Source organism: Hakea prostrata, chromosome 2 (assembly GCF_041222555.1).
Source record: "Hakea prostrata isolate BN-2017 chromosome 2, UWA_Hpros_2, whole genome shotgun sequence".
Classification (NCBI taxonomy): domain Eukaryota; kingdom Viridiplantae; phylum Streptophyta; class Magnoliopsida; order Proteales; family Proteaceae; genus Hakea; species Hakea prostrata.
Window position 1 is genome coordinate 67,415,934 of NC_142601.1, and position 230,596 is coordinate 67,646,529.

At 37.4% G+C, this 230,596-nt stretch overlaps 12 protein-coding genes and 6 pseudogenes across 21 annotated transcripts; 3 read left to right on the forward strand and 15 right to left on the reverse strand.

Annotated features, from left to right (window-relative positions):
* The first annotated feature begins 3,586 nt into the window (after positions 1-3,586).
* Positions 3,587-16,950, forward strand: CPSF30 (cleavage and polyadenylation specificity factor 30). The gene is given in 8 exon segments (XM_089146104.1): positions 3,587-4,104; positions 7,814-8,206; positions 9,576-9,738; positions 9,978-10,088; positions 12,912-12,980; positions 13,981-14,034; positions 14,036-14,068; positions 15,780-16,950. Coding segments are annotated over 8 exon segments (2,085 nt in total). The 5' UTR covers positions 3,587-3,745; the 3' UTR covers positions 16,683-16,950.
* A 1,966-nt stretch (positions 16,951-18,916) lies between these two features.
* LOC149025891 (large ribosomal subunit protein uL11m pseudogene) lies at positions 18,917-21,532 on the forward strand (annotated as a pseudogene). Its single transcript, XR_016171797.1, has 2 exons — positions 18,917-19,185; positions 20,486-21,532. The product of XR_016171797.1 is annotated as a large ribosomal subunit protein uL11m pseudogene (transcript).
* Positions 21,533-23,116: 1,584 nt separating this feature from the next.
* ACD11 (Glycolipid transfer protein (GLTP) family protein) lies at positions 23,117-26,660 on the reverse strand. The gene is made up of 4 exons (XM_089146105.1): positions 26,394-26,660; positions 26,128-26,300; positions 23,964-24,109; positions 23,117-23,645 (listed from the first exon to the last, which is right to left on the reverse strand). The coding sequence occupies exons 1-4, from the start codon at positions 26,577-26,579 to the stop codon at positions 23,539-23,541; spliced, it is 612 nt and encodes a 203-aa protein (XP_089002231.1). The 5' UTR covers positions 26,580-26,660; the 3' UTR covers positions 23,117-23,538.
* Positions 26,661-31,884: 5,224 nt separating this feature from the next.
* Positions 31,885-88,672, forward strand: AIR9 (Outer arm dynein light chain 1 protein). 3 transcript variants are annotated; one of them, XM_089146107.1, is made up of 38 exons: positions 31,885-32,009; positions 32,671-33,571; positions 34,027-34,098; positions 37,844-37,909; positions 38,061-38,132; positions 38,234-38,299; positions 38,405-38,467; positions 38,545-38,610; positions 40,501-40,600; positions 40,831-40,932; positions 43,069-43,301; positions 43,404-43,518; positions 44,962-45,082; positions 45,267-45,442; positions 49,000-49,135; positions 49,947-50,047; positions 50,161-50,208; positions 51,034-51,218; positions 51,352-51,469; positions 53,127-53,254; positions 53,853-54,021; positions 57,447-57,565; positions 58,210-58,378; positions 58,611-58,695; positions 58,782-58,855; positions 58,950-59,069; positions 62,550-62,745; positions 62,854-62,975; positions 63,151-63,358; positions 66,011-66,084; positions 66,818-66,956; positions 79,319-79,500; positions 81,633-81,788; positions 85,293-85,424; positions 86,040-86,098; positions 87,249-87,284; positions 87,404-87,535; positions 88,183-88,672. In XM_089146107.1, the coding sequence occupies exons 2-38, from the start codon at positions 32,708-32,710 to the stop codon at positions 88,357-88,359; spliced, it is 5,181 nt and encodes a 1,726-aa protein (XP_089002233.1). In that variant the 5' UTR covers positions 31,885-32,009; positions 32,671-32,707; the 3' UTR covers positions 88,360-88,672. The 3 variants fall into 3 exon arrangements, with proteins under 3 accessions (XP_089002233.1, XP_089002232.1, XP_089002234.1); XM_089146106.1 differs by lacking the exon at positions 31,885-32,009 and adding an exon at positions 32,092-32,340; XM_089146108.1 differs by lacking the exon at positions 31,885-32,009 and adding an exon at positions 32,092-32,340 and having other exon boundaries at positions 87,252-87,284.
* LOC149025894 (uncharacterized) lies at positions 69,394-70,252 on the reverse strand (annotated as a pseudogene).
* Positions 88,673-89,922: 1,250 nt separating the features above from the next.
* LOC149025895 (cationic amino acid transporter 1 pseudogene) lies at positions 89,923-91,760 on the reverse strand (annotated as a pseudogene).
* Positions 91,761-97,687: 5,927 nt separating this feature from the next.
* On the reverse strand, positions 97,688-99,498 carry LOC149025896 (cationic amino acid transporter 1 pseudogene; annotated as a pseudogene).
* A 5,758-nt stretch (positions 99,499-105,256) lies between these two features.
* Positions 105,257-107,072, reverse strand: LOC149025897 (cationic amino acid transporter 1 pseudogene; annotated as a pseudogene).
* A 4,418-nt stretch (positions 107,073-111,490) lies between these two features.
* LOC149025898 (zinc finger protein ZAT9-like) lies at positions 111,491-112,594 on the reverse strand. The gene has a single exon (XM_089143606.1). The coding sequence runs from the start codon at positions 112,592-112,594 to the stop codon at positions 111,491-111,493; it is 1,104 nt and encodes a 367-aa protein (XP_088999732.1).
* Positions 112,595-120,949: 8,355 nt separating this feature from the next.
* LOC149025899 (cationic amino acid transporter 1-like) lies at positions 120,950-123,111 on the reverse strand. Of its 2 annotated transcripts, none has more exons than XM_089143210.1 (3): positions 123,018-123,111; positions 122,510-122,912; positions 120,950-122,408 (listed from the first exon to the last, which is right to left on the reverse strand). In XM_089143210.1, the coding sequence occupies exons 2-3, from the start codon at positions 122,910-122,912 to the stop codon at positions 121,003-121,005; spliced, it is 1,809 nt and encodes a 602-aa protein (XP_088999336.1). In that variant the 5' UTR covers positions 123,018-123,111; the 3' UTR covers positions 120,950-121,002. The 2 variants fall into 2 exon arrangements, with proteins under 2 accessions (XP_088999336.1, XP_088999337.1); XM_089143211.1 differs by having other exon boundaries at positions 122,510-122,917.
* Positions 123,112-130,797: 7,686 nt separating this feature from the next.
* Positions 130,798-132,820, reverse strand: LOC149025900 (cationic amino acid transporter 1-like). Its single transcript, XM_089143213.1, has 2 exons — positions 132,417-132,820; positions 130,798-132,315 (listed from the first exon to the last, which is right to left on the reverse strand). Exons 1-2 carry the CDS (start codon positions 132,817-132,819, stop codon positions 130,946-130,948), a joined length of 1,773 nt encoding a protein of 590 aa, XP_088999339.1. The 5' UTR covers position 132,820; the 3' UTR covers positions 130,798-130,945.
* Positions 132,821-135,933: 3,113 nt separating this feature from the next.
* Positions 135,934-137,918, reverse strand: LOC149025901 (cationic amino acid transporter 1 pseudogene; annotated as a pseudogene).
* A 4,689-nt stretch (positions 137,919-142,607) lies between these two features.
* On the reverse strand, positions 142,608-145,076 carry LOC149025902 (cationic amino acid transporter 1-like). Its single transcript, XM_089146109.1, has 2 exons — positions 144,537-145,076; positions 142,608-144,426 (listed from the first exon to the last, which is right to left on the reverse strand). Exons 1-2 carry the CDS (start codon positions 144,919-144,921, stop codon positions 143,057-143,059), a joined length of 1,755 nt encoding a protein of 584 aa, XP_089002235.1. The 5' UTR covers positions 144,922-145,076; the 3' UTR covers positions 142,608-143,056.
* A 7,481-nt stretch (positions 145,077-152,557) lies between these two features.
* LOC149025903 (cationic amino acid transporter 1-like) lies at positions 152,558-156,260 on the reverse strand. 3 transcript variants are annotated; one of them, XM_089146110.1, is made up of 3 exons: positions 155,994-156,260; positions 154,924-155,369; positions 152,558-154,464 (listed from the first exon to the last, which is right to left on the reverse strand). In XM_089146110.1, the coding sequence occupies exons 2-3, from the start codon at positions 155,336-155,338 to the stop codon at positions 153,083-153,085; spliced, it is 1,797 nt and encodes a 598-aa protein (XP_089002236.1). In that variant the 5' UTR covers positions 155,339-155,369; positions 155,994-156,260; the 3' UTR covers positions 152,558-153,082. The 3 variants fall into 3 exon arrangements, with proteins under 3 accessions (XP_089002236.1, XP_089002237.1, XP_089002238.1); XM_089146111.1 differs by lacking the exon at positions 155,994-156,260 and adding an exon at positions 155,542-155,982; XM_089146112.1 differs by lacking the exon at positions 155,994-156,260 and adding an exon at positions 155,467-155,536.
* Positions 156,261-162,516: 6,256 nt separating this feature from the next.
* On the reverse strand, positions 162,517-170,539 carry LOC149025904 (BTB/POZ domain-containing protein At1g30440-like). Its single transcript, XM_089146114.1, has 4 exons — positions 169,353-170,539; positions 168,127-168,196; positions 164,530-165,756; positions 162,517-164,012 (listed from the first exon to the last, which is right to left on the reverse strand). Exons 1-4 carry the CDS (start codon positions 169,436-169,438, stop codon positions 163,461-163,463), a joined length of 1,935 nt encoding a protein of 644 aa, XP_089002240.1. The 5' UTR covers positions 169,439-170,539; the 3' UTR covers positions 162,517-163,460.
* Positions 170,540-172,910: 2,371 nt separating this feature from the next.
* On the reverse strand, positions 172,911-183,595 carry LOC149025905 (COMPLEX 1 LYR-like protein). Of its 4 annotated transcripts, none has more exons than XM_089146118.1 (3): positions 183,432-183,595; positions 177,613-178,009; positions 172,911-172,975 (listed from the first exon to the last, which is right to left on the reverse strand). In XM_089146118.1, the coding sequence occupies exon 2, from the start codon at positions 177,887-177,889 to the stop codon at positions 177,617-177,619; it is 273 nt and encodes a 90-aa protein (XP_089002244.1). In that variant the 5' UTR covers positions 177,890-178,009; positions 183,432-183,595; the 3' UTR covers positions 172,911-172,975; positions 177,613-177,616. The 4 variants fall into 4 exon arrangements, with proteins under 4 accessions (XP_089002244.1, XP_089002242.1, XP_089002243.1 ...); XM_089146116.1 differs by lacking the exon at positions 172,911-172,975 and adding an exon at positions 175,573-176,309; XM_089146117.1 differs by lacking the exon at positions 172,911-172,975 and adding an exon at positions 178,473-178,604 and having other exon boundaries at positions 176,324-178,009.
* A 1,610-nt stretch (positions 183,596-185,205) lies between these two features.
* Positions 185,206-195,392, reverse strand: SWI3B (switch subunit 3). The gene is made up of 6 exons (XM_089146119.1): positions 195,066-195,392; positions 194,547-194,983; positions 190,000-190,407; positions 187,717-187,867; positions 185,778-185,905; positions 185,206-185,695 (listed from the first exon to the last, which is right to left on the reverse strand). The coding sequence occupies exons 1-6, from the start codon at positions 195,271-195,273 to the stop codon at positions 185,501-185,503; spliced, it is 1,527 nt and encodes a 508-aa protein (XP_089002245.1). The 5' UTR covers positions 195,274-195,392; the 3' UTR covers positions 185,206-185,500.
* Positions 195,393-199,453: 4,061 nt separating this feature from the next.
* Positions 199,454-227,041, reverse strand: LOC149025907 (DNA damage-binding protein 1). Its single transcript, XM_089146120.1, has 19 exons — positions 226,813-227,041; positions 223,759-223,807; positions 220,982-221,041; positions 220,778-220,869; positions 217,687-217,738; positions 217,374-217,436; positions 217,144-217,193; positions 215,895-215,970; positions 214,713-214,922; positions 214,476-214,582; positions 214,159-214,267; positions 213,058-213,258; positions 212,740-212,955; positions 209,939-210,049; positions 208,317-208,592; positions 207,520-207,794; positions 203,678-204,029; positions 202,818-203,102; positions 199,454-200,737 (listed from the first exon to the last, which is right to left on the reverse strand). The coding sequence occupies exons 1-19, from the start codon at positions 226,914-226,916 to the stop codon at positions 200,156-200,158; spliced, it is 3,270 nt and encodes a 1,089-aa protein (XP_089002246.1). The 5' UTR covers positions 226,917-227,041; the 3' UTR covers positions 199,454-200,155.
* Between the last annotated feature and the right edge of the window lie 3,555 nt (positions 227,042-230,596).

The following is a 230,596-nucleotide window of genomic DNA, read 5'->3' on the forward strand; positions in this document are numbered from 1 at the left end:
TTGCCCTTCAACCGTGGAATGGATGGTACATGGACTGGTTTAATAGTGGTCTTCAAAGAATCATGCATTCTAAAAATGAATTATCAAAAGATCTTTTTTCGCCTCTAAGACAATAAAACCCCCCCCCCGTCCCCCCCCCATGGGGGGGGGGGAGGGGGGGCCACCCCGGGGAGGGGGGGGGGGGAGAAAAAAAGGAAAAAAAAAAAAATCTAGAGAAAGAGAGTTTTGTCCTTACTTCAATAAAATTTAAACTCTTAAACGTCATACTATGAAATTTCCTTTGTTCGCCTGGGGTGGGAAAATGAATAAGGATCGGATAGAGGATTTTGCTTCCCTAACACTTCTCCACAACCCTTTTACGAGAGGGCTGCGTCTAGGCCATTCTTGTGGTAAAAGATCCTCTTTCGGATCATTGGATTCAAAACCCGTGTGAGGTGGATTCCATTGGCTGTAACACGCTTGTCTTCCTCTTGATAATCTTATTTTATTGTAAGAAAAGAAGAAAAAAAATTCTGACAACCCAAACCAGGCCACACCCCTCGCGTTTCACCCACAACGAGCCCATCCGCTCCCGTTGAAGAGGTGTTACCAAACGGAGTCTTAAATGGTATCAGAAAAAACGTTCTCATTTCCATTAATGACTTGCTTCTAAAAATTTGCTTCCATTTACTTTCAATTAGATCTACGCTCTTGTATGTGAAGTGGTTATATATAACCAAGGTTCCAACCACAGCGACTACATTGACAACAACAGATGATGATGATTTCGCATTGACTGTGGCTAGTGTTCTTCCTTCCTCCGCTTTCGAGTTTCGATCAACCATCCAACTTCGACAAACGCTAGTGGTTGGTTTTCCCATTTAAAAAATCCGTAAGTTTCAAGTTTGGATTTTATATTTCATGATTGAATTTCACTTCTAGGGTTCCACATTCTACCAAGTTTTAGTTTCACGGTTCAGGATTTCATTAGTTTGTGTTTCAAATTCAAGTCTTATGGCTATATTTTTAAGGTTTTTTGGTGTTTCCTTGACGAGTATTTTGACCCAAAAAAATTGTTGATTGGGAAAGAGATGATTGGTTAATGAGAAATAGACGCCCGATGCATTTTTTCTTTCTTTCTTTTCTACGCTGTTCAAAACTTCAATTAGGTAAAACCTTCAATTTTCCTTGTGTCTGTATGTCCTTTAAAGTTCATGAATGAAGTTTTTCCATTTCATACAAAAAAGAAAAAAAAATCTACTTGTCTGATTCTCAAAAAGAGAATAATTATCAATCTTTCTCTGTTGGAAATTTTGATCTTTAAAAGAGAAACAATGTATTGTTGTTTTATTAAAAGAGAAAGAAGGTATTGCTGTCTCTTGTCGAAATGACCATCTTCTCTTAAGGGGAAAAATATCTTTTCTCTCTACGCCCACATATGCGATCTCGTTGGTGCTATGTGTGATCCCTAATCTGTGATTGCGCTTTACGCCAACAACATTTATTCGACATCTGTCACAAACCAGTGAAAAGTTAAAACTACTGAATTCTAAAATATTTATTCAAGGAAATAACCAGCTTTTTGTTTTTTTAAGGTTGTTTGGTATGGTAAAATTTTTGGCATTACTTGCATGACCCCCTCAAAAAACTAATGCATCAAGAGTGAGGACTTTTTATAAGGTAATGGATTTTTGTTATCTTTTTCATCTCTATTTTGTGGAACTCTAAATCATGTTTTAACTTCTCTCATGAAGGGAATTCTTTGCTGACGCAAAAATCAAATGGAATACAAAGAAAGAGATTTGACCTTTGATTTTGAAGATGATACTTCAATAGTAATTACAAGTGGAGAAATTGTTGAAAATGATACACTGAATGATGGAAGAAACTCTAAAAGTATCGTATGTTCGCATTGGCTAAGAGGTCTTTGTATGAGGGGAGATACTTGTTTGTTTCTTCATCAGTTTGACAAGTCACGGATGCCCATTTGTCGTTTCTTCCGTCATAATGGGAAATGTCTTGCACAAGATTGCGTATTTAAGCACGCTACTGCAAACATCAAGGAATGTAAGATGTATGTATCTACTATCTCTTTCTATCTCTCTCTTATTATGACTAATGTTGTGTTCCATTGCTTGTTAGTTGTTTGAAAAAAAAGTATTTTTAGTCCTATAGAAGTGGAATTCATGACAGGGGTTGGTCCAAGTGGTAAGCAGTTTGGTCCACTTAAGCAAGGTTCCGGTATCGAAACCTTGTAGATGTAAAAAATCTCCGCTGGGAGACTCACCCACCACAGCCAGGTGTGCGACCCGGATTGAACACCGGATTAGTCAGGGCAAAGCCTTAGAAACCGGGGTTAATAATGAGACTCCTAAGATTAGTCACTTGATTTTATCACATGACAAACGGATGGCAGCTCTACCAAATCAATTAATGCAAACAACCTTGATAGACGAGTCAATGCAAATTATTAGCATTGAATCCTAATTAATATCTTTCGTCAAAAAACTAAAAGAATCTCAAGTAATACCTCATAAATAAGACATCAATAATTCAAATCTCTTTTTGTGCAGGTTTCTTCCCCGTATAAATTACACCCTTTCCTTTCTATAGAAAAGCTTCACTTCTGGAGGAAGAAAAAAGGAAAAAGGAAAAAAACTATAAGTATTGACAAAAAATCAGTACATTTGCCTAATTTCATAATTCCATCTCTCTAGGTATTAAAAGATCGGGTATTGTCTATGGTAGTATCATTATAGAACAATTCTCATAATTTAGAATCTTAAAGCATTAAAAATTGTATGGAAAGGCAGATAATAGAAATGTTAACCCACATCGAAAAGAAGTGGGAGTTTGTTGAGAGTTTTAGTCTCAATTCGAGTAGATGTGGGAGAAGGTAGAATGGGGAGATGCTATAAAATTATGCCTCCCTTTCCACATGTAATTTATCCAAAAATCTTCATTCTTGTATATTTATTTATCTATAGTGGAATTTTCTCTCTTGCTCTGTGGTTTTTTCCTTTTAAGAGTTTTCCACATAAATTATTGTGTTCTTCTTTTCTCTTATGTGCTAATTGTTCTATTCGGTGAGTTTTTCATAACTCAATAAGAAAAATAATATTAGTGGATGATGGTCAAGTTAGGATTGAGTGTTTGATCTAATTCGAACTTTCATTCTCGACTATGTAAGATGTTTTTGGAGAGATGTAGAACAACAATGTGGAACTCAGAGTTGTCCCTTTTCTTTCTTTTTTTGTTGGAGGGGGGGGGGGTTGTTTCATGATTAGTTTTTTTTTGGAATGTTACAAAACCAAGCCCTAGATCTAGATGGTATACAAGGTCAGACCAGATTAACTTGACCCATGCCCAATCAAGACCGCTCCAACCCGTGACCCGGCCCTATCCAACCAGGCCAAATGAAGGTGGGTAAGCGCTGGACTGGACTTGGCCCATTTAGGGCTCGGGACCTCGGGTCCAGGCCCAGGTTTTTATGACTTCCAAATCCGGGTCAGGGTCTTGAAAAGCCCAACCCGGCGTGTTGCAGCTCAACCCTAACGAGTATAGTTAGTTCTCTCTGTGAAATAAAAAAAGGCCATGTGTTATTATTTGCAGATTCAAGAAATTCTTTTAAAGAAAACGAAAACGGAAACGAGAATCCTTCGTCCCTCGTCCTCCTCGACGCCTTCCATGGCTATACAAAGCCAATAAGCATGAGCTCTGGGATTTGAAAACCCTAATTGAGAATTTTTTTAGGTAGTTCGAAGTAATGGAAGATACCGAAGGAGGTCTCAGTTTCGATTTCGAAGGCGGCCTAGATAACAGTGCTGCTAATCCCGCTGCATCTACACCTGTGATCCCTACTGACCCCTCTAATGTCGTCGTCCCTGTTGTTCCAACCGCTACAGAGCCAGCCCCTGGAGGTCTTCCAGGCCGTCGAAGTTTCCGACAGACGGTATGTCGACACTGGCTTCGAAGCCTTTGTATGAAGGGAGATGCTTGCGGCTTTCTTCACCAGTACGACAAGGCACGGATGCCTATATGTCGGTTCTTCAGAATGTATGGAGAGTGTCGCGAGCAAGATTGTGTCTTTAAACACACCAACGATGACATCAAGGAGTGTAACATGTATAGTCTACAGATGGATTTGTTTCACTTCGTTATTTATTTTATTCTTGTTGTTCGTATAGGTTCTGGGTTTGAGTTTGCTAAAATCGAAGTAAAAAAACTGTTTCCTGGTAATGTTGTATCGAATTTTACAGTGAAGCCGTATGATTTGAATGATATATGACATTTTTGGTATCTCTTGGGTGTGTATACTGTGTTTATTTTTGTTTCTGTTAGAAAATTGCCCTTAATTTGGGATTTCGTCTGGGTAGAAGAGATAACTTACCAAAATAATGTTTTCACAGGCCTTTGTCTTGAACCCATCCAAGTCTTCATGATTTTGCTCTTGGTTTCCAATCCCACTCATAATAATGTCCCGAACGTGATAAAGTGTTTCTACCACCAAATGAATAGTTCAAGGAACCTGATTTCTCAAATGATGAATGATATTAGCTATCTAAATCTTCCTGCGATGGAATGCAATTGAATGGTACAGAAAGCTATACTATGACGTTGAATTCTATATTCTCTAGCTTCATTTTGAAGCAACAGATGATGCAGCGCCTCTTTTATGATTTATGAAGCCCATATTAAAACTTCAGCTCTAATTGCTTTAGTTAGGCAAACTTTACCCTGTATGATAATGGCTTAATCCAAGTGGCTGATACCACTTGTTGGGCCTACAGTCAGCAAGCCAACAGGAAACAATGAAATTGTGTCTAATGGATGGGGATCAGAAATTTGTGTTGAACCCTTTAGCTAAGGCACATGGTTGCATAAACGGCTACTTGGTTGCATTCGTTAAGTTGTATACTGTCTGCTTCATGGAAAAATCCAATTTTATATTAACTAGTTAAATGTGCTAAGAAACTGTCACCCCAAAAGATAGTGCTAACGAACATAAGTTGTTAATTCTTCCCCTCCCTCTTGGCTTTTATTGGTCCAGTTCTTGTAAACATGCCACTTCAATTTTCCCCCTTCTTAACATCAGAACTCTCTTTTGCTTTGGCTTTTAAGTGTTAAGCTGGTGAGAAAGTTATGCCAGTTGCCCCACTTGCTCGCACCCTTACAGTGGCAGTGTCCACGATGATGTGTTGATATTTTGAAGATTCAAGGTGGGATGTTTTCCTGACATGCCATCTCCAATTGCCAGCATTTGTCTGTCTACAAATATTGGATCTGGATTGATGCTATGAATGTGAGTTTGATCTGGTCGGGTACATACTTGGTTACTGGTTCTGAACCCTCTTTAACTTGTCAAGGGAGAAAAATGTAACCTAGTTCTTTGTCCAAATTATTTTCTTCTGCCCTTATGTTGCAGTCTCTGCCAGAAGGACTTGAGTCAATACAGAAGGTGCTTTTTCTTTAGGGAGGGGAAAAAAAGAGCTTTTTTTTTTCTTTTTTCTTTTGTGGGGGGTGGGGGGGTGTTGGAGAAGGGATAGAAAGTAAATTCAGCTGCTTGGAGATATGAAGCAGCATAGATGTTTGTAGGACGTATTTGATGAATTTTCAAGAGGGATTCTTCTGTGTGTGTGTATATATAGAGAGGAATCAATATGTGGTTGGCTTGGTGATATCATGTGTTCTAGAGATGTAGTCCTAGAAGGGTAGTAGACTGACTAGGAGACCGTATCCAGTTTCTAAGATGAACCAGTAAGGTTGGGTAGGTTGATTTCTGGATTCTAGGTTAAAACCAGGAATTAAGGTTGTCAAAGTGAGTGTAGGGAAGGATATCAATGAAGGTTTAGGTTCCATGGTATGGTGGAAAATTGTTGGAATTGGAGTTTGAGCAATTTAGGGTTAGGGTAGGTTACTGAAAATAGAGTGTTGGGAAAATCTAATGTTTTTATTAGGAATTTGGGGCTGCTACTAGGATTGAATTTCTAATTGAAGGGGGATGGTCTGATCCAAATATGAGAGCAAACTGATGGTCGGTTAGGTTGGGTGAATCGTAGGGGGGTTTCTTGGGGAAAACTGAAGATGGAGGAATATAGGGTTTGAATTTGGAGATGGGCTTGTGGGCTTGATTGAGCGATCTGCAGGCGTAGGAGTCACTTGAGTGATATTTCGTTGGATTCTGATGGTGGTAAGCTCCAGGAATTAGGATTTGGGGGGAAAATGCAAACCAAAAGGGGAAGTTAGGTTTAGGGCTGTAGAGGATTAAAAGAAGATCAATGATTGGGGGATGATTTCCACTTACTAATTGTACACGAACAGCAGATTGAAGATTGGAAGATGTCCCTGAGCCTGCAGATTTTCAAGCAACTTGGAGGATTTTTCAATGGAGATCGAACTTGACAACTTGGGGAGAAAATAAGTTTTGATGTGAGGGAAAGGGAAACTGAATAGTCTATAAAGCTAAGCAATACTTAAGAGAACAATTCAATTCATAAGTACATGGGTGGCTTCCAAGAGCCCCTTCGTATTTATAGCCTAATATCTGGACTTAAAAGAAATAGAATTTCAAAGTCTAATTAGTATTCTTAACAATACCGGGATTCAAATTAGAAGCTAACTCTAGACTAGGCCATAAACTTATACTTGTAGTCACTATCAAATCCCCCTTAGGATTACAATTTAAGTAACTTAATAATGCCCCATGAATTCTAGTGATGGTGTGGGGAGAGTCTTTACATCTACACTACTCCTAATGGTGCTGGCTTTCTACCCTACACCTGAGACTGTGTTTTATGCAGCCGACTGCATTGTTTGCCATGATATTTGTTATACTGTGTGAACAGGAGCTTTAGCAGACCTTATAATCCTGAAGATAATACATCTAGGATATCAAATTTGGAATTTTGGGTTGATGACTTATTGGAAGTGGCAAAATATTAGGGAGGGTAATAGGAATTTTTAGTTGACTGGCTCGTAATTGTTCATTTAGTTCCTTTGATCGGATGACTGGTCTGTTTTCTCTTTTTTCTTCTCATGATGTCTTAGGTAGATGAAGTTTGTATGGCTGATAGAATTTTTCCTCCATCAGGGGAAGGGGCAGTGTGATTTTATTCTCTCGATGTTTCTTGCTTCTGCTTTTCTCCTTATGCCAAGTTCTGCTACTGATGTTCCTTTTCTTTTCATAGAATTATACTTTGACATGACACCCATTCACACAGATTTCTCTGTTTAAGGTGTTGAACCGTGGTGGGGCCTCTAAGTATTATACTGTGACATGACTTTGCTGGTGATTTCTGTACTTAATGAAAATATATGTTTCATCATGAACAATTCCGCATGGTTGGGTTCTCTCCCCAGATCTCTGTAAAATCCTATCAAGTTTCCCCTTCATTACCGAGTAGTAGTGCAAGTTGGAGGCATTAATTGGACAAGATGAAGGCGAAGTGTCTTAGGTCGAAATTGTGGGAAAATGATATAGATGCTTATTATCATGACCCTGGATATGTGCATTGGTTTATTAGCTGCTTTTCTGGTCCACCAATAAGTTTGATAATGCTTATGTGGGGTTATGTTTTAGCCAATCAAATTATTCCTAAAGTAGACAAGATTGTTCTCTCTTTGAACTATACTTTCTTTTGAAGAAACAAATTAGTTTTGTACATCTTTGCGACTTGAGTATTTGACAATAATTGATTAATATTTGATAATAATCCATGTCAAGTTGATGCATTAATGCATGGTTTCATCTATGATCTAGTGTTGCCATATGTAGTGGCAAATTCTATTGCAAAATATCTTAAATTTATGTTTCTCACAGGTTTTTAAATTGCAGGTATAAATTAGGTTTTTGTCCAAATGGTCCTGACTGCCGTTATAGACATGTGAAAAAAGATGGACCTCCACCTCCAGTGGAAGAAGTTTTTCGGCAACTTCAGAGTATGAATTCATTCAACTATGGTTCAAACAGATTTTATCAGCACCGTGGTCCTGGTTATAACCAACAAGTGGAAAGACCTCAGTTTCAACAAGGTGCGACCCCTGTCAATCATGGTGTTGCAGTTAAACCAACTATGACTGCTGACTCTGCCGTTGTGCAGCAACAGCAGCCACAACAAGTTCAGTCTCAGCAGCAGCAAGTTAGCCAGATTCAGATGCAGAATCCTCCTAATGGTGCACCTAATCAGGCTAATAGAACTGCTATACCGCTTCCTCAAGGTCCATCTAGGTGCGTTCAGAGTTCATAGATATTTTTATTGGGTTATGTGGACCAGTTCTTGTACAATTTATGTGGGCATTGTTCCCAGGAGTTTGTTCTTAACTGTAATTAGCTTCTTCAAGTATATGTCAATGGTTGTAGCAGAATCCAAAAAACTCAAAAAATAAATTCAAGAGAATTTTTTTTAAAAGGGTGATATGAGAAGGGGTTGAACCAGGAATGGGGGTCCGAACAGAAAACTTGAGAGAATGGAGAAGGGATTCTTAGGCTTCCAGTTGTACCTGATTGGAGCCTTACAGATGCTGCAATTTACCTAAAGAAGGAAGTCCAGCACTTTTCTGTTCCTCCACAACCAAGAGTCTAAGCTTGATTACACTTAGAACCTTCTTAAGTCTTGGATCTTCAATGCTAATTGACAGAACCAGAACTTCGCACATGAGAGATGCTCGAAGGGAAGCTTTTTATTCAATATTCAAAATCTAATCTCACCCCATCAAGTGGAGTTGGTTTATTTGCACAAATTATGGGCTGGAATTCCTAATATGAATTGAATTCCAAGCCTTAGTCTGACTGACTTCTAATAATACATGTACAGGTTTAAAATAATTAAATAAGAAATAACCACATGTTTGGAAAACAAAAAACTCACATGCCTAATATGCCCTTCAAGTGGACAAAATTACAATTCTGCCACTTGTTGTATTGAGTACACTGAAAAACAAGCTGTATGTAATAGCCCTAGGTGCTGGGCAGAAAACCTAGGGAGTTCTCTTGGTCCTCACTTGGTTCTGGACTTGGAGGGTTTGGATGTGACATCAAGCCTTAAGTCTTGTTATTGGCTGTTGGACAGCCCTCTTTGTGGGTTTGCCAAGCAAGTTGTAATTTTAGGAAATATATAAGCTTAGACAGGAAACAGAACCCCCCCCCCCCCATCCTCTCTTCTTTTTCCCCTTTAATTTCTTTACATTTGAACTCCACATCAAGTACATTAAATTCCATTACACATGCAACACTTCTGGAGAATTCCTAGGACATACACAACATGTTCTTCTCAGGAAATCTGTCCAGCCAGTGGTAGTAGGGTTTATGATTGTGAAAAGATAACTGAGTCACAATAGTGGGTTAATTAGACTTCAGTTAACACGGCATAATAACCAGCACCATGTCTTGTTAACCACTACAATAGTTAATAAACAGCATCACCACTATAGTTCAACAAATGGGACACTTATATGAAGCCTTAGCAAATGAAACAAGGCTGTAGGATATAAAGCCATGGGGGTAATCCATGGCTTTTTGCCAAGTATTTAATTGGTAGCTCATATAGTGTGATTCACCTGCTAGAAGCATATGTGCAACTAATCACCTCCTTTTTTAGGTATTTCATTGTTAAAAGTTGCAATCGCGAAAATTTAGAATTATCTGTGCAACAAGGAGTGTGGGCAACTCAAAGGAGCAATGAAGCTAAATTAAATGAAGCTTTTGACTCAGTGGAGAATGTGATTTTGATATTTTCTGTCAACCGAACACGCCATTTTCAGGTATAAGAGTATATAATTTGATATACTGCTGTATTGCTGATTTTCTACTGCAGCATGGTGATGAGTCCCACCTTCAGATCTTCTTTTTTTCTTCTTTTTTTTTTTAATTTTTTATTTATTTATATATGATTTCAAATATCGCCCATCAGTTTAATCTACTTCCACTTCATTTGATGAACTTGGTACTAGTCAGCAGTGTTTGATACTTAAAATTTCATTAAATTCTTTAAAATTTTTAGGGATGTGCGAAGATGACATCTAAGATTGGTGGATTTGTTGGAGGAGGAAATTGGAAGCATGCGCATGGTACTGCACATTATGGGAGGAACTTCTCAGTCAAATGGTTGAAGGTATACTTTTCTCAATGCACAATCTTCTGTTGGTCTATACCATTGGATGCTGCTTCAGAATTTTTTTTTTCACTGCCACCAACTATAGCTACCCACTGGCAGGCTATGCTTTGGGTTCTATTTTGAAGTAATGGGCAGTTATGAGCATAGTATTATAATAATTGCTTGGTAAGATACAAAATCTATGGTGCATGATTATTAGGCTCAGTTCTGTTTGTATGGTTCAAAGGAGATGATGCTAGGAGCTAGTTGGGTTTAGGAGAAATCCACCTTTTAATAGGACCTATGGATCCACATGTTTCAGACTTCTTGGAGCAAGACGATTGCTGTTCATCTTTTTGGCTATGAGACCCATACGTATAGCTGCTTGGAATGATTCAAAATAGAAAGCAACTTAATTAAGTCTTTTCTAGACATAAGGCATTTCAAGAAGCTCTAGAAGCTGCAAAATAATCCCATTTTGTAGTGACCTATTCAACACCTTGATCCCTTCTCAGTAAAACAACCCACCCGTAAAACCTAAACCCAACCAACCTGAGGGTTACATTCCTTTTAATCATCACATTGCCACTCAACTCGATTTAACTAAGCTTTATGCCTTTATCGCAAACAAATGGAACTGGCTTCTTCAGTCCTGCTTCACCATTCAACAGTGCCACTGCTAATTTTTGTTCCTTTTGTACTTGAAGTTGATTTCCGAGTTCTGATTTCCCTTGGCTCCTCAACTATTTCAATTGGAAGGAAGTTGTTTTAGTCCTTAATTGAGACTCATCAGACAAATCAAGTTCAACACCACTGAACTATTTTGCTTTAGATGTTAACAGTAGCGACTATTATACCCAGAGAATAGTCATAGTGGTGCATTGGTGTCCAATCCCTGTGCATTGATCATCATCTGTTGCAGACCTAAATTTGCTGTATGATTTTTCTGGGAGCGTTATAAGTTTAGTGAAAACTTATGAAGGAATGTACCAATGGAAAATAGAACTTTGGAATTTGGATACAGCCTTTCAACAAAGCGTAGTTGAGGCTGTGTACACCCAGACCCTGCAGAGGTGGGAGCCTCATGCACTGGGATATTCTGAAAAACAATGAAAACGGAGTTGGTATCTTGGACTCTTTCATGACTGATAATGTCTTCTTTTTTGTTCTTCTTTTTTTCTTTTTTCTTTTTTGAAAAAAGCAAGAGATAAATATTAAATGGGGAAAAGAGAGAGCATAAGGGAGGATATCACCTGTCTTCATGCAAAATTAAACAAATACAGAAAATAACAAATTGTATATTTTTATATACATCTACTTGGTGGTTGGTCTGTGAGACCTGTTATAGATGTCTAATAAGTTATAACCATCCACATCTGTTGGCCTAATCCTGAAACTCCTTCAATCTTAAGCTAACTAATGATGTATGAACCCATGATAGCAGAAAAGCTTGAGCAACTTCCGCTTTTTCGTGTGAATTTAATATAGCCTTTCCTGTACAAACCACAAACAACCTTGTATTGCATTACCTCAATAAATTACATCTCATGATGTAGATCTAACATGTTTAAATGGTAAAAGGTGTTTGATTTTAAGCTTGATAAAAAAATGTTTATTTGAATATTTCCCTTCAGCTCCTCAACAGTGTATGTCGATTTGTGTTATGGTTAATCCCCCATTGGTGCCTTACAAGCTGAAATGTGGGCTGATATACCTTGGCAAACCCCCACTTGGTAAGCCGGTTTTCCAGGTGGTGTGGAACCGAGGTCGTATCATTGGTCCGACCTGCCGGATGGCTTACTCAGGAGGGGCGACCTAGGAGAAGGGCTGCCCGGAGTGGGGAAAAACCCCACCGCTGGAGCGGAGCTGCCTAGAGTGGGCCGACTAATGTTACGGTTAGTCCCACATTGGTGCCTTACAAGCTGAAATGTGGGCTGATATACCTTGGCAAACCCCCACTTGGTAAGCCGGTTTTCCAGGTGGTGTGGAACCGAGGTCGTATCACCCCACTCTTACAAGACGACGTCCTCGTCGGCCCACTCTAGGCAGCTCCGCTCCGGCGGTGGGGTTTTTCCCCACTCAGGGCAGCCCTTCTCCTAGGTCAGCCCCTCCCGAGTAAGCCATCCGGCAAGTCGGACCAATGATACAACCTCGGTTCCACACCACCTGGAAAACCGGCTTACCAAGTGGGGGTTTGCCAAGGTATATCAGCCCACATTTCAGCTTGTAAGGCACCAATGGGGGACTAACCGTAACAATTTGTGTCAAAATTTTGAATTTTTTCTGTGGCTTGAATCAACCTAAGTTGTAAAGGAGGATCCTGTACAAAGGCTAAAAAACTCACAAAACATCTCCAAGTGAACCAAAAAACTTCCCCACGGCAGAACGAGTGATTAATCATCTCCATGTTGTACTGTTTACTGCGAATTTGAATCCGTTAGTCTGAAGGACTTCCATAATGAGAACTCATTCAAAATACCTACCCTTTAGGGAGCTTCAAAGTTGATACTAGGATCAGGTCCCCAGATGTCCAGATCACATGAGGATTCATGTACCCCTTCACTGAGAATTTTTCCTAACTATACAAGCTTGTACTGATGTATCTACAGGTACACAATTAGTGCCTCTCTTTAACATTAAATTCTAATGTGTGCTGGTGTATCCACAGATACTGTAGTTGTGTGGCATTAAATTTTTCCTTTTTTCTTTTTTGTTTTCTGGGGGAGGGGGATGGTTCCATAACATGCAGAATCTGTTTCTCTATTTTTTGTATTTTAATGTAATTTTTATGCTTCCACCTTATACTGATTATGCAAAATTGATTGGATATTCTACAAGCAGCTATGTGAATTGTCCTTCGATAAAACTCGTCATTTGAGGAATCCGTACAATGAAAACCTTCCAGTTAAGGTAAGAAGTTAACTTTACCGCCACTTTGAATTTTTCAATATTCTATTCTTGAATGCCATTATTTTTACTTGTAGCCATAGATCATGCTATAATCAAGAGCATCCAATTGGAGCTTTAAAGATGATTACTTGGATTATGATTGACAAGAAGTATGACTTAAAAGAGTTAAATAATGAAACTGTCCAGTTAATCAACAACGTCTAGGAGGAGTTTCCAATTGAAACAGCCCCTAAATCATGCTAGTCGCACATGTTTTTATCCTTCAAAAATCTGGACTGGATACATGTGATGAAAATAGACAAGGATAATTGTCCAGCATCCGTGAAGCTTGATATTATCGTGTATCAGCCACAGCACCATCAAGCATATTTATGATGGTATCTAGAAAACCCTAGGCATTGGAGGGGGCTTGGACACAAGGGAACCAAGGCAACTTGATGTCAAGCATGCCTTGACAACTCTTCTGCTGTTCATTGACCTTGAAATTTCTAGCAAGGTCCCCAAAGCTAAAGATCTGATCGCTTGTCATCCAAATATTATAAATTTTAAGAAAAAGGTTCTCTGAACTCCTAGGGTGGGGTATACTCTAGCACTCTGTCTTTGTCTAGCTCTCACCTCCCATATGAAATGACCTCACTGCTCCCCTATGTAGGAACTTATTTCATAAAACCTTGTTGGCGTGCCCTCCTATGATGCTTGTTCTGAGGACCTTTTCCCAAAATTTATTTGTTTCTTATTTTTACCGGTTTTTTTTTTTTTGGGGGGGGGGGGGGGGGAAGAATTTATATCCTTGCATGTGTCTATAAAACTGACTTGACTTGCCTCATGTTTGATTCTTTGAAATCAAAAACCCTACGTTGTAGTTGTATTTGCTTTTGTAAAGTCAATGTCTCTTGCTTACCTATCTTCATCCTTAATTTAACTTTTTATGTAGTCAAATCTGGTCAAAGACTTCAATTTTAAATTTTCTTTTTTCATTGATTGTATTCCATAATTGCAGATAAGCCGAGATTGCCAGGAATTAGAGCACTCTGTTGGTGAGCAGTTGGCTTCCCTTACTCTATCTTGAGCCAGATAGTGAGCTTATGGTATATATTTGCTTTCTGTTACATTTTGTTTACTTCTGCATTTAAATATGTCCTTTTGGTTGGTGGGAGGGTCTGGTTTGAGATCTCTGGTTCTAATTCACAGTAATTAGAACAAAATGTTTTGCATAATTAACATTCAATGCCTCAGGCTTGATTATAAATAGTGCAGTGTGCAGTTGCATTGGTCAAATTGCAAAATAGAACCATGAAAATACAGATCTCTGGGCATCTTATGACTATTAGAGGCTGTGTAGTGGACCTTATCTGTAATAGTTCCACAGAATTCTGATTGAGATTGTTAGGGCAAACGACACATATATATTTCTATGTTGGCTTTTCGGAAAGGCAGATGAAGTCATGCTCTAAGCTGAAGATTAATTTTGATGGTTTTCCAAAGATGACTCTTAGGCTCTGGAGTTGCACTTTTTGACAGTTAATGATCAGTTCTTTTCAATGTGTGGACACTGGTATGCACGTGGAAATGAAGGGAGGAAAAAATAGATGTGGGATAGATGAGAGAAGATAGGGATAAAATATATAACAAAATAAGATATGATGCTTTACAGACTAAGAAGTGGTGTCTATGGGTTTATTGAGGAAGCCAGGCCTCTCTTAGAGAGAAAACATAAGAAAATTTTACATTTGAAGTTTCTAAACACCTCTCATTTAATTTTGGCGAAAGGGTGAACCCAGTGCCAAAGGCTTCGACACAAGCACCGGAGAGGCAGCTTTTTCCTACAACCTTACCAGAAATTTTTTCTGAGAGACTGTTTTGATATCTTGACCTCTCACCCTGTTTTGATCTACTTAAATGTAGCAATTACAAGTAGTTAAAACTACTCCGGCTACATGATAAGCACAGAATGCACTCCCTGCATTTAAGTAATGATCTCATAAAGGTCGAATAATTTCTACTTATAAAGATCTTAGTAACTAATAACTAATTGCTACAAGTACGAAATTTCTGCACATATCATCTCCATTCTTCTTTAGTTCGGTCTTGTCCTCAAGACCACTTATGGAATCCGCCTGCATCATTAGTAGGCACGAGTGGATTGTCTAGAGCATGATTTGGACCACCCGTTGATTCCTTGCGAAGTCTTACTGCAAGTTTTAAGACCAAGTTGTTGCTCACATGGAGGTGAGAGGAGAGAAAATGGACTGCAAAGAGACGAGACAAAATAAGGAAATGATGTGTAGGATGCTTTATGGATGAAGCAACAGCATCTATATCGATGTTGGATCACCTTTCTCAGGGAGAAAACATAGGAACCAAATGGTTCAAATTGCATTCAAAGTATTTTCATTGCACTCATGGCATGACATATCTTCTTATGTATAGTAATTACAAGTAGCTAAATACTCCCACTATATGATGACCATACAATTTGCTCCCTATATAGAAGTACCTTCATGTATGGGTTGAGTAGCTGCATTAATAAAGTAACTTTATATCTATTAACAATTGCTACAAATATATCAAACACCATATTTATGATATTCTTGTACTGAGTTGGATACTAAGGCAGTACATTGGTAATCCTAACCCACCCCTAATGAGCTGATAGAACTTGATGTATTGAAGAGGCTTCACAGGACAGTACCTAAATGTGTGATCTCCCCCCCCCCCCCCCTCCTCTTGTTCTTTTTATTGGTATTTTATCTTCATGGATGTATGTAAATATGAATGTGGTTTTATTACTTGTTCCAGGCAATCTCAATTGCAGCAGAACTGAAACGGGAGGAGGAAAAAGCAAAGGGAGTCAATCCAGAAAATGGGGTAGAAAATCCAGACATTGTGCCTTTTGAGGATAATGAAGAGGAAGAAGAAGAAGAAAGTGAGGAAGAGGAGGAAAGCTATGGTCAAGCTCTTGGTGCACCCCAGGGCAGAGGAAGAGGTAGAGGGATAATGTGGCCTCCGCATATGCCTCTAGGACGTGGAGCAAGACCAATTCCTGGAGTCCGGGGCTTTCCTCCTGTCATGATGGGTGCCGATGGGTTTACTTATGGTGCTGTCACTCCTGATGGATTTGCCATGCCAGATCTTATGGGTCCACGTGCCTTTGCACCTTATGGCCCTAGGTTTTCTGGGGATTTCACGGGTATGGGCCAGAATTCAGCAATGAACTTCACACCTATGGATGGAACAGGCCCCACTTCAGGCATGGGTTTTCGTGGGCGGCCTTCCCGTCCTGGAGCTGTCTATCCTCCAAATGGGCTTGGAATGATGATGGGCTCTGTACGGCCCCCATTCATGGGTTCAATGGGAATGTCTGGATCCGTACCAGTTCGAGGTAGTCGGCCAATGGGTGTACCTCCATTCCGCCCTCCAGTACTACCTCCTTCACAGAACAATAGAGTTGTACAGAGAGACCAGAGGAGACTACCAAATGACAGAAACGACAGATACAGTGGAGGTTCAGACCAGGGCAAGGGTCAGGAGGTGGTGGGACCTAGTGGTGGACCGGACGAGGAGATGAAGCATCAGCCTGGCCTGAGGCCGCAACATGAGGATTCTTTTGGCGCAGGGAACAGCTTTAGAAATGATGAAAGTGAGAGTGAGGATGAAGCACCAAGGCGGTCAAGGCATGGTGAGGGAAGAAAGAGGCGGTGAGACCAGAATGGATCACTGGGAGACACCAGTCGTGACAGAACCAACTGGACTATTTATTGAAATTTTGTCATTGTATTGGTAGATTCCTGTATTTTACAGCAGGTTTAAGATAAAGAGGGAGGGAGGTGTTTGAAATTTGCAAAGGTTTATGTTCAGAAATTTTCACTGGTTGTAGTTTTTCCTTTCCTCCTTTCTGGATACATGTATTGTGTTACAAATTAATTAAATAAGAGAAATGAATGAAGGAGTTATTCATAATTAGGTGCATTTTGCAGAGGAAATGTACTGGATACTGTAGCTAGTATATCTCTACAACTTGAGTGGAATTGGGTTCTGGTAGGTTTCATCATGCTCTAAAGTTCTGGTATTTGCCCTTGGCTAGGATAGGCGTAACTCGGTTACCTTGTTCATAGCGTGCGTACACCATTTGGCGAACCTGTGAGATCGGCCAATCTTCTTTTTTTTTTTTTTAACAGAAAATCAGCCAATCGGACAGATATACTTGTTGCCTTAGTAGTAATAGTAGTAGAAGAATGGAAGCTTTACTTTATTCGACGTAGCGAGATTTGAACCTTGACAAGGTGTCAGTTATAATATTTTTTTGATTTTCATCCTTGCGTGAATTGATGATTTTTTTCTCGGTTGAGATCTAGTTTGCGCACCCTTTGATTACATCCTTAGGGGGAATAGAACTCATAACCTCTCTACTGAGAAGTATAAATCTTACAATTTTTCCAATCCTACAATAAGATTGCATGTCCTAAGAAGAGTTGTTTTTTTTTTTTTTGGAATTCCCATTGATCAACAAATATGCATAAGATCTGGAGACTGACTTTCGGTTTGAAGTTTTAAGAACCCTGAGAACAATTTGATTAAATGGAGTACTACCTCATGGGTTTGTTGCCAAATGGAGCAACGATTGGCCTGAGCGATTTGTGTGTACCCTACAATTTCTTTGGGGATGGCGAAATCGAGATATCCATGAGATAGATTTTTCCAGACTAGGGAATGGGGTGCTCATTATCGATAAATTTTATCGAGCCAATAAGGAAGCTTGGACAACATGTTGAAGCCCTGTTGTTGAACCAAGTAAAGAGTTGGAAGTTTTAGGGTGAACATGCCCTAGAAAATGATGGTTTAAGTGCAATACGGATGCTGCAGTGAAGGTGAAGGAATGCTATGTTCAATTAGGTGGGGTGATCCGGGATCAAGAAGGCATGTTCAGAGGAGGATTTGTTATCAAGATTCCTCTATGCCATGTAGTAGAGGCGGAAATGTGCGCAATTGAAGAAAGGGTAAAGGTAGCATTTAGGGTGTAAATTGATAATCGAAATCCGCATCTGTTTAGGGGTATCAGAATCCGTCCGATTATTAATAGGATGCGGATATGGTATATCCCTTTCTTACTGATTATTATATATCCCATAAAATTATCCAATTAAGTTACTTATTATTCTTATTTTTATAAATTTTACTTATGATATGTGACCTTTTTTTTAGATTTTCTACTAAAATAGCTACCAAAGTTGCTAAATTCTTAAATTTCAAACCTAGATCTCACAAATAAAAAGGTAATGATGTAATCAGGTAGTCGAAAACTTGTATTCAATCTATATTCATGCCCATTTAGAAGAATCTACTTAAGAAAATAATTATCCGAGTCCGACAGAATCCGTCCGAGAACCAATAGGATATTATCCGAATCCGTCCGAATATAATAGGATGCGAATATGGATATACCACTATCCGATCCGAATCCGGTCTTTTTTTTTTTTTAATCCGTTTACACCCCTAGTAGCATTGGATATGAGAGCATGGCCTCTCCAAATAGAATCATACTCGCTGAATGCCATAAAGTTATTGGACCCAAAAGTTAACGAGCAAGGATCGATGGGAAGATTAGTTGCTGAAATTCGAAGCCTCTATGCTTCTCGAGGCCATGTTAGATTTGGTCATGTGAGGGGTCAAAATAACATGGCTGCTGATTGGTTGTTTAAGAGGCGGCTAATTGAAAGAGAGAGTCTGATCTTTTTCAATGATCCTCCACAAGAAATGACAGATATCCTCGGAGAGGATTTTCTCAAGAGTTTGTGCTTTAGTTTAATTTGTGATTTTGTTTTCTGGGTCTTTTAACCCCGGTAACAAAACAAGAAAATGCTTTACCAAAATAATACATAATAAGGACTTAAGTAACAATACAGATAAATAAATGGGGTTTTACGAAAATCCAAGAATTTATCAGATTCCATCATTGGCCGGAAACTGCGAAAAGACATTGTAGAAAACTTGTTTTCTGCGCGGGTTTAGGGTTTACTTATTGCTTCCCGTCCATTTCACCTCTCGATCGTGATGACTCGTTTCGAGTGATTCTGACGGCTAAAGAAATTCCTCTTGACTGTGCATTGGATTTGCTGAGCCGGATTCAAAGTATTATTATTCGATCGACTTCACAAAGTTTTTACTTCTCTGCTCTACTACTTACTTCTTCTCGATCATAGATCTGGTAAGATTATCAAAGCTCCTCTTATTCGATTATAACCTGGTGCTTATGATCAAGTTGGTCTTTGAATTGGATTATAACCTGGTTTGAGAGAGATTGCGTTCGTGTATATTGATAAATCGGAGACCCCTCTCTTTCACTTGATCTTCTTCTCTTAGTGACCTGAAAGTGGAAAGCCTAACTCTCTTTCAAGTCTTTGTATTTTGCCTTCTCGATCATACAGTGACTAACTTGGTTTTCTTCCTCTTGTTCTGGTCAATCATTTTAATCCTCTGATTATTTTCTCCCATGTTTCTTCAATTTTGGCTCCGCATCTTGCAGGCTAATTATCTGAGAGGCTGAGAGGTTTTTCTTAATCCTAATTTTTCTTTATTGTCATTTTATCTCTACTGAATTTCTATTGAATGGCTTACTATTTTATTGAAGGTTGCATAATTTGTAAATTTATGGCATCAATTGATGAATTATGTCGTCATATAATTTTCTTTAATTCCTATGGAATGGCCGAGTCTTTTATCCTACATTGGACTTTGGAGCATTATCTTTTAGTCATGCTTATTGATGTTGGATGATTTAGGTTTTTCCTTTTTCTTTTTCCTTTTTTATTAAATTTTTTATCAACAGATGATGTGGAATGATTTATACTGGAAGTTTTAGACATTCGAACTTGTAATAGGTGGGCCTAACAGGTAATCATTAATGTTGGATATTTAGTTGCTTTGAGCATTAGATCCAGGTATTCAAGTATATTTCCTCAGATTATAAGAATATATGCTATCTGTTTCGAATCCACTTTTTCAGAAATCCACCTTCAAAATGCTTCCATCTGTTTTTTGTTTTTGACTCATTTTTCACTTTTTTACTATTTTATTTAACCTTTCATGTATTGTTCTTGGCCATTCAGAATGCATATTGTTGAACTTCCTTTTCTTGCCGTTCAAATTTTGCTTATTAGGATATATGCTTGCATTCTTGAACATATTTTCCGATTGCTGCAAAAACAGAGAAAATAAAACAACTAAAAGCAGTCTTCTTGTTTTCCAATTGAAACAGGAAAATATCATACAGCCACCTTTTTTGTGCTGCTGCATTCTGTGTTATGAGTCATCCCTGTATTTTTGTCTTTCAAATTTATATCATACCATTTTATTAGATATATTCTACAGTGTTTTTTTATGTAGTAGCTGGTGAATACTCTCTTTTAGTAGTTTTGGATGTTTGGAGAATATATTGTGTTGTATTGATGATGTTCAGTACTTAAATCATTCTATTATTATTATTATTATTCGCTTGTATTTTGTAGGTGCAAAATTGTGTTGTAAACCCACTGAACGTCTCATACATATATATTCTTGATTAACAAGGAAAAAAACTCCTTTGCCCATGGCATCTTTAAAAGAGATCCTAACTCGCAAGCCGGTTTCAGCTACAATCCGGCTAACTGTTCCTGCTGCTGGTGCTCGACCAGCCCCACCTGTTGGACCCGCCCTGGGTCAGTATCGTCTTAACTTAATGGCCTTCTGCAAGGACTTCAATGCTCGAACTCAGAAGTACAAACCAGACACCCCAATGGCAGTTACCATCACTGCTTTCAAAGATAACACTTTCGAGTTCACTGTCAAGTCTCCTTCCGTCACTTGGTACCTTAAGAAGGCAGCTGGAATTGAGAATGGAAGCAGTCGCCCTGGCCATGTTGTTGCATCAGTTTTAACTCCGCAGCACATATATGAGATAGCTAAGATTAAACAGTCTGATCCTTATTGTCAGTACATGTCATTGGAAGCAATCTGCAAGTCAATAATTGGAACTGCCAATACCATGGGCATTAAGGTCCAGAAGGAATTAGATTGATTGAAGGATTTGGGTGTTTTTGCAGCGTTTCACCAATTTCTTCTTCTACTTTCAATTCATCATCTTGGAAGAACATATGAGAGTTTGAATTTGTGGTATCCTCCCGTTCATTCTGTTGTACACTTTCATCAATCAATTTGATGATTGATTTTTAACTTGTAAAAAGTGGTGTTTTTTATTTGTGTCTATTATGGCCTGGTCTCTCAAGTTAGGATTCGTTTCAGAAACTTGTTTGGAAGTGCACACAATATGTTTAGATATCTACTGTGTATCAACTGCCTCCTTGAACCAAATTCAATTCTGGTCAAACGAGGATTAGTCCTTGGTTCCCACAGTAAGCTGGAGAAAAACTTAAAAAGTCCAAACACATTGTGGAGGGTTCGCTTAATCTGCCAGAAATGATGAAAGTCCATCCTCAAGCAAAAATTCTCCTTAACCGGTGGATGGATCTATGGATTGTAGGGTAGATTCTTCCTTGTCTCCCTTGCTTGTTTTCCAAAACCCCATTGCCAAAGTGGCTCACTTGATCAGCTAGCCTACTAGGAGTTGGGAGAGTCGAGATGATTCGTGGTTGTTGCTAGAAGAGACTGCTCTTGCTTTCTTATGCTACTTTCTGAGAGAGATGATCATTTATCTGATTTCCCCACATCTTACAAAGACTTTCCTCTAGCATGGGCTTCAAGTTTACCTCTAGATCCTGAGGAGTCTTATGGCTGTTCCTAATCTTGGCCAAGGACTTGCTACATTCAGAGCTATTATATCATGAAAACTGCTTCTTAGTAGAGTTCCTCAAAATGGTGTTGTTCTTAAAATTTTGAGAAAATTACATGGCACTCATTATTTTGAGGTAGTGACCAATATTATCTTCAAAATTACATGGCACTCACATGCATAATCACAAGTTACTCATAGTTAAATTTCTCTATTAAATGGTTAGTAAAATTCTTAAATACCCTTAATCCCATTTAACTCATTTAAAATATAAATTACCCAAATGCCCTTATGATGTAAAATGGCATTATTACCCCCCTCTTCCACCTACCCGTTGTTGAAAACTGCCCACCACCTCCAACAACCCCCGCGGCCCCCACCTTCCTCCCATCCCTTTGCCAGAGACAAATCTGAAGCAAACATAAATAAAGAGGAGAGAAAACAGATCTACGAGGGAAGGTGAGGAGCTTCATAGTCTCGCTGCACAAAGGTCATTCAAGCGGGTTCCTTTGATTCATATGGTGCGAGGTCATGGTTTTGTTCATCACTTTTGTAATTCTTCTCTAAAAAAAAAGAAAGGAGCAATCGGATCTGTCAGGCGAGGAATTGATTTGATCATTGATCTTGTTTTGAATATTTTGTCCTCTCTAATCTTCCTCAATCAAATTGCTAGATTATGAGTGGTGTTCTGCCTAGATGGGATGGAGAAGAATGACCAAATGATTTTGATTTTTTTTGGGACCATAACCCTAGGTTCCTTTATTTATCGTCACACTAGGTCCCATTAAACATAATTGGGCTAATATTGGATATCCACTTATTTAGCCCATACTCAATTAGAAAGCTCTTAAACTTTACTTAATTGATCACTTATTAAGTCCAATTTAAATAGTATAATATAATCCCCATATAAATATATATAGTCTATGATTATGTTATAATTTTCTAGTAAGGTTATGTTTTGTTGCTCACTTCAGTAAATTCTTCTCTCATGAAGGAAAAAGGAAAAAGAAAAAAAAAAAATCCTGGAATAGAAACCTGAAATATGAATAAAGAAGAATGGGGAGATGCAGCTCATGAAGCATCCAAGCTCGTGCGTTCCTCTGTTCTTTGTTTTTGTTTTCTCGCTCCTCTTCCGTCTCTTTAGCTGGGTTTCTTGCCTGAAATACCTAAAGATCTTCACCTCATAAAGGAAGAAAATCTTCTTGTTTACCAAACAAAAAAAAAAGGGAGAAAATCTTCTACTGTGCACATCTCTCTTTTGTGCAAAGCAGTGCAGTTTTATCCCAAAAAAAAGGTTGCTATTAAAGGTTCAATTTTGAATTAAAAAATCTTCAATACTCTTTTAATTTTTAAGTTTTCTCAGCCACTTGTTTGACATATAAGTGCACTGCTGTGAGAAAGTGTGCACAACAAAAGATGTTTTTCCCCTCATAAGCTACCTCTCTTTCATTTTAGCCATTTTCATTTTAAATCTTTCACTTTAAATATCTCTTTCTTTCAATTTTCAACTACTTCACTCACTCAATCCCTCCAATGCTGATGAGTGTTGTGTCGTGGTCCATAAAATACTTGAAAATAAACAAAATTGTGTACCTCCTTACAGCATTATGTTAAAACACGTCAGGAACCAGTCCAAGAAGTACAATAGAGAAGAGTAATCTGTAGATATTTACAGCGGTACCAAGTCAAGTTCCCAGAGACAATGACAAGTTAGTCCATAAGTGTCCATCTGATGGAATTACATGAAAACTTCGTATTTCACCAGTCTATGTCCAGCTGCTACTTAGTCTTTCACCAGTCTATTCCCAGCTGCTTTGAAAGAAACAGATTGTCGATGTACTGAATAACAGCTGCTGAAGCAACGACGTAGTTTTGCATTTGAACCATTGCTGAGGCCTCTGAAAGCATTAAAGAACATAAACGCAGAGAAACATGTTATGACTTATCAGTTAGGGCAACCAGCAGACATATCTACAGTACTAGTTCCCACTTAATTGAACTAAAATCTCAGTGCAAAAGACTAAATTAAGCACCCAATTGAGTTTCATCAATTTTTCACCACTCTTGACCCAACCAACCCAAAGTGCTCCTTTGTTGGTTGGTTGGGAAATTCAAACCCACTATCATGGTTGAGGTGACCTCAGGTCCTCAACCAATCATCAAACCATCCAAATGATGTCATGAAGTCTAACTGAAATGGTTTCAAGGTTACTTACCATCTTCATTCAACTTTTTCAAGAGCTGTGACTTTGTGGGCAGAGCATACATCCCAGCAGCAACGGCTTTTCTGATGACCCAACCGTGATGGGAAGCAAAAACCTGGGCATAAGCAATGGAGGCTGGATCCTTCAAGGAGTTCCCCCTAGCAATGAATTATCCATTTTTAGTAAGTTCTAGGCAATTTTAATCAAAATATCTCAACACGTCAACATAGATCTTATCTACTACAATATGTCTTAGAGACATAAAATGAGGACATGCACTCAACTTGTATTAGTTAAACTCTAAAAGCAGCTACCTACTTATAGCAATTAAACCCAACTTTCAGGAATGTATGAAAGAAAACTCAACCAATCTGACCAAGTTCAGCCAAGTTATGATGACAATATCCACATCACTATAACTGATTATGGAATTGAAGACAGGAGCAAATTTAGAAACAGAGGAGAGACAAATTTTGTCTTAATACAGTGAAGGGAAAATATTGTAAATGGCATAAACAACCCTTAAATTATCAATACAGACGATGCATAGTTGGTTAAAATCTTTCAAGGACTCGAGTGTGAAATAGGTGTATCTGTCTACAAAAGAATCACTGTAAGATGATCGTCTCACAGCTATCAAGAATGAATCAAATGGATTGGTAAGTTTCTCAAACTTTTTGACTCATTCCTGTAGTGCTTGAATTAGAACCACCTAACAGTGGCCCTCTATTCTGTTGAGACTTGTTTCTTGTTTTCCTTCATCTGTCTAAAACTGCAAGTAAGACAGCTCTTGAGAAAGAGGTCAACAGGTCCTTTTCTGCTTGACCACCAGCAAAGTCACCTAAGGAAGCTCCTGGTGCAGTAAGAGGATCTTCATTAAAAGCCAGTCCCATAAGCACCTAGGTGGACAATATGACAACTCATTCTGCCATGAGATTAAATGAGTTTATGATATCTCCTCACAGATTTGCCTTCACTAGATTTCACATTCTCCCTTCATCTTATTAGGATCAAGTTACTATTTGTTAGGTTACTTTCTGGCCTACAGACAGCTATCTTGCTGATACTTCTATTTTGGGGGGGTTGGGGGGGGGGGGGTGGCAGTTAGTGGGTGAGAGGGTTCAAGGTTATGAGTAATTCATGACAAGTTTACCAGCAGCAAAACTGCATAGCTAGTTCTTTAATTATCAATTCTAAGAACAATGACAGGAGGCCAAAACTCTAGCCAGCTCTTTGATGTTACAGTTTTGCTTTGATTTCAATCAAATAGAATTTACTGTTTTCCACAGACACAATACGTGTCCATCACAGATCAAACTGAAGAAAATCATATAGGATTGAGATGCACTTCCTGAAACCAACTGAAATACAAAACAGCATCAACAACAACAAGCCCTTATCCCAACTAAATAGATCGGCTACATGGATTTTTGCCTTCCAATCAGCTCTGTTTGAGGTCATACTAGATACAAGGCCTACACTATGCATATCCTTTCTCACCACTTCTCTTAAGTAACCTTAGGTCTGCCCCTGGTTCTAATTCCTCCAATTTGAAGTAGAAACACTTCTCCGCTCAAGGGCAATGAAGGGCCTCCATTGAATGTAGTCATGCCACCTCAATTGACTTTCTCGTAGGTCGTCATTTATCGGAGGAGCTACTACCAGATCAACTCTAATATGACCATTCATTACTTTATCTATCCTAGTTTTGCCACTCATCCATTTTGGCATCCTCATTTCTACTATATTGATTTTATCCATCTGATGTCTATTAACAGCCCAAAAATTTGTACCATACACCATCGCTGGTCATATAGAGTTGTCCTTATCAAACCAAAAACAAAAAATTTACAACAAAAACCACTGAAGTGCGTGCCGCTAAGTGTCCTGTTTAGATACCAACAACAATCATGTGATTTAAGTATAACCAGTAAGTTCTCTGTAGGCCCTCTGATAGAATAGGTCTCAAAAGTGAATGCCATCAATATCAATATCAATATCAGAAATATTTCAAGCAAATCCGGATTTCCTTTAAGTTGGCATTTGACTATTGTTGTCTTATAGTCAATCCCATATTCCTTCACAAACCATGAAAACGAAGTACTTTAATTTAACTAAGTCCAGCAAACAAGAAGACAACTCAAAACATGCTCTAAACACGAGTTGTGAAACATACTCTGAAGTCTGAATTTTCTCGAAGAGAACCCTGACCATATCGATTCCACGCTTCACTCTGAGGAGGTTTCTAGAATGACTCCCAGCTTTCCTTACACTGTTGTCCGCAACGTCCCGATCCAGTAAAGATTGTAATGTTTCAATTGACTTTGACGCTTCAGCTAGATCATCAACCTGTCACCCACCAACGACGGAAATAAATGTATGAAACAAACACCAAGTCCTGTCTTAAGATTGAAACCTTTTAATAACAGATGAAGGTTGAACCTTTGCTACGTAATCCATCTCTGCGAACTTGAATGCGATACCCAAGCAGCCAAAAAGTGGGGAAACGAGAGAGCAAGCATGAGAGAAAGGCGCAACCTTGACATCTAGGGTTCCTGAATTTACGGTAGCTGCAAGTTCTTTGAATGCCTCTGCAATCTTTGCTAGAGGCTTGTCTTCAGCAGCCATCTCAGGAATTCTTTCCCTCTCTCTCGCCCTCTCGTTTAGCACGAATCAGGGAATAACGGAAACGTTCTCTTCTCTGGTTTGCTTAAGAATTACGGAGAATAACAGAAACGTGAGAATACTTATTCGGGTGAGCTGGACTACAAAAAAGGCATATTCCATCAGAAATTGCACCTCTGATGAAACCAATCCGATGGTAGAAATCACTTGATCAGAATCGTGAAATAAAAAAAAAAAAGGTTAAGTACAGGTTGGGTGCGGAGTCCTCATTAGTGCACCCAAGCCGTCTGATGTGCATCAAATATTCTCCTATTAAAAAGTGTCGCAAAGCATAGTGGGTTGCGATAATGTGAGGGTTAATCTAAATTCACTTGAGGCCTGTGATTAAATCTATTGAGCTTTGGTTCACTTGGTTTGCATTGATTCTGAATTGGCACCTTCATTTTGTGATGAACCGGTGTATAAGAGCTCTCTTTAGTTCATTCTTGCAATGGAAATTAGTGTCAGGTCTCTAGTATTAGGTTTGTCTTCCTCTTCTTCTCTCTGTGGCGTGGTTTTTCCATGGTTTTTGTGCTATAATCTTGTAGTCGAGTGTGGTTTTAGGTGCACTAATGCGAGTATTAGTTGTTGCACACTTGTATTCATTTTTCTTGTAAAAATTAATGGTTACTATAGCGCATTTGGGTTCACAATTGAATCCGGAGAAGTACGGAGATGTAGGTCTTGTTGAGACGTTCAAACTCCATCAACAAACCTCTCTTGCTTTCTTTCTATTTGTATGTGAGTTGTTTGGGTTCACAATCGGGTTTGGGAATCATAGGATACTAGTCCAACAAGAAATGAGGCAATCCTTATTTATTTGTATTTGATCTACCGAGTATTGATCAAGTCTTGAATTTTGATTTATTTGGATAATAACGGGTTTAACAAGAAAAAAGATGGGAGAAGGGAGAAGGGAGAATTTTGTTCACCCACCACTGTGAATCTACTTCAACTTTTAAAGGATACAGCCCTCATAGCAAGAGCAGGGCATTTTGATCACTCTTGGAACAAACAAATGAACACGGGGATAAATATGATCATATTGAAAATCCCTAATTTCCCCACGGGAGCTCTTAGGGGAGACGGAACTAATTTATATAATGCCGCCTTTTTGCCTAATAAGATGATTCCAATCTTACATTTGTCTAATCGGGTACTTGAATTGAAGGTTTAATAAAGTTTCCAACAATAAAAAATATGGGAGAAGGGAGAAGGGATAAAAAAAATTCACCCACCACTATGAATCTACTTCAACTTTTAAAATACAGCTTAAATAGAGGGGCATTATGATAAAATGATCATAGTGAAAATTAATTTGGATTTAGACGAATAATTTATATATGGTTTTTGCCTAATAAATCTCCTCTTACATTTTTCTAATGGGTACCTATATGTATGGCTGGGTCTTTCAATCGAGACAACATCAGAAAACAGTAGGTGTCACCACACTTTTCATAACTTTTTGGCTTTTTTTTTCTGGGTTTTAGGCCTACTCATAGCCATAGACCCATGTTGGGTTTCACCAAGCAAGATTAGATGTCCATTAATACAGGCTTTACAGCCAAGTGAAAAAGTCCAAGCTCTCACTTATTTGCACAAATGGACAAAATCTAACCAACCCTCAACATATTGGGAAAGATTGTGGAACAAGAGATGCTAAGAAGAAAAGTGAGTTCAACTTGCTTTATCTATGTTACATCATGTGGGCCAACCAAATAGGATCCAAGCTGAATTCAAGATGAGGACCCTCACCACTCAATGGAACCTTTTTCTTAAGGTAAATCAGTGCAACAACCAAAAATATAATATTCATTAGAAAAAGGCATTCTCTTTTTGAATATAATTAAGAAATGCTTGTTCAAGAAGCGTTTTCAACCCTTTTTTTAGTATCAATAGATAAAGCAAAATACTTAAACAAAATGTTAACTATTGAAAAGTTTTTTGGAATGTTGTTAGAATGAAATAAATTAGGTATTAAGATTGGTTCGGATGTCAAATGTATGAAAGATACTAGATTGTTAAGTTGATAGATGTTGTATACGTTTTATTTGACAACTTAAGGTGATTATATTTTAAACATTTTCTTTTACTTGAGATTCATCTGGATCAGTTTATACTAAACTATCTCGTCTACATCTTAATAATCATTTTTTATATGACCAGTGATTGAAACCAAAATTGATAAGCCGATGATTTTTATCTAAGAGATTTTTATTTGTTATCAAATTCTTTTAATTGTATTTTTAAGAGAAAAAAAAAAATCATGCCTCAAACTTAAAAGATTTATAATTAATATTATTAAAATAATAATAATAATCAAAAAATTAAAATTCTTTTAGAGTGACCTATGAAAAAAGTATTAAACAAAAAAAAAAAGACCTATAAAAAATAAGGTTGGAGAGAAACATATGAAACAATGATGACTTGTTGAACATGGGCACACATGATAACATGGGGAGCATACCTTACTCGTGCCTTTGTTTAATGCTCGATAATCTCTCTATAGATCTTGTGTTCTGTAATATTCTCTCTAAGATTTTTCTTTTTTTCAAAAAGATATTTTGTGGGTTAAAGATATAAATATATAATTATAATGTAGTTTTGATTTATTTTTTTTGGGTGGCCCCCAACAAGCCCCGCTAATCGGTTGTTCGACCCGGTCGCTGGTGTGGTGGGTGAGTCTCCCAGTGGTAATTTTTTGCATCCACAAGGTTTCGATACCGGAACCTTGCTAAGGTGGACCAAGCTGCTTACCACTTCGACCAACCCCATTGGTATGTAGCTTTGATTTAATTAACATTTGTAATGGATTTTTTATGATTTATAATTTTTTTCCCATGTATATGTATATAAATTAGATGTGACAATATCACCAATGATTGTGCACTTAAGTCTCTATATTTGTATTATTTAATATGAACTCTAAAATCTAATAACTTTTGGTACCAAGCATCAATGGAGTGTTTGATAAGCATTTCTTATCAACATTCCATTCTATGTTAATAATGCATCTTCTCATCTATTCTTTCAACATGTCTTAACAGTTTAATTATCATACAAAAGTTTAATTAAAATATCGCCAAAAAAATAAAAATTTAACTACAGATGTAAGTGAAGACAAATAGTTCACTAGCTGGCATAGTTGTAATTGTTTTGCCGTCGACGTTCACTACTTATTATATCTAGTTGAATGGTGTAATATTGAAAATTACAAAAGATGTACGATATATACATCATACCCTTCTTGGGATACTTTTTTTTTTTTATAATCTCCTTTGATAGTCCTCGTCATGTTCAACCGACTTTGAACATCGAAAATCAAAACCTTACCGTATCAAATTTACACGGTACAGCGGTATGGTTTCGATATTTACAAAAACGGTATGATACTGTTTCAGTACAAAATCAATGCAAAAAACCGTTTAAAACATAGTCTGATTTTGATACGAAATAACCCATTCTAGTTTTGTCATAGGTAAATTAATTTTGAGTCAATAAGTTTTCCTATCCATGTGAATTTTGTAGCTTCCATGTATTGGCTTTATTGCGGTAGATATAACACATAGTGAAGTGTCTATCTAGTTTAAGGCATAAGCTCACTGAATACTATATTTTATTAACTACCCTCAAAGGTCATGGGTGAAATTTTTTGCATGGGAGAACCTTTGTCATTAAACTTTTGCTGAAGATGACAAGTGAACCCAAGGATAAAGCAAGTAAAACTCCAATGATTTAGGATTAGAAGAATTCAAAGACATAATTATTTAGGGCAAAGCCACCAATTCATTGGGTTTTCCTTCTCCTCCCACCTCATTTGCTACAGCTTTTGAGCTTCAACCTTAGGTTGCCATCTCATGAAGAAGAAGCGAAGAAGTTTCAGAGTCGAACTGAAGAGAGTGAAGAGTCTAGCCTTAGAGATGAAATAGGGTAAAAATTATGGTCATTCTAATTCTTAAATTATACACATAACCATTATTTGGTACAATAAATTGTTTTGTGTAGTATAGACTATTGGTATGGTAGTTTATACGGTGTTGGGACATACTGCAGTATGGTTCAATGAAACCAATACCGTACTGTACCAAATTTTGAATGGCATGGTTTGGTACGATTTACATGATTTTAATATACAACTGACAACCTTACCAACCACATGCTGAGACTCACAAAGGGGGGAAAGGGCCAAAGGGGGGTTAAGGCAAATTTCAATCCAGTAAAATTGCATATTAACAAATCATATTATATCATAATTCACATCATGCAAAAATCTGAATGATTAATTCAATGTGTTAGATGACTTACAAATGATGGGGTGCCAAGAAGATCCACAGAAGAAAATACATTTTCTGAAGTGGCGTTGTGCATTACAATAAAAAAGATGTTATATCAATTAACCACAATAGACAAAGCAAAGACGAAAAAATGTCATTTTGAAAGACCAGTCCAACTTAGGATTTCTTTACGATATTATTATTGATATTATTTTTTTTAAGTACAAAAGGGCTTTATTAAGCTAGGGATGATAATATTAATATGCCTCAGCGAGAGTCGAACCCACGACCTCTTCACTAAAAGAAGTGTTGGTTTCAACCACTAGTTTGCATTGGCTTCTTCATAATATTTAATTTCCTCAACAACAGGTAAACTTATTTTTATAAATCCATTAAGAAAAAGGTTATTGTTTCTTATTATAAATACAAGATGACTAAGAGGAATTTGTTGGGTCAGTTAGTAATTTTCTTATTATCCATATTATAAATACAAATTGCCTTTTCACCTAAAAAAATCCGACTGGCGGTGTAAGGCTATAGAGTGAATCGCCTAAGGGATGACTGGTTTTATCGTAAATTCCCCAATAATCAAAATGAAAACTAAAGTTATTGTTCGTGGGATGATATATATATGAGAAAATTAGGGGAGAAAATTAAGGAAGAAAATCAAGCGATCACATCAACGCATTTTGACTTTACGGGTATCATTAAGGAGTGATCATCTTTTTCTTTCGCAAGGATTCGTTCTTCGCCGTGTAGGTGGGCCATGCAAGAGATATGAGATCAAGAGGGATATATTGGTCTTACAAAGTACAGACGTTTTAAAGCTTTTGCTGTTCGCAATTAACGAAAAGCGTTAATGGTGTGGGATAAAAAACTAATTAGTTTGAAAAGAATGGAGGTGCACATAAATAATGATACTTAATGGCTGAGAGTACAATTACATATTTCTAATACAAAAAGTATCGCAGCTACTTTATCGGAAGAATCTTCTGTGCGTTTGGTGTTACAGATTGCATGCGTAACTTGCTGCACGGTTCTGCCCCGCAGAAATGGTGAAGCATTTTTTGATGAACACCGGCACTTCTGGAACGAAGAAAACAGAAGCAAGGACAATTAGGTAAATTCGTCCAAAAGCTTATTTGCGGCGCTTGGTTTCCCTCCTTCTCTTTTTTCTTTATTGCCGCGCGTTTGGTAGATTTATTTTTATTTTTTGGAAAGAATTTTGTAATTCGCTACAGAGCTGCAGAGTCCATAAGCGGGTTTTGCTGCTCGGCCAGCCGGTCCTATCTGTCCCAACAAATTCCTCTTGTCATCTTTTGTGCTCTCTATCTTGCATTGCCGGAAAATAACTTGTATTTTCATTTTCTCCGTCAGTCGTAAAACCCTAAAACAATGGAGCTGTGTAAGCTCTGTTGTTTGATGATCTAGAACTGTAGGAGGTCTCTAAGGTAAGAACGACGGTCTTTTTTCGATTTGAGTTGCTGTTTCTGTGTCTTTTTGGATTTGCATTGTCTGTTGTTTTCATATATTGATATTCACTTAGATCGGCGTAAATTTGCTTAGTTTCCGGTTCAGGTCATGAACTTCATATATGTTTTCGACCTGATCCGTGAAATTGGCAGAGAATCAATTGCTTTTAATGAATTTAAGTGAATTTCGTGAGTTCTGGGATTCTGGTGTGCCTCTTTAAGGTAAAATGTGCTTGATTCTGTAGAGTGTTCTGGTAGAAATGGTTTTCTTGAAGGAAGGCTTGTTTATATTGTGTTTGGGTGTCACAGTTCTTTGGTGTAGCGGAGACCGGCACTACTGGGCCAGATGGAAAGTCAGTCAGTCGGCAGTGGTGAGGATCAAGTGGAGAAGGCTCAACCTTCACAATTGCCGAACCAGTCTCCTGTTAGTTCAGCTGAAAGTTTTAAAAGATCTTCAAAAATTGCAAACCCTGGTATTAAGCCGGGGAATAGAACTTCAGGACCGGCGGCATTGAGCAGAAATAGAGTGGAGGGAGGCAGACTATCTGATTCCAGTGCGAATGGGGTTAAATCCACCGTATCTAGGTCTTCTCTTACTTCAAATGCAGCTTCTTCCGCTTCATCGAAGAGAAGGAATAGCACCGGCGTCGTGCCGGATAAGCCATCAGTATCTGTTCCTAAGAGAACGGACAATGCGAATTTAGTGACAGGAAATAGGAGTAGTTCTTCTTCAGCTACGGAACCTTTAAGGCGATCTCTGACAGAAACTAGGCGGGCTTCCCTGCCTTCAGCCGCCTCTAAAGCTTCTAGTACGGGAAGCATTTCCGAGACAAAGAAGAATTCTCCAGTTTCATCCGTCTCAAGAATTTCTCGGGTGTCCCCAAAATCTGATGCTAGCAAGCTAGATTCTGTTAAAAAGCCCTCTCTGAGGCCGTCGTTGTCACTTTCTTCTTCTTCTTCTTCAAAAAAACTTCTTTCTTCATCGTTGGACAGTAGCGGCAGCAGCACCATTAGGAGAAGTGTTTCTAAGGTTTCTTCACCATCCACTCGTTCACCTTCATTTTCTAGTGGATCCAAGATTGGGTCTTTGTCGGCATCGGTAGATAAGGGTTCCTCATTATCTGGTCGAAGGAAGGCATCCACTCCAGATAGTCGCGATTCCCGCTTCATTCTGCTCCCACAGGTCGAGATCAAAGGGAGTGATGATGTGGTAAGCATTCTGGTCAGAAAACTTGTTGAAGGTCTTATTGTCTGATGAACAGACTTTCGAGTGTACTGTAATAAAGAAAAGGAAAACAGAAGGTTATTTTTATTCAAGAGGAACTTGGGGTTCTCTTTTGGCATTCTTCTTTGGACCCTTATTCTCCATTTTCTTTTGAAAATCCAGTTTCTTATCTAGCTCTTGAATGTTAATGATGTTGCTTGCGAAGGTGTAATTTTGACTCTCATATACTAGTTTACACCTTAACCTTGAAAGCCTATTGCTAAGGTACCCTTTTATGGATTTCAAGTCGGGGTTTTCTTTATTATTTATCCTTGACTAATTATCATTTTGTAGTCGGGTTTTTTAAATTAATACTTTCTGTAGAAGTTGGGAGAAAATTCTAATTGGAGATACTTCCTGTTTCATATTAATTGAGTATGTATTTTCTTGTTGTTTTTCAGAGGTTGGATCTTAGGGGGCGTAGAGTTCGGAGTCTCAATGCCAGTGGATTGAACCTCTCTGATAATCTAGAAGTAAGTATCCTATTTCACTTTAATGGATATTTAACTCTCAGGTGATATCAATCAAATGTGGTTTGGATAAACATCTGGTTGAAATATATATATAGATGTGGTTGAAGACTTGCCTCAACAAAGTCTTACCTCAAGTACCCTGGGTTCTGACGAGTTCAGGTTCTAGGAAGAATCTGGAAACAGAGTAACTTCAACTATACCAAGATCAATAGAACCTCGGTAGGAAACATATTGGACAGATTGGAGGTATGATAGGAGAAAGCAGAAAAGACAGAGTTTAATGATCATATGTAGCCCAAAATTAGGTAAGCGTATAGCTTTATCAGTCCCATAACTACTAAACGAATCTTGGGAATTAGACATAAATATGGGTGATTCCCAAGTTGTTGAAGTTTTCAGCTAACCTCAAACCTCAAGAACTGAGATTCTATTTCTAGAATTTCTGAAATAATTTTATAACGGAATTTTAGAAGCATAGATCTGAATTTGAGAAGATGGAGAACAACCTTTAATATGAGATTAACGTGAAGAATGCAGAGGAACAGAGAGAGCAAAAGAAATTAGGGAAACAAGATGGAGATAAGGAGAACACATTGAAAAGCTATCAACATTTCACAATATCTTAAATAAACTCAATCCTGTTATTTAGATTGTCTTAACCGATATGGAGTATGCATTTATATAACCTTTTAAAATTTCCTGAACCAACTTGATGTATGAAGGCTTGTGACAATGAAACCTACAAAAATAAAAGTCCAGCCTGTAATATTTCTATCCAAAGCTTGTTATCAGCCTTTTGGAGTGTTGGACTACCACTTGCCCCCTTTTAGACCTTTTTAGACTTATGTCTAGCACCCATATGGGAATAGAATCTTATGCAACTGCATCAGAGTGGTTATATCCTGTTCTCCAATCAAACACAACCACATTGTTATGTCTCATAGCCTGTTCAACACCTTGTCTGAGTGCTATGAGACATAATTATGCAACAAATATATTTCAAAAATAGTTAAACGACTTAAAAATTTCTACTGTGAACCGCAAGATACAGTGAATTGTTCACACTGCATATTACGTAGCACCCGACTCAAGTACAATGAATAACATACCATTACCATTCGTAGACACCTTACCACTTTATCCTTCCCTGACTCACTCAACCTAATTTTGGCAGTACAATACCTTGAGTATGTATCTTTCTGCAAAGGATGTTGAGATTTTCGATGTATTTGAGATTCAAAAGCATCCTAGGTTTTGGTCAACTTGCTCAAAACTGTGCATTTTTGTGTCTCATATGCATTTGTCTTGATAAGGTCAATTTTAAAATGTCACCAAGTTTTTGCACTGTGATCCCATATTTCTAAGGTGGTCATGATGCAGGTCCAGCACAGAATTAGCCTTTTTCCTTTGAAATCAACCTATGGTTGATAGATTTGGTTGTTGGCATTCATTTCATATGTTAATGTAGTCATGGTCCTATTCTTATGGGCCCATAACTCTAGTGTATCGACCAATTATGAAAATAGGTTATTTTATGTGTCTTTAATTAAGTCAGGTCTATTTAGAGTGATACACATTGATTAAAGACCTTATCAGGGACCTGATACACGTTAATTAATTAGACCTTATTAGGGTGGCACATATTATTAGAGTTATATTTCAATTCATTTTTCTATTCGAGTGCCTGGTTACCACTTGTTGATGATGATGCCTTGCCCTTCCAAAGTTTGTTCATGAGACCAATGTTTTTGGTCTCCACGTCTAATTTTCCCCCTTTGATGATTAAAAAAAGCTTATCAATATGGAATGATCTACACTGTGGAAGATCACAGATTTGAACCCACTCTTAAGATAAAAATACAACAATTTTAGTCCTCCTTTAGTGTTAGGCAAGACATCTTTTTTGCAATAATGTATTTGTTTTAAAGAACTCTTAGATTTTGCAGATATGCCAAAATCTGAAACAAATTTTGGATCCTTTGATGTTATATTGGAATTCGAAACCTTGCTATATTTCTGAGAACCCCTAAGACCAGGGATGTAACTGGGAAATCCTTGGGTTATTATGTCCTTTAAACCTTAGGCTAGAACTGGACTGGGGTATTCTCTTTTGATTCTATGTACCCTTGTTAGGTTGCTAAAAGGGAAGTTCGGAATCTTGGTCTCAACCAGTCCTGAAACTGAAACATGCCAGCTTTTGACCATATCTCAGTTGAAACCTGGTAATTTCTTTAGGCCAGCCAAGTCAAAAAGTTGGTTTTGAAGCCCAGGAGGTGTTCTTTTGCTCGGGTTTTTGCTGTGCTGCCTATTGTTAACATTTTCAATCCACTCCATGCATCAGTTTCGAAGGGCGGGCTTGGCGCAATGGTGGAGTCTCTCCATTGTGCGCTGGAGGTCGCGGGTTCGAATCGGCCTCTCTGCAAAGCAGGGGTAAGGCTGCCTAGAAAGTCCCTTCCCCAGACCCCACAGTGTGGGAGCTTCGGCACTGGGCATGGTAGAAGATCTCGCTCTCGAGAGAGATCTCGCCACCTTGAAAAAGAGAGATCTTGACCATCTCGGTGAGATCTCGGTCGAGATATACAATTTTTTGGCGTCAACTCGGTGGCCCATCTCGGTGGGTTTTAGGGTCCTAATTGGGTTGAAACTTGGTATTTAGCTTATTTAAGGCCTTTTGAACATGTTGGTGGGCTTGGATTTGTCAGAAACAACCCTATGTATGATTTCTAAGTCTACCCATAGTGTGAAACCGAAATGTAGTAGGATTAGGGAATGCAATATTATACAACATGTAATATAGAACCTTTAAAGCATATAAATGAAAAGCAAGTATATCAAATGCATCAACTAACTTAAATGTTATCAAAATTCCATCCATAAGAGTATCACAATCTCAATTTTCAAGAATAAAATAAATATGCAACCATTAGAAATTCTATATAAGTCATTAAATCATAAATTCATAAGACAAGTAGAGAATGATTGATCTTCCTTCTTGTAGATGTGCTAAGAGTAGTTGCAAGTGAAAATTCAGCCAAAATCCACAAAAAAAGGCAAAAATTAAGAGTTACAGCGAGATCCAGGGCGAGATATGGCGAGATCTCGAGCGAGATATCCCAACTCGCAGATCTCGACCTCCATCTCGTCTCGCCAATGTGAAAAAACGAGATATCTCGCGAGATCTCCCACCATCCCATTGGGTACGCCCTTTTCCATGCATCAGTTTCGCATAAAAGCATTTAGTAAAGTGATATTTGGGCCAATTAATTTTAAGAGCTCTTATTTTTCGTTCTTTTTTGTTTCCATTTTCTTCTTCTTCTTCTTCTTTTTTTTTTTTTTTTTTTGGGCGGGGGGGGGGGGGGAGTGGAGGGTGGGTGAAGTTTTATCTGAGTGTTGTTTGAAAGGCTATTTCACCTTCAGTTGGCGTCCAAGTTAATTATGAAATTTATAGCCAAAGATTGAAGATTATGTTTGTGATGATTTATAAAAAATAGGAAATGCCTGTCTGATGATCTGTTTTGAGAGTTATCTCCTAGTTAAGGGTCTGGAGTTTATAGGTTTTCTTCATACTAAGGTTTATGATACCAGGAATGTTTTACTATATTACCTTGGAAAACCATACTTTTTTGAAAGTGAAATTACTTGGAAATCCTTAGTGTGGTTCCTCTTTCTTGTTTATGCATATTTCTATTGCTTTGTTCATTGCCCCTTAGCTGTTCTGCGGTATATTGACACCATCCTATTGTAGTTTGTTTATCTCAGGGACAACCTGTTATCATCGTTGGCAGGAATTGAAATTCTGAAGCGGGTGAAGGTTTGTTTACACAGTTTTGTGGCCGAAAATTTTTAGTCCTCGTAGTTCCGTGTCCAGTGCGTCCACACTTTTCTCTGGACATATTTTTTTGTTGACAGTTCTTGCCTTGCGTGCTCATAATTCTCTTACTGATTAGACTTTTTGTATCCAGGTTCTTGATTTGAGCTTTAATGATTTCAAGGGTCCTGGATTTGAGCCACTTGGAAATTGCAAATTCCTGCAGGTTTGTGATTTGCATCTCCAGTGTCTGCAACTGCCGGTTAAGATTTATTTTGCATGTCAAGTTCATTCTGAAAAATGGTCTGGAATGTGTTATTCATGCAGCAACTTTACCTTGCTGGGAATCAAATCACATCTCTTGTGAGCCTTCCTGAACTTCCTAATTTGGAGGTACATTTAATACTTTTTGCATGTTTTTATTCATAATTACTGCTTGGATTGGTTGAAATATCAAAACTTGACTATTGGTTTTCAATTATTATTTTTTGGTTCCAGTTTCTGTCAGTTGCTCAAAATAGGTTAAGATCTCTTGCAATGGCAACTCAACCTCGACTTCAGGTACATTCATTTATCCATGTGGTATGAGGCCTATATTTTCTGTTTTTAATTCATGAACAATTTTTGGTCTTCCAAAGGTATTAGCTGCCAGCAAGAACAAAATATCAACTCTGAAGGGCTTCCCACATCTACCTGTTCTTGAGGTAAGCTTCTCTCATCCTTTTAGACACAGTGATCTAGTATCTTATATTGGTAGTTTTTATCGGTTGGAACTTCTAATTCTATTTTTGGTGTGGTGGGCCAAATGTCAAAGTACCTACCTCATGTTTGAGTATATCTCCCCCCTCCCCCCCTTTCCTTCAAACTACTACCTTTGAAATTCAAGGTTTCAAGATAGAAGTACATGGATGCCATTATTGATCGTGTCGCTAACCAATTAAAAATAAAATCCTATACTAATCTAGCAAGCAGAAAGTACGGAGTCGAACTATGGGGAACTAAAAGGCTAAGTTACTAAGATTGAATTCAACAAAACTAATTTAAACTAAATCTATTAATTAATGCAAAAACGTTAACTATGAGTATGTGAAGATCTTTGGGATTTCGAATCCCCAATGCTTTTCCCTAACCGATAAAACTCTACACTTCAAAGTAAATTAGGGATGGTCTTCCTAGATATGCCATATCTTCGCAAGACTATCGTCCTTCGCGGAAGCTTGGCACGCTTAGTTCGCTGAGCTATAGAACATCTTTGGCTAAACTCAAACACAATCAACTAGAAGAGATAAAACAATCAAATTAATGAAATAAGCATGGTTCATCTACATCCCAAAGAAAAGGAACTAGCTACTCATTATTACAAAGTTCATAAGAAAAATAAAGATGAAACATAGGGAGAGAGAGAGAGAGAGATGTGGTCTTCTTCTTCAGCAATGAGAGAGATCAGAGCCGCATTCGCCGTCTTCTCTTCTTTGTGGTTGGCTTCTCTTTTATGTCTCCCGCACACAATGAATCCCCTCTCTTTACCCATAGATTCGACCTTTATTCTTTCGGAATTTGGAAAAACTCAAAACTGGAAAGTTGTAGATATTTTCAATATCGTTCCATAGCATCTTGAATCATCGAAATCCAAGCTCATACGAGAGAGATATGCCCAAAATACTGAATGTAGGTCTGTTTACCCGATTTTCAGATTTATTACCAATTTTGTTCCTTAGACCTCCACCTATTTCCAATTTGGCTAAGATCTCACTTTTCATGATTTCTTGAGCAGCAAGATTGAATGCCATGATTTAAAATCCACCAATATCTAATATATTTGCCAACGTTACTCCATATTATCTCTAGTATCCAAAATCTCCTTATTCCTGAAAAATACACAAAAATACTCAATTAGCTCTCTTTAATTAAATAAGTATGGGGAATTAAATCAAATAAATAATGGTAAATGCATGCTTATCAATTATGCAATGTGGCAGAGTGATTGTACTAAAGTTGCAACATGATTGGTGGAAATGATACTTTAGTATATGATTATGTAGAAGACTTTTCTCCTGTGGTCCTAATTGATGAATATATGGATACATTTGGAACTGTTGATACTTGATTTGGCTTTTTGCCTTTTGGCATGCTCTTTGTCTCACTTCATCAATGAGTTGGCTACTTGGGAAACCTGAAGGGTGAATAGCCGTTACATTTTCACTTGTGAGCCTAAACTTGAAGTTATTTATTAATGGTTCTACGGGAAGGGTTTTTTTTTTTTGGGGTGTGTGTGTGTGTGGGGGGGGGGGGGGGATGAGTTTGAAAAGTTGAGTTGGAAGAAATACTCGACTTATGGAGAGATCTGAAAGTTGAATTGCACTCTTCTTGTGAAATTCTCATAGTAGAATGAATGTCTTTCCAACTTGGGTCACATGACATGTCTAATTTGTATTACTATGCTGAAGTTCCACCTTTTCATGTGTTGAAGACATCAGACCAGATAGATATCATAGAGGATCAAATAATTTAACTTATTTGATCAATACTGAATTCCTTTAATATTTGTTCAAAGATCGAACAAAATCCTTAACCAGTGTTAACATACTCTGCAGCATTTAAGGGTGGAGGAAAATCCTATTCTTGGTATGTCTCACTTAGAAGCAGCTTCGATATTGCTCGTTGGCCCTACTTTGAAAAAATTCAATGATAGAGGTAATCTTGCTATGCTTGGCGGAGTCTATATATTTAGCTTCATTGTTTACAAGTGAACTTCTTTTTCTCGAGAAAACTGTTGTTTTCTATCTCAGCCTCAGGTACTGCTTTTTTTGTCAAGTTCATTTCATAATTCGGGAGCATATATTCACCCTATGCCTCTTTTGTGAGTTATAAGAAAGTCTTCTCATAGTGGATTTCATTTTGAAAAAAAATAAAATGGCATGCAGATCTTTCTCGTGAAGAGGTCGAAATCGCCAAGAGGTATCCTGCTCACACTGCTTTATGCATCAGAGAGGGGTGGGAGTTTTGTCGCCCAGAGCTTGTTGCTGGTAAGTTCCCTTCCCCACCCTTTTCTTTCCCTTTTTGCGCTGTTTAACTTCTTTTGGATTTTTAGTACAATACAAGTGATTCACAACTTTGTTATCTGAGTTGGATAATTATTGTTGTTTTCACATTGATGCAATTTCCATTTCTGTTTTCCCGTTGAATGGAATAGTAACCAGTACCTTCTCCCTCTCCTAGATAGGCACTGTTTGAACCATTTCAAATGTGTCTGTTATGTAACTTGTTGGTAAAAACCCTTGGATAACCAAATTTATCCATTGGATGACAAACTTACCTCGAAGGTATTCTATGTGAACATTTGTTCACCAAAAGCTCAAACTAGATGGTGGCAATGGATTGGGTAGGTGATGAAAGCAAAAGATTTTTATTCAGTAATATAGCCTGAAACCAACCTATTACTCAGGTTGAGAAGTTCTATTCTAACCCAGGAAAATTGGATTAAGAAGGATTTTTATTTTGTTTTTTTTGGGGAAAAGGGGGGGGGGGGGAGGGTGTGTTGTTTGGGTTGGCAGGTTGAGTCTGAGGTATGAGGTTAGTTCTCAGCATGACCGAGCAGTTTCTGTGATCAAGTAGAAGTTTCCAAGAAAAACCTGCATGACGGGGTTGCCAGGTTCGGTCTGAGGGTTAGGTCCTCTATTTTGATTGTCACCTGTAGCTTTGAATGTGCTCTTCTAATTTCCGTTTACTCCATGGAATTCTAAGAAAACTGCTTAGAGCTTGAAAATGCTGATGGTGAAACCCTGCGACTGCTGATACCTTTGAATCAATTACTGAGTTAAATGCCTTCAATTGAACACCAACTCTTGGCAGCAACCTTAATGCATTCACTCAACACATACACAGAGAGAGAGGAGGAGAGAGAGAGAGAGAGAGAGAGAGAGAGAGAGAGAGAGAGAGAGAGAGAGAGAGAGAGAGAGAGAGAGAGAGAGAACGAATAGCATTTATAGAATCTGAAGATGAATGTAAATGGCTAATGCAATTAACTCACACAACAGAGGTTGATTAACAGAACTCCATCACATAACTCCCCCAGACCTGAATATACTTTCAGCATGCCCCAACCATGGGTCTTTTCCTTCCTCAAGCAAGCTTGCTCCAACCAAGGGTCTTCACCTTCCTCAAGCAAGCTTACCCAACAAAACACAATTCAATCCCTCCCTTTCCCTTACTTCCTGTTCCCTAATATAACTTTCAAAATCCTAACTTTCCTTTCCATGTAGGCCAACATGAGAGTGGGTGCTCCCAGATAGGACCATGCCACCTGTCGCTGCAGCTGTGTTTCTTGTGAGATGCCAGTGTTCTAGCACTTACAAGAATCTTAGTAGCAAATCTCAGTGTCCTAATTCAATATCAATTTTTTATTCTCTCAAGTGAGACCATGGAGGACAAGCATTTGGAAGGAATTGTGTTTAATATTACAGTTTGTGGACTATATCTCTTGAACTTATGGTATCATTGTTTTCTGCTAGATTAATACAAAACTTGAAATGGAAGATTCACTTCTTTGCACATTTATGTGCATGTATACACTAATGTATGGACTTCTGCATGAAATTCATGGGAGGATTCAGACATCTAATCTATGATCGAAATGATTTTTGAAAGTTCCTTGGGTGGATTCACAGATGTTAGAACCAATATCTGGTCTTAGAGGAAACATCTAGGATTCATATGCTTTTCTCATTAATTAGTTTGCTTGTTTTTTCCTTTTTCTTCCCTCTGCACTCTCATTTTGCCAGAAAGGCCTTCCCTTAGAATGTGGCAAAGGTCATTATGAAATATGTTCGACCATGAGGGAGACATGCCCCTTCTTATCTCATGAGGCGTGTGATGGCAACAATCACCACATTAAATATTTGGTATGAATGGCATGTCCCTGATCTCATGAAATGTGCGTGTTGACCCAAACAAATCGAATAGAACCATTCATGTTGAGCCTTGAGATAGTAAGCAAATAATGACCTTGGTGTCATGTTGTGGTTTTAGTTCTGACTTGATTCACTTCCGTTGGATTGGTCTGTTCCTTGTACCCACTTTCTTGATTTTCTTCCTCTAGTAACATGGACATTTATGGTTTTGAGGGAATGGTTTGGTTTTTAATTTATTGGGCTCCTTTACAGATTCGACATTTCAGTTTCTTGTTGAACAATGGAAGGATAATTTGCCTCCGGGTTTCTTACTCAAGGAAGCTTCTGTTGATCAGCCATTTGAAGAAGATGTTTGTCGTTGCCACTTTATTTTTGTGAAAGATCACACCTTAAGCACTGGTTCTGAGTTAGCTCTGAAGTACCAATGGTTTACAGGAGGAAAAACTCCCACTAATTTTGTGGCTATCGCTGGTGCAGTTGAGGAGGTAATGAATTTCTGCAACAAATTTCTTTATTCTAAACTTCCAACAATTTGTTATGCTTCCTGAGATGTTAAAAAGTAATCCTTGAAAATGGTTGATAACCAGGTGTACTGGCCAAAGCATGAGGATGTTGACAAGTTTTTGAAGGTTGAATGTACTCCTGTCCTAGCAGAGATTGAGTACCCTCCTATTTTTGCTGTATCTTCTCCAGTTTCCCCTGGTATACTTACTATTTGCATCTCTGTGCTACTCAAAATGATTTATACGTCTAAAGATTGAGTGATAGGTTTAGCATTGCAATGTTCTTGCTTTCATTGGGTTCTATATTGTAGTTGTACATTCTTGTTTGTGCAAGAGCTGTATTGAACTGCATATAGGCATTATGTTTGTTAGTAATTGGAGCAGTGTCAGTGCTAAACTAGTGCAGTAAGGTGTTGCTCAGGACTATAAATCCTCAGGTTTTTCTACTTAGCTCTTAACTAATATATTTACTTGTATTGATTTTTCTGAACTGTGATCATGGAGATATAATATGATTCTGAAATACAAATAGAATATATTTTTGTTCTTCAATTTTTGGTTAACTCTCTTCTCTGGAATTTAGATGATGAGGATCATAAAACTTTAAAGTAGTGGATACATATTTTGGTATAATTATGATCTTCTTAAATTTCTTCTCTTATATAGAAGAGGAAATGGATGTTAAAGTATCAGCGGATTCTTCTGCACAATACCTTACCAGATTAGACATATTATTGCTGCGTATAATAGTTGATTCTATCAAAAGCGATTGAAAAAAGACAATCAAGCAGCAAGAGAACACAAGGAAAATAAGGACTCCTGTCTGTCCCATTTAGTGATGGACTTCTACAAGTCTAAATTGTTACTTTCCGGAAAGTTGAAGTTTAGAACCAGAGTAATCTTTTTACCAGAATTAGGAGATTTTCAGATAAACAGTAATCATATAATCTGGAACAACCAATTTTTTTGTTGAATGCAATATTAGCATTGAAGAAAATAATATCAAATTTGGAGTGGATCCAGCAGTAAATGTGTGGATCTTAGACTTTCCACTTGGACAAGGAGAACTCTTATTGAACGGTATGGGTTCTTGTCAAAACAATCCTAGAAGTAGTTTCAACAGGTCTCTAAAGCCATATAGAATTCAATGACCAGCAACAGAATAAGATCAATTACCAGAAGTCCTATCTTTCTCTGGAAAAAATCAAATCACTAGTGAAGATCTGATTTGAACTCCTTAGCTGGACACTATCTTCCAACTGATTGTTCGGTATGAAGTTTTAGCAGGTTCTGATGGATGGGTATCATGTTTCTAAGAAATCCTTGAGTGAGTAGAAATTTTCAAGAAAACTTAGACAAGACTGATTCTTTATGCAGAAATTAGCCAAATTTAGGTTGTCAGGTGCCTTCTACTCAATTTGTGTTTACATGTAAAATGAAATTGAAAATCTGATTTTGGTTAAAACTGATTGTTGATTGCATGTGGCCAGCTATTTATTTTTATTTTGGTTTTGGTTTTCCTGATTATAGATTAAACTTGCAACTTTCTAATATGCAATCAAATGCTGGAGAATTTTTAATATTTACTTGATATCTCCTCCAATCTCGTGTACTATTTACCTGAATCTGTTGTCTTGTGCAGGAACTGGATATCCAAAGGTTTTGAACTTGAGTGTACGTGGTGAATTGGTGGAAGGAAATGTTATAAAGGGTTATGCTGAGGTTGCATGGTGTGGTGGCACTCCTGGAAAGGGTGTTGCTAGGTAAGTTTTGTTAAGCATGTTTTCCTGTGATTGCTTACTTGCAAGATTTTTGAATGCTGTCTAGACTCTATCAAGATGGTTTGATTAGGCGTATTTTTCAGAAATAGAAGATGTTTCTTGAGGAAACAATATAACTCTACTTCTGTTGTCAATAATGATTGAAGTTGTCCTTATGATGTTGTAGTTGGTTAAGGAGAAGATGGAACAGCAGTCCTGTTGTAATCATTGGTGCTGAAGATGAAGAGTACCGGTTAACCGTAGATGACATTGATTCAAGTTTGGTGTTCATGTACACACCAGTGACAGAGGAAGGTGCCAAAGGGGAGCCTCAATATGCAATAACTGATTTCATAAAAGCAGGTTCTTCTCCTCTCTCTGTGTCTGTTTTTGTTAATTTTATAAATCGGCAAATATCCCCATCAAACCAAACAATCTCTTATAAACTTCCTATAAAGAAATGCTATCTAAAGAGGGATTAGCCACACCAAAAGAAATAGTTAATAAAATACCCTGTTCTTGTTATTCTCCTCTGTTATGACAAAAGGTTCTCTAGGTAAGCACTCTTCGGAGATGCCTCTAGGAGTGCTGAATTGGCCAATCTTACTTCTAGATGGGTAGAGCATCATGGCAACTTTATTCTCTATGTCAGCACCCTTAGAGAGGTATCTATGGATTTGCTGATATTGCTATTTTGTTGTTGCATGGACAGAAACTTCATGAATCATCTATCTTTCAAGTTCTGTTGGCCCTCTTAACTGGATAGCCTGTCTGCTAGTTGGTCCCCTTCATACCTTATACTATCACCCGCCAATTTTGTGGGGGAATGATGTAAAAGTTCTAACCATTGGATGGGTTGGGGACCATGTGTATTGGCTGTGATAAGTCTTGAGGCCAACCTCAATCATTGGTAATGTGCTATTGTCATCTGCACAGATCCTAAACAAAATCAACCTATTGACCTTGCCATGTATTGTGATGTTTTCTTAGCTAGGACTTAACACATGAATCCAAGGCATATTTGTCACAGTATCTAACAACCAGCTATCTGGTCATCATGGTATTCCAAACTGGTTCAGGCATTGAATTGAAATGGATCCAGGGTATGGTTTTGATTGCGCAAGAGTAATTTAAGAATGATTTATAGGTTACAACTTTGAAAAGATTAAAAAAATGAGATTTAAAAAGAAATGGAAATCACTAAGCAAGAGGAGCACTGATTGGCACAATGGTTGATGCCTTTGTTGCTATAGTGGGAGGTTACTGCTTTCAATCTCTATAGGCATAGCCTACTGTGACTTTACCTGGTCAATCATAGTGAACAAATGGTTTGATTTTAGTTTTACTCTTGAATGGCTTCATTGTTGCCTGTTGGTTTAACATGAGTGGCACAACAGAAGCAGATTGAAGAACATTGCTTTTGCATTTGAATTCATAGTGAAGATTAACCAAATTTACTTAGGAATCATTTTATTATACCCTAGTGCCACAAATGTAGCACTTCCTATAGATAGTAGTTTTTTCACACTTAATAGGTGGTGCAGTCTCTTCAACTCCTTGAAGCTTTGAACAACTGCAAACTTGTAGAAGTAGTCCTCCAAATGCTGAGGTTTTGAAAGCCTCAAAGCAAAAGGTCTCTCACACTAATGAGAGAGGGATTCTGTAGCCTTAGCTCATTTCCTTTTCCCTTGTATTTATAATCCTAACGGAATATGTCAAAATTGCATAGCTTTAGCTCATTTCTTTCCCTTGTTATGTGTGGCCCAAATTGTTGTACCCAACTTTGAAGATAGGCCCTTATAACATATTTTGGTTGGCTACCTGATTGACCTGATTTGAGAGATTTATTATAGAAGTAGAGGGTTTGGGCCAACCTGTTTACCTGATTAGACTCTATAAAGATGTACCCTATGTTCTCTTATGGTGTCATTATGAGATTTGGGGTTTTCTCCTTAGGGTTTTTGGGAGAGTTTCCGTAACGCCATTTTGGCGATTGGTTGAGAGATCTCCATTGTAATCTTTTTCCTACATAATGAAAGAACCATTAATATTCACAATATTTGTCATGTGAAATGAACTCTTTAATTTACATGTAAGACATTTCATAATTCTAATATCACATGATAAGTTTTGTGCATGTATATAAATGCTTCCTAATCCCAACTCATTGTATTAGTGTGCTTTGGAGATTCTGGGATTGATATTGGATATTTGAAAAACATATCAAATAATTTGATTAAGTGAATACTTAATTTTCAGAAATGTGTAGATAATTTTACAAAAAAGCTGGTAATAGACATGGTTTGGAGATTTTAGATGTTTTGAGGCCGCCAAAACGAAACATACCTGCGAAATGAAATTGACTGGTATATTGGAGTTTCGACAATTCAAAAACTCGAATTTTGGAATTGAAACATCTTGGGAATTTTGGAATACGAAACAAGTATTTAGTTAAGCATTTTTGCAATGATCATTTATATGTGTTAATATAGCCTAAAATTGGGTCTCCATGTGTGACTTTATACTTCAACCAAACTAACCACGGATATGTGTTTATAGGCTTTAAATTATGTTGTCCAAAAATAACCAAACCCATAAAATGCATAAAACTCACTGCAACATATCACCGGAACCTGACGGTTTTTGTACCAGGTTTTGGCATAATCTCGAGATTTCAGTTGTCTTGAGGTGGTTGAAACCTTGAGACGAGATGAAATCTTGAACCTTGGTACCAGATTTATGTCCAACCAATTACATGCTTTCTCTCTCGATATTCCCAAATTAACGGCAATGGATTCCTTGTCTAGCGTCTCTTTCACTAACAATGTGGGTCTTTATATGGTCCATGGGACGTTAATCATTAGTTTACCAAAATAGGTGGCATAACACCATGGTGAATATGACCTTTTAGGTCACTGGTAAAACGATATGTTTGAATCTCGCACCTTAACCGTTGGTTGTAATGCAGTTGAGATTCTTATCAAATTCTATTTTCTGCACAAATGATGTGTACTCAGATTTATGTTTTGTAAATTTATATTTGGTTACATATGATGTGATTATCGTATGAACAGGCTTTTTGGCCAATCCCTTGTTGAGAATCAGTTCGGGTGAGAACCTCTAGAACAATTTTAAGTCCATCTGGATTATCCATTATATATATAATTAAAATAATAAACATATTATTAATTGAACCGGATTTGTGGGACACATCCAACATTTTTTTTTTGGCTGAAACCACCTAGCTAACACTTGTGTGTTGATTAACTGAAAAAGTGGGTGGTTTAAGTCTGACTTCCTCAATTGTTTTTCTGATATGGCTTTGAAAACATAGATATTCAAAGCTTTAAGTGGGAACCAGTAGAGAGTTGATTCATCGTCCAAAATGCCTAGAGATTCCTCTTTTCTGTTGCCTGTCATAGTCATAATAGTCATTACTATTGTTGTGATCATTATCCTACTTAAAAACAAATAACAACTCAGCCATTTTAATAGGGTTGGCCACATGGATCCTTCCCCTCCAGTCATCTTATTTGAGCTCATACTTGAAACAAGGGATAAGTTGTGCACATCTTCTTCACAATTCCTCCTCGGGTCATTAGGTCTGTACCTTGCCCTTTGAGTTCCGTCAACATGAATCATATCACTTTTACATACTGGAGTATCCTAAGGTCTCCTCTGAACATGGCTGTATTACTTAAAACCTGAATGTAGCTATTTTATTCAGGTTTGGTTTATATTATTATTGAGGATCATGTATATTTTGCTTGTTTCTATTTATTTTCCCTTTTTGTAATTTTTTTTGGATGGGTTCATTTTGTCTTTTTTTTTTTTTGGTAGTAAAAACATGTTTTGTAACATGAGCAGCCTCATTATTGGCTACTGATAAATTTTTATTATTTTTTTAAAATGATTTGCAGCTGCTCCATCAGTCAATAATGTACGAATTATTGGAGAAGCTGTTGAAGGAAATACTATAAGAGGGGTTGGGGAATACTTTGGAGGAAGGGAGGGCCCCAGCAAGTTTGAATGGTTAAGAGAGAGCTATGATAGTAGGTTTGTAGTTCTTTCTTTTTTTGGGTCTTCCCTTGTGTATGCTTAAGCATTTCCATATGCTATTTCACTTCTCTGTGGCAATCTGTGACAGTGGTGCTTTTTACTTGTGTTTCAGTCTAACATGCAACTGGACTTTATCATCCTTCTCCTGAGTTTGTTTGCATTTTTTTTTTTTTGAGCAGTTGATCCAAATATTCTATGTGCAGATGTATTACCTAGGAAACAGATTCCTTAATGTATGATGGAATATGTTTGGAATTGTCTATGTTGACCTTTCCGAAGTTGTGGATCTCCTGTGGTAGTACCGTAGTAGTATCAGAAGCAAAGATGTATACAGTCAAGATGCATATGCTGTTTCTCTGGGTTAGCATGCGATAGTGTGGCCTTCAGCCCTCTTGCTGTTCGTGACTGATAGCATGGAATTGTGATTAGTTTAATTCTGTCAACGCTATGAATGTTACAATATCTAGTATCTGTAGAATATTGCTGACAAGCTTTCCTTGAGAGGTGGAGAATACTGTGTGGCCAGAACATTTCATGTTTTGCTCCTGGTTTTTATACTTTATGCTTCCAGTATTGTGTTTAGACTTTTTCACGATCTGTTTGTTGTCCAAATTTTAAGAATTACTCACAAGAACAACCATTCCTGCTAGTTTATTTTCAGTTGTTGCACACTATTATTTTTCAATTCTTAGCATGAGTTAGCTTGACAATTCTTCAAACTGTTCCCCCCAAAATGTAGCTTCTCTCTCTCTCTCGCTTGCTCTGCTTTACCTTTGTCATTAAAAAATTTCTCTATGATCCACTGCAGTGATTTTGCACTGGTATCAACTGGGACTGCCGAGTTTACCTTGACAAGAGAGCATGTCGGCCGGCGCTTGGCTTTTGTATACATACCCATCAACTTTGAGGGTAACTTAATTCTCTTTTAATGATTGGGAACCTAATTTTCAATAATATTTTTGGGTACCAACCATGCTTAATTTTATGGTGGTGTTGCTGTTTCTTCAAATTCTTTTTCACAGGGCAGGAAGGAAACTCTGTATCAGTTGTCACTCAGATTGTAAAGAAAGGTATTTGGCTTAGTGTACTATTTGCTCTAGTGATGGCCAAAACTCTGGCATTTTGTTTTCCTTCCAAAAATTGTTATTGAATGATGGATGTTGCATTCTGATGTCTTAAAATCTTCTGATTGTGATGTGTTTGATGTTTTAAATTTGCTTCTGATTGTCCAAAATTATTTTGTTTTTGAGCAGAATTTCAAAAAAATGTTCTTATCATTTACTCAGTACTTTCTACATGCTTCTATCCTGTCCAAGTAAGCCCCTGAAAAATAGTGGTGCTTCTGCCTCAGATCTACCTATCTTCTAAATTCTATAGTTATTTACTTTTCTTTGTTGCCATAACGAGTCCTTCAGTATGGAGTCTCCATATGATCTTTTCTCAGTGTTTCATCCTATCTATCTTCAAGTGTGATGCATGGCTGTCTTACAGAACACAATGTAAAATATTTTAATTTTACGTGCTTTTTATGCAAATATTGGTGTGATTGCATGCTTCCTTCTATTTGTGGAAGGAAATAGTCTTCCACGTGAGGTGACTGAGGTCTTCCTTTTTTTTTCTTCTTCTTTTCCTTCTCTGTTCTAGACAATTGTTTATCCTCTTTAGTGTTATTTTAATTGATTTCTTGATACGGTAATAAGCTTGGTTCATGATTGCTCAATATTTTTTGTATTTCTCCATATTTATGCTGCTTATAAACTGGTCTTGGTTATGGAGTTTATATGATCATTCTGAATTTTTAGTTAGTAACATGTGAATTTCATTCAAATAGTATTATTGTTAGCATGCTGTTAATTATTGTTCTTTTTCTCTGTTTATCTTCATCTAAATTTCAGCACCACCAAAAGTTACTAGTCTGAAGATAATTGGAGATACTAGGGAGGGGAATAAGGTTACTGTAACTGCTACTGTCACTGGAGGTACTGAAGGATCAAGTAGAGTCCAGTGGTTTAAAACAAATTCTCCAGAGTTGGATGGTGAGAATGGTCTTGAAGCTCTAAGCACATCCAAAATTGCTAAGGTCAGTAAATATTCAACATTCCTTATTCTGTAGTTATCTTACATATTATTACTATTAGTCACAGACTCACATCACTTGTCTAGTTCTTGTCTTCTCAATGCATTATCTCAGCTAGGCTTCCGCTTCTGTGTAGGCTTTTCGCATACCCTTGGGAGCGGTTGGCTATTATATTGTTGCAAAGTTTACCCCCATGGCTCCAGATGGTGAATCTGGTGATCCAGTGTATGTTATTTCAGACACAGCAGTTGAGAGTAAGTAGTTGCAACTCCTTGTTTGTAAACCATATTCTTCTCATCATCATCTTTGTTGCTTTTATCTTAAGCCATGAATATTGTTAGTGGCTCCTTCTTGTATCCTGCAGCTAAGTAGGTTACAGGTCCTGGCAGTTTTATTGCCTCTTCTGACTTCAATCTTTAGTTCAGTATTCATTTAGGTATATTTCCCTGTTGTTGGCCGTCTTCTTGTTTCCTTTTGTTTGAGCCTGTGGAGCTCTTACACCCCCCTTTCCCACAACCCAACCAAAGGCTTACCCTACGGTGGGTAGACTTAGCACCTTTCTTACTTTTGGGGCTGCCAGCCAGCCATCGGGACCTAACCTTGTGATTCTGGTCTCCAACCTCTCCTTGGCTTAGCAGCTATTCATGTCTTGCATTCGGAAGCTTAGATTATGTTGCTTTCCTGAGGATTCTGGCAATGGCTTTTGCCTCTTGATCAGTGTTCACTAGGATTTTTTGGGACTCCTGGCCCACACCATAAAGTATAACTTGGATAACTTTGATATTTATTTAGAGAACCATGACTTTAATTTTTGGCCTTTAGTTCTGGGATGGAGGGTGAAATACTGAAGTGTAACCACCTCTCTGACATGGTAGGATAACTCTTGAGATCTCATAAAATATCTGTCTTTTTTGCATTTAGCGAGACGAGATGCTGTGCACTTAGCACATGGGGTCTCAAGTCTCAACCATTGAGTTGTAACTTTGATGATTGGATTATCATTTGCACTGATTGTCATTTGAACTTTGTTATTTGAATTATTAACATGTCCAGTGCATTAGACTTGTTGAAATTTGAACTTTAAGCATTAATTGAGTATATGATGTGTACAATAGGTCATTTTAAGGTTTCATTGAGAAAATGAAGAAGATCATATTTTCAAGATTCTGTGGTTTCTTTGCATTTCCTGTGTCGGGATTTTGCCCATTTTTTTTAATTCAAAATAAATGAAGTTTAGGGTAAAATTGACATTTAATCTGGTTTTTATAAATAGGGTAGCATGGTCTTTTGATTTCTTAATTTTAATGAAGGACAAAATAGACATTACATATTCAAACTTGATGGCTACTTAACACCGTTATAAGGAAGGGGGACAACAGTAATTTTGTAAAGAACATGATTTTATTAGTAATAAAATCAAAGTACAGGGGGGCAACAGTAATTAACCCTAACATCATATATGCCGTCTTTGATTTGTTAATTTTATAACCTCTTGTTCCAAGGTCGATATCCACATCATTGTCACTGTAGCTTTAATCCTTGCGCTTGTCTCATCCACCTAAACATTGTAGTTGAGCATGCACCAGTACCTCGTTTTGATGTTCTTGATTAATTCATGCATGATAATCACAACGAGAAAAGGGTCAAGGGCTGATCTTTGATTGAATCCAATCGTAATGGGATATTCGCTGCTTGGCCTCATGGATCTCTCACTGTCAAAACAGACCAAATTAATAAATTTCTAGCTATTTGAGTTACTACTTGTTCGAGTTGGCATACAGTTATTATTTTTGCTATAGTGATGACTGATGAGTCTTAAGTCTATCTTCAGCTCTTCAACTGTGTAAACTTTATTCAGAATACACTTGTTTATTCTTTTATGGTACTTCAAAATTTTATCCTTGCTTGCAGCTCTTCCCCCGAGCCTGAATTTTCTCTCTGTCACGGGTGATTATTGTGAGGGTGAAATGCTGACTGCATCTTATGGATATATAGGGGGTCATGAAGGCAAAAGTGTTTACAATTGGTATCTTCACAAGGTATCAACTTCTGCTGAAGGTTTTGGAATCAGTTTCCTGGGACTTGAGATTTGATGTCTTATATTGAGGTTGTCTGTTTTTATTATGATTTACCTGTTACACATTTCCATTTATATAAAAGAACTACTCACTGCACAAGAACCCAAAGGCTGATACGGACTGAGACTCATCTGCTTTCATGTAGGATTCTTGGCTTCTTCTGAAGTCCATGATGTCCCTATCTCTGAATGGCTTACTTAATCCTATATATATGTTGTCTTTAGCTATTTCTGCTTCTCTGGATGCTATTTCATGATAATTTGAAGCCAACCTGCCTGATTGACCAGTTTCTGCTATCCACAATTGCAACATTCTTCTTTTATGCTCTTTGGTAATTTTTGGGGATGATGCTTGTATTCAGGAAATAAAACCATCATGGGGTGGTTATATGGGAAGTCTTGCAAGATATCATGAAAATTAAAATGCAGGATATCAGAAAAATTCTTGGAAGGAATCTTTTGACGACATCCCGGACTTACGTCTGAATTGTGACCAATATCTGATGTAGTTTTCCACTTGATGTTGCATTGTTATGTAGGTTCCAACTTCTTTTGTGCAGGCTGAAACTGATTCAGGTACCTTAATACCTGAGGCATCTGGGCTTCTTCAGTATCGTATAACAAAAGATGCTATTGGTAAATTTGTTTCCTTCAGATGCACTCCTGTACGTGATGATGGGATTGTTGGTGAACCTAGGACCTCCTTGGGGCAGGAGCGTGTTCGAGCTGGTGATTACAATTTCGCTTTTATTTGACTTATGTATGATTGCAATTTGTGATGCTATGCTTTATTAGAACTGCCAAGTGTTCATGTTCCACCGAAGATGGGGTGGGGGACTGCAGAAACAATGTGAATTCTTCAGCAGGTTTCAACTTTCAAGTTGGTTGGACTATGCAATTTCATCACCAGTCAAAATTTCAATCGTTTCGCTTAAGCTATCACGACAGGTTGTCTTGTCACTTGAACACTTAGGAAGGCAACCAAATACCTTGGCATATATATCTCTATCTATCTATATCTATAGCTATAGCTATATCTATATATAGTCCAAACAGCATATAATGAATTTATATAAATCTACTGACAGGATAATAAATAAATGTTCAAGAACTGAATTATGCAATTGAGCAATTGTAAAATAGCAGAATCACCTAATTACAAAATCAGTGAATCACATAATGACATAATTATAGCCTCACATAATGGTCACATAAACAGAATGAATAATTCACGAGTTACAAATAACATATGCACTGCATCATCAACACTAAGAAATGCACAATTTACATTGAATCTCAAAATCACAGCAGCAACGACTATGGTAGCAGCCAAAGCCACTGGCCACAACAAGCAAAAGCATCTGCAGTGTATAGTTACTATGATATGTGGTATAAATGATCACAACCGAATCTAAGTGTTAAAAGGGTATCATTCCGTTTATAAAAAAAGCTTGAAAATAATTAAGTGCATATTCAATGTGGCGAAATTGCATATAACATCTAATTAAAAAGTTAATAAATATGTGAAACTAATGTAATGGTTTTTTTAGAAGAAACATGAAGAAATGGGGGGCTTGAGGCCCTGGGGTTCCAAGGCAACCCAAGGCTTGACAACTATGATTATATGATTGGAGATAGAACTAGAGTATCTCAGGGAGAGAGGAAGCAAGCAAGAGAGAAGAAAGAGAAGAGATACAGGCTGTTCTGGGAGTGAACAGAACCGTGAACAGTGACAATTGAGGGAGGCCTGGTAGACTTCTGATGTTAAAAAGAAATTTAAATGGAGTTTAAAAGTTTTTAACAAATGGATTGATAGACTTGTATAAACACTCTAGCTAAACTGACATTAATTATACCAGATTTTGATAAACATGAAGACATTTAAAATCAAATTCCAACTGAATTAGCTAACCATTGAGAATCAGCTAGACAGACCTATATACGAACACTGCGTCATGTTTGTCAAGGCAAGGCCTACTGCATAGGTATGTCTAGGCAGTGTCTTCTCACTCAGGCACTTTGTTGGTGTCTAGGCACCTATTGTTGCCTTGGTTGCCTATGCAATGCCTTTTGTTGTCCCATCAGGTTTCCCCCCTCAATTTACCATGACAGCTGTGCTGACTAGATTGTCTTTAATTTGATTAACTCCAGATAAGCCTGAAGACTTGTCATTGGGTCCCCCAATAAAATAATAAATACAACGATGCTTCCAATTAAATAAGAGATTCTACAGACAGTGTGTGGACCCAAACTTGAGATCAATGGCTTACAGAATGGGCTGGATGGTCTTTGGGTTTGTTTTCAGCGTCTTTAATGTTTTTCCACATCTGTAATGCCATCACATTAGTACTGAGTACTCAAAGCTTGTGTTGGATTTCAAATGCTGATCACTTAGACAGTTTAAGGTGTGTTAGACATAGTTATCAAGGCAGCAAGGCATCTGGGGCCCTTCCTATGTGACATTGCGGTTGCTGTCGGCTTGGCAAACAAAGCGTTTTAGTGTACATTTCCTTGATGAAACTATTTTATGTGGCACAGATGGCATATGAAAACTTATGTAGTTCTACTATAAGCTAAACAGATAGAGAAAGAAAATAGAAAGGGGGAAAGGAGAAGAAATAAGAACAAATTGAAGAATTGTGAAATTAATCTGCTAGCAGTTGTGGGGTATCATTAGCCTTAGAAGAAATAAGAACAAATTGAAGGAAGGAAGAGAGTTGAAGCAGAAAATTAAGGGCCGAGAGTACCTGTGGGCTGCTATTGTGCATGGAGAGTTGGAGAAAGAGAGTTGCTGGCTGCTGTTATCGTGAAGTTTGGGGAAGAAGATTTACTGCTATCTTTAGGTCTGTAGAGGAATAATTTTGCAGATGATTCTTCTAATACCCTTGCAGAGGAGAAGACGACTTGCAGACGAGAAGACAAATTGCAAAGGAGAAGAAGGCTCAGAGCAGAAGGCAGGTTGTAGTTGCAGGGGAGAAGATGACTTGCTGGCTGTTGTTATTGTAAGTTTTGGAGAAGACCTGCTGCAATTTAGGGATGAAAACTTTGCAAGAGCTCTGGAGAAGAAGACCACAGCTGAATGTTGTGGAGTTGAGGTCAGACCACACTGGGTTGGGTTACCATGGAGAGGAAGCCCTCTTTAGTGGAATAAGAATCAATTAGGTGTTTTTCACCTTTCACAGTTAGTTTATTTTATTTTAATTTTAATTATTAGTATTTTTTTTAATCCCTATATGATCCCATGCTTCTCATTGCATGGTGTTGTTGCATATACAGCCAATCATATAGTTTTATGGATTTGATGGTTTAAAATCCATGAAAAACAGAAGGAAATCTAAGTACACAATGTCAAATAAAGTGACCATTTTGCCATAAGGTGTCAATATGGCACACAAGTCGTTGCCTAGGCATTGAAGCATGGGTTTCTTTTGTTTGTACAAAAGGTACCCATCACCTAGTAGCCCAGAAAACGCCTTGTTGCCAAGCAACGCTTCGATAGCAGAGTTTGTAGGACATGAGAGTGTGAGACTTTTAACATGACAGCTCGAAATTCTTTTTCAGGAGGATGAGAATTAATTGTTCTGACCATCTCTTTTGGAACTTTGACAATAGTTCAATTTTCATCTATTTTTCTGGCAAGGCATGCGCATGTGAGGACCATTCCCTAGTATACGTTTTTGGGATAAACTGTTGTGGGGTATTTTGAAATGTCTGCTGGATCAAGTAAAGTAGTACCTCATGAAACGGGAGACTGCAATGTGCTTTTGTATCAGAGAGAATGTAATAAAGTGCATGGTGAAGCTGACTATCATTTTTACAATTGATTTTGCTCCAAAGTGAATCCTTTTGGTCCATAAAAACATTATTCCTTGAATTAAGGACCATGATGTGGGATTTGGTGTTCATTATTTCTTGAGTAAGCACTATTTCATCATTTAACAATGTCTTCTGCAGAAGTGAGTTCTTTTCCTTGCATTCTGTTATTTACAGAAGTAGTGTTTCCACTTGGAATTGGTGTTGCATGTTCAAAATCACTTTGTTCCTGCATGTTGCTTTGCTTGCTAAAGGATTTACTTCATGCAAAAACAATGACTTGACACTCATTCTGTATTTGTTGCTGACTATTTCTTTTTTGTGTACAACTCAATGAGTAGGTACTCCACGACTGCTTTATCTACAAATAGTAGGAAAGGCCATTGAAGGGACCGAGTTGCATGTTGACAAAAAATATTGGGGAGGAGAAGAGGGGGATTCTGTTTTCCGCTGGTTTCTGGTAATTTTAGTTTTTAGTCTATAAGAATTGTTCTTCTAATGGTTTCTAAAAAAAATCATCAAGAGTGCATTCATTTGTTTTGTATTTGATATGTAATTATGTATCAATAACATTTAGGGAAATTCCCGTTGACATTTGAGTTAACCTCTCTATATTGCACTTGGAGTTATGCTGCACTAGGGCTGATTTGTTTGTTCTCACCATTGGGTAGTGGTGGGTTACTCTTTGAATTAGGTATGTGTATGTTTTTTGGTCCTTGTTGACCATACATCCCATCTAGTGAATACTGCTCCCCTTATATGATCAAATGCTTTCTCGAAAACTAATTTCCTAACATTTTTTCCAACTTCTTTTCTGACACATGGATTAGAGCTAATGGCCTGAATTTGATAATGGGTAGTGGAGTAGCCAAATTTCAGCACCAATCGAGCTTCCATATGGTGCAAAATAGAAGACTGCAGAGGCAGTCTGTCCCATTTATCTTGGTGGGAGTATCTCTAATATTATTTCTTTAATAATATACCTACATACATATTAGGAGACAACTCTTCTTTCTTATGTCCTTTACAAATGTACATGGGTTTCTAGTAAAATCTCGTTATTTTATGCAATTTAAAAGTTTAAACTGGTGTAATATATTGCAGACTAGTTCGGATGGAACACAGACAGAAATTAAAGGTGCTACAACATCATCCTATGCGCTATCAAGTGATGATATTGGCTTCTACATTTCTGTTTCATGTGAACCTGTCAGAAGTGATTGGGCTCGTGGCCGCACTGTTGTTTCAGAACAGATTGGACCCGTTGTACCTGGTAAGTGTATATTTAAAGTTGTGCTTCATTTCGTATACTATTATAGTAGGTCGGATGATTCCTTCATTCATTATCCAAATAAGTTTCTAATGAGGGTCTGTAAAGGTGCTTCAAAGTATATAATATTTTTTTGGTTTGATATGCTGATAGTTGTACATTTGTCTTGTGGCTTGAGAAATGAAAAGTAGAATATATAAATTTGTTTTCAAATGTGTGTGAATCCATGATGCAGGTCCACCAACTTGTCAATCAATTGAATTCCAAGGGTCCATAGTGGAAGGACAAAGGCTAAGCTTCATTGCCACATATAGTGGAGGGTGAGGAATTGTGCATAATTCTTGGCTTTAACTGTAAACATATTTTACCCAAACCTCAAGTTCTTTCATTCATGTTTTTTATTCAGTGAGAGAGGAAGTTGTTCCTACGAATGGTTTCGGGCACGAAGTAGGAGTGTGAAGGAGAAACTAAGTGAAGATGGTAAGTTATTCCATTTGTTGGTTACCAGATTATCGAATGAAAAGTGGTCTACTATCATATGTTAATATTGTTATCTAGGTTGTTTTGTTGGCAGAGTTTCTGGATTTGACACTTGAGGATGTTGGTAGACGCATTGAGCTAGTTTACACTCCTGTAAGGAGAGATGGAATGAAAGGGACTCCCAGGAGTATTGTGACAGATGCAGTTGTTCCGGGTAAATGTGGTCTTTTTTAGAAACGTCTTTGTAATCTTCAACATTTGACTGGTGATGCTGGTTTTATTTGAGTTAAAAGTGCACCAAGTGCTTAAAGATGTGGTAAAAAAAAATAAATCAAAAGCTAAAGTAAGTAGTCTGTTATTGTGCTATGTAGCAGAATGACATTCATTGATATGTGGTAGCCATGTATTAGCCTTTTAACCATATTGTAGAGAGGACCTCCATGATCACCCTAATTAAGCTTTCTGCACCAACAAAATTTCTTTAGTTTCCCTGTCTTCTTTTCTGGATAGGAAAGAAAACAAGTTTCATAAAGATGTTTCAAACCATAGAAGCACATAATTAAGTTTGATCTGTATTTTTCATGAAAATTCTGCCTGTATGGCTGTTATTTTCCTTCTTAATTTCCGTGTAAAGAAAAAGAAGCTTCCACAACACCTCTTTAGGTTCTTAGTATATGGTCATGATGGATGATTGTTTTCAGATGAATTTGCTGGCAACCTTTGTAATCTCAAGAATTCCAAACTGAAATATGACATCCAATGGCCTTGGGTCTTAAAGATAAGATCAGAGAATTTCTCTTGCAGTAAGGAAATACAATACCAATCTAAAGGATCCCTACTGCAAATCCAATTTAGTTGAAATCAGGCTGAGTTGTTATTGATGTATGAGTACTTCAGCAAGTCCAACCCCATTACACAAGGAAAGCAATCGTTTCTAAATCTCTTCTCAAATTCTTACCAGTGGCATTTCATGATGTGGTTGCCTTGGCTTGGTGGATTTGGATGACCCTCTGACATCTAAACCATTAATTGGTCTTAAACTGAATTCTTGCTCTAGTAAATATAATGGATGATAGGTTTTTGATAGTTGACATAAAATCATTATTTTATTTGGATGGGTGGATTGTAGTCCCATAATGTATTTTTCTATTTGGATGTTAGGGATATTTAAAAAATTTGACCGTGTACTGTGGTAGTGATTACATTTTAATGAATATACTAAATTGAAAGTTGGAGATGCATTGCAGTGTTAAGTGGCTGGTTAGTTAATTGTGTGGCCTTCCTTTTCTCCATTCCTTCTTCCTTCTTGTTCCCAGATACATCTATAAAAGAATCCCACCTTAAATTTCTGAAGTTAGTTACATTTTACCCTGTCTAAGTGGTCTACCAGCACTGTCAATGCAACAGAAGCTGGTTGGATTTTTTCTCCTATCTTGGTTGTAGATTCTGTGCCGATGACGAAAACAAATCTAGGGTTTCATCTCACAATTATTCCTTCTTGGAGGATTAATTCCAGAATCTTTTGTGGTTCTTATCTGAAGCTCTTTTAGGTTTTTTATATTCAATTGATACTTGATTAGGTGTTGGTCTATATGGGGAATACAGACATACTCTTAACTGCTCATTGTGATTTAGAGTTGTTAATGCTAGCTGTGTCGACAAGGAGTTTTGTCAGTGCTGCATTGTTGGCCATCAATAACCAAAGTTTGAAGAAGAACCATGAGTTGTTATTTCTTCCTTTCTTTAAATTCCATCTCTACCCTTTCCCTTGTTATTAATTTTCATTATTTTTTCCTAAGGTCTGCATATTCCACCCCCTTATTTTTTTCTCCAATTTGTAATTTCGATCTGCTCCTTCCTGCTCTGTCTTCCAGAATTCTCCCCAGCTTTGTAATCATTTTGTTTTTTACTGTTTTGTCTCTTAACTTTGGATTTGAGTGTCTTCATTGGTTCATGGGCTCGTAAGTGATTCGAAAACCTGGATTGTACTATTTCAGCCATGTGCTGCATTGTAGTTCTTCAAAAAGTTAGAGCATGAGATCTAAACTTTTATTGCACAAAATAAACTCTTAGAAGCTTTTTTTTTTTTTTGGTTCTTCATTAGGTTTTATTTTCTTACATTTTCTTACTAATTTAAGTTCATTGCGGTCTGGCATGCTTTTATGAATTAGGTCTATTTTTATGCCAAGTTGGAGCTATGGGGATCAACTTTGGAATCAAAAGGTTTTTAGATTAAGCAGAACAAGAACAGAGTATGTGATGTGTAACTTCACTCAAACTGTGAGATGCAATAAATTAGTTAGACTTGAGTATCAAGAGATACTGCAAAGTAATTGTCTTTGGTACTTGGGGCTTTACCGTTAACGGTGATTATATGGATGATGGTGTTTCTCACAGGATTATAGTGGTTGGTTGCTTTGGGTGTCTTATGTCTTTATGAGACAAATGTATGCCTATTGAACTCAAAAGAAAAATTCTGTAAGACAGTTATCAGATCGGCTATGATCTTTGGGGTTTGGGCAGCTGAGAGAAGCCATATAGATAAATTAAGTGTTGCAGAGATGAGGATGCTGAGGAGGATGTGTGGCTAGGAGAGAGAGTAAGGGATGATTTTGTTAGATCTGACTTGGGTATTGCTTCAATTCAAGACAAGCTAAGAGAGTAACCCTTGATGTGGTATGGGCATGTCCAAAGAAGGCTGTTAGAGGCCTGTAAGGAAGATTGATCAGATTCAACTGAATGGAGCTAAGAGAGGTGGGGTAGTCCTAAACTGACCATTGAAGAAGCAGTAAGAAAGGATATGCATGTGTTAGGACTATACGCACATAAGTGTGCTGATAGAGCTGTCTGGAAGTCTAGGACCTTTTTTGCTGATCCCATATAAAGTGATGTTCTTGGAATACTACTATGAATATATCTCCTAACTATCTTCATATATGCTTAAATTTACTGCTGTTATTTCTCGTCTCTTTTATTTAACCTTGTAAGGATCCAGTTGGGGTAAGGTTATGTTTGTTGTTGTTTTTGTTGTTGCTGCTGCTATTGTCTACTTTTCCATGTTTGGCAGAGTTTCGATATGGCAGTTGTCTTATTTATGTCTGTCCAAACCTTTCAATCTGTACATGCTGAGTAGTTACTGCATTGTTGTCGTTTCTTACCCATAATTCATCAGGATGAAATTTTGTATGCAAGTATACTATCATGGATGGTGACGTTCAGAATCGTATTTGTAGTTATTTCTTATAATTTATCCAGAAGATTATATAGTTTGCAGCAGAAATTTGGGACAGAAGTGATTTGGAAGTTCTAGCATATAGCCAGTTACCTAATTAACCCGTAGTAAACCAGATATGGTTTTATCAATACAAACTTATTTTAAAACAAAATTAAAAACCTCACAAATGGCTTTTACAGGTCTCATCATACTATGTTTTAGCCGTTACAATTGACATTTGTCATGCTGATGACTAGCCGGTTTTCTGTTCTTTTCATCAAGGGACGTTTGAATTTTGAGAATGTATATCAGCTATTGGCGTGTTTTTTGGGACCTGCTTTCACATCTTTTGTCATATTCTTTGATGCTTTTTTCTTTGCATTCTTTTGGACTTTAGGAGATGGAATTCTTATTAATTATTGCATCTTCTTTCCCCTTCTCATTTGATTTGTGCTCTTTTTCATAATATCTTTGAGGCAGCGGATCCTGTGGGATTAGAACTTAGCATTCCTGATTGCTACGAGGATGAAGAGGTGGTCCCTGTGAAGTCATATTATGGAGGACAGGAAGGCAGTGCGGAGTATATTTGGTACAGAACAAAGACAAAACTCCAGGGATCTGAGTTGATGAACATATCTAAGGCTTCTGTAGATGTTCTTGTAATTGGAAATACTTTGTAAGTTTTGAGCTGTACTGTGTGTATGTTTTGATTTCCAACTTCCAGAGCTTTTGCATTTCCTGTGAAAAGTTCTATTATTGAACTGACAATGTATATCTGTTACAGAACATACACTCCATCACTGGAAGATTTGGGAGCTTATTTGGCCTTATATTGGGTGCCTACACGTGCAGATGGTATCTGTGGGAAGCCATTGGTTGCCATAAGCAATAATCCTGTGTACCCAGGTATAAAGGTTTGACAAATGGTGGTTCCCGATCTCTGTATTGCTCTGACTACTATAAGTCCTTGGATACATATATTAACTATTCTCCTGGAAGATTATCTTATTTGACACTTGTCATTGGATGCTATTCTTATTTTTATTTATTTATTTTATCATTTATTGGTTGCATAATGCAGCTCCACCAGTAGTATCTAATGTTCGTGTTAAGGAGGTTTCTCCTGGTGTATATTCTGGAGAAGGTGAATATTATGGTGGATACGAGGGAACCAGCCTGTTTAGCTGGTATAGAGAAACTAGTGATGGGACAATGATTCTTATTAATGGAGCGAGCAGTACCAGTTATGAAGTTACAGAGGCAGATTTCAACTGTCACTTGTTGTTTGGGTAACACTCCTTGCCTGCTTCCTTGTTTGTCATTGGTGGTAAATTTGTCGATGGACTAAAATCTGCCATTGGGACTTGGGAGCTGATCTATTTACTCAGTTTTGTTAGTATAATATCTTTTTGATGACCATTCAATTCTTAGTTGATCGGCCATTTGAAAGTTTGGCTTATGTTGTGGTTTAGATTATCTTTCCCAAACTTCTGCATAATGAATTTTAACTGGTTCTTCAGTTCATCAGAATATGAGGAAAAACTGTGAAAAGTTTGATACTTGTATGTAGCAGAATAGAAATCTATCTCTTGCAAGATTTAATGACAGTTTAGGAATCTATCTCTTGCAAGATTTAATGACAGTTTAGGCTTTGTTTATGAATAATCAATGAAGTGATTGATGTTTAATATCATATGAGGTTGTGCTTGGCACATCAGTCAGGTGCTCATTTGCTGAATGCTTGGTCAGGGGTTTGGAAACAGGGTTAAGGCTGCATATGTTTGACCCTGCCTAGACCTGGTAAATGTGGGTCCTTGTGCACTGGAATGGCCTTTTCCTTTTTTCCATTCTTAGCATATGCAGTTCTTGAGAAAAGGAAGATACATGTGTTATTACTTTTACCAAACTCAGCTTTGCCACTTTTACCTTTTATTTCCCAGTCTTGGCTTTTTTTTTTCCTTTTTCCCCTTCTCTAATTTATTAAATCCGGGTACCAAGCTAGGAATTTAAGATGAAAAGAGGTCATATTGGAGTTCTCTTTACAACAATGTTTCTTTTAGTGGAAGTTACTTTGTATCAAGTAATGACACGCTCCCCAAATAACAAGCAAAATGCGGCTGCATGTGCTGAAAACAAGTTCATATTAGCAACACATTGTTGCTGTAGTTACAATTGATTGTTAAAACTGGCTGCATATAATCATCTTCTTGTTGAATAGACTTTTCACGTTTAATGATGCTAGTTGTGCCATGCTAAATACTTTTGTGGCTAGTCTTTACTTCTGTCGTGCATGAAAACAAAGATATCACTTTGTTGCTAATCCTGAACCAGTGAAATCTAGTGGAGTTCAACTTACCCTGAATCACAGGTGAAAAGGGTAAACTGGATTAGGAAACTTTTAAACAAATCAAGGAGAGTTTGTTTGATTATTACTCATATTCTGGTTGAAGGTCTATTATGGGCCAAGGACAGAGGACTCGTTTGTTTATTACTCAAATTCTGGTTGAAGTTATATCATGGACTAAGGATCAGTCTTGCGGAGTGGTTCTGACCGTAGACCTATATCCCAACCTTTGGATCATCAGCATGTACTAAATCACAACATCAGGGGGCATTCTAAATTACTGAAGACACCAGTTTAATTCATCAAATTCGTATACAAGGCTCTAGCCCCTAACAAACTTGTGTGGAAGACTTGAAAGCTCAAAAAAGGAAAGGTCTTAGCTGATTCTGAACTGATATGGTATCTAAAACTAACTAGGAAAGTAAAATCATTAAGGAAAGAAACTGAAACAAGGATGAACTCTTGGAGACATCCTCCAACCTAACTAAAACAACCTTAGTAGATAAACCTTCAACTCTAGGCCTTTTGGTCTTGATTTGGAAAGAGATGATCTCTTTGTTGTATCCTCTAGGTTGATATTGCACGCTGCCCTTGCTTTATACTTTGTCAAATATAACCTCTTCTACTCACAATTTAGTATTAGAAAACAAACAATTTGATGAAAACAACTATAATACGCTTCAGAAATGAAGAAATACCATTAATATTCACAGTTTTTGTGTTAGCAAACGTGAATACCAGTGAATAGGTACTACAAGTACTAAATAGTCAAAATAAGTGTTCTGAAAAGGCTCATCGCTGTTCTTCCAAGTCTGAATACCAGATTAAGAATCCCGGGAATGCTTGAAGTTTGTAGGAGCAATGTTGTAACACATAAGCATGACTTTTGCACAAATTGTTGTGATAGATGCTTTGCAGTTGCCTTAACACGTTGTTCCAATAAGGTTGTATGTGATTTGGCCAAACAAATAAAAAAAAAAACTATATTTTTCTTTTCGGTTGTTTGTTTGTGTGGTCTTTATTGTCTTTTATTTTTTTGTTATTTGTACTTAAATTTTTATCACCCCCCCCCCCAAAAAAAATAAAAATAAAAATTGTGTGCTTGAAACTCGTTAAATGGGTCAAAATCTGACCTATTTCAATCACAGCAGCGTTTGTATTTAACCCATGTCTTACTGGAGCCTAGTTGAAGCGGAAAGTGCTGTCAAAACCCTGAATACCTGCGAAGTTACTCCCTATTTGACCTGTAATGAAAATCCATTGGATCAAAGGTCCACGTGCATAAATCCAACCAAGGCCTATTTCCACTGAAATGGGGCTGCTTTTTTATCTGCATTCCGTCTGCATCAGATATGGACTTGAGTAGAATAAAGGGTTACTTGGGCCTTGAATTTGGGCTGTGTTAGTATTACTTTCAGTTTGTCATGTAAATTTGTTTGGTGGGTAACTGGTTTTTATTCCAGAAAAATTGCTCTGCTTCATTTTCCTTTACACTCTTAGAAGATAATACCCTTGCATTTCATCTTTTATCTTTACTTGAATATTAAATTTACTTGTAATGATTAGCATTAAACAGTTTCCAAAATGCAACTTACAGCTATTCACCAGTTCGTTCGGATACCGTTGTCGGGGAACTCAGATTGTCTGAACCGACAGATATTATTCTTCCAGGTAATCTTTCTTCCAAAACTACTGAGCATGAATTTATCAATTTGTGTAGTGTATCACATGTTGGGGTTGAACAATTGCTTTGTTTATATGATATGTATGTGGCTAACATCTTCTGTAAGATGGAATGTCTAATGACTCAATGATTGAATTGACTGTATGGTTGTATCACCCCTAAAGTGCCTTGGTAAAGATGGCTTATCAGTTGGGGGGAGGTTTGTTATTGTCAAGTATCAGGAGTTTTAAACTCTGTTTGGTACAAAGAACAAAATAAATGTGGTAAACCTTGTAGAGCATGACCCTGCCCTTTTTGAGTCTGAGAACCTTGAATCTGAAAGGTTGCTAAAAAAGTGGCTGACATTTTGCTAGTGAGTTTTGTTTGAATAAAGCATCGAATCAGAAATTCATATTGTTTTAGTGCCTATAGCAAAGGGAATATGTAAATGGAGCCTTTAAAAACCTATACTCTCTTGAAATTAACTGATAGGCCTGTCAAATGTAAGTTCTTATAAAACATAACAGAGAAAATCCAATGTGGAACTATACCTTTCCATTGTAATAACTTTGTATGTGGTGCTTAGTTCTTTCTACATCTCACACTAGGGGAGATGGGAGTGTCTTTTTCATCTGTCATGTTCTTCTTCCATATAATAGAGTAAAATTTGTAATTCTGGAAACTACTAACATGGGAACTTACGCAGTACTTCCTTTTCATGATCAATTTACTTCTTGTCAGAACTTCCAAGAATTGAGACCCTTGCTCTTACTGGAAAGGCTGTTGAAGGGGAGATACTCAGGGCTGTTGAAGTTATCCCGAAGAGTGATAAACAACAACTTGTTTGGGGGAAGTATAAAAAAGATGTCAAATACCAATGGTAAGATATCAGATCAGAGCTTCAATTAGTATGGTTATTATTGGATTTATATATATATATATATATATATATATTCAGTAGTACATAGAAAGCTTGAAATTTGGTATTTTGCTTCATTAAATGTTAAATAAAAAAAGCTGTTGAAATTGTGAGGTTGTTCCTGAGCATTGGTAGTTCTAATTGATACAGGATAATGGGGGCCTGAATAAACGTCCATGCTTTTTCAAATTCTTATGTTGTTCTTGTTGTTTGATAACAGAATTTGTTTCACTGTTTTCCAATGACCTTACATCGTGCATGGGTAAGGAGGATTTGAAGGGCTGTGCAACTTCAATGAATTATGGCGTTGCTTACGAATGAAGCTATAATATTCACATTTATTCATTGTCTATGATTACCGAGCCAAGGATTAGAACTGTGAACTTTGATACCCAGACTTCTGTAGGATCGTAGTTTAATTCAATTTTAGGTGAGGCCTGACCCTTCAGTAAGTACCCTATAGATCTCAAAGGCCTTGGAGACTTCTCTTGTTCCTTTTTAGTGTTCTCTAGTATTTTTGCTTCAATAAACCTACAAATTGCTAGAGGAGTAATTGTTCTAAAAGGTGCACCAGATATAAAATGCTTTGAAGCCTTCTGTTTTTGCGCTTACACTTGGTTTCTCTGCTTCCTTGGCTATTGTAAGAGTCAATTATGGTAGAATGGCTTGAATTGATCAGTACAATCCCAAGCCCTTTTATTTATAATAAAGTGGAAAGAACATTATTACATAAATACCTTATTTGGACTACAAGAAATAGAAAATTACATGAACCAAAACTCCTAATAGAATTGAACTCCTAATAGAATTCAACTAATACTCACCCTCAAGTTTAGACATAGATATTAGTCATGCCTTACTTGCTTACAATAGGAATGAAATCTCCTTCTTTCAAACCCTTAGTGAAAATATCAGCCACTTGGTCTCTAGACCACACTAAAGGCATGCAGATCAACCCTTGTTTAAGCTTTTCTTGGACAAAAAATTTGTCAATTTCAATGTGCTTAATTCGATCATGTTGCACATGATTATTAGCAATACTAATGTTAGCCTTGTTGTTACAATACAACATCATGGGATTTGGAACTTGAACTCCAATATCTTCTAGCAGACCTTTCAACCATAGTAGCTCACAAACTCCACGAACCATAGCTCTATGTTCAGCTGCTATACTGGATAAAGCTACCACATTCTATTTCTTACTCCTCCAAATGACTAAATTACCTCTAACAAAGGTACAATAAATTGAAATTGACTTTCTGTCAAGAGACCTAGCCCAATCTGCATCAGTATATGCTTCTACCCTTAGATTATTAGTGGGTGCCAAAAGTATTCATTTTCCTGGAGTTCCCTTCAAATACTATAGTATTTTGGTGACAACCTTTATATAAGCTTATTATAAATCATGCATGAACTGACTCACTATCCCCACGACATAAGCAATGTCTGGGTTGGTGTGGGATAAGTAACTAAGTTTTCTTGCTAGTCTTTGATATCTTTGTTTGTCCATTGGTTTTCCCTCCTCTCTAAGTTTAGCTCCAGCCTCAATAGGAGTACAACTGCTTTACACCCTAACTTTCCCACTTCTGATAACAAATCTAGAACATACTTCCTATAGGATAGATATATACCCTTCTTTGATCGAACCACCTCAATTCCTAAGGACTATAACTTCCTTAGATCTTTAATCTCAAACTCTTTGCCAAAAAAGTCCTTCAACCTTTGTATTTCCTTGCCATCATTCACTGTGATGATAATATCGTCCACATAAACAATGAAAAGTGTGATATTGGTACCTGACTTCTTGACAAACAATGTATGATTAACATTGCTTTGCTTGTACCTAATAGAGGTCATTGCCTTCTGGAGGCGTCCAAACCAGCGTCTAAGATATTGTTTCAACCCATAAATTGACCTCTTCAACTGACAAACTTTCCCTACAGTCATCAGAGGATCCATGTAGACTTCCTCCTCCAACTCCCTATGCAAGAAGGCATTCTTTACATCTAGTTGATGCAAGCTCCAGTCTTTGTTCAAAGCTACAGACTATGGAACTCTGACAGTATTTAGTTTCGCAACAGGGGCAAAAGTCTCCGATAAACAATTCCATAGGTCTTGGAAAGCCCCTTTGCAACTAGTTTAGCCTTCACCTGTTGACTGATCCGTCTATTTTATGTTTAACCACGAACACCCATTTATAGGGATTTTTATTTGCAGCAGCTGCTGCTGGTTGCTGCCAAAGGTATTGATCGTGCCACGCCATCACAAAATGATCCAAAGGTTGAGAATCAAACAGTGGGAGTGTATTTGTAAATAAAACTTTTTTTTTTTACATTCAAGATTTAATTTTTTATAAATTTACAAAATAAGTTCTTGGATTTACCCGATCACAATATGCTCATCTCTTCTCCTGAGCCCTCTTCTCCATCGTCTCCCTCCACTGCATCTCCATTCTTTGTTGCTGATTAAAGAAGTCTTGAAATATCTCCTGATTGCTCCCACAATTATTCCTCATTGATCTATCCGTCGTCTGTTGCTGCTGCTGCTGCTGCTGCTGCTGCAGATGCAGGTGCAGATGCTTCTCAGCTTTCCTCTTCCAGCTGTTTCCTCTCCTCGTAACTCGCTCTTCTTCACTTTCATCTTCATCTTCTTCTTCCTCCAAAAGATCATTCTAAGATCGATCTCCCCCACTCAGCTTCTTCACCTTCTTCTTGGCTTGCACATTCCCAGCCTTTGATTCCAACAACATTCTCTGCATACTCTTCTTCCTTTCGACGAAAACCGCGTGTAGCTCCTCAAAGAACAGACATTGCCGTCCATTCTCTGGATTAGATGTCTATTTCCCCTGCACCAATTGCAAAATTTAAAGGACTAAAAGGGGGGGGGGGAATTTCGATCTTGTGTTATATTTTGAAGAAATGATGATATTAGGGGATCACCTTATATCGATTCATGAGATTCTTCCACTTGCACTTGCATTGATCAGGGCTTCTTCTATATCCTTTCTTCTTCATCCTAGTTGCAACAATCTCCCACAGATTCTTGTTTCACTTCTTAACGGTAAAATCCCTCTCAAATTCAGCTCGAATCGCGATGAAATCCTTCGTTTCTTGTTGACTCCACTAAGGAACCCTATTGTCTTTTTGAAGTGAAACGCTCGTCAATGTCGTCTTGGTCATGATTGATTGTACTTGTAGTGGCAAGGATGAAATCATGTTCATCCGCCCTATGCCCTCGTTGTCCCCGCTTCCCACCATCCTTTCTCTCCCACTGTATCACACTTTAGGGTTAGGGTTTTGAGAAAAGCTTGAACGGTTCGAGCTTGCTTCAGCTGTCACTATTCCAAGTGACTAAAATTTCTTGCTTTTCTGGTGCTTTGGTAGATATTTTTGTTTTCGAGAAGAGAGAAAGATGGGTATAAAATTCTTCTACCTCTTTTGCAGTCTTGGTTCTGAAATGATTTTGGTTTTTCTGTGCTTCAAGCTGGGAAAGAAGATATTTATGAGTGTCAACCAGGTTACTTTGGTGATTGCAGCGAAGGGTGGAAGAACCAAATATGAATGGACAACGGTTCGCTGTTGGCCAGCACTAGGGAAGAAATGACCTTAGAATCGAGACTTTCAGTTGAAAACGGCGACGAAAATCGAAATGGAGAAGAGGGCTTAGGAGAGGATATGAACATATTGTGATCGGGTAGATCCAAGAACTTATTTTGTAAATTTATAAAAAATTTAATCTTGAATGTAAAAATAAAAAGTTTTATTTACAAATCAACTCCTGCTGTTTGATTCTCAACCGTTGGATCATTTTGTGATGACGTGGCAAGATCAATAACTTTGGAAGTAGCCAGCCGCGGCTGCTGCAAATAAAAATCCCATTTATAGCCCATATATTTTTTTCTTTTTCTGGAGGAAGTGTAACTAGCTCCCAATTATCATTTTTCTTCATTTCCTGCATTTCCTCTACTATAACTACCTTCCATCTCTTATCAGTATATGCTTCTTGCTAACTTTTAGGAATATAAATAGATTATAAAGAGAATATAAAAGCACGGCAAGAGTCAAACAAAGAGTCATAACAAATATCTTTAGCAATGAGATGCTGAGTACAAGATCTAACTCCTTTTCTAACACCAATAGGAAGATCAGAAGAAGATACCCCAGAGGAAATAGTAGAATCTAATTCTGGAGCAAGGGAATGAAGGGGTAACATGTCACCTTTTTCCACTTGCTTTGGCCGATTGTAATTCTTCCTCTGATAAGTCTATACCTCCTTATTTTTATCTATCTTGTTTTGAAAGACCTCAATAGTGTCTCACAGAAGTGGTCTCCCCTTGGTGAGGTTCTTCACATGGTTTAGAAACGGAGGGGGATTAGAGTCCTCAAGTATATTGGTTGAAGGCTCCCCCGGTCTGGAAACTCTTCCTAAATCCCTAAATTGTACTATGATGGTGTGGTGGGAAGGTCCAAAGTTGGAAATAACACCTTCCTCTAGAACTCTCCCTTTGGGGACGTGTATAGTAAGGGCAAAACTCATTAAAAACATTTATGGAAACAATGATTTTCTTGGAAGGAGGATGATAACATTTGTACCCCTCTGAGTAGCAGAATACCATACAAATTTGCAGTGTAGGCTGCGGGGAGTCGGCTTACTCTGGTGGGCTGTGATTTTGGCATAACACACACATCCAAAAAATTTTGGGGGAATAATAAAAGAAGAGTCTCCTTAAAGAAATTCATTAGGACATTTAAAACCAAATATCCTATTGGGCATTCCGTTTTCAAGGTAAGAGGTAGTGAGTATATCATCACTCTAGTCCTGGTTAAGGATTTTCATAGCAATCATAATAGAATGGGCTATCTTTAATAGATGCCGGTTCTTCCTTTTGGCAACCCCATTCTAGGTAGCCATATTAACACAATTGGTCTGCTGTATTATATTTATGGTCAGAGTCAGAGAGATATCTCTGAAACTTACCATCAATATATTCCGTGCCATTGTCACTATGAAGGATCTTCATAGTGGCATTGAACTAAGTTTTAATTATATTATGAAAATTACGAAAATGTCGAAAAACCTTATTTGTTTTTTGTTTTAAAAGATAAATCCACGTAGAACGAGAGTGACAATCAATAAAAGTACCGAAGTATTTATAGCGAGTAATAAACAAGTCAGCAGGCCCCCCCACATCCAGTATGAATTAACACAAACCGGAATAGATTTTCTATTATGAAGAGAAAGTAAATAAGTAGAAGAGTTTGCTTCGCGAAATTGCAGGCTTCACAACAAAAATTGTCCTTATTTCAAGAAGAAATTAAATCAGAAAATATTTTCTTAAAAGCTCCTAGAGAAGGGTGACCTAGCCTACGACGCCACTAATGAAGGTCTGACCACAGGATGGACCTGATGAGAATATGCAATCAGAGCAGAAGTAGATCCGCCAATTGGCTCGAGTAGATAAAGTTCATTGTTTAGCTTACAACGTTCAATCTCCTTCCGTGTTACCGGATCCTGGAAGACATAGTAAGATGAAAAAAGGTCAGTTTACCATACAAGTCATGTGTAAGACTACTGATATAGAGCAAGTTTGTATAGAAAGAAGGAACATGTAAAACATTAGATAAAAAAAAAAGTGATGGAGAATGATGGATGGTCCCTTTTCTAGCAATGGAAGAATAAGAGCCATCCGCCATTCAAACTCTATCTTCCTTAAAATTGGAGAATAATGTAAGAGAAAAGAGGATGAACTTGTCATATGATCTGTGGTTTTTGTATCAATGATCCAAGAAGCAGAAACCGAAGAAACATTGAAGCCTATAAAAGTTTTACTTGAAGTGGCAAGGTAGGAGTTGGTACGGGACCTACGGGTAGTGGATGAAGCGGTAGTAGAGGTTGCACTAGCAGTTGAAGATTGCAGAATATGTCACAGTGTAGCTAATTCCTCATGTGAAAAACCAATGTTTGCAGAGGATGTTGTGGGAACAATCTTATAAAGATTAGCCTTCACTTTCCCCCTTCTTTGTGTCATTTTCTGTTTAAATTTAGTAGGTTTTCCATGGAGCTTCCAACAATTGGCTTTGGTATGATATGATTTGTGACAATGCTCACACTTGACAATTTCCTTGGTCGAATAAGATTTGGTGCTAATAGACTGTAGGGCTGATTTCTCCACGATAGGAGCATGAAGCATGACTAATCGATGGCTTTCCTCATACTGAACAAGGGCATAAGACTGATCTAGTGTACGAAAGGAGGAACAACTCAATACTTGTTTCTTGATCTGATTATACTACACATTCAAACCAGCCAGGAAATCATGTACCTGAATCTTATTAATGTAATTCCTATAAGTAGCCACATCATCCGGATTAGTGGGGTGATAATCCACTGGTCCACATAATGATCCAACTCCTTCCAAAGAGATCGCAACTCAACGTAATACTAGGCACAATCAATTCCTTTTGGGTAGTCTCATGGAGTTCTTCTGTAGCTCATAAATTTGTGCATCATTCCATGACAGTCCATATGTTTTTGTGGTAGCCTTCTTGATCTGGGTTGTAGCATCAAGTATTAGGTATCCACGGGCTATATTTGCTTTCATGAAAAAAAAATAAAAAATGATAAGAGTCATTCGAGATCCATTTATCCTGAGAAACACCTGTAGTGGTAGGTGCCCATAATGTGCTCAACAAGCCTTCTTCCGGCAATAGTTAGGTATGCATATCGAGACTAGATCAATAATTTGTTTCATCAAATCTAAAGGGGAGGAAGAGTGGAATAATGCTCGGAGCTAGGGGGAGCAGTAGTACAATCGGTGGTTGCCATGTTTCAAAAAATTTATGTTGTTCTTCTGTCTTTACCCTTTTGAAACAACTGAAACATCACAAATTGGAATAGCTTGACCACCCAAAGAAATTTAGGGATTCATAGCGTATCGCACAACACTTCTTATTATTTATGTGTATATATATAGTTATTTATTTATTTTGGTGTACTGGTTCAAGGAAGAAAAAAACAGCGATTGACTATTGCAAATCAAAAATCAACCTTGGTTTAGTGGTTGGGTTCATGGGCTCAATTGGTTTAATGGGTTTAATGCCAAGTTGGGTTTGATGGGGTTTTTGAAACAGGGAAGAAGATGATTGTAGGGGTCTGGTGATAGCAATTGGTTAGGGAAATCAGGTGGAGGTGCTTCGATGGCTTCTAGGAAAGTGATGGTGATGGAATATAGTTGCTGAGAGAGAGAGAGAGAGAGAGAGCCTCTGGTTCAATGATGGTGGTGCAGTGACGATGAGAAGCGATGGGTGTAAAGCGGAGTTATGGGTTCCAGAATGGCTAGGCGATGGCTAAAAGGGGATTTGCAGGTACTGGTTTAGAGGTTGCAGGGTAATTTCTAGCTAGGCGATGGCTATGGTGGTTCTGCGATAGATGTTGCAGGTCAGCGATGGAGATGGAGTGGTGTTTGCGGGATGGTTGTTTAGGCACCCTAGCTAGGCGATGGCTATGGTGGTTCTGCGATAGATGTTGCAGGTCAGCGATGGAGATGGAGTGGTGTTTGCGGGATGGTTGTTTAGGCACTGCGATGGTGGCGGTAACAATAGAGAGCCGAGGGAGGGAGAATTGAGAGAGACGAAGAAGGAGAGATGATCTTCTTTTTTTTCTTTCTTTCTTTCTTCCTTAATCGTCCTTTGGCTCTGATGCCATATTGTAAGAATCGATTATGGTAGAATGGCTTGAACTGATCAGTGCGATCCTTAGCTCCTTTATTTATAATAAAGGGAAAATAACACTATTACATAAATACCCTTACGTGGGCAACAAGGAATATACAATTACATCAACCAAAACTCCTAATAGAACTCAACCAATACTGGCTGTACCAGAGAAAGACGATTTTTAGAAGAATATGACCTTGTTAGTGAAGGCCCCTCTCAGAAGTTGGCGTCTTGGGAATTTCACTTCCCTAAAGTGCATTCTCATTTAGCTAGTTTTAGTTGCTTGTTTGCCACATGGAACATTAAGAGGTCTTGTTTCTAGGTAAATTGAGAATTGTGGTTTCCCTTGATCTTCTTTAATCTGATTGGGAGAGTCAAATGTTTTTTTTTTTGGATGAATAAATAATTATATTAAAACACCAGAACCAAAGAGAAATACAAAAAGGGAGAAAGGGGGGGGGGAGCAACCAGTCAAAAGGGAGAGTCCAATGATGGTCAATGAAATAGTCTACATTGATTTGTAAGTATAATGTCCTTAATTTGTTCTATATTTTTTTACTATCTGTGCCTTCCCTCTCTATTGGTGTTTCACTTTGAAACTGCTACTGTCACACGTCACTCAGCTGGATCCAGTCATACTAGAATACCCATGGGGGTGATACACTAAGGACCAAGGTTCAGTGACAAATTCATACAATCATATGACATAGTATAATCAAATGACAAGAATAAATCAAAATCAATATTAAAGTTATAAATCAAGATGAATATTAAAGTTATAATTATCCATTAACTAAAGTTAAAACGTAATCTAAAGTTAATCAAAACTGAACATCAGAGTTTAGAAGAAGGAATTGTTTGCAGCGGAAATATTCTAGTTACTTTGATGGAAGGTGACATTGCCCCTTTCTAAAGGTTTAAGAGTGAAAATATAACACAACGCTACGAGGGACACTATTGACTTTAAAGATATCGCCGACTCTCCACTAGTACCCAGCTCAGTAGGAGTAGTCCGCACATGGGCACAAAGCTCCATGTGAGTTCACCTCCTTGCAAGTTGCTCCCTCAAAATATTATGCCGACGACGGATCCTCCATTTGAATGGAGTCCTCATAACCTGTGGAAAGATCTAAAAGAACATATATATAAAAGGAATGAGTTAGCAGAACTCAGTGAGATCAACTTAACTACATATCAAGCATTCATGCACAATTTCCAACATCACACATATATGATTTATAATAATTAGATGAATAATAAAATGAATATGAATTCATCCTTATAACTCTATCATGAGGTCTCTATAGTAGACACGCATTAAGCTATACACCAGTCTCCTCTGGGTGGTCTCAATCCTTCAACAAGAGATGTCTATTGGGTTTTTCGTGGTTGTTGGGTCAAGTCACATCAATCCATGGTTGGGGATATAATCACCACTCTCTCACATCACCATTTGGCATGAGAGCTGTCGCGTATCAAGGATAACTCTAGGCTTAATGCATACTCATACGGTCTAGTACTACATATGGTCCGGATATCATTCCTTAACTGGAGGCATTCATTGGTCCAATATCCTTATCAACCTAGAAATGGGATCCTCGACGAGAGGCATCTATTGGATTCCATTTCTCAATCCTATGGTCATCCATATATATATATATAGGCTTATGCTCTTGTGGCTTCTTGCGGAAATCGCACATCGTACTAAAAGTGACAGTAGCCCAAACTTTATACATATGCGACCCTACCATCTCATGATGGCAGTGGGTCTGCTTGATGTTCACAAGACCCAACCACTGGCATCAATGGTTAATTGGCTTCAATACCCCTACCGGAAGGGTAGTAGTACTCATGTGGTTACCTAGCCAAGCACTTCTAGACATCTAGCATTCATGTACTTAGATCTAAGTGCATATATTCGGGTGCGTGGGCGGGTGGGCGGGCGGGCGGGCGCGGGCTCACTAGAGTAATGGGCAACCCACAACCCTACTTGGCATATAAGTATAAAAGGACACATTCGTACCTTTCTTATATAACGATTCATGAATTTGAAAATAGAAACAAATATAAAATCATTACCTTCTGTTCACGCAAAGTCACACAATTTATAATAGAATACAAGATATCAAAATAATACAAGAATAGAATGATGAAGATTTTAAATAACACCATTGATCATACATGATATGGTCAAGTATATTCCTCACTTTTCATGCTTATATAAATCTCCAAGTCCCAAAGAAATCCACAAAAAAGAGATTGCAGTTGACCTAAAATAACCTTAAAGACATGAGAAATTGAATGAGCAACAATCAGAGATTGTTCGTGGTCAAAGGAGGTAAAACACACCACCTGAACGGGGGGTAGGGGGCTGAGCCACACTGGGCTGGTCGACTGCTTAGTCTAAGGTTCGGGCCATCATGCTCGATTTCGGCCCCAATTCAAAATCAACTTGGAATGGGACTTTGGGGGTCTTCAATTTGACAGCATTAGGGTTCCTAAACTACCTTTCAAACATCCTAATTGGTTCCCAAACGAAACCCCCAATTTGGGCTCTCGTGGTCTGCCCACGAGCGTCTCAAAGAGGTTTGAATCGGTTTCAAATGCAAGGGATTGCACGAACCAACTCTCACAAAGGTTGAGAAACATTAATGGGGGAGCATTTAATGTTGCCCAACAATAAAAACCACCACAACAATGCAAAGATTTCATCATAAATGCATTCAAAAGAGTGGTTGTGAAGGGGTTCTCGAGTCTCCTTACCTTATTGCGTTATTTCTTTCGTATCTCGCAATTCGGCACCACCAAAGGAGTGAGGAAGCTTCAAAATCACGAGCTCTCCTTCTCTCCCAAGTTCTTAGCCTCTTTGCATAAACAATGCGTTTGTGGGGTTAGAGAAACATAAAATAGGGTTTTAAACCCGAAATTCAGAATCTGCCCTAAAACTGGTTAGGGGCGGTCGACCCAGCCGGTCTACCGCCTCTGACCAATCGGCCTTATATCTCCTTCATGAGAAAGCCGATTATGACAGGCTTCAGAGGGTAAAAAGGTCCTTTAAAGGCCTGATCAATGGTATAGTTTACCTCGAATTTGAAATCCGATAGCATCGGTTTACAACATGCCAAAACCTGATTTTTATGCCTTATAGATTGACCTTTTCTATTCTTTTGAAATCCATTAGGGTGATGGGGTCTTCATCGTGGTCATCCACCTCTATAGGTTCAGTTTCCGAACACCTGGGCTCAACTAGTATGGTCCAGAGTTGTTGCTTGCTTGCACTCCAAGTTCGCGGTCCTGAAACCAATGGATTAAAGGGTCAGAAATCGGGGGGATTTCGTAGCTACTGCCTTATGTGTTGTCTTTCATTTCTTCAAGACCTTTTTGAGTATTGGTTCGAATATCTTGACTTTCAATTTCTTATTAAGTAGTGGGTAATTGAGTGATCTTTTGTTGCTTGACTTTGTCTCTCCATCAGAATTTGGAGTCAAATCCAGCTGAATTGATCCGCTTATTCAAACTATGAATCAGTTTATACATGGATATTATGAACTTGTACAGACCACCCACAACAAACCCACCCCCACCCCCCCCTTCCCCCCCGCGCTAGCCACGCTTACTTCAGATGTGACAGCATGACCATTCTCAGATTCTAACCCATGCTGCAAGTGCCATATTTCTCTGTATTACTGTAATGCCATTCATTAGATTCTTTCTTTTTTAATTAACTCTTTCTTGTGTGCCTCATTGATTGTGTTTATCCGTCGGAAACTCTAATTTTTAAACTTCTAGATTTGCATAATTAATGTTCAATCCTCTAATATTCAAACTTCTTTGTTTACATATTGTGTCACTAGTTGGAATTTGAATCTATCATCATTCTTGAATGTGTGAGTAAAAAATGTTTTATTTCATAAGAGGATCATATACAATTTATTGTAATAAGATGATCATAATTTAAGAATGCTTCCAGGCTGTGCCCACTTTGCTAGTGCCTCCCCCTCTTGCTGTTGCTCCCTTTCCAAAGTAGGGGGTAGACATCTCATTTTATATAGGGAGGTAGGAGAAACATAGGGAACTGCTCTCTAGCATACACAGCATCCTTTGAGAGAGACACGGGGAGGTGCTATGTAGCCACACAGCATGCTTTCTCCCTATGATAGCTCAGGAGAATTCTGTCTTTTTGACTGGTTCTGCCCCGGATATGATAATCCATATACCTCAAATGCTTTTTGCACCATTTAAAATTAGTTAATCGACAACTTGTTGATTTAAATTAATGTTTAGCATCAACATGGTTGGAATTGTAAATTGTGAAATTAGTCCATGATTCATCAAAACTTGTGTGTTTTCCCATCTGCATTTAATGTCTGCAAACGAACATGAGCTTGAGGAAAATTTCATGCATTGTTGGTTTTTCTGTCTCAGTTTTGTTGTATATGGTATGTTCCTCCTGCTGTTTGGATGAGTCCTAAAATTGCATCTTCGGTCGAATTTGTAGAACATTCAGGCTCTGAGAGTGCTCGAGATGATGTGTTTGTCCTAAAGGATCTTTGTAACCATATATTCTCCAATTCTTGCTGCACTTAAACGTTAGTAACCATTTTGCAGGTTCTGTACGTCGGTTAAGGGAGATAAGTCATCTTTTGAGCCATTGCCTTCACAGTGTGTGTCTTCATATAAAGTTCGATTGGAGGATATAGGTCGCTGCCTGCGGTGTGACTGCATTGTAACTGATGCATTTGGAAGGTCGAGTGAACCTGCCTCTTCAGAAACTGCAGCTGTTTTGCCTGGTATTTTACTTTTCAAACTAATTAAATCCTCCCTTCAAAATGCAAATCAAAATGTTGCATATGTCAATGTTGTAATGGATTTTATAAGCCGATATGGGCGCAAAACATATGATTCATCGAGCCCCAAAGGTAAGAGCTGACCAAAAAAGAAAAGAAAGAGCTGGGAATCGATGTTAGGAGTTTGTGGTATTCGAAAAAGTTGAGATGCTTCAAAGTTATTTTGTGTTCACAAAAATAATTTATTTGGTATCTACTCTTTTTTCCACTTATGTGTAATTTTCGTCAAAAAATATTCTGTACCTTCTTTACGCATTTTCTTCAAGTGCACTTATTGTCAATTGTGAGTCTGTGACAGTTATGAATCCACTTCAATCTTAAATCTTTGAGCAGTTCTTAGGGAATTTGGTAGATGGAGGTGCAAGCTGACTGAAATTTTGACCTGTTATCACTAATTCAATACCTGAAGGGCAAGTGGGCAACTATTTGAAATCCTCCCCCATCTGCTCCATCCTGGCCAAAGATTCTCCCAATGATTCCCTTACTGCAACATGATGCACATTTGGCTAACACCTTTTGTTTGGGTGTAAACTGGAATATGATAAGACTTCCGAGTGCCAAATTCAATAATAGGATTAGACTAATCCCAAAGTACAGTTGTGAAGGTGTCTCTGGTCATACAAGGAGGTCTAGTACAAGGAAACAGTGAGTTAGTACTAGGATATAATAGAAGCATTGTGACCTCAATTTTACTAATAAATCCTCATTTCTTTGATGTGAAATAGTGAACAGATAATGCAAGTAATAGGCAGATGTTGGACCAACTTATGGGTGAAAGAACTCCAAATAGAAAACAAAGGTTATAAAAGTCAAGTTCAACAACTAAACAGAAGCAATAACAAAATAATATTTAAATGTCGTCTATCGGATTAAGGCCAAGCCAGAACAGGGAATCAACTGAACTCAAGAGAACCAGAGTTGTAAAATGTGAGGTGGAGAGTGAGAGCGATTCTATTTTTCAGTTTCTTCTTTCCAACTTCGAGGATTCCTTATAAAAGGCTGGGCCTTGCTAGGAATTGCTGTAGTGGTTTCCCGACTTCTGATTCTGTGGCTGAACACTCAATGATGGGCTGTGCTAGCAGGTTCAGGTTCTAGTAATTGGCTGCAATGTCCTAGTGCCGCTAATTAAACGGGGATGGGTGTAGGGGAACCAAGGTTTGAAACCCTGGAAGCAGGAACTGAAGTACCTGGTCTGGGAATGGTAGGTAAATCGTAGGGAGGGACGGATATCGGTAATAATCGATGTTGGGGTGGGGTATGAGTAATTTGTGGGAAGGTCGGGGCTCAGGGTTTGTTGCCAAGGAGTTATGTGTGTGTGAAGAAAATAAATGATGGTTACAAAGTGGGAAGGCATCTGCTGCTGGATCCTCAATAAAAAAAATGAAAACCTGTAGAGTGGGGTGTGAAGGTCGAAAATCAGAGAGTAGTGGGGGCACTGCAGAGGGTGAAGGTCAGAGAATGCAGATAAAAACGGGTTAGAAGGATGTAGAGCAGGGGTTCTCTGAAGTTAAACAAACCTTTAGATTAAGGGTTCTGTCAAGTTAACCACACCTGTTATGCATCTACAAGGTCAGCAGCATGGCTAGGGATGGATCTTTCTGATTGTACCAGCACTGTCTGTGGCCCAGGAGTGAACCTTACCTGGGCTGAAGCAGACCTGGGCAGTTGTTGAAGTTCTTTTCAGCAGCTGAGAAAGGCTCTAGCCACTACACTAAAGATTGAATGATTATACAAAAGGTTTGTTTTGACTGATGGGAGGCTTCAGGGAAAATCTGTGTCCAATGGTGAAGGCTCACTGTTTAAACTTCGTCGATTATTATGGGGCCCAGCTATGACAGGATGTATGTCATAGCCCCTATTTTAGGGCCTCTTTTTTGTCTCTTGGCTGGCTGTTTGTTTAATTCATTGTCTTCATATACAAATGGGTTTCTATATTTTATCACTTGAGTTTGTAATACAAGCTTTGTTGTGGGATGCTTACTGTTGCTGTTATTGTATGTCAGGGATGCATTAACTTTTCATTTGTGTCAATTTCTTTTCAGTATTTTATTCATCTGTACCTTGTCACTTTTTAGGGATTCCCAAGATTGATAAATTGGAAATTGAAGGGAGGGGTTTCCACACCAATCTATATGCTATTCGTGGAATTTATAGCGGTGGAAAGGAAGGCAAAAGCAGAGTTCAGTGGCTTAGATCGATGGTTGGGAGTCCTGATCTCATCTCCATACCTGGTATGCTGAATTTGAAAATAGTGGTGTTAATTGCTGCTTCTTTACATAGTCATTTGCAGTGATATAACCATTTCTTTGATGATCCCGTATGTTGTCCCTTATACTGTGTGATCGTGTTGCTAACCAATCAAAAATAAAATCCTATACTAATCTAGCTAGCAGAAAGTACGGGGTCGAACTATGGGGAACTAAAAGGCTAAGTTACTAAGATTGAATTCAACAAAACTAAATTTAAACTAAATCTATTAATTAATGCAAAAACTTTAACTATGAATACGTGTATCTTTGGGATTTCGAATCCCCAATGCTTTTCCCTAACCGATATGACTCTACACTTCAAAGCAAATTAATGATGGTCTTCCTAGATATGCCCTATCTTCGCAAGACTATCGTCCTTCGTCGAAGCTTGGCACGCTTAGTTTGCTGAGCTATAGAACATCTTTGGCCAAACTCAAACACAATCAACTAGAAGATATAGAATAATCAAATTAATGAAATAAGCATGGTTCATCTGCATCCCAAAGAAAATGAACTAGCTACTCATTATCACAAAGTTCATAAGACAAATAAAGATGAAACATAGAAAGAGAGAGATGTGGTCCTCTTCTTCAGCAATGAGAGAGATGAGAGCCAAGATCCGTGTTCGCCATCTTCTTCTTTTTCTCTGTGGCTGGCTTCTCTTTTATGTCTCCCACACACAATGAATCCCCTCTCTTTACCCGTCGACTCTACTTTTATTCGTTGGGATTTTGAAAAAAACTCAAAACTAGAAAGTTGTAGATATATTCGGTATCGTTCCATAGCATCTTGAATCACCGCAATCCGAGCTCATACTAGAGAGATATGCCCAAAATACTAAAGGTAGGTCTGTTTACCCGATTTTCAGATTTATTACCAATTTTGTTCCTTAGACCTCCATCTGTTTCCAATTTGGCTAAGATCTCACTTTTCATGATTTCTTGGGCAGCAAGATTGAATGCCATGATTTAAAATCCACCAATATCTAATATATTTGCCAACTTTACTCCATATTATCTCTAATAACCAAAATCACCTTTTTCCTGAAAAAAATACACAAAAATAATCAATTAGCTCTCTTTTAGTTAAATAAGTATGGGAAATTAAATCAAATAAATAATGATAAATGCATGCTTATCAAATACCCCCACACTTGAGTGTTTGCTAGTCCTCGAGCAAAACAAAACAATAAATGCAATACGGGAAATAAATAAAGAAAAACCTAACTCACTTTCGTAGGAATCACGGTTGCACTTAGCATGTGCAACAAGCCTTTAAACCCCTAGGTTACCCTAGTGGACGAGTTGTGTCTCGTAAGTGTTTGCAGAGAATATACACACAAAATTCTTAAATGCTTTTCTAATTATTCTGGCAATAGTAAGAGTAAAAAGATAGATTCCAAGACAAAGACACTCCATTAAAGATTGAAGGGAATATAGGCACCCCCACACTCAAGCTCTTTATACCCTCTCTTGAGTCTAGCTCTAGGCAAACAATTCAATCGAGAAGTCTCCTCTTATCTTCAGTCTACCAGTTCACCCTCAGAGAAGACTAATCTAGATACCAAATAATACCAAGAACTCAAGATCTAAGCAATATTGACCTTCTTAGACATTTCACCTTTATAAGCACATTAATTCACTTATTTCTGTAATGCTCACAGTTCTAGTCCATGCAATGTCTTGCCTCTTAAGCTTTCTAGATGGCCTATGTAACGAGTGTTGGGTCAGCCGCTCTCAAGCCAGATGGCCTTAAGGGACTAGGTGTAGAATACCCCTCGACAGAAGTTCCGCATAAAGGCTATATTGACATCCTATAATGGAGTGGCGTTTGAATAACTGGATAGACACAATAGACTCTGGAAACCCAGGCTAGAGAGATCGACTTCATTCTTTAAGCTGTTGGGCTCAAGTTTGGGTCCAAATAGGGCCTGTAGGTGGTAACTAGATGTGTTCTTTGTTTAGTTGGGGGGAGGGGATTCTTATAAATACTGTAAATTCTGTGTGCATTATTATAGTTCCATTTTTATTTATAGGAATGAATGGTAAGTCATGGAATTTCTTGATGGTAGTTTAATCAGTTGTTGTGTTTAAGTCCATTAGGTTGCTTAGTGGTTATTCAATCCTATAAGATTTTTTTTTTTTTTTGAATTGCATGAGGTGTACTCTAACAGTATTTTGTTTTTTTAAAGTCAGGTTTAGCTCTATGAATTAATTGATACAATTGAAGGTTATGTATAAAATCGTCTAGACTGTGAACTCCTCCTGTTGCCTTTCCTGTCTTATTTTTTCCTGAGGCACATTTTATGATTACTGTTAGCAGTCGCAAAATAGTCAGAATCTATTTAGTTACCAAAAGGAAAAGGAAAGAACTTGTCTTTGTCCTTTTCTTTCCCCACCATGCAATACGTTGTTCTGTCTAAGATCAGTTCATGCTACAGACGTTGCTTATGGTTATCTGTAGCCTGGGTCCGGTAATACTATTTGCATTCTGTTGTTTGTAAAATCTGATCTCTTTCTGTTCTTGTATCCTAGAAATATTCTCGGATTTCAGATTTGGAAACTAATCTGCTATCCCGTTGTCTGCATACTTTAGATCCTTTTCGGAATCTGTTCATCTTTTTTTCTTTTCTTTTTGTTTCTGCTTTAAATATCTCTGTTTCTTGGTTCTGAAGCTCTTATTCTCTTAATTTACCTCAATGCGTTTTGTCATTGTCAAGTTCCATTATTAGCTATCATCCAAAAGTACACCTTGGTCGTGTTTGCAGTTGTTATTTATCTACTTTGGTATCAGGTTGCAGGATACCTGCTTTATATGAATATTTCTCATAAAAGGATCGCATATTTTATTCTCTGCTGATAGCTTCTATGCATATACATTGCATGAGCAGCTGCTGGTGGAATCTTCCATAATCTGCCCTTTATAACCAAAGTTTGGGACAGGTAGCATGCATTGGCTCCCCATCTGTCTCCAGCATCACTCAATTTTGATTAGGGAAGCTGATCTTTGGGTTGATTGACTTCTTACCTGTCCGCAGCAAGTGGTAAAAAAGATTTTTTTTTTTTTTGAATCTATACCTATCAGATGGTGAGCTTTTGCTTGGTTAGGTTCTCAAGTTTACCTCTACTAGAAATTCAATCTGAGACTATGTGGATGAATTTCGGGCTCTGACTAATACTAATGCTGCCCCATATTCACTGTCTTAATTTCTGATAATGCTTACTGATCTTGTCAGGATGGATTATTCTCTCTTATTGATTAGAGTGCCCTGTTCAGAATAGCCACCTTTTTTATTTATATTTTTTAAATCATGCATTTTAATTAGATATCATTATACTTATGTTCTTTCTTCATGTTAGTAAACATCTATTGATTCGATCTCAGATCTCCAGAGTACTCCAATTACTAATGCTGCAAAAATCTACTTGGCATATGCTGCTTAGTCTTCATTTATTTGATTGACAAGAAAATCATGTGTTATTGCAGGTGAGATTGGGAGGATGTATGAAGCTAATGTCGATGATGTCGGTTACAGGCTGGTGGCAATTTATACTCCTGTGCGGGAGGATGGAGTTGAAGGACAGCCTGTTTCTGCATCAACAGACCCAATTGCTGTTGGTAAATTCTGGGTTTCATCTCTTTGACAACACAAACACACACACACACACACACACACGCACGTACAGAGATTTCATCTCCTTTCCTGGTTAGGCAAATTGCAGTTGCTGTTCATTGAACTGTGTTGAAACTTATTGTATGCGACTTTATTTGAAAATGAAAGGGTGAACCCCGTGTCGAGGGCTTCTGCAAAAGTAGAGTCCGAGGGGCAATTTTCCTACCCAGCCTTACCCCAACAATTTTTGGTAAGAGGCTGTTCTGATGCCTTGACTCAGGCTACAAATCTTGTCCACCAACCATTGGGCCAAGGCCCACCTGTCTGATTTGGTGTTAAGAGGTTAGTTGAATGCGAAACCTTTGTGAGTAGATGAATAATAAAACCATTCAGGCTTGGTTTTGTTATCATTTCGAATGGATTATGCATTTCCCTTATTTATGGAGTGCGAAACCTTTTCTAATGGATTATGTATTTCCATTATTTATGGAGGTTTTCCAGAACTGAATAATATGGATAGGTGGTGCAAGCCTCACATTATCTTTGGGTGTCTTAAGACTTCTGTTCCTTCTTTTATCCCATCTGTATTAATTGGATTTGACCCTTTTATCTTCTTGCAGAGCCTGATGTACTTAAAGAAGTAAAACAGAAGCTAGATCTTGGTGCTGTGAAGTTTGAGGTGAGATAACTATATAATTGGTGCTGTTTTTGTTGGTTAATCTATCTTGCCTGCAAGGGGGAAAGAAATGAATCCATTGAGAAAAGGAGCTCCTTACTTTGATGAGGTATTGTTATTAGAACAAAATATGGGGCAATTGGGAATTGGTAGCATTTTTATAGAGGCATGGAATCTGTTATTGGTGAGTTATCGATGTTTTTAAATTAGTTTTATGATGGATTAATGTTGGTGGTTTCCCCCTCCCGATTCTCATAAATGACTTGGAACACTGGGAACCTCCACGAAAATTTTCATCCTTTGATGATGCTTCTCTGAAAGAAAATTATGAAGATCCCCAAGAACTTGGGATTATTGTATGAAGTTTGATTTCTTTTCCCCTTTAGAGTACAGCTAAGTTGTTTTGAAACCCCCTTTTACATTGACTTTCTATTGAAGGTGTGTAGCCCTCTGGTCCTCTTTTCTGATCAGTTGGGTGGTGTTTTCACTAGAGTGTTCAACTCATATGAAGGTTGGAAATTGTCTACTTAGGTGGGAATCTCTGGCCTTCTAGTAAACCTGTGTTGTTTAACTTGAACTACTATGCTGGGTTTCTGGAATAATTTGAATCTATTGTCACATTGTGATGGGGCCCTTTTTTGGGGAGCATTTCGTGATGTCTAGAGGAATTATTTTGGATTGATCTGTTCTGTTTTTGGATATGCAAATTTTGTGTATTTATACTGCCGTACTGGGTGGTTATTGAATATTTCCTCTTTCCTGGTCCCCTGCCTGGCCTGCTCCCTTCATCTGGCTGCTGGGATCTCATTCACGATTGTGGGAATAACTATGAGACTTAATTGGATCTATGTATGAAAAGAGTAACCAAATTATCATTGCTTTCTTGTTACTTAGTGTTTCAACAAGTTTTAGTTAGAAATAACTGTCACAAAAGCAGGAGGGTCAAATTTGTACCAGATAACTAAGTAATCTTAGACCATGGGAGAGTTTTGTGGACAGTGCTGTTACTTGATAGCTGGTGTTTGTTGTATTTATCAATTATCATTTGTGGAGTTGATAAATATTCTTCTGTTTATGGCATTATATAAAGGACTAAAATTAACTTCCTTCGAAGTTTTTCGACTCACTTTTTGTTGCTTTTAATTAATGGAAGCAGGTGTTGTGCGACAAGGACCGTTCTCCAAAAAAGGTGCTGATCTTATTTTCTATTCTGTTGTCGTTTTTGTAAACCCATTTAGTTGGGTAAGGCTGAGCTGATGGGTTTAGTTGTTTTGTTTTGTTTGATCTGTACCTGGTCAACTATTGCAGGTTGTTGGAGTTGGGAGTCTTGAAAGGAGAATTTTAGAAGTCAACAGAAAGCGAGTCAAGGTTGTCAAACCTGGGTCCAAGACTTCTTTCCCTGCAACAGAAATCCGAGGAAGTTATGCTCCTCCTTTCCATGTAAGTCTTCAGAATTCAAGATAATATACGACTTCTGGTTAACCGCATTTGAGTGCTCTAGTGGATCAGTGCAAGTCAAAACTGGATGAAACTGAAATAATTTGGAATAATACAGTAGTGCTATTGGGAATGCTAGGAATCATTATACTGCATCTTCTCCAAAGCTCAGTTGATCAACCAACCTGATGAAGAAATGGTCATAGCCATTTGATGTAGGAGCCTCTTGTAGGCCTTTTATGAACCTAGTAGGGATACCAAGAGACCTGGGGACAGGTGGAATGCACTGTTTACGGTTATAAGGTTCCAGTATACCCAGGAGCTGGTTTTGGCAAAGCTCTGTGTTGGGTGTATTGAGTGGCCTATCCAAATAGATCTCTGCCACATTCTGGAAACTTCTCGTGGTTGATTTTCATTTTCTGACCACTCAATGGAGGTCACTGTCCGTGGTCTGATTGACTTGGATTCTCAGGTGAAAATTTGATGGCGTAATTTGTCTGCCGAATGCTCAGTGCTGATGGCACAGCATTAACTAAATGACTTGTATATATATATTTTGAACTGCATCAGGCCCTAACGAGGATCGGAAGTGGTGACCATGAATTCATCTATATACTTGGTGGATTTATGGGAACATTGGTATTGTGCAGGTGGAGCTTTTCCGCATCGACCAACATCGACTGCGGATTGTAGTGGATGGAGAAAATGAAGTGGACCTGATGGTACAAACAAGGCACATGCGGGATGTCATTGTCCTTGTCATCCGTGGCTTTGCTCAGAGATTCAACAGTACCTCCCTTAATTCCCTTTTAAAAGTTGAGGCATAGATGACGCATGGAATCTCTTCACTGGAGCAATATTATTTGCACTGGTTTGATAGTATCCGTGAAAATAACTCCTTTTATTGTCAATTATTTTCAATTTAGTCTAAATCGTTGTGATTATATTGTTTTTGTGGGTTGTGTTGTCAAATTAGGTACACTCTTCCGATTGTAAATTTTTGTGTAATCTTATAACTATTGGCATTCTGTGTAATTCCTTTTGTATACACAGCTTCAACACAGAGGTGGGCCCTTGGTTGTGTAATCTTAACCATTGATATTTATTTGTGTATTTCCTTTGTATACACCGATTAAGACAGGGCAGGTCTTGGGTTGTAATCAAATTAACTTAGTATTCGTGTGTATATCATTTCTTTATCATCGTTGACACTTAACTCGTCAAAAGGAGACTTGCTTATCATCGTTGACACTTATCTCGTCAATTTCACAATTCTGTTACATTAGCAAATTATTTTTCAAGAAAAGGTTTCCAAACAAGACTGGGATGTGAATTCTACTCCAGTGAAAATAGCCTCTGGCAACTTTGATACCAAATCATCCATCCCAATTGAGGCTAGAAGGGGAAAACGAAAACTGTGGCCTCTGAGAGTGACGATCAAAGTTCAGCAGAGTACCTCAGTGAGGTCATTGTAATCTGCAGTAGCTGTTGCACACCAGAAGCTAATGACAGAATCTTGTAGCCAACAAGATGTCGAGACTTTGGCAAAATGAAAAACGTGTCATGAGATTGATCAGATTTGTAAAATAAGCAAAAGGCTATTTCGGTTGCTTTGAAAGAAAAAACAAAATCCTATTGGATCAGAGACTTCGGTTGCCTTGAAAAAACCATTAAAGCAGACAAATTTCTTCTACGAAAGGGACTTTCTCAGTCCCCACCTGTCCCTGCCCTACAACCCCTCCCCTTTCCCTCCCAACCCCTCTCTCTCTTGCTGCAGAAATAAGAAAGGAAAAAAACAGAAAAAGTAAATAAGAATAGAAAAAAAGAAAGAGATTGCAAAAAAGTTCTTTTCCTTCGAGATCCAAGTCCTAACCACTCCCAAGGATTGCAAAAAGTTCTTTTCCTATGCAGGTTGATCGTTAGGGAGCCCTGTGGCTGTAGTTGTTTTCTAAGAATTAAGGTTAAACTTCTTCAAGACAACAAGAACTGGAATCACAGGATTTTTAGTGATGGACTCCTACCTTGATGAACCCAGATGAAAATTGATGCGAATAGAGATGAAACAGAGAGGAAGATATCATCTCCGGTTTAGATACTGACCATTGTTGGTCAGATCTGTAGCCATTTCGATATTTGGTGTTGGTGGCAGTGAGAGAACAACAGAGAACCGTTAACCGCTGTGAGGCGTAGATATTTTATTGTAATAGAAGGTTAAACTTAGCTAATTCATAAATAATAGGAGTAAAAATAGGTATTTTATTGAATGATTTGAATTTAGTTTAACAAATGTCACAGTGAATATGTAAAGTTGTTCACAACCTATTCATTCAGCCACGCTTATGCCAATCATAAATTACTTCAAAAGTTACAACCGTTGCGTGTATCCTCTTCTACGCTACCTATCATGCTCAGACCGTTACTACAGTTCCTCAGTTTCTGCTTCAACGTTCTTCGTTGTAGTTGCATCAGCTTCACTTACAGCCTCCTTCGCAGCATCGTATGATGCGTGAAGCCCAATAAAGAAGTAATATATTAGAATGATAACGGACCAGATAGCAAATCTTACGAAAGATGCTCCATCGATTGAACCCAACAGGAACACATTAACAGCAATGGAGAGTGATGGCAACCATGGAAACCATGGCACGCTCCACCGTTGTGGAACCTTTGCCTCCTTAACCTTCAACTTCAAACCCAATGTCGCCAAGAACCAAACCGTCACTGTCACCAGATACCCAATCCAGCTTTCGCCATTAATCGCCCAGTAAATCGCCGTCGCAATTGAAGACCCCATGATCAATACCAAGAACCCAGTAAGCGTATTCCGCTCAGCCACCGGCGTAACTCCGTACGCGTAGTATCGCCTAACTAGCAGAGCCACCGCGACAAGTGAGAAGATGAATAGTGTAGAGATGGAAAGGAGGTTCGCAAGCACTTCAAGATCAGTAAAGAAGGCAACAATGCAGTTAGCAAAAGTCATGGCGATGGTAGCGTTCATAGGGGTCCCTGTTTTGCCATTAATGGCGGCGAGCCATGGTGGTGCCATGTGAGTCCTCCCAATGTGGGTAAAATAGCGAGCTTGACCAATGATGGTAGTCAATAGAACAGTAGTCATCCCTTCTAATGCTCCCAGAGCTACGATGTATTTCACCCAATCTAACCCAACAGCCTGAAACGCAACCGTGAAAGGGGCGTCGACGTCGATCATGGCGAACGGTTGCATAAGGCAGAGGACCACTGCGAGAAGGCAATACATAAATATGGTGACCAGCATTGATCCTATAAGCCCAAAGGGCATATCTCGACCTGGGTTCTTGGTCTCCTCAGCCATGGTTGCGACTCCATCAAATCCAACGTAAGCGAAGAACAGAGTAGAGGAAGCCTTGAAGATGCCACGAACACCGAAAGGAGCAAAATTAGCGGTGAAATTGGAAGGGGTAGCTCTGAAAAGCCCAGCAATCGCTATAAAGACGAGAACTACGATATGGGAAATGGTAGCAATTGAATTGAAGCGAGATGAACCTTTGGTGCTAAAAATGGCGACGATTGTTATCGTCACGGAGATAGTAACGGCTATTGGATCAAGTTGGTTGTAATCCTCTGCAAGGCCTGAGACCTTAATCCGGAAATCGCTTGGGTGGTGGTTACATAAGGTAGCGAAGTATGAAGTCCATGCACGAGCGACACCGGCGGCGGTGATGACGTACTCGAATAAGATATTTCCAGCAGCGATAAATGCGACGAAATCGCCAAGTTCTACACGGAGATAAGCGAAGGAACCACCTGCTATGGGGAGTTCGACGGCGAATTCAGTGTAGCAGAGGACAGAGAGGAGAGCAGAGACGCCGGAGGCTAAGAAGGAGAGAACAACGGCCGGGCCGGCTTGGTTTCGAGTTGTGAGGCCTGTGAGCACGAAGATTCCGGCGCCCATAATACCACCGATGCCGAACCAGAGGATATCCCACTTGTTCAGAGTCTTCTTCATGGAATGGTGACTTCGAGATCGAATCTCATTGAGTTCTGTTTCGTCGAGGGATCGGGTGAAGAGACGGTCTTTGAGTCTGGTTTTCGATTCTTGTAGAGCTTTGAGGTAATTGCTCCAGCTTCTGAAAGATTCCTCCGGTAGGAAATCGTCCTTTCTACCAAGCCACCACCAGCATCCGCCACCGTGAGTGTCCTTGGTGGTATTGCCGCCTGTTTCGGTGGTGGACACCGTACCCGTTACCATTGTGTTTTAGTAGTCTAAGTCTACACGTCCGATACCACCAAGGACATTCACGGTGGTGGATGCTGGTGGCGGCCGGTGTAGAAAGGACGATTTCCTCCCGGAGTCTGGGTGGTGAGTGTTTTGGTCTGTGCCCCTATTTATGGGTATCAACGGCTGTTACAACTTACAACTCAGATTTTTACATTGGCTCAAATCTCAATTGTGTGGTAACAAAAATATTAGTTGGTAACAGTCGTTGATACCCATATATAGGTGCACCATTACTCCATTAGTCTGTACACCTATATATGGGTATCAACGGCTGTTACCTTTCTACCAAAAAAAAAAAAGAAAAAAAAAACGGCTGTTACCAATTCTGATTTTTATATTAGGTGAGGATCACTTTTTATCGATTACGATCTATTCAAGCATTAGCCCTGTACAGTATTCTTTATCTTCATGGTTATAAGTTGTGATGGTTACTTATATCTTCATGGTTATAAAGTTGTGATAGTTACTTAACTTATAAATTATTTAGATTTCATTTTTAATATTAAACCATATATAAAGAAGAAAACAAATCGACAAAGAGAGAGAAAAAATGTTAGAACCAGAAGACCAGAGGTACAGTATAGACAGACCAATAACAGTTTCAATAATAAATGAATATATTAAATATATTTTATGTCATAATCACTTACCCGAATGTAGTAGAATGAATGAAAGGAAAACCAGTAAGAACTTTGAAGTGATTATTAGTAATGTGAGTAATGCTAGGCATCCTATATTTGGTAAGGGGAAAAAAGGGTAACTCAAGTTATTCAAGTTACATACGACCAGAAATGAGTCAGTTCTATTTGATGTAAACAAGACAAAGCCCTCTCTTGACGCAACAACGTACAACGTAGAACCAGAATTTTAAGAACTTATCATAAACTGAAAATTATTATTTAAATTGGAATGTGCCTTTACAAGATAACAAGTTCTAAGAACTCCTAGTTCACGTGAGTTTGCTCGATCGTTGAGTGCTTTAAGAGCTTGTGAACAATCCGAATTGACATTGATGTGCTTTAAGCTGGAGTGTGTTTGCAAAAAATGTAACATCATGAACATGTTCTAATTCCATGGCTTTAGCTACAAAGCTATAACCAGTGGTATAGTTGGTAGAAGGGAAACCTCCCACATTATTCTGAAAGTGATGAATTAGTAGTATGACTTATTCCATCATGATTTCAAAGTCTATTCTCAATGTTATAACATGTTCAATCATTATTTGATAAAAAAAAATGTTCAATTATTATTTGATAACAGAATGTGATGAATTAGTAGTATGACTTATTCCATTAAATCTGACCTACTGCTTGGAACAACAATCTCTATCACTCCCTTGACAACCTTGAGATATGTAACTAATGATATTAGAAGTTAATAAAAGATCTAAAAAAGACATGAACATAACCACCATCATCTTACTTGGCACATCATAGAATGCTCCCAAGGTTCATCAACCATTTTTCATCATGATTTCAAAGTCTAAGTTTCCTAGCCTAATAGCTCTGCAAGTAACAGTGAAGCTATTATCTACTTTATTCTGATTTATTAGTGTCATGAGCATGCTTGAAAACAAATTTGGTTGAGTTTACTATTCATGCTTTGACTAGAAACTGATTGAAAGAATGTAGTTATCTTGTCTGTTAAGAAAAGAACTAAACCAGAAGTAAATGACTTTTATCTTGATAGAAGTAACTGATATTCAAGGTTTTCAAGAAGTAATAAATAAGTTAAAGATGTCCTTTCCCAAAAAAGAAGAATAGCATAATGTGTACCATAGGTTCATATTCCACAGAAGAGACAATTCATTCTTCTTGCATTATCATGCAAATATTTATGAAAAGAAGAAAAATAAAAGTGAGTTCTGCAACCAAGAAAACTAGCTAGGAAAAAGCTTCAAAGTTCGACTAAAAGGAAAAAAAACCTTCTACTTTAATCTGCCAATGGTTTTTTAAACTATGCAGAGAATGTCTTAAACTGTACAGAATATTAAAAGTATCATCCACTAAGTGGTCTGTGCATTGTTGCATCTACTTGAGAACCATGGCTGTTGTCAAGCTTGTCAGTTGGAGATCAGACCCAAATGGTTCAAACCAAAGTCCATTTGGGTTTCTTCTTCAGTAGAAAGAGGAAGATTAAGATCAAATAGACAACGAATCTCTGGATACTGTGTCTGATTAGAAACCCATTAGCAGTTTCTGCAACACCATCCATGTCTCCAGTCTGTGATTCCTCAGCATGAAATTCGTTGCTCGAAGACTTGTAAAACTTACTATCATCAACCTGCTCAATGGAATTTTCTGCTTCCTCAATGGAATTTGTTAAATCATGCATTTTAGGTAGCTATCATTATACTTACGTTCTTTCTTCATGTTAGTAACATCTAGTGATTCGATCTCAGATCTCCAGAGTACTCCAATTTCTAATGCTGCAAAAATCTACTTGGCATATGCTGCTTAGTCTTCATTTATTCGATTGACAAGAAAATCTTGTGTTATTGCAGGTGAGATTGGGAGGATGCATGAAGCTAATGTCGATTATGGAGTGCGAAACCTTTTCTAATGGATTATGTATTTCCATTATTTATGGAGGTTTTCCAGAACTGAATAGTATGGATAGGTGGTGCAAGCCTCCCATTATCTTTGTGTGTCTTAAGACTTCTGTTCCTTCTTTTATCCCATCTGTATTAATTGAATTTGACCCTTTTATCTTTTTGCAGAGCCTGATGTAGTTAAAGAAGTAAAACAGAAGCTAGATCTTGGTGCTGTGAAGTTTGAGGTGAGATAGCTTTTAAATTGGGTACTGTTTTCGTTGGTTAATCTATCTTGCCCGCAAGGGGGAAAGAAATGAATCCATTGAGAAAGGGAGCTCCTTACTTTGGTGAGGTATTGATATAAGAACAAAATATGGGGCAATTGGGAATTGGTAGCATTGTTATTAGAGGCATGGAATCTGTTATTGGTGAGTTATCGATTTTTTAAAATTAGTTTTACGATGGATTAGTGTTGGTGGTTTCCCCCTCCCGATTCTCATAAATGACTTGGAACACTGGGAACCTCCACCAAAACTTTCATCCTTTGATGATGCTTCTCTGAAAGAAAATTATGAAGATCCCCAAGAATTATTGTATGAAGTTTGATTTCTTTTCCCCTTTAGAGTACAGCTAAGTAGTTTTGAAACTCCCTTTTACATTGACTTTCTATTGAAGGTGTGTAGCCCTCTGGTCCTCTTTTCTGAACAGTTGGGTGGTGTTTCTCACTAGATTGTTCAACTCATATGAAGGTTGGAAATTGCTGCTTAGGTGGGAATCTCTGGCCTGCTAGTAAGCCTGTGTTGTTTAACTTGAACTACTATGCTTGGTTTCTGGAATAATTGGAATCTATTGTCACATTGTGACGGGCCCCTCTTTTTTTGGAGCATTTCGTGATGTCTAGAGGAATTATTTTGGATTGATCTGTTCTGTTTTTGGATATGCAATTTTGTGAATTTATACTGCCATACTGGGTGGTTATTGAATATTTCCTTTTTCCTGGTCCCCTGCTTGTTAGAACCAGAAGACTAGAAGCACAGTATAGACGAACTAAAATCAAACAAAGAGAAATAGAATATAAAGTATACCTTATGTCAGAACCACTTACCTGAATGTAGGAGAAAAAGTGAAACAAAACCACAGTACGAACTTGAACAGGGTGAGTTGAGGTGTACGTACAATACTTTTCCTTAAGGTATTTGAACGCCCCCTTTAGTGCAGACTGGGTTTAACGTTCTCACCTCCAAGATACAACAACTCCTTAGATCTGAAGGCTAGCAGTCCAACAGATATTACTTGCTAAGGAAATGTATGAATACAACACAGGAATGAAGAAAACAAAAAACTAAATTTTTCTAACTTTGAAATAGTTCGCATGGACATACATCTGCAAGGAAGAGTTATGACTATATGATCAGTCACCTCCCTACAGCAAGACCCAAAATGGGTTTTCTAGATCATTATCCAAGTCCCAAGACCCAAGTCTCAATAGCCTGGTTAGACTAGGGTCCACGGACCACAACCGCAACCATGCCTGATTCGGTCCAGTTCGGTGCATGCGCATGATCCAAACTTAACTTGATAGCTGGTGTTGATTGTTTTTATCATTTGTGGAGTTGATAAATATTTTTCTCTTTATGGCACGATATAAACCTGGGTCCAAGACTTCTTTCCCTGCAACAGAAATCCGAGGAAGTTATGCTCCTCCCTTCCATGTAAGTCTTCAGAATTCAAGATAACATACAACTTCTGGTTAACCGCATTCGAGTGCTCTAGTGGATCAGTGCAAATCAAAACTGGATGAAACTGGAATACTTTGGAATAAAGTAGGAATGCTAGGAGTCATTATACTGCATCTTCTCCAAAGCTCAGTTGATCATCCAACCTGGGCTTTGCTCAGAGATTCAACAGTACCTCCCTTAATTCCCTACTGAAAGTTGAGGCATAGATGACGCATGGAATCTCAACACTGGAGCAATACTATTTGCCTTTCTGGTTTGAATGTATCCATGAAAATAGCTCCTTTTATTGTCAATTATTTTCAACTTAGTCTAAATCGTTTTGATTATATTGTTTTTGTGGGTTGTGTTGTCAAATTAGGTACACTCTTCCGATTGTAAATTTTTGTGTAATCTTATAACTATTGACATTCTGTGTATTTCCTTTTGTATACACAGCTTCAACACAGGGGTGGGCCCTTGGGTTGTGTAATCTAAACCATTGATATTTATTTGTGTATTTCCTTTGTATACGCCGATTAAGACAGGGCAGGTCTTGGGTTGTGATCAAATTAACTTAACCATCGGAGGTGGTGGTCTAGTGGTCCCAAGCTCACTCCCAAGTGGTTTGGTAAACTTCATGTCTTAGGTTCGAATGCCCTCTGCTTCTCTGTTTCTTGCATTAGACAGTTGTGTGCTCTTTGGTTTGGACATGAGTTATACCAGCTTCTGTGGACTATACCAGGCCTGTGGTGGGGCTTCGCTGACGGGGCCAGTGTTTGCGCTTGTAGTGCACAGGGCTAATGCTTGCATAGGTCGCACTCGCTAAAAAGTTTGAACATTGCGTAGCGCGGGGGGCCCTCTTTTGTTTACCAAAAAAAAAAAATCAAATTAACTTAGTATTCGTGTGTATATCATTTCTTTATCATCGTCAAATATTTTGAATATCTGCTGCTTTTCTTTTGGGGTGAGGGTCCCTACACCAGTCCTGATCATCTCCCTTGCTGTGCTCTTCTGATGGCTAAACTGTTTATTTTTTTAATATATTACTATTTTTATTTGTGGGTTTCACATCATTTGTAGTTGTAAGGTCATTGGCATCTGTACTCTCCATCGAGGGAGATGATCCATACTCTCCCTACTTTAGTATGACAACATCTTGGTTAAAGTTTATTGCTCTGTATGCAAGAGGGAATTAAAGAGAAAGGGAAATTCTCTTAAAACTTTCCCTTCCCCACCCTGGCCCCCAGGAGAGGAAAGAAAAAAAAGGAAAGAAAGAAAGAAACCTTTCATTAAGAGTAGCCAATTGGCTGAACCTAATCCTGTCTTTTAGAGCTTGATTGGATAGACGGTTACGTCGATGTAAAAGACTAATACCCTTCTACCAAAAAAAAAAAAAAAAAAAACTAATACCCTGAAATCTGGATCAAGAAGAATCCATAAATTTTCCTAAATTTGTTTTTGATGAAATAGATATTTTATTAGAAAGCATTAATTTGATTCATCCTATTTGGAGACACTAAATTAAACGAACACAGGACCTCCCATATGGTTGGGTTGTTATGGGCGTCACTATCCTACCATTCATAAATTATTTCAAAAACTACAACCGTTGCTTGTATCCTTCTACCCTGCCTATTATACTCAGATTATCAAGCCGTCTTTACTACGGTTCCTCAGTTTCTGCTTCAACGTTCTTCGCTTCGCTTACAGCCTCCTTTGCAGCATCGTATGATGCGTGAAGCCCAATAAAGAAGTAATATATTAGAATGATAACGGACCAGATAGCAAATCTTACGAAAGATGCCACATCGATTGAACCCAACAGGAACACATTAACAGCAATGGAGAGTGATGGCAACCATGGAAACCATGGCACGCTCCACAGTTTTGGAACCTTTGCCTCCTTAACCTTCAATTTCAAACCCAATGTCGCCAAGAACCAAACCGTCACTGTCACCAGATACCCAATCCAGCTTTCGCCATTAATCGCCCAGTAAATCGCCGTCGCAATTGAAGACCCTATGATCAATATCAAGAACCCAGTAAGCGTATTCCGCTCAGCCACCGGCGTAACTCCGGACGCGTAGTATCGCCTAACTAGCAGAGCCACCGCGACAAGTGCGAAGATGAATAGTGTAGAGATGGAAAGGAGGTTAGCTAGCACTTCAAGATCAGTAAAGAAGGCAACAATGCAGTTAGCAAAAGTCATGGCGATGGTAGCGTTCATAGGGGTCCCTGTTTTGCCATTAATGGCGGCGAGCCATGGTGGTGCCATGTGAGTCCTCCCAATGTGGGTAAAGTAGCGAGCTTGACCAATGATGGTAGTCAATAGAACAGTAGTCATCCCTTCTAATGCTCCCAGAGCTACGATGTATTTCACCCAATCTAACCCAACAGCCTGAAACGCAACCGTGAAAGGGGCGTCGACGTCGATCATGGCGAACGGTTGCATAAGGCAGAGGACCACTGCAAGAAGGCAATACAGAAATATGGTGACCACCATTGATCCTATAAGCCCAAAGGGCATATCTCGACCTGGGTTCTTGGTCTCCTCAGCCATGGTTGCGACTCCATCAAATCCAACGTAAGCGAAGAACAGAGTAGAGGAGGCCTTGAAGATGCCACGAACACCGAAAGGAGCAAAATTAGCGGTGAAATTGGAAAGGTTAGCTCTGAAAAGCCCAGCAATCGCTATAAAGACGAGAACTACGATATGGGAAATGGTAGCAATTGAATTGAAGCGAGATGAACCTTTGGTGCTAAAAATGGCGACGATTGTTATCGTCACGGAGATAGTAACGGCTATTGGATCAAGTTGGTTGTAATCCTCTGCAAGGCCTGAGACCTTAATCCGGAAATCGCTTGGGTGGTGGTTACATAAGGTAGCGAAGTATGAAGTCCATGCACGAGCGACACCGGCGGCGGTGATGACGTACTCGAATAAGATATTTCCAGCAGCGATAAATGCGACGAAATCGCCAAGTTCTACACGGAGATAAGCGAAGGAACCACCTGCTATGGGGAGTTCGACGGCGAATTCAGTGTAGCAGAGGACAGAGAGGAGAGCAGAGACGCCGGAGGCTAAGAAGGAGAGAACAACGGCCGGGCCGGCTTGGTTTCGAGTTGTGAGGCCTGTGAGCACGAAGATTCCGGCGCCCATAATACCACCGATGCCGAACCAGAGAATATCCCACTTGTTCAGAGTCTTCTTCATGGAATGGTGACTTCGAGATCGAATCTCATTGAGTTCTGTTTCGTCGAGGGATCGGGTGAAGAGACGGTCTTTGAGTCTGGTTTTCGATTCTTGTAGAGCTTTGAGGTAATTGCTCCAGCTTCTGAAAGATTCCTCCGGTAGGAAATCGTCCTTTCTACCAAGCCACCACCAGCATCCGCCACCGTGAGTGTCCTTGGTGGTATTGCCGCCTGTTTCGGTGGTGGACACCGTACCCGTTACCATTGTGTTTTAGTAGTCTAGTCTACACGTCCGATACCACCAAGGACATTCACGGTGGTGGATGCTGGTGGCGGCCGGTGTAGAAAGGACGATTTCCTCCCGGAGTCTGGGTGGTGAGTGTTTTGGTCTGTGCCCCTATTTATGGGTATCAACGGCTGTTACAACTTACAACTCAGATTTTTACATTGGCTCAAATCTCAATTGTGTGGTAACAAAAATATTAGTTGGTAACAGTCGTTGATACCCATATATAGGTGCACCATTACTCCATTAAGTCTGTATACCTATATATGGGTATCAACGGCTGTTACCTTTCTACCCAAAAAAAAAGAAAAAAAAAGATAAGAAAAAAAAAAACGGCTGTTACCAATTCTGATTTTTATATTAGGTGAGGATCACTTTTTATCGATTACGATCTATTCAAGCATTAGCCCTGTACAGTATTCTTTATCTTCATGGTTATAAGTTGTGATGGTTACTTATATCTTCATGGTTATAAAGTTGTGATAGTTACTTAGCTTATAAATTATTTACATTTCATTTTTAATATTAGACCATATATAAAGAAGAAAACAAATCGACAAAGAGAGAGAAAAAATGTTAGAACCAGAAGACCAGAGGCACAGTATAGACAGACCAATAACAGAATCAAGAATAAATGAATATATTAAATATATTTTATGTCATAATCACTTATCCGAATGTAGTAGAATGAATGAAAGGAAAACCAGTAAGAACTTTGAAGTGATTATTAGTAATGTGAGTAATGCTAGGCATCCTATATTTGGTAAGGGGAAAAAAGGGTAACTCAAGTTATTCAAGTTACATACGAGCAGAAATGAGTCAGTTCTGTTTGATGTAAACAAGACAAAGCAATCTCTTGACGCAACAACGTACAACGTAGAACAAGAATTTTAAGAACTATCATAAACTAAAAATTATTATTTAAATTGGAATGTGCCTTTACAAGATAACAAGTTCTAAGAACTCCTAGTTCACGTGAGTTTGCTCGATCGTTGAGTGCTTTAAGAGCTTGTGAACAATCCGAGTTGACATTGATGTGCTTTAAGCTGGAGTGTGTTTGCAAAAAATGTAACATCATGAACATGTTCTAATTCCATGGCTTTAGCTACAAAGCTATAACCAGTGGTGTAGTTGGTAGAAGGGAAACCTCCCACATTATTCTGAAAGTGATGAATTAGTAGTATGACTTATTCCATTAAATCTGACCTACTGCTTCGAACAACAATCTCTATCACTCTCTTGACAACCTTGAGATATGTAACTAATGATATTAGAAGTTAATAAAAGATCTAAAAAAGACATGAACATAACCACCATCATCTTACTTGGCACATCATAGAATGCTCCCAAGGTTCATCAACCATTTTTCATCATGATTTCAAAGTCTATCTAAGTTTCCTAGCCTAATAGCTCTGCAAGTAACAGTGAAGCTATTATCTACTTTATTCTGATTTATTAGTGTCATGAGCATGCTTGAAAACAAATTTGGTTGAGTTTACTATTCATGCTTTGACTAGAAACTGATTGAAAGAATGTAGTTATCTTGTCTGTTAAGAAAAGAACTAAACCAGAAGTAAATGACTTTTATCTTGATAGAAGTAACTGATATTCAAAGTTTTCAAGAAGTAATAAATAAGTTAAAGATGCCCTTTCCTAAAAAAGAAGAAGAGCATGATGTGTACCATAGGTTCAAATTCCACAGAAGAGACAATTCATTCTTATAGCATTCATCATACAAATATTTATGAAAAGAAGAAAAATCAAAGTGAGTTCTGCAACCAAGAAAACTAGCTCTCATGCTAGAGAAAAAGAAAAAAACTTCAAAGTTCGACTGAAAAAAAAACCTTCTACTTTAATCTGCCAATGGTTTTTTAAGCTATGCAGAGAAAGTCTTGGACTGTACAGAATATTAGAAGTATCATCCACTAACTGGTCTGTGCATTCTTGCATCTACTTGAGAACCATGGCTGTTGTCAAGCTTGTCAGTTGGAGATCAGACCCAAATGGTTCAAACCAAAGTCCATTTGGGTTTATTCTTCAGTAGAAAGAGGAAGATTAAGATCAAATAGACAACGAATCTCTGGATACTGTGTCTGATTAGACAACCCATTAGCAGTTTCTGCAACACCATCCATGTCTCCAGTCTGTGATTCCTCAGCATGAAATTCGTTGCTAGAAGACTTGTAAAACTTACTATCATCAACCTGCTCAATGGAATTTTCTGCCTCTCTCAATGGAATTTGTTAAATCATGCATTTTAGGTAGCTATCATTATACTTACGTTCTTTCTTCATGTTAGTAAACATATAGTGATTCGATCTCAGATCTCCAGAGTACTCCAATTACTAATGCTGCAAAAATCTACTTGGCATATGCTGGTTAGTCTTCATTTATTCGATTGACAAGAAAATCTTGTGTTATTGCAGGTGAGATTGGGAGGATGCATGAAGCTAATGTCGATGATGTCGGTTACAGAAGTAAAACAGAAGCTAGATCTTGGTGCTGTGAAGTTTGAGGTGAGATAGCTTTTAAATTGGGTACTGTTTTTGTTGGTTATTCTATCTTGCCTGCAAGGGGGAAAGAAATGAATCCATTGAGAAAGGGAGCTCCTTACTTTGGTAAGGTATTGATATAAGAACAAAATATGGGGCAATTGGGAATTGGTAGCATTGTTATTAGAGGCATGGAATCTGTTATTGGTGAGTTATCGATCTTTTAAATTAGTTTTATGATGAATTAATGTTGGTGGTTTCCCCCTCCCGATTCTCATAAATGACTTGGAACACTGGGAACCTCCACGAAAATTTTCATCCTTTGATGATGCTTCTCTGAAAGAAAATTATGAAGATCCCAAAGAACTTGGGATTATTGTATGAAGTTTGATTTCTTTTCCCCTTTAGAGTACAGCTAAGTAGTTTTGAAACTCCCTTTTACATTGACTTTCTATTGAAGGTGTGTAGCCCTCTGGTCCTCTTTTCTGAACAGTTGGGTGGTGTTTTTCACTAGATTGTTCAACTCATGAAGGTTGGAAATTGCTGCTTAGGTGGGAATCTCTGGCCTGCTAGTAAGCCTGTGTTGTTTAACTTGAACTACTATGCTTGGTTTCTGGAATAATTGGAATCTATTGTCACATTGTGATGGGCCCCTTTTTTTTTGGAGCATTTCGTGATGTCTAGAGGAATTATTTTGGATTGATCTGTTCTGTTTTTGGATATGCAATTTTGTGTATTTATACTGCCATACTGGGTGGTTATTGAATATTTCCTCTTTCCTGGTCCCCTGCTTGTTAGAACCAGAAGACTAGAAGCACAGTATAGACGGACTAATATCAAACAAAGAAAAACAGAATATAAAGTATACCTTATGTTAGAACCATTTACCCGAATGTAGTAGAAGAAGCGAAACAAAACCAGTATGAACTTTTCCTTAAGGTATTTTAGCGCCCCCTTTAGTGCAGATTGGGTTTGACTTTGACGTTCTCACCTCCAAGATACAACAACTCCTTAGATCTGAAGGCTAGCACTCCAACATATACTACTTGCTAAGGAGATACAAATACAGCACAGGAATGAAGAAAACAAAAAACAAAATTTTTCTAACTTTGAAATAGCTCGTATGGACATACATCTGCAAGGAAGATTTATGACTGTATGATCAGTCACTTCCCTACAGCAAGACCCAAAATGGGTTTTCTAGATCATCATCCAAGTCTCAATAGCCTGGTTAGACTATGGTTCACAGACCACAACCGCAACCATGCCTGACTCTGTCCAGCTCGGTGCATGCGTGTGATCCAAACTTAACTTTCTATCAGCATACACCCCATTTAGGAGCTATAAATGTATATATAAACGATATAATCATTAGCTCCATCCGATGTGGGACTAAACACATATAGTAAATTAAATTACCTTATGTATATGTCGAATTGTCAAAATGCTTTGATTGGAATCTATACATCCAGAAGAGTCTAAAACAAAATTAAGAAGATAGAGTTTAAATGTTTTGAAACTTATATAAATAATATATTATATTATATTATTATTTTATTTATTTATTTATTTAAAAAACAAAAATCCAACACTGCCTGGCCTGCTCCCTTCATCTGGCTGCTGGGATCTCATTCACGATTGAGGAAATAACTATGAGACTGAATTGGATCTTTGTATGAAAAGAGTAAACAAATTATCATTGCTTTCTTGTTACTTAGTGTTTCAACAATTTTTATTCAGAAATAACTGTCACAAAAGCAGGAGGGTCAAAAGTGTACCTGATAACTAATAATCTTAGACCATGGGAGAGTTTTGTGGACAGGGCTGTTACTTGATAGCTGGTGTTGATACCCAGAGACCTGGGGACGGATGGAATGCATCAATCACTGGGGTGGGCTCAAAGTGTTTACGGTTACAAGGTTCCAGTATACCCAGCAGCTGGTTTTGGCAAAGCTCTGTGTTGGGTGTAGTGGTGTACTGAGTGGCCTATCGAAATAGATCTCTACCACATAACTGGAAGCTTCTCCTGGTTGATTTGCATTTTCTGACCACTCAATGGAGGTCACTGTCCGTGGTCTGATTGACTTGGATTCTCAGGTGTAATTTGTCTGCCGAATGCTCAGAGCTGATGGCACAGCATTAGATAAATGACTATATATATATATATTTTTGAACTGCATCAGTCCCTAAACTGATGGTTGGAATCGTTTTGATTATATTGTTTTTGTGGGTTGTGTTGTCAAATTAGGTACACTCTTCCGATTGTAAATTTTTGTGTAATCTTATAACTATTGACATTCTGTGTATTTCCTTTTGTATACACAGCTTCAACACAGGGGTGGGCCCTTGGGTTGTGTAATCTTAACCATTGATATTTATTTGTGTATTTCCTTTGTATACACAGATTAAGACAGGGCAGGTCTTGGGTTGTGATCAAATTAACTTAGTATTCGTGTGTATATCATTTCTTTATCATCGTCGTCGACACTTATCTCGGCAAAAGGTCTGTTGATGGCGAAGCTGGTCTCCAAATATTTTGGATATCTGCTGCTTTTCTTTTGGGGTTAGGGTCCCTACACCAGTCCGGATCATCTCCCTGCTGTGCTCTTCTGATGGCTAAACTGTTTATTTTTTAAATATTTTACTATTTTTATTTGTGAGTTTCACATCATTTGTGGTTGTAAGGTCATTAGCATCTGTACTCTCCATCAAGGGAGATGATCCATACTCTCCCTACTTTAGTATGACAACATCTTGGTTAAAGTTTATTGCTCTGGATGCAAGAGGGAATTAAAGAGAAAGGGAAATTCTCTCAAAACCTTCCCTTCCCCACCCTGCCCCCCAGGAGAGGAAAGAAAAAAAAGGAAAGAAAGAAAGAAACCTTTCATTAAGAATAGCCAATTGGCTGAGCCTAATCCTGTCTTTTCGAGCTTGATTGGATAGACGGTTACGTCGATGTAAAAGACTAATACCCTGAAATCTGGATCAAGAAGAATCCAGAAATTTTCTCAGCGTTAAATTTGTTTTTGATGAAATAGATATTTTATTAGAAAGCATTAATTTGATTCATCCTATTTGGAGACACTAAATTAAACGAACACACAGGACCTCCCATATGGGAGGTTGGGTTGTTATGGGCGTCACTATCCTACCATTGGCAAATCATAAATTATTTCAAAAACTACAACCGTTGCTTGTATCCTTCTACCCTACCTATTTTACTCAGATTATCAAAGCCGTCGTTACTACGGTTCCTCAGTTTCTGCTTCAACGTTCTTCGTTGTAGTTGCATCAGCTTCACTTACAGCCTCCTTTGCAGCATCGTATGATGCGTGAAGCCCAACAAAGAAGTAATATATTAGAATGATAACGGACCAGATAGCAAATCTTACGAAAGATGCCACATCGATTGAACCCAACAGGAACACATTAACAGCAATGGAGAGTGATGGCAACCATGGAAACCATGGCACGCTCCACAGTTTTGGAACCTTTGCCTCCTTAACCTTCAATTTCAAACCCAATGTCGCCAAGAACCAAACCGTCACTGTCACCAGATACCCAATCCAGCTTTCGCCATTAATCGCCCAGTAAATCGCCGTCGCAATTGAAGACCCTATGATCAATATCAAGAACCCAGTAAGCGTATTCCGCTCAGCCACCGGCGTAACTCCGGACGCGTAGTATCGCCTAACTAGCAGAGCCACCGCGACAAGTGCGAAGATGAATAGTGTAGAGATGGAAAGGAGGTTAGCTAGCACTTCAAGATCAGTAAAGAAGGCAACAATGCAGTTAGCAAAAGTCATGGCGATGGTAGCGTTCATAGGGGTCCCTGTTTTGCCATTAATGGCGGCGAGCCATGGTGGTGCCATGTGAGTCCTCCCAATGTGGGTAAAGTAGCGAGCTTGACCAATGATGGTAGTCAATAGAACAGTAGTCATCCCTTCTAATGCTCCCAGAGCTACGATGTATTTCACCCAATCTAACCCAACAGCCTGAAACGCAACCGTGAAAGGGGCGTCGACGTCGATCATGGCGAACGGTTGCATAAGGCAGAGGACCACTGCAAGAAGGCAATACAGAAATATGGTGACCACCATTGATCCTATAAGCCCAAAGGGCATATCTCGACCTGGGTTCTTGGTCTCCTCAGCCATGGTTGCGACTCCATCAAATCCAACGTAAGCGAAGAACAGAGTAGAGGAGGCCTTGAAGATGCCACGAACACCGAAAGGAGCAAAATTAGCGGTGAAATTGGAAAGGTTAGCTCTGAAAAGCCCAGCAATCGCTATAAAGACGAGAACTACGATATGGGAAATGGTAGCAATTGAATTGAAGCGAGATGAACCTTTGGTGCTAAGAATGGCGACGATTGCCATCGTCACGGAGATAGTAACGGCTATTGGATCAAGTTGGTTGTAATCCTCTGCAAGGCCTGAGACCTTAATCCGGAAATCGCTGGGGTGGTGGTTACATAAGGTAGCGAAGTATGAAGTCCATGCACGAGCGACACCGGCGGCGGAGATGACGTATTCGAATAAGATATTTCCAGCAGCGATAAATGCGACGAAATCGCCAAGTTCGACACGGAGATAAGCGAAGGAACCACCTGCTACGGGGATTTCGACGGCGAATTCAGCGTAGCAGAGGACAGAGAGGAGAGCAGAGACGCCGGAGGCTAAGAAGGAAAGAAGAACCGCCGGGCCTGCTTGGTTTCGAGTTGTGAGGCCCGTGAGGACGAAGATTCCGGCGCCCATAATACAACCGATGCCGAACCAGAGGATATCCCACTTGGTCAGAGTCTTCTTCATGGAATGGTGACTTCGAGATCGAATCTCATTGAGTTCTGTTTCGTCGAGGGATCGGGTGAAGAGACGGTCTTTGAGTCTGGTTTTCGATTCTCGTAGAGCCTCGAGGTAACTGCTCCAGCTTCTGAAAGATTCCTCCGGGAGAAAATCATCCTTTCTGCACCACCACCGCAAGCATCCGCCACTGTGACTGTCCTTGGTGGTATCGCCGCCTGTTTCGGTGGTGGACACCGTACCCGTAACCATTTTACTGTAGTAGTCTAGTCTACACGGTGGAGTCTGGGTGGTGAGCGTTTTGCTCTGAGCACCTATTTATGTATCAACGGCTGTTCCCAATTGAGATTTTTATGTTAGGTGGGGACCATTTTACGCCTCAATTTTTATATATGTATATATATATTTTTTAAAAGAAAAAAAGGAAATGCAGTAGCAACGACCTAGCGCCCCTGCTATAACCCAGTATTCCCTATTTCATGGTTTAAGTTGTAATAGTAGTAACAACGACCTAGCGCCCCCACTCCCCCCGCTATAGCCCAATATTCTCCATTTCATGGTTTAAGTTGTGATAGTTCGTTAACTTATAAATTATTTAGATTAAAACAAATCGACAAAGAGAGAAAAAAAAAAAAAAAAAAAAGAGAGAATAAATTGAGATAAATTTCAGGAGACTTGCCTGGGATGAAGGTTTTATCCCTTAGGATGGAACTTTTGACCAACAAGGTCCTATTTGACAGTTGGCTCGACAAAAGCCTTTGGATTTAAATTCTTTCAATGTGAAATTTAAATTTGAATTTCGGACCACTTCTATAATGCTCCACTAATTTTTTTCACCACACATGGTGTGAGACCGTATGGGTCTCGTGATTTCCATAAAAAATTTGTGCTGGAAAAACATGCCTATGAAAGGTGATTCGAACTACCACTTGTCATGTAGTAGTTGTGTTAGATTTGTCTTTTATCATAAAATGCATATCTTAAGAAGGAATGTGTGTTTTATTCATATAGGATGACTCAGCTCGACTAGAATTTTACAAGCAGTTTGATCACTATGCTATCTCCTAATTTCAAAAAAGTTGTTCGTCTCTTTACTTGCTTGCCTATGGCTCGACCATTAGGTTTAGTCCATTTGGCCTATGCCCGGTTGATCTGGTCGACCCCGGTCCATCGGGTTCGTTGATTGATCCGCCTAATTGCAAACTAGGCCAATTTGGATTGGAGGCCCACATCAATTGAGTTCCCTTTTACACTCTCCAAACCTATTTCTAATAAGGGCTCGTGTTCTTTTGTATCGAATATGTTATTATATGTCATTTTCCAGATCTTTCAACTAAATTTAGAAAATTTCATTATGAGAAAGCATTCAAAGAAGACAAACTTGAAACATATAAAGTTTTGTTAACTGTAGGACTTGCATCACTCCTGTAGTTAACCAAAGCATTTTGAACTCGTTTTTTTCCTTGATTTTTGACTCAGCTTTTGGCTAGGCTCACCATGACTCCCTTTCCTACCTCCCTTTTTCTTGTTCCGTTGAAATCTTTCCTACCTTTTTGGTCAAATGTAATATATTCTTTTTCTTTGTATGCTTTCGGAAGTATCCCTTGCTTTATCCAAAAAAAAGGAAAAAATTCCTTTGCGATATTGGTATTTTTGAAATTCAAATGTTACAATTAAAAGAATAGAGAATACGATGCGCAGGAGACACAATAAAAAAAATAAAAATGGGCACAAAGTGGTCCCCATCTCATACAAACATCTGATTTGTTACATCTATTAATTCCCATAAATAGGTGTTCAACCCCATTCCGCCGCCGAGTCCGGATCACTTCCATATGATGTTTCCCTAAGAGTCTGGATCAACGACCCCACGCTTCTGACCACAAAGATCAGTGGGGTCCACGGTGAAAAACATTTTTGAAAAAAATAATTTTTTTTTCCACTAGTGGGACCCATTGGTTTTTGTGGTCAAAAAGCCCTCGACGAGGAGATGATCCGGATTTCTTCCCTAATGGGTTTTGTTTTTTTTTTGGTAGAAGCTTCCCTAATGATTTTTAATTGCACATATTATGTGGAGTCATGTAGGTCAATTAGGCTCTTTTTTGTATCAATTCTTATTATTTATTATGAGATTTTATTTCATTATTTTAAGTTATTTGATATTTATTATCAGTTTTATTTTTATTTAAAAGAGAAAATTGCACTGGTATTTCAAAATGAAGGCTTTAAAGCACTTACACCCCACTTTATGTTTAAAAAGTATAGAGACCCCAAAATTGGATTTTCATTAGATAGATTTTTCAAATTTATCACTTGTCATGTAGTAGTTGTGTTAGATTCGACTTCTATCATAAACGCATATCCCTAAAGGAGTATGTGTTTTATTCATATAGGATGATTGAGCTCGACTAGAACTCTAGGAGCAGTTTGATCACTACGCTATCTCCTAATTTCTAGGTGATCGAAAAGTTGTTTGTCTCTTTTCTAACTTGCCTATGGCTCGACCATTAGGTTTAGTCCATTCGGCCTATGCCCGGTTGGTTTGGTTGACCCCGGTCTGTCTGATTTGTTCACATCACTTAATATGGTGAAGTAGTGTGTGAAAGAAGTACAATCCTTTGCCGGTCGGATAGAGGATCCAAACTCCCAAAGTTATCGTCTATGCTACAATGATTATTGATATGGCATCCACTACCGAAACAGGCGGCGACACCACCAACAATGATTAATGATATGGTAAGGTTTAAAGTATTGGTCAGGTGATTTTAAGAGACGTATCATCTTGTAACTAGTAATGTATCGCCATGACTAATATATTTTAATGTAATTTAATGAAGAAATGTATCAAGATATATGATATCGGTTGGGTCAAATATGGATACTGTAAACCTTAGACTTGAAACATTGGGAACTAGTGACCGTTTATCACCGAAAGTGTGAACCCCCATTCGGTGAAGAGGAAAAAAAGGTCTCTCCATTTTGGGGTTAACCTAATCATAAACTGGGCCAATTTGGGTTGGAGGCCCACAATAATTGACTTCTTCTTTTTTTTTTTTTTTTTTTTTTCCCCCTGATTTCCTGATCCCTGAATCAAGTTAAAAGTGAGTGTAATTGCCTTCTCACTTGGTTAGAAGGGGAATAGATCTGTGGGAAACAGTAGGTGTAGGAAGAAGTTTTAGAGTATTGTATAGGAGTCGTTAATTTGAATCAATAACCTACACTACAAAGCCTTTGTATAAATGAAGATAAAAATTGTGTTGTGTGAGGAAGAAGTTATGGATATGAATGACTTAGCAACAAGCTCTACTATAACTTGGTACTAAAATTTTTGAAGTGATTACTAGTAATGTGAGTAATGCAAGGCATCCTATGTTCGGTAAGGGGAAAAAAGGGTAACTCAAGGCATTTCAGTTATATATGAGCAGAAATGAGTCAGTTTTGTTTGATATGAACAAAGACAAAACCCTCTCCTAACACAACAGTGTCGAGCGTAGAACAAGAATTCCAAGAACTCCTGGTTCACGAGAGTTTCTTTGATCGTTAAGTGCTTTAGGAGCGTGTGAACAATCCGAGTTGGTACTGATGTGCTTTAGCTGGAGTGTGTTTGGTGTTTGCAAAAAATGTAATATCATGAACATGTTCTAATTCCATGGCTTTAGCTACAAAGCTATAACCAGTAGTGTAGTTGGTAGAGGGGAAACCTACCTCTCACAAAAGATACACCCCCTTGCACCTTTGGAAGTCCTTTGTACCCATGCAACATCTATAAAAATGTTGTAGCAAGGTCAAGAGAGGGTGGTGGGTAAATGAATGGAGTTCTCAGCTTGGAACCCTTGGAACAGTTGAGCTTCTATCATGTTGTAGTTGAAGCCATCATAAATTGGTGAAATTGAATGTCACTACTTTTGAATCTTATAGAAAGTATCTCAACCAATGGACTATTCCTGAAGCGTTTTCGAAGAACAATCTCTATCACTCTCTTGACAACCACCATCATCTTACTTGGCACATCATAGAATGCTCCCATGTTCATCAACCATTTCTCATCATGAATTCAAAGGCTATCTAAGTTTCCTAGCGTAATAGCTCTGCAAGTAACAGTGAAGCTATTGTCTACTTTATTCTGATTTATTAGTGTCATGACCCAGCTTAAATATTTTTTTTTTGGTTGAGTTTACTATTCATGCTTGACAAGAAACTGATTGAAAGAATGTAGTTATCTTGTCTGTTAAGAAAAGAACTAAACCATAAGTTGATGGCTTTTATCTTGATAGAAGTAACTGATATTCAAAGTTTTCAAGAAGTAATAAATAAGTTAAAGATGCCCTTTCCCAAAAAAGAAGAATAGCATAATGTGTACCATAGGTTCAAATTCCACAGAAGAGACAATTCATTCTTGTAGCATTCATCATACAAATATTAATGAAAAGAAGAAAAATAAAAGTGAGTTCTGCAACCAAGAAAACTAGCTAGGAAAAAGCTTCAAAGTTCGACTAAAAAAAAAAAAAAAACCTTCTACTTTAATCTGCCAAAGGTTTTTTAAGCTATGCAGAGAATGTCTTAAACTGTACAGAATATTAAAAGTATCATCCACTAACTGGTCTGTGCATTTTTTGCATCTACTTGAGAACCATGGCTGTTGTCAAGCTTGTCAGTTGGAGATCAGACCCACATGGTTCAATCAAAGTCCATTTGGGTTTCTTCTTCAGTAGAAAAAGGAAGATTAAGATCAAATAGACGAATCTCTGGAAACTCTATCTGATTAGACAATCCATTAGCAGTCTCTGCAACAATATCCAAGTCTTCAGTCTGTGATTCCTCAGCATGAAATTCATTGCTCGAAGACTTGTGAAGCTTACTATCACCAATCTCATCAATGAAATTTTCAGTTGAAATGCAGACATTTATGTTCTTGTGACTTGACATGTGTCCTCCTAGAGCCTGGTGAGAAAGGAAGGTCTTGTTGCAGATTCTACATTCAAATCTGTTTCTGTTTTCAAAATCTAAAGCGTAACCAAAATCTGAATCAGCTCGATCAGTTTTAGCTTTCACAATGGATTGCTTCCCCAAATCAGCTTCAGAGTAATCTAATTTACTTCTCTTATGATTACCCTTATTCGGTTTAGCATACCCAGATCGATCTACCAGCTTCTTTTTCAGCTTCTTTTTCTTCGGTTCTTCGTCCCTCAAAAACTCAGATTCAGAAACAACAGATTTTAGTTTCTTTAGTTTCTTGATCTTGAAAGAACTCTTTAGAGTCGCATCCCATTCAAGGTCAAAACCCACATCACTCTTTCTAGGATTTCGCTTAACCACACATGGCAATCTAGCATGAGTTTCAAAATCCACAAAATTACTATGAGAAGAGCGCGGATCAACATAATTCCACACATCCCTAGAAAGATACATCAAGTTTATAGCTGCCTGTTTTCGTTCTTCATCAATCTCCATAACAGAAGAAGAATATGAAGCAGTAGGAGTTGTTTCGGAATACCTCATTTTTTTCGATTTCTTCGGATACAGAGGCAGAGGAGTTCGAACGTCCTCAGTTTGGGTTTTCGTTAACAGCTTTTGCCTTTCTCCATTAACCCATGAATCATCATTATCAATGCTATTAAAAACCCTTTCAGGTTTCGGATGACATCTCATATGACCATACAAAGCTTTCCACGATTGAAAGCTTTTACCACATTCTCTGCAATTCATGGAAGAATCTCCTCCAACCATCAAACCCCCATGGTCATGTGAATCAGAAACCCTTCCTGTTTCCAAAGAATTCATCTTAAAAAAAGTATAGACCCAAATCCTTCAAAACCCACAAAGCTGTTCTCCTGCTGCTGGTGATTTGCTTTGTTTCAGACTTTCAGTAACCGACGAGCTCTCCGCTAGCTGAGCTTCCCCGTCTGTAACAGCTCAATTTAAGCTCACGTGAGACCTGCTCTTATAGCGATATCGTATTTCCCTTGTCACGCTTCCGTAGATCCTTCACTCACTTTCCTTAAATCGATTTGATCCGAAATTTTCTACTTTTTATAATTCAAAAAATTGCAATACAATTTCCTTTAGGATTTTAATCCGTATTGGTCTCTACCTCTAGAGAAAAAAAAGGATTTTTAATTTTTACAAGCATTAAGTGAATAACGGACACAAATTAAAAAATAAATCATTTTTTTTTTTTTTTGTGTATTTGTAGCTTTTTATAATAAGGAACAGGGAATCGGGGATTATTACATATACTACCGGGAGATTCGAATCTGTAATCTGTTCAATAAGAGGTGTCGGTATTACCAATTGAACTACATTTTTTGATGGCAAATAGACTATTTTTTTTTTTTTTTGGTTTGCCAATCCCGGTTTTCAAGGCTTTGCCTTGACTAATCCGGTGTTCGACCCGGGTCTCAACACTTGGCTGTGGTGGGTGAGTCTCCCAGCGGGAGGGATTTTTTCCATCCACAATGTTTCGATACCGGAACATTGCTTAAGCGGACTAAGCTGCTTACCACTTGGACCAACCCCTGTTGGTTAATAGACTACTTTTTAACTGATACAATCAACCAGAAATCTCCGGTTTGACGAGCAGTTACTTCAAAATTAAAACAGCATCCTTTATTCTTTTCTTAGTTTGAGAGATTAATCTTCTCCTTTAATATCTCTTTATATCCCAATCTTGAAAGCCACTTGACCCTAAAATGTCTACTTTCCTAGTGTGGGCATAATTATCTCTTCTCTATATTAATTAATGACTATGTAAATTTCCCTTTTCATTTGACAAAAACAAAAAATAATAATAATAAATTTCCCCTTTTCATTACTTTCAATTACCCAAGTCCCCTTTTAACTCTCCCACGGAGCCACTAGAAATAATTTGATTTAAAAGGAATCAGTTTTTCATAACTGTCACATGTCTTTTTTCTAAACTTTCCATTAATGACTATTGACTTTTCTTGAATAACTTCCATAATTCTGAGAAAGTCTCTTGGGTTATATTAACTTAATCGGCCTTTTTATTTTTATTCTTTTATTTTCATGGTATTAGGTTAAGAATTTGAATTTCTTCCAAAATTGAAAAAGAATCAATAAAATTTCAAGATAATTGATAAAAATTACAAACACTCCAAAAATGCATCAAGTTAGTAAGTTATCCTAAAATGTCTTTTAAATTTGAATAATGATACATTCTGCTTAACCTCTTATAACTATACATGTTGCCTTCAAAAAAATAGAACCCTAGGAATTTGTTGGATAATCCATCAAGTGTTTTTGTTTTGAAAAACACCCAAAATAGTTTTGAGTGTTTCTTGAAATAGAAACACTTTTTTAAATGTTTGATAAAACTTGTTTCTTCTCAAAGTAAAGAAATATAATAAAATATATGAAATTTGCCATTGTTATTTTATGGAGTGCGAAATTCCATAAAAATCCCGTTTAAATCTGTCTCACTTAAACTCTCCTGTACCTAGTTTTGCTTCGAAAAATAGAAGCATGGTTGTCTAAGAAAGAGATGGGCATCCTCCCCCAAACGATTGGGAGAAAAAAAATTGAAGCTAAGTACTCGTTGTAGCTTTGGTTGTACACTTTGGTTCATAAATCTGACCAAACTGTGAGTCGATCAATTCGATTTGGTTTAACAATGGATTGAGTGGTTAAACTATTCAATGGTTATGATCTAGTGACCTTTGATGACCAACAGTGTGATATGCTTATTCCATGAAATGGACAAAATCTCCCAATTTTAGGGTTAACCTAATTGCGAATTGAGCCGAATTGGGTTGGAGATCCACATTAATTGAGTTCCTTTTTATATTCTCCAAACCAGTTACACCCCAAAAAAATATGAAAAATAATAACAATATGTTGTTATGTGTCACTTTCCAGATTCAAGCTGCAAGGGATAAATTTGAAACTGAAAATTTTATTTAAATCAAAATATGAGATTCAATTTGCTTTGCTTGGAGTTTAAGTGATTTGTTTTCCAATGTTTGCATCTATGTGCATTGACAAAAATGACCTTTTGAATGGGTAAAAGACTAAAATGGTATGAATTTTGGAATATAGAATGGAAAGTAGATTTGTATTATGTGGGGGAAGAAGTTATGGATATCAAAGACTTAGTGACAAGCTACCAACTTGGTAATAATCTGTTTGGAGTGATTATTAGTAATGTGAGTAGTGCAAGGCATCCACCATTTAGAGGAAGGGGAAAAAAAAATCTAAATTACATATGACCAAAAAAGAACAATTCTGTTTGATGTAAACACGACAAGGATTATGTTTGGGAGTAGCGTCGCTCCCAGCAGTGCACGATCCAGATGCATTTTGGGGTCCAGAGCAAATTTAGACCGTTGAGTGAAAGTGTTCATTCAACGGTCTAGATTTGCTCTGGACTCCAAAATGTTGAGTGAAAGTGTTCATTCAACGGTCTAGATTTGCTCTGGACTCCAAAATGTATCTGGGTCTTTGACTACTGGGAGCAACATTGCTTCCCAAGTAAAATCAACACGACAAAGCCCTCTTAACTAGAAGATGACCATGATCTTATCTTGCAAGGAAAATTGAGTTAGTTATGCATGAAAAAATAGCCTGTTGGAATCCAAATCTATTATAACATTAGTGCAAGTTTTCTCAAGAACTATAAGATTTTTCTTCCACATGGCCAAATGTGCCACCAATGTCTTTTAAAGTGAAAAAGCTTTCAATTCCATTAAAAAAAAATTTGGATTAAAATCTTTGAAATGAATTGGTGAAAATCTTCTTTTATGAACTAAAATTTCATTACGAGAAATCATTAGTGAAAAAAAACCGAAAGATGCAAAGTTTGGACATACAAAAACACGGGTGGAGATTCCATCCAAACTCCACGCCCTTTAGAGTAAGTATAGCACGGTAGTGAAGTAGTTTGATTGCTGGGTAAGGAGTGCTATCGCACGTGGTTGGAAAGGACTCAAAAGGAATCAAGAACCCGAGTGCAAAGTGGAAAGGGATTGACTTGGTTCACTGATAGTCTCGCTCGCGTAGCACCTGCTGGTGAATCGGCCGCTCTTCCCTTTCCTTCGGATTAGGGTCCTGTTTAGTTACATGAAATCTCTGGATTCATGAATCTGAGAATTATACTTGTTTGGTTGTAAAAATCTCTAGATTCATGAAATTTAGAGATTCACCTTTTTATGGGTAAGGAGTGAAATCTAGAGATTTCAAAAAAGCTATACATTTACACATTCACAAAAATCACGTCCATCAAATATTTTTTTAGAATGAATCCACCGATTTCATTCCACAACCAAACATTAATTTTATAAATTATGACTTCATAGATTTGAAATCTTTAGATATTTGAAATCTCCAGACTCATGTAACCAAACAGGCCCAAAGAAGTTAAGTCTCAAAGAACCTGCTGCTATATAATCCGCAAACAGAGTTTAAAGATTTTATCACATTAGAGGAAGCAATAAATTCAAAACCTAAACAAACTATCAGTATTTTGTTTGATTGTTGAATGCGGTTCAAATTCCACAGAAGAAATAACTCATTCTTGTAGCATTCATCACAAAAAGATTTATAAAAAAGAAGAAATATAAAAGTGAGTTCTGCAACCATGAAAACTAGCTCACATGCCAGAGAGAAAGAAGAAAGCTTCCAAGTTCGACAACTCAATAACAACAACGTTCAAATTCCACAGAAGAAACAACTCATTCTTGTAGCATTCATCACAAAAACGATTTATAAAAAAGAAGAAATATAAAAGTGAGTTTTGGAAGCATGAGAACTAGCTTCCATGCCAGAGAGAAAGAAGAAAGCTTGGAAGTTCGGCAACTCAATAACAAGAACAAAAAAAAAAAAAAAAAAAAAAAAAAAAAAACAAACAAACAACAGAGTACAGAATTAATAGAAGTATCTGTACACTCTTGCATCTTCTTGAGAACCATGGCGGTTGTCTAACCTTCTCAGTTGGAGATCAGACCACATGGTTAAAATCAAGGATGGGCTTTTTATTTGATCCAATAAATTTGTTACTGAAAAACTTGCAATGCTTTCTATCATCAATGAAATTTTCTGTCTTCGTGCTTTTTCTCTTTTGGGAATCTGAAGGGTCAGCACCCCAGTATGTCTTGTTTGTATTGTAATTAGATTTCCCAAAATCTGAAGCAGCTCGATCAGTTTTAGCTTCCACGACGGATTCCTTCCCCAATTTAACCTCTGAATACTCCAATTTACTTCTCTTTCGATAACTCTTAATCGATTTAAGATACCCAGATCGATCTACTAGCTTCTTTTTCTCCAGTTCGTCATGCCTGAGAAACCCATCAACATAATCATTGGATTGAACCTTCTTGAGATCAGCCCTGAAAAACCCAGTTTCAGAAACCACAGATTTTAGTTTCTTCATCTTCGAACTCTTTAGAGTCACATTGTGATCGCATCCAAGGTCCAAACCCTTATCCCTTTTTCCAGGATTTCGCTTACCAACACAAGGCGATCTAGTCTGAGCTTCTAAACCCACAAAATTAGTATGGGAAGAACGCAGATCAACAGAATTCCATACATCCCTAGAAAGATACATCAAATTTATAGCTGCCTGTTCTTGTTCTTCATCAATCTCCAGAACAGAAGAACAATGTGAAGTAGTAGCAGTAGTTTTGGAATACCTCATTCTTTTCGACTTCTACGGATGCAGAGGCAGAGAAGCTCGAACGTCTTCAGTTTGGGGTTTCATTGACAGCTTTTGCTTTTCTCCATCAACTCGTGAATTCTTATAGATGTTGTTGAAAACCCTCTCAGGTTTGGAATGACATCTCATATGACCATACAAAGATTGGAAGCCTTCACCACATTCTCTGCAAGTCATTGTGTTGAGGTATGTGATTCATACTCACGTACTCAACTTATGTTGATGTAACTTATGGTTGAGATATTTGAGTAATACGTAACTTATGTTTTAATATAGGCCATGATTAGTTACGGTGTAATAGGCCTTAGTAGAAAAGTCCAATTACCAATAGATATAATTATTATTATTCTACAAATACTAGTTGAAAGTAGCGATTTGGGTATTCCAATCTAGATACTCAGGTATAATGTTTTAAGCAACCTCGTACTTAAACTCTAATCATAACAATTGAGTCTCGTCTAACCATCAAACCCACATGGTCAATCCGAAACCCTTCCTATTTTCGAAGAATTCTTTGGAAAAGTAAAAATTCTTCAAAAATTAAAAACCCAAATTCTTCAAAACTAAAAAAACCCATAAAGCTTCACTAATTGGGATTTTGCTTTGAATGAGGCACTGTTCCAAGCAGTCAACGGTTAGATTTTAATTTTGATGTTTAGATTAAATCTCCACTGTCCATTATGTACATGTGCATTAAACACCAACTTAAGTGAGACTAAATCCGATTTTTTCACCTAACTCAAACAGTTCAGGCGACTCAAATCTATGCTAATGGACCTAACGAACCATTGGAGAGGTGCCTAATAAAAAATAGAAAATTTATTTAAATTGAAATTGAAAGAAATAAAAATATAAAATAAATATGCATCTTTAACCTTTAGAGAGCTTCCTTTAGAGAGCTTCTACGAACAGAGAACCAAGTTGAAATTGAATCTAGAGGAAGAACAGAAGTGGTACACGTGCATGTTGGCCGATATTCTTATATGTAACGCCTCTTTCTGATTTGATGTGTAGTTTTTTTTCAAAAGTTATAACAGCATCTTTATTAAGTTTGAAAGATAATCTTCTCCTTTAATATCTCTCTTATCTCTCAATCTCAGTCACTTTGGTTGACCTAAAATTCCTTTAGGGCTGTTTGGTTATATGAAATCTTTGGATTCATAAATCTGAGAATTATACCCGTTTGGTTGTAAAAATCTCTAGATTCATGAAATCTATAGATTTACCTTTTTACACTAAAAACGTGAATCTGTAAATTTATGGGTAAGGGGTGAAATCCAGATATTTCAAAAAAGCTATACATTTGCATATTCACAAAAATCACGTCGATCAAATAGTCTTTTTAGGATGAATCCACAGATTTTATTCCACAACCAAACATTTAATTTTATAAATTATGATTCCATAGATTTGAAATCTCTAGATATTTGAAATCTCCAGACTCATAACCAAACAGGCCCTTCTATCCAAAATAAATAAATAAAAATCCCTCACACATGGTTTAAAAGCTTCTAACCCTGAATTTTTTTTCCTTTTTTTTTGAGGGAGAAGTTCCCTTTTTTATTAAACGTCGCTTTCTTATAATAAATTAATTACCATATAAATTTCCCCTTCAATTACCCAAATCTACTTTTAGCTATCCTACAACGCTAGTTTGTTACTCGCATTAGGGAGGACTCTTATTTAAGACTCTGGATCCTCAACCCGGGGGAGCTCCCCGACTTTACCACCATAAATTACAGTGGGGCCCAGGGGTTGGGTGATGGTTTTTTTTTTAATTTTTAATATCTTTTACCTATGGGGTCCACCGATATTGGGTGGTAAAACGGTCTCTGTGTTCCCTTGAGGGTGATCCGGATTCCTTATTTAAAACGAATTAGCTTTTCAGAACTATCACATGTCTTCTTTCCCTTTTTTTTTTTTTTTTTTAATTATTTTAACTTCTCATTAATGACAATAAATTTTTTCAATAATTTTCAAAATTTTAAGAAAACCTCTACTGTTATCTTTAACTTAACTGATTTTTCTTTTTGTCATTATTGTATGAGGTTAAGGGTTGAAATTTCCTTGGAAATAGAGGATAGAAACAAATACTATTAATTAACATTCTAAAAATATATCAAATTGACACAGAAAACTTAAAATATTTGATAGATTAGGTTTAGGTTTTACATGGGGATTCTCCCTCTAAATAAATAAACTTCTTTTTTGTACCATCAAGTTACCAACCGAACCTTTCTGGCTAGAACATCCGCCAAGGAATTGTGGGTTTTAGTAACAAAGGAAAAATGACAATCCTCAAAATACGAGAAAAACTTACAAATGTCCCTTAAAATAAGATCAATGCACATTGGAGGATTAACAACCTCCCCATGACAACATTGTACTAAATCCAAGATATTTGACTCAAAAACCACTGTTTTGTAGTCCTCCCGCAAAACATACGGCATACTTGCACGAAATGCAAGAGCTTCACCTACTAAAGTGCTCCAAAATTCAGCGGATGAGAGACTATTAAATTTCATCAAGTTATGATTATATAATTTCATAATTTATATTGCATTTGATTTTTTTCTTATGACTTTACAATGTTGTCTTTAGGAAAAAGAATCTCAAATTTTGACTTTTTTCTTACATGAGTTCTATTTTCTTTTTTCCTCGTCATTTTATATTATGAGATATTGATAATACAATAAAGTATATTGTTATTTCCTTTAGCTGATTAACAATTCTAATGAAAAAATTAGGTGATTGTCGATTTTGCATAGTATCGGGCTGTTTATGTTTTTTGTCAATTATCTTAGAGTGTTTGCAAAATGTTCCTAATCATATATAAAGTTATTCAAATAAAGATGTAGTCAAGCTAGTTTAGACATTTTACCTTCTTCTTTTCTATGTCAATATAAGAAGAATCTCCCATGCTCCATAAATGATATATAATAAGGAAAGTGATTTTCATTTTTGGAAAGGAAAAAAAAAAGCCATATTCACTGAGCCCATATGTTTAACATAGGATATAGAAGCCAATAGCAAGAAACCCATGTGCAAGGGCAATTGTACTATTAAGTGGTAAAGTGAAATAGAGATGGAGGGAAAAGAAAAAGAAGAAGAAAAAAAAGTTGAATGAAGTGTTTGTTTGGGAGTGGGAAAATGGTTACAGGTGAGATTTAATATAATTTTTCATTGTTATAGGAAAAGGTGAAATGAGGTGTAGAGAAAAATAAAATTATGAATATCTTTGGGGGGTGGGGGAGTAAATGTTAGTTAGACTTCATTTTCACTCATTGCATTTGCAAAAAAACCAACCAACCAGACACTAAATATGCATAAAAGCATCTATCATACCATATATGCTACTTGAAAGAATAATTCCCCTTCTGAAACATATCAGAACAATTCAGTCCTATATGAACAAAAGCTACAAAATATATATATATATATATATATATTTTTTTTTTTTTTTTGGTAAATGAACAAAAGCTACAATACAGACCACACTTTTCACAAACTTAATCAGACCTACTCATTTTTTGCTAGAAATCTTCCAATATTCACATCTACAAAGTGGGAAGATTTGCACCTCTCCTTCCATCTGCACTTGCTTTGCCATTTCCTCCCTTTTCTTAGTAGCCTCTTTTGCAGTGTCATATGAAGCATGAAGACCAAAGAGGAAATAATACCCTAAAAGCCCCAGTGTCCAAATACCAAACCTCACAAATGATTGCCCATCAATTGAACCCAGAAGGAAAATATTGATGAAGATCGACAATGATGGGAACCATGGCACCAATGGAACACCCCAAACCTTTGGATTCCTAGCCTGTGGCACAAACACCCTAAGCCCAAGTGTTGAAAGGAACCATACAAAAATTGTAGCCACAAATGGAAGCCATCCTTTCACTTCCATTGCCCATAATGTTGCAGTTACAATAGATGAAGCAACTATCACTAGAAGGAATACAATGAGCAAGGTTTGGTGTCTTTCCGAGGTAACACCAGTCAAATAGTATCTGCGGATAAGGAGGGCCACGCCCACAAGCATGAAGATGAAGAGTGTGGAGATGGAGAGTAAGTTGGAAAGGATATTAAGGTTAGTGAAGAAAGCAATGACTGAAGTAGCAACTAACATGGTGACTGTGGCACTGATTGGGGTACCAAACTTGGGATGAACATTAGCCAAACAGGGAGGAACCATATGTGTTCTAGCAATGTGAGTAAGGTACCTTGCCTGACCCATGGCACTGACTAGTAACACACTTGTCATTCCCTTTAAGGCACCGAGGGCGACGATATACTTTGCCCATCCCATTCCAGCAGCCTTGAAAGCTATGGAGAATGGTGCATCAGGGTCAATCTGATCATAAGGCTGCATTAGGCAAAGTGTTGCTGCCATTAAGCAGTAAGTTGTTGTGATGATGGTCATGGATCCTAGAAGACCGATAGGTATATCTCGACCGGGATTCTTTGTTTCCTCTGCAAGGGTTGACACTGCATCGAACCCAACATAGGCAAAGAAGAGCACAGCAGAACCCTTGAAGATACCACGAGCACCATAGGGAACAAATGGGGAGTAGTTCTTGACATCGGCCTTAGTGAGCCCTGTAATAATGATGAAGAGTATGATGATAATGTGAATTATAGAAGCAACATAGTTGAACCTAGAAGAGTGTTTGGTACTGAAAATGGCTGCAATGCAAACAGCAATAATGATGCCAACAGCAATTGGGTCTAGTTGGTTGTAGTCACTAGGGAGACTCTGGGCTGGGATGCGAAAGTCATTAGGGCTGTAGTTGAAAAGTGTTGCGAGGTAAGAGCTCCATGAGCGAGCAACAGCAGCACCACCAGCCAAGTACTCAAAGATGATGTTTCCGGCCGCAATGAAGGCCACAAAGTCACCCATCTCCACCCTAATATATGCAAAAGACCCACCTGAAACCAAATTCAATAAAGATTAAAGCCAAAATCGAAATCAATGTAACAGTAGTAGTAAAACACATCCAATTCATTCAAATTATATAGGCTGCATGTACCTGCTGCTGGGATTTCGACCGCAAATTCAGTATAGCAAAACACAGAGAGCATGGCTGAGAGACCAGAGACCACATAAGAGAGGACAACAGCAGGGCCAGCATCATCTTTGGCTTCTTGACCGGTTAAAACAAAGATACCAGTACCAATAATGGCACCTATACCCAACCACATGAGATCCCACCAAGTGAGGCTCTTCTTCATCTCATACTGGCTTCTAGCTTTCACCTCATTAAGCTCAATCTCATCAAGAGACCGAGTAAGAACTCGGTCCTTCAATCTCATTCCAGTCTCACCCAGTGCCTTGGCATAATTACCCCAACTCTTGAAGGATTCCTCAGGGAGGAAATCATCTTTAGTATAAAACCATCCTTTTCTTCTCAATGCTTCATTATCTCCCTCCATCTACGCTAAGATGATGATAAGAAAAAGGGTAAAGAAAAAAAAACCACCATTAGATGAAGCCCACATACCCAATACACTCACAGAGAGGGGAGAAAGTAGACATACCTTGACGCTTGAACCCAAGAACCGGAAAATGGATGAGACAGATCGAGAGGAAGAAGTAGAGTAAATAACGGATTAACGAGGAAGCAAAATTTAGTTTGAGGTGAAACAGGCTGTGTGGTGGTAGTAAGGCTGTGTGGTGGTAGTAAACAGTTGTTAAAGATTCAGAATATTCAGTTGAGATAATATTGGAAAGTGAATGATTTGTTTCCTCTTGCAATCAAATAATCAAACACGCAGCTTATTCCTAGTCATACTCAATGGTTGAGATTTTTATTTTTTTTGGTGTCTAGATTCATCCGGGTCGGGCACCTCCATCATATTTTTAGAGGGAGCTTTGTCGTCTCACAAGGGTCAAACCCATGACTTCTCCACTAAAAAGTATGGATTTTACCACTCTACCAACCCTGCATTGACGATGTTTGAGATATTTGAATTATACCCAACATATATTCTAATATAAGTCATTGGATTTGTTAGATCCAACAGTGTAATAGGTCTTTGTGAGAGTCCAATTAATAGTAAAACTTAGTATTATTCTATAAATATTAGGTAAAACAAAATCTGTGTATTCCAAACTAGAATCTCATGGTGTACTTTAAACAATCTTATGCATAAATTCTAAACCCTAAACCTAAACATTTATGCATGATAAGAGAACATAAAAAGGAGAGCTCCTATTGTCGGTCACTTTTCATTTTACTGCCTTAATTGCCGAATCAAAAGGAGAACTTCTTGGAAAGATATTTTCTTTTCTAGACCCAAAAAAGAAAAATATAAATATTTTTATCTTCATGAATGTTTTATTATTTTTTCTAGGTAAGATCTTCTTAATTGCTTTATACATGCTATCATCTTGTAACTTTGCAGGATATCTACTTTTCGGATTTTGCTTGGGAGCAGTGCCTATGTGGCATTGCTCTGAGCAGTTCACTGTCAAGATGAAAAGTTGGGTTCTAGATTAAATCCTAGCCATGGATTTCACTCATGTGCAATTTAAAACTAATAAAAAGTAAAGAATTTTTAGGTTTTCCACCTAACTCAAACGGTTCGGTTGAGTCAAACCTACCTAATGGACCGAACTGAACAAGCCCCTCCAAATTTCAAAATCTTAAATTCTTTCTCAAACCCACTCACCTGAATTGGTTGTAGGCCTCATTTCCTTTTTGCTTGAAATCCCTTCAAATCTCTCACTGTCCATTCCGATTTCCCCCACCTTTAAGCCACCAACCTTAGTTGTCACCGTTGCTCAGGTGCAAGATGGTACAATTCCTTCAGATCTCTCAAAAATATAGGGTTCAAAATCTAATCTTAAGATACAGAATATCATTTAAAATGGGACTAATTGTAATATGAGAGGACTATTAATCTATACAAATAGGGTTGACAAGTACCAAACAATCTGATTATATTATATATCTATAAGACTTAAAAGACTGAGGCACGCTTCTCCAATCGAAGCACGCTAAGGTTTGGGCGTTTGGCACTATCCCTATCTAATGGGCCTTATTTTCTCTTAGTATAAATCACATGGGCCTGCCTTATTGGGCTTAAGCAAAAAACGGCATGAGCTCTTCATTATTTACCTATTATAGGGGCCACTGTTGCATTCATGCTTTGTAGCCTGGGCATGTTCGACGACTGTCAACTGAGTGTGGGATCGATTGTGGCCATTTGTGGGAGTGGGGATACAGATTTGTCATATGTATCCACACGTTTGGATGCTAAAATGTGCAAGATGTACAATCCCTTCAAATCTCTCAGAAACACAGGACTCAAATCTAGTCTTATATACTGGATATTATTTAAAATAGGCCTAATTATGACACGGGAGAATAACTATTGATCTTTAGAAATATGGCTGATAATTACAAAATAATATTGTAATCTTATCTAGCCTATTTTCAGCTTCTTCAATCTTCTAGTTGCAAGTGCCTCCGGCCCCTTCCATGCTGTTTCTAGAGCTCTAAAATTCAGATATGGCAAATACCGATTTTCTCTGGAAATCCGTGCAAATAATACATAGACTTCCTTTAGGGCTCACTTTTCTTCCAAGATGTATCACAGTTAATCTTGAGCCAATCTTGACGAGGGAAGTCAATACAATTACTTGAGGCTGAGAAGACATTGCTCTATTCGTTTTTTTAAATATTTATTCTTTACTTTATAAAACTCTTCAATCACACTCAAAGCTTTGTTGTTGGTGTGTGTGGAAGTTACCAAGTGTAACTCTCAGGTTTTGGGGGCCAGAAATAGTGTGGTTTTGGGGTAGTAGGTAAGATGGTGGTCTACGAGTGGAGAACTCTTCGGTTTTGGGAGACAGGGAATGTGTGGTGCGTTTTTTGGTTACTAGTTGTGATCGGTGGTCTGGAATTGAGTTGCCATTAAGGGTGTTGACAAGGAAAATGGTTGAGCCATTAAGACTATGTTAACCGCATCTGGTGAGAGGGATGGCCACGCATTTTCATCTCAGAACTACAAAGAGCTCACTGAAACTCCCCCTTTACCAGAAGTTGGTTCTTACCTCCCGCTCCATGACCCCAGGTAAAGTCCCTCAGCCTGCCAACGAACCTGCAACACAAATGGAACAGCAGAAACAGGCACAAGCAAAAATAAATGGAAAAGGAAAGGAAGGGTTGTGATGAGAAGAAGTTAAACATTTTTGAATTATTTTGAAACACTTTATTTTGAACACTTTTGATGTAATCTGTTCTTCTGTTTTTATTTTACTACTTAGACTGAATTACTCTCACTGCCTCTATATGAGAGCTAGTTGCTTTGGGAATTTCTGTACTCGGCAATTGAATCTGGTTTTCCATCCACACTGTGACATATGTCTGTTTGTTCTCACTATCACTTCATTTCCATTTTCAGGTGTGGCTTTAAGGGTTTGTTAAGACCACAAAGGGCTGCACTTAAGAAATAGAATTAATGAAGATATGATAAAAGGAAAAAACTATTTTAGTGTCATTGCCTCTTCGTAGACCTCCTTGTAAGCATCTATGGCTAGGAGGTAATGTTGAGGATGCTGTTCCTATAAAGTGAGGCTGAAATAATTCGCTACCCGATAGTTACAGTGTGGGCATGCATAAACTGAAAAGCATCTTCTCAAATAATCCTCTAAAACTGAGACTTCATTTTTCTGCTGCAAATCTTCCAGTAACAGTTGATGCTCCCTCATTGAATTCAAACTTTATAGAATCTTTCAAACGCACTCAAATCTTTTAGTAGCACCCAATTATCTTAGTATGAAGGTAGTTTACTCCCATGTCTCATTTTTCAACATACCAATCAATAAGAGAGATAGACTGAATCACTAAGAATGAACCAGCCATTAAAGTAAGCAATGGAATAAAGGCCCATGGGATTTTGAAAACTTATATTCTATCTCTCCCCTCCCCTGATCGTCTTGCACTAAAACGGCAGGGAAGCTGAGCCTTGAGGTATACAAAAAAGGATGTTAATGTTCTTATTTCTCGAGAGAATTTCAGAAAGAAAATCCACTCTATTCTGTATAGTTTTTTAAACTTCAGTAAATGCTGGATTTCTTGGAATAAATTCCTCACAGTATATGAAATTCAAACTTGCATGAATTCATTATTTTCTTACTGAAAATGTGAAACCTATGTTTAACTGCAAGGGTAATTTCATGAGTAAACAATAGTAATGATTCTTTCCTGAAACTAAATATCACAACGCTAATGCCCAAGTGCAAGTTTCGGAATAAAGTCAATAAACCATGAACCAGAAATAATTCAAATTGGTTTAAAGCTGCATTGAATTACAAAGAACGCTTCTTTATTTGAATATTATCTTCGTCGTCAATAAATTCCCTTTTGTTTTTTTTTTTTTTTTTTTTTTTTTTAATCTTCTCTCTCTAATGAAAACTTGATCTGAGAAATGGGTGTTTTGTCTACTCCAAAGAAAATTTACCACCCCCCCTTATTTTTTTTCCCCCCACCCCCCCCACCCCCCTTTATTTCCCCCCCTCCAACCACAGAGAATAAATAATTTGGGTGGGTTTAATTCTCAAATTAGCAGTGTCAATTTGCAATCCATCGAATCGTTAGGAAAGGAAACCAGAGGATGTGAATCCGCAATTTGCCTCGTTAATCGAACCCGCGTAATTTTAATGCGCTATGTTTGGGTTGAGGGTGGCAGAGCCCGTACCAACCCGAACCCAAACCACAAGAATCCATTATAAACCGTTTTACAATCTGTTTTGTAGTTTTATATTAAATATTGTTTGAATCACAATATTATGGCTAAGTAGTTGATATAGACTATCAAAAAAATTGACAATTAGAAAGATTAAGTATGAATGTCCAATTGATGTACAAAGTTTGTTTAAATTAAGTAATATTTATCCAATCTAGAGGTATTTCTTTGCATACCAAGTTAAATACCAACTAAAAAATGAGATGGATTTCATAGAAGGGGAAAAAATCAACATTCTCACAAAGCAAGAGCCCAATTTCAAGACAATCAATCATAGCACAAGTTAGAATTCAAAAGGGTTTTTAGTTTGAAGATTTGTTTCAGGAGGACTATTCGGTGGAGCCTGAGGAATGAGCTTGCAGTTTCTATGTTACTATTTACTATATGAGTTCTTGATTTTTCTAAGATGGGTGTAATTTCTATAATGTGGAATGACTTTTTATTTTTGATTGGGAATTGATTAATGGCAATTTTGTTTTATATATAATTTTGGCTCTTGTTGCAAGGTATTCAACTTTTTTTTTTTTTTTTTTTTTTTTTTTGTTATTTTTCTTGTATACTAAAAATTGTAAGCTCCAAACCGTTAGTCAGCTCAAGTATAGAACGTTAGCCCAAACCGTTCCAAACCCAAATCGCACCAAACCGAAACCGGTCCGAAACAGTTATTTTGCTAATGGGTCGTTTTTGAGGTAATGTTTTTGAACTTGAAACCGTTAAGCCCAACTCAAAACGGTAGTGTTGAGATCCTAACCTCTCAATTCATATGACAAAGTTAAAAATTGGAATTGCACCGTTAACGTCAAACTGATCTTCATAAAATTATTTAGTAACTAATCATTTTGGTGTTTATTTTTCATTTAAAACCCAAGATGATGCTCTCCTTTTTAACATGAAAGAAATGGGGTCATACCCACTCACCCCTCTGATTGTCCTTGTTCAATCTTTGTGGTTGTGGCTTCCAGCACTCTCTTATCCGCCATTTCCTTCTCGCTCAATTCAGATCTCTCATTGCCTATTCCGATTTCCCCCACCTTTTAAGCCACCAACCTTGGTTGTCACCGATGTTCAGGTGCAAGATGGTACAATCCCTTCAAATTTCTCAAAAACATAGGACTTAAATCTAGTCTTAAGGTACATAATATCATTTAAAATTGGCCTAATTGTAATATGAAAGGACGATTAATCTTTAGAAATAGGGCTGACAACTACAAAACAATCTGATTGTATTATAATCTTATCAAACCCATTTTCAGTTGTTTTAACTAGAGCTCTTCTAACTGCCAGCGCCTCCTCTGAGTTCCGGCCGGAAGCTTCTTGAGTGAAGAGTTTTAAGACTTGAATCAAAACGTGGAAACGGATGGGTTTAAGTGTGTATATCACACTATGTACGATATATTCGATCATACTATCATGTTGTCATGCATGTTGTGTGAGACAAACCAAGGGAGCTCATGCATGCATTAACATGTACATCAGGTACCACTGGGCTAGTCTGGATTTGTCTGGACCGGCCCACGCTGAGACATATGTTTGCCCATGCAATCATTCGGCATACACAATAAACAGTTCAAGCGACTCAAACCTATGCTAATGGACCAAACGAACCATTGGAAAGGTGCATTGCGTCTTCAACCTTTGGAGAGCTTCTACAAATAGAGAACCAAATTGAAACTGAATCTAGAGGAAGAACAGAACTGGTACACATGCATGTTGGCCGATATTCTGATATGTAACGCCTCTTTCTGGATGACTGGAAATTCCTTCCAAATCGGGAAGGATAGTAAAAGCCAACCGGACATTTCCGGTTTGATGTGTAGTTTTTTTCAAAAATTAAAACAGCATCTTTTTTAAGTTTGAGAGATAATCTTCTCCTTTAATATCTCTCTTATCTCTCAATCTCAATCACTTGGTTGACCTAAATTTCCTCTAAGACTTCTATCCAAAATAAATAAATAAAAATCCCTTACACACGCTAGTTTAAAAGCTACTGAGCCTGGAAAATTTTTTTCCGTTTTTTCTTGAGGGAAAAGTTATCGTAATTTTGTAAAAAATTGAGTCGACTACGGCTTTTTTTTTTTTTTTATCAATTATCATTCTCAATTATAAGAATTTTTCATCATTTTAAATTGTTTGGCATCTACTATCTATTTTATTTTTATTTAAAATTATAAGACTTTTTGTCTATTATGGATTATGGTGAGAATTTTATTCTCTTCATTTATGTAAATGTTTACTTCAAGTTTTATAGTTAGGATGAAAGTAAAATAGTCAACATGCATTCTTTTATAAAAAATAATATTTTTTCTTTCTTTTTTTCTCTTTTCTCACTGGCCCAATATCATTTTTTAACATTTTTTGTTTTGACATATCAAATTTATTTTTTATTCCATAATTTATTTTTGACAAAATTCACTAAATCATTTTTCATTCTTGACCAATAATGAATTAGTATTTTTTTGGTAGATACCAATAACGAATTAGTACTTATTTCTTTTAAATACGTATAATAGAGAATGAGAAATGATGTCAACGTAGAGCTGTTCTGATTGTTGAAACCAACACATCTTAGTAAAAAGGTAGTGGGTTCGAACCTCGCTGAGGCACATTAATATCCCCATCACCGCTGAGGCACATTAATATCCCCATCACTCATGATACCCTCAACCAACGGAACCTTCCTGGCTAGAACATCCGCCAAGGAATTGCGGTTTTAGTAACAAAGGGAAAACTACGACAATCCTCAAAATACGAGGAAAACTTACAAATGTCCTTTAAAATAAGATCAATGCACATTGGAGGATTAACAACCTCCCCACGACAACATTGTACTAACTCCAAGTTATTTGACTCAAAAACCATTGTTTTGTAGTCCTCCCGCAAAGCATATGGCATACCTGCACAAAATGCAAGAGCTTCACCTACTAAAACTGCTCCAAAATTCAGCGATTATCTTAGACAAAAATTAACACTTCTAATGAAAAAAATGAGGTGATTGTCGATTCTATATAGTTTCGGGCTGTTTATGTTTTTTGTCAATTATCTTAGAGTGTTTGTAAAATGTTTCCAATTATATATAAAGTTATTTACATAAAGATGTAGTCAAGGTGCGTGTAAGCTAGTTTAGACTTTTCTATGTCAATATGAGAAGAATCTCTCATGCTCCATAAATGATATATAATAAGGAAAGTGATTTTCATTTTTGGTAAGAAAAAAAAAACCCATATTCACTGAACCCATATGTTTAACATAGGATATAGAAGCCAATGGCAAGAAACCCATGTAGGGTAAAGTGAAATAGAGATGGAGGAAAAGAAGAAAAAAAAATAGTTGAATGAAGTATTTGTTTGGGAGTGGGAAAATGGTTACAGGTGAGATTTAATATAATTTTTCATTGTTATAGGAAAAGGTGAAATGAGGTGTTGAGAAAAATAAAATTATGAATATCTTTGAGGGGTGGGGGAGTAAACGTTAGTTAGACTTCATTTTCACTCATTGCATTTGCAAAAAAACCAACCAAACAAACCAAACAGACACTAAATATGCATAACAGCATCTATCATACCATCTATGCTACTTGAAAGAATAATTCCCCTTCTGAAACATATCAGAACAATTCAGTCCTATATGAACAAAAGCTACAATACAGACCACACTTTTCACAAACTAAATCAAACCTACTAATTTTTTTGCTAGAAATCTTCCAATATTCACATCTACAAAGTGGGAAGATTTGCACCTTCTTCCATCTGCACTTGCTTTGCCATTTCCTCTCTTTTCTTAGTAGCCTCTTTTGCAGTGTCATATGAAGCATGAAGGCCAAAGAGGAAATAATACCCTAAAAGCCCCAGTGTCCAAATACCAAACCTCACAAATGATTGCCCATCAATTGAACCCAGAAGGAAAATATTGATGAAGATCGACAATGATGGGAACCATGGCACCAATGGAACACCCCAAACCTTTGGGTTCCTAGCCTGTGGCACAAACACCCTAAGCCCAAGTGTTGAAAGAAACCATACAAGAATTGTAGCCACAAATGGAAGCCATCCTTTCACTTCCATTGCCCATAATGTTGCAGTTCCAATAGATGAAGCAACTATCACTAGAAGGAATACAATGAGCAAGGTTTGGTGTCTTTCCGAGGTAACACCAGTCAAATAGTATCTGCGGATAAGGAGGGCGACAGCCACAAGCATGAAGATGAAGAGTGTGGAGATGGAGAGTAAGTTGGAAAGGATATTAAGGTTAGTGAAGAAAGCAATGACTGAAGTAGCAACTAACATGGTGACTGTGGCACTGATTGGGGTACCAAACTTGGGATGAACATTAGCCAAACAGGGAGGAACCATATGTGTTCTAGCAATATGAGTAAGGTACCTTGCCTGACCCATGGCACTGACTAGTAGCACACTTGTCATTCCCTTTAAGGCACCAAGGGCGACGATATACTTTGCCCATCCCATTCCAGCAGCCTTGAAAGCTATGGAGAATGGTGCATCAGGGTCAATCTGATCATAAGGCTGCATTAGGCAAAGTGTTGCTGCCATTAAGCAGTAAGTGATTGTGATGATGGTCATGGATCCTAGAAGACCGATAGGTATATCTCGACCGGGATTCTTTGTTTCCTCTGCAAGGGTTGACACTGCATCGAACCCAACATAGGCAAAGAAGAGCACAGCAGAACCCTTGAAGATACCACGAGCACCATAGGGAACAAATGGGGAGTAGTTCTTGACATCGGCCTTAGTGAGCCCTGTAATAATGATGAAGAGTATGATGATAATGTGAATTATAGAAGCAACATAGTTGAACCTAGAAGAGTTTTTGGTACTGAAAATGGCTGCAATGCAAACAGCGATAATGATGCCAACAGCAATTGGGTCTAATTGGTTGTAGTCGCTAGGAAGACTGGGGGCTGTGATGCGAAAGTCATTAGGGCTGTGGTTGAAAAGTGTTGCGAGGTAAGAGCTCCATGAGCGAGCAACAGCAGCACCACCAGCCAAGTACTCAAAGATGATGTTTCCGGCCGCAATGAAGGCCACAAAGTCACCCATCTCCACCCTAAGATATGCAAAAGACCCACCTGAAACCAAATTCAATAAAGATTAAAGCCAAAATCGAAATCAATGTAACAGTAGTAGTAAAACACATCCAATTCATTCAAATTATATAGGCTGCATGTACCTGCTGCTGGGATTTCGACCGCAAATTCAGTATAGCAAAACACAGAAAGCATGGCTGAGATACCAGAGACCACATAAGAGAGGACAACAGCAGGGCCAGCATCATCTTTGGCTTCTTGACCAGTTAAAACAAAGATACCAGTACCAATAATGGCACCTATACCCAACCACATGAGATCCCACCAAGTGAGGCTCTTCTTCATCTCATACTGGCTTCTAGCTTTCACCTCATTAAGCTCAATCTCATCAAGAGACCGAGTAAGAACTCGGTCCTTCAATCTCATTCCAGTCTCACCCAGTGCCTTGGCATAATTACCCCAACTCTTGAAGGATTCCTCAGGGAGGAAATCATCTTTAGTATAAAACCATCCTTTTCTTCTCAATGCTTCATTATCTCCCTCCATCTACGCTAAAATGATGATAAGAACATGGGTAAAAGAAAAAAAAATCACCATTAGATGAAGCCCACATACCCAATACACTCACAGAGAGGGGAGAAAGTAGACATACCTTGAGGCTTGAACCCAAGAACCGGAAAATGGATGAGACGGAGAGGAAGCAGAGTAAATAACGGATTAACAAGGAAGCAAAGTTTAGTTTGAGGTGAAACAGGCTGTGTGGTGGTAGTAAACAGTTGTTAAAAGATTCAGAATATTCAGAAGAGATAATATTGGAAAGTGGATGATTTGTTTCCTCTTGCAATCAAATAATCAAACACGCAGCATACAAGAATTTATTGTTGAGGTATTTTAGTCATACTCAATGATTGAGATTTTTATTTGTTTTGGTGTTTAGGTTTGTTGCTGCACAATCCTGTTCGTCCCTTCAGCCGGATGAACCTGCAAGAATGAGCTCGACCGTAGAAGACAAGAAAGTAATGAACAATAATAATTCGAATAGTGATGAATCTATTCCGTGCTCCCTTACCTTTTTATAGATTTTCTATGTATGAGTTTGAGTGAGACTCAAACCTTAGTTAGGTAAAGGGCTCCACCGGCCCCGCGGTGGTGGTGTATACCCAGTGAGTCCTAGCCGGTTAATGGGGCTAGCCGAAGCAACAACCTATGTATTCAAAACTAGAATCTCATGGTGTAATACTTTAAACAACCTTATGCTTAAATTCTAAACCCTAAACCTAGACATTTATGCATGTTAAGAAAACATAAAAAGGAGAGCTCCTATTGTCGGTCACTTTTCATTTTACTGCCTTAATTTTCGAATCAAAAGGAGAACTTCTTGGAAAGATATTCTCTTTTCTAGACAAAAAAAGAAAAATAGAAATTTTTTTTTATCTTCATTAATGCTTTATTATTTTTTCTAGGTAAGATCTTCTTTAATGCTTTATACATGTTACCGTCTTGTAACTTTGCAAGATATCTACTTTTCGGATTTTGCTTGGGAGCAGTGCCTATATGGGATTGCTCTGAGCAGTTCACGGTGATCAAGATGAAAAGTTGGGTGCTAGATTAAATCCTGGCCATAGATTTCGTTCATGTGCTATTTAAAACTTCTAAAAGTGAATTTTTCCGGTTTTCCCACCTAACCCAAACGGTTCAGTTGAGTCAAACCTACCTAATGGACCAAACCGAATAAGCTCCTCCAAATTTCAAAATCTTAAATTCATTCCCAAACCCATCCGTCTTACTTCGAAAGATGAGTTCTCACCTTCCCAGACGACTGAGAGCTTCAATTGGTTGGTTGTAGGCCTCACTTCCTTTTTGCTTCAAATCCTTCAGATCTCTCATTGCCTGTACCGATCTTACTGTCATGTTGTCATGCATGTTGTGTGAGACAACCCAAGGGAGCTCATGCATGCATTAACATGTACATCAGGTACAACTGGGCTAGTCTGGATTTGTCTGGATCGGCCCATGCTGAGACATATATGTTTGCCCATGCAATCACTAGACATACACAATAAACTCCAGCACCAACATACAATGCCCGTTCTATATGTATGTATATACATGTGAGATTTAATTATGCTGTTTGAGCCTCTTCATTCTATATAAGGATCAAATGATTCATTAATAAGGCAATGGAGTAGTACCAACTTGTGTCATCATCTCTGAACGTTCTTTAATTTGTTGCTTATATTACTTAAAAGAGTGATACATGCTTCTCTAATCGAAGTACGTTAAGGTTTGGCACTATCCCTATCAAATGGGCCTTATTTCTCTTAGTATAAATCACATGGGTCTGCCTTGTTGGGCTTAAACAAAAAATAGCATGGGCTCCTCATTATTTACATATTATGACGGCCATTGTTGTTTTCATGCTTTGCCGCCTGAGCATGGTTGACAACTGACAGTGAGTGTGGGCTATAAGGGTTTGTTAAGACCACAAAGGGCTGCACTTAAAGAAACAGAATTGAAGATATAGTAAAGGGAAAAACTCTCTTAGTGCCACTCATCTTCGTAGACCTTGTTGTAAGCCTATATGGCTCGTAGAGTCGTAGGTAATGTTGAGGATTCTGTTCCTTCAAGTGAGACTGAAATAATTTGACCTCTGCCACCTAGAAGTTAAACTGTTGGCACTGATAAACTCGAAAGCCTATTCTCAAATAATCCTTCAAAACTGAAGGTTCACTTTTCTGCTGCAAATCTTCCAGTAACAGTTGATGCTCCCTTATTGAGTTCAAACTTTATAGAAGCTTTTAGTAGCACCCATTTGTCTGATATGATAATGGAAGAGTGTGCAGAAGAAAAAAGTTCTGATAGTTTACTCCCATGTCTCATTTTTCAACATAACAAATCAATAAGAGAGAGAGACTGAATCACTAAGAATGAACCAGCCATTAAAGTAAGCAATGGAGCAAAGGCCCATGGGATTTGGAAAACTTAAATTCTATCCCTCCCCCGATCGTCTTGCACTCGATTTCTCCATAAAACGGCAGGGAAGTTGAGCCTTGAGGTATACAACAAAGGATGTTAATGTTTTTATTTCTCGAGAGAATTTCAAGAAGAAAATCCACTCTATTCTGTATACTTTTTGAAACTTCAGTAAATGCTGGGTTTCTTTGAATAAGTTCCTCAGAGTAAATGAAATTCAAATTTACATGAGTTCATTATAATCTTACTGAAAATGTGAAACCTGTGTTCAACGGCAAGGGAAATTTCATGAGTAAACAATAGTAATGATTCTTTCCTGAAACTAAATATCACAACCCTAATACCCAAATGCAAGTTTCGGAATAAAGTTAATAAACCATGAACCAGAAATGATTCAAATTGGTTTAAAGCTGCATTGAATTACAAGAATGCCTCTTTATTGGAATATTATCTTTCGTTAATAAATTTTTTTTTATTTTTCTCCACATGAAAACTTGACCTGAGAAATGGGTGTTTTGTCTACCTCTCTATTCATATGACAAAGTTAGAATTGGAATTGCACCGTTAAAGTCAAACTGATCTTCATAAAATTATTCAGTAACTAATCATTTTGGTGTTTATGTTTTCATTTAAAATCCAAGATGATGCTCTCCTGTCTAACAAGAAAGAAATGGGGTCATACCCCACTCACCCCTCTGATTGTCCTTGTTCAATCTTTGTGGTTGTGGCTTCCAGCACTCTCTTATCCGCCAGTTCCTTCTCGGTATCATACGACGCATGAAGCCCAAAAAAGAAATAGTAAACCAAAAGCAGAACAGACCAGATTCCAAACCTGACGAACGAATCCTTTTCAATTGAACCCAGGAGGAAGACGTTAAGGGCAATTGAAGCTGCTGGAAGCCATGGCACCAGTGGCACCCCCCACCGCTTTGGCTCTCTTGCTTTCGGAACAAACACACACAACGCAAGAGTTGCCAAGAACCATACTGCCCCTGTGATCGCGTATCCAATCCATCCTTCACCTTTTGTCACACCCCAGTAAGCTGCAGTGGCAATTGAGGATCCAATAATGAAAATCAGGCAAAGAATGAGTAAGTTCCTGTGCACTGCCCTTGTCACACCACTCGCGTAGTAGCGCCGGACAAGAAGTGCAGTGGCAACAGTCATGAAGATAAAGAGTATGGAGATGGAAACGAGGTTGGCGAGGACAGTAAGGCTGGTGAAGAAGGCAATTAAGGCCGTAGCAACTAGCATGAGCACAGTGGCATTGATAGGAGTCCCAGTCTTTTCATGGACCTGAGCAAACCATGGAGTCACCATATGTGTTCGAGCAATGTGGGTCAGATACCGTGCCATGCCCATCACCATGATTATCAAGGCAGTTGTCATGCCCTTCAGTGCTCCAGCAGCGACCAGATACTTAGCCCAATTCATACCAACATTCTGAAATGCCACAGAAAATGGAGCATCTGTATCTAGCTGATCATATGGTTGCATTAGGCACAATGTGAGGGCAAGCAAGCAATAAACAACAGTAGTGATGAACATGGACCCAACCAGCCCAATTGGGATATCACGGCCAGGGTTCTTAGTTTCTTCAGCCATTGTAGCCACAGCATCAAACCCAACATAGGCGAAGAATAGAACCGTCGAGGCCTTAAAGATACCTCGGACACCATAAGGTGCGAATGGGATAATGTTCTTGGTATCAGCCTTGGTGAGCCCTGCGATGACGATGAAGAGAAGGACCATGATATGAATGCCTGTGGCAACGTAGTTGAAGCGTGATGAGCCCTTCATACTCAGGACGGCGAGGATACAGACAACGATGATAACAACCACGGCAATCGGGTCGAGGTGGCCATAGTTTTCACCGAGTGTTTCTTCAACATTTATGCGAAAATCATTGGGTCTATGGTTGCAGATGGTAGCAAAGTAGGAAGTCCATGACCTTGCCACGACAGCTGCGCTGACCAGATAATCAAGGAGGATGTTGCCGGCGGCGATGTAAGCTACGAAATCACCTAGCTCCACTCTCAGGTACGCAAAGGATCCACCTATGTGACATGCACGTCGGATTGGGGGAAGTAATTAATTAACGCATTCATAGTGTTTGATCATATGACTCAAGCAGAGATTAGATATACCTGCAACTGGAATTTCGACTGCAAACTCTGTGTAGCAGAACGCAGCAAGCATGGCAGAGATTCCGGCGACCAAGTAAGAGAGAACGACGGCAGGCCCAGCAGCATCTCTTGCTTCGAGACCAGTTAGAACGAAGATTCCGGAAGCAATAACGGAGCCAATGCCAAACCAGATCAGATCCCACCATGTGAGGCTCTTCTTCATCTCATGCTGACTCCGACTCTTCACCTCTGTCAACTCGGTTTCTTCCAGGGATCGACTCAGAAATCGATTCTTCAATCTCATTCCTGTCTCGCTGAGTGCTCTACCATAGTTGCTCCAGCTCTTGAAGGACTCCTCAGGGAGGAAATCATCTTTTGTGCATGAACACCCTCTCCGCTTATTCATTCTTCCCCTTTCCCTAGTATCTCGTCTGCTTCCACCAGTTCAATTGCGAATTCCGAAACAACGAATTACAACAAAGTTTTGAAATTTGCAGAGTTGTGAGGGAAAAGAACATGGAATTCCTCGACAGCTTTAATCTGTAAGTTTTAAGGCATTTTTTCAGTTAATATTGAAGGAAAGAACTTTCAAACACGTTGAAATTCTTGCAGAGTGATTATTGATGGGGTTTGAAAACCAAAAAACCCATAGATTCAATGCTTTCTAGTTGTCAAAAAATGATTCAATTTATTGCCAAAATGAAAAGGAGTCAATTATTAGTTACCAAAAAATAGATTCAATGTATTTTTACCAGAGAAATGATAAAAACAAAAATTCAATGCATTCACACTTAAAGGACCATTTTGACCAACATGAATTTTCATTTATTGCTACACCGGTGCAGGATACAATACCCAATAGAGGGAGAAAAATGACTAACTACCCTTCTTTTTCTTTTTCTTTTTTTGAATTACCACTAAATAATGGATCTCTAGGGAGAATAAAATCTGAAATCATAATATCCGACTAAATTCAAATCCGATTCGATTCCCTTTCTGCCCCTCGTTTTCTAATCAATTCCCCCCCTCTCCAGACTCCTCTTTCTTTCAGACTCGGTATGAACTTGCACTAAATGATCTATTTAATTCACATCGTTTAGCATTGACTACTGTCATTTTCGGGCAATTTTTAGAGAGTAATTGACATTGAAAATTGAAATTTTGAGATTTGAAAATCTTGACTTGTTAGAATGTGTTGACCATAACAACAAAATTAGTGCCGATTAGAATCTGCTGGGGTGTTTTTTAATTAATGGACAACGCCAGCGGAATGAGATTTTAATCTCGATCGTCCATGTTTGAAAAATATATTTTTACATTTTTTGAAAACAGATGGTTGCGATAGAAATTTTCGTTGAAGTCGAGCCCGTGCGGACCACCACACTAACACTACTTTTTTTTCACCATATATATATTATGTGGGACTATGTTTGAGTATAATAAAATAAGTATTCAGGCTCAAAAAAATTTGATGAGAGCAGACATCCGAAGTAATGGCGTGCGTATTTCACAAGTTCTTCAAAATTAGCGAGTTCTAGAATCTTACCCAAAAAATAAAAATAAAAACCATCTAGGCCTTGCAGATGCCTTGGACTAGACCTGTAAATGAATAGTCGTAATCCGCCTCGCATTCGTATTCGTTTAAGGGTATCCATATCTAGAATTTTTCTTATTGGAAAATATCTGTATGTGTCTGCTAAGCAACCGGATTCGATTCGGATTCGGATAATTGCTTACCGCATTGGATAATATCAGAATAAAAATTTATCCAAAGAGAGTAAAGTATTCAACATTTTTTTCTTTGAAAAGAGATGATAATAGGATTTGGATACCGGGAATCGGTAACCGGATAATCAAAAATTGAAAATTATCCGATTAAAGTAAACTATTAAACACTTTTCTCTAAAAAATGGGCTAATAATCGGATTCCAAAACCGGTAATTGGTAATAGAAAATAGAAAATTACCATAAATAAATAAATGACAATCACCAATCAATAATCGGATTGAATTATTATCGGATATCCGATAAAGTTTTGGATTCAAATTTAGATGCTTTCTTTAAATTTCTACCGGATTCGGATACTCGTGTATCCGAGCCAAATCTGATCCGTTAATTGTGTATCGAAAACATTTAACGGCATCGAACCGCACTGTCTAAAACCACACCGCACCGTTAAAATTCGGTATGGTATGTCGAACCGAATTTTTAGGTTCCGGTTTTAGGTACTCATACTGTTGGTATGTACCAAAACCGTACTAACTTGTTACCATACCAAATTAAGGAAAATAAATGTAATTTTACAATTAAAACACTTTACCATTAACCCTATCCCTAATTCCCTATTTCAATTTTTCATTTCATCATTCACCCTTCTTTTTAGATTTACTTGCTTTGTCTTTATTAATATCAGATTAGATCGATTGTTTGATTGCAATTTCATTAGGATCTTAATAAACTAATAACAAAAGTGGCATGGATTCGTTCGTACTAAAATTGTACTGCACTAGGTACCATGTTTAAACGGTTTTCCCACACCGATTTAATACCGAAACCGTACCGATTGACACTATAAGGTGTATATGAGATAATATTTTCGGTGGTGTAAGCCTTGGTGAGCCCTGCGATTATAACGAAGAGAATGACAATTATATGAATGCTTGTAGCGACGTAGTTGAACCGCCATGAGCCTTCAATTCATACTGAGGATGTCTAAGAATGAATACAGGCGATGATGATAACCAGCATGGCAAACGGGTCAAGGTGGCCGTTGTTTTCACCGAGTGTCCACAGAACCCCACACACGCACCCGACCAACCTTGACTCCATCAAGACGAATCCCACAAAAGGCAATTGTGAAGTTTTGAGTTTAATTTACTTAATAATAAAAAGGAACCAGTGAGGCGGAGGAAAGTCAAAAACCGTGGCAATTGTAGGAACAATGGGACACCGACTCCCCGTTAGAGAGCGCGGTCCCAAAACAAAAACACCGGGGAAAAAAAAATTTAAAATTTTTTAAAAAGGCCCCGGGGCCCATTGTTTTGTGGTCGGTAAGCCGTTAGGGGAGCTGATCCGGACTCCAAGTTCAGCTCAAGCTGCCGGTCCCTCACACGATTCAATGCTTTATAATACTGAAAGACCATATGACCAACATGAATCTTTATTGACCTTGCATGCGGTGCATGAATCATTCCGTCTTAATTTTTTGCTTGAACTAGAGTAAATGATCCAGCACTAAATGATTCATTTAATTCTTTTATTTCTTTTTTTGGAAATTTATTTATTGAGGAAAAGTCAATGCTATAGAGATACAATGCTCGAGCCTTTTGTGCATCCAGTTCATTCAATCGCTAAATGGATGATGGATCGTAACATGCTTTAAAATATCTGAGAGTCGCCAATGGAGGGGTAGTAGGATGGTTAGGACCCTAACTTCTCAATGGAGAAGTCGTAGGTTCAATCCCTGCAGGCAGCATAGTAATATCCCTATCCCTATATATAAAAGTACCTTTATACCCAAAAAAAATCTGCAAGTCTCGATCAGTAAAATATTTATAGTTTCAAAGAAAAATCTTTAAACATGTACTTGCAAAGCAAAAAAAAACTAAGGAAAATCAAAAAATTCCAATAAGCAAAGTTCCTTATTGTAGACTCGCAGTTTCTGAGTTGTTTTTGGTGAGATGGTAGAGCTTTTCTTCATCAGTAGTGGAAGCAAAGTTCCTTATTGTAGACTCTCAATTTCCGAGTTGTTTTTGGGTGAGATGGTAGAGTTTTTCTTCACCAGTTGAGATGGTAGAACTTTTCTTCACCAATAGTGGCAATGGAGTTTTTGGTAATTAGCAAGGGGGAAGGAAGATCTCCACTCATTCATTCAATTTCTGCGGAGTGGCGTGACCCGCAACAAACGAAGGGGGAAAAAACTTGCAGTAGCCCTATTTTAGTATTATGGTAAGCATAAGCTATTGTTGTAGGCTCGCTTTTAATCGTTGTAGGTTCGTTGTTTCGCTCAACAGAAGAGTACACACGTTAGCTAGCTCAAAGGAAAGTTCATTTTCCAAATTTGAAATTTGCATTTAATACCATCTGATTGATGTTGTAAAACTTCTCAATATGGTGTTGCAATGCCAAAAAGAAAAAATCTGAATGTTCTTTGTTTCATTCTATGGTTTTTTGTTTTATTCTACCATAATTATGATACCTATGCCGTAGAGAACATAGTTATGATACCTATGCCGTAGAGAACATAGTATCTGCATCAGTCAAAACCTGAGAGCAACCATCTAATATTAAAAGAAAATGATAAAATGAAGGGGAAAAAATGATAATTAGTTTACTCTCATATCTCATTTCTCAACATATTGAATATCAAGTGGAGAAACTGAATTATTCATGGATAAAAATAAGAAATGTCAATAGAAAGATATTTTCAAGAGATAGACAAAGAAATAATGGAGCTATATGCTGGTGGGTTTCGAAAAATAAATTTCTCAAAATAATTAAAATTCAAGTTTACATGATCATGAATTCATTAGATTGGCATTGAAAATGTGAAACCTGTGTTAAACGGCAGGGCTGGGTAATTTCTACGTGCAAATAATAGTAATGAACCTTCTACTCAAAAAATAAATAGATAAATAATCTTTCCAGAAACTATTTATTTCAATATATCCAAAAACATCTATCTCTTTTGAATTTCGAATAAACCCATGAATCAGAAATGATTCAAAATTTGTTAAAGCTCCGTGGAATTACAAGAATGCTCCTTTAAGGGCATATTATTTTGTCATCCTAGATTATTTTAAAAGGCACATATTTAAATTGTTTAATTTTACTCATTTTTTCAAATGAAAACTTAACTTGGGAAATGGGTATGAGTGTTAGTGTCTACCTCTCTATTTATAGACAAAAATAAAAAGTCCAATTATATTTTAAGCTAAAACTAATTGTTAAAAGTCTTTTTTTTTTTTTTTTTTTTTTTTGGTATTAAAAGGTATTTATTTAAAGGAAAAGTCACGAGGGAAGTTACAACCAGAAGTATCATAATACAAGTGCCAATGGATAAGAGGGGGTGGGGAGGGGGATGGGGGAATGGGTGATTGTGAAGAAGCTGCAAAGGAAGCAAGGCTATCAATCACCCTCTTTAGCAATGACGAATAAAGAAAATAACAAGACAAGCAAATTTTTACTTAGTTCGACCTTTACTATAAAGAATCTAGGTCCACCATATGAAAAAAAGTCTTCAATTCACAAGTTGCTGATGAAGGATAATACTAATTATTTTTAAACAAAGAATACAAGATAGAGATCTACAATTTCAACATTCCTATTATATGTATAAATAGTCTATTTTATGCTACTCCCATCGACTTACATTCTTTGGCCCATGGTCTTTTGTGTTAGTCTAACACTAAATAATCTACCTAAAATTAAGGAAAACCATTAAGTAACTAATATGCTTTTGGGGTTTATATTTTCATTTAAACCCCAAGATGATGCTCTCCCGTTCAACATTATAGAGATGGTTACGTACCCTATTCACCCATATTGTCTCTGATGAACAATCAAACTCTACCATTTGTTGATACTTTAACTATAATTCAATCTCTTTTTGATCTGTTGGAGATAAGATCAATAAGGATATAACTAACTACGGAGGATTTGGATTTGAATTTGAATTCAGAGACTTATCCTTCACATTGTCCTTGTTCAATCTTTGCCGCTGTGTCATTGAGCACTCTCTTAGCTGCCAATTCCTTCTCGGTATCGTACGACGCATGAAGCCCAAGAAAGAAATAGTAAACCAAAAGCAGAACAGACCAGATTCCAAACCTGGCGAATGAAGCCTTTTCAATTGAACCCAGGAGGAAGACGTTAAGAGCAATTGAAGCTGCTGGAAACCATGGCACCAGTGGCACCCCCCAGCGCTTTGGTTTTCTTGCTTTCGGAACAAACACACACAACGCAAGAGTTGCCAAGAACCATACTGCCCCTGTGATCGCGTATCCAATCCATCCTTCACCTTCTGTCACACCCCAGTAAACTGCAGTGGCAATTGAGGATCCAATAATGAAAATCAGGCAAAGAATGAGTGAGTTCCTGTGCACTGGCCTTGTCACACCACTAACATAGTAACGCCGGACAAGAAGTGCAGTGGCAACAGTCATGAAGATAAAGAGTATGGAGATGGAAACGATGTTGGCGAGGACATTAAGGCTGGTGAAGAAGGCAATTAAGGCCGTAGCAACTAGCATGAGCACAGTGGCATTAATAGGAGTCCCAGTCTTTTCATGGACCTGAGCAAACCATGGGGTCACCATATGAGTTCGAGCAATGTGGGTCAGATACCGTGCCATGCCCATGACCATGATTATCAAGGCAGTAGTCATGCCCTTCAGTGCTCCAGCGGCGACCAGATACTTGGCCCAATTCATACCAACCTTCTGAAATGCTACAGAAAAAGGAGCATCTGTATCTAGCTGATCATATGGTTGCATTAGGCACAATGTGAGGGCAAGCAAGCAATAAACAACAGTAGTGATCAGCATGGACCCAACCAGCCCAATTGGGATATCACGGCCAGGGTTCTTAGTTTCTTCAGCCATTGTAGCCACAGCATCAAACCCAACATAGGCGAAGAATAAAACCGTCGAGGCCTTAAAGATACCTCGGACACCATAAGGTGTGAAGGGGGTAACGTTCTTGGGGTTAGCCTTGGTGAGCCCTGCGATAACGATGAAGAGAAGGACCATGAGATGAATGCTTGTGGCAACGTAGTTGAAGCGCGATGAGCCCTTCATACTCAGGACGGCAAGAATACAGACGATGATGATAACAAGGACGGAAATTGGGTCGAGGTGGCCATAGTTTTCACCGAGTGTTTCTTCAACATTTATGCGGAAATCATTGGGTCTATGGTTGCAGACGGTAGCAAAATAGGAGGTCCATGACCTGGCTATCACAGCTGCTCCGACCAAGTAATCAAGGAGGATGTTGCCGGCAGCGATGTAAGCTACGAAGTCACCTAGCTCCACTCTCAGGTACGCAAAGGATCCGCCTACGTGACAAGCAAATTGGTCATTTCTCAATTGAGTCTCTGCGTTTATCCGGAATATATGAATGCATCCAGGTGTTTGATCATATGACTAAAAGAGAGATTAGATATACCTGCTACCGGAATTTCGACAGCAAACTCTGTGTAGCAGAAGGCAGAAAGCATGGCAGAGATTCCGGCGACCAAGTAAGAGAGAACGACAGCAGGCCCAGCAGCATCTCTGGCTTCGAGACCAGTTAGAACGAAGATTCCTGAAGCAATGACGGAGCCAACGCCAAACCAGATCAGATCCCACCATGAGAGGCTCTTCTTCATCTCATGCTGACTCCGACTCATCACCTCTGTCAACTCGGTTTCTTCCAGGGATCGACTCAGAAATCGGTTCTTCAATCTCATCCCTGTCTCGCTGAGGGCTCTACCGTAGTTGCTCCAGCTCTTGAAGGACTCTTCAGGGAGGATATCATCTTTTGTGCATAAACACCCTCTCCGCATATTCATTCTTCCTCTTTCGCTAGTATCTCTGCCTTCCACAATTCTCTGTTTTCACTCAGATTCAATTGCGAAATCTGATGCAAAGAATTACAACAAAGTTAAGGAAATTGCAGAGTTGTGAGCGATTCCTAAACAGCTTTCCTCTTTCTTTCTTTCTTTCTTTCTTTCTTTCTGTTCTGTTCTTTTCTTTTCTTTTCTTTTCTTTTCTTTCTTTTCTTTTTTTTTTTTTTTTTTTTTTTTTTTTTGGGTTAGAAGAACAGCTTTACTTGAATGTTCAAAGAAAGAACATTCAAGTACTTATACTAGGAACTCTAGCGGAGTGAGTGATGGGGTTTGAAAACAAAATAACTAACCGTGGGCCTGTGCAAGTGCAGTTCAATGTATTAACGAAAAGAAAGGAAAAAATTGAATGCATTCTGATATTAAAAGACCATTTTGACCTACATGAATCTTCGCTGACTGCTAACCGGTGCAAGATACAATACCCCGGTTGAGGGAGAAAAATGACTAATTATTTTTTTCCTTTTTTTTTGGTAAATAGATTTTTTATTAAAAAGCAGAATAACTACAAAGAAAACCACCCAGTTGGCAATACACTACACAACCAAAGATCGGGTAACGGCTAAACTGTCTTACTCGGAATAGACAGATCCTTCCTAGCTAGGAAATCTGCCAAACCATTGGCATCCCAACAAACATGAAAGAAGTTACAAGCTGCACAAGTGGAGGATAGAAGTAATGTATCCTCCAAAATACCCTCAACCTCAATAGGAATATTTTCATTTTGAGAAATTAAAAAATAAGCCACATATTGGTTATCAGTAAAGACACAAAAGCCGACGAAAACCTCGATCAATGACATCCATCTAAAGCTTCACGTATTGCTAATGCTTCACTAGAAATCACATCATGGAAATGTAGAGGTTGAGAAACTACCAGAAGGACCTCCTTTGTTGAAGAGATTAGAGCATGACCAATGCCTCCTGGATTACCATCCCGAGATAAACTTGCATTACAAAGAAACAAAAAATCTTAATCCTAGCAATAGTAAAACAATTGGACAACATAGTAGATGATGAATGCAAATTTACTTGAGATCCAGAATGGTTCTGCAAAGGAGAATACGCTACTTGTTGAATGGAAGATGATGAAATTGTATGCTGCTGAAATTATGAGAATCCTCTATTAATATTAGTAATAAGAACTAGCAATAAATGATCCAATTAATTGGCTTGCTCTAGTTTGAATTAATTAGCAATAAATGATCCATTTAATTCACATCGTTTAGAATTGACTTGAGTCTGGCAATTTTCAGAGAGTAATTGACATTGGAATTTGAAATTTTGAGATTTGAAAATCATGACTTTGTAGAATATGTGTAGTTCATAAGAACAAAATTGATAAGAGCACACATCCAAGGGGATTCACATCCTCTGCAATTCTTTTCTCTACAATATCCTGTAATTCCCTCATAGGATTGTGCCATGTGGCATTTAAGTAATCCAACGGTCACCCAACAAATTAGAATTTAAATAAAATTCAAATATATGGGTGGGTTTAAATAAAATTTAAATTTAGTTTGAATTGGGTAATCGTTGGATTACTTAAATGCCACGTGGCACAATCTTAGGAAGGAATTACAGGAAATTGTAGGGAAAGGAATTACAGAGGATGTGAATCCCATCCAAGGTCTCTGCAAGTCAATGAGTGATCTTCTAGAAGATATCAAATTTTGTCAATGCAAGATTAGTAGAGTGATCAAATCCATACATTTCAAAGGAGAGGTCATGGGTTCGACCCTTGCGGATGATAAACCTCCCCCTAAAGACGTAATCGAGGTGCATGTAAGGTGACCCGGATGAACCTCAAATACCAAAAATATATCAGATCCACATTCTCTTCAATTCCCACTCCTGCAATTCCTTGTAATTCTTATTTAGGATTGTGAAATGTGGCAATTAATTATTCAAGGGTTACAATTGAAACACAATTAGAAATTGAATCTAATAAATCCCTAAAATTAAGTTTTAAAAAAGAAAAAGAATGAAATTGAGAGAAATTTTAAGAAGTAACTGCCACAGGAACTACAAAAAATTGCAAAGGGTGAGAATTGTAGACGATATTTGACATTACGAGGCGAGTTTGATGAGTTTTTACACCACCTAAGAGTGATTAACATAGCAACCAATTTTTTAGCTGAACATCTCCGAGATATCATCAATGATTATGCTCAAGGACACGTTTATTATAGTATATAATGTTACTAGAATGGTTAAGAAACTAACTTTTCCGTGGAGAGATCATGAGTTCAACCCTTGCACATATATAATATAATATTTTCATTCTTAATTTCCCTATATATAAAAGTAGCTTTTTTTCAAAAAAAAAAAAATGTTATTTAATATAATATCAAAGGCTTTTTATAAAATAATTAATTAATTAATTAAATAAAAATAATAAAAATAGTCTAAAATTAAAGAAAATTTTAAAGAATTTGGAACTCGCAAGAATATCTTTAATTTTTAGACTCTGGAACTCCCTAGAATTAAACAATTTGGGGAATTCTTCCTGCTACTTTCTTTCTCATGCCAGTTTCCAATTAATTTGTCCATTACAAGCTTCCATTTTAATTTTATTTTGTATAATGAAATATCAAGGTTCCTTTATCCTTTAGTCTCACCTAGTCTTCCATACTGAAATTATATAATCATTAAACATCATTTGCACTTATTTAGATAACTAACTCTTCTGTATTTGTGCTCATCTTTTGCTGTGCCTAAAAGTGCACTAATATCTCAAATAATTGTTCGAGAAAAAGAAAAGAAAACAACAAACTAAAGGATTGTTAAAGTTTTTTTTTAAATTAAAATCAAACTTTTGATCACAGTCTTCTATTTGGTATAAAAGTGAACTAATGTGCACTTCTTAGGTTTTTTTTTTCCGAAAACATGCCATTAAGGGCAATGTCGTAAAATCACAAGACATCAAGGGTAGTTTAGAAACTATGACCTAATTACAACATAATGGAACTATTGTACAAATTTAAAAAGATATTTTGGAGTGTTTCTGTCAATATGATATATTCTTTAGTGTGTGCTTTTAGTTGTTATTTTTTGTGTATCCTTTTGAAATTTTTTTTAAATCATATCATATTATTATTATTATTATTATTATTATTATTATTATTATTATTATTATTATTATTATTATTATTATTATTATTATTATTATTTTGATATAAAAATATATATTCTTCTTTTTATGTCTTTCTTTTTCTTTAAAATATCTATAATTTTCTATTGTCTATTTTTTTTTTTTTACTTATTTTTATTAGATATGTTTTGCATTTTGATTTCTAATAATGAGATATATACTTAAAAAGAAAAAGAAAAATATCTTCTTCCTTTACTTTTATTATAGTATTTGTAATTTTTTTTTAAATGATTATGAAATATGGTGTGAGATAGGAATCTTGATTTCTTTTTGAAAAAAAAAAAAAAGAAGAAAAAGAGATAGAAATCTTATATTCTTTTAAGATATGGTCTTTTTTTATATAAAATAATAAAATACAATAAAATCCGGTATTTTTGCAACCCTTCCTTTTCCTTTTAAATTCTTCATCCTTCCATTCCTTTTATGTTACATCTTCAAAGGTTTCCTACCATGCATCTCTAATCTTTTTCATTTTTTTTCATTTCAAATAAAACCATGCTACATCTCCATTCCAGCTTCTTTACTAATTCTAATTTTTTTCCTTTCCATATCTTGTGTTTAACAAAAACAAATATCACACAAATTACAAACCAAAATTTTTAAAAAATAAAAATTTTCCTTTTTGGTCAGAAGAGGACAAATAACGAATGGCAAAGCCAAGATTCAACAAACACTGGACAATACACCCTTCTAATTATCTACACAACTCCTAGGTAAGGCGTCAAACTTGTCCAGTCTACGATTAACAAAAAAAAAAAAAAACTTGTCCAGTCTACCATACCCCAAATTGTCTACATGTGACACTTTTTTTCTTCGATAAATAAATGATCAAGTCATAATCGACAAATCTAAACCACCTAAGCTGTTTCTTTCCTTCTTTATTTTACCTTTTTTGTTGAACTGGTAGCTTTATATTAAGGAGTGAAACGATTACATGTACCGTCTCCCATAGGCTGTTCTTGCATCTTGTAATGTACGATAGATGAATCGACCTAAGCATCAAGATATTTAGGCTGAGTCAATTTGATGCTGGAATATATTATCTAGGGTGAATAAAAATATATTCGTATTCATAATAATTGTTGTTTTGATCACAGAAAAAAAATCCATGATAGTGGTAAATTTCCTTTTCCAAGTTATCATCGATTCTTCTCCCAATCCCTTTAACAAAATGTCCAAAGTGATTAAGTTGTCTTGGTTCAGGGCTCTTTTGTCCACTTGAGAGATAATGCATCAAGATTTGAAATCTTGGCAGCAAGATGTGAAGGTGTGTGTTCATTCTTGTCACTCTTGTTCACCATAAACATGGAAATGCCTCCCACTTTAGTATTCCTTGTGATAAACTTGATAGTAGAATCACTGTCAGGTTTAACAACAAAATGAAGCGTGGTCCAACCACTCTTATCTTATCAGCCTGCTTGAGGGAATATGAAAAATATTGGATCAAAGCATGGGTAGATGCCAACTCATAGTTGATCTAATGGTGAAACCAACACCTTTTAATGAAGAGGTCGTGGGTTTAACTCTTGCTGAGGCATATTAATATCCCAATCCCCCGACTTAATAAAGCCCATTTGTACCAAAAAAAAAAAAAGCATGAGTAGATTTATTATTGCCTCTAAGAGCTGTTTAGTGAGCGTTATCATCCTATCTTTGTTTGAGTGATATAATTAATCTTTTGGTTTCGACCCTAACTAGAGAATCCTCTTCGATTAGAATCTCATTTGCAACTCAAGAACAATCAAAAGGAAAATTTTAAATAAATTTGCAAAATTATATAGGTAATTATCTAGAATGAATCTCATTTTAAATTAGATTCCAACTAAGACTCTTAAGTAGACTAGAACTCTGTCATGTCACACCAATATTTATTCATATGAAAGATGACCTTTGGATTGAGGGAATTCCAACTAAACCCTTATTGAGCCCTAAAAGGACTAAAATAATGGTTAAAATTTTCTTGGGATATTTAGGAAATTTTAGCAGGTCGACCATCAATTTTCCTATGGATGAAAGACATATGTCCATTAATCACATCAAAATGTTCAAATTTAAAATAAAATAAATTTTATTTTTTAAATATTATCTCAACCTTTGGATGTAATTGATGAACATGTGTCCTTCATCCAAAAGGAAATTGATGGTTCATTTCTTTGTGACTTGATAATAATCCGGATATTTAGCTAGCTTTAAAGTGCACTTTTTGAATATGGTTTTTAGGGCCCAATTTTAGGTGGCCAACCTAATTACAACAACTTTCCCTGTCTTGAAATTTTCGCCTCCCATTGAATGTGTTCAATCTTGTGACTCACGATCTATCTTAAGAGAAGGCTTCCATGCATGTAATTAATCCCAAATAGAACTTTGATAAGATAGGATTGGTGAGGATAAAGTCTTCAATCCTCGGAGCCCATCTATCAAAAGCCCAAGGAAGAATGATGAAGTCAATGCGCATGCACTTGTAGTCTTTCCTTATTAGCAACTATATCATTACCAGAGCTACACACTTAAAAATCTTTGTAATATCTCCTCCAGCAAAAATATTTGAGGCCCGAAGAAGGGCCACTACATATAATTATAACCAAGATCTCGGATATAGTTCATCCTCTCCAAGTCTCTATTATTTCTCTCCCTCACATAGGAGTTTTATATCTTCTCAAACTCTTAAATAACTCTCATTCCCTTTTTTATATTAGGCCAAATTAAATGCCTTTTGAGAAAACAAAAAATAAAAATGAAGTAAAACAATGTTAACAAAAACTAATACCACACAAGTTTTCCCTTTTTTGGCCAAAAGAGGACAATTCTTTTGTGTTGTAATAATTTTCTCTAATGGGGGAGTGGCAAATGCGTGTTTCTCACTTTCACTTTCACTTTCACATATGAAAAAAGCACATATGATAAAAAAAAATTAAAGAAAAGAGGATCAAAAAGAACATTTTGCAGAAAAAAAAGAGAATGGTGTTGGGGTGGTGGCGCTTGGGGCGCTTGTGTCTTTTTCTTTTTTTAGTTTAGCCAAAACAAACAAGTAGCTTGTGTCTTTTTCAAACACTAACCAGTGCATCCTTTCAATTATATACATAACCCTAAGCAAAGGCTTCAAACTTTGCAATCTACCATATTCGACATTGGCTCCATATGATGCTGTTGTATGTTTTTTTTTTTTTTTTTTCAAAAAAATTAATATATGATGCTGCTTTGGTATAGCTACAAATGATCAGGTTTTTTTTTCTTTTGTTTAAATAACTTACGAGGTCATAATGGACATATATCTAAATTTCCTTGGCTTTTTTTTTCTTTCTTTTAAATAAATTTATAATTTTATATTAGGTTCATTTGCAAGTCACATCCACAAGAAATTCCATTGACACCTTTGTACAGTGTGTCGGCGATATATCGTCGTGTCATTGTGGGGAGTCATGTTGCCCCCAGCGACACGACTTTTACAAAAAGTCGACAATATATAGCCGAAAATCAGCGATATATCGCGAAAAGTCAATTTTTTCTACGATATATCTTCAAATTCACCATATTTACAAGAATTTCATTCGTTTTTCATCGATTTTTCATTCGATGACGTAAGACCTCAACAGGCTCCGGACCCCCGACCGCTCACCGAGGAGTGGGACCCCATGTTTGTCGGCAACAAAATGTGAAGCATGAGTCATACTCAACATAATTGTATAATGAATTGTAGAGTTTAATACTTCTCTTCACAAGTTGTGTATTTGTATTCTCTTTACATGTTTACATTAATTTATATGAGTTTCGTCCCAAACTTTCAGTTTTGGCCCCATGTAGCCTGGCATGTACCAATCAGAAACTTTAGATTAAGTGATGTTTTCGGCCGAATAATACTCTCATTGTGTTTATTGGCCTCAAGTTAGGCAACACAACAAAATTCAAGCCAAAATGACCTTAAATACCCCCTGAAACCGGGGTCAAATTTCATCGACACTCCTGCCAAAAGTCGCCAACAATTTCGCCGCGTCGGTGGTGTCACCAGTCACCGACACGGCGACACGACTCGATATGTCGGACCTTGCTTGACAAACGTTGATTTTGTTTTTCACTTAAAAATATCTCCAGCCCTGGCAGCCCAACCCTAACGTCGCTCAACTTATTCCAAATCCAACCCAGGCCCAAGAAACGGGATCTGCATCATAGCGTGTGCGGTACGGAACAACGACTCATTCTGGTGTCATTCCTCGTACCATTCTTGACCGATAATGAGAACACTTCTAAGGGATTCACATCCTCTGTAAGTAAGTAATGTTTGATTAAAACGCATTCTTTGATTGTATTGAAGCATTTCATCAAACTTCTCATTGGTAAAATTTGTTGGTTGACTGTTATTCATACAGTACTGTTACATTGTTCGTCTCTGTGACTCTGCAACGCATTGCTTTGAAATCCGATGAGTTTGGGATTGGGAGCTGATGAGGTCGATCTAGGGTTCCGAGGAAGCAAAGTTTGGCCGATGGAAAGCATCGACACCTTCTGAATCAGGGCATTCGTGCTGAAGAAAGTGACAAGAATTAAAAATAGAACTACTATAGAAACGAAGCCTCATACATCCACAGTTGATCCAGTCTCTGCTTAGAGGATTTGACAACGCATCCTTCTCCAATATAAGGTATGATTTTCTGAGAGGGATTGGTGTTTAGCCGTGTTTTTTTGTGTTTTTTTTAGAGAGAACAACATGTTAACTATACAAAACGTGATACTCCCACTTATAACCCACTAGCTTGAAAGGGATTACAGCTAAACAAAAAGGATTACATTCTCAAATCTAACAAGCATAATTCTAGATTAATGTCTATCAACTACAGATTATTCATCAAAGCAGCTCTATCTGCAACCCTTTCGCTGACTCCATTCCCACTCATATGACGCAGCCCCATGTACCAAACTGACTCTATGGATATACCTAACTGCACATACAACAACTTCTTTACATTACCACTGGAGCTACCTTTGCATTTCCCTCTTCAACTTTTGTAGGGATGGTATCTTGGACCATCTTCTCGGCCAGTTCCTTAGCCGTATCATAGGATGCATGGAGCCCAAAAAAGAAATAGTAAACCAAGAGAAGTCCAGTCCAGGCTCCAAACCTGATGAATGAGTCCCTATCAATTGAACCTAGAAGGAATATGTTCATAGCAATTGAAACTGATGGCATCCATGGCACAACTGCCACCCCCCACTGCTTTGGTTGCCTTGCTTTTGGAAGGATCAAACACAAAAAAAAAGTTGACAAGAACCATATTGGCAAGGTAATCGTGTAACCAATCCATCCTTTGGGGCTTAAGCCCCAGTAAGCTGCAGTGCCTACTGAGGATCCAATAATGAGGGTCAGGCAAAGAATGAGTATGTTCCTGTGCACTGGCTTTGTCACCCCACTTACATAATAGCGGCGGACTATAATCCCGACCGCAACCATCATGAAGATGAAGAGTGTAGAGATAGACAGGAGGTTGGAGAGGGTTTCAAGGCCTGTGAAGAAGGCAACTGCGGCTGTGGCAACAAACATCACTACAGTAGCATTAATAGGTGTCCCAGTTTTTTCATGGACTTGAGCAAACCATGGGGCAACCATGTGAGTACGAGCAATGTGGGTCAGATACCGTGCTTGACCAACAGCAGTGACTAGCAGAACTGTGGTCATGCCCTTCAATGCTCCGGCAGCAACAATATACTTGGCCCAACCCATCCCAACCTTTTCGAATGCAACCGAAAAAGGGGCATCAACATCTACCTCAGTGTATGGTTGCATTAGGCACAATGTGACAGCAAGTAAACAATAAGCGACTATAGTGATCGACATGGATCCAACCAGCCCAATTGGGATATCCCGAGCAGGGTTCTTAGTTTCCTCAGCCATTGTGGACACCGCGTCAAACCCAACATAGGCAAAGAATAAAACCGCCGAGGCCTTAAAGATGCCTCGGGTACCAAAGGGTGAAAATGGTGTGTAGTTCTTGGTGTCAGCCTTAGTGAGCCCTGCAATAATGATGAAGAGAATTATGAGGACATGGAAAATGGAGGCGACGTAGTTGAAGCGAGAAGAGCCCTTTATACTGAGGACAGCAAGAATACAGATGACGGTGAGGACAACGACAGCAATGGGGTCAAGGTGGCTATAGTTTTCACCAAGACTGTCTTGGACATTGATACGGAAATCGTTGGGGCTATGGTTGCAAAGGGTAGCAAAGTAGGAAGTCCAAGACCTAGACACCGCAGCTCCTGCAATGACATATTCAAGGAGGATGTTTCCAGCAGCAATGAAAGCTGCAAAATCGCCTAGCTCCACCCTGAGGTATGCAAAGGATCCACCTGTGTAACAATGCAAATTAGTGTTGTAGAACTCTCTTATAGAAGCAACATTATCATATTAAGGTAAGGCCCAAATGGTCAGATAAATCCAGCCACAGAAAATGAGCAGAGACAAAGTTGTTCCAACTTTTTTGGCTTAGCCAAAGCCATGGATTTGAGGTTTTCAGAGGACCAGCATTGGCTGAGAATTTTAAAGGTTTTTGTTTTTGAAATTTGAGATAGAATCAGCTAATTTAGACCCTAACTAACAACATCTCTGAATCCACAGGTCTCATGTTTCGCATGGATTCTGGAATCTAAAATCGCATTAGAGTCTGGGGAACTCAGAATTGACAGGAAAATCAAACTTGGGCTAAAGGGATACCTGAGATGGCCAGGTTTATAAATGACTTCCACCCAGAAGCATTAGCAGTTTTTCCAGTTTGCTACATCTAAAGAGTTCCTAGCACAAGAGGTTACCTGCAACAGGAATTTCAACAGCAAACTCGGTGTAGCAGAACACAGAGAGCATGGCAGATATTCCGGAGATCACATAGGAGACAACCACGGCAGGCCCGGCCTCAGATTTTGCCTCGAGACCTGTTAGAACGAAGATTCCAGCTCCTATGACAGAACCAATGCCAAACCAGATGAGATCCCACCATGAGAGATTCTTCTTCATCTGATGTTGACTCCTGTCCTTCACCTCACACAACTCCGTTTGCTCCAGAGATCGACTAAATAATCGGTCCGTAAATCTAACCCCTGTTTCGCTTAAAGCTTTGCCATAGTTGCTCCAGCTCTTGAAGGATTCCTCAGGGAGGAATTCATCCATTACACAGGAACAACCTCTACGCTTCACTGCTCCTCCTTCATTACAACTACTAGTTTCCATTTCGATTTTGATTTCAGCTCAACTGTGTAACCTGGAATATCAAATAAAAAGTAAATATATAAGAATTTGTAGATAACAGAAGTGAAGTATCACAAAGATTCAGGGTAGGCAAGTGAAGTCGGTTCTACCAGTAACTATGATTCAGAAAACAAAGTTTTGAAGTAGAAAACCAGAGAAGAGAAAGAAAAAGAAAAAAACTACACCTTTTTTAAGAGGTCACGAGTCTCCTTCGGACATAATTGTACAAAACTACAAATCATTAAATAAAAAGTTGCAAGTTTATAAAGGATTAAGAAGAAGAGCAATCGATGTGACCTCCATCCGCACCAAAAAAAAGGGAAGAATGCTTTTTGAAAGTATCCTAGCTCTCAATGCAACGAACAGAGCATCATCCTCAGTTCGGTAAAACCCATTTATAAATAACACAACTACAAAAGCGAGTCTGTTTGATGCAAAACAGTAGCAACCCAAAAAAAACTCCATTAAAGCAACATTCTCGAGACACTTTAAGCCTGAGAACTGTATAGTTTATACACAAAAAGCAACAAGAACCAAATTGAAGAAGAAAAACTTAGGCTAGTCAACAAAAACAGAGTGAAATCATATAAAATTGCAGATTCACGTAAAAGAAAATTTAAACTACAAAAGCTTCAACCTTGTTGGAGGGGGCAGTGGCCGGAGACTAGGAAGACGCCTTGAAGACCTGTGACGTTGGCAATGGTTGACGCGGGAAAGCAAAAACCTTGGAACTTGTTCTACAGAGGAATTTCTCGAACCATTTCTGATAGCGCAAATTAAACCAACAGAACAGAAATTCTAGCTTCTTTGATAGTTGATCCCTCTATCTTTTAAAGTTGGGATTTTTGTTCTTTCTTTTTGGGGTAGAATTCAAAGTTGGAAACCGACCAACTTGAAGTAGACAAGTAGTTGGCACCCTCAAAATAGTTATCTATTTGTTTATTCATTTATTTTGAGGGGTTGGGGGATGAGGAAGAGAGAAACTTTTTTATGCAGCATCAACCCTTCCACTTACTCTTAGCATTAATTGCAATTCAAAATAAAATAAATATGATTCCCCATCAAGTTCGGAAATAAAGTATGCCTTCAATGATACAAAGTATCTAATATATATATTTAATATTCTTTTGAGAGATTATCAACAAATCATGGCTGGAATTTTATTTCATTTTTAGTAGTAATACTATCTGTATATTCTTCTTAGTTTAATTGAGGAAGAAGAGATTAGTAAATACACGACATGTCCATAAGAAGGACAGCCAGGTGGAAGCAGACAAAAGTAAAATGGTTTAAGTGCAACGTTGATGCCTCTATGAATATAACCAGGTCGGAGGGGAGACTTTATGGGAGACTTTGTTCATTGAGTAAAAAAAGAGAGCGTATTGGAAGCTAAAATGTAACCTATCTATGAAGATATTAGACATGCTTTTGAAAAATGTATTCAGCCTATACTTGTGTTATCAGACTGAGCTCAAGCAATAAACATGTTCAAGCCATATGTCAAAGTGCAAGGGAAGGTGGCTAGGTTAGTTTTTGTTATTAGAGACTTTGCTCGTATAAATGGTAGCATCAAGCTTAACCATCTGTCAAGAGATGCTAACATTGTCGCTGATTGGATGCTAAAGAGGTCAACAACTATAGAAGATCCTTTGCAATTCTTTCAAGATATTCCTCCTAGTTTAGAGGAAATCCTTCAGGCGCAGAGGGATGACCAGTTTGTTTTTTTGCTTTTTTAGGCTATAGGCTTGTCTTATGTACCAAAAAATATAAATATATAGGCCACGTCTAGAGAAGATGTTTTTGTCTATGCTAGAAAAATGACAACTAGTAAAGGGTCTACTAATATTTTGATTTGTTATATAATAAATACTAAAAAACAAATCCAATAAAAATAAAGAGACGAAGTAGGACGAGAAGAGTGCTCAATGAAATTGGCATGACCTTCTAAGGTCAGGACTCAATAGTATTTAGCGAGAGAAGTGACGAAGGTCTTGAATAATGGTGGTTGTATTTAGCAGATTTGCCTTGGAGGATTTTCATTGGCTCAAATTTAGACATGTTCCCATTGCATCAAGTGCACCGACAAATGATGGACAATGTTCATATTCTAATCCTAGTATTAACATTTTTCTCAACCCTTGATCATAGTTTGTTTTGTTATCCCTCTAACCTATCTTTCCCCTCTCATCTCCTCTGCCTTCTCTCTTTTCGACTCCAGAAGCACAAGTCTTAGCTACACCTTAACCCTGAATAAGATTCCTCAAAATATTGATGCTGAGTTGTAATATCCCAATCGAAATTCCAGAACATTGTAATATATATATATATATATATATATATATATATATATATATATATATATATATATATATATATATATATATATAAGTGCATAGCGGCAACCTCGCATATATATATCAATAGGAAGTATATATATATATATATATTTATATATTTATATATATATTTAAATATATATAAAAATATATAAATTATTTTTTATTATTTTCTTTAAGATTATGATCAAGATTAGAAATAAGTATTTAGCCATGCATCTTATCCTACATGACCACATCAACGCAGATTCACATGCTCATAGTGTAAACACACACCACCACTAAGAAGTAAGAAAGAAGTGCTTCTTTCCCTACGCGCACGGCTAATATATATAGATGTGAAAGTTGGAAATTTTCGTCCGTTAGTCAATCTTGCCACTCACGCTCACATCTTGACAATGTCTCTATCTCACTCACTGCCAACATCAAGCTCTTGAGTCCCTCCCAGCCTTGTGTTACTACATTACAAAAGAACATTAAAAGAGAAAAGCTTTCCTGTTTTTTAGGTAGAAAAAGAAGACTTCTGTTACTAAAGGTCAAAACTGCAACCCTACATGCCCCACACCTTTAGACTAACAAGCCCATTTAGGTTGATTATTTTTCTGTTCTGGAATTCCAGTAATCCTTGGGAGGAGGGTTCATGTCATTTTCATCTGGATGTGTTCAATCCAGAAACAATTCCACTTGGAAACGGTTCAATTCATCATTCATGGTTCCACAATTGGTGGCCCCCACTTTCTGATTCACATTCCTTGAAACCAATCACTGGAAGATACTTTCATCAATAAAATCATAGAAAGAATCATCAAGCAGCCATGTCTTTAGAATTTGAGTTCGTGGAGGATTCTTATATTTTTCTTTGTGGGGGCATAGCTAACGTGGAAGATATAATTAAATATGAAAATCTGATTAAAGAGGGGATTAAAGAGGTTTATGCTGTCTTCATACGCCTCCATTATACTTTTGAAGAGAGTCCACGTGGGGTTCACTAATGGTCACATCTATAATTCATTTTGTTAGTACTTAAAGGTGGACCTACTCCTATTATATGTTGTAGAAGTGTGAGTGAAATACGACCTAGAAGTGTTATTCGTTGTGAATCCTACTACATTTCTTTCTCCAAGTTTTGTAGGTCAGTAGAGAACTAAACTCAAAGGGATACCTTCATAACTGAAAAAACTTCTAATCCTCTGCAGTGATTCTCCATCCAGTGATTTTCTTTCTTCCTTTCTTTCTTTTTTCATTTTTATAACATGATTTAATATATTGGGATGGAAAGTATTACATAATATAATACAAAGCTTTGCCCTTGTCTTAAGAGAATTCAAGTTGTGACTTCTTACATTATTAATTTTTTGAGAAGATAATCTAGCAACAGAAGAGTAGGGGTTTAAATGGATAACTGAAATCCGCTTCCAAATCCGTTCGATTACTAATAGGATGCGGATATGGTATTACCACTATCCGATCCGAATCCAGTCCGTTTACACCCCTACAGAAGACCATATTTTCATTTAATGCAGATTTAGTAACCAAGTCTAGTTACATCTTTGACACATTGAAAATTTAGGTGAAGAAGTTAACCTAAAAAAGCAGGTAGCAACCGAGAGAATATTCTTTGCCCCTCAATGGTCTGTGGATGATTTGCAACAACTACAATTACATGATTCACAGACACAACACAAACATAGCTTGGGAGATAGATAGAAAAGCAAAGCAAATGATAGGGGAGTTTAGTGGCAGGAATATCAATCAAAAAAATCTCAAAGATGAAAAGCTTCTAGGATGGGTAGCTCCACCAGAAGGATGGCTAAAGTTCAATGCAGAGGGATCATGTCAAATTGGGGAGAATTCAAGTCCACAAACAGGTTACGATGGTTTCATTTAAGATCACAAAAGTAAATTGTGTTGTTTTGACTCGAATTCTTGTACCTGATTTGGAAGATAGGCTTGCACCGACATATTTTGGTGGACGACCCAAATGACCTGTTTGCGGAGATCTAGGGTGGAGTGGAGGGCTTGGTTCGATATGCCCATTTACCCAATTGGAGTCTATAAATTTATTTCTTATGTTCACTACATTATTGAGAGATTTTAGATTTTCGATTAAGGTTTTGGGTGAGAGTTCTTGTAACACTGTTCTTAGCAATTGGTCGTGAGATTTTCTTTTGTTCTTCTTCTACATAGTGGAAAAACGCTTATTCTTTGTCCGTGGATGTAACCTACCATATCGGTACGTAAACTATGTTAAATCTCTATGCTTTTTCGTTTTTATTTCTTTTTTTTTTTTTATTTGCTTGTTCTAACATAAACTAATATTCTTTTCTTATGAAGGAACCAGAGACACCTCAGCTCTTCTGGCAAAGCCCTAGCTACAAAGAGAGCTCTGATCTTGGACTAACAAAAGTTATTATAGAAAGGGATAGATAACCAAAGGAGTGATGGATCTAATTAAATATCGACAAAAAGAACCAGCTGGAAAATAAGATCAATTATTCAAGATGATAGAGTCTTGGCTACAGGTTATGATGATATTAAATTCCTACACATTCCTCGAGAAAGAAAACCATGCTGCAGATCTTCTGGCCTTTCAAGGAGCAAAATCCCAAAGTTTGTCTAGTCTAGGACTGCCCCACCCCTTTTCTTGTGGGGACTATTTCACAAAGAAAATTACTGTTTCACCCTAAAAAATTACTATTTCACCCAAAAAAAATAAAAAACGCCACCTCTCGGGATTTGTAAAGAATAATTCTTTCAAGACCATGTTTCAATTTCTACGCATTAAATGTACAAAACCGATAGATTAAGATTTCAGTCGAGATCAAAATCTCGATCGAAATGCCTCATCCAACAAGCCCGAATCTTGCAGGACGCACGACCAAAGCTTTACCATTAAATGTCGCAGTCGGATATGCAGTGCATGACTGAGCATCCAAGGAAGTGCACAGGAAGATAGGAGGTTCGGCCCATGATATGGCCCAGCCCAGTTAGCCCTCTAAAGTCAAATGGGGTAACGGGCTTTCTCAAAATGGGTTCAAAGTTATCGGAATTAGCCAATGGAGGAGTAGTAGGATGGTTAGGAACCTGCTTCTCAATGGAGAGGTCATGGGTTCAACTCCTACCGGCGGCATATATAATATCCCTATCTCTATGTATAAAAAGCGCCTTTGTACCGAAAAAAGAAGAAAAAAAAAAAAAAAAGGGAAAATACACAAGTCGATCAAAATCTTCAAAATAAATAAAAAAATGTCTGATCTTATACATCAAATGTATCAAAAGAATAACTAGAATGTTGTCGATCACATGTCCTCCTTCAGTCTCCTCCAACAATTCCAATTAATCACGCCTGAAGATCTGAAAGAGTAGAAACCAAGCAATTCCATGAATTTTGTTCATTTGTAAACCATCAAATCAACTAGTATATCCATCCACAAAAATAAGTGTAAGAGCACTTTGTTGACCAAATGACATCAATTCATTAGCCACATTGGACCAGTTGGCGTGTAGAGTCTATCATGTCTCAATTACTCGCATGTGAAGGATTATCTAGCAAAAAGTAGGGGTTTAACACTTCAACTTTAGTGCTGCACAATTAATGCGCACTTTGCTATGAATGCTCAATCTCAACCATCCGTTTCTCAAATTTGTAGAAATACGCTTTTCAGAAATGGACGATCGAGATCTTGATCTCGTACATTCGCTGCAGGTATTGCGCATTAATTACGCAACACCCAAACAATTTCCGGCAAAACAGAGTCTTCATTTGAGTACATTGAATCTTCATTTGTAAGACATTCAGATAAGAATCATGGAAGCCACCATTGAAGACTTTCTTCTTGTTGTTTCCATCTCTCCTCACATGTTCAACAGATTTAGTTGTTATGCTCTTTCTATTTTCCTTTCCCTTTGATGACATCGAGTCACCCCACTGATGGCAATGCCAGTGGTGGGACACATTTCCTCTCTAATTTCTTGTATTCATCTAGGTATAGCCAATTGCTGATGTTGTAATTTTGTGGAGCCAATAGAGAATATTGAATGTCTCTTTTTTCAATGTTCCTCGTTTAATCTTTTTGGTTTGTTGGTTTGGATCAGTTTTCAGCCTCAATCCCTATTTGCTTCCTATTGAACTATGTAAGCCTTTCAAGTGGAAGTTCAAAATACTCCAAATTTTTTTACACATCTACATCACTGAAATTATATTTTTCAATAAAGCTTTATCCTTTTCTGACATTGTGAGTTGTATTTGTAGATTTTCATCAAGTGTTGTGAGAATATTGAATTCACAACTTCATTTGCCTACTCAATCTTCATGTTTTTCCGACCTATCTACACCGTTGTCTTGTGTTGATTGGATAATTTTCCTAACACAATCTTATGCATTGCAGAAAAGATGAAGCAGTCTTCGAAACCTAGCATATGATTTTTTTTGTGTAGTACATACTGGCCAGACCCTTTTTGCTCTTCAGGGATGTACATCCTCCTATCAATGTCTGAAAATGCTGGTCCAAAATCTATTTCAGAGTATTCAGTTAGCTACATCTCTTAATTTTGTTCTTACATGTATAATTTCTGATTATATTATGAAGTGGGTTCACTTTAGCCATATAATGTGCTTCACCTTTTGTCGTCCATAATACTATCTCTTTAGCACTTAATCATCTCTTATGATCAAATAGTATTCTCTTTTCTTATTAAAAAATAAACAAATTATCAATACACATATTTTAGGATTACCGTAATAGAGGAAAATTACGACATAGTTTTTTGTCCAAAGGCAATAAGTACTTAAAAGAGTTTTTTGTCCAAAGGCAATAAGTACTTAAAAGAGTACTTATGGACGCTACCACTTCTTTGGCACCTACTTTGGCATGGCTCAAAAGTAGGTGACAAAAATGCAAAGAAAGAAGGTGTAGAGGGATGAAAGTTCAAATCCAAGACCTTTTCGTCGTCTCACTGCCTCAGGAGGTCCGACCCAAGACCTCCAAAAGCAGATCTACATCGATACCATGATGAACTAAACAAAAGAAACTGTCACTCTTTCAGTTGAGATCGATGTTGATACACTGTAACCTAGATCAGCAATTAGCGAGGCAAAATCATTTTCAGTCCAGCTAGAAGAGGCACCACTTCAAAGCCAAAAAGTGATGCCCCAATAAGAAATCAAGCTCCAGAAAGTACAAAATGGTTTATAAATGCACACAGCCCAAATATCCTCACGGACTGGGTCAAGGAAACCAGGATAAGCTTTCAGACGCTACCACTCATCAAGACTGTTTGTCTCTGAAAACGATGCTCAATGAGTATAACATGCTGTAATGCTGCAATGTAATGCCTTATAATTTCTTCAGTTCTTACTTTCTGACTTCTGTAACTAGCAAACGAGACCAATAGAAAGTTCCGTTAAGCAACAATGCCAGATGGGTACTTAAAAAAGGGTTCTACGATTCCATTCACTCAAGTATTGCCAATTTCCCTTAAATAGTGAAAACACGGGAATGACAAATGAGAGAGAGAAAACAGCTTTCATTACAAGGACTCGAGGAGAAACAATTACATAAGAGATACATGTTTCCATCTCCTTTACATGGTCTGTCAACTTGAGAATAATCAAGAAAATGAATATGGAACAAGATGAGAACAAGAAAACAAGAATGGCCCATGGACGCAGGAGAGATGGAAATTCACAGATTGAGAACTAAAGCAGAAATACCCAAAAAACCAAGAGAAGAGAAAGTGGGAAAAGAATAGAAAACGAAAACTGCGACTTACCTCTCTGCAGACAAACTTGTCCTTTGCTTCCCATGTCTGTCCTTCACCTTCTCCACCTTTCCACTTACATCCTTGTTCTGATTACTGACAGAACCTTCTTGAGCACTGCACATCTGTGACTTCAACTTGAATCCAAACTTTTTAGATACACTGCCCCAAGTGCTTGATGTTTTTACTTTGCCTAGCTTCTCAATCTCCTGCCTCATGTTAGAACACTCCTTCTCAAGCTCAGACACCCGCATTCTCATGTTGTCCATTCCCACCTTCAAAACTTGGTTCTCCCTTACTGCTGTTGCCCAACCCCCTTCAGTTGAACCTGCAAACCCACTTCTTAGCTGTCTTGATCCATCAAAATTGTCGGAGACCAAAAAGCAACCAGCAATTGATGTCCTCAGCTGAAGCTGTTCAAAGAAGAGAACTTGGACAATTACTCTAAGTGGCAGCCTTTCATTCTGGGCTGCATGGGTGCAAGCTTCTAGGGAGAGCTTCTGGCAGTCCATCAGCCTGCAGAGCTGTTCTCTTTCAGAATCTGTGAGCCATGGATGTGCCTGTAAAACAAACACAGAAAAATCAAGAACTGGATGCACAATACAATTGAGACAAAATAGATGCAAGCCAGCAGTCAATGCTAAGTTGCTAACTCCACCTCATTGAGAGTTACAACCCAAGACTTGTGACCAGTTTAGCCATACGGCCTTTCATAAATTACAGTGGTAACATTTCTTATCCAAACACCATGTACTAAAATCAACTTGACTCAGCTGGTGCAGAACCAAACACCTTGCTGGATCAGGCAGTACATGGTGTTGCACCTGATGTCACTCATCTTAAGCTACAGTTCATAGAATGTCTTTCTACAAATAAAAGCTATAAGGAAACATCTGCTTTTCGGATGCATATTCAGCCATAGAACAACAATATGGTCCGGAATCTATCACCAAATTTCCAAGAATAGATGTTTTTTTTAAAGGAGAACAGAAAGATGATGAGGGTCCTCCAACACTGATGCAGTTCAATATAGAAAAGGTCAAATATGACAAGGCAGTACAAGGATATGGTCACCACCTTTAGGTATATGTCAATTGCTCGATAAAGCCCATCATCTAATGGTCTGGCGTATTCAGGAACAGCCTCAGCCAATGCTTGAAACTTAGGGAGCTTCAAATTAACATCAGGAGCAACCTCAGCAAGGTACCCATCTATAAGTTTAGCTACCATAGTGATTGGCGTAAGAGAAGGTGATCCCATCAACTGTCCATCAACATCTGAGCATGGAGAGGCTCCACCAGTAGCCTGATCAATGGCTAAGAAGTGCTCAAGAATCCTCTGTATACAGTCAACATTATACAGAGTTTCCAAGGAATAAGAGAAGGTGGGCATCAAAAGGTCTTCCAAGGTAGCTTGGTCCAGTTGCATTCCAATCCTCGTCTCTAAGTTTGATATGCAAGATGGGTTAGCGTGAAGAATCATTGCTGTACGAAGCATCCCAAAAAGGAACTTAGTTGAGGTCAGACCCTTTTGCATGGGCAATAATTTATCAATCTCTTCAAGTAGTAGCTTCTGGTCCTCTTCAGACAGGGGTGTTCCCATAGACGCAGGAACAAGATGTGTGCTAGGCTCACTGACACCCTGCCGTCTTTTCAACCCAGGCAGGTATCTTTTTGCATAGAACACAACAGACCCAGCAATTGTATCCTGTCTAATGCCTCGAGATTCCATAATTGAGATCAACCTCTTAAAAAGAGGTACACTTAAAGTTGATGCATCTTCATACCACCAGTCTGAACTTGCATTTCTTGGCCTGGCTCCTGTGCTTATACCATTCCACAAGACACTTCCCCCAGGACTCTGCATTAGCCCCCGATTCTCCATCATGGGCCAACCAAAAAGGTTTGGGTCCGTACATGCCTTTGCAGCAAGAGACTCTATACACCTCTTGACAATGTTGAGGTCTTCAGCTTGGGGAAGGACATCTTCACAACTTTGGAGCGCCTTTAGAGAGTCTTTCCAACTACGAAGAACAACTTGGTTAAGGAAAAGTTCAGTCTGTGCAATCAAATTTCCCTCACCATATTCTTCAGTCATTTCAAGATGTTCCGCAGCACATCGAAGGTACACAACATTTGATGCAGTGAGTTCAAGTTTCACCCCATAACAAAACCTGGCAACAAGTTCAAATGTTTTGGCTCCACCAGGGATGTCAGGAAGCTGTACAACACAGTCTTCTTCTCCTTCATCTGAAGCTTCTGCAATTAACTTTTCCAAAACGCCACTCCGAGAAAGCAATGGAAACTGCATAGGGAAATCAGAAAGGACTTAGAGATAATGAATATAAACCAAAAGCACTAAGGATTGAAGAACCCAAGCATGGCTTACGTAAATATTGAAAAAAGAAGAAAACAAGAACATGAATCAGTGGAAGAGAAAATTTTAAATGATTTAGCCCCCATATGGGTAAAGGGACTGGGCTCTTGGATGTTCTAATTTCTAAAATACTTGTACCATATTTTCTTCTTTAAATCAATGGAAAAAAATGACTTATTTTTCAGATATATTTTTTTACATATTTAATTCTTAAGTTCAGTCTATAAGTGAGCAGATTATGTGCATTCTCAATATGCAGAATAAGTGAATAGCACCCTTATCATTGTCATCTGCTCAAGAAAAGTCACTGCTCCTATTATAAATTAATAATAGCAACATTTGAGACATGAGATAGCACTCAGCACTAAACTGTTGGACCACTAAAAAGAGCAATGTGTTAGGTACTTGACTGCTGCGTCAAAAGCTCCGAAGTTGATGGAACAAGCTAAGTCAAGTCCTTTAACCTATTCCATATTAGGCTGGCCCAATCTAGCACCCATACAGCAAATTGGGCCCCATTAGGCACATAATAAAGGCAAAAGAGTTTCTATTCTTTGTTGAGTGAGTGATAACCCAATACCGTGGCTACCCACTCCTATCATAACACAATGCAATAGCTACATTATGTAAATTTGTAAAACAATTATATTAAAAGGATCACCAACCATCGAATTGATCACCCCTAAGGCTGCATTTGTTTGCAAAGGTGGGGTGGAGAAAAAAAAAAATGTGGGTCCCATGTAGTAGGGTGAGGGAGAAGGAAAACAAATGAAGGGAATTTGTGGAAAATGTTAATTGTGGGTCCCACTTTTTTATTTTTCCACACTTTTTCACAAAATCTCACACATTTTGTAGGGTTTTGAAAAGGCTTGAGGAGGAAAAGTTGGTTTGCCACCTCACCAAACAAGTTTCCTTAAATTAAGGAAACTTGTCTCTAACTTTCCCACCCCAAGCAACCAAACAAACTACATTTTTAGGATTTAAAGGAAAATTTTGCTTTTTCAAGAATTTTCCCACCCCTTTTGTCCCACCCCACCTTTATTCCAGCAAACAAACACAGCCTAATGGGAGCATGGATATAAATCTCAGTCAAAATCTGCAGTTTTGACCGAGAAATGTCGGTTTCACAGGTAATGGAGACAACCTTGGGGAAGTTTAAAAAACACCAAGTTTTAAAAGGTTCAACCAGTTTCAATTACTTTTTAAAATATTTTGGAAATCTTGGGATCAAAACTATAAATAGCAAATGATTTCAACCAACCAGTTCCATTAGCTTCAACTAGTTTTGACAAGTTTCAGACGTTCTGACCGTTTTCAATAGTTTCAACCAGCCCATCACATGTAGGTTTTTACCCAAAAAACACCATATTTCGACCAGTTCTGAAACATTGATCAGCACCAAAATCTGTATCCTCACTTGGGAGATATTCTTGTTTCAAAAGCTAAGCATATGAAGGCAAAACATCTACAGGATTATCATACTTTTTTTCTTGAGGGTATTACATAAAATGTGGAAGTGATTATTCCCAAGACCCTATTAATTGTCCATGGAAACTGATCTCTAAGTATGGGCTGGCTGCTAATTGGACCGCCTGGCTTAGTAATATTAAATGTGTGATGTGGACACTTAGAAATATTCTGTCTGAGTAAAGTCATTTACTATAGCATCAAACCACTCTACAAATCATAAACGAAAATCTGGCAACTACCTTTTCCCCATCTAAGAGAACTTTTTATTCTATCATATTTCCTTTCTGATGTGTAAATGGCAATAAAGTTTCTGAATAAGAAAAGTGCACCATGGCAGATAACCAACATGAGGTCCTTGAGAACATGTTGTGGTACAAAACCCCATGTTTCATTTCCCAACTACACCAACCCAGAATAAGACAAACTAGTAGCTAACCACCCAGCCTATGAAGTGATACTAATCATCCCAGAAAATGACTTTCTACTAGATTTTGGTCATGGCAAACAAAAGAAAGGGAACAGTCTGAAAAGGAAAGAGGATGCAGAAACCAGCTTCTCTCTACCCTGACATGTCCACATTTACCTACCACTCAGTCATTTAATCAGGATGGCATAAACCAGAGGAGAAAAGCAACTAGAGTTGAATTGCTTTATACCATACCAACACACCATCCCCCCCCCGGTCCCTCTTTAAAAGTAGGAGAAAAATAAGATGCGTAGTTACCCAAAAGGTCTCAATGTTTATGGTCAGTGATAGGTAAATCAGGAAACGTTAGTTACATCTAATTAACAATACCAGTGGTAAACAATACTGAAAAACAAGCTTACCTTGTGGAGATGGAAGGACATTTCTCCAACTTCAACAACAACATCACTGGGCAGTCCGGTTGTACAGAACCTGCAGCCAGAGATGCAGAAATTAAGAAAAATAACAGATAAAACAATGCTTTAAACTTTTCCTAACAGAACTTCAGGAAATCCAACATGAAAAAAACATGATCAGCAGCATTTCACATGGCCCCTACAATACAAGTTTTACTCATCTGTGACACTACCTACTTCAGTGTTTTGTTGGCAATAGGCAATCAGATCTATCCTTTGAAATACCACCTTGTGTAGAAATGGATTTCCTAAATACCTAATAAATAATGCCTCAATCTTGAACCTATTAGAAAAATAACTGATTTATGAATCCAGATTGCATCCAGTAAATGCTTGAGGGATTCAACCAGAATTTATATTGGTGTATTGGTAGGGAGCAAGACAAGACATATTGGTCAAATAAAATTAAGTATGTCTCCCTGCATGGAAGTTTCAGGTTCACGGTAAGAGTCAAACACACCATCCAACGAGTTTTGCCTGGTCTTCTGAGGCAAGAAATGACATCACGTGTGCCTCTGAAAATGATCCCTATGCTCCAGGGATGGGTTCTTTCTTCCTATATTTCATTTTGGAAACTATTAAGGTTATTTGCTAGTTTCACAGATGGATCAGATGCAAGCATTTGTGATGATGATGATAATCTTCACTCTTGACTACATAGCAATACAAATTTGTTTGAACAGTCAAAGATGAATCCTACTTTATGTTCTCTCAGATGCAGAGGGTTGAAGGGGGCTGCCAGGGAGGCGATTGTGTGGAAACTTTAGGAAATATAAATTTACTTGAAGAGTATATTGTCATATGGTAGTGGCTCAGTCGCTGGCATCATCAATTAGGATATGGGGCTATTTTGTTAGGGGAGGATTGAACTGGGGAACAGAGATGATCAACCAAAACCAATCAAGCTAACCATCTGAAAAAAAATAGCATTCATTGGAACTCAATTAATAGGACATCTCAATTCATTTTGATCTCAATTAAGGAACTGGAACCATATTGCACTCCCGATTATCATCAGATATGAAATATAACCCCCACAATTTCAGTAGAATAAAATCCTTCTTCAAAGTTTTGTTTAATTTCAAACAAACATACACACAATAAATCAAATTCAACAATAAAGAAAAAGAAAGAAGCACAGAAAGTCGACAAGGTTAAGTTGAGGGACATACCAGGCTTGTCCTTGCCGTTGGAATGCATCAGTTTTAGATCCCAGCTTCATACAAGCCATTTCAGAAACTGGAAATTTGGAAGGCATCTAAAATTTTTGGTATTGAAATAACAGGTTCAAATGGAATAACTCTAGCCCTCTAGGCCAATAAATATCTCTGAAGCACTGAGGGATAAAAAATCAAACTTGAAACCAATTCACCTTAGAAGAACCCTTCAGTACAGGGTAGAGAAAACCAAGAACTACCCCCAAACAAATGCAGGAATTGTCAAACCAATCCTAGATCAAAGTGATCCAACCATCTCCGAGAAGCTGACAACCTAACCAAGAAATTTTTCACTGTATTCTCTGAAAGAGTCACTATAGCGAGACCAACCAACTTGGTAAAGTACAAAAACCAGCCTCACCCAAAAAAATTCCAACTACACACTCTCAGACCCAGAACCGGAAAACTCTGCAAAAAATCCTTGTATATTCGAATTCATCTCCAGAAACTAAAACAAGCCCATAACGTTTCTGACGAAAAAAAAACCTACAAATGCTTAGCATTCAAATTGTAACGCCAACAATGACAGGCTAAAACCACCCTAATCCACCAAAAGAGGAAAAAATAAAACAAAAGCACGCAGCAATTCCTCGCCGGAAGAAAAAGATAACCGCATCCAAAGGTGTTCTGCTTCTGAAACGCTCCCAAACAGCCAAACTACCGCAAACTTTCGAATTCGAACTGAACCGCTTAATAGTTTCCCCCCACAAAACCACTAAACTGGACTTGAAAACCACCCTCTCCAAACAAAACTCGAACTTTACCCCCCAACACCTACCACAGATCCCCTAAAAAAGCAAAACCAATACAAACCCAGAAATTGTCTTCTGAAATTTACTCCAAAATTCCCATTTTCAATCCCACCCATGACACAAAAAACCAAAACTTATTCCTACCCCAATGCCCTACAATAAATTACTTCTGAAACGCCTACAGCTGCAAAACCCATCTGCCACAAGCAACTGGGAAAACTCAAAACGAGGGTAGTAATGGCAGCTGCGCAAACAATCTCAAATCAGGTGGGTCCTTATGCTTAAACATACTCATTTCCTTCTAGAACTTTATAATTTTGGCAAATTCTGAACACTAGTATACCGACTACAGTGCTTCAAGAGTCCAATAACTCTCTGTCTCTCCAGCTAGACCACGTGAAGCTGAGCTTAACCTTCGCTTCTTAGGGGACTTATTAAGAAAAAAATTTTATTTTTTATTATCTGCGCACCTGATTTTGACTCAGGTCATAAATAAAAAAATTTAAAAAAAAAAACTGAAACTGATATTGTGATCCCACAAATAAAGGGAACCAATTAGGGCTCCTCTGCATATGGGGAAATTCAACTAATTCATATTTAATTAGAGAGCTCCCTGTTGAAGTCAATTAAAAGTCAAGGCCATTGCTGGAAATATGGGTTTTCATCTTCTCTTTTTCAAAAGATTTACAGGTTAGTTTCCAAAGTGGAGCCAAAGGTTGGCACTTGGCAGATTAATTTACAAAGTGAATCAAAAAGAGGAAGACCAGCCAATCCCTGGTCTCAGCTTTGAAATATACCTTACTTGTCATCATAATCTTTTTGTTTAGACTCACTCCTTTGTAAGGATTGGCTTTTAATTGAATCTAGGAATGGAATTTTCCATACTTAATGGGTTTTCAAAGAGATTGCTCCACAATTTTTCCATTCTTTGGCAAATTACATTATTCTTCCAAACATTGGAGGAGAAGGTAGTGGCAAGTATTTATCCATATCAACTTTGGTATGTTGGGAAGGATATTCTTAGGTTGTATTTGGTAAACATTACATAATGGATTGTAGGTTTAAAATTTATTTTAAGAATATGGAAAAGATTGTGTGTAACCTCTCTGGAGTATTTCAAATAAATTCAAGCTTTCATTTTCTCAAAAAAAAATCCCTTATTTAGCATAATAATAATAAATAACTCTCTTATCCTAGGATACTATTATATTGTGTATTGGTAGCATGTCAATCAATCTCCTTTAAGATTAAGTTAGAAATGTGCTTAAATTATACCCCCAAAAAAATGCTTAAATACCCTAAGACTGGGTACTTATTTTGTTTTGTAAATTGCTAGGCTTTATATATGTCTCATAGTTGTTAGCCTAGGATTTAATTATGTTCCCTGTTTTTTATATCGACTATATGTTACTTGTTAAATTAGGAATTATGCGATAATTCACATCTATTTAGCAATTGGAGACATGATCCGTTGTATAATCGCAAAAAAATGTAACGCCTTCCCTTACGAAGATTAGTCGTGCATATAAAATAGGACTGAACATCTAACTTTTTGCACTTGGATGAATGCGAAAAACTAAACAAAATGAGAAAGGGGGGGTTAGTTTCAGAGTCTTCTTAGACATGGGTGTAGATTCTAAACATTTTTAGTAGCTCAAATAGGCAGTTAATGCTTTGTTTGGATTAATAAAATGCCCGTATTGGTTTGAATTTTTTTTTCTCCCATTTGAAAATTCATAAATATAGCATTGCCTAGAGTAGAGAACACTTTCCCTTACCATCTTTATGTACTGATAGATGTAAAAGCAAAAGAATCTTCAAATAACCATGTAGAAAAGGTTTGCTCTAGATTAAATTTAATTGATTGATAGAAAACTTTGTGCAAGATATCTATGAACTTTTATGATAGTAAAGATGTCATATGATAGAATTGTTTGTCTCCCAAAACAATATCATCTTGATGTTGTTACGAAAGGAATTTGGCTACATAGGGGATTAAAAATATTTTTTTGTTGCGTTATATTGAAAATTGTCAATCTTAAAATCCTTACTAAGACATCAAAATTTTCAACATAAATCAAATCTTCCTCCTCAAAAATTGACAAAAAGAGATTTAGTTATACCGTATTATAAAATAAACAAAAAATTAATTGTAGATGACAAATACACTTCGCAATTACAAGTGTTTTTTTGGGTCAATGGCAAATTACAAGCTTATCATTGGAGAAATTATTTATAAGCTCTACTATAAGAGTTAAGTTGTTAGCCTCCCGAAATACCATTAGATGTTCTATCACTAGAGCAGGCACTATTTCATTTTGAGTAGATAGAAAATTTCATCTCCATGCAAGTAGAGGATATGGACTCATGATATAGAAATAGTCACCCTTTGGCACCAATCCAGCTATTAAATTGATGATTATTCTCATACATGGCAATTTTATCCAATAAAAATATGAAAACTGTGTAGAAAAACCAATATCTTCTTCCATTTGCACTCATTATCAATGGACATTAAGGGGATTATACACATTGTCGAGGATATTCTTCACTTGAGATATTTGTTTCAGGAGTATATTTTTGTGCATGGTGTTAAGGAGACTAATAGGTGTGCGGATTTTTTAGCCGGATTGGCAACGTCGGATTAAGAAATTTTGTTGAATCCTCTCTCTGCCTGCTCAGCTCTCTCAATATGTTGTAGAAGAGCGACAGGGTCGTAGGTTCTTTAGAACATAATCCTGTATTATTGTTTGTATTCTATTTATTTCTATTAATATAAAGTCTCATTTTCTCCAAAAAAAAAATTCTTCTGTAACCCCACTACTCCTGCACTGGCACAAAGACAGAAACTACTGAGAGAAATCTTCCATTACAACAAAATGTAATGTGTTCATACATTATTGTTCTCAACTTTTCATCATTTACTCTCATTCTATTTCCATCATTTACTCCCACTCTTATGATTTTTTATTTTCACATGACAAGTAGTACTCACACATGAATAATAAAACACAATTACCTAAACAATAATAATTCAAACTCAAATCATACAGAGTGCACATGGCATAATCACAAACAAATCTTATCTTGAATGAGAAAAAACACATAAAGAAAGAAGAGAGTATCCAAAACAAGATGCAATCATGCCAGAACATTTCCTTAGCTTACACATAAGACAGATTCCCAAGAACAATAAATGATTTATAAGTAAGACACATAAAGAATGCAGAGCTTGAAATAGTCCCTAGCAACAATGAGAATGCTTTTCATTTCTTTTGACTTTATATGGAGAGAGCCCTATGATTCTATGAACCTTTGCTTTGCTCTCATTGATTGCCTCAGACATGGACACCATGGCCCATGGCCCAAGGGTACCTGGACTGAAACATTGTCTGGCCCCTACCTGTAAAATGACCTGTTTGGCCTTCAATTATACTGATTATGACATCTTTAATTATGAAACACGTAATCTTATTAATTGCTTGCAAAGCAAAGTGATAAAAACACAACCCATCGAGTGTATAAGCTTTTGAGGCCTATATGGATATGGATATCGATTGAAGAGAAAGAAAAAGATGGAAATGGAAATCCCAAAATTGCCCCTTGACATGGGCAACTAAACCACTAAAGAGGGAGACAGTAATAATCTTGCTTAACTTTAAGGTTACGCTTTGGAGTTCCAATGCGCATTGGAGTTTGTGTTGCCTGCCTCAAGTGGCGCCGCGCGCCGCTCGCCACTCGAAGCTTATAAAATTCTAAGCCACACACCATGTGTGGCTCTCCCGGCTTGGCTCCAACTCAGTCGACTCAGTCTTCTTCTTCATTGATAGTGAGCGATCCATTTATATAAATGCCCGATCCGAAGGACCGGACACCCAATGGGCCAATGCCAACGTAATTAAATTGCCCCCTGCACGCGCACGCGCATGAATGTTTCAAAATGATAGATGGCATTGATCCACGTGGCACGCAAGTTCACATATGAAACATTCCAGGAGTGGGCCCCAATGAAAAGCAGAGAAAAGTAAGATCTGACATTGTCCCTCACTCTACAATAATGTCCCTTGGATGGGAATCATTTTGCTTGGGAGTGCAAATCACAGCCATCTAGAAAGCGTGTAGTCATTATATGGGCACATTTACCCAGTTAGACTTAGGCCTCTCTTTCTGAGAAAAGACAAAATAACCTGAGTGTCCGTCTCCATCTTTAGTTTTTTTCTAACTCTTTTTTAATGACTTGGTTGGTGGAATATGTTGAAGTTGAGAGAAATTGGGAAGGGTGATTTAGCAAATGCATGAATCATAGAAAATGATTATAAGAATGTTGAACGGGGAGTGTAAGGCAAGAAAGTACAAAGTCAATGTGTCTCACCAACTTAGATGCTGTTTTAGAAAGTCTGTTAAGTAAACCTAATCTCAACCTAACCTAACAGATATTTGATTAATGAACTGATAATGCATGAAGAAGCATGCATTTATTTAAGACTATGCATCAATGAAAACTGTATGAGGACAAACATAGTAGTTGCTGCTTGATCCAGTTCTGGATAAGAAAAATGATTCTAACTGGGTTTATGGTTCAGATTTCAGTGTCAAAATTGTTAAGGACTTGGGTCCACAAACCTAATCTTCAGAGAATGAAATTGGAATGGAGAAAATCGATACCAAAGCCCAGCCCATATCGACTTAATGGGGATTTTTTTCTCTCCAGCACACCACAACCATTCACTCCCTCATTAAGACCACTAGTCTCCGGTTTCTAAAGTGGTTCTTCATTTTTGCTCTGGTAAACTACTGGATGAAACAGCAATAAGATTGATCAGAAATTTTGAAAGATTATAGAATTATCACAAGTGGCAAACGGAATTATTTGCAATTTACTGAAGTTTCATCTGATAATCTGTGTTAGTTTCTTAGATGTAGAGTCCGAAATCATTGAATAACATCTTGCATGAGCTTTGGTAAAGTCAGGTTTGGCAAACAAGATTTAGGAACAAGACTGCTAAGGGGTTGTATGGCCAAATTATTGTTTCCTGTGTTCTTTTGTACTTTTAGAACAGAAACAGCCAAAAACATGTATGTGTGATCCAATTCATTTCTTGTGTTTTTTGTTTTTTTTTCTTCATATTTTGACAAACATATGCTTTTGCACAATTTTGAGCCCACTTTGAGAATCATTAATTTGGTGTTTCTCTCATCTCACAAGTCACAACCCAACCCCCCTCCCCTCACAAAAAAACAAAGGCCTCTTGAAGGTGGGGGTAGCATTCATCTTTTGACATCAAAACAGAACCTTGAAAGAGCATTCATTTTTTTGACATCAAAACGGAACCTTCTATTTTTTATTTTATTTTTATTGATAAAACAGAACCTTCTATTTTGAAACCCTAAAAACTCAAAAGTGTCTTGCCTATTTCAAAAAAAATTCCGATGTAATCATACATGATTTCAACACCATTCATACCCACTACTTATTCCAGATGCTCGCCCAATCTAAAGAAAACCAGAGGTTATATGTATTCCTAGGATACCTCCACCCATGTCACTGTACAATATTTCTTGGCCCACTATTGGCAAAACCACTTAGGTGCTGGGCCGAACGTGAGTATGATCACTTAGGCATGCTTCCTAATTGAAAAAACGAGCACCGTAGAAATACATGCTGCTCAGCCAAAGAAAGACAATGGAGAGCTGCCCGAAATGGACAGGAAGAACTCCCCGGCCCCTCAACAATATTAATACCATGATGAGAGAGCTGGTAAAGGAAAACCACTCTTAAGTGTGGAGTTGGTGAGGTCAGCTGGGGCGGTTCACATGAACCTATCTAAGGTTCACATGAGCATACACATATCTAATGGGCATGTGTGGATCGTCTGAAGTATCTTAAAATGGCCCACCCTAACCCAATTAGACATGAAGAGTGATTAGGTTGGACCCGTTGATTGTAACTGGGATGCATAACTGCAATTAAAACTCTAGTCGACTTCAAAGACTATCGATGAAACGAAGTATAACTAACTCTTTTAACCCCCAATCGACCAGTTTCGGATAAACCCAACTAATAAAACAAAGACATCATACTAAACCCAAAACTTTACTGGACTCAGATCACCTGCATCTGTATATCCACATGAGTTTGGGCCCATCCAACGCAAAGCACCTGCACCGCAGGGGCCAGAGTTGTGATGGATGGAAAGATGACTTAGAATTTGTATAGATTTGTAAGGAGTCTTGAAATAAGTGAAGCTACCATTAGAACCCAATCAAGATGTACAAGTGGATCATGTAGTTAACAGACAGTCCAAACTTGATCAATCAAGAAAGATACAGCTCTCTTTTGCTTCGGATCTTCAGAATAGAAGTAATTTCTTTGATCAGGTTGCAGCAATAAGAAAGGTGGTCTTGTCACATCATGTGGCATTGGGCTGTGCGTGGCAAGGCACGGAGTAGGCCCTGCTGGGTTGGTTGTGGGGAATAGAAAGAAATATGAGTATACACAATTAACATCAACACTTTTTCCTTCAAGGTGCCTTGCGAAATCTAAACCAAGGTAGAGATTTGTTGGGATTGTCTTGTTTTCTACAGCATCCATGTAGTTATCACACTGGGGAAACCCTTGGAAGATTACAGTGCAGGGAAGAAGTGAAATATTTCTTGGATAATAGACAAATTTTCTGGTTCTCTAATGTGGATATAGGCCTGTATGCAAAAGTCACAGTAAATTTCTTGTGTTTCACATCTGATTGCCTACATGAGATTTCCTAGTATTTGTGCATTCAAACCAACCAAAGTACAAGAACTCACCGATACTTTAATCTCTCTCTCTTTTTTATTTTTGGATACCAAGATGAGATGTCTTGCGAGTTAGTATCGCAGTCACATCCTAGATACCTTGCTCAAATCTCAGATGTCTCTATCAGACCTCAGAATGTCTCAGACTTTTATCGTAATTTCATGGTTCCACAAAAACCTGGATTTTATTTTCCCCCACCCCAGAAAAAGAAGTATTACCCCAACCTCGACAAGATCTCAGTTCAACATGTTTCTTTGGACACCAAGCTGGCTTGATTTTTGAGACCGAGTATTCTTGAACCGTGAACCCAACATGTGCTTAGAAGATCTCAAAGAGAGAGCTTGTCAGGAAATGTTCCTTTAATAGACAACAGAAAGCAAAACCTACAGAAGCATAATGAGAAAAAAATACAATTCATGATTAAGATATAAAATGCCAATATATCATTGAATGGTTGTTTTTTTGTAGATTGACTTCTAAAATTTACTTGGTTTACACACCAGAATTTCACTGAAATCAGGACTCAGCTTATAACTCCTAACTAATATATAAATTAGGACTGCCTAACATCAGACTGAAAGCCTAACTTACAATTTACCAGAATGCAGAAGAAAGGATTTATTCTTGAGAATATAAATAAAAATTAGAGAGGACAGATAAAGCCACTTACTCAATCATTGAATGTACTTGGGTATTTCACCTTTCTTTAGAAGGGAGAGAGAGTACTCAGCAGTATCAATGAGATCAGCGATGTTGTGGAGAGAATTCTCCTCTGACCCCAGCATGAAGATGGTGCGGAGCTCTGCTTTCTTGGCCAATCTTGCTGCTAAGTTTAATGGCAGCTTGGGAGAATTAAGGCTCCTCAGCAATTGACGATACAGAGAGAGGACTCTCCCTCTATTACGCACCAGGTCCTCTGCAGTAGCCCATACTAGACCCCTCGCCATAGAAGAACTGAAAACTCAATAGCTTTATTGAATATGAAGACCTCAACACCAAGTCTAGCTGAAGTCCGAGTTACACCCAAGACCCTTAAGCTGATCACCCAAAAGAGTGAAGCTCAAATCCTGTTTAGAAAAAGAGAATAGTTTACCGAACTAAATAGAGTTGCTTAGTTCTAGGGACAATGAGGGAAAGAAAGAGAAGGTGAAAAAGGAGGAATATGCTTTGGGTTAAATTTCAAATAAAAGTGCAACTATTTTCTTGTTTGTATTTATTAATTTTCCTATGAGTTTCACCCATAAATGGAGAGAAAATATCAGGCCATATTTGAATTATAATTAAAATAGGAACCAAAATAAATAAAAAGAGTCTGTCATTTCAATGTGTTTAAAATGGCACACAATTTAAATGGGAAGGACATGTATGCAATCAAACAATTCACACTTGGCAATAAAGCTAAAGCAGGTATAAAATTTTAGATCTGGCAAATACACCAAAAAAAAAAAAAAAAAAAAAAAAAGAGCAACAACATACACACATAAATTGACCAATTAATACGTAAATTCCTGCATCCAAAGTTTAAAGCACCTATAGCATATAAAATTAGAGTCCAGATCTTGACAAGTGTTTATTGCTGTAGATCAAAGGTGTTCATGAGAGGACAGAATTGAGTTGATCCTACTCAGATGTGGCAGCAAATTTGCAAGCTGTATGTATATCCTGCAGTTAATTATTGATGGAAAGAAATCAGATGAGCAACTAAATTCAAAAAGATGTCCAGAACACAACCAAATCATTTTTATACTAGCATTTGGTGAGACACTGCATAGTTGGAGGTTTGATCCAATCATATTCATATTCTGTCTAAAGACAGTATGGTACGTGCTGTTTCAATTGAACTAGTACGAACGTTAGAACAGGAAATCTGAAGAGTGAGAGAAGAAGGCATTGCTGATCGTTTATGTTTTATACAAGTAGTTCTTTTAGGGATCTCATTTGCAAGTCTATAGTTAAATCAGGAACCCTTTGGTTGGGGGGGGGGGGGGGGGGGGGGAGCACATAAATGGAACAGGATGGCCAAAATTTGGTCATACACTAAGAGAATGGCAAAAGGGGGGAAAAAAGGGAGGGGGGGGGGAGGGAATGGACTGTATGAGTTTAAATATTTAGATTTTCAAACATGCAACAAAAAATAAATGGCATTGTACACATAAATTGAGGAATGGTTACCTAATTGTCTGCAATCTGCATCCAAAGTTCAAAACTACTATAACCAAGGTTTAAAGTATCCCATGATACCATATGATACTAGCCGATACGTATCCATATTTGACCCAACTGATACGATACATCTCGATATGTCTTTCTATTAAATTACATTAAAATACCTTAACATAGCGATACAATACTCGATACAGGACGATACGTCTGTTAAAATCACCTAACCAATACGATACTCGATACCGATACTTTAAACCTTGACTATAACATCTACGTCTAAATATAATTCCAAACTTTGAAATTTAAGCACCATACCAAACAAGTTCACCAAGTACTCTTTCTTACTGATGTAGCCTTGGATAAAATTAAGGGCCAATAAAACAGGATCTCGAAGTAACCAAATCAAATTGGGTAGAATTAAGGTTGCATTCTGAATTTCTAAAAAGATGAAATTGGGAATTTATGGATTCTATTGGGCTGTTAGGTTTGAGTGCAAGGGCAAGGGAAATGGTAGTTTGGTCCAAATTTGGGGAAATTCTAATGGTGGGTAGTAGGTTTCTTGAAAATTAGGGTCTTACCAATTCTAAGTTTTCAAAAGAAGGATGAAGCTGTAATGGGGATCAAGAGATAGGCTGCATGGAGCTTGCTTAGGCTAAAATATGAATATGAAAGGAAACTGATAGATAGATAAGGCACTAATGGGGGATTGATTTGTTAGGGTTCCATTGAAATCAATGTCCAGGAAACATGGTCAATTTTAGGGTTTGGAGTAGGAGATCTGGACCATATGGTGAATAGCAGTTTACAAAAATGAAAATAAGAAAAGGGAGTGATGTATGTTGGGTTAGGCTCCCCAAAAATTGGGCTAAAAAAACAAGACCCAACAAGGCATTCAAGGCTGGCCAAATACCTCAGAGGTATTTTGGTCATTTTTCAACCCCTTTTGGGGCTAAATATGGGTCTTGATAGAATCCCCTCGATTCAAGGTCAGGGATCTATTTTTATTTTTCTGTTTGATTCAATAGCTTAAGAGTTACGGTGAATTTCAATTGGGTTGAGTTATTAGAATAGGGTTCCTTAATTTTAGGAACCTTGTCTTAAAGTAGTTCTATTTTAGTTAAGTCCTAATTTGGACTAAAGTTGTTTGTTGAGTCACAAATAAGTGTTTGTAAGAGATTCCAATATAAGGGTTGGAATCTCGTAGTAATTTGATTCATTTTAAGTGTTGATAGAGTTCAGTTTGAGTTTCAATTGGATCTCATAGTTTGAGTCTAAGTCGTTAAGTTTAAGCTCTAAATAGCATTATTTTGTATTGTAATTCTTAGTTTTGAGTTAATGAAAATTATGAGTTGAAGACATGGTGGAGATCTCGCAAGATATCTCACTTTTTCAAAGAAGCGAGACAAGATGGAGATTGAGAGCAGAGAGTTGGGATATCTCGCTTGAGATCTCGCCATATCTCGCTATAACTTGCCCTATCTCGCCCTAGATCTCGCTGGAACCCTTAATTTTTGCCAATTTTTTTTGCGGATTCCAATTGGATTTTCACTTGCAACTACTCTTAGCACATCTACAACATCAAAGGAATATCAATCATTCTCTGCTTGTCTTATGAACTTATGATTTAATGACTTATATAGAACTTCTAATGGTTGTATAATTTTATTATTCTATTCTTGAAAATTGAGATTGTGATACTCATATGGATGGCATTTTGATGACATTTAGGTTATTTGATACATTTGATACACTTACTTTTCATTTATATGCCTTAAAAGTTCTATATTACATGTTGTATAACCTTACATTCCCTAATCCTACAACATTTCAGTTTCACATTATGGATAGACTTAGAAATCATACTTAGGATTGTTTTCTGACAAATCCAAGGCCACCAATGTGTTTAAAAGGTCTTAAATAGACTATATACCAAGTTTCAGCCCAATTAGGACCCTAAAACCCACCGAGAAGGGGCACCAAGTTGACGCCAAAAAATCGCATATCTCGAGATCTTCTACCATGGTTGAAGAAAGACTTGAGAAAAGTCGTAGGATCCCTAGGAGGGTGACTTGCAATGAGTTAAGCTAGTGTTTTGTGCAATTTTCAAGTTCTTCTTACTTCCAGCATTCAAACAACAGCTTTATTCAAGTTTCCAAGTAAGTTACAGCACCTTCCCCTTAGTTCACGCAACCCTAAAGATCCCCCCAAACCCCATCACATCTAGTCCCTGCCCCTTCCCCTTCATTCCCCAGCAAGACCCAGCCCTTCCTCAAACCCTAGAATCCCTTTACCTCCCTCCTTGTCCATGGCTCCACTTCCAACTCCCACTGAGAAACCTTCAACCCCAGCCTTGTTTGAACCCCTTTTATCCTCATCAGAATCGCATAAACTTATGGAACATTGTCCTAACATTGTTACCCCAAAACTGCCCTGTTTCTGGACTATTTAAAAAATCTGCACTTATCCTCTTCATTGAATAGAATCTGCAGAATTGAAGAAAGCGCAGAAAATCCAAAACACTATACTTCAGCCACTACATCTCTGAATCTGTTTCTGAACTGCAGGTTAGTACCATTAGAGTTCTGATCTGCAGGATAGCCACCCAATCCCCAACCCTAAACCCTAGCTGAATCCCAGTCAACCTTGTTTTGAAAACTTTTGAATTTTAAAATTTAAAATCCTATAAATTTCATATCTGAATTAACATTATCAGCAGCTTATTGGCCTCTAAAATCCTAGCTGAAACGCTCAAAAAAATCCCAATTGAGTGCTGATTCTACTTTAGAAGATCCTGGATATCCAACCCTAAACCCTAGGTTGCATCAAGGAGAGTTAGGGTTTGTGATCTAGGGGGTTTAGAAGAAGAATTAGGGGACGGTGATGAATAGGTTACTTGGAGATTGATGCTTGTACAGCTGAGCAGCAGCTATTCAACAGATTGAAGTCCTGGTGCAAATAAGAGAGGGATGATCCCTCTCAATCCTAGCACAAGCTAGCACTAGATCAAGGAGCTTTTTATCCTTTTTCTCAACATTTTATAATAAAGAAGTTATAAGAAATAGTAGATTTAGTATTTTGTAACATTAGGGGATGTATACATGGCTTCTCTTTATTGTAGGCTACTCTTATTTACTTTATTTCTTATTCTACTGTAAAGATGGGATATTAATTTTAAAGGAGGGCGAGAGAGAGACACAAAATGTAAACTTTCCCAACATATTATTAACAGATAAACCATTTTTATTTAATAACAGCAACAAGCATAATTTTGTTTCTCATTAAAATGCTGCCAAACAGACTCTAAATCTCCATAACCATTAGCATAATGGTACTTCTGAGTAGCCATAGTAGTTAAGGCTAGTAATTGTTATAAACAATAAGAGATTTTACACTGGAATAAGAAAATATTAAAACAACTATAGATCTCATTTTAATTGAATTTCAAACTGTACCATGGGATCAGGGAAAAGACCAGAAGGTAACAACCATTGTGTCTATTGCTCTTTATTGCCCCTTTGAAATGAATCTCTATCCATCTTATGTCTCATCCCACAGACCCATAGTTTCATTTACTAGTCTATAGCAAACATGTAAAGTATGTTTGATTGCAAGAGGAATGGAAACGGGAAGTGAAGGGAATTCTTTTTCCTTTTTATGTTGTTTGGTTACAAATGGAATAAAGTGAGATTAATTTTACCAAGTTGCTTGGTTGTATGTAAAATTAATGTAATATTAATATAAAGTTTTTTCAAATTTATGAATCAACAAACCATGCATGCTAAGAATAAAGAAATTCTGCCAAATACAACTGCAGTTAAAAGAAGAGTGAGAAAAGAAATTACGAAATCTCCTTGGATTGAGGAACTCAATCCACAAAAATTGGCGATTAAAGAATTCAAAGTGATGTTGAATTTTTGGTGTTTTCTTTAGATAATATACTAGGAAATCTCCTTGGATTTAATGAGCGTGACTGATTAACATGGTATGGGGATATAAAACTGGACTCCAATGAGCTATAGAACTTTTAACAATTATCTGATTGTAACGGAAAAATGCAGCTATATAATATTCTGATCAGAGTTAAAAGTTGATCAACCACTCTACAGACCTAGAGAAACATAGTTGAATGGAAAAATCACTAAGAACAAGACCTCGATAAAGATTCAGTCATCAAATGCTTAATCCGTGGAAACCATAGAAACAGAGGAACAGAAATTGAAAAAAAAATAGAAAACACACGAATAAATGACCAGGAAAGCACAACAGAAAACCAACGATGCTGAGAAAAATTAAACCACGGTTTACATCAAAATGCAGATCAAATACCTGATTAAAGAGAGCTGATGAATTTCTCACACAGAGAGAACCACGAAAGAAACCACGCTTCGAGCTTTAGAGAGAAAGAGCGAGCCCACGCTTGAGGTTCAAAGGGAGAGAACCACTTTTCGAGCTCCAGAGAGAAAGAGAGAACCCAAGGAACGAAAAAGTCGATAGGCGGAAACGGAAGAGTTTAGGGGTATAACCGTATAATTCGTTCAAAAATAAGGACCACTGTTTTGGCTAATTTTGTAAATTCATACAATTAATGTCTAGTTTTGTAATAAAAACTTAAATACGGTTAATTATCTAATTTTTCCATGTATATGTATTTGGCTATGGTGGTTTAGATCAAATTAAATTCATTTAACATCAAATATTCGCATTTATAATGTCACCCTTCTTCTGTTCTCGAATTTCTAATAAGAAAATGAAAAATTTACAAATAATACCTTGGTTAGCGTTTTTTATTTGTCTAATACCAAAAATTCAATTAAACCTTTTTTACATAGATTTGACAACTTACAAGTAGGGGTATTAATGGAACGGATTCACATCAGATAGTGGTAAAATCACATTCGCATCCTATTATATTTGAATGGATTTGGATAATATCCTATCTATTTTTGGACGAATTCAACCGAATTCGGATGATAATCAAATAGTTATTTTGTTAAGTAGATTTTTATAAATAAGCATGAATACAAATTTTATACAAGTTTTCGACAGTATGTAGACAACTTTATCATTTTATTTGTAAGGATTAGGTTTGAAATTAAAAAATTTAACAACTTTCATAGTTATAATAGAAAATCCAGAAAAATAGTCACACATCTCAAATACAAAATTATAAAAATAAGAAAAATAAGTAACTTAATCAGATAATTTAATCTGAAGGATAATGGTATGTAGGAAAGGGGCACCACCGGGGGTGGTGGTCTAGTGGTCCCAAGCTCACTCCCAAGTGGTTTGGTAAACGTCCCAAGTTCGAATCCCCTTTGCTCCTCTGTTTCTTGCATTGGACAGTTGTGTACTCTTTTATCTGGGCATGAGTGCTACCGGCTTCTGTGGACTATACTAGGCCTCCGGTAGGGCTCCCCTGACGAGGCCAGTGCTTGCGTTGGTAGTGCACAGGGCTAATGCTTGCATAGGTCGCACTCGATAAAAAATCCGAACATTGTTTAGGGGGGGCGCTTGAATCGCCGCTACTACATCCCCTCTTTTATTTACCAAAAAAGAAAAAAAGAAAAAGGAAAGGGGCATGTCATATACACATCCTATTAATAATCAGACGGATTCCGATACTGCTAAATGGATGCGGATGCAAATTTATGAGCGGATTTCTATAATCCATTTGCACCCTTACTTACAATAAATATACTATAAAAATTTACAAATACCTCCGATGTGGTAATTTCATTTTCCTTCATTGAAGTTTTAAAATCATACATGGCAACCATGTTTTCTAAATAATTAACTTTTAAATCTAACAAAATTATAACATATTAACCAAAATATTCATATAAATTTAATATTTTGTTAGCTTTTAGTTGAGGATAAAATCGAGAAGAACAGGGTGAAGGATGAAACCAAGATTGAAACTTAAGGGAGATCAATCGATTTTTCATTTTCTTATATTAATGTCAAAAACGACCGACTTTAGCCCAATAAATTTTAGATTTAAATAATAATTACTTTGAAAATCAGAAATATGGATTTCTGAGGCATAATTAATTTACCTAAAAAAATAATTTTGAAACAAAAATACCTTCTTCCGTCCTTTTACAGTCCCTTTGTCGCATCGAATGCTTCTTTTGAGCACATAGTTCTCTCATAACTCTTGGGTCGATTTAATAACTCCAATATCTGAAGATACTAACAGTTTTTCAATCACAACTATTTTAAAATAATAATAATAATAATAATAACAGCTTGGCTTCTTCAATTACTGCGTAATCATCGACCTGTATATCTTTCTGTTCGGTAGAACTTCTCCATAAAATGAAGGGGAATGTAAGAAAGACAACATTTTTGTAGAGAAGGAAAAAGTTGTTTAGTGGTATGATAGGTATGGAAGGTCATGTAACAGCATCAGTGGTTTTGACTCTCTCTCCTCTGCTTTCCCCAAGCTTGGATGGAATAATTCTCTGATGCAAAAGATTCTGCTGATCAATAAAAAACATATTCTTCATGTGCTGCACTTGCTGCCACTCTTTCTCCATCAGCAGTTCTACTTCCTCAAATTGCACTATCTTATCCTGAATCTCCTTCATCTGCAAAAATTGTTGGCACCAGGATAAGAAAGAGGGAATGGAGGGGGAGGAAATGGCAGCAAGATGGAAGAATTATACGCACCTGAACGTCAACTATGCCAGAAATGGACCTCTCAACGTCCTTCTCTTCCTTATCAAGCAATCCTCGTGCCTCCAGAATGGCATTTTGCAATTTGTCCTTGGTCTTTTCACCATTAGTAGTCCCACATTCTGCATGACAAAGCAAGTCCACTGCTTTTACACAGAATTCATATTGGATCTCATTCAGAGGATACAGCAATATAACAAAAAGTGAAACTGAACCACAAGAACCAGCAGGGTCAAAATGTAGGCAATCTCAATTGTTTGATAATGGCTTTCATCCATTTTCTTTTTATTTTTTCTCACAATTCCCCCCCCCCTTCCAAGGACAAAAAGCTTTACCGATCACAAGCCAAAGAATAAAGATATACCCTTTATGCCAGTTCTAGATGAGATTCTAGAAGCAGTTTAATGCTGGAACACATTTGAGGGCTAGCATCATTATAAATATGAAGGATTGTAAAGACAATATCAGTTCACAAGCTAACAATCTAATCAGGCGAATTTCTGGTTGAGCATAGAAAGGGGATCAGTACCCTCAATAGATGTCTAAGCCTCAAGAATCATGCTATAACCAAGAACTCTGACAACATGATAAGAAACAGAGATATGATCTTATGAACCATTTAAATAATACAGAATAAAGCCTAATCAGATTTTGAAGGGAAATTTCAAATTCACCAAGTAATTAATTAATTCTTCAGATTGATAATGAAATGAAACGAGGTTACACTAGAGTCGGTTGGTGCCCCACTCTCTTTCACTCTCCAGTAGATGTAGCTGAAGTTTCATGTAGCACAGTTAAAGTAGGTAGACCCCTGAAAAAAGAACTGACATGGCCTCTGAAGAGAGACAAGTATCACGACCATTTTATTGTCATTCTGATGTACTTAAAAGCTGAAAGTAATCAAGCTCCAGGTCAGGTTCAACAATTGCAAGAAAGATTAGGAGTAAGAAAATCCAAAAAAATTCTATTATAGACGAGGTTACAAGGATGGAATGATCAGAAGTATGGATACGAGGGCAATTATGAAACCCTTTCTTCAAGGTCTCTTAAGCTTAGTGGGTCATTGTTGCATCTTATGCTCTTGTGCACATTCTTCATGTTTTCAACAAAATGTTTGCATAATCACACATCGCTAAAATCCTAAAACATGAAACTCATCGTGCCAACCACCTCATTTTATTGATACCCACTCACAGAAACGAAATCCTATTAATTAAAAACCCTACAGTTCCATTCTTTTCAAGCAGACCACATAAACAACCACAATATCCACTTAGGCCCTAAAATCCTTCTTCCCAATCCTGACATCCAACAAACCCTAGATTGAACATCTAACCGTGAATCACCATCCAAAGGTCCAATATAAAAAATAAATAAATAAAAAAAGAATTATGGACTCATCTTCTGCAGGATTCACATCCTGGTCAGGGGTAACTTGAGGGACCATTGATGTGCAAGGATCTAAACTCTATATACTCCCAAGGGGTGTACTAATGCAGATCTGAGCTCCTACCATTCTCATCATGGATTAGTTAGAAATCACAAGTTCACAACACCCAGACAACTAAATGTATTTATTTCCAATAGAAATGCTTTGTCTGTGAATAATGAAAATGTCAAACCCTTTACAGAATATTCTTGCCAACAAAGTGATAATGCACTGTTAAGTGTTTATAATAAGGGCAAATTACATATAGACCCTTGTGTATGCAATCAATTACATCTACTACCCCTGGAAAAAATATCAATTACAAATGCCCCCTTACTACTTCTGCAGAGCTGTCCATTTATAGCTTTCAATTCTTAACAGTAAGGGGCATCTGTAATTGAATTTTTTCAGGGGTAGTGGATGTAATTGATTGCAAACACAGGGGGTCTATATATAATTTGCCCTTATAATTACATCTAGTATTCCTGAAATTTATGATCATACCTTCTGGTCTTGCTTTGTTAGTAATTGATGAAACTCTTCCACTTTGCGCTTCACGAGTACCATTAAAGTCTACCTCTGATAGAGCAGATACAGCTCCTCGAGCCGCAGCTTCTGCTACTTCTGAACCAACCATGGCTGACAAGAAAGCAACCTGAGAATAAATTGCAAGCCAACGTTGAAAAATGGTACCCGAAAAACTTATTTAAGGAGCCAAATTAACTAAATAGTTTCTGGTGCCATAATGCGCAATTATGAGAAAAATGAATTTTCAAATACAGCAGACTCAAGATATACCACCTCCTTGATACTCATAGAAAATTCAGTCATATCTAAAAAGCTTGAAGTGATTTTGATGCAGCAGGTCCTTCGCATGGGACATTTAACAGCAAATTAAAGGCTTAAAAGGCCAAATGTGTAGGATATTCCTCATCTTTTCGCATCTAGTTTCTGTCTTCACTTTCTTAGTAGTTTTACAACACACTTCTCTCTAGCATGGGCTTTTAGTTTATGTTTAGAACTTGATTTTGAGATATTATGAACAATGCTTAGCATTTGACTTCAACTCACCTATTTAGTCATGTGGAAACATCATTGTCAGGAATTGATTCCTAGCATAAGGAAGATTCATTAGAACTACACATGGATTCCAGCTCCCAGCTGCTGCTTTTCAATGTTTCATCAATTCTTATCTAAAAGCTTAGAGCTCAAGTATTAGCCAGTATCCACTCTAATGTTTTACTCTGTGCAGCAACTTCAAAAAATATTCAGCACGAATCCACTCGGTTCTATTAAAGCTATGAACATTAGAGTTCCAAGTATTAGCCAGTATCTTTCAGATGGAACCAAGGTCATCACTGGAAACATAAGCATTAGGAAGTTATTCTCTTTCTTTCTTTTATTCATTTTTGGTTTAAGAGATCCTATTTTGTCTTGGAAGACAATGAGTGATGCTGGAACTTGCAAATTTTTTCCCCATTGTCCCATTCTTTACAGCATGAGTGATTCCCTGCAAACCTCGTGACTGAAACCAAACCCGGTTTCTCTAGTCTCTACCCCAACTCTTCTCTCTTAGGCTACTAAACTTCTTTTCCTCTATCCTATTTCCACCAAGCTCTATTTTACCACTTTTGCCTTAAACTATAGCCTCAAACACAATGGAGAATCATCAATTTACAAAGAAGCCTTAAAGATGCATTCTTGGAGATGGGTAGTAAGTAATAACTGAGAATTTGAAAACGGAACTCCAATTTGCAGGACAGCAAACAAAGATACTGCCTACCATGCATCCTTTATCAAATTTCCATGAATTTTCTGCACTTGTATTTTGGAGACTTCACCATTTATGGCTGCTCTTAATCCAATTCTCTGCATGTATGTTGTGCATTTTATGTTAGTAGACCTTCCAAAAACCAAATTCATTTAACCCTTAGACTAGTATTAGAATTTCCAAACCTGTTCTACACCAATTGTGATATCAGAGCCAGGTTCCAGCCCTTTGTGTCCTCCTAAAGCTTTCCCACGTGTCATATGTCAACCAGTAGCAGAGTCGATATCAACCAGAGACCCAAACAGGGCAGTGAATTTAAATATTCTGCCTAAACTATTGGGAAGGATTAATGTCAGGTTGGATGAGTTCAATATCCTCTTTTGTCCTATTCTTACAGTGAGTGTGGGTGAGCTTTCTTAGGCTTCAACATTAGATTCAAACCTCAATCACTTGGCTGATAAAGTAATAGGAGCCTCCAGAGCATGAATAAAGTTTTCATAGCATCTAAAACAAAGATACAATCTGTAGTACAAAGCTTCATGTAACAATTGCACCATTCAACTGATCCCTTCAGAAGATTTAAGAATTCTGATATCAAACAACTTGATAATTACAACACAACAAAGCATGTTCTTTTGGACCATCAAATATATAGCGTAAACGGTCAATAAGAGATGAACAGAAGTGTGTGCAAAGCAATAAAAAATTATAACTCATCATGTCAAAAGACTCAAAACTCAACCAGGCATTTTATGTACACAAATCAATAGATCATCCCTGAGTCTATCCCAATGCCTTCTCTTGAATTCCTCTATGTAGACAAAGGTAAGTTAAGAACATTATGCTTCCATCTTCTAGGAAAGGTTTCAACTAATCAGCCAGAATTAGAAGATCTAAAAGAAAGCAGAGAAGAGTTTATGTCCTTCTAATGGAAAGGAGCAAAGAGGGAACCATTATACAGGGACAGGAAAGGATCACCAATGTTTTTTCAGATTCCTCAGGAATCGACACTGTACCTGAGCCACAATTGGGTTGCTTGCATCAGTTAGGGGTGTGAGATGCCGCCTTTTTTTGGGGGATGAAGAGACATTTTTCTCAGCCACTGTTTCAGCATCACTCTGGCCCTTCGCTGGATAATACTTATCAAGCTCCCTAGAGTCCGTAGGCCCTGCAAATTCCTCCCCAAAAGAAAGATTGATGAAACGTGAAACACATTCTTTCTCACTTTTGCCACCTACGTGATGTGAAACCTTCTTCCAGTCATCACCATAATGCAAAATGGCTTCCATAAGATGTAGTGTATCTTTGTCAGTCCAGTCTGTCTCAGTATCTTCACTGATCTCAACTCGTTTGAAATCTGCTGCGCTGAGCCCAACCCGATAATTTCCACGAACATAACACCTTGCACAAAGAGTCAAGTCAAACTGCAAAAATGAAACAGTTTCCTTGCTTTAGTGATCACGTTCAAATAATAAATACACTAAATTTTGATCATTATATACAAAAAAATTAGTTAAAGGGCAAACCCAGTGTCAAAGGCTTCCGCACAAGCAGAGTTCCAAGCAGCCTTACACCCAACAATTTTTGCTGAGAGGCTGCTTTGGATGATACACCAAAAATTAGTATTATGACATATTATGCGAAAGGTAGAAATTACATTCTCATAACCTACCAGATCAAACCAGATCAACTGGTATTTCACAAGTCAAAGATAGGAGACCTAACAGAACCAGAATAGAACAGAAAGCCACAATTTTCCCTTCACAATGAGCAGAAAGCACAGATAAGCTAATATTATAAAGGCAGACACAGAATTAATAAGGAATGAACGAGAATAATAATTCCAAATACAAACTCATCTGTTGACTTCCTTGATGCCATTTTAGATGATCAAGAACCTTTTCATTATTAATTAATCAAAAATAATATTTCTTGACTTATAAAAAAAACTAACATGAAGAGAAATTCATTCACAATCTTTTTCTTTAAGGTAGATATTTTCCCTTTTTATAAAAAAACAAATAAAGATAAAGTAACATGTTTAATGAGAAAAGAAGCAACTTACCAAGAAAAGATGATAAACTAGTACAGAACACAACTTCAAGTAGGAAAAGTTATCAAAAAAATTGATGAATACTAGACCAAGAAGAAGCATGCAAAACGACTAAACCGGTGAATATTAAAAAAATAAAATAAAATAAACCAAACATATTATATAGAGTGAGCCTTTTTCCAGCTAAATGGATTTGCTACACAGATGCCTGCAAAGACCACATCTTAAAAACAAAAAGTAAAAGAAAAGAAACACAAGCACCACAGCTACAATTTGTCTTATAAAAACCAAATCAGATAAGCTACATGATCCTTGCACTGTAATCAGCTTTATCTGCCATTTTATTAAAGACAAGACCTATAACATGCATGTCTTTCCTCCACTTCTCCTACGGTACTATACATCTGCCCTAGCTCTTTTAATGCCTTCAATCTGAATCAGGCCACTCCTCCAAACTGGAGTGTGGGAAGCTTCTAATGGTCATGGCCATGCCACCACAAACAATTTCTCATAGCTTATCTTGAATTGGAGCTACTCCCAGACTAGCTCTGCTCTGGTTATTCGAGACTTTCATCCTTCTAGTTTTGTCACCCATCCATCTCAAAAACCCCATCTCTACTACACTTAGCAATCCTTCTTGACTGACCAACACTCTGCACCATAAATCATGGATGCTCTTATGACTGGCCTGCAAAACTTTCCTTTAAGCTTCATATAGGTCCATCAATCACAAATCACTCTTGATGCTCTTCCCCAATTAATCCAAACTACTTTCATCATTTGTATGACATCAACCTCTTAAAAACTAGAAATGTCTTCAACTAGAACAAGAAAAAAATTGAAGGAAAAACCAAAAAGAGGTACCATACCCAATAGGTATCACAGACAAGAAGAACTGGAGAAATAGGAAATGGCAAGTCCTGCTTCCTTTGTTTTTTCACGATCACATCTTAAAGGAGAAATTAATAGGTTATTAATTCTTTAATATAAACTACATCACTGAAATAATTTATAATATTTATAGTAGAGATCAAAAGTCAGAACAACATAATACAGGAAACTGACACTACGAATATTACTTAATATGAATTTGCAAGCTGATGATTACTAACAAATGAAATTAGCTGGTAGACAACCCACTAAGGCAGTAGAGAAGCACATGGATGAAAAATGTAAGACAGAAAACCCTTGCACATCATTGGTCCATCAGAGTTGCCCCATGATGGTACACATCATAGCATTTTCATATTATGCTTTTACTTCTTGGAGTAGTCGCATAGGAGTATATTACATTGGAGAAAGGCTGATCAGGAAAAGAGGGAAGCCTAAAGGAAATCAGAGTTACAGGGAGAAAAGAACAATTGAAAAGATGAGGGAGGAAGAAGAGCTACAAGCACACACAGCCACATGGGTGTAACCCAATTCATTATCTGCAATCTGCTCCAGTAATTGGTCACACATCTATTAATAAATCCAAAGAAACAAATACTACTCCTAGGTACTTCTTAAAACTTATGCTAATAAAATAGAAACTAAACAAAAAACAAAATGAAAGTTTCCCTAATAGCTAACGTGCGCCCCTCCCGGTAGAGACTGATATATATAAGAAATATAAAAAAGACTTAAAAGAGGGTGAGGGTTATTATGGGGAAAGTGGCTTAAATGAAAAGAAAAAGGATAATAACAGAAAAAGGTAAACTGGAGAGGCACTTTAGCACGAGAGAGAATAAAGAAACAAAGAAAGAGGCATAGAAGAATCATGGAGAGGGGATTACTCTTGCAGCTGTGGGGTCCGGAATTGAAGGTATGTGGTTTACGTTAGTGCAACGCTGGAATTTTTTATTTTTTTTCCGGTCTAATTGTGGGGGGGGGGGGGGGGTGAAACCCTACAGAACATATTCACAAGTAACAGAACTCAAGAAGCAGCGATCAAAGTGTTTTTTTGACTGCAGTGTTCCTGGCAGAATGGCCGGACAAACAGGCTTGAGAATGAAAAATGCAGTGGGATGGATTGACAGGGAAGGGAATTAAAGAGATTGATGAGGAAGAAGATGGATCCTTCAGCTTTAATACCAAAATGGGGGACGGCCAGTTAGGAAACGAGGGAAGACTAAAAGAAATCAAAGTGGCAGGGGAAAGAAGACCACATAAGAAGAGGGGGAGGGGGGAGAAGAGTACACATGCTCACAGGGGCTCCCAAATTATAACTCAATTCATTATCACCACTCTGAAGTTTGGTTACACATGTATTTATAAATCCAACGAAATAAATATTCTTAATTAATTTTTAAATTGGACTAATGAAAATAGAAACTGATAAAACTGAAATGGGAAATCTCCTTAATAGCTACCCCCAAAAACAATTGCAGTAGAACAAATTAAATTATACAATCCTACTAAATCAGAACATTGCTGGAAATCTTTGGACCTGGTTCATCTTGGTTTGGATACCCAACTGGGTTAGGGTTAACCCAAGGTACTGTATCTACGACACACATATATGACAACCCTCAACAAGCTAATAACATACATAGAGGTAGTTTCACATAAGAATGCTCTCACGGTAAAATTTTCATACCATGAGCTATTTTCCTACACACATGAATGGGTGGAGAAGAGGTCACTTGATCATTGGAAGTTCACAGACACAAAATGTTGAGGTATGGTTGTTATTATAGTCAACATTGTCTGATGAATGCAGTGGTAGATGTGGCAGTGTTGATTAACACACCACCGACCCCTCTTCTGTTCCTCAGTGATAGTCATTGTTCAACACAAGATAAATAAGCAAGGTGATTTCCAGTTTGACAGAAGAAAAAAATAAAGCCTAAATAAGAAAGGTGACAAAGATGATATTGAAACAGAAGATGAGAAGAGTGAGAACTTGTTCCACAAGATCTAACTTGTGATGTTATTTGAGTTATAAGTTTCAAAATCTCTTATAGTTATCGCATCGGAAAAATCCAAACAGTTTCCATACCTACCTACGACTCAAAACAACAAATTGTACTGTTGCAGAACCTTTTAGAGATCAAGTTTCACCCCGAGAAAAATTAAGATCGTGTATTTGTTTTGAAGAAAAAATAAAGTTGTCTTGTGAGTAGAATGGTAATCCTACATCTGAAAAGTAACCCGTCATTCCAGAATGGTAATCCTACATCTGAAAATTAACCCATCATTCCACCAAACATTTTTAGCTTCGTCAAGCAGCAAGGAAGATCAATCTACAACTCTGAAATCATGTGCACTTGAGTGAACCAAAAATGGAACAAAGATATCATTTGAAACGCCAGATACTAGAACTTGATTAAGCAACAATGGAGGGATCAAATGACCCGTTCAACACATCCAAGATCTAGTTATTGATTAACTGAACCAATTTGTAATTTGCGGTCAACCAAAGATGCACTGGTTTAAAATTAAGAGACTTAAAAGAGAAAAATTGCTACTACGCTTACAGTAAGCAGGAGAGAGATAAAGTCGCATCTTTTTGGTCGAAGAAAAAATTACCTTGTCACAAGCAAAGCAAGCAATGCTGCAAACTGATTGGCAACCACTGCACAACTTCGAAGTCACTCTCTTCACCGACGACTCAAAATTACTTCCTCCTGAATCCCCACCCGTCGAAACCAAACCACCACCAGACTTACTATCCTTCTCCTCCCACCTCGTTTGCTGCACCTTCTGACCAGTCGGCGCTGTATAATTAATCAAACCCCAACCCTCAAGAAAATCGAACACCCTACGAATCGAGCCCACGTCTCCAACTAATGTCTTCCTCACCTCCGTAAACGTGATCTTCCTCGAAGGATTTCTTCTGTATCGTTTAATGATTGAATCCCTGTAGTACATATAAATCTTGGGGTTCTTTGAATGCGACTTCCCGTCGAAGAACTCTGGAAGGAACCGACGCTCGCAATCGTGAATGTTGTTCCATGAAAACCACGCTACATGGAGTGATTAAACAGAGAGAAATTAAACTAGGGTTACAAAAGTAACGAAAGACGAGGGTTTGGAAGACTTTCTTACTTGAATAGCTGGGAACGACGATAACATCATTGGTGGAAGAAGAGGGTTCCGGCGGTCGTAAAGTGCTGGGAGAGGAGGTTTTCTTTGTATCTGTGGCTGGTGTTGTTTCTTGTTTGATGACAACGGGGGTTTGATTTTGAGTAGGTTCGGATGGTCGAGGTGGGTTTTCAGGCAGAGGCAGGGAAGGAGGCTCGACTGGTACAGCCATGGCGAGAATGAAAGTTGCAGACGAAGCTTACAGCTTACTATTCCCGGTGCACCGTTCGCATCCAGAGCGCCGGAATCACAACAACTCAGCTCATCGATTTTCTGATCATTCCGGATGGGTTCGGGTCATGGTTAGTAAATTTGGGTTGTCCTATATAATCCGGATATATGGATAAATCTCGGATCTACGGCTCAAACTCTTTCCCGCCTAAAACAGGTATTTGACGTGGCACAAACGGAAAGAAAACGGTACTTCTGTAGTTTTGTGACTTTGTCCCTACTCCCTGGTAATAAAATTCCCGAGAAGAAAGAGCGACAAGAATCTATAAAGAGAATATCGATCCTTATTACTGGCAGATACGTATCTATATTTAACACAATCGATACAATATACTTGATACGTCTTTTTTAAATTGCACTAAAATGCATTAATTAGTATAATACAATACTCAAATAAGAATATTTAACACAAACGATACGATATATCTCGATAATTTTCTCTATTGAATTGCACTAAAATACATTGACTAATTCGATACAATACTCGAAATAGAAAGATACATCTTTTAATATCACCAGACGGATACGATATTCCAAACTGTTACTTTAAACATTAGTCTCCCCATCCCCCCACCCTCACACATGGTGGATTTGAACTCCTTGTTGTGAAGGCACTATCAATTGTCAGGCCATGTGTGAGAGTTGAGGGGATGGGAAGACGACCTATCCGAGTGGAGAGGATTTGAACTCCTTGCTTTGAAGGCACCATTAATTTTGAATAAGATTTGATTGATCAAATTCAAATATCCTGAACTCCCTTGCTTCAAGATGTTTGCATCTCTAAAACCCCTAGTTGAATTCAATTCCCTTTTTCAGTATGAATACCTCTTACCAAATAAAATCTTACTCCCTTTGAGGATATCAGTGTCCCTGTGAGATGGACTTAGAATGCATAAATAGCATGCATTATGGAAAGTCTGACCTGCATTCATTGGTTCCACCCTAATAGTATAAACTTATAATTACAATGGATTATATAATTCACTGAGGACCTGTTTAGTTATAGGACTCTGGAGATTTCAAATCTATGGAGTCATAATTTATAAAATTATTTGTTTAATTAACTAAATATGTGGAGTAAATACAATTTTTTTTATATTCTAGAACTGATTGGTTTAATACGGGATAATTATTTTATGTACTAAATCCTTGCAAACAACGTCTCCCTCCCTAAGGATGTAATCAAGATGCGTGCAAACTGGTCCGGATGAACCTCAACTTCCCGAAAAAAATAAAATTTCAAGTAGAGGAGTCAACAATATATGACTTGATAACATTTTTTTTTTTTTTTTGTCAACAATAACATTTCGACCTATTATGTGGAGTAGTGAATGAAAATTAAATAAAGATATTTATCAAAAAGTGTGAATCACATGCGGAGTTTTAAGTAACATTTTTCTTCTTCTAATGAATTAAAACTACTTTATTCATTAATACATTATGCATGATTGAAAACAATAAATAACCATACAAATTCCCGTAAATAATTGAGAATGTTTGTGATTTTTGTTATTTTTTTATGGTTATCTCTCTTTAAAGAATAAGCTTGAGATACTGGGGGCAATTGAAACGCTCCAAACATATAATAATTTGGGTAAATTTTTTTTTTATTTTAATTTCTCAACAATATGAACTAAATTAAAATGATTATTCAAATGCTTCAATTTGATTATTTTATCTATTATAATTTACATATTAAATGGTTTTGAGATTTTTTTAGGGCCTGTTTGGTTACATGAATCCAGAGATTTCAAATCTCTGGATTCATGAATCTGAGAATTATACCCGTTTGGTTGTAAAAATCTATAGATTCATGAAATCTAGAGATTCACATTTTTACACTAAAAACATGAATCTGTAGATTTATGGGTAAGAGGTGAAATCCAGAGATTTCAAAAAAGCTATACATTTACACATTCACAAAAATCACATTGATCAAATAGTTTTTTAGGATGAATCCACAGATTTCATTCCACAACCAAACATCTAATTTTATAAATTATAACTCCATAGATTTGAAATCAATAGATTTGAAATCTCTAGATATTTGAAATCTTTAGACTCATGTAACCAAACAGACCCTTAATTAGTTTATTAGAATTCATTGTAAACTAAAGTCATAAGTTTTGCAATTATTATGGAGTAAGGTTGTATTGCAATCATGTATTTGTTTTTTCTCTTCTATTGTAATGAAAAATCATCAATAGTTGAACTAAACGTAACAATAAAAAATGAAAAAAATACATCAACAAACATTTAAGGGTTACAAAAATTAATTAAAATAAAAGAAAGAAAGTGGTTATCAAGCGATTTTGTATTATTGATAATTAGGTTGCAATTAATATGGATTATTAATATATCATGAAATAAAATTACAATCTTAGATGTTATTTTTTATTGTATGCAAATAGAACAGTTAAGGACTTTTAAGAAAATAAAGGTAACCGTAGAGAGTTTCATTCTACTCGCATGTTTTTTCAAAATAAAGAGAGAAAACTAATTATTATTATTATTTTTTATTTGTTTGAAGGTGAGGTTTTTCCAGACAAACTCTTCATCGGTGGTTCCTTAATATTTTTTCTGACAATGATAAGGTTGAAATTATTTTCTGCTCCAAGAAAAATGTCGTCATCAACAATCTCTACAGCTTACATCCAGTTAGCATTGTAGTCATGCGCCTGTTCTTCAATTTTGCCCTCCTCATGCTGCTAATAATAAGAAACAGCAGATTTAGGGAAGTTGTTGTTCTGGGTTGAGACCGTTTTGAAGACTAATGCAGGAGTGTCTATGGGAGGCTTTCAGGAACAGTGGTTCATTTGGAATTGCACTCAACGTGACTAAGGCTCTCACTCTTCCTTCTGCTTGCAGGGTTTCCACACTTCCCCTCAGCAAATGCGATGGTGGGTTGAGATGATCTCTTTGCCTCCCATTTGTAATTCCTTTGTTTCATTTTTCTCGCATCATGTTTCGTGTTTTGATGATTCCGGCTCTAACTTGTTTGACTTTGATCTTTATCTTTTGCCATTTACATTTTTTTATTGCATATTTTGTTTTCTGTGTTCTCTGCCATTGTTTTATACTGGTTGTGCTATCAGTATATTTCTTTTTATACTTCTTTGTTGATCATTGTGAATGGTTTCACCATTTGAATATCTAAGTTTTCGATCAGAGTCGATTTAAGACATTAGTAAATGATCTGATTTTTTTTTTAGAATAATAATGAAATCTTGACATATACATTTTAATTGGTTTTGTATTGCAGCTCACTCGCCATCTCCGTCCCTCAGCCATGCACATTCACCTTCTCCTATCGCTTAATGTTCATCCACCTGCTGGAACTCCACCTGGTACATCTTCCCAACTCCTCCAACTGCACCGGCTTCTTTTCCCTCACCTTCAATCTAGGAAGTACCAGCTCCAGTTCCAGCTCCAGGTCCTGCAAAAACAGTGCCACCTCTGTCTCAATTCAATTTGGGCTTCTTGTTGTTGGGCGTAGCTGCTGCTTCATGTTTTCTTTTGTTGGCTTAGGGACTTGTGTTAATTACCATTGATATATATATTTTTTTGAATGTGGGAGGAGGGGGAGTTGTTATTTAGTTATTTCAATATATATGAGATGACTATTTGCTTCTCAATAATGTATTCGTAGTTTATATATAGATCGAACTCAGATGGTTCTATTTGTGTTTTAGGCCATTTTATTAAAGTAAATATGCTCTACTTTTGATTTTGTCTTTGGTCTGACATGTCCTTAATAAGGTAAGCAAATATTTGATGCACTCTTCCACTTTGTTTTCACCGTCAGGTGTGAGAGTGTACTGTCTAAGTACAACAGAGAGATGCGAACTGAAGACAAATTTTCCTCACACCTTGATTACATCATCAAGGGGGGAGACGATGTATGTAAGGATCGAACCCATAACCTCTCCACTGAGAAATATGAATCCCTACCACTCTAAAAAAAAAAAAAAAATTTATTATTTATTGTTCAAATAATGTTTCATTCAAGCATGTTTTCTCAAAACAAAGAAAACAAACCAAATATTTATTATTCAAAGGAAAAAACAGATGTTGGCAAAGGATTATAAATTTTTTCTTTTTCCTTTTTTAAAAATAAAATATTGAGCAAATTTTTTTTGGGTGAGAAACTTTTTTTTGTTGTAAAGAAGGAAGTTAGACTTAGAAGTAAGAGGGTGTTATTTATTTTTTATTTTTTTTTGGTAACCAAGTAAGAGGGTATTAGTTGAAGAAGGATACCTTTTGAGAGAACCCAATAAGGATAGATGAGACGTTTTGTTGGTGGCATTGATTCATTGAATATTACACATAACTGAATTGAGATTCTACTTTTATATAGTATATAGCATAATTATGGAAAAACAACACTGTCCAATCGCACGGCTTGTTGCCAAGACTTCTCATACTAGGGTTGCAAGAAGGTTGGAATAAGTAAAACTTTTCAAAACTTGGGATCCCTCAATGCCAAGTTAGATTTAATACTTAACCTTGACCGTGCCCTGGAACTCCAATCCTGTCAATTATTGTAAAAACACAAATTATAGTACTTCGACAGTAGAGAGTCGAAGGCACAAGGGTACTGAAAGAAGTGACACTCAAAACTGAAAAGGTCACATTTTTCTGAAAGAGCATTTCCTGTTTCTCTACCCTGATACTTCATAATGAACAGGTTTGTCTCCAAAAGCATAAAAGAGAAAAATAAAAAATAAAATAAAATAAAAATATCAGAGTATGCTACAGTTACATAAGTACAAACGGAAAGGAACTTCATACACCTAACCATAATGCTACCTTGATCCATAATGTCAGTGCAACCTTGTCAGCTCTTCTACTCTCTTGCAGAGCTCTTCCACTGATACACTCATTGATTTGGAAATTTCCTCCATCCGACCCCTACTGAGATCGAGGAATGACTCAATTAAGTCACCATCCAGGAAATTCCTGGCATCTGCCGTCCTTTTCTCATTGTTGAATGATCTCCATTGTTCATGACTCAATCCCCCCACACCCTTTATGACCTTCACTAAATTTGACTGGAGCTTCTCTAGAAAGATGTACTGGTCTTGAGGTAGTGATGCAATGACCCCAATCACACCATTTATAGTTCCAAATATAACCGTTGGAATCTGACCCACATCGGAATCTGGAAGACGCATGACAAGGGAACCATGCCTGAAACGGTTGATAAACTCACCAAGGTGAAACTCCCCAACAACCTCAAGTCGGCCCCGCTCTTCATCGGTGGTTCCTTCACTATTTTTTCTGACAGTGAAGAGGTTGAAATTGTTTTCTGCTCCAAGGTAAATGTCGTCATCAAGAATCTCTACAGCTGACATCCAGTTAGCATTGTAGTCACGTGCCCGTTCCTCAATTGCGCCCTCCTCATGCTGCAAGGAAAATTGATCAACAGCTAATAATAAGAAACAGCAGATCAAATATTCAACTTGCAGAAATGTGCATCCCCTTGATGGAATTGGGAACAAGCGTAAAAAGAAGGTACATCAAAGTTACGGGACAATAAAGGAATGAAGTTGAATGGATGTGCACTAGAGTGCTTTATTTAAGGGCTATGGCTTGGTTTTCTCATTCTTTGTTTGTGCAAAATTTGGGAATGCATAACTCAATTTGGCTCCAAAATTTGATGCACGCGCATGCAACCAAATTGCTAAATGATCCCTTTATGGAACAAAACTAGGTGAGCCATCAAGCAAAGGCTTCCATGATGGGCAGTCTAAAAAAGATTTGCCAATTCATTAATAACAATATGTACATGAAAATGCTTTTTATGATTCCACATCAAATATCTAAAACGTCGTCAATCATATCAAAATAATTACAAACATGCAGGAAATAAGTAATGTAACCCTAAGTCGGTGGCCAGTCTTCAGGATCTTCTTCTAGAGAATGACAGCAATTTAGGGTTTTAATCTTGCTGTGCTAGGCCTAATCTCAGTTAATTCTTAATGGACAACAGCTGTATATGATCAATTATGATCTGCTGCCAAGGGTATTTGACTTCCAAACCTTGGATCTAGGGTTAGGGAGTCTCGGCTAAGTGGGGAATGGTTAGGAAGGGTTACTAGGGTTCAACCAGGCTCGAAAAATGTAGGAGAATGAAGGAATTAAATCTGTTTTAACAGATTTGAAATTTTAGATTTAATTCCAAGTGCTTAGGGTTTTTATAATTTCTAGGCTTTTGGGGATAGGGTAAGGGTTAGGGCTGGGATAAAAACATAAAAAGGGGGAAGAAGAAGGTCCTCCTAAAAAGGTTTAGGGTTTGGAGAGGTGGTTTCAAAGATAATTGAGTGTTTAGATGATTCTAGGGTTTATAAGGAAGAAGATGAATAGCAGGTTTTCTGTGAATTAGTGGATGGTAGGGGCTGTGCTGAAGTTTGAAGGATGGTGTGATCCAAAAGGGAGGGTAAATAGGGTGGAGGGATGGGGGAATTAGGGTTTTAACGTTGAGGATGAGGGCTGCTGCTACCGCAAGGAAGAAGGAAGGGAAGGGGTGTTTGCGCAAGGGGTGGGGAAGGTGGAAAGGGGTAGGGAAGGGGCTGGGGGTGTACGTACTTGGTTGGGAAGGAAGTATACTTGAAACTGCAGAGAAGTTTGAAGATCCCAAGGCTGCCAAAAGCTATAGAGAGGGAGGCAATCTGGAAAATTTGCAGAAAATTGAGACACTAAAGCCGTTGGTGCACCCACGACTTTCGAAGTCTACTTCCAATTCTGTTTTCGTTCAATTATTCATAATCTGATTTGTTTACACAGGAGGTGGCTCTATTTATAGCCTTACAATTGAAGGAAATCATACTAAGACACAACAAATAAAAGAAGACTACTTGGACTAGGACTCAACAAGTAATTCTATTTGGACAGCAATTCCTTCTCACACTAAGACAACTCAAACAACTAGAACGGGAATTCTTATTAAGAACTCCTAAACAGATAAAGAATGCAAAATTGAACTTCCTACTTTAGGAAGGAATCCAACTTCAAAAGCAGATCCCAACTAGGACTCCTAAGTGGACAAGGACTCTATCATAACTTGCTAACCAAGGACTCAAACTCAAAACAAAAGGTAAACTTGGACTCCTAAAATTAAGATGAACCTAATGAGACCAAAACAGGACTAAGTGGGTGGTAACATGACCAAATTGCTCATCTCTAGGTTCAGTCACTAGTCTTTTTCTTTTTGGGTTTTTTTTTTTTTTTTGGGGGTGTGGGAGTGGGTGGCCGCAGGGGGGGGTGTTCCTGGTTACATCAATAAGATTAGCAACTATGCACACAATAGAAGCTTGAAAACTGAGAGTAAGAAAATTGTGTTGAACATTGCAAATCCAATATATAATGCATGAATGTCAAAGAAAGTATTAAAAAACCCAATAGATACTGCACAAAAATTTATGCTGAATCTCTTACATCTTCAAACCACCAGTATTTACTGTATACTGAGAGTGATAGGCATACCTTGTATATTAACAAAGATATCGATTTCATTAGATCACCAACAACAATGAAATCTCCACGGGTCTGAACAAAGAGGGCAAGTATGTGACCATGATGTCCAGATTCTGTCTGCAACTCACGTGAACCATCATCTCGTAGATTCCACTTATACAACTGTATCTTTTGATTGATGGCTGCAAGAAGTTTCCCATTAAAGGAATTCAAAGAGTAAACTGCTCCTTTGGTTTCCTTCTCTGCAATTAACTGCAGTTTCCCATCTTCAACTATGAAGACCAGTATACGGCCCTACAATTGTTCGAATCAATGCATCAATGAAAACAACCATTGGTATCATTATAGAAAAGAGAAAGGAAGCATATGCTGAAGGCCATACTAACTAACATATATCCTTTCTAGGCAGGGTTCCAACAATGTATAACATATTTGACAAAACATTTCAAAACCATTATATACTATGTTTGGGACTGATGCACTTGGAGATCTACAACTAAGTCTCCTCAAGGAGGAAAAAAATTAGGAAACATGATCTGAATTATTATTGCATATAAAATGAATATTATCTTGCAACTTGAAAATTATGATTGACCCTGGATCCATAAAGTATGTCTACATTCCAAAACAAATAGAGAAAGTTTACCAAAAAAGTAACACCATCACTAACAAAAACGCAGAAATATATCTTCAATAGAATGATCATAAACAACAGCTCAACCATAGAAATATCATCAAAATCAACATTTAACAAGGTGATAAACAACCAATTGGCTTGAATGTTTACTTAGAGGTTTATTATGTAATTCAAGGACATGACAAACCATCTAATTTTATTAAAATTGACCACACCAGCAATAAAGACTTACCTTGGAGGGCTCGTTCTCATCAGGAATTACATAGGCAGTTCCCACGCAGTAATACACGTTACTGTCATCTGCGAAGGAGCAGCTGAGGATGGAGCAACCATATTCATATGTGTCAAGTGGATACATCGAAATGAACTCAAAGGTTTGATCATCTAACAAACGAACACAATGCATTTCAGATTCTTCTGAACTTGACTGGCTATACTTCACACTACAGATTGCAAAGGTACGAGTCTGCTCCTGATGACAGATACGGCGAGCATGCTCTCCTAGTGGAATTGAACGGATATGGAGCTTTTGAATATCATCAATAGTTCCAATTGTAAGTTCACCTTCTTTTGCAATGGCAAGGCTGTAAATAAATCAGTAAAAAAATTATTAAAGCTCTCATTCAAGAAGAGAAATTTAAAATTCAATATTAGGGTACAAAGGGGTTGGGATGAAGAGGGCCTTGTCCAACATAGGAATGAAGGATTTGGGCCAAAACCAAGTATGGAGTATGGATAACAAGTATGGCTAGTTTTAATTCAACATCCACCCACCTCTGCCTGGTCCACCATACATTGTTGATAGCCTCTTACTCGCTAATAGCCTCAACAGTATATATGATTCTCATTACTGTGGGATGCCAAATAAAGATATGTTTTTTTCTTGGCCTAACCTTTTAACAACTGCTTGGCTTCCTCATACAATCCCTAAGTAGTACATTTTACTCCGGAGAAGGCCCTTTCAGCCAGCAATTGCTACTTAGCCCTGCTATAAATGGATTTTGCCAATCCCACAATTCTGATAGAATGACACTATTGGATTGTCAGTTTGTGCACAGTACCTACATTTATGTTTTGGGGCGTTGATGTGCACACAATTTAACCTGGCCGAAACTCTAAGCGGGGCCCACAAGATGCCTCTAAGAACCTCCCTAGGCAGGCCGACCCCTCTAGGAGCGATATTTTGGGCACTTTCAGCCCTAATTAGTTGCTGGAATTTAATTACAATTTCATTCTAGAGTCCAAGTTGGTTAAAGACTCTTGATTTGAATTAGTTGTTGAGTCCTTAGTTCTCTCAAAAGTCTAGCACATGTGGCAATTAGAATTTAATAAGATTTTAGCATGAGATTATTAGAGTTTTAAGTTATTTAAACTTTTATTTCAGCATGTGTCCATTGGGGACCTTCCGATGTGTTCTATTTTGTTTCAATGGTTGAGATTCTGTGGTGGTATCCTAAGCTATAGAGGAATCCCACTTAGTGTCAAGTTCTTTTAGTAGGCTATAAATTAAAGCCTACTATTTCTTTGTAAATTAAGTCTAATCATTGAATGAAAAGTTATTACAGACAGGGGTTCCTTTTGAGGGGGCCTCAGCGGAACACCCTTTTGAATTTCCAGCAAGTGTTATTCAAGTATCCAAGTAAAGTAATCCCAGCTCCCTCCCCTTTCTTCCCTACCCACGCAAGGCTCCTTCACCCCCAGCCCCTTCCCAGTCCCTGCACAACCTTATTCCCCTCCCCCTTTTCTGCTGTGACCTGGCAGCAACCTGCCCAACCCCCCCCCCCCCCATGACACTCCTGCTCCTTTCTCCCACCCCTCCTACAATACTCCTTAGCCCTTCCCCTACCCTGCGACACCCCCCCTTCTTCAACTCATTCTGTCCTCCCTTTGTCTTTTCTTCCCTACGACAGCAGTTGCATCCCTCCCTTATTAGGGTTCTAAGCCCACCACCTTGCTTCCCCTTTCCCTCCTAATTGGATTGCATAGCATTCCTCCTCCCATCCCTACCCTTAATTCCATCTAGAACCTAAAACCCTAACACCTCTAAAAACTCTGCACTTCATATTCTTCATTAAATTTCCGCAATTCATCATCAACCTCTAGACCTAAATCCTAGTTCAACATAAACCCTCAACCACACTCTAGCACCACTTAGGATTAGCATCTCCTACACCTACTCTACTTCACCTTCAAAATCCTAAGCCTAGTTGACTTCCCTAAGAGTCCCACCCAACTACCCAAGTAGAAAACCACAACTAAGCCTAAACTCAATAGGATAAAATCTAAAGTCTAAAAAAAAAAAAACCCAACCATAACAGCCCATCCTACTTTAACCGAACCCCTAAGGCCCCATTTTTCAAACCCCACCTATTAAAAACAGATCTGGAATCGGCATTACCAGAAGGTTTCAAGTTCTAAGCCTAGCCGAACCCCGCTAAACCCCTATCAAACCCTTGAGAACCCTAAAATCCACCTAAACATCCTATAAACTAAGTTTCTTTGCTGGAAGGTTCTGGGCAGCCCTTACTTTCAGGGAAAATACACAAAAACCCTAACCTAAAACTTGGTTCACACATACTAGAACATGTAAGAAACTTCATTCTTTACATATATTCCACAAAATGCCGCTCCCTCATTGTAATTGTCCTTCAAATATATACTTATATACAAGTATTTTATGCTTCAAACTGAAATTTACAATTATCTTAAGCCGTCCAATGTGATGCTTGACTATTCCCATATGTAGCTAGCATGTCTTGCATTTCTCCAGTACAATGTATGATACAACAATATTTGCCCCCTGACATCACCTTCCTGATACAATATACAATACCAGTAATCCAGACATTGCCAAGCACTCTCAAGTGCCAGCCACTCCAAGCATCTGAAATTGAATAAAATTCCAGATCGAGCTCGTATCTATGACAACTGTTATGGACCCAAATGATTACTGCTTGTTGACTAAAAAAATAATCCCCAAGTGATATGGTGAATACCCAAATTATCCCCTCAGGAATCAATAGCCAAATACATGATGGCTCTCCTTGGCCTAGTCCTCTAAGCAGGATCTTGTTATCTAGACATCCAGCCAAGCTAGTGCAACTGCATCAGCAGGGAATAATAAGTAAAATATCCATTCATACGAGACTTATCTTCTCATCTCAGAGGTTATTGTTTGTGATTTCATACCCATAGGTTACTTAAATATAGTTCCCCTAAAAGATTCATCGATTGGTCCTACCTGGAGTATAAAATTTAAGGAATCAGATCACCAATGCCTAGACACACTGTAGCAATTGGTTATTTCCAGAGTGTGTGTGAGGGGGGAGGGGGGGGAGTCTTTATTTAATCATGTTCGTTAGAATATGTTTCTGCCCTAATACGGTTAGATGCTGAAATCAGCAATATCTATTAATGGTGGATGGACTTGTTTATCAGCTTCAGTAATCTACAGAATTTTTCCAAACCAACTGATGATTGATGAATAGTTATTTGAAACATGATTTGGTGAAGGCAACCTGGCTCGAAAACTATCGTGTGTCCGAAGCTGAGAATCAAGTAATACCCAGAGGAATTTGAATCTCTATCTTCAGCCATCATTTTTCAGGTTTTAGTTCAAGTACATTACTGGGATAAATCCATCCTTGAACTTTGGCATTGGACTCGCCTGTCCATCTTTTCAGCCATTAAAACTGCCCTGCCCATTTCATTGACCATTTATTTAAAACTCACTGAATAGGTATTGAAGCCACTCTAGTTTGAAACTTTATAGGTGCGTGGAAGAGATTGGAGCCTATATGTGCACCAAATTTGGGTGATACAGGAGCTGCCAGTTAAGCAAAACCCACATAAGTGCCACTGTCACCACCTTCCAGTAAGTACTTTTCTATAATTCACATGTATTTGCATATTACCAAAACACCAGGGCATTCCTCACAGACAAGGCTTCTGCTGCTGCAGGGTCAGGGAAGCAGCATAGCGGACAAATTTACCACAGAAACCTTGCATAAGGCCAATTCTTGGATTTTCCATAATGATAGTAAAAATGTTACAACAGAAAAAGATGGAACTTACCTGTCTGGAAAAGCAGCAGAATTGAAAGGGCACATGTGGCTGACTTCCTTCAAATTCACATTGCTGTAAAGTAACTTCTTGTTGCTACTGTAGATGACAGTAGGCCTATCTGACGCAGCAAATACATGGGTTGTACTCTTGGAGGAGAAAGTACGAAGTGTTATAGGCTGCGTACCAAGAGAAACCTTTTTCCTATCTGTTAACTCACCAGTATTGATGTTCAACAGAAAGTTGAAGAGATGTCCATCTCCTAGGGCACATAACAAGTAAGACACCTGGAAATTAAGAACAAGGCAAATTTCTTAAAGGATACAGATGAAAAACAAAAACAGAAAATCATGTAGGAGGAAATTCACAGCACTTTAATGTACCCAAGAGATGTTTACCAAGAATACAGTAATGTAGGAATGTAAATGTTAGATCATCATCAGATTGATCCAGTGTAAGAAACCTTGTACATAAAAATAGAAATCTTTTCAACCCAAAAAACTCAGTAACAACGACTGCTAATGTTAACTTAATACGAGTAGTCATTCACTCATACAATTTAGATGCCTAATTATCCATAACTAGATGCTTAGAGGATTAGTCATTTCTGATCAAGATTTTCCTGAAAAGACTTATACTTGATCAAGTACTTGAAAAAAAACATACAAAAGATCCACAAATGTGAATCATAGACATCATGTAGCTTCACATTTATTTCCAGAAAACCTATCTGAAGAAGCAAAAATAAATAAGGATTGGAAATAGAAAACAAAAAAAAAAATGTAAAGCGACGCAAATTACAAGCATACCCCTTCAAAGGAACATAAAAGAACAGAACGAGGAATTATCTCCCCTCCCAACTGCTCCTTTGTGACAAGATCCAGGCCAGGAAGGGAATATATTCTAAGAGTAATATCAGTCCACATTCCAACTGCAGCAAGCTGACTGTGGTTAGGATTGTCACCAATGGGATTTATGTCAAGGCATGATATCTCATTATCCAACTGTTTATGTTGCACTTGTGTCAATGTCCCATCACCAATTTCAAGATAAACTAGATGACCACCCCCAGTTGCCAGCAAAACCTGTTTCAAAATGGTATGGCAGAACAATTAGCAATCAGTGACTATTGGGTAATAAACTGAAATAAAATCCATACCTAAAACAAAATCAATTGAACATAAAAATATATGTGAAGAACATCTCCACATATACTAATACATATACAACACAGTTAGTTCGAAGAAAAACTGCAGCTAAAAATCACATCAATAAAATATCCTGGCAACAATTGAAGTAAAATGAAAATTGCATTTACTGTATCCATCCATACATACATCGACTTTTTTGATGAATTAGCATTTACTATGATCCCCCTTCTAACAAAATGTTCACACAATTTTTCTTGTGCATCAAATCTTTCAGAATTTTATTTTCATACCCCAATCTTGAATTAACTACATAAGGTTTAAACATAGATGACCTCATTTTTATTTTCTTTCATGGATGATTCTCCTTTCTGGGTTCATCAAATGACCAAGATCATACATGTCGTTGTTGACCCATGGCAAAAGTCATGATCCAATTAACTGCTTTCAAAATTTACACTATCAAGACAAACAATTTAAAGGAGAGGAGGGCTATCTGTGGTCTGCATGATACGATATATTTCTAGGCCATGTTTCATAGAGGCATCCATTTTAATTGGACAGCGAGACCAATAAGTACATCACATACAAACTATTAAAATAAAAAGCAACAGCATCTAGTTACATGGAGGCACCTTCATCATACAGACTCCAGGAGTAATCCATTTGGGCATAACAGATAATCCAAGTGAAATAGCTATTTTAAAGAAGATTTATCAAATGCAATAGGATCTGATTGTGTCAAAGTGGAAGATAATCCACCAATGTCAATTTGATGAGGCTTGTAAATTGGAACATGAAGTAATTCACATTAGAACCGATGCATCTGCAGACATGCTAAGTTACTTGAATCCCAAGATCGAGCCTAACAAGGAGTGGTTCATATCCACCTTGATTTTGACCCTTCCAGCGCCTTTTTTTCACAAGAATTCGAATTGAATATAATGGATAGAACTAGAACTGCTGGATTTTGAGGACCCCTCAGCGTGTAGGAAATCATGAGACCAATTTTATCACAAGCACAGATATTTCACCAAGTAACTACTTCCATGGGATTAAAATATTAGTCGACAAGCTCAAATATTAAATCGAAAAAGCTCTACAATCCTGTTTTAAGATTAAGCTCAAAGCCACATACAGGGTTCCCCAGTACAGTGTACTTATTGGGCTCGACATCAACAAATAAACATCCCATAGTTCATCCATCCCCAAATGCACAGCCAGCACTCACTGTATCCATCTGAAATAAGATAATCACAATAGAAAAAGGTTTGGGGGTGCACCTGAGTAGCATTAGCTGTAGCAACATTCACAGAATATCCTGAAGGGGATGTCCATTCATGACGCAACTCTCGAGTGGTAGAACTGACCAGGCGTACAGAATTTGCAGTTACCTGTCAAGTGAAAGTATTGGTTTATATGTAGAAATTTCATCTCATTTGCTATTTTATTTTAAACAAATTCACAGTTTCCACCTCAAATCTGAACAAAATCCAGTAAGTCATCATGTGCCATTATTATGCAACACAAAAAACACATACGTATGCCCATGTAGAATGTTCTAACCACTTACATTACCTCAGAAATCAGAATCCTTCTCTATTATGAAGGAAAATGCAAACCATCCTGATTGCCAATAGCCTAACAAGTGTTTTTTATGTTTCTTCTTTTTTCTTCTTCTTCTTTTTTTTTTTTTTTTTTTTGGGGGGGGGGGGGGGGGGTGGGGGGGGGGGGAGGACAGGGCAGTGGAGGGAGAAATGTTTTCATAGGCCTAGAAAGTGGGTGATACTGAGATTGTATCAATGCCAGCAATGTAACAACAACAACAAATGGAGACTGCTAGATGCCTTCCAATTAGATCTATCCAAAGCCATACTAGATATAAGGCCTCCCATGCATATCTTTTCTCACCACTTCTCCTAAGTTCATCTTAGATCAGCCCTTGGCTCTTTTAGTTCCTTTAATCTGGATCAAATCACACTCTTATGGGGTTTAAAGGTCTTAGTTGAAAAAGTACATGCCACCTCAGAAGATTTTCTTGTAGTTTATCATTTACTGGAGCTACTCCCAAACCAGTTGTAAGATGATCATTCCTTTGTCCTTCCTAGTCCAACACTCTACACCATACATCATAGCTAGCTGAAAGATGGTGCCATTGAAAATAATACATCATGTGGTAAATGGCCATAGAGGCTTAGAATAAAGCCACTACTCTTTACAAAGAAGTAGCAGCCATGAACCATATGGGATGGACTCTATTAAGAGATCTATCGACTGTGATCAGTGGTAAAATATTACTAAAACAATTTCTTGTTCCATAAACATCTACTGTAAGGAGAATGCAGAACAAAGTCTCTGGAGGATGAATGGTTAGAAGGAAAAGGGAAATCCTAAAAGACTGCTGTCAACAATCGTCCAGTTCGACCTTGAAAAAATAGGCCTTGATGGAGGATCGCCTTGAGGGGAAGATGCACTGAGTTTGGATAGTTCAAATTACACTTTTTTCAATGGGAAATTTGATTCACTCGTACAGTCGTACTGTAATGATCTCAAGTAATACGCGGACAGTATAATCTGGGACAAGAGCAAAGGCAGAAGTTACCCTTATTGGCACGTTATACTAGATATATCAGAGATTGGGGGAGTTGGTCAACAAATTTGTAGGTATACCACCCAACTAAAAGCTGCCACTTTTGCCTGGGTGATGGCTTTAGAGAAGCCTCAACAATAGATAACCTGCAGACACAGTCATGTAAATGGTTGCTACATCTGGAAGAAGGATATTTTATCGCAATTTGTTTGTCCATTAATGCTTAAAATCTCTCTCATTCCATAAAATAACCTTTCCATGTTTAACACTTTAAAAGAGGGCAAGATGATAGACTATGAAACTGATAAAAGGATAGAGAGATGCAGAAGAGTATGATACGTAAGTAATAAATATTCTACAGCAGCTGTTTTTGGAGATAAGTGGAAAAAATATGTTCACATAATTAATGCAACAACTATCTTTAAAAACTGAGGTGCCATACTCTGACAAGTTTTTCAGGACGTAGGGACAATATGGCTGAGATAGTATGTAGGTGCTTAATTTTGTTTGAGGAAGTCAGTAAATTCCTAAGAGAATTATTTTCAGGAAGAAAGGTTTTTGATGCACCATTTGTATGGATCACAGCTAGAAAGACAATGAAAAGATTTGCAGCTCAACCTGATTCATTTTAGATCACCTCTATGAAACAGATCAGGGTCCAGCTCAGGATTAAAACCAGTTCTTCTGTCTAGATTTAGTTTATCCAGCTTGCAGGCCTGGTTTGAAGAAATTTCAGCATGTAGACAAAGATTTCCTGAATTTCGCCCTGGAGGGGGGGCGCCTTTCCTGGTTTACATCAACATGTAGGACTTTCAAAGGGATAAAGGATTTGCTTGCTTGCTATGGCACAAAAATGAAGACTCTGTAGTCTCACTAAAACCATTTTCAACTCTTCCACCCTTCCTTCTGCATGATTAGGCTCTGATTTCAACTTGAGTCTTACTGAAACCCTCATCAACTCTGTACCTTTCCCTTGGATCATTGAGTGATTGAGACTTCAACTTCCTCTGCTTCCTTTTTTTTCCTTTTTTTCCTTTTTCCTTTTTCACCTTTCGTCTTCTTCCCTGTCATTTCCTATCTCCTCTGTTTCTTTCTCCCTGTTCATGTGGTGGATATGTTGGATCTGTTTACTATTTTTTGAATTTAATTATTGTTCTTATTATCAAAGTGATCGGAAAATGTTGAGTTTTATTAATTAAAAGCAGAACTGTTTCCTAGTTTCTATTTATAGAGATTATACAAATAATTTCTGTTCAATTTTGTGGAGAACCTGTTGATTCTCAATGCAGCACACAAGCATAATTATATTGTAGCTGTAATAAATAAAATGCACGCTAACAGCACCCCTCTACTCCCTTGGGTTGCATGGTTAGTTGCCCCGACAACTATGTAAAATACAACTAATGTGAGCCAACCTATAAGAAATATTTACCACTACTTAAAAAAAAATAGAAGCAAGATTAATAACAGGCAAAAGAAAGGTAGAAAACCTACTTGTACAAGCTGATTGTGTACAGCATCATGGCAGAACAAAGTCTGTGCCTGAGAATAGAATCCCTCTATCTCAGTTTCTTCTAACTCATCATCAGAATTCATTGCCAAAATTCGAGTCTCACTAATAAAGCTTACAACCAAGAAGGTGTCATAAGGATCATCAGTAGATGATCTTAGAGACCACATTCCTTTGATACCTTGAAGCTCAACAGAAGCCTGCAGCAAGACGACCATACACCACAAGGGAATTCATCAAACCACTATAAACGTAAGTATTGGGAATGCCTCGAAGACATAAAGGCACTTACAATTATGTACCTGTTCATTTATTCCTATGCCATTTCTTACAATGCGCAGAGAACCATCTTTATAAGCTCCTGAGCAAGTTACCACCTGACCTTGGCCTTGCCTCTCAAGGTCAACCACACAAAAGTCCACAATAGGCCCTAAATTGACATACCTTTCTAACACTTCTACATATGAACCTTTTGCATCAGGTTGGAGATTCAGCTTTATAAGCTGCAAGGAATGTGGCACAATATTCAGTTTCAATTTTGTAGACTAGAAAATCAAAGATATTCAAGTCTCAGACAACCTAAGCATGAGAGCCACTTGCAATGGCATCAACCAGAGACACTTCATGGACATGTAATTGTAAAAAAAAATGTCAAAACAAAAGTATAGTATACGCATCATCACTGTTTCAGGATAAGCATATGCCCAGAATATGCATTACAAAAGGAGGCATAAATTACCAAAAAGAGATTTTTATTTTCAGTCTTTAAATAGGATCCAGATGATGAGGACATATTTAAATTAAGGATGGAAAGGAGGGTAGGAAGCCTAAATAGGACCTAGCCTGAAAGAGGAAAACAGCTATCTGAGAGTGAAACTTGACACCTATAATATCCTTAATGAAACAAACGGGAGCTCTACCACAGGCACAAAGAAATTTACAGATCAGGATTCCCAGTGAATATACCAACTCAAGGCCCAGACAACTGTTTCTGAGTTCTTTTTTCCCCCACAGTTACTGATCCACAAGAAACATATGATAATCCACATCTGACGCTAGGGACAGTATACACAGGACCCGTAAAAACTATTAAGATTATCCATTCAGATGTTACATCTAGGCAGGTGAGAACCCTTAAGTCAGACCGATATAGTATTTCCACCTTCTGAAAAGGCAAAAACCTTCAGAAGAACCAAATGGAAAATTAGCAAAAAGAACAATAATCGATCCATTAATTGGGTTCCCCAAACTTCAAAATCGTAGTATTTTTAAGGTTATGGCCAATTAAGGAAATTAATGGATGTAACGAGTTCAGAATAAGCTCAATGAGGAGACATGAATATAGTGTCAGGAATTAATAGGTAATGCAGCAAAAAATATAATAAAAAATACATTCAAAACACCTGTGAATCTCCATAGCTCGAACCAACATATACAAATGCATTATCAAGATATGATATTGTTGATGCAATTGAAGTCTCTCCCAAGAGCTCGATTTTGAGTCCAGTAACCCTAAAAGAATAAAATTCAGAAGTAGGCCAGCATATTCAGCAACATGAAAGCTCATTTCTTACAAATCAAATAGATAATTTCAATTTTTTCAGAAACTCCTGAAGGAATTTGAAAAAAAATTCATTTGACCTTTCAGGCATCTATCAAAAGAAAGGGGGGGAGCGTCGGTAATTTTGGCCAAAAATTGCATACAAATAGTTTATATAACCTTTCTTTCTCATGGGTGATCACAAGTAAGTGAAGCAATCCGGCATGATCACTAAGCAAGTATCGTGAACCATCAGCATCAACCCTCCCATAAGCTCTTGTTATTGACTGGAAAAGCACATCAAAGGGAATCTCAGAGTCTACCATTACTACAACCAAGAATTTTAGTATAGTTAACAACAAAGCCAATTCCACAAATATAAACTTCAGAGCAAGTTTAAGTAAAAAATATAAATACCGGTCTGGTTGGTATCGCTTTGAATGCAGAGGCACTACAGTACACAATAGTTTCTTCTCCAATAATAATAACACCACCCAGAGGCATAGGAACAGGGATCAGAAGACCAGCTCCATTGTCCAGATTATTCTGTGACCACGGACCCTCAACAAAATCTTTATCCTTGAGTGCAACCTCATATGTTTTAACATGTCGAGCATCTTTATTATCCTGCATTTCAAAATATTTAATATACAGAAATCGTCATAGATATCAAAGATATCAAAGTGTCACCAGGTGTTTATGTGCACCAAGGCAAAGGTCCACTTTTCGTACATGCAAAAAAATCCAAATCCATGCTTTATTCTATAGGTAACGCCTTGTATGCCATATTGACCCCTTATGAGGTCACTTTTAAATGATCAAAATTTATTCCATAACACCACATGTGATTCGTTGTATACTTTGTTATCACGTAACTAGAAGTATGCGATCATTTTAAGGTCAAAGGCTAAAAAGAACAATAGAAATCAAACCATAAAAGAGACCAAACTGATGGGGACTCACTAGAGATCAGATTAGGGAGAAAGGAAAAAAGAAAAGAAAAGAACAAGAAGAAGCTCCATTCCATACATCATCAAAATCATTATTAGTTTGACAACAGAGGTAAGTATAATTACTACTTTATTTTAACTCAATCTATGAATCATAATTATAATAGTATGTTCCTATTGTATTATGATGAGATGAACGTATGTTTCTTTTCTTTCTTTCTTTCTCTCTTTTTTTTTATTGACAAGTTTGCATTATTATGACTCTCTAAACTTGGTTTAGCTTATAAGTATAATTATGAGTCTTAGTATGCTATTTGTGCCACACAAAATGGTCGTATTAAAAGATCTGTACTAAAACACTTCTTCACCAACGCAACGCCCTGCGGCTGCCAAATCGTCATGGTGCTTAGAGAGGCCCCAAAACACATTGGTCGCCCTAATAACTAAGGTTATAATAGTTGCATTTCAATGTATATTAAGTAACTATCACTCATCATTTATAAGTGCTAGCATAGGAAGAAAACCATAAAAGGTACCCACGGGAATATCCAACAAAAGATGTACATGCAGAACAGCAATGCAAGTCTTGATTACAAGAGACAAAGGAACCAGCTTGAAAGCACACAAGGCAAAGGAATAAATTTAATACCTGATACAGAACAACAATTGTAGGTTTTGAACAACCATAAAGGAACTTGATATCCAAAACTTGAAGCTCTTCAAGCCTGGAATTGGAAGTAAATTGCAATGGATGTAATAATTTAAAAAATGAAACATATTGCATAGGTGTAAATGTGTAATAATTTAAAAAAGGGTAAATATCACTCACCTCCCCTCTTACCTGGACAAATAGCACTTACACCCCCTCTTAGTTGGATAATATCACTTACCTCCCCTCTTACCTAGCAAATATATCAAACACCTCCCCTCTGTTAACTTTCTCGGTTAAATTTAACTTTTACCGTTAAATGTTTTTCTAAAACCCCAAACAACCCTTAGCTAAAAATATTTTTTATTTTAAACCCTAAATTGTCGTAATTATACTAACAATTAAAATACTAAATTACCCTCAATTAAAATAATTATTAAAAAGCAAAACTAAAACCCAAATTGTCTTTAATTATTAAAAGCCCAACATGCCCCTTTTTTTTTAATCAAACAATTAAGAAAACACATACTACTATCAAGTAAAATAAAAAATGCAATTAAAAAAGAAAGGGTATGTTTATAAAATTAAACCTGTACTACTATTTTGGGTTTTTTTAATTGTTTGATCATTTTTTTTTAAAAAGGGTATGTTGGGTTTTTAATAACTAAAGATAATTTGGATTTTAGTTTTGGTTTTTTAATAATTATTTTAATTGAGAGTAATTTAGTATTTTAGCTGCTAGGGTGATCACAGCAATTTAGGGTTTAAAATAAAAAAATATTTTAGCCAAGGGTAGTTTGGGGTTTTAAAAAATATTTAACGGTAAAAGTTAAATTAACTGAAAAAGTTAACAGAGGGGAGGTGTTTGATATATTTGCTAGGTAAGAGCCTAAGAGGGGAGGTAAGTGATATTATCCAACTAAGAGGGGGTGTAAGTGCTATTTGTCCAGGTAAGAGGGGAGGTAAGTGATATTTACCCTTTGAAAAATGAAACAAGTATAACACCATAAGAGAACATATAGCAAACGATTAGATATGTATCCAATTAAAACCCATAAATTCTTGGTCACCATCTGATTGTTCACAATAAATGCATAAAATGCATAGAAAGTTAGAAACCATATAAAAATATCAAACAGCATGGCTTATGGAAGACTAAAAGAGCATGCCCGTTATGCTTTTAAACTCCTTGGGTAAATTAAGGTTGTTATTATCAGATCAGTAGAAAGAACAAAGAGAAAGCAAATACCTGATATTAAATGCTTCCTTGAGCTGTCCTTTGTTATCAAAAGGTATAACCTGATCGAGAAAATTTTCACAGATCATCCCAACAAATTTTAAACCATCAACTATAAACGGTAAAAAAATCCATAGGTCCCTTCCAACAAGCAGAAAGCAAGATAAATAGATCAGTTTTCCCAGAATGTCACAACAAATGTCTATTTCTCTTTCAAATTCACCAGAAAATGTGCTACATACCTTGAATAAACCATCATAAAGATGGAGACCGATTAATCTACAATCAGGATCAATTATGCCAATCTACAAAAGACAAGACAAAATTTACTAATTAGAAATGGCATCTCTACTTCCCCAAGAACACCTAATAATAAATAAACCTCAAAAAAAGTTCAAATAAAGTATCAGGTTCACATGTCAAATCTCTAAGAGAAGTTCAAAGATTCCATGTAACCCCACTCATAAACTCCAGAAGGTATCACAAATTGACAACAAAAAGTATATGCATCAATAGGAATGAATACAGAGGCCGACAATACTAAAATTAATATACCTGACCATTGTCTGTTGGGCGACCTATGCGATCAGAAACATCACCCATTGCCCTGGGAAATCATAGAACATGTTGAGTGCATAAATAGACTGATACAATTTCTTCGATAGAAGAACAGAGACAAATTGAGCTAAATCATGACATAAAGAACCAAAAAGACAGAACGCAAAGGTATCATGCTCTCCAGTCCCTAAACCCTCTTATAGTAGAGATTCTAGGACAACTATCAAGAGAATCAGATGGCTCTTGTAAGCATTTTGGAAGGGTTACAATAAAGGATTGAAGCCTTTTGACACCCAAACGCATTTTGGTAATTATGATGTACATGACGGTCTTTGGGTGCTCAGATGAGCGTTCACATGGGAATCAGAGGCCATAAGCTATTAGGAGTAAATTAAATAAGGAAGCAATAAAAATCCATGAGATCCCAGCAGGGAGGTGATCCAACTAGAAATGATTAGATTTCATCACCTTTGGATTAGATAACCTTCTGAATACGGGCACTATAGACATCATAAGAGATGGTTTCACTAGATGTGATAGGCTAGATGCGCTTTCAAGCAGGTTGGCCCCTAAAGATTCAGTTGTCTCATTAGGCTTTGCAGAACAAGGTTAATAATGCAGGTTTTGAGGCTGGTTGATACCAGACCTGAAACCAAAACTCTATTGTTGAATCAACTTGTTAAATTCAACTGAGAGGTTTATGGCCAAATTACGTCCCAAAACTTCTAGGGAGCCCTTTATTTGGCTCATCATTCATGGTGGAAGTGGAACCCTAATATTGTTAGTTGCGGGGTAGGGGAAACACATTTAAAATGGCAGTCTGGCTTTGAACCCAAGGAAACACTATATTGTGCAAAGCTGTACACAAAAAACTAAATCGATGAGGACATCACTTCATTCAATCAAGGATTCCGTATTTACCAAAGGAGAGCCACAGAGATCACCTACTCACTGCCTCTCTGTGTATTGAGGATGAGTTTTGTAGCTTTTATGTTGCTAAAACGCAGGCTGTGGACCCCAACTGCAGCAGCTTATAACATTAGCTATTATTCTCTTTTTATTTACCATTTCTATTTCTATTTATTCATATTTTTCTTTGAATCGATTTCCAGTTTTTTTTTTTTTTTTTTTTTTTTTTTTTTTTGGGGGGGGGGGTTAAGAAGAAGGGCAGGATACAGCTGAAATCCAAGAAAAGTAGGTCCTGGATCCAAGGATCACATATAGCCCAGACTGTTTCTCTTGGCAAAGACAGGGCCCTCCTAGTAAGGGAGTCAGCACAGCTGTTAATCTCTAACTGAAAACATGGCCTTTCCGATGATGTTTACAAGAGCGTGAGAATGGGTGTCTTCTTTTCCTATAAAAATATTTGTTGTAATTAACCGACTCCACCATCCCCCCCCCCCCCCTTTTCTATTTTAATTTTATTTTTGCTGTCTGTTGAGGTACTTATAATTTATAAACTACCTGTTGTAGCCACCAACAAGCACATGGTTTGGGCTTGTTTTACTACTTTAGTGCCCATTTTGGCAATATCGTAACTTGTAAGCAAAGTCTGAATAAAAGCATCACAGTTTCACTCACACACATGGATCTCTCTCTTTTCCTGTCTTTTGAGGCAGTTAAAAACTAACTGTTTTAGCCACCCAACCAGCCCACTATTTCTGCTTGTTTCACTCTTTTACTACCCATATCGGCACTGTCATAAGTTGCAAGAACAGTTTAAGTCTGAATAAAAGCATCACTATTTTAGACAAGTCTCTTCCTCTCTTCTTCTCCTTTTTTTTCTCTTTCTCCATTCTTCTTCTCCTTGACTTCTTTTCCCATTTCCCTTCTATTTCTCAAAATCTTGTTCTTCTACATTTCTCTCCCCTCCCCTCATCCGCACGTACTGTTTTCCTCCTTATTTCCCTGCTGAACAATGAAAGTGGATGATCAAATCTGCTGTACGCAAGAGAACTGCTCAGCATTTTTCATCTTCTCCTGAATAAGGTTGGTGTTGACCCATTCCTATTTTTTCCATTTAAATTTTCCTTTAAACCTTCTTATGCTTAAGTTAGATTATATTAAATGCGTCACTTGATCCGAAAAAGTGCTAGTTAACAACAAGGAATTTTCAGAATCCTGAAGGTTCTAGCAAAATCTTCTGACTGACTGCTGCCTAATTCTGTTCCCTATGTCACCTGATTTCCAACACATTTAATCACGAACTTATGCTGATCATTGTCTTTGTAACTGTTGCTTTATCATGCATATATATTATGTATACTGCTGCCATGATAAATTAGATAGCCTTTAGGGTGCATTTACATCAACCTTTGGTTAGCATTGCTACAACTTAGGGAACATAGTTTCTAGGTTTTATCCTACATCAAGAATACACATACAAAAATCTATAAAGAAACCAACTAAACTATGCTTTACGAATGAACAGAACATAATTATATAAACCATTTCATAATCATCAAATGCTATGCACAGCTCATTACAAACCTATTAAAGTGAGTTGGAAAAACTTCACTGAAAAATGAGATTTTCCAGGAAGTTTCCCTCTTGGAGTTGAAACTAGCACAGTCATATCAAACTCAAAATATGATAAAAAAAGGATTCATCAAAATTAAAAACGCCAACTGAAATCATTCATTTTATAAGAAGAGTTCAACCGAACCAAACCTGTATATGGTCAAATTTTGGTCAAGCAGATGATTTTAGACACAATTATTAAAGGAAAAAAATGTAAATTGCAGTAGATTTTGTTTTGAGACCTTGCAAAACCAAAACAAAACCACAGATTTCATTGGAATCTCGCTAAACCTCATACCATTTCATAGACTTAGATGAATACTTGTCCTCTTGGAAGCAGAGGTTAGCCAAAGACATGACAGATGATCTTGCAAGCATAAGCTAGTTAGACCAAGGTTTACATCATACATTATTGGCAGTCTATTTCCTTAAAGAGTATCTCCTGCACAGTTTGATTTTATTTTTATTTTTTTCCCCTTATCTTGTCCTTATGTATCCTCTTGGTACGATTGTCAAATGTTAAAATAAAATAAAATTACTGAACCTAATTGGTGTTTCAAAATAGAACCTTGTTATGAGCTCAGATGTTTCTGTATCCCATTGAAGAACGCAGAATTTGTATCTTTCTGTAGCTATAAACAAAAAATCCTGCGCTTCACCCTGTAGAGATACAAGATGGAAAAAGATAAGAAAGAAGTCATCAAATAGAGCAAGGGAGGTGGAAGAGGGGGGGACTCAACTGGTCAATCAACGCTAACAAAACGAAACTTACATGAGGGCGAAAAAGCTCAAGCGTTGCAATTCTTCCATATATTGGCACATCCAACATTGGCTGCAATGCAGAAAAAATTAGATAGGTTTCTTTACTTTATCTTTTTCTTCCTAAAAAATACAAAAGTAGTTTCATTCATGAAAAAAATTAGACGTGTTCCCCCCCCCCCAAAAAAAATAAAAATTGGAAAAGCAATTTCACCCATGAAAATTAAATTCATCTCTGGTTTCTTTTGTGCAGTATCTTTAATGAGAACAAACAGCTACTAAAACATAAATCATACAATGTGTCATTATGTGCCTCTGCGTGTGTATGTGAGTGTGTGAGTGAGAGAGAGACAGAGAGAGAGAGAGCATGCAGGAGCAATTCGATGTTGTGACCATGGCTTTCTGCTCCTATGCCCTATAAATCCCAACAAGGTCCAAACAACATGGAACTTTAGGTGGGGGTTGCTAGCTCAATGACCTACTGATTCCAACCAACAAGCACTTGATTCTACAATTTGAGAAATGATAGAAAATATCCTAAAACAATAGTTGTCAAGGCAACACTTAAGCATCCAAGCAGTCTCAGCCATGGCAAAACGACCATCACTTTTTTTGAAACCAATAAAGGGGATCACTTAGTCGCCCAAGGCGTTGCCTAAGCATCCAGGCGGGGCACCAATGCGACCGCTTTATTAATTTTTATTTTTTAAAATCTTTTTATAAAAAAGATATCAAATCAATGGTATGGAATATGATTGCATTTGATTCTAATCTAAAGGTTTGGTTAGTTTTACACATTAATCATAAGACTATGATACATGGAATCAAATCAAAGTAAATAGGGGGAAAAAGGGGAAAAAAACAAAACTTAAACGCTCTTCCTCACAAATTCACAAAACAGAACCCTAACCTAAATCACTCTTGCTCTCTCGCGCAAGTCTTCTTCCTCATGAAACTCCTTTGGTTGTTAAACTTTGAAATTTGATTTGTGACTTTTATGTGGTTATATTTGAAGTTGATGACTATGTTTATTTTTCAATGTTATATATAATCAATATTGATTATATTAATGAACTTTCATTAAGTTTGCAAAATGTTTCATACTTAAATGCTAGGAATTTGATGTAACTTTTGATATATGGATCAAATATCAAAAAAATTAACACTAGAATGCCTCGACCGCCTAAAAATTAACAGCAGAACGCTTTAACCGCTTAGCCATCGCTTTATTGGCGCTTTGTCCCCTGACCACCTTCGGAACCCTCCGTCGCTTTGTCGCAGTGACAACCTTGCTTGAAACAGTACCTAGCAGTAGAGAGAAACAACAGCAGTTGAAGGTCCGTATCTTTTAGCTGAGGGAATTGGGAGTTGAAACCCTCAGTCCATATCTCAGGTTGGATGGTAATGGCATTAAGGATCCACAAGTTCACTGCTTCACCCTCAAGGGTAACACCAACAGGAAGATATTCAAAGAGCAAGAAAATTCAACCAAATAAAGAAGAAAGGGCAATGAGAGATGAAAAGAACAAGAAAGAGGAAGACAGTAAAAAATATATACGGAGCAGGCCTAAGAGAAGGATTAAAACTTTATTGCCCATGGAAACTTGAGAGAGAAAGAACAGTAAATAACAAACAATTAGCAACCACGAAAATTCCATTTCGTTCATCCAAAGAAGGATGACAAACATAGGAGCAAAGAAAAAAGGAACTCCTAATAACAATCTACTATCCTCAAACTGAACTAAATTGAACTCAATCTCCTGTCCTGATAACAACAGTAAATAAGCATAAAATAATTTAAAACAAAAAAATGACAAAATTAACTCCATATTCAATTAATCCTATGAAACTGAAAGCCAGATTCAATTTTGAACTCGGCTACACTTGGTCAGGGATTCCAGACAGGGTCATGGTAGTGCTACCAAACATATGCTACTGCATCATCATCACATCCATTTAATAACTCTTAAATGTGCAACTCATATTCTGGTAATGTTCTACATTAGCTACTCTGATAAATCTTGATTCTGAATTCCTACATTTATATTTCATATCTGCCTTAATTGAGAGTATTCCTTTTTTGTCTCTTTTTTGGCTGAACAAAATATAATCGAGTGGGTGTAAAAGTATGCCCCTATATTTGATATTTCCTCAAATCTTTATATGTTGGTTCAAGGTTCAAGCCAAGAAGCACCTTTTATTTCTGGCTATTTAAACTTCTATTGATCTACCACCAATGTAGATTATACCATCGTCCAGTATGCAGTGTTCTTCCAGTCATTTGATTGGGGACTTTCATACACTTCTCTTTCAAGGTTTGCTTTATCCCAAACCCATTATTTATTGCATTGATTGACTTATAATCAGTGTTGAATCAAAAGTACCATGTTTTTGGAATCTGGAAGAGCTAGGAAAATGTTACATCAGCTATTCACTTCAAAGAACTTAAAGATGACAGCGCACAGGATCAAGAACTATGTATTCTTGCTAACTACCACAGGCATTTGAAGCTTCTGTATGCCTCTTCGATTCAGGAGAAGTTAATCCCCACTCAGTCTTCCAGTTTATAAGAACAGCAAATTTACAAACTGCATGAACTAATTCCAAAGAGTTAAGACATGTTTCTTTTTGAAATACTAAACAGATAAAATAAACTAAAACAACTCAGTATCCAAGACAAGTATATCTCTCTCTCTTCCCCCAAGACTACTAGCCTTCAACACCATAGACGCTAAGAATAGTGAAAAGGAAAGAAGGTTAAGAAAATAAACACGTACAGCTGTAACTTACCTGTAAACCCAGTGGAGTGAGCAAATGAATCTCAATACGTGTGCATTTCCTGATACAGTATCATAGCAAAATAACAGAGTGAGAGAGTGAGAGAGAGGAAGACAGTAGCCAAAAAATCTTTTCTTTTTAAAGAAATGGAGAACAACTATGAAAATTGGTAGATAACTTGTAAGAAGTGAATAAATAACAAAAAAAAATGAAAACCTATTCTCAAAAAGAAACGAATAAGTAAAATTTGAATTGAAGAAAGATATTTTGAGCAAACAAAAATAGTAGATAAATAGTAAGAGAATCTCATCCTACAATGTTAATGAAGCAGCAATGAGCGAATGGTAATTAATCACATGAAACACAATAAGAAAACTCTGCATAGATTCATAACCAACACATATCCTGAAAGTGATTAATTATGTGACCATGGTACCCTCCAAAAGGAAAACTCAAGCTGTGTTTCAAAATCGCTGCAACATCTACAAATACCACTAAGACTTACACTGAAATTTCCAAGATGGCTACAACACTACTCATGCTTCGTCAAAAAGATGATGGGAGATTAAAGGAAAAATACATACAGGAAAATGTAAAAAATAGGTAATGTATAAATGGATAAGATATAAAGCCAGAGAAATACAAGGAAGCAGTGAGTGAAAGATGCGTGGCATTTTACACCGCCCTACAGAATACACATTTTCTAGGAAGAGCGTGGTGGGACGTTGAGAACTTGTCATTTCACAGACGTGCCACACGTCAACCATAGACAGAATTAAATGGTAAATCCATACAACTGACCACAATAGTAGGGACATGCTTTGTTGCTGTGGAGGAAGCGATCTCAACTATCTTGGCTATCTTAACTGCTAACGAGATACGAAATTTAAAATTGACTATCCCCATAGGCAACAATAAGAGCCTTAATATTAGTATTAAATGCTTTAGCTATGACCAGCTGATGCAGGAGAAGAATAAGATCTGTGTAACACTGCAGGTTACAGGTGTAAGTTATTATAAAAGAATAGTAATGCTCACATGCTTCCACAAAAGTGAAATTTGAAATAACATTGTATAGTCAGATGCGCACACCGCCAAAGAGAGAATATTAAAGAAATAACTGTACAAGGAATTCACCAAAATGCTTAAAGATCTAGGACATACAATGAAATATAATCTAATGGCAGAGGGGAGCTGAACTGCATCCAATCGCCATTCCCATTGGAAACCAATAAGTTTTCAAGACTAAGACCCAAAATTAAGAAGGATTTCACATGTATAAATCCCCAAGTACTCAGCAACAACAAACATAAACTTAACCCAACATAAAACAGTTCAGCTTAAATTCCCAACTACTCCTACTTCTAAAATGACACCAGACTCTACCTATTTAAATACTGATTAAAGTCAGTCTCTAAGATACTTCCCAACTACTCCTACTTCTAAAATGACACCAGACTCCACCTATTTAAATACTGATTAAAGTCAGTCTCTAAGATACTACCAGTTTAACAATTCGATTATGCTTAACCCTTTTTTGAGTACATTTGACTTCAGAGATAAACCAGCTTAAAAATCCTTCCTAAAATTGAAACATGTCACATCCTAAAACCCCTTCAATAGTTGATAACAACTTTTCTGAAAACTCAATATCGTGATCTCACCAAAAAGGACAAGCTTTCAGAAAGCACCAAAATCTTCTAAAGTGGACAAGTTTTGGCCAAACTCTAAAAAGTAATTAGTGATAGTAAATCATAGATTAAATTTATTTTAAAACAGAAAATTTGTCATTTGTTACAGTTAAGAACGTATCCACAACAAACTGAATGAAAGATTGACACCTCAAAGTAAGCACAGGACAAACTGGTCCCCCCCCCCCCCACCTACATTATGACCAGAGTGGGGTTAAATTGACCCTTTGAAGCCAAAGGAAACAAACCCTAAAGTTTCATTAAAAGCTTACTGATGACTATAAATCTAAACTGAACTTTAAACGTTTTACCTTTGTATCTTTGTAGATAATAACCTTGAATATCAACCAAGAGACTCTTCAGGATCATAAGAGGCATAGTGCTATCACTCACCATGCAACACTGACTTAAAGGGGGGGGAGGGGGGGAATTCCATTGGTTTTCATCTACGAGCAGTTCTCGTTTGGAATAATATAGCAACATACTAGCAACAAGGACAACAAAATGCAGACATATGCCATGATCACCAGTGGAAGCAATGAAGTTTCTCATCCTCAACAGCTAGAGAAGCAATACCAAGGGATGGTAGGTCCATTCAGAGTTTTAAGGAATTTTTTACCCCTTTCCATTCCTTGTAGACAGCAAGGAGTGAGAATGTATAACTTGGTGGCTATTTGATTCTAATGGTTTTGTGCCCAGGAGGAACATTTTGTAACACTGGCAACATTACATAATTGTGGACATAAATGTAGATTACAAAAAGTTATCGTTGATCGTTCTGGAAACCAACAATGCTCTACGCTTCTATCCTGAGTGAATATCCCAGAACACAGTATGATGCCACCAACCCATGGTGACATTAACTACAGTATGTACGACATGCAATATATATTGATAAAATGAATGAAATGGCAACTATCAGAGCTCAGCAATCACTCCACAGACTGTTTTCAATGTCTAGGCTTGTAAGTTTGTCAATAATTATTTATAAGTTGCAATGCTCTAACGACTGAAGCCTTAGCTTGTCTTCCTCAAAGCAAAACAACTCATTTTGTGGTTGTGAAAATTAGTAAGTTTTCCTAGTGCCGCCACAGGAATATCACTTTCCTTCCCTGTATAATCTTCCGGTAAGTAGTATGCCAAAAGACAGATAGGAAAACCCATTATAAGTAAAGCAGATTTTAATCTATAGCAATACATAAATAAGAATCAAAGGAAATCTTCAATGAGATTGAAAACCAATCGAAATACATACAGAGGCACGATAAGCCCTAAGCCTGGGAATCTTCAATGAGATTGAAAACTCAAATGCAAAAACGACGTATTGAACTGTGACAAGTAAAAGAGCAAGAGCAATAGAAAGAGCAATGCTTACGCTATAATGAGATTGAGCTCCTGCGGGCTGGTGAAATTCCCCACACACGAATGGGTTACATTGGTTGGCTTGTGAGCCGTCACAACGTAATTCCAGATGCTCATGTCTCCCGCGCCAAGATTTCTTCTTCGAAATCGATTTTGAAGATCAAACCCTTTGTCGGTCTCCTCTCTGGTTCAGGTTTTCAGTTCACGCCCTGACGCGGTGAAGCCGCTGGAGTTAACACCGTCAGAACTCCTAACAAGCAAATATACCCCAAACAATAATTAATAAAAAATTAATACGGACCGTGTAGCTTTCTCCGGGCTGGGTTTCTACCGGGCCGACTCTGGCCCAAATTCAAATTCATCGAAGTCTTGTGTAACGCTAGACCTTTTTTTCTTTTTCTTTTTTTCGTATAGACCTAAAAAGACATTTTATTATGTTTTATAAGAAAATCCAAATTACATATACACCCCTGTATTTGTATGTCATTACATTTATATCTACCAAATGTTATTCTTATATTTACACCTTTAGGGCCTGTTTGGTTATATGAATCTAGATATTTGAAATCTCGTAGTTCTGGATTCACAAATGGGAAATTTATACCCGTTTGGTTGTGTGAATCTATGAATTTATGAAATCTATAGATTCATCTTTTTACAGTAAAAACTTGAATCTGTAAATTTATGGGTATAAGGTGAAATCCAGAGATTTCATCTCTACTACAAAAGTGTTAAACTTTTGAATCATGATTTCATAAATGTTTTTTAATGATGAATTTATAGATTTCATTCCAAAGATTCAAGCTAACCAAACAGTTAATTTTATGAACCATGACTCCATAAATTTGAAATCTTCAAACTCAAGTAACCAAACAGGCCCTTAAATAACTTGTATGTTTCAAATTATATAACAACGGTACCCTTATTGTTAAGCTAATTGGGTTAAATAATGACTTAGTATCTATAGTGGTAGTATGAAACGTCTTTTTCTTTTAAATTGAATCGAGAAGTTTGGGAATTTTGTGAGTGGCATTGTGTATTACGTTTATTTTAGGTACTTTTTAATTTTTTCCTTAATATAAAAGTATTCAATAAGGGCAAATGTGTCCTTTGAATTTAAAACTAATGGCATGTAGACCATTTGTAATAGAAATAATTATTAAGAGTGTTTCCAAACCCAAGTGGTGTATTGGAGGTTTCTCTACAAAATTTAAGCAAAAAAAAAAACCTCTTACGATCGTGTATGTCTTTATTAATTTTATTTTAATTTTGGTAAGTCGCATTTGTGTTGTGATCGATCCAATAAAATCAAAAGTAGATCGTGTTGTATTTGTTCCTTCGATTAATAAACACCTCAAGCTTTAAAATCCTTTAAAAAAAACATATTGTGTTTTTCTATTTATCACACCTAGTGTAATTAAAAATAATTCATAATTCAAACATGAAAAATAATCTTAAGAGTCTATGATAAGATAGTTCTAGGATTTGGAAATGAAAAATAAGCAAGGACCACGAAAGAATGTGCAGGGAGACTAATTAAACTCAATTTATACTTATATTTTATATCAATAATACATGACTACATAATGAAAATGTCTTCTATTTGTTGTTTTAACGTGCTTTTATGATGGTAACGATACACGTGTTTTTTGTATTTTATAACATAAATTTATAATTTGAAGTATTCCATTTTTTCATCTTTGAAATATTAATTTATTGGTAGTAGGTGCAATTAAACTCATGACACAATTGGTACTGGAAAATAGGAACTATATTCCATTCAAAAGGAGAAGAGTTTGTCAGCTAAGTAGGTTAGGTATAAATCAATATGAACAAACGAAGGGATGGCTTTAGTTTTGGCTTTTGTTCTTAATGTATGCAAATCATACGAGAAGAAAAGTGGAGTTAAAAATGGGGCAAAAATAAATATTTAAAAGTGTATTTTGACAACATGTTACACTAAAGAGGACAGTGAGCAATCAAACCATGTATAGATGGTCAGTATGTGTCTGAACGTGTATGGCTAGTGAACTCGATTGAGTGCTACTACCATTTCGACAATGGTATTGAAGGCCGAGTGGTCCATGATGGCAATGAAAATTATCTAGAGGGTCCGTCGCCGATATAGTCCTCGAAGGGACTCGTGGAAAAGGACACGGAGATATATGGCGAGACGTGTTCCTGCATGGACTGTGCCTATGAAATCCAGTGTTTCTAAGGCTATGGAGATGTCACGGGAGAAAGTGGTCACCTTAGTTGCCCCACTTATATTCTTTAGGCAAGGGCATTACTTAGACTCCTAATATTTTTTGAGAACATGTAGACTTTTGTTGTTAACTAATTTATTATTTTAAACTCTGATTGTGATATTAATTAATTTTGAATTATGATTAAGGATAATTATAATAACATTTGATACTTTATTTCATTTTCTTGTTATTGGATTATGCTATGTTGTATTATTGTTATTGGGTTGATTTAAACCTAGATCCTGTAGTGATATCACCCCACCCGTATTTCGTATTCGGATGAATTCGGATTTCACTGGGTGGGGTGTGACACAAATTAATGAAGATTAATTAGTAACATCACTTAATGATATTTATTGTATCATTAGTATATTTATAAATGATATAGATTATAGTTCTATACTTTTTTTAATTGAATGATTTACTTTAAAGTTGAATAGTTTAAATGGATAAGGGCATTTTAGGTAGAAGAAATGTAGCCATATCATTTGGGTTAATGCTTTTATTATAGTAAAATAGTAATACATATGATAGTATGATGTAAACAATTAAACCTTTGGACATGATCGCCATCCTATGGATAAGAGAAATCAAAATCGTTTTCATAGTTCAACAACAAATAAAAGTAGTGATTTGTACTCTTCTCACACTTCTCGACCAAATTTAGGAGGGGTTCGTTGGGATCCACCTCGAAAAATCAGCAATGGGCTCCTCTCATAATGTCTAGTAGGGAGGTGTAAAGGGAGCTAGGTGTGTCAATAAAACTCAGTTGACTCGAACCAGCCCAAACTGGTTTAGTGCCCAGTTTGATCCCATATCGGTTTTTTCAACCCAAAGGACGGGCTAGGATTACTAAATAACTAGCGCCTACAGGGCTGGTCCGAGTTTAGCCCACCGGCCAACCTCAACTTGATCCTATATTAGTTTAATTTAATTAAAGTTATATTTTAATATTTAAAATGACTTGGTATATTACCATGGGAAAAAATCTTTTGTTAATATGATCAATTAATGTATGATTTCCTTAATAGGAGCAGTCAATGGTAGATACTAAAAACTATACCTCCTCGATAGGATCAATCAACAGTAAATATCTAAACATATTTTCACAAATCTCACATTTTCAAATCAATAATCATGTATATTTTCACTAAATATCTAATTATATTTATACAAATATTATATTTTAAAAATCTCACGCTATGATATTTTTCCCAATCAAATAATTTTTTCATGGTAAATACTAAAAGAAAAAGGAGAGTGTGTCTTAAATTATTGACTTAACCCTTTAAAAAAAAATTAGTGACTTTGACCCGGTCAACTCGGCCCCACCCAGCCCTAAGGGTTAACTACGGCGGACGGAATTGGGATGGGCCGTGTCAAGATCGAGTTAGGGTTAAGGATTACAGAGTTACGTAAAATGTGGGTTTCAATTCATTTTATAGCACTAGATTCCTAACTATATTTTACGAGTTCGGATCAGCTCCCCCGACGGGTTCCCGACCACACAAAACAGTGGGGCCCACAGTGAAAAACATTTTTTGAAAA

What these genes read in the sequence shown, in the direction of transcription:
- SWI3B (XM_089146119.1), bottom strand. Translation starts at nt 195,273, where the DNA reads ATGGCTGTACCAGTCGAGCCTCCTTCCCTGCCTCTGCCTGAAAACCCA. An exon ending in TAACAAAGCAAGACCAGAAG is followed by an intron (nt 185,906 to 187,716) that starts GTATGATCATAA and finishes TTTGTCATGCAG; the next exon opens with AATGTGGGACTACTAATGGT. An exon ending in CTGGCATAGTTGACGTTCAG is followed by an intron (nt 185,696 to 185,777) that starts GTGCGTATAATT and finishes CAATTTTTGCAG; the next exon opens with ATGAAGGAGATTCAGGATAA.
- LOC149025904 (XM_089146114.1), bottom strand. Translation starts at nt 169,438, where the DNA reads ATGCCTTCCAAATTTCCAGTTTCTGAAATGGCTTGTATGAAGCTGGGA. An exon ending in CAACGGCAAGGACAAGCCTG is followed by an intron (nt 168,197 to 169,352) that starts GTATGTCCCTCA and finishes CTCTGGCTGCAG; the next exon opens with GTTCTGTACAACCGGACTGC. An exon ending in CAATTGACATATACCTAAAG is followed by an intron (nt 164,013 to 164,529) that starts GTGGTGACCATA and finishes TTTGTTTTACAG; the next exon opens with GCACATCCATGGCTCACAGA.
- LOC149025900 (XM_089143213.1), bottom strand. Translation starts at nt 132,819, where the DNA reads ATGGAGGGAGATAATGAAGCATTGAGAAGAAAAGGATGGTTTTATACT. An exon ending in GGTCGAAATCCCAGCAGCAG is followed by an intron (nt 132,316 to 132,416) that starts GTACATGCAGCC and finishes ATTTGGTTTCAG; the next exon opens with GTGGGTCTTTTGCATATCTT.
- LOC149025899 (XM_089143210.1), bottom strand. Translation starts at nt 122,912, where the DNA reads ATGGAGGGAGATAATGAAGCATTGAGAAGAAAAGGATGGTTTTATACT. An exon ending in GGTCGAAATCCCAGCAGCAG is followed by an intron (nt 122,409 to 122,509) that starts GTACATGCAGCC and finishes ATTTGGTTTCAG; the next exon opens with GTGGGTCTTTTGCATATATT.
- AIR9 (XM_089146107.1), top strand. Translation starts at nt 32,708, where the DNA reads ATGGAAAGTCAGTCAGTCGGCAGTGGTGAGGATCAAGTGGAGAAGGCT. An exon ending in AAATTCTGAAGCGGGTGAAG is followed by an intron (nt 37,910 to 38,060) that starts GTTTGTTTACAC and finishes TTTTGTATCCAG; the next exon opens with GTTCTTGATTTGAGCTTTAA. An exon ending in AGGACCGTTCTCCAAAAAAG is followed by an intron (nt 87,285 to 87,403) that starts GTGCTGATCTTA and finishes CAACTATTGCAG; the next exon opens with GTTGTTGGAGTTGGGAGTCT.
- LOC149025907 (XM_089146120.1), bottom strand. Translation starts at nt 226,916, where the DNA reads ATGAGCATCTGGAATTACGTTGTGACGGCTCACAAGCCAACCAATGTA. An exon ending in TTGAGCTTTTTCGCCCTCAT is followed by an intron (nt 220,870 to 220,981) that starts GTAAGTTTCGTT and finishes GTATCTCTACAG; the next exon opens with GGTGAAGCGCAGGATTTTTT. An exon ending in TATCTTTGTTAATATACAAG is followed by an intron (nt 200,738 to 202,817) that starts GTATGCCTATCA and finishes TTTTCCTTGCAG; the next exon opens with CATGAGGAGGGCGCAATTGA.
- LOC149025905 (XM_089146118.1), bottom strand. Translation starts at nt 177,889, where the DNA reads ATGGCGAGGGGTCTAGTATGGGCTACTGCAGAGGACCTGGTGCGTAAT.
- ACD11 (XM_089146105.1), bottom strand. Translation starts at nt 26,579, where the DNA reads ATGGCTGCTGAAGACAAGCCTCTAGCAAAGATTGCAGAGGCATTCAAA. An exon ending in AGATGGATTACGTAGCAAAG is followed by an intron (nt 26,301 to 26,393) that starts GTTCAACCTTCA and finishes GGTGGGTGACAG; the next exon opens with GTTGATGATCTAGCTGAAGC. An exon ending in GAGAAAATTCAGACTTCAGA is followed by an intron (nt 24,110 to 26,127) that starts GTATGTTTCACA and finishes ATTCATTGCTAG; the next exon opens with GGGGAACTCCTTGAAGGATC.
- LOC149025903 (XM_089146110.1), bottom strand. Translation starts at nt 155,338, where the DNA reads ATGGAAACTAGTAGTTGTAATGAAGGAGGAGCAGTGAAGCGTAGAGGT. An exon ending in TGTTGAAATTCCTGTTGCAG is followed by an intron (nt 154,465 to 154,923) that starts GTAACCTCTTGT and finishes ATTGTTACACAG; the next exon opens with GTGGATCCTTTGCATACCTC.
- LOC149025902 (XM_089146109.1), bottom strand. Translation starts at nt 144,921, where the DNA reads ATGAATATGCGGAGAGGGTGTTTATGCACAAAAGATGATATCCTCCCT. An exon ending in TGTCGAAATTCCGGTAGCAG is followed by an intron (nt 144,427 to 144,536) that starts GTATATCTAATC and finishes CTTGTCACGTAG; the next exon opens with GCGGATCCTTTGCGTACCTG.
- LOC149025898 (XM_089143606.1), bottom strand. Translation starts at nt 112,594, where the DNA reads ATGAATTCTTTGGAAACAGGAAGGGTTTCTGATTCACATGACCATGGG.